General features: G+C 44.6%; 7 protein-coding genes and 1 pseudogene across 16 annotated transcripts; 3 read left to right on the top strand and 5 right to left on the bottom strand.

Moving 5' to 3' along the window:
* The first annotated feature begins 20,450 nt into the window (after positions 1 to 20,450).
* LOC105484907 (interferon regulatory factor 6) lies at positions 20,451 to 41,083 on the top strand. The gene is made up of 9 exons (XM_011747001.2): positions 20,451 to 20,653; positions 24,567 to 24,638; positions 25,193 to 25,369; positions 30,026 to 30,230; positions 31,160 to 31,288; positions 34,403 to 34,561; positions 35,938 to 36,330; positions 37,040 to 37,158; positions 38,164 to 41,083. The coding sequence occupies exons 3-9, from the start codon at positions 25,196 to 25,198 to the stop codon at positions 38,386 to 38,388; spliced, it is 1,404 nt and encodes a 467-aa protein (XP_011745303.1). The 5' UTR covers positions 20,451 to 20,653; positions 24,567 to 24,638; positions 25,193 to 25,195; the 3' UTR covers positions 38,389 to 41,083.
* A 100-nt stretch (positions 41,084 to 41,183) lies between these two features.
* Positions 41,184 to 149,784, top strand: C1H1orf74 (chromosome 1 C1orf74 homolog). 2 transcript variants are annotated; one of them, XM_011746991.3, is made up of 3 exons: positions 41,184 to 42,399; positions 43,092 to 44,004; positions 143,817 to 149,784. In XM_011746991.3, the coding sequence occupies exon 2, from the start codon at positions 43,167 to 43,169 to the stop codon at positions 43,977 to 43,979; it is 813 nt and encodes a 270-aa protein (XP_011745293.2). In that variant the 5' UTR covers positions 41,184 to 42,399; positions 43,092 to 43,166; the 3' UTR covers positions 43,980 to 44,004; positions 143,817 to 149,784. The 2 variants fall into 2 exon arrangements, with proteins under 2 accessions (XP_011745293.2, XP_011745292.2); XM_011746990.3 differs by lacking the exon at positions 143,817 to 149,784 and having other exon boundaries at positions 43,092 to 47,178.
* LOC105484902 (TRAF3 interacting protein 3) lies at positions 44,488 to 71,307 on the bottom strand. 6 transcript variants are annotated; one of them, XM_011746994.3, is made up of 16 exons: positions 71,045 to 71,305; positions 66,361 to 66,763; positions 64,072 to 64,219; positions 63,864 to 63,921; positions 63,630 to 63,654; positions 63,330 to 63,359; positions 63,135 to 63,230; positions 53,743 to 53,814; positions 51,280 to 51,420; positions 51,033 to 51,170; positions 49,286 to 49,421; positions 48,621 to 48,683; positions 47,428 to 47,487; positions 46,199 to 46,335; positions 45,347 to 45,460; positions 44,488 to 44,747 (listed from the first exon to the last, which is right to left on the bottom strand). In XM_011746994.3, the coding sequence occupies exons 2-16, from the start codon at positions 66,703 to 66,705 to the stop codon at positions 44,655 to 44,657; spliced, it is 1,656 nt and encodes a 551-aa protein (XP_011745296.1). In that variant the 5' UTR covers positions 66,706 to 66,763; positions 71,045 to 71,305; the 3' UTR covers positions 44,488 to 44,654. The 6 variants fall into 6 exon arrangements, 4 of the variants coding, with proteins under 4 accessions (XP_011745296.1, XP_011745297.1, XP_011745298.1 ...); XM_011746995.3 differs by having other exon boundaries at positions 66,421 to 66,763; XR_989294.3 differs by lacking the exon at positions 46,199 to 46,335 and having other exon boundaries at positions 71,045 to 71,307.
* LOC105484904 (adenosine receptor A2b pseudogene) lies at positions 81,647 to 83,278 on the bottom strand (annotated as a pseudogene).
* Positions 92,710 to 123,063, bottom strand: LOC105484905 (hydroxysteroid 11-beta dehydrogenase 1). Of its 2 annotated transcripts, XM_011746998.3 has the most exons (6): positions 122,857 to 123,055; positions 121,946 to 122,076; positions 121,041 to 121,152; positions 120,732 to 120,917; positions 94,731 to 94,874; positions 92,710 to 93,270 (listed from the first exon to the last, which is right to left on the bottom strand). In XM_011746998.3, exons 1-6 carry the CDS (start codon positions 122,942 to 122,944, stop codon positions 93,053 to 93,055), a joined length of 879 nt encoding a protein of 292 aa, XP_011745300.1. In that variant the 5' UTR covers positions 122,945 to 123,055; the 3' UTR covers positions 92,710 to 93,052. The 2 variants fall into 2 exon arrangements, with proteins under 2 accessions (XP_011745300.1, XP_070935882.1); XM_071079781.1 differs by lacking the exon at positions 94,731 to 94,874 and having other exon boundaries at positions 122,857 to 123,063.
* Positions 149,785 to 151,443: 1,659 nt separating the features above from the next.
* Positions 151,444 to 152,453, bottom strand: LOC105484906 (G0/G1 switch 2). Its single transcript, XM_011746999.2, has 2 exons — positions 152,294 to 152,453; positions 151,444 to 152,182 (listed from the first exon to the last, which is right to left on the bottom strand). The coding sequence occupies exon 2, from the start codon at positions 152,148 to 152,150 to the stop codon at positions 151,839 to 151,841; it is 312 nt and encodes a 103-aa protein (XP_011745301.1). The 5' UTR covers positions 152,151 to 152,182; positions 152,294 to 152,453; the 3' UTR covers positions 151,444 to 151,838.
* A 26,400-nt stretch (positions 152,454 to 178,853) lies between these two features.
* On the top strand, positions 178,854 to 220,352 carry LOC105484900 (laminin subunit beta 3). Its single transcript, XM_011746989.3, has 24 exons — positions 178,854 to 179,325; positions 180,502 to 180,935; positions 182,340 to 182,404; positions 183,203 to 183,357; positions 194,336 to 194,450; positions 195,003 to 195,076; positions 198,327 to 198,518; positions 199,862 to 199,925; positions 200,219 to 200,412; positions 202,245 to 202,365; positions 203,128 to 203,316; positions 204,874 to 205,029; positions 205,478 to 205,674; positions 206,078 to 206,189; positions 207,029 to 207,407; positions 209,616 to 209,776; positions 209,890 to 210,110; positions 210,400 to 210,597; positions 210,898 to 211,042; positions 214,996 to 215,203; positions 215,594 to 215,735; positions 216,071 to 216,247; positions 217,029 to 217,182; positions 219,839 to 220,352. The coding sequence occupies exons 3-24, from the start codon at positions 182,377 to 182,379 to the stop codon at positions 219,973 to 219,975; spliced, it is 3,519 nt and encodes a 1,172-aa protein (XP_011745291.2). The 5' UTR covers positions 178,854 to 179,325; positions 180,502 to 180,935; positions 182,340 to 182,376; the 3' UTR covers positions 219,976 to 220,352.
* A 954-nt stretch (positions 220,353 to 221,306) lies between these two features.
* Positions 221,307 to 251,562, bottom strand: LOC105484899 (calcium/calmodulin dependent protein kinase IG). Of its 3 annotated transcripts, none has more exons than XM_011746986.2 (13): positions 251,479 to 251,562; positions 240,215 to 240,335; positions 235,210 to 235,338; positions 232,018 to 232,092; positions 229,639 to 229,777; positions 228,863 to 228,986; positions 227,361 to 227,436; positions 226,189 to 226,301; positions 225,337 to 225,415; positions 223,707 to 223,794; positions 223,044 to 223,468; positions 222,342 to 222,469; positions 221,307 to 222,214 (listed from the first exon to the last, which is right to left on the bottom strand). In XM_011746986.2, exons 2-12 carry the CDS (start codon positions 240,304 to 240,306, stop codon positions 222,379 to 222,381), a joined length of 1,431 nt encoding a protein of 476 aa, XP_011745288.1. In that variant the 5' UTR covers positions 240,307 to 240,335; positions 251,479 to 251,562; the 3' UTR covers positions 221,307 to 222,214; positions 222,342 to 222,378. The 3 variants fall into 3 exon arrangements, with proteins under 3 accessions (XP_011745288.1, XP_011745289.1, XP_070935845.1); XM_011746987.3 differs by lacking the exon at positions 251,479 to 251,562 and adding an exon at positions 251,319 to 251,438; XM_071079744.1 differs by lacking the exon at positions 251,479 to 251,562 and adding an exon at positions 250,490 to 250,660.
* Between the last annotated feature and the right edge of the window lie 572 nt (positions 251,563 to 252,134).

The following is a 252,134-nucleotide window of genomic DNA, read 5'->3' as shown; positions in this document are numbered from 1 at the left end:
TGAAAATTTAACCTAAGAGCCAAGAATGTAAGCATTTCTCTCCCCCCACTCCCCACCCCCCATGAAAGTTCTTTTACTAAAACCCGCACAAAGAAGCTGTATATGCCAACAAATGAAGGCCTTTGGAAAACTGTAATGAAGACAAAATTTATTCTTCTTCTTTCATCTTCCCTCCCTCTGCCCTTCTGTTTCCCTCCCCCAAAGTTTTATTTTACCTCTACTCACAGGAACTCCGTATTTTCAGTGTTAAAGGTGGTCTAGGAAATAACCCTCTATATTAGTATACAGATAGCTGTTAATGAATTAACAAGTTACTTTCCTTGGGATATTTGCAATTTCCAGAAGATTCTCTAGGATAATGATCTCAAGGAGTGGGAGAGGGATAGCTATCCCTTAGGACAAGAATACAGGAATGTTTCGGAATCAGTTAATAATTTAAAAGAAAAAAATGTTTTATATGGCACATTTTAAGTGTATGCAAAAGTAGACAAAATGGGAGAATGAACTCCGATATACCTGTTGCTCAGTTTCAACAACTATCAACTCAAGACCATCTTGTCCCACTGCTCTGTCCCTACTCTGCATTATTTTTGAAGCAAATTCCAAACGTCATATTATTTCATCTGTAAATATTTTAGTGTGCATTTCTAAAATTTAAGGATTTTTTTTTAATGTAACCTCAATGGCATTATCCAACCTAAAAAAAAAAAAGTGATAACTATTTAATATAATCATATATACTGCCAGTGTTCAAATTTTTGATTGTCTCATAAATGTTGTCTTTTAAAAATACTTTGTTGGGAGGCTGAGGTGGGTGGATCACAAGGTCAGGAGATTGAGACCATATGGCTAACACACTGAAACCCCACCTCTACTAAAAATACAAAAATTAGCTAGGCGTGGTGGCGGGCGCCTGTAGTTCCAGCTACTCGGGAGGCTGAGGCAGGAGAATGGTGTGAACCCAGGAGGCGGAGCTTGCAGTGAGCCGAGATAGCACTATCGCACTCCAGCCTGGGCGACAAAGCGAGACTCCATCTCAAAAAAAAAAAAAAAAAAAAAAAAAAAAAATTTGTTGGTTTAACATGTCGTTTAACATGTTATGCTGTTATGTATGCTCTTCTCTATATTTCTTATGAATTGATTGTTGGATCAAGCCATGTATATCCAAAGGTATGACTCTCTAATGGTGAAAGTCAGACACCTCAGCTTCTGATTTGGGAAGATTCTAACGAAGGAGTGTGTGTGTGAGTGTGTGTGTGTGTGTCTGTGTGTTTGTGTTTTCCCAGTAGTTTGATCAGACTTTGTTATACTTGGTATTTTATACTTCCATCAGAAGGCATATGATGTCTGGTTGCCTTTCTTTCTGTGATGTTACCAGACATTGATGCTCAATGTGTAAATTCATTAATTCATGAATATGTTATAATTCTGTTTCAGGGAGTGATACTCTGATTCTGTCATTTATTCTTTACTTACTTGCTGAATTCTTGTTGTGAAGATAAATTTCGACCTTAATTACATTTTGGTTACCCAGTGGTACAGTTTATATAGGAAAGAATAAATGCTTGATTCTTTGCCTTCATTTGCCAATTTCAATATAAGAAGTTGATCACTAGATTTAATGGTGGCCAATTACGTTTTGGTTTTTATTTTTAGTATCATTTTGAATTCATGGAGTTCTACAAATTGATATGTTTTAATTGTTTGTAAATATTATGATATATATAATTTGAAAGTACTTACTTGACATATAGCTATATATTTTTAAAGACACAAGTTAGTCACTTTCTAATGCAAAATACAGAGAGTAAGCAGAGGTCTGTCTGAGATTCTCAACAGAGCTAGGGGGAGCACTGCTTGAGGATACATCTCAGATGCTGGGGATGTCTGAGATTTGATTTTTTTGTGATAACAAGGTCACATAGTTTCAAGATATGTTGAGAGGAAGCCATGTATATCCAAAGGTATGACTCTCTAATTGTGAAAGTCAGACACCTCAGCTTCTGATTTGGGAAGATTCTAACGAAAGAGTGTGTGTGTGTGTGTGTGTGTGTGTGTCTGTGTGTGTGTGTTTTCCTAGTAGCCTTAAATTAGACAGTTTCCTACATACAAGACCAGCTCTTCTACAACATATATACACGTATGTCTGTGTACAGACCCAAAGCAATCCAGCCTCTTCCCGAGAGTGCTGGCAGAAATCAGTCTCTCACTAGCCTTATAAAATTATGGAATTAGCTCACTTATTTGTTTAAAAAAATATTTACCTAACACGTACGTGCCAGGTACCATGCTGGCAGCTGAGGCTAGGAGAAAGAATAAGATCATGCCAGTCTCCTCAGGGAGTTCACAGTCTTGTCTGGGTGTAGGTAAGTACACAGACCATTACAATTCACTGTGCTGAATGCTGAACTGAACAATGCTGGATGCCAAGGAATCTGCAAGGACATGTTTACCCAGGTCGGGGGATGCTGGTCTCAGGCTGAGAATGTGTCAGCCAGACACATTCATTGAACACTAGTATTGAACTCAAAATTGATCAGAATTATGGATATGAGGCCGTATGAGTTGTGTCTCCTGACCTCATCAACAGCAAGTGCATGCGTTCAAGACAGGATATGATGGATATAGAACAATAGGAAATTAGGAAGCTGTGTAGTCATCGGATTCCACAGCGTTTATTATATGTGGAGCAATAAGCTTTCTAGGTGGAGCAGACTTTAGAAATGAGATTATGTCTGTGAAGAGCAAAGCTTTGTGATGCACGCTACATAACATAAAAATACAAAATATTAGTACATATGGCCCCTGCCCTTTCCATTCATCTGTACCGATAAGAAGTATCCACTGTGAAACTCAGAACCTGGAATATCGTGAACTTTTATAAATATGTTTCATCAGGTGTATCAGGGATTGATTTACATTAGGTCTAGTTTAAAATGGAAAATATTTTATCCTATTACTTTAGTTGAGAACAAGCCTTAAATGCTGTTAGAGGGCATCAACTTTTGCATTGCTCCCCTAATGGAATGTTGGTATAACTAGATACTATTTTTCGTTTGTTCCGGCAAGGGCTCAGCTGTTCATTCATTCATTTTATCAAACATTTTCTAAACTGTTACTGTGTTCCAGGAATAACAACACTGGGCATCAAGGATTTCAAAAACTCAATCATCAGACTTTTCCCTTGAAGATCTCAGAGTCTAGTTGGAAGACAAAGCAATTAACAAAGAATAACATTATCATGGGCTAAAAGATGTACAAAAGGTTTAAAGGAACCCAGAAGATAAAGAAACTCATTCTGCCATGGAGAAGAGGGAAAAGTTTGTGGGGAGCTGCACAGAAGATGGACCGAGTCAGGATTTCCTGGGTGAATACATAGGAAGAGAGAATTCCAGGTAGAGGCAATAGCATGAACAAAAGTGTAGAGACGTGTTTGGATAACTGCAAGTGGTCCACGTCACTGAGGTGGATGGGCAGGACAGGAGGGGTTAGAGACCTGGCAGGTGAGGAGCCAGTCCATGAAAGGCCTTGGATGACTTATGGAGAAGTTGACATCCAATCCCATAAAATGTGAGGAGCTGATAAGGGATTTCAAGCAAGGAAGTTATGTGATCAGATTTGGAGTTTAGAGCAATCACAAGGATGTCTGGCGTGGGTGTCAAGGCTATTAAATCTTCCCTTCTGATGCCTTACCTGAGCAATTAGTTTGCTTTGGATGCTGCCCACCACGACTTTGGAGACTTTTTCAGCTGGGCGCTGTGGCTCATGCCTGTAATCCCAGCACTTTGGGAGGCCAAGGTGGGTGGATTAATTGAGATCAAGAGTTCAAGACCAGCCTGGCTAATATGACGAAACCTCATCTCTACTAAAAATACAAAAATTAGCCGGGCATGGTGGCATGCGCCTGTAATCCGAGCTACTTGGGAGGCTGAGGCACGAAAATCGCTTGAACCTGGGAGGTGGAGGTTGCAGTGAGCTGAGATTGTGCCACTGCATTCCAGCTGGGGCGACTTTGAAGACGTTTTCATATGTTTACCAAGTGCTTCCTCCTACTTCTCAGCATTTATTGAAACCGGAATCTCAAGTCTCTCCTGGTATAATTATCATATTTTGAGACTGTAATGAATTCAGTTTACCAGAAACATCCGTGAAATCCACACTCTCCATGCTGGTCACTATGCAAATATGGTTATAATATGATGGAATCACACGAGTGAACCCAAGGGTCCAGCTCTTCACAGCTCTTTTTTTTGTTTGTTTGTTTTTTGAGATGGAGTCTCACTCTGTTGCCCAGGCTGGAGCGAAGTGGCCGGATCTCGGTTCACTGCAAGCTTCGCCTCCTGGGTTCACACCATTCTCCTGCCTCAGCTTCCCGAGTAGCTGGGACTACAGGCGTCTGTCACCACTCCCAGCTAATTTTTTGTATTTTTAGTAGAGATGGGGTTTCACCATGTTAGCCAGATGCTCTCGATCTCCTGACTTCGTGATCCGCCCGCCTCGGCCTCCCAAAGTGCTGGGATTACAGGCGTGAGCCACTACACCCGGCCCCAGCTCTCCACAGCTCTTGACTTCTTATGTTCTCCCTTATCCCTGTGGGCTCAGAAACACTGCATCCATCTGCCCAACAAGTGCCCAGATAATTCTTCTTATTTATTTATTTATTTATTTATTTATTTGAAACAGGGTCTCACTCTCTTGCCCAGGCTGGAGTGCAGTTGTGTGATCTCGGCTCACTGCAGCCTCTGCCTCTCTAGTTCAAATGCTTTTCCCATCCCAGCCTCCCGAGTAGCTGGGATTACAGGCATGCACCACCATGCCTGGCTAATTTTTTATTATTATTATTATTTGTGTTTTTAGTAGAGACAGGTTTCACCATGTTGGCCAGGTTGGTCTCGAACTCCTGACATCAAGTGATCCACCCACCTTGGCCTCCCAAAGTGCTGGGATTACAGGCGTAAGCCACCATGCCCAGCCAGTGTCCAGATAATTCAATTCACATATTAAGCTGTAGATAGATTCCCTTAGACATATAAGTGGAAAGGTCCAGGTATGTGGCACATCTGGAGTTCAGAAGAGAGATCCAGGCTGCCAGAATAACCTGAGAGTGGTCAGTGTATGATTGGGACTGAATGAGATTGCTTAGTATCAATACAGAGAAGAAGCCTGAAAACTGAGCCCTGGGGTAGCCGTGAATTTAAGACACAGGACAGGTGAAGAAGAATGAGCAAGGTGACTAAGGAGGAGCAGCCACTGGGGGAAGAGGAAAGCTGGTGTTGTCTCCCATTTATGGACTGATTCTTCTCAGGAAAGGCAGGTTTACAAAAGAGTTAAGACTGAGGATGCTGGACTCACATCTATCTGGATTCAAAAACCAGTGACGCATTAGGGGCCAAATGACTTTTACACCTCATACAGGGGACTGGGTGCAGTACAGAACCTGGGGCGTGTTTGTTTATGGAGTAATCATTGATTCTGTACCACTGCACTCTGGGGATATATTAAGTGCCAAGGGAATTTATGTGAAAGAATAAAACAAAGTCTTTGGCCTCAGGGAGCTCACAGTCCAGAGAAAGGGAGCAGTCATAGAAGCCGATGATTCTCCACAACATCACAGTATGATAAATTCTTTTATGAAAGTGTGAGCCGTGCACTGAGGGAACAGAGAGGAGGGAGTGATTAATCCAGCCTAGGGTGGCCTGACTTACAAATGATGCATCTTTTTTTCTTTTTCGCCTGTTATGTGCCATTTTGCCCAAGAAAATCACGACTCTTCTGAGCACCATGGATTAATTTATGTGATACAAGAAATTTTTCTTTTCTTTTTTTTTTTTTTTTTGGAGGGGGAGAAATAAGGATAAAAAAATCCCCAGGGTACAGATTGTGGTCCTGCTTTTTAAAACATTAAGTTAGGAATTACAATCTTGAACGAAACTGAGTCTATAATTGCCTATTAGCCCAAATCAATGTTCTCTCCCTTTTGACTGTTACCAAATCACTCCCTGGTGTAACTTTGACATCCCAGCCTTAACCCCTGAGACTATTACATCTGGTGTGCTAGGCGTCAGCGATTTTAATGTTTTATTTGGAACTAGGGTCAGCCCTAAAGTAACTGCAACTGCAGTTACCTTCCATTTTGGGGGCAGCTTTTCTTCTTTAGATAGTGAAGACTCTAAAACACCAGCTTTTCTCATATTTACTTTAACAAACATATCCACTTCTCATGAACAAGATTTTCTACCAATTTCTTGTACATTTTTGTTTCTTCTTACTTTCTTCGTTATGCATTCATTCTGGCTAGAACTAAAAGTTTCAGAAATAAAATTCATAACTAAAAATGTCCTTTCAGCTGGGTGCAGTGGCTCACGCCTATAATCCGAGCACTTTGGGATGCCGAGGCAGTCAGATCACTTAAGGTCAGGAGTTCAAGACCAACCTGGCCAACACGGCAAAACCCTGTCTCTACTAAAAATACAAAAATTAGCCGGGTGTGGTGGTGTGTGCCTGTAATCCCAATCCCAGCTACCCAGGAGGCTGAGGCAGGAGAATCACTTGAACCCAGGAGGCAGAAGTTGCAGTGAGCCACAGTCGTGCCACTGCACTGTAGCCTGGGCAACAGAGTGAGACTCTACCTCAAAAAAAAAAAAAAAAAAAGTCCTTTCATGAGTTTATTATAAATTCTTGCACTGGAAATTCCACAAAGGCAGATTGCAAAACTGGTTGTAATTTAGTGTTGAGTGCAGTGGAATAGTACTACCCATATTCTGCTAACTAACAGCTCCTCTAGCTTTGTCCCAAATTCCACAACTAGGAATTTGGGAGCCAGATAAATGTTTGGATAATTTTGTTCTCCAGCCCTAAAGTAACTGTAACTGTAGTTCCTTTGATGGCTAAGGTAGATGACGGTGAATGTATTTGGGACAGGACAGGTTCTAGTGCAAAGTGAGATGAGGGCAGCATGGGCCAGGTCTGGACATTGTCTGCTGGAATACAAAGATAAACTGTTTTCTCAACCACACAGGAATATACCCTTGAACCCATGTTGGCTCTTCAAGAAATAAAAACACTTTAAAAATCATTAAAGGAAAAGAAACCCTGAGAATTCTGTATTCCTGATTTAAAAAATGAAGACACTAGACTTTTTTTCCCAAGAAAAGATAGTTAAGGTTTATTTCCTAAATAGGGTATGCCATTGAAGAATAATCATTCTTAAAATTTGTCCCTGTGCTTCAGTCTTTAATGAAAAGGACTGAGTTTCTTTTGATATGGGATTCTCAGTGAGGCTGAGCTTCTACAGGGTTAGATTAGCAGGAAGTCCATTCTTCCCCTGGTTTGGCCAAGTCTCCCAAAAATGCTAACCCAGTCCAAAGGGTCAGTCCTGATTACCCTCATCTTGAGTAGTTGCTGTTAAAATCTGATTGTGTTCTGGGGGCAAAAGCAGACATTCTCCCCCATTCTCCCCTTTCTTCTTTCCCAGCTCCCTGCAACTTGTGATACTCTGCTTCATGTCTGCCAGGCCAGGACTAGCTGTCAATGGCACACCTCTTTAGGGTCCAAACTCCTCAGTTCACAAGTGCTAGCCATTTCCCTAGCAGTCCCATAGGGTCAGGTGAATGGCTTGGGAGGAGGTGTCAGTGTCAGCTGCATGCTGTTTCTGGAACCAGCTCCCCCTCTGATGGGTTCTAGGCCCTCCGTCACCAGTCCAGAGTCTCCTCTCTCATGATGAAGCTATTTCAGAGGGCTTTTCATCACTGTCTGTCATTGAGCCTCTGTCAGAGAATCCCTAGTTCATCTGACATGTGCTGGTAACTCTGAATCTCAAAGAGGCCAGGTCATTTATGCTCAATTAGGGCTATGATTATTGTCATTGAGCACTATTTGCTGTCTAAGCCTTAGTTCCTATTAAGTTAAACTGAATGAAACAGAAGATGGGTGGGGAAGAGCTAGCTCTGCTGTTCCGAGATGAAGGTGTGTGTGCGTGCGGATGCATGGGTGTGTGTGTGCGCGCGCACGCTGTGGGGAGAGGAACAAACTTTAAAGACCAAGCCCTCAGAGTGCTTTCCTCTGCACTCTAGGACTCTTCCCTTTCATGATTTTTCAAGAGAATCTAAAGCACAACCAACATAAAGATATTAAAAAATAGATTCTAAGTGACAGAGAAATTTTATAGCCTTTTGCTAACTTGCTATGATCATAGTCTAGAATTTTTTTTCTTTTTGAGAGAGAGAGAGTCTCGCTGTGTTGCTCAGGCTGCAGTGCAGTGACGCAATCTCAGCTCACTGCAACTTCTGCCTCCTGAGTTCCAGCAATTCTCCTGCCTCAGCCTCCTGAGTAGCTGGGATTACAGGTGCCTGACGCTGTGTCTAGTTAATTGTTGTATTTTTAGCAGAGACAGGATTTCACCATGTTGGCCAGGCTGGTCTTGAACTCCCACCTCAAGCGATCCACCTGCCTCAGCCTCCCAAAGTGCTGGGATTACAGGCATGAGCAACCATGTCTGGCGCATTTTGACAGTCACAACAGGCCAAATTCTAATCACATCGTAGGTATGCCAGGAAACCCCAGAGCTGTCTGGTAAGAACCCTGAAAACTCAGAAAGAGACAGAGATGCTTCTTTGGCCTATCAGGAATAGATTAATTTGGCCCAGCCCAATTAGTAACACAGCATCTTCTCTATGTTGGGCAACTGGGGAATGAAATGCTACGGCTTTTCCTGTGGAAGCTTATCATCTCCTTGGGGAGTGCAGAAGGATGCACTCCTAGAAATAATTAAGACAACAGACTCTGTGCAGGGCTTCTGGACATTAACTTTCCTACCGTGGTTACCATTGCATGACCAAGCTGCTTTAGCAGACTAATGCTTACATGTTCTTTGCCTGGTCACTCTGCACAGCCACAACCTGACTCTTGGAATCAAGGAAGCATTTGCTTCTAGTGGTCAGGGCATGTGGGTTGAGAGGTGAGACCACAGCAGTGGGTATCCTTTTTGTCTGGGTGCAGAACTAGGGTTGAAATGGTAAAGCCTCAGGATTTACCATTCACTAGGTGTTTTCAACCCAGGAAAGCAGACACAAACATGTCCCAGGATAGATGGGGTACTGTGTCTGGAGATCTGGGTGCCCTGTGTGGATGAGGAATCATCTGAAAAGGTAAAACAAACAAAAAATATGAAACAACCTCTATATCTAAGTCAGAATGGGGTGGGAGCAGGGACCGGGGCTAGGGTTGGGTTAGAAGTGGTGTCCATCTCCTGGGAGAGTGTTGTCAGGATTTCATACAAGAAGGGAAGTCCCCCAGTTTCCTATGGGACTATGAGACAAATTGCTTTTAATTATGTTAATTACAACAACAGAGCACTCCACTTCTCAGGAGAGCTTTTCATCTTCAAAGGGGCTCCAGGATGGAGCATTCACAATTGTCATGAAAGTCTCTGGAGTTTGAGAACTAAAGTCAAAAGATCCCTAGCTGTGTGGGTTGGGGCCCATGTATGCCCTGAAAAGCCAATGTCTAAGGGATTCTCTGGCTTCAAGGTTAGGAGCAGGTCAGGGCAGGGGTATATGTCTGGGAATTAGCTCTACCTCTCTGAAATCAGAGAGGCAAAGGAATGGAGTGCCAGCCTCAGTCCAGTTCCCTCAAGCCCCGACTCCCTTTATTGGGATTGCCAGTAAAATCAAGGATCCCCAGTTAAATGTGAATTTCAGATAAACAACAAATAATTGTTTAGTGTATTCATGTATTAATTGTTTATCTGAGATTCACATTTAACTGGGCATCTTGTATTTTTATTTGCTAAATCTGGCCACCCTATCCTATATGTTTCTCTCCACCAGTATACACATATACACACACACACACACACACACTCTCTCTCTCTCTCTCTCTCTCTCTCTCACACACACACACACACACACACACACACAGTGAGAGGCCCAGCTTCCTACCTGACAGACTCCTGCCTGAGAGGTCAGCAAGCCTAGGCGTGTTCCCCCTGGGGCAGGGGAACAGAACTCTCTAGACCTGCCCAGGCCCAGCCTCTTTCCCTCCTGCATGTGGGAATGTGAGAAAACTCCTCTCAGCTCTCTAGGGGGAGGATCTCAAGGGCTGGGCAGCTGGACATATAGTACATCCTTCCCAACACCTTTATTTACCTCGGAATTTAAGGGTGAAGCAGCCTCAGGAATGGACTCTCTAAAGCTTCCTGATCCTTCCCTCCCATCCTTCCTCCTCCATATGCTTATCTTACCTACACTCCATAGCTCTTGTGGCTTCAGGGGGAAACCTGTGGCCACCCACCCCCATTGCCCCACACTGCTGGCATGGAAATTCCTCTGTGACAAAAAACAGAGAGAAAGGGTCACTGGGCTGAGATGAGCTTCCTGCCTAGGCAGTGGAATCCAGGCTGCCAGGACGGGTCTGGGCCTGAACTAGAAATGCCGCCGGTTTCCCGGGCTGGGTGGGGAAGAGAGGACAAGCTGGCACTTGCCACAGCACAGAATAGTAACTGGGAGATTCTGATGCCTGCTCTGAGCCTGAGCGAAACTCTCAGGGCCTCCAGACATTGACACAGTAGAGAGGTTCCCAGGCCCCAAAGCTCCAGATTCAGCCCCTGGGCTCAATCAGGGTCAAGGATAGAGCATGCTGCCTTCTTCCCACCCCCAGGATAGGCAGATGGTCACACATGTTCATATCCTGGGATATTACTTCAGGCCTCTGGGTAAGATTAACATTCCAAAGCTCCAATCCTCAGGTTCCCCTTCATGACCTAATGGAAAGGGCATGGAGTCAGACAGATTAGGCAGAATCAACTTCCTACTCACCATTTAGCAGCTTTGAGACCTTGGATAAAACTCTTAAAAATTAAATTTAAAAAAAATCCCCTGATGAACCAAGCTGAGTAGCTGGCAGAGCTGTGCAGGGGATTTCCAAACAGAGAGGGGCAGAATATGCAGCCACAACTTTTCCTTCAAATTCAAGATTCTGGAACAATTCCAGAAAAGCTAACATAGGTAAATTACTCTTAGATTTGTACTGGGGAACAAGAACAATAACGACATTCCCCCTGTGAATAGCCATAGTTGGTAAAACATGCTACTGTTTCCTTCCCTCCTTATCCTTTCTTGATAAATCAGAAGTGCATGAATTAAGTATAATACACTCAGCTCATGGGCACCATTTAAATCATTACCTGGCAGTAATAAAGAATGTGGAACACTGAAGTTCTTTATTAAATGTATATTGAATAACTGGCTAACTAGAGGAAGACAGAAAGGAAAGGGGGAAGAAAGGAAGAATCTATTTTATTTCAACTGAGTAGGACTTAGTAGAAATTATGACTCTTATTTTACTTTTAAAAATATTTATGTATTTATTTACTTTGACCATTTTCATTCAAAGGATTGACTCTTATTTTAGAAGCCTCCAGTGCTGGTATTATATTTCCTCAAATACCCCTTTGCTAGGTCTACTATTTCCCTACCACCTTCCATTTCTGTTCTGCAGCAGCTGTGCCCAGCTCTTCTCATAGTGTTTTGTAAATAGTGAACTAGAGCAGACAGAGCTTTGAAACTTCCTGGCTACCCCAGGGGATTAAGCTGGCAAGGCACCTGGCCAGCGTAGGCTTGGTGGGTCCTTCTTTGGATTCGAAAGGCCCAGGAGAAACTGCTACTGCTAGCAGCAGCTCAACAGTATGCAGATGTCATTGTGCTGGGGAGGGACAGGTGGTGTGTAGGCAGCCTTGTCTCTGATTCTTGGGCCCGAACAAAATAAGAGGGATAAAACAGTCTCAGGGGGATCGAAAGTTTCCCAGGGGATTTAAAACCGGGTGGAGTCATGCACAGGACATTGGTAACATGTGAGAACAGCCCTGGGATAGGGGGGGATAGAAGGGTCTGATGAAGTGCTCTTTCTACTCTTATTCTATGTCTCTTGCAAGTCCACTTGCCTGTTTCAAAGTTCAGGGATTTGGACTTGAACTTGAGCTTGGCCACTTCTCATGTGATCCTGGGGATTATCCTTTACGGGCCTTAGTTTCCTCAAGAATAAAATAGAAATGCTATTCACTAACCCACACACATGCATTTAGCAAAGATATGTTGAACACCTACTGTGTGAGAGGCCCTGAGAACACAGTAGCACACAAGATAGACAAAGCCTCTGTCCTCTTGGAGCTTATTCATACTCCAGGAAAGAAGCCCCCAAATAGCAGCTCCTGTGAGGTGTTTTATATGGCTCATGTAATTAAAAGTTTAAAAAAAATTGTAAGTGTATAAAAAATTAGTAGATTTTACATGAAAATCTAGACTTCCCAGTGGTAACATTGGGCCTGTATTTCTGTCTGGCAGCCATCAACCAGAGCTTAGTGGCTGCTGCTTTTAGGAAGAAATCACACTTTCCAGGTAGCCATGGTTCTCACCATTTCTAGACACTCTTACCTTGCCCAACCTAAACAATATTTTTGTGTGTTGTTTTTTACCCAAAACCTTTCAATGCCCCTCACTGTAAACAGGAGAAAGTCCAACTCTTTCATGTCACATTCAAGGCCTTCCTTCCAGTTCTGTTTCCTGCCTAATTCATCCCTGTAAATGCTACACTTCAGCAAATTGCAGTTTCCTGACTATCCCATGAGGTACTGCTGAACTATTCTAATGTTATTCTCTTTGCCTGAAATGTTTTTTTGCTTCTCCTCTTCTATCTAGAAAATGGTTACTGAACTTTAAGGATCATCTTAAACATTCCTCTCTCCCTTTGTGAAGACTTCTGCTGAGAAAATACCCAGAGGGTCTTGTGGCCTGAAGACCCTCAAAGATGGAAATGGTCCACCTGAGACCAAAAGGCCATCAATGGCTCTACATCCTATGTTTGATTGGGCACGGGGCCCTCCAGCTGGTCACAATTTGTAAAAACGCTCAGCTTTCTCAATGAATGGGGACAAAATATGAACACTAAAAAGAGTCTGTAAATGAACTTAGCTAATCATGAAAAGTGTTTGAATGGTCGTTAATGCTTATTACACAGTAGCTCTTATTCCAGCTGTTGTTATTAATATTCCAAATGGAGGCAACTTCATTAAAGATGGTAGATCAGCAGGTGCAAAGTATATCAAGGAAGACAAATTTATTATGGTTGAAGGGTAGCGAAATGGTAGAAGATATGGTTGGAAAAGTAGACTAGGGCCAGAGAGGGGCCTTCTAACTGGTCTCTCTCTGCCTGACCTTTTTCTCCCTTCTAGCTTAAGCACAGCAGCCAGAGTAATTGTGCAAAACAAGTTACCTCTGTCACTCCTCTGCTCAAAAGCCTCCAGTGGTTCCCCCTCACTCTGAGTAAAAGTTGTTACCTCTCAAACTTCAGCTCTTCAACTCTCCCCTTGCCCTGGCCACACTGACCTCCCTGCTGGTCCTTTAGTGGGGCAAGTATACTCCTGCCCTGGGGCCTTTTACTTGCCGGGCCCTCTTTCTGGAATAATCTTCCCTCTGATACCCACTTGATTCCATCACATTCTTAGCACTCTACTCAGATGTCCACTCAAATGTCAAATCTTCCCCCTGGTTAGTCCATCTAAAATTTGGATCCACTCCACCCCCTCCTAATCTTTTTCGGTTGCCCTGTTGTCCTTCTTAGAACTTGCCATGAACTTACATACTTTACTTATTTATCTTGTTTATTGCCTGTCTCCCCAGCTAGAATATAAGCACCATGAGGGCAGAAAATTTTGTCTTTCTTGCTCACTGCTATGTCCCCAGCACCTAGAACAGAACTTTGGCACACAGTAGATAAACAGTAAGCATTTGTTGGATGAGGGAATAAGATTTCCTGATTCAGTAAGAATTAGGAAATCACAGAATGTTTTTGAGCAGGACAGTGATGGGACTGGAGCTCACAGAGGGCTGTAGAATAGATTGGGGTGGGGCTGAAAGCTGGGAGTTGGGAGGTAGTCACTATAGCAGAAGGGCACATATGTGAAAGTTTAAACAGAAGGCTTTCATAGGAACAGGAGACAATATGTTTCAAAAGGGTGGGGATTTTTCTGGTATATAGTGCTCAATAGAGATTTACTGAAGGGTGAATGAAGGAATGATATTTGTGTCTCATGTCGGGTAGACCCAGGGCCCTGGTCTTGGTCTGTCTTAGAAAAACCAAAACCCTATTTACTCCTGACTTTGGGGCTCTCCCAGTCAGGGGTTACATGAGGTTGGTACTGAAAATCCCTTATATGTATATACATTTCCCCTTTCTTCTTTGACTGGGCTAACCCTCCGTGGCATCTAGCCACTTCTTAGGCCCAAGCTTAGCTTGGACAAAGCTGAGATTCAAGCTGTAGAAATTGAGGTGGGGTTTAGGCTCTCAGTGTCTGGGGCAGGGACCAGATAGAATCACCTTTTTGAATGTTATGCAACTGGAATTTTAGGCAATGTGGAGAAATTAGTGTGGCAGGTAGTCCTTAGGCCTTCCTTGGCCAGTCCAGAGCCACTCAAGAGAGTGGAACTCCCCATGGAAACCATCTTTACCTTTTTCCACAGAAGGCCAGGGTAATTGGATAGGAGGCCAATCTAGGTTGAGGCTAATCATGTGGACTACATGAAAAGAACATTCTGACAGGGGAGGGGTGAAGGGTGGGGCTGCTACTTGGTCAAAAAACTTCCGTTTCTACCCTGTCTTTCCTATCCCTTAGCCATATCTCCTCAAGGGAATTCTTCACTAGGCTCTGAGAGTCACACTTGGGCCTTGCTCTTGATCCAGTCAGCAGAGAAGAGATGCTTTGTATCCTCACTGTCCCAAGAATAAATACACAGTAACACATTACTGAATTCTGCAGGTTTTTGTTAAGTGAATACCAGGTGCCCTGAATTGTGCCACATCCTTGCCTAAAGACGGGGAGGGGGATGCAGCAATAGAGAGGAATGACATTTTCTAAGACATGGTATTGTTTTATTTATTTCATTGAATCCTATTGTCAATCCCATGAAACAGGCAGCATTCTCATTTAGGAGGTGAGTAAATCGAGGCTCAGACTGCCTGGACAGTTAGGAAATGAGAGATGGGAAACTGGAGACAAATTTTGACTCATTCCAAAGCACAGTTAGTTTTTCTGATGCGGCTCTGCTGTCATGGAGTGCCAGAGAAAGGTCTGACACCCAGGTCTCCTGACTCCCCAAGTGCTCTTTCTTCTTTCTTGAAAAAAAAGTAATGATAATATTTTTGTTAAATAGTATATAAATCTGCTTTAAGATTTAATCAAATAGGACTGAAAGCTTTATAACCAAAGCGTCAGCAACCACCCACATCCTATTTTTGTTGAGATAGTGTTTTGTCTCCTATTATTTTTGTTGAGCTCTCTCATCCATTCTTATCTCTACTCCCATGCTTTTTGTCAGCTCTTAACCTTATAGATTAATATGTTTTAAAAAATTCCTTCACTGTCATTGATCACCTGAGGTGATCTGGGGTGGTGGAGGGTGGGAGAGGAGAAAAGCACATTTGGTTAATCACTCATATTGAACAGGAGTCCAGCTTCTTGCCACACTGCTCCCCGAAGGTTCTGTACTCCTGGAGTCCTCATTTTCTGAAATCGACACATTGTCCAGTGCTCTGTAGCTCAAACTGAACCTGACACTGTGCTAGTTCCTGTCTGGCCTGCACCTTGCTGCCCTTAGGACTTGGCTGAAGCCTGGAGAGAATTATCTACACAAAGAAAACAAAGAGCAGATAACAGCAGTGATGGTCACTCCATCTGCACAGCACTTCACCTATTTCAGAGAGCGTTCATATCCACTATCTCATTTCAAAGCAGCACAGTCACAGCATAGGTTGGTTGGTGCTGACCATGAAGCCAAAATCAGGCCACTATTTTGTCCCAATGGGGAAGCAGACTTGAAATCAGAACTCTGAACTCTCACATTCATGGTGGTTGTAGTTTCTTTGGCTCTTTTGTCTGTAGAGCCAATGGTGGGGAAGATGGAAAGTGGACCCTCAAGATTCAGAATGAATGGGCAGAAGAATGAAGGGAGGGCCCCAATGGGGAGCTTACTTCCAAATAATTTCCTGGGCTTTGTTTTTCCTCCTTCGCCTCCCATAGAGATCCAAGTTTGGAATAAAGAAAGCTGCTTCTTTGAGAACACTTTCCAGTGCTCAGCTTGCTTGAAGGATAAAAAGAGTCTTCTAACTGTGGAAGGACTCAGAAGATGTTCTGCATACTTTGGTGGAGAATTGTTCTAGAGTCCAAAGCCAAAGTCTGTGCCATTGCTTGGAATGGAAAGTGAGATTCTTTTATGCTTCCTGCCATCTTGGTGATTCTAGAATTTGGAGGCTATTACAGAGAGCAACAACCAGTGTGCATTACAGTTTAGGCTGTGACTTAGGCAATGTGTTAGGATCATCTGTAGCCCGGGTACTTTAAGATACTTGGATGGAGACAGAGATAAACCAGGGCCAAGAGAAGAGTGAAGGTAGATGTGATGGGCTACAGAATGCCTTCCAGAAGGCAGTCTTCTGTGCTTTGAAAGCACAGAATTGGATTGTTTAGTGCAATGTCCCTACCCCACTCTTTAGCAACCCCACCAAAGGTGCACAGCTTATTTGCTATCACCGACTCCAGTCACACTAAACTCCACCATACGGAGCCTTTGGGAGGAGTCCCAGTTGCCATGCCCTCTGCTCTGCCAAGAAGAGAGTGGGATTTGGGTTCATGGTTTTATTGTCACATGTCTGATATTGTAGAGTTTAAAGTCTCTGGGTGAAAAAAGAAACTCCTCCCTACCAAATGAGAGCTGACTGGGAACAGGAGAGGGGAATTCCCTCATTCCCTGTGGCTGTGAATCAGGGCCCCTGTGCTGAAATGTACGTCCCACTATCTGAAACTCAGACTCACTAGTGAGTCAGCAATGCCGCACCTGATTATCAACGGAGGGCAAAATGATGGGAGCATTGCCGGCCCAGGGCATGTTGGGAATGACTAAATCCTGAAGAGGCTCTTTTGAGAATACAGAAGAACTGATTCCTCAAGAGCCTGTGGAAAGACTCACAAGAAGTTCTTATTCCCCAGATCAAGCAGATGAGGTGTGTACCAGAATAGAAGACATCAGGGTGGCCTATTGCCAGGGCTTGTTGCCTGGAGAGCCAGGGGGTTCCTCCTGATCTCTACCTTAGTTCCACCTGTTTTACCCCCTTTCATTAATTCTTCAGTTGAGTGACATGAGAGTAGGGACTTGCTTTTGTTTATGGCAATATCAACAGTACCTAGATCCATGGGTGATTTTTTTTAATTTTTTTTTTTTTTTTGATATGGAGTTTCGCTCTTGTTGCTCAGGCTGGAGTGCAATTGTGCAATCTCGGCTCACCGCAACCTCTGCCTCCTGGGTTCAGGCAATCCTCCTGCCTCAGCCTCCCGAGTAGCTGGGATTACAGGCATGTGCCACTAAGACTGGCCAATTTTGTATTTTTAGTAGAGTCGGGGTTTCTCCATGTTGGTCAGGCTGGCCTCAAGCTCCTGACCTCAGGTGATCCGCCCGCCTCAGCCTCTCAAAGTGCTGGGACTACAGGTGTGAGCCACTGCACCTGGCGATTTTTTTTTTTTTTAAATAATTAACAGCCAGTGCAGAACAGGCCAGAATAGACTCTGGCTGGGGAACTGAGTAGGGTCCAAGTGGGTAGAGCCCTGGATTTGTGTTCTAGTCTTGGTTTGTGGCTAATATGCTATGTGACCTTGAGCAAATCACTTGACCTCGCTGGGCCACAGTTTTCTCGCCTATGGAAAGGGAGAATTTAGACTAGACGTTGCGATCAGATGCCTACAGGGTCAGGCAATTAAATGAGTGAGCTCAATAGAGTGAGTTTGTCCTGGCTGTAATGTGTAGACTCCCTCTAAATGGGCAACTATTGCCAGGTAGAACTGCTGGTAGAGCATCCAGAGCACTTGACTCTTTAAGAGATGCTGAGAATCTGGATGTTTATGTGAGATCTCCTGATATTTAAAATACTGTATGGGTAAAAACTGGCTAAGTCAGTTTTAGTCTTGATCTAGATAATCCAGAAGCACCCTCCCAGCTTGAGTTTTCTGATTCCAAAATATATGTCTTCTAAAGAAGGTCCTTAAGACATCCCCTTAGTCATGGGAATTTCAGCTGGTGCAAAAGTGAGTGCCTGTGTGTGGGCTCATACTTGTATGCCATTGGGGTTTTGACTCCCCTCAAATGACACTCTCCCAATGGCCTTATCCCTCATCCCTCTCATACACCTGCAGTGGAGCTTGTTTGGTCCCCAGAGCCCAGCCCTGGGCCAGATGGAAGATGCTGTTTGTCTAGTGAGCTCATCAGCGGTAAACAGCTAGCTGTGCTGATGAGCTTGCCCTTCCCCCAGTGAAGGGAAGAGTGGCCACAGGGCAGTAGTTGAGACAGAGGCTGGCTGAGTCAGGCCTTGGGGCCTTGCTGCCTTCCCAGGCCTTTGCTGGCTACAGTCCAAAGCTAAATTGGGGCTTGGAATCATGCCTACATTATTATCAATCTGGGGCTCTTCAACACACTTGTATGAGTATGCTAGGGCTACCATAACAATGTACCTCAGAGTGGGTGGCTTAAACAACAGAAATTTTTTGTTTCATAGTTCTGGAGTTTAAAAGTCCAAAATCAAGGTCTGAGGGATGTGAAAAAAAGCTCTATTCCAGGTATCTCTCCTTGGCTTGCAGCTAGCTGTCTTCTCTTTGTGTCTCTTCATACCACCTTCCCTCTGTGGGTATCTGCCTCTGTGTCCAAATCTCTTCCTTTTATAAGGACACCATTCATATTGGATTCAGGCTCACCCTTATAACCACATTTTAACTTGATTACCTCCATAAGGATCCTGTCTCCCAATAAGGTTACATTCTGACATCTGGCTGGTGGTGGTGGTTGGGGCTGGGGGGTAGTCAAGACTTCAAAATACAAATTTTTTTTTCTATGTGGGTGACAATTCAACTAATTGCACCACTCCTCCACAGTTTCTCACTCATTACTTTAAACACCAAAACCTCAGTGACCTGCTCATGCCCCATTTCACCTATGACAGCTCAGTGGTTGAGGGTGGGGGATTTTTAAAAGTCTTATTTACTGTTGCACAGCTTCCTGCAAACCTGTCCTCTAGATAGATGAGGAACGTGAGGGAAATCTCATCAAGCACCTGTTAGGGTACATGCAGGACTTGAATTTCAGGTAATAACAAGGAATGCCTTCTTGTTCTCTGACACACTGTCTATATGGTACTTTTAATCTTTACGCCAATAATAATTGCAAGTACATAAAAAGCACTTGATAAGTGCTAAATACTGTTGCAAGCAGTTTACATGTAGTTATTGAATCCCCACAGTACCCTGAGGTAGGTAGTATTACTGACCTCTTTCTACAGATAAGACACCAGGGCCTAAAAAGCTTAAGAAACCTTCCCAAGTCTGTAGTAACTGATGGAGTTGGGGTCTAAACCCCAAAAGTTGGCTCCAGAGGCTATGTTTTTAATCATTACACGATAGTGATCAGAGGAAGCAGGAACTCCAGCCTGGGCAACATAGTGAGACCCTGTCTCTACAAGAAAAAAAAAAAAAAAGAAATCAGTCGGGCATGGTGGCCCATGCCTGTAGTTCCAGTTACTTGGGAGGGTGAGGTGGGAGAATCGCTTGAGCCCAGGAGGTTGAGCTATGATTGTGCCACTGCATTCTAGCCTGGGTGGCAGAGCCAGACCCTGCCTTAAAAAAAAAAAAAAAAAAAAAAGGAACTGAACTGGGTGCCAGTGCCTGTAATCCCGGCACTTTGGGAGGCTAAGGCGGATCCCTTGAGCCCAGGTGTTGGAGACCAGCCTGTGTAACATAGCAAGACTCCATCTCAAAAAAAAAAAAAAAAGAAAAAGAGAAAAAAGCAAACAACAACAACAAAAAAGAAGGCAGGGATTATTATTCTCATTGAAGAGATGAGGAAACTGAAACCAAGAAGCTAAGTACCTTACCCAGAGTCACACGGGTAAGAGGCAAAGTAAAGGTAGAATTCTAGTCCTGGAAGCATATGGCTTCCCCCAGACAGGACCAAGAGTTCTGGTTCTCTTCTTCATGTACAACTCCACTTACACAGGCCCACGAGTGGTAGGGCCAACCCAGAATCTCAAAACCCTTAATTTGTGCCTAACTGTCTGCATACTGCGGGGCAATTATGCGGCGTGAAGGAGGGAGGCACCCTCTAGACTTAGATCTGAACTCCCAGTCACTTCCAGTTCCCAGGACCACCAGCCCTGAGGCGTAAGGCTAGGCTGAATGTGGGACTTTCTTAGCCGGAGTTAGAAGCGGGGGAGTAGGGTGGGACAGAGGGCGGGCGCCGCTGGGCCGGGCCGTCCAGAAACGCGGAGTGTCATATTTCTTGCAACTCGCCAATCCCGAATGCCGGGGGGCGTGGTCACACCTGGGAGGCGTGGCCTGGCGGAGGCGAGGGCTGCGGCGTCCTGGGGCGAGGCGCTGACGTGAGCTCGGCGCACCTGGGCCGGGCAGGTAAGGGCTGGTGCGGGACGGAGAGAGGAACCCGCAGTCCCTGCTTGGGTAGAGCCAGGCGCCCCTTGGCTGAGACGTCGAGGAGCGTGGTAGCGACGGGTGATCTTCGCTGCGGACTTGGTTCGGAGGGACGTCAGCTTCTGGTGTACAGATTGAGCAAAGGTGGGGACGCCAACTTCTGAGGACCAGCTTGAGGGAGGGGAGGCTCCCCCGTGGGTGGGGTAGGACCCGTCGCCGGAGTTTGTGGGGGGTGAGAGAACTTGCTCGGGGGCATCTGTGTGTTTGGGTGCGTACACACTGGGGTTGGGTGCCTGTCGCCCTCTTCCAGATAGCTTTGGGGCAGCCTCAGTTCTGTAGCGCTAGGCCCCTCTCGAATCTACACTTGTGCCTACTCTCCCTACCCCCACCGCCGAAGCGGAGGGAACTGCTCTCGGTCCCCAACAACCCCACTATCCGGTAGATCTAAAGCACCGCGCCCCCTTCATTCTTACCAACTTGCCGCTGGCCCCTGTGTCCCAGAGAGAGGACTTCCCAGGTCCGCAGGCCCTTGGTCCTAGTGGGCGTTTTGAGAAACTGGTGTGAGGGTGGCCAGGAGCTTTGGAGCATTGGCGGTTTGTTTTCCCTCCTGAGTCTGTTTGGCACAGTTAGGCCCTTCGCCCTGGGCCTAGGAGACACCCTTGGATTTCCAAGGAGCGGAGCTAGGTGTTGGGGAGGGTGGAGCTGGGGTGTGGTTGCTCTGGGGGTGGGCCCTCTTTGCCCGAAGGGGCTGGAGGGTTGTGTGGAGAATGGGGAAAGTCTCCCAGGCCTGACTTGGAAAGGAGGCCTGAGGTGCCACTCTTTACAGGCAGCCTGCTTTGTGGTAAAGGGGTCACCCTGTCGCAACCTGTTCTCTTGGTGGATGTCAAGAGTGGAAGTGAGGGAAAGGAGACGGATAGAGTGAGGAAGGTGCTTGGGTGGGATTGGTGAAAGCTGGTGTTGACCCAGGAGTGTGGTTTAGGATGAGACGTGTATGACGTATGACAGTGGCACTCAATACCTTGTAACTCCCATTTGTCATCCCCCAACTTCCATCCAGCAGGGGGGAAGGGTGTAGACATTTTGACTAGACGCCCGGAGTTTACCCCTAAGCAGGGCTAAACTAAACAGGGAAACCTGAGGAACGGAACTTAGAGGATGGCATTTCACTTCCTTCAGGAGAAAGGGAAGAACTGGGACTGCTACGACTTGTCTGCAAGAAATGGCTTGTGTTTTAACCTGAGCAAAACCACTGATGGCCAAATCTCGGCTTTGGTGTGGCAGTGCCCCTGGAAACTAGTCTGGGGAGGGGCTATGGAGGTGGCAGTGAGGGTGTTTATGGAGGACCTGCTCCCTAGAATAGGCGTATGGGAGAGGACAGTTAGTGCCCTGAGGAGGCTGAAAGTGTCCCTCCTCTATGCTCAGCGTGAGGGGAATACCTAGGTTAGCATCATTGTCCTTTGGCTGGTTAAATACCTGTTAGAGACATAGGCCTTGCATTTTGCTGTGATGGCAGCTAGAGATACCAAGATGAGTTCAACTAGGCTAAGGTGGTTCTGCAGGCATTGGGATTTGGGTGGTAAGAGTGTTTAGAAAGAGAACTCTGATTTAGGTGTGTTTGAGAGTGGATGTTATGCAGTCTCCACCTCAGTCACTTTATTGGCCCTCTATGCTGCTAGAATCTTTGCTGATGTTTTTAGTTTACTTTCTTGGTGCCTAGAAGATGAGAGGGACATAGAAGACAGGGTGCAGTGACAAGGTTTGGTACAGAACACTTTGACTTAGGAGATAAAGCATCTCAGTTAGCCCAGATGTAAAATGGGGATAGTAATACCACGTTCAGGTTCACGAGGATGAAACCAGATATGTTAGGTAAAGGTTCATGTAAAAATTGTAAAGCCTACACAGATATAAAGGATTGTTGTTACCATCCTTCATAAGCAATGTCTTACTGTCCTGAGGTTAAAAAAATATTACTTGTAGTTTTAAAAATTATAAGTTGAAACATATCATTGTAGGAAAATATGAATCATGTATAACGTATATAGGAGAATGTAAAAAGCATCCATAATTCCATCACCATTACAATTCCAATAACCATTACAAATATTTTGTTGCATTGTTGTATTTATTTCCTTTTTTCAGTTCTGTGTGTATGTGCACATGTACGCAAGTATGTGCTATGTTATAAGATGGAGATAGTGCTACACAGTATACTGTGTTTCCGCCTGCCCCCACAACTTCATATTGTAAATATTTCCTTGAGTATAATAAAAATTCTGATGCCTGTTGTTAATGGCTACTTGGTATTGCAGCCTGTGGTTGTGACGTAATGAACCATTTCCGTCTCGGTCATTTGGGTTTTCAATTTTTCCATCTCTGCCTGTTTTTAGAGTTATAGTTACTGGGTGGTGGGTGGGGGAGATCTTGGCTGACTTTCAGAAGGTGGAGAGGGTTTACAGTGAGAGAGGCAGGGCATGGGCTTGGAGGAGGGCAGGCTGGGGCTCCTTCCATGGGGCTGAGGCAAGGCTGCTCATGTGTAGTTCCATCTTAGGAGAACACTGAGAACCCAGGGCTCTAGATCTTAATCACTGATCTCTATGGGTGGCTGCTTCTCCTTTCCCATCATCAGGCGCAGCTCCTGGTCTTGGCCTGATTGCCTTAATTTTTTCATGATGGGCTTTGGATCAACTACAATAAGCCCTTTTGGACTTTTCTTCAAGTCCACTATTGGTCAAGAGTTGGATTTTAATGTCTGACAGGCCCAAACACAGCACTTACCAGTATTGCAATGGAAATTCTCAAAAGCTCTTTACTAGATTGACTGGATGGTGCCTATTTCTCTATCCTCTTTTTCCTTCTCTTGCTCCATCCCCCTTTTAGTAGTGATAGGACTGGGGAGCAGAAGGTAGAACTAGCCCTTGAGAGAATATGCATTCCCTCCTCCTTATAAGGTGTAAATGCACTCCATGGTTTGATGGTTTCACATGCTGCCCTACAAAACACCGCAATTCAAGGCCAATTACGTGGGGGCACTTGAACACTGCATGCCAACCTCACCTACCCACTGTGCTCCCAGGGGGAAGGTTTCAGTTGCAGGACTTGGTAATTGGGTCAGAAAGCTCAGGTGAGAGCAGGTCTTGCCTTGCTCTTAAAGTGCCAGATGCTGAGTTAGGTTTGGGTTTTTCACATTTGTTGGGAGTCTGGCTGGGGAGAGAAGTGGTGTTATGGGCCACCCCATCAGCTAAGCTCTTCTATGTTGGAGCCTTCAGCTGACCCTTTTAACCTCTTTTCTTTCTCACCTGGCACAGTTTATTCCCATATTTAGCTTCTTTGCTGTAAGGTTGTTTGGTTTCAGAACTGTGATCTAGGTAGGGATCTTTCTGGGTATGAAGGTGACCTATTTATCTTTCACTCCTCCTCAGGCCATTTTGGGGCTTGAGAAGTTCCAATGTGGAGATTCTCAAGAAGGAACATAGAGCTTTAGTGTTTAGTAACTAACACGGTGCTTGGCACACAGTAGCTGATGAACAAATATTTGTTGAATGAGTGTTCTTTTTCCAGGCATCTCATTCTCATCTTAAGTAAAAACAAAATAAGAACACCAAAAAATCCAACAGAACATCTCAGATAAACAATTCTCCAGTGACTCTTTTTTTATCAGTCACCTAATCTGGGAAGGCTTTTATTTTCTGCCGTGAGTGCCAGCTGCTCTTGAATGTTATCTGCTATGCCCATGTATTTTTACGAGAATCAATTGCAGACTTTACCCAGGCTGGCTCCTGCAACCAATCAGTTCACTCCAGGCTTCATTGGGAGATAAACAGACCCAAGGGAGGAGACTGTCCTAGCCATGCAAAGCTTGTCTCATGTCTGTTTTTGGTACTCTAAGTACTCTTAGTACTTTAGTATTTGGTTATTCTAGGACTTCTGAGCTTTACCAGAACTCATTTGCAGAGACATATTCTCAGAACCTTTGTCGCCAATGTTCCCAAGCCTTCTCCCAGACACTAGATTGTTGTATGGATAACCATCTGAGACCCCCCTTTTCTCCATACAGAACCTTTGAGCGGTCAAGGGAAAGACAAGCCGACTCTTCAGATCCCTGCGAACACACTGCCTGCTCTTCCATGTAAGTGAAGACTCTGGAGTCCAGGATCTACCCCTCACCTACTTCTCCCTCATCATGGTGCTGTCATTTCTTTCTAAAATATTCCCATTCACCTTTAGTTGTCTTGTTTAAAAAGAGAACATGCTTCAGCTTCTCACTTATATAGTTGTTGCTGTTTCCATAACTTTTTTCTTCCCTCTCCTGAGATGAGATTGAAAAGAACAATTTCCCTTCTCTTCCAAAGTCCTTGGTGCTTCAGGAAGGACTGTGTTTCAGCAGGATGACATCATCTTTTTATTTTTCTGCTTCAGGATTTAAATAGAAGAAATGTGATCTACTTGCATGATAAGTCCGATTTGGCTAAAGCATGAAGTATAAATGGCTTTGGAATCAGAATAAAAAGGACCTTTTAACCTCTTTTCTTTCCCACCTGGCACAGTTTATTCCCATATTTAGTTTCTTTGCTGTAATCTAGTGAAACTGTAGCTCTAGTAGATGGGAACGGTGGCTGGGAAGGGTTCCCAGTGGCTGGCCTAATTCTTCTGCTCTTCCCATTTCTCCCTCTGATCCCCCAGATCATGGCCCTCCACCCCCGCAGAGTCCGACTGAAGCCCTGGCTGGTGGCCCAGGTGGATAGTGGCCTCTACCCTGGGCTCATCTGGCTACACAGGGACTCTAAACGCTTCCAGATTCCCTGGAAACATGCCACCCGGCATAGCCCTCAACAAGAAGAGGAAAATACCATTTTTAAGGTAAAGGACTTCTTCTACCATCAGACCTTTCTGGATTTTTTTTTTTTTTTTTTGGCCTGGGGAATATACTAGATCTAAAACTCTGGTGAAACAGAGAGAATGCTTATGATGGGGGTGCCCAAACTCTGCAGGCATGGTAATTCCTCTTTTGGAGGTATATCTGCAATGGTTGAAGCCCTTTGTTCTTTCCCACTGGTTGAAGGTACTCAATCACATCCCAAAGGATACCAGCTGGGGTTGGCCAAAACTCTCATTAGTGATTGTAGTGATGTGTTTGTTTCAAAAGCTAGCAAGGGTCAGCAGTTGACTCTTCCTCCTCAATCACTCAGAGCTCTTGCTATGCAGAGAGGTGCTTGGGCCTGGCAATGGATACTCAGACCAGGACAGAACTATCAGGTGTTAGCAGGCACACAGTATAGCCTATGTGGTTGGTATAGAGGACTCTCAGCAAGTTTTTCTTTCTTTTTCTTTTTTTGTGGGATATGGTCTTGCTCTGTCAACCAGGCTGGAGTGCAAGTGGCATGATCATAGCTCACTGCAGCCCTGACCTTCTAGGCTCAAGCGATTCTCCCACCTCAACCTCCCACGTAGCTGGAACTATAAGCACACACCGCCATGCCTGGCTAATTTTTGTATTTTTTCTGCAAAGACAGGGTTTCACCATGTTGCCCAGGCTGGTCTTGAACTCTTGGGGTCAAGTGATCCTCCCTGCTTAGCCTCCCAGAGTGTTCAGATTACAGGCATGAGCCACTGCACCTGGCAAGCTTTTCTTTTGAGTTAAAATATTTTGCCCCATCTATAACTGCTGCTTAAAAATTAAAGGTGATTTAATTATAAGTTTTAATTTTATGAATGTTTTCAAAAATAAGAAATAGCACTGATATGACAGTCATTTTATTTAACTGAAAACAAGATTTAATCACATAACATTTTACAAAATTTAAGTGAAACCAAAGCTTGACTTAAGACAGAAGTAGGTGGACAGGCTTGTTGTGGGAAAGGTTTTCACATAGTTTGAAACACTGGAGGCTGTGCCTCTGCTCCAGACCAGCTTCTTTCTTGGTCACTTCCATCTCATGAGTAGCTTTAGTTCCTGCATCCCAAGACATTGAGAAGTTAGTTTGTTTGCCCTTTTCTTCTTTGAGTATAAGCTAGAAGTCACCAGTGAAATACAGTCTCTACTGTGGGCCTCTCAAGATTCATGCCTTGGGTCCTTGCTGAAATTGGGTTTGGAAAGGGCAGAAAATGTGAGCGCAGGGTTCAAAAGAAAGCCATCCTTGGGATGTTTCCCACCCAACTCAGTTATGTCAGGTGTAGAGAGGACAGGCAGAGAGAAAATTGGCCTGAAGGTACTTAGAAGGTAAATGACTGCTCTTAATTTAGATTTTAAATAACAATATAAAAGTTGACAAGGTTAGTACCTATAAACCAGCACCAATTATTGGAGTTGGCATTGAGAAGGGCGCAGGCCCATCTTGGCCCAGTTGGCCTCTTGTGGCCATGGTCTGAAACTGGATTTGCTGTTCAAATGTCTGACAGTGGCTGGCCCTGGGGAAGAGGCTATTTCCTGAAAGCCCTACTCATGAGAGTGATGCTTTGGGCTTGCATGCTTGGGGCTTGAGGAAAATTGGGCTGTGGGGAGGTGACTTTGTTTTAGTTATATCTGTGCATCTGTTTGCAGAGTGCAGAGGGAGGGTGCTTTCACAGATACCAAGCTCTGATGGCCTTTAGCAGAATATACAGGTGGGCACTAACATTAAATGAGTGTCTGTGTCCATTATCTCTTTTAATTCTCATGACAACCCTGTAAGGGAGGTATTACCTTCATGCTGTTGATGCAGAAGCTAAGTCTTAGAGGGATTGAATAACTTGCCAAAATCACACACCCAGTAAGTAGTGGGGGCAGGATTTGAACCCTTGACTTTCTGTCTCCATTCCAACCCCCATTATACTGCCCTTTCTGATCAAGAATTGGAAGAACTAGCCTCAAATTCTACTACCATCAGCTGCATGTGTAGCCCTGAGCAAGTTAACCTCTCTGGGCTTCAGCTCCTCTTTGGTAAAATGGGGATGAAAGTAGTCTTGCCTGTGAGAATCAAGTGAAATAAAGTATGGAAACGGATTTGTAAAGCGCTATAAAAATGCAGAGATTATTTCTTCTTTAGGAAGAGAAATAAGGACCTGCACAGTGGTCAGAATCTCTTGCTAGCAAGACTCAGAATGGGTTTGAACAAGCGATGTTTATAAATCACAATGATTGCCACATGGTTCCACCTAGGCTCTCCTTTCTTGTTTTGCTTTGTTTTTGTTGTTGTTGTTGTTGTTGTTTTTTGAGACAGAGTCTTGCTCTGTCACCCAGACTGGAGTGCAGTGGCACGATCTCAGCTCACTGCAACCTCCACCTCCTGGGTTCAAGTGATTCTCCTGCCTCAGCCTCCCAAGTAGCTGGGATTACAGGTGTGCACCACCATGCCCAGGTAATTTTTGTATTTTTAGTAGAGATGGGGTTTCACCATGTTGGCCAGGATGGTCTCAATCTCTTGACCTCATGATCTACCCACCTCATCCTCCCAAAGTGCTGGGATTACAGGCGTGAGCCAACGGGCCTGGCCTCCTTTCTTGATTATAAAGTTCCAGTCTTAAAGGATACGGCTCTTCACTGCATCAGCCTTGGGTGCCCAGTGCAATCTGGGTGGGTCCTGGGGATGGCTGTGTGGTGAGCAGGAAGGCTGGGGCTGTGGTTCTGGGTTGGTCTGGCTGCTCTCCACGGAGAAGCAGGGCTTTAGGGAACCACAGAAATGTGCAGACCTCTGCCAAAGTCTTCATAGCCCAAGTCAGCTGGGTGGGCCCAGACTTAGCGTGGGCACACAGAGGATCAAACAAACGGAAAGGAAAATGTGGGGAGGCAGCAGCCAGGTATTGCCAGGTAACTGGAGATAGGCCTTCCAGATACCAGTGACCAGTGAAATTGAAATCTCCTGTAGGGGGTTGGATAGAATGGAGCAGCAGTTAGGCCCCCTAGTGTCTGCTCAGCCACCTGGGGCAGCACAGTGTTGCCAAACTTCTTCATTCCGTACCACAAATCCAATGGAGGGACCGGAATCTGAGAAGATGGTAAGAGGAAGTGATCTGAATTGGAGGAGGAGGATTTAGATTAGCTTTTGAGGGAACTTCCTCATGACTGTGAGGTTCTTCAGGGGGTGACTGAAAGAGATCAGAGCTCTTGAAGGATGGGGCAGAAAAATTCAATTTCAGCTTGAGGCAGAAGCCTATGATCAGAATCAGGAAGGGATTGGGTTTGGACAAGTCAAATAACCTGTTAGCTTGAAAACATTGGTGTGTGCTTCCTGTCTTGAGTTCTCTGCTAATGGCACCTACTTTTTCGGCATCAGAACAAGTTGTACTCCTGCACAAAGAGATCAGAGAACTTGTTAGCAATGGGGGAGAGTGGCTATCCTATGAGCAGAAACAAGAATGCCTGTTAGAGCCGAAACTAGGGCTAGGTGTCTACTCCCTGCTTTGCTCCTGAGCACTTTGGTCTATGACTTGAGCGGCTTAGATTTTTCATTTCCTCACTGGGAAGGCTAACTTCTTCTTGTCTGGGGAAAGTGCTGTGAGTTTCCATATTTGAAAACCAGAGAGAAGGAGTCAAAGTGGTTTTAGTCCATGCTGCCAGCCACTGGTGTGGTTGACAGCATGATGTTTCTAATGAAGTAGAAGTTTGAGAGGATAGGGAAAGGTAAGGGGTGTGGATTTTTTAGGACTTGAGGCCCTCAGGCAGTGGGACAAGCTGAACCCCCAGTGTGTTTCCTTCCCTCCTAAAGGTACTTGGTTTCTACAATTCTTCTTCTTCTTTTTTTTTTTTTTGAGATGGAGTTTTACTCTTGTTGCCCAGGCTGGAATGCAATGGCACAATCTTGGCTCATGGCAACCTCTCCCTCCCGGGTTCAAGTGATTCTCCTGCCTCAGCCTCCCAAGTAGCTGGGATTACAGGCATGCACCACCATACCTGGTTAATTTTATGTTTTTAGTGGAGACAGGATTTCTCCATGTTGGTCAGGCTGGTCTCGAACTCCTGGCCTCGTGATCCACCCGGCTTGGCCTCCCAAAGTGCTGCAATTACAGGAGTGAGCCACAATTCTTTATTTATGTATTAGATTGAAGACTGACGGGAAGGAACCCAGGAGGCCAAACTCTTCATATCCTCTGCCATGCCTCTTTGTCTTACCTATTGTCATATAAGCAACTCATGTCAAAAATGAATAAGCAAAGAAAAAAAGTTACTTGAAATTCTGCTATCCAGAGTTACCATCTGCACTTTGGTGCATATTTTCCCCAAACTTTATCTTCAGCCCTTCATTAGAACATTGTCGTCTTGATGAGTGCTGGTACCAATGCTTGCGATAAGGCTCCTCCTTTTAATATATTGTGTTTGCACATGGCTTTATTTCACTTAGGCACCTGTCTTGCCTGGTCCTAAGGGCAGTGTTTCCTGCTGCAGTCTCTGTAAATTGGGGTTGGGATGGTGGGGCAGTCATGCAAGAGTGTGAGTGTGTGTGTGTGTGTGTGTGTGTGTGTGTCTATGAGAAAGGGCAAGCACACGCTTTGCAGTGGCTCTGGGCAATGATAGGACTCACTGTGGTTTCTTCTTCTCAGGCCTGGGCTGTAGAGACAGGGAAGTACCAGGAAGGGGTGGATGACCCTGATCCAGCTAAATGGAAGGCCCAGCTGCGCTGTGCTCTCAATAAGAGCAGAGAATTCAACCTAATGTATGATGGCACCAAGGAGGTGCCCATGAACCCAGTGAAGATATATCAAGTGTGTGACATCCCTCAGCCCCAGGGCTCGATCATTAACCCAGGTGAGGCCCCAGGTGCTGGGGAGAAGGTGGGCAGTATGCCAGATTCTCGGCTGGACTCTTAAGAGATTGTCAACTTGAAAACAGCCTGATTTACAAAGTTTAAGATGGATAAAGCAAGAAAGCCTTTCTCTGGGAAGGACATAGAAAACAAAAGACTCAAACTCAGCAAAATCTTGCTTAATTAGGGGTATGTTTTTTAGCCTAGTTACTTAAAACATTAGAAAGTGGAGGGGTATACAGTTCTACTGTAAAAGTAGCCTCTCTTGGGATTCAAGAGGCCAGGTAGTTTTGAAGGAGAAGGGATCAAAGCTTAGGTTTGCATTCTAAACCTGGCCCTTATCACTTTACTACTTGTAGGACTTGAATCAAGTCATTTTACCTCTTGTGAGCCTCAGTTTCTTCAACTCTAAAATATGGGATCTCAGCTTTCCTATTTACTTCAAAAGCTATTGTGAGAATCAATTAACATGACCTGTAAAAAAAAAAATTAACATGATCTGTAAAAAAATTTTTTTTAATTGACAAATAATAATTGTACATATTCATTGGGTATATAGTGATGTTTTGGTACATACAATAGTGACAAGATCAGGGTAATAAGTTCTTTATACATGTTGGGTGAGTGATCGTTTAATTCATAGGATACTTTGAATAAGAGAATATCTCCTAATCCCTCCAATTAACTCCGTACTTAACAAGTATTAACAGCCAGATAATTTAGATACATGCTCCAGTGAATCCAGGGAGGTCCTTCCATGAGAGAAGTGTTGGTTCCTTTGATTCTCACTCTTTTTAGCTAGGACATTGAGGGTGTGTACTGAACCTGAGGAGCCTCTGGGATAGCAGTCCCTAGCTTGAATGGTGGGTCAGCTGCAGGGATGGCAGTGCAACCTGAATGGCTCACTTGTGAGCTTGTGTATCTTGGGTAGGATCCACAGGGTCTGCTCCCTGGGATGAGAAGGATAATGATGTGGATGAAGAAGATGAGGAAGATGAGCTGGATCAGTCGCAGCACCATGTTCCCATCCAGGACACCTTCCCCTTCCTGAACATCAATGGTGAGTGGGGATGATGGGTGGTACAGAGACATACGGAGGATGTAAGGAGTTTTGACCTTGGAACTGTCAATACATTGGCCACCACTGCCCTGAAAGCAGGATCGGTCCAGGCTGCTGGACTGTTAGCAAGTGGGAGTCAGAGGTGAGGAACTCCCTGCTGTCTCAGTTATCCCAGTAGAGTTGGGTGGGTTCCAGGCAATAGAACATCTTCGGAAGCTTATGTGCTAATTCAAAGAAATAAAAAATTTGAATTCATTCTTAACCCAACATACAAATATATCATCAGTTATACATTTTGCCAATTTCGTTCAGGCCAAGTGCAGTGTCAGTTTTACGAGTTACGGGCAAACTCTTCTAATATTTCTCTTGGTATAAATTCTGTGTCACTTCCTTAACAAGGACCACTCTGCTTAGGCTGTATCACAGGAAACTTGTGATGTTTGTAGCTGATAATTCTAGGCTCTGATAGGATTTATCTGCAACAGACTTTCCTTTTGTGGGCTTTTGAATCCAGCTTCCCAGGAATATTGAGTTGGGAGCTTGAGAATCCACTGTGTGACAGAGCAGGTACTGAATCTCCCACTGCATTTTCTGAGGATACTTGAACACATGTTGAATTACTCTTCTGCAGCATCTTTACTTGATTTGTCCACTGAAATGCTCCTACTCAAATGACTTGCGGATATCCAGCCAACCAGTTTTTCATTGTCTTTTTAGTACCACCTGGCTGCAATGGGTCAAAATGAGATAACTTGTGCCACCTATAAAACTTAGGATATCAAGATTATTTATTTAGGATTTTCAGGTACCCTACTCTAGGTGATGCCCCTACCTTTCAGAATCAGGAAATGACACTTGTCTATCCACTGGCCCTCCTTCATTTATCCTTCCACTTATATATTTGCAACCAAGTGTGGGTAAAGAGAAGTTTCATAGAGATCTTCCAGGTCAATATTGCCATACATTTAACGTCACTAATCATTAGAGAAATGCAAATCAAAACCACAATGAAATACCATCTCACACCAGTCAGAATGGCTGTTACCGAAAAGTCAAAAAATAACAGATGCTGATGAGTTTATGGAGAAAAGGGAACACATATCCTGCTGGTGGGAATGTAAATTAGTCCAGTCACTGTGGAAAGCAGTTTGGTGATTTCTCAAAGAACTTGAAACAGAATCACCATTTGGCCCAGCAATCTCATTATTGGATATATGCCCAAAAGAATATAAATTGTTCTTCCATAAGGACACATGTACACGTATGTTCATTGCAGCACTTATTCACAATAGCAAAGGCATGGAATCAAATTAAATGCCCATCAATGGTGGACTGGATAAAGAAAACGTGGTACATATATACCATGGAATACTATGCAGCTATTAAAAAGAATAAGATCATGTCTTTTGCCGCAACATGGATGTAGCTGGAGGGCATTATCTTAAGTGAACTAAAACACAGGAACAGAAGACCAAATACTACTTGTTCCCCCTCATAAGGGGGAGCTAAACATTGAGTACACATGGACACAAAGAAGGGAACAATAGACACTGGGGCCTCCTTGAGGACGGAGGGTGGGAGGAGGATGAGGATTAAAAAACTACCTATTGGGTACTACACTTATTAACTGGTGACTAAATAATCTCTATACCAAACCCCGGGACATGTAATTCACCTATTTAACAAACCTGCACACGCATTCCTGAAACTAAAATAAAAGTAAAAACAAACAAAGCATTGCCACATGGTATATTCTCACTTAGTGAAATTGAACATCTAGAAATGTGGGATCAGGCCGGGCGCGGTGGCTCACGCCTGTAATCCCAGCACTTTGGGAGGCCGAGGCGGGCGGATCACAAGGTCAGGAGATCGAGACCACGGTGAAACCCCGTCTCTACTAAAAATACAAAAAATTAGCCGGGCGTGGTGGCGGGCGCCTGTAGTCCCAGCTACTCAGGAGGCTGAGGCAGGAGAATGGCGTAAACCCAGGAGGCGGAACTTGCAGTGAGCCGAGATCGCGCCACTGCACTCCAGCCTGGGCGACAGAGCGAGACTCCGTCTCAAAACAAACAAACAAACAAACAAAAAAATAGAAATGTGGGATCCTTTCCCAAATGTCTGGCTGACTCATTCTGTTATTCTCACCCCCTAAAAGGATGCAGTTTATTTCCAGGATCCTGATTTCCTATTTCTGTTGCTATTTTATTAAAGCTAGCATTTGTGTGTCCTTATGTTTTGAGCTGCCTTTAATCCTTTTTTGGAAAGTTGTAGAATAGATATGAAAAACAAAAAAGTAAAATGAGAATGTAAATTTAACCAGACTTATACACAAAGGGTCAAAGAAACATTAACCTTTGTGATTTCAGAGCTGTTGGGCCAGAGGATGAAGAATTGTTGAAGAATAGATGCCTAAGAGGTGAGGCTAGGAGGAGAAATCTGTAGACTTTGGAGCAAGTCACCTTTGACAGTAGCAGGGAAATACTCTTTTTTTTTTTTTTTTTAAAAAACCTTCAATTGGATCCTTTTGAATAAATAATACTTTCACATGGTTGACATTCATAATGGTACAAAAAGGTAAATACGTGGAAAGGTTTTCCTTCTATCCTGTCCCTGAACCTTCATTTCTTTCCCTGGAGGAGTCAGATCCTTCTAGGTTCTTGAGTATCCTTCCAGACATTTTATGCATGTAAAAGTATTTGTTTGTTTTTAAAGGAATTTCTATGCATTAACACTTCCTTGAAGCTAATCAGCTAATTCAGTTGAGTTCATTTTATGGAAGACAACGAACCTCTATTTAATTGCTTGGGGCAAATTTTACAGTATGGAATCTCTTACTCCTTATAATTTAACCTCCAGAGAAAACTCACTTGTCTAAGTTAATTTTCAGCAAACAAAGGTTTTTAAAACTATGAATTTGTGGGAGAAATAATATGATTAGGAAGCAGGAGCAGGGGAACCTTATTTCTTATTGTGTTAGTTATGGGAATCACTGATGGGCTGGAAGATCACAGTGGGTCAGGGTTCAGTATTTAGTTCTTGTCTACTGACCTTGTGAGTTCTCAGAGCATCAGCAAGTGATGTGCATTGTCTGCTCACCATATGCTTTTGTTCTAGGTTCTCCCATGGCGCCAGCCAGTGTGGGTAATTGCAGTGTGGGCAACTGCAGCCCTGAGGCAGTGTGGCCCAAAACTGAACCCCTGGAGATGGAAGTACCCCAGGCACCTATACAGCCCTTCTATAGCTCTCCAGAACTGTGGATCAGCTCTCTCCCAAGTAAGTGAGACCTTATCTTTCTTGCTGGGCCTTCTGCTCCTATTACAGACTCTTTCCTGTCCTGCTTTCTGACTTCATTTCTTTGCCATGCATTGAAAAACTACCTGTCTCAGAGGCACCTTCTATTTCTGTTTCCTGGCTAGCCCATGAGTCACCAGGGAAGAAGTAAAGAAACACTGGCCCAGCTGGGTGTGGTGGCTTACACCTGTAATCCTAGGCTGAGGTGGGAGGAGTGCTTGAGGCCAGGAGTTTGAGACTAGCCTGGGCAACATAGTGAGACTCTAAAATTATCTGGGCATAGCAGTGCATGCCTGTGGTCCCTGTTACTTGGGAGGATGAGGTAGGAGGATCACTTGAAGGCAGAAGGTTGAGGCTGCAGTGAGCGCTGATCAAGCCATTGCACTCCAGTCTGGGTGACAGAATGAGACATGGTCTCAAAAAAAAAAAAAAAAAAAAAAAAAAGAAAAGAAAAAGAAAAGAAACATTGGCTGATACTTACTTGCCCATAGGGACGCTCTGATTGGTTACAGCTCCAGCTCCAGGTTATTCAGGTCTTAGGTGGGTAGGAGGCCCAGGTTTATCAGTCAGGCAGGGGGATTTAGTGACAAGGTTAGTTGTGGAACAGGGAGGTTAATGGCCATGGATTTGGTAGAGGAGGCTCTTGGATTTTGAGAGACTTCAGGACCTACAGAAAAAACCTCTTTCTGAATTTGGTACGAATTTATCTCAATGAAGAATCAATGTCATTGCCTGGGTCTCCCTTTCACACTATACATGGTAGGCATGTGAGTGCTATTAATACAATTTTGTCCAAGAGGCTAATTAGCTTTGATAAGGGCTATTGGGTTCAATGGAGATTTGCTGAGTAAAAATTAACTTTGATGTGAACTGTGTCCTTTCATGGTATATTATTAGAACAGATCCCCAGTGTGTGTGCTCACATGTCATTTTCAGAAAAATTGTTTGGTATTGCTTCTTGTTCCTCAAGTTTCTTTAAACAATAAGCTAAAAATGATACACAAACCAGATACCTTAGTTTTTAGTTCCTTCCAATGACCACTGGTGTGAAGACTCAGTCAGTACAGCGTGGGGATACCAGGACCACTTTACTTGATGAAATTGTAGCCCTTGGGGTGTGGTGATTGAACAGAAATAGTTGAGATGGACCTTGAACTGTTTGCTTTCAGGCAGCCTTTTGAGTGAATATTCCAGGGATATGTTGATGTCTCCCTTTATTGCAGGAAGGATAACTATGGCAGTGGCCTTCCTGAATGCTGGTTGAAAGGTGGCTTGATCTTAATGGACTTGCATGAGTCACAGGGATGAACAGGCAGAGCAGTGAAGCAGGACTCTCACTGTCATCTCTAACCTTGCAGTGACTGACCTGGACATCAAGTTTCAGTACCGTGGGAAGGAGTACGGGCAGACCATGACCGTGAGCAACCCCCAGGGCTGCCGACTCTTCTATGGGGACCTGGGTCCCATGCCTGACCAGGAGGAGCTCTTTGGTCCTGTCAGCCTGGAGCAGGTCAAATTCCCAGGTCCTGAGCATATTACCAATGAGAAGCAGAAGCTCTTCACTAGCAAGCTGCTGGACGTCATGGACAGAGGACTGATCCTGGAGGTCAGCGGTCACGCCATTTATGCCATCAGGCTGTGCCAGTGCAAGGTGTACTGGTCTGGGCCATGTGCCCCATCACTTGTTGCTCCCAACCTGATTGAGAGACAAAAGAAGGTCAAGCTATTTTGTCTGGAAACATTCCTTAGCGGTAAGTCATTTCTTAGAAGGTTGATGGTGGGAATCATTCTCTGGAAGTACATTCCTTCCACCATGACTGCCTTTCACCTCCCTGCTTTCCTGGCATGGCAAAGATCTTTAAAAATTTCTTCTGGAGGAGGTCAAGGGAGAACAGAACTTTGGCTCTAAAAATTGGAGGTGACCTCGGCAACAAAGAAGGGAGTTTCACTCCAAAGATACGTACTTGGAAGTCATTTTTAAGTTGGTTGTGGCTCCTTCAATGGCAGAAGAAGGAGACAGCCCTGTCATTACATCTCAAATGTTACCAGCTTGTCTTTAACTTTGGAAGGTAATCCTGCTTGTCATATTCAGAATAGCACATGTTCTTTTGGGAATTATCTGAGTGGTGAATTCAAGCAGGCAGTTTTGGGGAAAGCACTGAGATGTGAATTTTTTACAATGTGGTTTGGACCGCAAGTTGTGATCAATGATGTCCAAGAGAACCCTCTGTAATTTGTACTGTTCAATATATTTGTGCTATTCAGTATGGTTGTCACAAGCCATATGTGGCTATTGAGCATGTAAATATGACTAATGTGACCCAGGAACTATTTAATTAATTTAAAATTAGTGAGTGCTTGTGGCTAGTGGCTATTGTAATGGACAGCATAAAAGATGGTATTTGTTGAGTGCATGTGGAATGACCCGGTATACCAAACTTGCTCTTCCACTTTCTGCAGATCTCATTGCCCACCAGAAAGGACAGATAGAAAAGCAGCCACCGTTTGAGATCTACTTATGCTTTGGGGAAGAATGGCCAGATGGGAAACCCTTGGAAAGGAAACTCATTTTGGTTCAGGTGAGAAGATAAGGCTGTGTCAACAACTCTTCTCCTTTTTGCCAATGCTTTAGGCCCCAGGTCTAGGTTGAGCCTTCATCAAGCATCCATCAGCTCATGTAGGTTTCAGTCTCATCAGATGGGGTAACAGACTCAGGTTTGTGCAGTAGGACCATGCTGGAAAAGGCAGGGTCCTTAAAATGGGTGACTGATTTAGAGGAGATCTTGTCTTTCATCTCTTACTAACCTTAGAGTCTTGCTGAAACCTCACAGATATGACCCTTTCCAGCTTTTCTTCACACACACACACACACACACAATGTAAATTGCACTTTTTTTTTTTTTGGAGACACGGTCTTGCTGTGTCACCCAGGCTGGAGTGCAGTGGCATCATCTCAGCCCACTGTGGCCTCAACCTCCCAGGTTCAAGTGATCCTCCCACCTCAGCCTCCCAAGTAGCTGTGACTACAGGCACAGGCCACCATGCCTGGCATAATTTTATTTTTAGCAGAGATGAGGTCTCACTATGTTGCCCCTGCTGGTCTTGAAATCGTGGGCTTAAGTGATCCTCCTGCCTCAGCCTCCCCAAATTCTGGGATTATGGGTATAAGCCACCACACCTGGCCCTTTCCAGCTTTTCTTAGAAAAACCTTTTGAGTTACTTTTAGGAATATAAATTTATTCTAGGAAGTGGCAGCAAGGCCAGTTAGGCTTTGCCCCTGGAGTTGTGTAGCAAGGCAAGCAATAGATGACATTTTGTTAAAAGTCTTGCAAAGTAAGCAGTCATTTATTTAGGCATGTAGCCTAATGTTACATCTAGGTTCTTTACCTTCATTTGAACCAAATTCCAGAGTGAGCTTTGGCAGGAGGATGGTCCAGAGAGATGAAGGCATATCCTTTATTTAGACATTAGAATGGGGGGCTTCCTCAGGGCCTCTTTGGTCTGCCCTTCAATCTTGGGTCCATTGTGCTATTTAAAAATACCTTTTCCTGAGAGGATACACCTATGTTCTGTGTCTTGAACAGGTAATTCCAGTAGTAGCTCGGATGATCTACGAGATGTTTTCTGGTGATTTCACACGATCCTTTGATAGTGGCAGTGTCCGCCTGCAGATCTCAACCCCAGACATCAAAGATAACATCGTTGCTCAGCTGAAGCAGCTGTACCGCATCCTTCAAACCCAGGAGAGCTGGCAGCCCATGCAGCCCACCCCCAGCATGCAACTCCCCCCTGCCCTGCCTCCTCAATAATCGTGAATGCCATCTTCTTCCTTTCCTTTTTTATAATATTGTATATATGGATTTTTTTATTGTTTAGATTTAACCAGCTTTTAAATCTCTCTTTTCTCTAACAGTGTTAGAAGTCTGTGATTCTCCAAGTATGCCTAGATTTAAAGCTGATTTAATTTATGGAAAAATCACCCTTCAGACTTTGCTTTTCTTTTTCAAATCTCCTAATGGTAGTATGATGTAGCACAGTAGAAGGAGATTTGGCCTGGGAGTTTGGACACCAAGGTTCTAGCTGCAGCTTTGCTGCCAATGTGACCTTGAACAAGTCCTTTAACCTCTGGGCTTCAGATTTATTGCTTATAAAGTGAAGAGATTGGAATGATGCCTGAAATTGTATACAGCTTTAAAACAGACTCGATGACCTTCTTCTACTTGTACAAGGCTAAACTGCCTGGAACAGAATCCTTCTGCATTGTTCTTGTACCACATTTTTCCTTGGTTTTGTTAAAGTTTCCTCAAGCACTGATTTGTCCAGGATCAAGCTCTGTTTGACCTGTTCTGCTAGTATAGTAAGCTGGCTCCCTGATGGGGGAAGTGAGAGGGAGAGGAGCTGGCTGGCTGGTTGCTTAGAAACCATGCTTGATATCTAAATAGAAATGGGTGCCAAAGTCTGAAAGTCACCCAGCCTGTGGAGTGAAAGCTCACAAATTTGGCTTCTAAAGGGAAGCTGTTGACACAGAAAGCCTAGGGATTCTGTGGAAGAATAGGTTGTCAGGCATTTACCATATTACCACTCAAATACCAGTGTGTGTGTTTAGGGGTTGGGGGAGGGGGGTAGATGATAGTATGTGACTCAGGTGGTAGCTTTAAGAGGAAAGAGCTCTATTTTTCTTATTTTCTTCTCTGAGCTAGACTGAGCTGGGGATCTAAGATATACTTCTCTGACTACAAAAGGGACAGTATAATTTAGATTTTTTGCAGTTGAAAGATATTGGTTTTGGGGTGTGTTAAGGCAGGGATGAAGAAGGGCTGGGCAGTACTCTTCTGGAAAGGCTCACATAGCACGAACCTGCTTGTCTCCCTTACTAGTGGAGGTATCTGAGTGTGAACAGTGAAGGTAAAGAGTGGTATAGAACAATGCAGGTCTATCTGTCACAAACTGATCTTATCTGGAAACATCTGCTGAGTCTCTAACCATTTTGGCTTTCTCTTCTTTTTTGAGACAGAGTCTTGCTTTGTTGCCAGGCTACAGTGCAGTGGCAAATCACCACTTACTGCAGCTTTAAGCTCCTGGGCTCAAGCAATCATCCTGCCCCAGCCTCCTGAGTAGTTGGGACAACAGTCGTGCACTATGATGCTTGGCTAATTTTTTTTTTGTAGAGATGAGGTCTTGCTATGTTGCCCATGCCGGTCTTGAACTCCTGGGCTCAAGCAATCTGGGACCTAAATGGCAAATAAGATGGTAATCTGTGGTTGCAAGCCCCAGTCCTCTTGAATAGTGACGCCTTTCTGTCTGTGTCGGGACGTAGTAAGGAAGCCCATGTCTAGTCTGGTACCTTTAAACCAGGCCATCTCCTACTTTTCAAAATGACTCAAAAGTTGTGCTAGCCTTATTTTAAAAACTAAAAGTTCATAATCAGTGGTGACACGAGGACTTATTTATTTAAAGTTCTTAAGCTTTGGTTTTAGAGTTTCTAAGAGACCTGGTGGAATTTACTATTATGAAAAGCATTACCCATGCTATTACGAAAAGCATGACAAGATTAAGAAATCTGGCTAAAGGTCAGGTGCCCAGCTTTGAGGAAAAGTTGGGCTTTTAGGGACCAGGAAGTGTTAATGGCACAGAAACTTTACATTTTTTGGGTCATTTTGTTGAGCAGGTGAAGTGAGGGATTTGGTCTTGATATTTGGCTGCCCCATCTCTATGTGGGAGCTCAAAGTTAAAAATAACCCACTGTAGGTAAATTAGAAGGGTAGCTTTTGAATCTGGGCCAGTCTGTATCCCTTCTGTGAAATGCTAACAGCCAGGCTATCTGTAGCCTGGGTGGGAGCCCAGATAATGTGAGCTGGTAAAGGGTATTGGAAAAGTGCCAAGAAATACCAAGCTTTTGGTTTGTAACCACTGTGAAAAGTTTATGAACATGTCAGAGAAATGGATGAGTGATTTGTGAGGGCCTCACTAGATACCCCAGTTTCTTCCTTGTTTTGGCTCCTTTTCAGAATGCTGGGAGAGTGCTGGATAGATTTAGGTTTCCTTTCTTTTTTTAGGGCCTCAGTCTGCTATCTCCTTTGGTGGCCACCACCACTCACTCCCTTGATATCTTCTATTCCCTTGCCTTCATTATGCTTAAGACTGAGAAGGGAGTTAGATTTTGTCACTAGCTCTTCTTTTTCCTCACCGTCTACCCCACCAAACAAGATTAGTTCAAGTTAAAAAGAACCTACTGGAGGTAAACTGGGAGGGCAAGTGTTGGATCTGGGCTGGTCCCTTTCCCATATAATTAGGTCCCTGGTTATATGTTCCCATAGCACCCCATAGTTCCTCTTTCAGAATAATCATTTCCCTTGTAATGCTCAGCATCTGTATCCTGCTTGACTGCAAACTTGCTGAAGGTAGGGATTGTTTGTCTTGGACTTCGCTGCCAGTCCTTAGAACAGTGTCTGGGACACGGTGTGTTCTCAAATATTTGTTGCTGGAATAAATGAATGAACTAAATTAGTCTTTTAGGGATTTATTGTTAACCACCATGGGAAAATTAAATAAATGCGGGAAAGGAAAACATTCTAAAATTAGAAGACTACTTTCTACACTCAGCTTCTGACTCCCTCTGAGCTAAGAACCAGACAGTGTTAGCTTGGTAACTCCTATAAGCTGGTCCTCCTCCCATGCTGACCCCATCTTTACAGTTCACTTTTCACGGTCTGAAGGCACCACCAAGATAGACCCAGGAGTGACAACTACAGTGTAGGTGTCCACTGTTCCCTTAATCTCTGTCCTGCTCCAAGTATAAATAAATTGGGGCCATTTCCTTAGATATTGGGGTTTTCTCAAGAAATCCTTTCCCTTTGTGGCATGGGTCAAATTGCTGGTAGTTAAAAAGGTGTTAACTCTTACGTGAAATAACACTTTTTCTTTGTAATGACCTAACTGGAAAGTCTCTGTGTCGTCACTTCTCATTTCTTATTTGAAATCAGCAAACTGGATTCAGTAGACATGAACTTAAGCCTCATGAAAGTGGGGGTTTGGTCTGTTTTGCTCACTGCAATACCTCCAGGGCCTAGCAGCATGACTGGCACATATTTGTTCAAAGTGAATACTCACACCTTCACACCCTCCCTAGAGAGCTGTTCGTGTAGGCCTTTCAAATGTAGGATTTAGGGAAGTCAAGTTAAAAAAAATTAAAACGGTTCAGCATCACCCACAGGTGAGGCTATTCTGCAAAATATGTTAATTGCCTTGAGGTATGTTTCGTCTGGACAAAACGTATTTCCACAGACACAAATCAAAGGTGTTTATGAAGTGCTGTGTGCCCTGTTTCTGGATTCCCAGTCAAGTGGGACACCAGACGTCATAACACAAGAAGGAAGTTCTGCGAAGCAAAATGAGGGCAGCAGCGGCAAACCAGTTTCACCAGGTTCCGCCTTTTCTCGTTCACTTCCGCCCTTCCCAGTTCCTGAGCAGACAGGTGGGGCCGCGTTCTGTCTGACAGGAAAGGGCGGGTCGCAGGGTTCCCCAAACTTCCGGCGCGCAGCAAGGCGGCCTCGCTAGTGGTTCTAACGCGAGGCGCGCGAGCGGCTGGATGATGTCATGGAATGGGGGGAAAAGAGGGCGGCACTCGAGTGGGTGCGCATGCGCAAGAAGGTGCCTGCCCGACTGGAGCAGAGCAGGCTGAGAGGGTCTTCCCAGCGCAGGCGGGATTTCCAGTGTTACTTGCGGCTGGGCGTTGGGGACTTGCTGCCTTTCTGGCAGCAAGCAGGAAGCCGCAAAAAGTTTCTGAGCCCGCGAACCTGTAGCGGACGTGGAAAAAGAACGTATGTGAGAGAGACTTATGCCGCATTTAGCAAATCACTGTAATATGCTCTGGTGTGGGGCGTGTGGATCGGAGAAATCCCATCTTCCGAGGGTCCTTGGTCGGACAGAAAGGGAAGGCGGGGCCAGCAGAAGTTAAAATACTACCGTATGCAGTTCTAGCGGATTTCATTCATTCATTTTTATGTGTCAGGGTGAGATGGTTGTTAGTCCACATTCTGGTGTATATTAATCAAATTGCTATTCTTATAACTATTCTCTGGCGGGAAGAGTAGGGGAGTTGTCAGTGGAAAGGATACATTTGGAACTTGGAGCTCTGTCCCAGAAGGGCTTTTGGGCGAAATGCTGTGAATTTTGCCAAACACCGCCCCGCCTCCGCCTCTGACTCAAGCTCCTTAAGGTTTGAACCAGAGAACGTAATTTGCAACAGGTAAAATTTAGAATAAAAGCCAGAGGGAATATAAATCTAGCTATAAGGCTAGAAAAACACGAATTTAAGATTGAGGGAGACCAAGTCAACCAGAAAAATCAGGTAGCATTGATCCTATCTTGTCTGGGCTGGGTCACCATTTCAAAGCAGAGGGAGGGACAGAATAACCTTTGGAAGATACTTCGACTTAACGGGAAGGCTGTTGTCAGGTTTCGTGGTGTGTCATTGGCTGTTAATAATTCCCTGCTATTGCTTTGTTTCTAGGCCCCTCCTCAAGTGTCTGGCTTAAAGATGCCACCCAGGGAAGGGAACTCTGGCTAGCTAAGGAGGCCATTCTTGATGTTGCTTCTAGATCTCATGTCGTCACTGAGACCTCAGCTGCTGGTGGCAGCTGCTCAGCAGACCCTTGGCATGGGAAAGAGACGGAGTCCACCCCAAGCCATCTGCCTTCACTTAGCTGGAGAGGTGCTGGCTGTGGCCCGGGGACTGAAGCCAGCTGTGCTCTATGATTGCAACTGTGCAGGGGCATCAGAGCTCCAGAGCTATCTGGAGGAGCTGCAGGGGCTTGGCTTCCTGACCTTTGGACTTCACATCCTTGAGATTGGAGAAAACAGCCTGATTGTCAGTCCTGAGCATGTATGTCAGCACTTGGAGCAGGTGCTGCTTGGTACCATAGCCTTTGTGGATGTTTCCAGTTGCCAGCCTCACCCTTCTGTCTGCTCCTTGGACCAACTTCAGGACTTGAAGGCCCTCGTGACTGAGATCATCACACATTTGCAGGGGCTGCAGAGGGACTTATCTCCCTCTGCAGTCTCCCACAGCAGGCTCCATTCCTCAGACTGGAATCTCTGTACTGTATTTGGGATCCTCCTGGGCTATCCTGTCCCCTATACCTTTCACCTGAACCAGGGAGATGACAACTGCTTAGCTCTGACTCCACTACGAGTATTCACTGCCCGGATCTCATGGTTGCTAGGTCGACCCCCAATCCTGCTCTATTCCTTTAGTGTCCCAGAGAGCTTGTTCCCAGGCCTGAGACACATTCTAAACACCTGGGAGAAGGACCTCAGAACCCGTTTTAGGACTCAGAATGACTTTACTGATCTCAGCATCTCCTCTGAGATAGTCACACTGCCGGCTGTGGCCCTCTGACTTTTACTCTCCTCTCACATAGAAGGTACTCAGTAAATGATCATCTCTAGGTTGGGGATGGCAAATAATCATCTCAACTGCCAATTCCAAGGGTCTTGAGTACACTAAGGCACAATGCTCTAATCCATTGGCTGCAAATGCAAAGGGCATGTAAATAGGTAGTGGTGGTGCTAGTAGCAAATTGGTAGATAGTACCTACTTGCCATTTCTATGCTAGGAAGTCCTCTTAGTGGATATGCTTTCATTTTCACTGGATAAGAGGTAGAAGGAAAGAGGTGATAGAGGAAAAGCAGGGTGGTGGAAGACAAGCCAAACACTCTTGCATGGTAACCGTCTAAATATACCTGCTCTATGTGGGTGCTGTCTGCTAGGAAAGTAGGGCTGGGGGTTTCTCTGCGTGTTTATATGCCTGCAACTGAATTTGAGGAGAGTAGACCACCAGTATGCTTAAATATGTGATACTTGTTAATGTAATACACCTTTCAGGAATAAACTGAGAGTTCTGAGGAACAGTCTGGTCAGGTGAAGTTTATTTATACTAGGTTAAGAAAATAACAAAAAGTCAGAAATCCTAAGTCAGTTGGAAAGCCCAAGCTGTAATGTACCCAAACCTTCTGAGTTTTTTGTTGAGTTGCTTGCTTCTGATTTTCACCCGAGACAGTTGTCACAAATTATTCAGATCATCAGGTTGTCTTTATTGGCCAGGAACACTGCCAGTGCTGCAGCAATCACCACCATCAGCATTGGGAGCCATCGCCCACATTGCCTCTGCAGAGGGACAGGGAGACAGAAGAAAGTGGCTATGAGTTGACTGGAAAAGATATAGGCAAAAGTCTTTCTTCTTCCTACTCTAGCCCAGTAGAAAACCCTGGATTAGTGGTAGAGAAAAAGCTTTTTACTCTGTCTCCCACTCTGTCACCTGTCTTGGGGTAAAACCACTTAACCAGTGTTCTCTGGCCCAGGGAGCCATATCCATCAGGGACCAGATATATAAATACTGATATGAATAATGAAGGGTGGAAAATAACTCAGCAAAATTGTATTCTTTGTTTGTATTCCCCAGTACTTTTGTTGTCCTTCTATTCTTGCCACCATGCTTATCATAGGCTAAAAGAACACCCTTTCATACTTTAGCTAAGAGTGAGTCTTTCCTTCTGGCATTGAGAGTTCCATGAAAGTTGGGCTTTGATGCACGAGTCTAGTGTTTTTTCCAATGGTTGCCATAACGTCAGTATGTTATAAACCAAGCACAGTGGGACAGGATGGCCAGTTGTTGGCGTGGGCCGATATATTTTATCTGCAAATCTTGGTTAAGGAAGGAATCATCCCATCATCCAGGGCTTTATGGGAAGGAGAGACCCTCTTACTCTGGGAGGCAGCTGCTGGCTCTGGTTCAGCTCTTCTCGACAGTGCTGCAGCTTACGCAGGCAGGAGAGATACTCGTCACTGAGGTTGTCTAATTCTGAATGCAGTTCTGTGCACTGGAGAGAACATCACCAAAGTTGTCACTGTCACTTCTGTCTAGGACAGAGCCCAGGTAGGGGAGACTGCCCTGTGTAAGTTTCACTCATTTGGAATTTTTACCACCATCCTCCCTTCCCAGCCATTCTCAGGGATTTGAGTTTGTCTTTTGACTGTCTCACATTGTCTGGAATGTGTTCATTTTAAATGATTGACAATACTGCATATTATAATATTACATTTTATACATTTAAGTTCTTTTATGTGACTTTACGTGCAAGTGCTTTGCAAATGAGAGACACTGAAAAATCAAGTTCTTATAGCACAAACAACCTAGAAGTGACCTTAGTACAAGTTTCTTTCCCAGGAGCTAGTTGCATATGAATACTTCTGGGGATGTGTATGTTTGTGAGTTGTACAAAGGAAGAGTTTTACTCTTTAAAAGACATATAAAGACTTAGGATACTCAATGTGGGACGACATATTGAGAAGTTAATATTTTTATTAAATGTGTTTGAGTTTTGGTCGACTTTCTAAAAGGTAACCAGTTAATAAAACCTTGAATAGGAGTTGGTGTAAATAAGGAAGGGAAAAGATTGACAAGTCAGCCCAGAAGCACAGACACTTTATGTAGGCAAATTAATATCTGTGGGTATCCAGTCACAGCCTAAACTTTGAAATCCCTGCTCTTTGGCTGCTTCCCAGGTTTCTCTGCTATTCTGCAGATGAGCCATCACTGTCTCAGGTCACCCTCTCACCTCCTTTTCCTTGGCCTGGAGCTGCAAAGTCTTCTTTTGCAGCTGGTCTCTGAGATCCCAGTCTTTCTCCTTCCCTGTACCCTCAGGCTCCACTTCGTTAGGGAAGGACTTTGGACTCCACACGGGCAAAGCCTGATCTAAAAAAGCAGCCAGATTCTTGGTGATAGTGAGGCCCACACCTTTGAGGAAGGGCCCTGAGGGTGAGCCACTAGGAGTGGGGAGAGGGGAGGGAACTTGGGAGGACGTGCTCTTGGCTAGACTGATGGCATTCTTTGACATAAAGGTTAACTTCCACTAGGCCCCTGCTAAGCTTGGACAGACAGCTGGAATCTGAGCCCCTTGAGGACAAGATTGGCATCTTTTCTTTGTATCCCCAGTCTTATCTAGTGCTAGATAATTTTAGTGAATACTTATTAATTGAATTTCATTGGTTGTATGTCACATTCTTCCTAGTTTGTCAGATAAGTTTGGTGGATGCTTTAATATAACCCCTTTTCCCTGATGTCCTCATTTGAAAGTTGTGAAGATGGCAGTCATATCCTAAAATTTATCTTCATATGGTTAAAGATGGTTTTTCAGCCACCCTGCAGTCTTAGTCTTGGTGAAAAGAGCATGGACTAGGAGTCAGAAGTTTTGGATTGTTGTAGCTGTGTTGTTAGTCTGTGCCACCATAGACCTTCATGGTCTTATCCATACTATGTGGGCATAAACATTTCTGCATTATCTATTATATTATGCCCAGTGATTGTGAGGAGAAAACAAAAGGTCATGTGTAGTGGACAGGTGAGGAGCTATTGCCCCTCTGTATACACAGTGAATTCTCAGTAAACATGGACAGTAGACTCTCTAGGGCTAAGAGTGAGTTGACTCTGGCATGCTATGTGGTTTGGGGCTGGGAAGTTGGATGTGATTTGGAAAATCAAGTGTGTAAAAATTGACATGAAATCCTGAGTTCAAAATAAATTTATTGAAATGTTCAACACAAACATGTGCTTTCAGAGAGAATAGAAATCCTTTTTCACAGTTTATATACCTCAGGATAGAAGGCTAACTAGTTGAAGTGTCCTCAGAGCCAATGATCAGTCCTTAAAAAGCTCCCACACATCCTGGACTTAACAGACTCTCAGAACTGGGTGGGACTCCAGGAGGTCATGTAGTCCATCCCGCTGCCTCTAGGCAGGTAAGGGAAGAGCAGTATCTTAGAATTTGTGGTTAATAAATTTGCTGACCTTTCTTTGTTAAGAGTTTCTCCTGTTCTTGAAGCTGTAAGGATTGATTCTGAAGCAGACCTGTTGGAAAACACAAGGAACTTGTCTATGCTAGCATGTTTACTACAAAGAGTTTCTTTTCAGACCTTTGCCTAGAACCTTAGTTATTAAATATGTTCCCATCTGCTATGTGTTGAATTTTGTCCCCCAGAATCTATATGTTGAAGTCCTAACCCTCAGTACCTTAAATTATGACCTTATTTGGAGATAGGTTCTTTAAAAGATAATCAAATTAAAATGGGGTCATTCAGGTGGGCCCTAATCTAATATCACTGGTGTCGTTATAAGAAGGAGAAATATGGACACAGATACGTTCATGGGAAAGACACAGAGAGAAGACGGCCATCTGCAAAGCCAAGGAAAGAGCCCTGGAATAGATCTTTCCGTAAATGCCCTCAGAAGGAAACACCCCTGCTGACATCTTGGATTTCTAGTCTCCAGAACTGTGAGACAATACATTTCTGTTCTTCAAGGCACCCAGTCTGTGGTACTTTGCTATGAATATAGCATCCTTATTTCTCCCCCTACCATGTCTCTATCTTCAAGTCTTTGCTTGAAGACTTTCCCTTTCCCCTGCGGTTGCTTTGCTCTCTTAATAATCATTGCTGTTTGCATGAAGCTTCTCTATCAGGTGTCAGAGGTTAAAGTGGTGGGCAACCAGCAGCGGTATTAATTGAGTCAGGTTCTCCAGCTTTTCAGAAACTGCTTTTCTTCTGAAAAGTCCCTTTTCCTCTTTGGGCCCAATATGTAGTTTTGAAGTGGACTGAGGCACGTATAGTGTGTAAGCTTATTTTCTAAACCATCTCTAGTGACAGGTCTATGTGACACATTCATGTACTTATAAATTACAATATATAAAATAAGAGCTGCTTTAGGAAACCCAGTACTTAAAACAAAATCTGCAATTCTGGGGGAAATGTAAGTGGTGTCATTGGCATGGAAGGAGAAAAGTAGAAAAAAAAGAACAGAGGCTAATACATAATTTATGGAGAGCTATGTAAATGACCTCACTTCACAAGAAGAGGGTCTGAAAATGCACAGAGTTAGAGCATATGCCAAAGACTGGGCCCTTAGTCCCTACTCTGGGTGCCTTTTATGGGCCAGGACCCCCAGGAAAACCCTGTGGACTTTCAGAATCTGGAAAGCAAACTTACTCTGCAACTGCTGTACTCTGGTCACCAGGGTGAGCTTCTCCGACTCTGACCTTTTTAGTTGATCTGAAAATGCAATAATGCAAGCCAAAATAAAGGAACCCAAGACTTAATGAACTCAGTACTTAAGGATGGAAATTAGTAATAGATGCTGTCTTGTCGTGGCCTCTAACATGTGTCTTTTGGAAGTTGTGTCCCAGTTCTGAAGAGGTAAACCAGAAGCCAAGTACCTCAGGTTTTGTGCATCAACAATGTTGGGTTGCATTGAGGCTTGTATTTACACACTATCTAGTCCTCGGACGCAGAGGCTGTGACTGAGAGACTTTCTCTATGCCTTGTGTTTCAACTGGCCTTTCCCTTTCAAATTAGGAATGTGGCCTTGACATATGTGACTGATGTGGGAGCAGCTGTGATCTGGCCCAGAGGGATGGGCTAAAAAAGAGAGCTAGACAAAAGGATACTCTATCTGGTACAGTGAAATTAATTTTCAATTTTGGATGATTAAAACAGCCCTGCCTCTCCCTCAAGGTGAAATGAGATTACAAAGCCAATCAACCAATCAAGCAAACAAATAAAAGGCTGAAGCCTTTCTCTTAACTCAGTTTCTTTTTTCTTAGCTCACTTGGCCATGGCTCCCATACGCCCAAAGCCTCCAAGGAGAAGAGTACCTTGTAGGTCCTGGGTATCCAAGCTGCACAGGTCTCTGTCCCCTTGCAGGCATTCAATCTTGGCCTGCAGTTCCTGGTGCTCATTCTCCAAAAATCGCAGGGCCTGGTTCATCTGTAAGTCCCTGCTATCTGCTCCCTGTAAGGAGGAGGAGGGGCCATATAGAAGGAGGTCAGTGTTGGGGTGGAGGTTGGGGGCAGATACCATGGAAGAGGAAAATATAGAAAATTCTGGAGTTTTAGAGATAGAAGGAATGTTAGGTAGATGAGAAAATAGAGAAGTCTTTCTTTTTTCCTGTTCTTCCCTTTGCTTTGTTCCTCACATTTATAACAGCAAATAAGACTTGATATTCACAAGGAACTCGTGTCTTTTATTTATTTATTTTTATTTTTAGAGATGGGGTCTCACTTTGTCACCCAGACTGGAGTGCAGTGGTGCCATCATAGCTCATTGCAGCCTTGACCTCTTGGGCTCAAGCAATCCTCCCACCTTAGCCTTCTGAGTAACTGGGACTATAGGCATGTGCCAGTAGTTTTGAAGTGGACTGAGGCATGTGTAGTGTAAGTTTATTTTCTAAACCATCTCTAGTGACAGGTCTAAGTGACACATTCATGTACATAAATTAGAATATATAAAATAAGAATTGCTTTAGGAAACCCAGTACTTTAAAAAATCTGCCATTCTAGGGGAAATGTAAGTGGTTGTCATTGGCGTGGGACTCATGTCTTGACACTTTGGTAAATCACCAAATTAAGGAATACGAAGTCATCAGTTTTCTAGATGTTTTCATTTTCTCTTTTATTCTTCCTCTGGCAGTATCAATTTTTTTTGTTAGGGTCTTTTTTTTTTTCCACAAAGATTCAAAGTTAAACCCCCTCCCCCCAAAATCTTCATAGGAGTTGCCTTATAGGTGATGGGAAGAAGAGAACAGCAAAGGTTGAGATGTGGATACCACGCAGAGTGACCAGCTAGGTTCACTCCTTTGATAAGACTCACATACTCTGTCTCTTATCAAGTGGGCTGTTCTGAGCCCTGTTTCAGGAAAATTATAAAGATCAGCTTTTGAGGTGGATCCTCAAAACTCCAAACCAAGTAAATAAATCTATGCAAAATGATAGCTAATATTTACTGAGTGCTTTTATGTGCCAGGCATTGTGCTAAGTACTTTACATGGATCATCTTACTTAATACTCAGAACAACCTTATGATGTAAGTACTATTCTCATTTTACAGATGGGGAAACCGAGTCTTAGGACAGATTGAAGATGATGGAACCCTTGAGGATGCCAGGAGTCTAATTGTAATTGCTAAATGTAATTGCTTAAAAAACACATTGGCAAAAAGTGTTAGTTAGTACTCACCTGTAAATAAATTAGTGACATTTTTTCTGTGCCAACAGTGGGCAATTCTGAACTGGATGCTTTTTTGGGATGGAGTTTGGAGAGTGGGTTGGGATATGACATTAGTAGGCTGATGTATATTCCAGCCAGTTCTTTTCATTTGGATGGTGATGGTGTCATTCCAATGGACGCTTAGTTCATTTGCATGAGCAGTGCAGACATCCTTGCTAAACTCGAAATTAAATTTCAGAGCCAAAACAGTGAATTTGGTACAAAGTAGGTGGTGACTGAGGAACTGAAAGCCAGATGCTGTCAGCTGCCTTTGGAGTCCCTAATCCAGAACAGCTTCTTCATCACCACCCCTCCTCCCCATACCCTGTCTTCCCTCCCCACCCCCAGTGCCTGGTACCTGCAGTTTGGACTGAAGCACGTTGAGTTGGCTCTCCAGCTCTCTGTGCTGGGACCCAAGGGTCCTCCAGTCCTCCTTCAGAGCCTCGTACTGGCTCCTCCACTCTTCACACTTCTGCTCTGCCAGGGCCAGGGATCGCTGAGGGAGGTCAGAGAGGAGAGGGTTCCAGGGAGCTGTGCAGCTGGCTCCCTTGTTCCCCAAGCTGCCTGGAGTCCCCAACCCCAAGGTCTGTGTGGCATCCCCATACCTGTGTGCTCTGTAGTTGCTGCTCTGCGTTCATTTTCTCCTCCAGCACTTTCTGCAGTGACTCCTTGGCCTTCTGCTCATAGCTGTTTTTCTGGTCTTCCATCTCCAGTAGTACTTTTTTCATTCCCCAAGGGGAGTATTTCTGTAAATTTGATGCAATTCAACAAATACACATTGAACTTCTGTGTGCCAAATCCTGAACTGGGATACAGAAATGAAAAGAAGTTGGTTCTTCCCCCAGGCAGAGATACCAGTAATCTAGTGAGCCTTTTCTTTTAGGGTAGAGCTAGCAGGGAGAGTCCCTCAGGCAATGAGAGATGAGTGGGGGGGCATAATAAACAGTGCCCTAGGCTTGCTGGGCATTATATCTGAGGCCTTCCACAAGCTCTTGAAATCCAACATGTCTAAACAGGACTCATGTTTCTAAACATGTTCTTTTTTCTTGGGGTTCCTATCTCAGTAACCAGAATCATCATCCATCTAGTCTTTTCCAAACCCTAAGCCAGGGAGTCAATCTTCATTTTCTCTCTCATTTCCTTCCAGTAATCAGTTGGTCATTGAACCTTGACAGTTTCCTTCATAGTTCATATCTGTCTCCTCTCTATCCCTACTGCTGCTTCCTTAGTTCAGGCTCTAGTAGTAGTGTTATGTGGATTAATGCAACAGCTTCCCTTTCTTCAAATCTTGCCTCCCTTCAGTCCCTTTTCAGTCCCGCATTTAGAAGGTTCTTTCTAAAATGCAAATCTGATCTTGCCACTTCCTGCATAAATTCTCCATGGATTCTCAGCATCCTAAGAATCACATCCAAACTCCTTGTCATGGCTCCACTTACATGCCTAGACTTTCATCCCATGCTACTTCCACCTAAGCTGAGATGTTTGCAGATCCCCTAGCACTCTGTTTTTTTGGCTTCTGCCTTTACCCATATAGCTTCTTCTGCCTAGAACTGGTTAACTTCTACTCATACTCAAGATTCAGTCCAGTATCATCAGTTCTGATAAATTGACCAACTGCCCCCATCCCACAATGTCTTATAGATTAGGCAGCTTTTCTTAGTGTTCATAGTGTTCACATAGTGTACCCTGCATGCCTCTATTATTCTACTCTGTTGACTCATCTGTTTTTCCTACTGGATTGTAAACTCCTTCAGGGAGGGAGCATACTGCTGCTGCTTTAAAAAAAAATCACTGTAGCTTCTCTACAATGCCTAATGAACTTAATGGTTTAAAATTAATACATTCGCGTTATAAAATTCCTCCTGGCTGCAGGATTAAGGAGACACAAGTGCAGCTTTGCAAATTTACTGGGGGTCTTGCCTTCTCCCTTTCTTTCATCTTTGTGTCCTGTGATTTCGGAGAAGGCAGGCAGATTTTACTGTCAATTCTGGATTACCCACTGTGTAAGCAGTAGACCAGATGACAAAAATTTAGGGATCAATATGAAATCATTTCCATTTAGCTTTGGAATTGTCTGAAATTTTGGATTTAAATTTGAGTGGGTCTTATAGTTTTGGAACTTTCATTAAAAACTAGATTCAGGAATTAACCTGGTTGAGGTCATATGTAGGGGATGTCCCAGTTATTGGACATCCAATGACCATCCATGCTGGGCACTGGTTATGTGTTATTCCTTATTGAAAATGAATAGATTGGCATTCTGGATTATATATTGGTCTCTTGTGAACTTGGTTGGCATTATTTAGTCCTGTCAAAGCAAGTCATACTGAATAAATGAAAGTTGTGGACCAAGAAACTTATAGACTCCATAAACTCTCTTCCCCTGTGAGACGCCATCTATGTGGCCAACTGTCTTCTCTCTCTAACTCCAGATGGGAGAAGTCTGCCTGTTCCACCCCATTCTCTTATTTGACATCTCCCCGCCTGTCAGGTATCCATCACTTCTCAAATGTGAAAGCTGATTTCTTTCTATCTCTTGTAAACCAAGATTAGGCCAATCAGGAGATTACTAATGCTGGAAAATGGTGTTACAGAAGAGCCAAGTAAAAGAGCTTTTACATTCTTCTAGGGGTTGCTAGAAAAAACAAAAAAAGTTGCCCATGGAATGAAAATCATTTTCTAAGACTTCGTTATAACATCTAACTCATCTGTTCAAAGATTAGGATGTGTAAAGATCTGTCTGGGTGTTGTGAATCTTTACCAAGGGCCTTTCCCTACAGTTTCAGGTATTCTCAAGGTTCCCCTGGAGCTGACAAAGTGGTTAGTGCTGGGATTCCTCCAGGGTGCAAAGAGAAGGATACTGGGAGAAAGGGAGAGGAAGAAGGATGGAGACAGTGATCTAGTGAATTAGAGACTAAAGTGAAAATGGCCAAGCCAGAACTGGGTAAGTAGGAATGGGTGTGTTATTCTCTATCTGGTGGCATTTCTCAAAAGTAAGATTGAGGTTCAAGCATTCTTCACATTTAATTCTAGATTCCCGAGATGGAAATATCCTTCAGAATGCTTACCTGGGTACAGGTGTACAGCTGGTTTTCTAAGGATCTCAGTTTCCCCTTCAGTTTGTCTTCATTAAGTTGTCCCTGGAGCAAATGGGATGAGTTAATGAGTGTGGGCCAAAATCTAGTCTGCAAAGAGTTTGACTCTATATTCCTATCCTACTGCCCAGCACATGGTTGATGCTCAAACAGTGAACTCTTTCAGGAGGCAGGCAGGAGCAAATACGACAAAGGATGCTGAATAGAAGAGGATCTTCTCTTCTTTCTCTAGACTAGGACAAGAAAGAATCAGACTGGCCTCAAGTCCTCTTTTTACCTCCATTTTTATCAAATGGCTCAGGGTAGCATAGCAGGGGAGCCCTGGAAGGAAAGCTTCTAAGCTACCCTTTCGCTCACTACCTCTCTCCCCTCTCTAGGCACTTCTGCACTCCTCACCTCTTCTCAGTCTTGTACATGGACCTTTCCCTGTAAAATGTAGGCCAGTAAGGCTAACACAGTCTCCCCTCCCAGAAGAATGTTTATTCCCTCCTTTACCCTCTGTTATGAGCTTATTTGTATCTCCTCAACATTCCTATGTTGAGGTCCTAAGCCCTGAGTGCCCCAGAATGTGACCATATTTGGAGACAGGGTCTTTAAAGATGTAGTTAAGTTAAAATGAGGCCATTAGGCTGGGCTCTAATCCAATATGATGGATGTCCTTATTAAAAGAGGAGATCAGGGCACTGTGGGAAGGCCACGTGGAGACACAGAGAGAGATGGCAATCTGTAAGCCAGGGAGAGAGACCACAGGAGAAAAGAACTCTGCTGACACCCCGATCTCAGACTTTTAGCCTCCAGAACTATGAGAAAATAAGTTTCTGTTTTTGAAGTTCCCCTGACTGTGGTACTTTGTCATAGCAGCCCTAGGAGATTAATACACTTCCCTCCCTGCTACACACACCTCCACATGCACACGTATACTTCCACATGCACACATACACCTCCACATGGACATGCACACCTCCATATGCACACACATGCACACCTCCATATGCACACACACACCTTCACATGCACATGCACACCTCCATATACACACACACCTCCACCTGCACACACACTTCACATGCACTTGCACACTTCCACCTGTGCACACACACACCACATGCACACACACACCTCCACATGCACACGCACACCTCCACATGCACAGATACACCTCCACCTGGACACACACACACTTCCACATGCACACACACACCTCCACCCGCGCACACACACCTCCACATGCACAGATACACCTCCACCTGCACACACACACCTCCACCTGCACACATACCTGCACCTGCACATGCACACCTCCACCTGCACATGCACACCTCCACATGCACATGCACACTTCCACCTGCACACATACACCTCCACCTGCACACACACCTCCACCTGCACACGCACACATCCACATGCACAGATGCACCTCTACCTGCACACACACACACCTCCACATGCACACAAACACCTCCACATGCACACGCACACCTCCACATGCACAAATACACCTTCACCTGCACACGCACACCTCCACATGCACACGCACGCTTCCACCTGCCCACATACACCTCCACCTGCACACGCACACCTCCACATGCACAGGTACACCTCCACATGCACACACACACCTCCACATGCACACACACACCTCCACATGCACAGATACACTTCCACGTGCACACGCACACCTCCACCGGCACACACACACCTCCACCGGCACACGCACACTTCCACCGGCACACGCACACTTCCACCTGCACAGATACACCTCCACCTGCACAGATACACCTCCATCTGCGCACACACACCCCTCCACCTGCACATACACACCTCCACATGCACAGATACACCTCCACCTGCACACACACACCTCCACCTGCACACACACACTTCCACCTGCACACACACACCTCCAGCTGCACACGCAAACCTCCATATGCACAGGTACACCTCATGCACACACACCTTCACATGCATATGCACACCTCTACATGCACAGATACACCTCCACATGCACACACACACCTCCACATGCACACACACACCTCCACATGTACACACACACCTCCACATGCACACACACACCTCCATATGCACAGATACACCTCCATATGCACAGATACACCTTCACATGGGCACACACACACCTCCACGTGCACACACACCTCCATATGCACACACACCTCCACATGCACAGATATACCTCCACCTGCACACACACACCTTCACATGCACACACACAGCTCCACATGCACACGCACACCTCCACCTGCACACACACACCTTCACACGCACACACACGCCTCCATATACACACACATACTTCCACCTGCACACACACACCTTCACACGCACACACACGCCTCCATATACACACACATACTTCCACCTGCACACACACACCTTCACACGCACACACACGCCTCCATATACACACACATACTTCCACCTGCACACACACATCTTCACATGCACACGCACACCTCCACCTGCACACACACACCTCCACCTGCACACACACACCTTCACATGCACACACACACCTCCACATGTACACGCATACCTCCATATGGACACACACACCTTCACATGCACACACACACCTCCATATACACACACATACTTCCCCCTGCACACACACACCTTCACCTGCACACGCACACCTCCACATGCACACGCACGCTTCCACCTGGACACACATACTTCCATCTCCACACACACACCTCCACCTGCATACATACATTTCCACATGCACACGTACATATTAGACTCAAGATGAGAACTTCTTTAAGAAAGCAAGAAATGGAGAGATATTAAAGCAGAGTAAGGGCGGCAGGGGGTGTAAGGGAGCTTCCCAGAAAGTCACATTCTATTTATTCATAAGCTGGGTCTGTCTAATGGTATTTTGGACATTCCGAGAAAGATGCTAATCTCAAGGGTGAGAGGGGAGCAAGGTCGGCACGAAGAGCCAATATCTGTTTCTCAGTTTTTCAGTATTTCAGCTGAGTAGCTACAGCTTCCCTGCCACTTTGTTGTCCCCTCCCTTTGTAGACTTGCCCCTTTTGCCCAGGTAGGGGTTTTGTTCTTCTAGCCTGGAGTTTTGTGTAGGGTGTATGTGTAGGGGAGGGGGCGGGGGAGCCATCAATGAGAGCCAGTTTTCCAGAGAAAGGGCAGTGACCAGTTTTCCTATCCTTTCTCTGGCTTTTTCCAACCAGGCCAAGTGGGACACTTGTGAGGTCTTGAAATTCCACCTCTCTTTAGGCCCGAGACGCCATGGGCCCTCTCAGCCAGACGGCCTGGACGTTTCCATCTCTTGTAACATTTCCGGTCTGTAACGGTCTGGGGGTAGAGGAGGGGGCTCGGCTTTGAGGTCTGCCTCCCTCAGTGAGTTTCAGGGTGCCTGGGGGAGGCAGGAAGTGGTATCTCGCAGCTCCTGTTTTGATCTTGTTTGGCTTATTCTTCTAACCATGGGAGCCAGGGGGTGCTCCCACCCTTTCTGCTTCCTGTGTTACTCAGCTGGGGCTTGCAAAAGCAAAAAGTGTTGCCAAAAATAATTTTTTAAAGTGCCTCCTGCTATTAATGTTTTTCCTAACGTCTCATGTGAGGGAAAGCAGAGAGTCAGGGATTTGGCAACTACAATAAGCACAGGGCTTTGTGACCGATGGAAGACGTGGAGAAAGACTTCTACTGTTTGAGCTTTGAAGTAACTGGTAAAATGCTGCATTCTGCTGTGACCTGTTCATTGTCAATCCACAGGTCCTGAAATCAACTGGCTCTACACCTACCTCCTCTGGTTCACATCTTCCGCTCCGCACATTTGCCTTTGCCCAAACTCTTTCTATGCAGAATGCAGTCAAACCTACCAAGTTTAAGGTTTATCTTGCTATATTTTGGGAAGAAAACAGGCCTAAGGCAATATTCTTAAATTTTTCCCAGTCTCCTACCCTTTTGGGGTATTTCCTCTCTCCCCATTCCATAGTATGGCTTTAATCCAATATTTTACCTCTTTCAACTGTTTTTGTATTGGCCCAACCCCAGATTACTTTTCCATTCGTGTTGCAACGGAAGACAATTTACGATAGCCCCTTCAGTGGGGATGAAGGGCCACCCAAGTCTGGAGCTTGAACGAAACCTCTTTCCATAGCTCTGCTTTTCTGGACTCCCCAAGACGTCACAAAAGTCGCAGCCAAGTTGTTGCAAATGGGGCATGTAGTTTGCTGGTCTGAGCCCCAGGACTCCCCACACTGAAGCCCAGTGTTACAGTATGTGGGAAGAAGCACTTTTTACAGGCCTACTGCTGACGTTCTAGGCAGTTAGACCCCGGGACCCCAGGGCTCAGAGGGCATATAACCCCCAGTGAAGAGAGGAGCAAGGCGGAGGCCATACACACCTGGTGCCGATCCGAGGTCTTCAGCTCCTGCTTCTGCGTGGTTTTCCCCTGCCTCTGATCTGCTCTCCAGAGACACCACCACCTCACCACGGAAGCACCAGCCCACAGCTCATCTCTCTGCTCTAGCAGAGGTTGCTTAGGGCTTGCAACCAATCCCCGCTGCGCTGTCATCTCAAGATCTTAATTCCACGATGCAAATCTTCAAACCCAAGTCTGCCCTGCTCTCGTTTTTGTATTGCACAATATTGAAAGCTTGCTTTCTCTGCTAGTAGAGCTGTTTCTGCCCTGAAGGTTGGACCCTGTTCAGGGCCCCAGGGCCTATGGTATCCAAAAGGCCCAGAGACACAGTGGAGGGAGCTGATCCTTGGGGTTCTAATAGGGAGTTTGTGGTGAGTTCTCAGCATGTGAAGTTGTAAATTCAAATTTATGAAGGTCAAATGGCAAAAATAAAGGTCTGAACCAGTTCTGGCCACTTTCTTCCCATTATTTTCCCCAGATACCACAGTTTGGGGCTATACTTTTATTAAAGTTGAGGCTTTCATGGAAGAGATAGAGAGTTGAATTGCCTTATTTTAAGGGAAACAATAGCTGTTAACTGAAAAAGTCTGAGACTGTTTTTCTTTAAAACTGGAAGCTAGGGGGTTGGTGGGGAGGAGGGATGAAGAAGAGAAGGGTGAGGATTGGGAGGGGTGAGAAGAAGGGAGGGAGAAAACCACAACCAAGGAAACTTCTGCTCTTGGGCTGGTGCATGGGGTGAAACTCCTCCTTGGAGACAAACCCAGAAATGTCTGTTAATATATCCCCCCTCATTCCCATAAAACTTGCTTTGATTCAAGCTCTGGTTGTGTCTTACCTGGGATATTACAAGACTCTCAACTCCCCCAGTCCCAGCTTGGAGCCAGGGTTCTTATTGCTAGAAGTTAGAGAATCCTTGAAACCTCCCTGCCCCTTTTATTTTGAGACAGGATCTTGCTCTGTTACCGCATGCAGGAGTACAGTGGTGCAGCCTGGACCTCCTGGGCTCAAGCGATCCTCCTGCCTCAGCCTCCCAAGTAGCTGGGACTATAGATGTGTACTACCGTGCGCGGCTAATTTTTTTTTTTTTTTTTTTAAAGTAGAGATGAGGTCTCACTATGTTGCCCAGGCTGGTCTTGATCACTCAAGTGATCCTTCTGCCTTGGCTCCCCAAAGTGTTGGGATTACAAGTGTGAGACACTGCATCCAGTTGGAAGTTAGAGAACCTTTTAAGACACAGATCTGATCATTCACAAGTCATTTCCTCAGATAGTAATTGCATACTTTCTAAGGATGAGCCAGACATTGCTAAGTGTAGAACTCTAAACCTCAATAAGGCATAGTTCCGTTCCTACTCAGCTTATTACCTACAGCAGTGTTTCTCAAGCTGGGTAGCATGCATTCTAATGGATCTGTGATTTTATATATTTACATATATGGGTTTCCTTTAAAAATGGGTCCATGCATTATTCAAGTTTGAAATACCTTGTTCAACAGAAAACGTTTAAGACCTATAATTCTAAAGACCTGTCCGAGATCCTTTCTTTGGCACTACTTTGACATACCTTCTTTTCAGCCATACTTTCCATACCCAATTCTTTGCCATACATAGGCCTGTAATCATTCCAATTCCTTTACCTTAAACACTCTTCTACTTTCTGCTTTTTTTCCTCATCATCACTCTTGCTTCTCTACTGGTGAGCTCCTACTCATCTTTCAAGATTCAGCTAAAATGGTTTCTTTCCTTTATTTTTATTTTTTGAGACAGAATCTTGCTCTGTCACACAGGCTGGAGTGCAGTGGCACAATCTCAGCTCACTGCAACCTCTAGCTCCTGGGTTCAAGCGATTCTTGTGTCTCAGCCTCCCGAGTAGCTGGGACTTCAGGCATGTACCATCACGCTCAGCTAATTTTTGTATTTTTAGTAGAGACGGGTTTTCACCATGTTGGCCAGGCTGGTCTTGAACTCCTGGCCTCAAGTGGTCTCTCCACCTTGGCCTCCCAAAGTGCTGGGATTATAGGCATGAGCTGCCGTGCCTGGCTAGGTTTCCTTCCTTTAAAGCCTTCCCTATTCCACCTCAGGCAGAATAATTGCTGCCTTCTTTCTCTTTTCCCTGCATCATGCTGTATGCACTGCTGCTATAGCCTTATTATACTGTTTTGGTGTTATTTATTACATGTCTCTGTCTTCATGGCTGGACTGTGAGCTCCTCAAGAGTTAGGACCATAATGCTTTTTGTCCCTGTAGCACAAGACCCAGCACAGAGTTGGAACTTATCAAATGACTGTCAAACAAATGAGCAAGATGATCTCAATTTAGTTCAGGACCAGAAACCACCTCACATGCACAGCTGTCTGCCAGAAGTTCCTACTCTCCATGAAAATGACCTAACAGTCAGGAGCCCTGACCGTGGTTTGAAAAATCCAGGTACAATGTCTGACATGAGGAGCAGAGCTGAGCTTAGGAAGTCTTTTTTTACATCGCTGCAACTTCTCAGTTTTGTTCCATACTCTCCCATCATCTTTCTTTCTCTGCTCAAGCCATCTTTGAGGTAGGGTGAGATGTCACACAGGCCGGTGAGGTTGTGTGCTCCATCTCTTTCCACCTGGTGCTTTATGCTTTGGTGGTGTCAAGCTGCTTGTAGCTCATACTAATACATGAATTTATAATATATACTAATTTACAGGTTTCAACATGGGGATTCTGAGGAACCTTGGGAATCCCCAAGACCCTTTTAAGGGATGAGCAAAGTCTTACTTTTTCTAATGACGTATTTGTGTAAGACTGAATTTTTCTTTATGTTTAAACCAATAGAATGAATACAGAAGTAAATAGGAGAATCTAGTTGTCTTTTTTTCAGCCAGACATTAAAAATATTTGCAAAAGGGTAAAGCAATGACACTCCTGTCACTAATTTTGTTTTTGAAAATGGTTCTTTTTCTTTTTTGAGATAGAGTTTCACTCCTGTTGCCCAGGCTGGAATGCAGTGGTGCAATCTTGGCTCACTGCAACCTCTGCCCCTGGGGCTCAAGAGATTCTCCTGCCTCAGCCTCCCGAGTTGCTGAGACTATAGGTGCATGCAAATGCACCTGGCTAATTTTTTGTATTTTTAGTAGAGACAAGGTTTTGCCATGTTGCCCAGGCTGGTCTTGAACTCTTGAGCTCAAGTGATCTGCCTGCCTTGGCCTCCCAAAGTGCTGGGATTACAGGTGTGAGCCATTGTGCCCAGACTGTTTTTCTTAAAACATGTAATTTAGATTAGCATGAAATATTTTACTATCATTTTAAAATTAATAATTCTTTCTCAATTTCTGTCTTAATTTCTTCTTTCTTCTTTCTTTTTCTTTTTCTTTTCTTTCTTTTTTTTTTTTTTTTTGTGAGAGGGAGTCTTGCCTTGTCACTCAGGCTGGAGTGCAGTGTCACGATCTTGGCTCACTGCAACCTCCATCTCTTGGGCTCAAGTGATTCTCGTGGCCCAGCCTCCGGAGTAGCTGAGATTACAGGTGTGCACCACCACGCCTGGCTAATTTTTGTATTTTTAGTAGAGACAGGGTTTTGCCATGTTGGCTGGGCTGGTCTCTAACTCCTGACCTCAGGTGATCTTCCTGCATTGGCCTTCCAAAGTGCTGGGACTTACAGGTGTGAGGCACTGCGCCTGGCCAACTGTTTTAATTTCTAATATGGTAAATATAAACATTTCTTATATATTTTCAATAATTGAAAAAGTATAAAGGAATCCTGAAATAAAAAAATTGGAGAACCATTTTATTAGACTGTGTCATGCCTTTAATTTTTTTTTTTTTTTTTTTTTTGAGATGGATTGTTGCTCTTTTGCCCAGGCTGGAGTGCAATGAGGTGATCTCAGCTCACTGCAAACTCCGCCTTCTTGGTTCAAGCGATTCTCCTGCCTCAGCCTCCTAAGTAGCTGGGATTACAGGCATGTGCAACCACACCCAGCTAATACTTTTGTATTTTTAGTAGAGACGGGTTTTCGCCCTGTTGACCAGGCTGGTCTTGAATTCCTGACCTCAGGTGATCCACCCACCTCGGCCTCCCAAAGTGCTGGGATTACAGGTGTGAGCCACCATGCCCGGCCTTGCCTTTAGATCTTTGCCTGTACCCCAACTAGAATACTATTTCTGCTTCTATATTTTCCTGGCAAATGCTTATATAAACATTCCCCTGGCTCTTTTCTTCTCTGGAGTCACTCATTCCTTCTTGTATTTTCCTATATCTTGAAAACATTTCTTTTATTTTTCATGTTTTTGTATTGTTTAGTCATGAGTCTTTCTTACAAAACCATGAGCCTTCTCAAAGCAAGAACCCTATCTAAATAATCTCATTATTTCTAGTGCTAGTCCAGTGTTCCGTAGAGGACATAACCTATGAATATTGTACATTGAATGGACCGAAATCAAAGGCCTGAATTTTAGCTCCAGATCTGCCACTAACTAGCTGTGTGACTTTTGGCAAGTTACTTGACCCCTATGAAACTCAGTGTCCTCCTGGGCAAAATAAGAGTAATAGACCAGACTGTCTCTAAGGTCCCTTCCCACTCTGATATTTTCATTTGGACTGAGTGTGTACATGGCATGCTAGTTTGGATAAATATCGGTGTGAATCCCATACAAAAATATTTGGCATTTACCATATTCAGTAATATAAACTATGTTGGGGTCTTCCTTCATTCCTTCCAACAAATTAAAAAATGGGAATTCTTGCCACTTTTGGTTCTGGGTCTTCCTTGGATATGTAGCACCATGACCCTCAGGTGATGACCCATATATTTATTGTGACCTGTTTGACTTCTAGGTCTGAGCACCATCACCCTCATCTTCTGCCTCTTCCCAGCTCACTTTTCAGTAGTGACAAAACCCTTTCTCTTACTGTGATGATGTGGAAAGAAAAATGAGATGGGAACACATAGAAGCCCATGAGTTTTGTTCAAAAAAAATTTCATTCCCTTACCTTCCAAGAGCTGTCAGAGGCCTGAATCAGAGTGGACAGTAGGTCTTGGAGAATCACCATTTTCTGTTTTAGGACCAGCTCTCTTTGTAGGGCCTCCTGGGGGTGCGGGAACAAAGTGCAAGAGGGTAAGATTAGCCTGGAGGATCGGGGATAGGTGGGTGGAGGAACTGAGGGGAGAGGTCACATGCCACTTACTTTGAGGTAATCAGAAAGCTGGATGATTTCCTGGAGAGAAAGAACAAGGGTATTGAAAATGTCTCTAAGTCCCCTGAAACCCTGTGACATAAAACCTACACCTGGGTTGGCTTGTGTAGAGGAAACCTCTTCTGCTTTGGCTCTGACAGGGTCCATTTAGTCCCCATGTCTATGCTCAGTACCTCCTTGCCATCCAGGAAGAAGATGCCCCTCCATCCCAGCCAAGTTTATCATGGAATTCCAGAATGTCAGAGCTTAATACTTTCTGATTCGACCCCTTCAAAGTGAATATGTGCTTACCTTATCCAGAACTGCAACTCCGTAACTGGAAAGAGAAGAAATTAAAAATAATGATAATGGACCAAAGAATCAAGTCAGGAGGCAGTGGGTTGATTCCTTCTGAAATCCCTTCTGAAGAGCCAGTAGGGTGGGGAAGGGCTTCCTCTTTCTTAATTAAGGTGGACATGAAAATTCATTGTGTTCTCTCTAGAGAGGAATGAATGGGATGTGAGAGGGTTAGGGTCAGGAACTCACTTGGTTTGCTGACTGGCATCATTCTTAATTGTTGGTCCTTCTGCCTTTGTCTGAGTACCTGAGAGATAGAGGATAAGTTGATTTAGAACTTATGGGAAGGAAATGAGGGAAGTGGGAAGGGGCAGGGACTCTCCATTGCCAGTGAGCTGGGACAGCTGTCTCAGGATTCTCTGCAGGCCCTGTGGAGTGAGGGAGGCTCTGCTCTTACCACGGTGGTGTTTGGGTGGCTTCTTGATGGGAGGGTCCTGTGGAGGAAGGCCCCCAGCCTGTGAGGAGAGGTGGTCAGTCAGATCCCTGCAGATGCCTGAGGGAGGAGGATGCTGGGCTGGAAGGACCTCAGAGCTGGTGCCTGCCACCTGGAAGGCAAGTGGGGAATGCTGAAAACCACTGCCTGGAGCCTCTTGAAAGATTCTCTTGATGATTTCAGAAGGAAGAACCAACCATCATGTCTGTTACGGACTGAATGTTTATTGTCCCCCCACCCAAATTTGTGTGTTGAAATCCTAACTCCCAATGTGATAGTATTGGGAAGTGGAGTCTTTGAGAAATAATTAAGTCAGAGAAGGGAGCCCTCATGAGTGGGATTCGTGCTGTTATAAGAAGAGACATGAGAGCTTGCTTTCTGTCTCTGGTCTCTGCCTTGTGAGGACACAATGAGAAGAAAACCATCTGCACAGTGGGAAGAGTGCTCTCATCAGACACCAGATCTGTAGGATCCGTGGTCTTAGACCTCCAGACTCCAGAATTGTAATAAATAAATTTCTGTTATTTAAGCCACCCAGTCTGTGGTAATTCATTACAGGACAAGGACAATGTTTCAGGTCCACAAAATCAAAGTAGCCCACTCAAGCTTTCAGAGCCACACGGGCTTCTCCTGCTCCTGACATCCTTGTCCTGACTGGCAGGCATGGTCCTCCTCAGGCCAGGCAAATGTGGAGCTGTACTTTTCTCCAGTTTTTCTCTCTAGAATCTCTAGTTGTTGTTGTTGTTTTTTCCCCCTCTCTCTCTCTACCTTGTTTGGTTTTGGCCACTTAGATAGCCAGCATGGTGATATGGAAAGAGAACTGGTCTGAGTGGCCACTAAGGGGATCTGGGTTCAGATCCCATCTTTTCTAGGTCTCAGTCTTCTGTCTGTGTAGTGAGGAGTTTGGAATAGATAATCTATAAGATTCCTTCCATATTCGAAGGAAAACTTCCTTTCTCTTAGTAACAGCTAGAAAATCATTGAGGTTTTGTGTGAAGACTAGGTAAAGTGGGGAGTTGTGGGGAGGTTTTTTGCTTTAGTAAACAGTTTGTTTTCTTTTGCAACTGGGCTCTGGGATCATTGCTCTGAACAGTATCTCCTATTGAGCATAACAGATCCACTAGTTAAGAAGCCGTAATGGAGTACCCACTCTGGGTAGGACACAATGCCAAGCATTTCCACGGAACATAGTGGACACATCCCTGCTGTCAACATGCTCACAACCTCAGTAGGAAGACACAGATGGTTTGCTGGCCAACGTCATCTCAGCATACCCTGGTTTTTGCCAACACTGTTCCTTTCCAGGCCAGACTAATGGGCCCTCTAAGGGTTACACAATCTTGGAAGATTTTAACCTCACAAGGCCCGTAGACAGCAGGGGTGGCCTGGAGAAGCCAGGGAAGGCTTCCTGGACCAGATGAGGCTGTAGCCGAGTGATTTAATAGAATTGGAATAACACCAGAGAAAGAGAGAAGAGTGGGCACAACAGCCTTGCAGAAGAAGAGAGGACAGATATGTCTGTGTGTGTGTCAAAAGGATTGGCCTGTGTACTTGGCATATAATAAACTTTCAGTAAATATTTGGTGACTGATGGATGAATGAATGCTATAAGATAGCTGTAGAAGATATGTGTATATTGCCTAAGTTTGAACTGATATAGGTGTTAGCTTTGGAATTATTTTTATTTGTTTTATTTTAAGTTTTTTAGAGATAGGGTCTCCCTTTGTTGCCCAGGCTGGAGTACAATGGTGTGATCATAGCTTATTGCCGCTTTAAACTCCTGTGTTCAAGTAATCCTCCCATCTTTGCCTCCTGATTAGTTAGGACTACAGGTGTGCACCACCATGCCTGGCTAGTTTGTAAAGTTTTTGATAGAGACAGGGACTTGTCTCTATCAAAAAACTGGTCTCGAACTCCTGGCCTCAAGTGATCCTCTTGTCTTGGCCTTCCAAAGTGCTGGGATTACAGGTATGAGCCAACATGCCCAGCCTGGAATTGTTTTTAAAAATTATTTTTTTCTCTCTTACAAGTCAAGTGCAGAACAAAAAGAGCTAAACAAACAAAAACACAACAGCAAAAATCTCTGAATAAGTAGCTGTTGGCAACTTTACTATAAGAAGCTCTTAGCAACTTTACTATATGACTGAGGAAGGACTTAATTTAGATCACTTTTAGCGACCTTGAGCCCACCCACCCTCCTTGTCCAGAGAGGGTCCCGGAGCACAGAGCAGTATGTCCCTTGACATGGCCCACCTGCTCTCTGGGAGAAGAGATCCTGCTGGCACAAGACAAAGGTTCCTTGAGGACAGTCACCTGGCCTGGCCGCCTGGAGGGCCCTTGCTCCCTGGCCTGGGGACGGTGCGCCTTGCCTTTCTCCTCTAGCTCCAGGTTCCTCCTCCTGAAGAACTGCTGCAGTCGAGCTCTCTGGAGCTGCTCTCTCTGCTGGATCCTCAGCGTCTTCCCCACCTGGCGGCAAGTGGTCACATTGGGACGGCAGCGGCGGCTTTCACGGGTCTCTTGCCTGCGCTCACACTTGGCCTCATAGCTCTCAGCCCACCGGGCCAAGCCAGGGGAGGGCCTAGGGTCTGGGCTGATCATGATGACCTCCAAGCACCTGTTGCACTTGGCTTCCCGTTCCTGGAATAGATGCCTGGATCTGCCAAATGCCAAGAGGGAGGAGAAGGGGAGGGGTCAGAAGATGGGCAGAAAAATGACTATCTCCCTAGACCAGGGGGCAGAAATAGCACAGAGTTCTATCCATGTGGGTTGAAAACTGAGGACATGGTGGTATCAAACTGGGAGTCAGGACTCTTGGGCTCAGTCTCTAATGAATTAATACAACCTTGTAACAGCGATTTCCTGCTCTTCTCTAGCTGATGTTTCCCCTTTGTAAAGTAAAACGGTCTCTATGGCTGCCACTTACTCCTTGACTGAACATCTTACCATGCCTCTAAGTCAGGGGAACATGATAAATAATTGATTAAAATAATAATGAGCTTATAGCCTCTTGGATGGCAGGTGTGTGTTCATTTTCCAGACTTCTAGAGAAACAGCCTAGTGAGCCCCTCTGCCCTCTTATCCCCCAGTTGAAAAAGAAAGTCAGTATCTTTACTGCTGTCTTGGTCCAAGCTGTTACTAACATAGTTGAGTGACACTTCTCAAGATCTGGAGGGCTAACCACACCCCACTCAGGTGGTGACCAGTCCTGTGACCAGCACCCGCTGCTCTCTTCTTGACTTTTAGCAACTAACTTATGAGTCTGGACCTGGCATGGTTTAGGAGGAAACCCTACCCTAATTCCTCCAACCTGCTGTGCTGACAATGGTCCATGGGCCCCCCACTCCAAGCTCAGGACTCGGCCATGTCTCTCAGGTGCAGATCAAGTTCAATCAGTATTGACTGAGCATCTGCCACATGCCTAGTGCTGGCCTAAACCCATTTCAGAGCATCTGGCTCCAATACTCTTGGAGATGAGGGTTCCATTTCTTTAGGATCACCTTCTTGTCAGGGCTAATTCTGGTGCCAAGTCTGCTTTCCTTTGCCAAGACACAGATTGTGCCATCCAAACCCACAAGCACATGAATTAGACCTTAATAAGGCTGCTGCAAACAGAAAAGAAACAAAACAAAAATAGTAATCAGAAGTTTCCAGGGAGCCAGGCTTGGTGTAGGGGCCACAGGATGTCCCTCTGCATGGCTTTACCTGGTATTCACATAGCATTCAGACCCAAATCCCCTTTTCCTTCTCTGTGCCTTTCTCTTTCCTACTCTTCCCCACCTACCTTCTGCAGTTTATCCTACTAGAACCCTCTGGTCACTTTGCTGAGTTGGGCTGGACTTGGATTAGCTGGATCCTGAGCGTTGGAAATTCTGTGTCCTGCCTCCTCTGATCACTGGAGTCAGACCAGGGACTGATGAAGGAAGAGGGACTCCCCCTCACAGCTGCTGCTGCTTCTCTTCCTCCCACGACCTCATTACCCACCACCCTGGGAGGAGGGTATCTCAGCTTCACCAACCAGCAGGCGTTTGCTAGCTGTAACCCCTCGGGGTTTATTTATAGGCCAAACAGACTCAACAGGTAGCAGAGTCTCTGCCCCTTTACTGGGACTTCGCTATCCTGGCTCAGTCTGGAATTCTCTGCAGGATTCTTGTTTTCTCTCTGATCCTACCACTCATTCCCCAGGGTCATGGGTGGTACAGTCTTCTTCCCTGAGAGGAGTTTTGGGTGGTCAAGCCCTGAACACTCAAATGCCTGACTCTTGAGGGTTGGAGGAGCATACTCTGGTGTCAGGCAGCATTGATTCCAAACAGAAATGTGAGGTTGTTAATGTTTGTCCTCTACATACCCATTCTGAATGGCTCTCTTCTTTCTTTAGGTGTTTCTACTTACTCCTTCTTGGATAAGGGTGGGAGTGGGCATAGGGGATGGTCCCTTGACTTTCTCCCTGCCACTTTCTTTATTTAGAGACTTAAAAAAAAGGGTCTGGGCCAGGCGCGGTGGCTCAAGCCTGTAATCCCAGCACTTTGGGAGGCCGAGACGGGTGGATCACGAGGTCAGGAGATCGAGACCATCCTGGCTAACACGGTGAAACCCCATGTCTACTAAAAAATACAAAAAAAAAACTAGCCGGGCGAAGTGGCGGGTGCCTGTAGTCCCAGCTACTCGGGAGGCTGAGGCAGGAGAATGGCGTGAACCCGAGAGGAGGAGCTTGCAGTGAGCTGAGATCCGGCCACTGCACTCCAGCCTGTGTGACAGAGCAAGACTCCGTCTCAAAAAAAAAAAAAAAAAAAAAAAAGGGTCTGACAGACCCATGTCTGTTGTTATAAATGACTGAATGGAGGAGACCCAGGATTATGTGCATGTGAACTCCATCTCTGGAACCTACACTCACAGCATCCCTGAGTCACAGCCCCTGGCTATTCTGCCATGGATTGCAGTGGAGAACCCTGGCTCTTGGAGTCACACTGTGTGGACTCATATCCTGGCTCTGTCACCTACTACCTGTGTGTGGTTTTAGGTAAGCTATTAAACATCTCTAAGCCCCAGTCTCTTCATTTATAAAATGGGGCTAGATTGGCTGGGCGCGGTGGCTCACGCCTGCAATCCCAGCACTCTGTGAGGCTGAGGCGGGTGGATCATGAGGTCAGGAGATCGAGACCATCCTGGCTAACACAGTGAAACCCGGTCTATACTAAAAAATACAAAAAATTAGCCAGGCATAGTGGCGGCCTCCTGTAGTCCCAGCTACTCGGGAGGCTGAGGCAGGAGAATGGCGTGAACCCGGGAGGCGGAGCTTGCAGTGAGCCGAGATCGTGCCATTGCACTGCAGCACTCCGGCCTGGGCGACAAGCAAGACTCCATCTCAAAAATAAAATAAAATAAAATAAAATAAAATAAATAAAATAAAATAGGGCTAGAACCTGCCTTGTAGGTTATAAGGATTAAATGACATTTTTGCCATTAAAAGTAATGGCAAAAACCAAATATTATCCTTGTTATGCTGATGTTGGATATTGAAGACTTGGTGCTGTAAGACAAAGGCTCCAAGCTAAACGAGCACTCTTAAGACCAAGAATGCCTTCTCTCATCCTCTCAACCCTCTCTCTTTGACAGAGTATATTGTTTATCAGATTGAGGGGATGCTGGACCAAGGTTGGAGTCACATTTACTTCTCTGTTTCTTCTGACCCCGGGTTTGGGCTATAAGGAGAAAGGGCTTCTCTGTGATCTGGACATAATCACCATCCCAATTACACCAAGCAGAAAGGTAAGGAAGAGATGGGGTCTGCCTGTGTCACACATAAGTTGTGAGGTTCCCTCCCTGTTTGGCTCCAGCTTCCCGCCAGGTTTTGTAGTGGAGGCAGAACATTGAGAATCCTCCTACCTTCTTGCCATGAAGAGGAAAGGGCTATGGGGGAGAACACAGGGCCTGAGATGAGGTCTCTCTGGGCTTTCCACCTAGGCCACCCACCTTCATCCACTGAAACACACAGCTGCTCTGCTCACTGCTTCCTCGGGGCAGACATTGAGTCTTCTTACCCAAGAAAGGAGCTGCAGTGGAAATGGCTTCTTAGAGACGGGAGTGTTCCCAGATGCCTTGGCTACCACAACTGCTAGGATGTGGTGCAGCATGCTGCATAGAACCCTACCCCGGTTTCTGGGATATCTGGACCCTACTGACTTGCTTAAAAACAAGAAGGTATGCAGGATGGCTGACAGGGATAGGCTGCTAAAGAAAAGGGAACTGGTCCCTGTAGAGTTCAAAGAAAGATCACTGGGTCACTGCCCAGGCTTTCTGGCATCTCTGACATTCCCCCCTGGCAGCATGACTGGGCTCACTTAGAGCTTGGAGGAAGGGTTACTGGCTTGGAAGGCTCAGTCTGGTCTCTCAGGCTGCAGAGAGAGAACAGGGCATGGCTCCTCACCTGACTGTGGCTTGACATGCCTTTCCGAGTCTCGCTTTTACTTCCTGGCCGTGTGTGCAACAGACGCAATGAATGGCTTCCTGCATGGGTTGGCCTTCCTGGCCCAGAGCTCTCAGTGGGAACTGAGGGGAGAGGGGCCTACGCTTGAGCTGCCGGGAAGGCAGTCTTGTGTTCAGGGATCCCCGCTTTGAAGAAAACTATAAAAGGTCATTTAATTCATGCCCATATCACTGGGTAGCCTGAACTAAGTCATTTGACTTACTCCTAATCTAATGTAATCTAATCTAATCTACTGGAACAGAGGAGTGGTGCAAGCTGTACCCTGTGCCAAGGCTAGCACCACGGGAAACCAACACAGGATACTTTCTTGGTTACCCAAACCCCCAACACCCTTAAACTATGCCACCTGCTCTTTCTTCACCCAGGAGAGCTGGGATGGTAGAGCATCTTCTGCCCCACCCCAAAGTTGGAGTTCCCAAACCAGGACACAAAAGCATCCTCCTTCTCAGTTACCTCCGAGTCCCAGGCTCCGACTCAAGCCACTCAGGAAAGCATTCCAGCTCCTGGGCAGATCTTGGCTCTGGTCTCAGATGGAGCAAGACAGCAGATGGGTAAAGCACACGCTTTCAATCCATAGGTCTGGGCCCCATTAACACGTCCCTTCTTGGTACTGTCTTTCTTTTTGCACAGCAGCCTTGCTGAAACAGGAAACAGACAAAGCCACAAGGTTTGCAAACCCCGGTTCCTCTCTCTTGCTCTCTGGCATCATCTGAGTGAGCCTCTGAACTCTGAGGCCTCCAGGGCTGGGCTCAGGAGCTCCTCCCATCAGTAGGCACCCTGGCCACCCTTTCTCTTGCTACTGGATTGGTCGAAGCTCTTGGACAGTTTCAAGTCAAGATTCCTTTCCACGATTAGACAAGGATAGTCCTCTGGGTCAGATTCAGACCTTTGTGGTTTCTGTGAAGGGAAAGAAAATTCCTTTTTGATGGTAAGACCTAGATGAGATGTTCTCAGTGTAGGCTTTCATGTGTATCAGGTAGTTCTTTGTGCAAAGATTTTCCTTTTTCTTTAGCCACCTCTTCCCAATCCTGGTATTGTAAAGAGTTTCTGCTTTTCTGAAGTAGCTGGTGTCTTTCTCAGATTCTGGAATGAGGCCAATTCTGCATTTGCTCCTTTCTAGAGCAATGAGGAGGGGGTATAAAGGTGGGTAGCTGGGGGATGAAGGAAGGAATAGAAGGCAGAATCTTCTACACATTTTTTATCCAGTCAACCAGACTAGGAAATTTAGGGAAAAACTAAAGGGAACTAATTTGTGTGCATTAAGATGAAGCCATCACAAATGATGCAGTCAGGAAATTCCCAAGAAGTTCAAGCTAAAATAGTGGAGGGGAAACTGGATTGGGACAAGTTAACCCAGCAGCTTTGTAACCTTGTAAAATTCACCTTGTCTGGATGCTACTCACTGTGGTGGTTGGATGATGTACGTGGCTGTTTGGAATTCTGAGTTTTGACACACGTGAGGCAGGTAATGAGACTTAAACATAGCTGTGATCACGTTTATTAACATGTGGAGAGTTTGTCACCATTTTCTCTGCTACTGCTTCTTTCTCTGTTCTTTGAGGAGAAAAAGGACGAGGAATCAGCAGGGAAAAGCAGAGGATGGATTCTCAAGCAGTAGGGCTGAAGATAAATGGCATTTACTCAGGATGAGAGACAGCAGCTCAAGGCCCTGTGTCTGGAGCTTGACACATACAGATGGGAATGAGTAGAGGACAGAGGGTTTGGGGAGTCCAAGATGTCAGAATAAGAGAATTTTGGCTGGGCACAGTGGCTCACGCCTGTAATCCCAGCACTTTGGGAGGCCCAGGTGGGTGGATCACTTGAGGTCAGGAGTTCAAGACTAGCCTGGCCAACATGGTGAAACCCTATCGCTACCAAAAATATAAAAAATTAGCCAGGTGTGGTGGCATGTGCCTGTAAACCCAGCTACTCGGGAGGCTGATGCACGAGAATCGCTTGAACCCAGGAGGCAGAGGTTGCAATGAGCCAAGAACGTGCCACTACACTCCAGCCTGGGCGACAGAGTGAGACAGTTTCGCTCTTGTGGCCTACGCTGTAGTGCAATTGCATGAACTCGGCTCACTGCAACCTCCGCCTCCCAGGTTCAAGCAATTCTCCTGCCTCAGCCTCCCGAGTAGCTGGGATTACAGGCACATGCCACCATGCCTGGATAATTTTTTGTATTTAGTAGAGATGGGGTTTCACCATGTTAGTCAGGCTGGTCTCAAACTCCTGACCTGAAGTGATCAACCTGCCTTGGCCTCCCAAAGTGCTGGGATTACAGGCATGAGCCACCGCGACTGGCCAGAGAATTTTTATTGGCATAGAAGAGTGAGAAGATTCTGGGAGTTCAGGGGATTAGAGTGTAAAGGAAGACAGGAGATTTTAATAGGAATTCCTATAGAGACCTACTATTTGGACTCCATTAAACACCAGAAAGAAATGTGTACAAAGCTCTGCAGTCATTGGGATACTACCCCCATGATAACTGGCATTTAGAGCAGTCAATGATATGCTACAGAAAGTGTTGGACCCAGGTTTACTTGACAGCAGGCTTGAGCTCTTAACATTGTGTTCTGAGAACAAAACAATTAATAAGGTTGTCATACCTATCTATCTATATCGACACACACACACACACACACACACAGAACTTTGAGAATAGAAAATATACCTTATTTTCAAATGCCAATGAAATATTTAAAAAATTGACCATATTGATAAAAAAGCAAGCCTCAGTACATCTTTTGAAAAGTTGATCTATTATAGCAGAATTTTCTGACCATAGTACAATACAATTGAAATAAATAACAAAAGATGGAAGAAAAATATTTTAACTTCTTGGGAAAAAATTCTTCCCATTTACTTTGAAATATAGAGGGAATTTCAAATCTGCAATTAAGAATGGATTGAAAAATGGTGTAGTGGCAACCTTATGAGCAAAATCTGTGAGGTATGGCCAAGCAGAACTGAAGGAAAATCCTTAGCTTTAAACATTTTCATTACTTAAGTGAAGAAGATTAAAAATAAATTTCCTATTCATTCATTTTCAAACGAATTGCTAAAAAATGATCAGAAAAAAAGGAGGTGAGAATTTTGAAATGATAAAAGGAGAATATGTAATAAGTTAGAATCCTTTTAAAATTGATTAAAAAAATCAGTTTTTGTGTGTGCATCTGGCAAGGGGAGGAAGGGTAGACATACAAATAGAAAACAAATCAATAAAATAAACTATCAATGAGCCAAATCAATTTAAAAAAGAGAAAAGCCATTATAAAAGTTTAGGAATGATACATGGAAAGTAGCCACAATACAGTGGAAATTAAAATAATTGTAGAGAGTCATTTGTGTAACTATGTGAATGATTTTTAAAATATAGATAAAATGGACTTAAGAAAACGAATTTACCAAATTAGGCTCAAGTAGAGATTTGTAGTGTGATCATCAGCTGGCCTCCAATGGAGGTTTTAATTCAGGCTGCTCTTGAGCTGGGCAGCTAGCTTTTAGTGGCCAGTATCCTGTGCTTCTCCTCATCATTTCCAGGTTCAATGGGAACAACGGCTCCCTTTTTTGATGGTCATATTCTGAAACAGTTTCCTTGATAGATGCTGGGCCCTGGGTAGGCCCCCATGAGGCGATGAGTATGGGGTAAGCTCCCCTTTCCTTTATAGCCTGGTTGCTTCACAAGACTACACAGGCATGTGTAAGATTATCAGATTTTATTATACAGTTGGGGTAATAACCAAACTACATGCTAATATGACTTCTCCCATACTCCAAGAGACAGCACTAAGGAGTTAAAAAATTTTTTTTTTCTTGAGATGGAGTCTCACTCTGTTGCCCAAGCTGGAGTGCAGTGGCATAATCTCAGCTCACTGCAACCTCTGCCTCCCCGGTGTCTCAGCCTCCTGAATAGCTGGGATTATAGGCATGTGCCACCATGTCTGGCTAATTTTTTGTATTTTTAGTAGAGACCGGGTTTTGCAATGTTGGCCTGATTGGTCTCGAACTTCTGACCTTAAGTGATCCACCTGCCTTGGCCTCCCAAAGTACTGGGATTACAGGCGTGAGCCACCACAAAGTTAAACACTTTATGGGGGTCCCCTCATGGGTGTTACCAGTTCTAATCCCACTTCTCTTTCCACTGTACTGGGTGACTCCTCATATCTTCTGGGAAACATTAACCTCACTCATAAGAGTTGTTCTTGCCTTAGAATCCTTTCCTACACTCTTGACAATGTTTCTTCAGCACCACATTCCTCAAGTCTAGGTTATTCATTCTAGAATAATGCCACAGACACTCTTACTAGGATAGTCCACAGTGGCCTTGGCACTCCAAGTTTTGCAGAGCAGCTCAGGGTAGGCATACTTGAGTCTGTTCCCATTCAGTTCAAGTTCTCCTTATCAGGTGACTTGCAGACTGTCCTCCTTAGTCTCCCAAGTGTCTAGCTGGTAAATGTTTACTCATGTCCACACAAACATTCCAAGGACAAATATTCATTCTCAGAGATGATACAGTCTAAACTCACCAGGAGGAAGATAAATATTTCCTTGACTCCTACGTTTGCAAGGTTGCTGCTCTGTTGTAGAGTTCTGACTGTACGTTTGTGGCAGGACAGAGTTCTAAGTCCTCCTCTTACCTTTGCTTGCTTTGTATCGTCATTGTTGGTGGAGAGCCTTTTCACGTAATGAAACCTCAAATTTATGCTGTAAGAGACGTTCAATATTAGCAAGAGATTTATCTGTTGTTTAGATTCTAAGAATCTGAAAAGCCTAACCATAAGGTACAAATAACTGTTGATCCATTCTTATGGGTCCAGCATTGAGCAAGGGACGAGTTACTTTTTGTCGTGGGCTCATAAGAAAGGTGGTCTCACTGGCTGTGACACTGAAGAGCCTTGACAGGCTGCAGCCTCAGGCTTGGGGGTGAAGGTGGGGTAGGTATAGAGGTAGGAGTGTATGTATATTAGGAAACAGGAAAGGAGAGAGTAATGTAGAACAGAAAAAGGGGGGCCTCCCAGGCACCCATCTCTATTTGGATGGAAAGGACAAACCACAAGTTAATCTTCCGAGAGCTTTCATTCCTCTCCTTTATCCTTCATTTCAGTTTCTGTCCCCTTGAGTCCTGCCAGAACATGAAATAGGCTGTTCCTGAGTTCAATATCATAATGACTTGTCTTCTGCTCATACAATGCCCTTTTCTAAATGAAAAATTACTGCTTTTTAGAGCTCAGCCGAAGCAAAAACCTCCTCTCCCCAGTGTATGTGTGAGTTTTCCAATAAATAGGACTCCTAGTTTGTGACTAAAAAATCACATTCTTTTTTGAGATGAAGTCTTGCTCTGCTGCCCAGGCTAGAGTGCAGTGGCACGATTTTGGCTCACTGCAACCTCCGCCTCCCAGGTTCAAGTGATTCTCCCACCTCAGCCTCCTGAGTAGCTGGGATTACAGGCACATGCCACCATGCTGGCTAATTTTTGTATTTTTTAAAGTAGAGATGGGGTTTTGCCATTTTGGCCAGGCTGGTCTCAAACTCTCGACCTCAAGTGATCCACTTGCCTCAGCTTCCCAAAGTGCTGGGATTACAAGTGTGAGCCACCGTGACTGGCCCATATTCTTTATTTAAAAGGTATTCTTATGTAAATTACTGAGTTTCCAAAAATTATCATTCAATAAAAATAAAAAATATGAGGTTTCTGTTGATTAAAATATGCTTCTACTTACTTTTTGTATGTCATGTTTTTTCACATAGCCTAGGCAGTCAGAACCATGATCAATGTCTTTAGCTAAGATTTCTGAGAGCCTCAACACTAGTTACTGTACTCATTAATACTCCGATATTGGAGACGTTGGCTGTCTAACAAAATTAGGTCATTTAATAGTGTGATCCTCTTTCTGAAACTGACAATTTTCCTTCCTAGTTAAATTGTCATCTCTTGGCACAGCCTCGATTAAACTATCCTAATTATTTCACAAATGCCTTCACATTCCAAACTGAGATATCTTCCAGAGACTTTTCTATACATTTTATACATTTCTACACAAACCTTTAGAATCCCTTTTATACTCAGTACGATTTATCATCCATAACAAAGAATATTAACTTGATGCTGTAATGCTGAACCAAACTGATCTCACCAAAAGTGCTCACATGTTAGACTGCTGTCAGCACTCCCTGCACACGCCCTTGCCCCCGCCTGCAGAGAGCAACTTTAGGGCTTGCTTAGAAAACTAAAGGCAGATGGACAGAGAAATGAGTTGGAAAGCATTTGGATTTTCTTTCATTTTTTCTTTCAGGTTTATACAAATTTTAATATAATATCACTAAAAGATTTTTAAAATGGAAAAATAATCATCCTAACCCTGCTACCCAAAGACAAATTAGTTTCATATTTTTCACACTACCTTCTGGTTTTTGATCATATGTATTTCTTTTTAATAATATTTTAAGCATAGTGAAACCTACATTTTTGTAATATGTGATTGTATGAATATGTTTTTCACTTGATACTATATTATAAATATTTTTTCTGTTTTTCCATTTTTTCCATTTTTAAGCTTTTCACATCGTCATGGTCTTTCATAATATTAGTGTACCACAATGTGTTTAGTAATATCCTTATATTAAATAGTAGCCATGTGACCCAGCATTGCTCAGGATAATTATTAGCCACCGACAAATACAGTACAAATACAACTTAATACACATAATAAAAATTAATGTTATAATAATTTTCTGTAATTGTAATAATTCAGAGCTGTGATTATGTTTAACTTTGTAACAAGATTACTTTATCGATCACATCTGTCATCTGTACTTCAAGACTGTTGCTCACTCTGAAGCTGTCCTGAGTGACAGCCTGGGGCTAGATGGGCAGGGGCACCAGAAGTCAGACTGCCTGGGTGTGAAGCCTGGCTTTGCCCCTTACTATCTGTTTGAGCTTAGGATGCATGAACACTATGTTTGAGGTCTTTGCATCTCAGTTCCCTCCTCTGTAAAATGGCTATAACTGATAATATCTACTTGACAGAATTGTTATAGGATTATGAGATATAACACTTGTAAAGCACTAAGACATGTGAGCTATCACTATTAGCAACGCCTGCAATTTGGAACATCTGTTTTTTGTCATTTATTAATGGTTATGACGAAATGGACTCACAGATCTGTAGCTGTGTGAAAATGGAGTAGTACTTTCAGTGAGTCGATGCATTTTGTCTGATCTAATCTTGTAAGTTTTAAAACTCATTTAACTAAGTTTTTAAAAGAATGTGCCTTACACTGTTCTCTGTGGAAGAAAAACATTTGAAGTGGCTCGTATTGTTTCTCATTGTGTGTCACTTAAATTCTATTCTATCCCAGGTCATTTAAATTCTAAGTTAGACCAAACCAAATGTGTTCTGATGTAATAATGGGAATCATAATAGCACCTGTCTCACAAGGCTCTTTTGAGGATTTAAATTAGTTAATATTCAGTAGAATAGTTCCTAAATATAGTAAATACTATGGAAGTATTTGGTAATACAATAAAGTAAAAATAAAACCATTCCAATGTTGCGGTGAAACTCTTTTTAGTTTGCATTATATAATTCGGAATTTTATTCATGTGGAAATTATATGGAGGAATTTAATTTTATTTAATTATATGGAGATTTTTGTCATTTCTAATTTTTAGCTTTTACAGATAATGCTGCCGATGGGCATCTTCATGCATGCATTTATTTGTTTTTCTTCTTTTAAAATACTTTCTTTAAGATAAAACCTTGGAGTGGGTTTGCTGGAGAAGTTTAGTGAAGAAGTAGGTTAGTTCTGACAGCAAAGATTTCCAGGAAGTGGGTGGGAGGGAATCAAGCTGGGCTTTAGGGCATTGTGGAGATGGCAGGGTCAGTAGAGCTGGGAGGCTCTCTCACCAGCTTGAGAGCTCAGTACATTGGGAGTCAGCAGGCGGCAAAAACAGCGGGGTGTGGGGCAACAGGCAATGGCTGGAATCCAGTGAGGTGACTTTTAGATCCATCTCTACCTCTCTGTTGAAATGCAAGGCTGCGGCCGGGCGCGGTGGCTCGCACCTGTAATCTCAGCACTTTGGGAGGCCGAGGAGGGTGGATCACGAGGTCAGGAGATTGAGACCATCCTGGCTAACATGGTGAAACCCCGTCTCTACTAAAAATACAAAAAAGTAGCTGGGCGTGGTGGCGGGTGCCTGTAGTCCCAGCTACTGGGGAGGCTGAGGCAGGAGAATGGCGTGAACCCAGGAGGCGGGGCTTGCAGTTAGCTGAGATCGTGCCACTGCACTCCAGCCTGGGTGACAGAGCGAAACTCCATCCCCCCCCCCCCAAAAAAATGCAAGGTTGTTTTGCCCCTGTGGGTCTCCATTTCTTCTAAAGCCTTTCCCAGTATGAGGGTCTATGAGTTCTTTATTTCTTAAATATTAAATACCTTCTAAATGCCTAAAATTGTGCTCAGTACTAGAGATGCAACAAGGAGTAAAATATAGTCAGTATTTTCTCTTAGTTACAGATGCACAAGACAATTTTCAGGTAAATTTAAAACATGTGATAAACTCAAGTGATAAACAAATACAGAAAACTGTAGAGGCATGGGATAGGGGTGGGAGCTCACTTACCCCAGCCTTCAGAGGTAGGCTGGGCGGAAGGGAAGGAAGTTTTCCTGGAGGAGGTAATGGTTGGACTTAACCTTAAAGGAGGCGCAGGAGTTAACCAGGCAATGGGGAGAGTGAAGAGCGCTCAGGGCAGAGGAGATGGCATGGCCAGCACACAGTGGGATCATCAGGGTGCTTCAGAGGACCGGCAGTTCTTTGTCCCTGGGGAATCAAAAGCAAGGCAGGTGGCCCGAGATGTGGCTGGAGAGGCAGACAAGGTCCTGGTACATCACTTTAAAGCGTTTGGGTTTTCCACAGACCATTTTACCCAAGAGTGGCTTTGGAAATGTGCCAGCTTCCACTCAAGGCCAAGAATCTGTCCTGTTTTCCCCGTATCTTGACAGTGCTTTCCCTGCGAGGCTCAGAGCACCTTATTTTTAGGGTGACCACTAGCTGTCGCTATTGAACAGGTCTAGTTCCCCAGGGCTCAATGTCAAACGTAAGGCCCCAGCAGCCGGGCGGAGTTACCGGATGCCGGAGTCCAGCCCCGCCTCAGGTCAGTTCAGGGCCCTAAGCGATGACTCACTGGTAGGCACGCTGGTGTACAGGTAGTGGCTGCCCTGGGGTAGAACCTGCTACGCACTGGGCAAGGAGATTGTGTGAAGCGTGCTACGCCACCACATTCAGCCACGGGGTGGCGCTGCCACCCTGACGGCCCGAAGGGAGGCCGGCAAAGAGGCAAAGTCTTTCCTTAGGACAGCCTTGCTCTTTTGTGGTCCACAGTACCGTTCAAGGACAGTGTGAGGGAGCCCCGGACGCACACCACCCCAGCGGTCCCCGGGCAGCCAGTCGCTCAGCAGAGAGATGCTCGAACGCTCTGCCATTTCTTTTGTCCCATGGGCCTCAGCCCCTCATTGTTAAGGGTCTTTTGGGCCAGTCCCCAGTTTCCACCCTCTGATTCCAGGTTATGCGGTGTACCAATGTGTCCTCCCCTAGGGCTTCTGTTTCCTATCATCCTTCCCAGAAAGCTTCCCCAACTCAGCCAGTGTTCATCTGGTACTTTCTATCTTTTAAAAATTGATTTTTTGATATACAGTCATGCATAGCATCATGATGTTTTGGTCAATGAGGGACTGTATATACAATGGTGGTCCTATAAGATTATAATATTGTATTTTTACTGTACCTTTTCTATGCTTAGATATGTTTAGATACACAAATATTTACCATTGTGTTACAATTGACTGCAGTATTCAGTATGGTAACATGTTGCACAGGTTTGTAGCTGAGGAGCTGTAGGTGCACCATATAGCCTAGGTGTGTGGTAGGTTCTATCAGTTAGGTATGTGTAAGTACACTCTATGATGTTGGAACAATGATGGAATCAACTGTGATGCATTTCTCAGGTCTTATCCCTGCTGTTAAGTCATGCATGACTGTACATTTACATAGTGAAATAATTGCTACAGTCAAGCAAGTTAAGGTATTCATCATCTCACATAGTCACCTTTTTATTGTGGTAAAAGTATGTAAAATCTACTCTGTTATTTCCAGTATATGATGCAATACTATTAACTATAGTCCTCGTGATGTTTCAGGAGTTAAAGATACGCCATTCTGGCATATTGACTATTTAAGTTAAGGGCACTTAAAAAACAGCAAGTGTAAGAAGATCACTCTGACCTTTGAGCTGTTTCTTAAAAGCAAACGACATTCTCATGGGAAAGACATCCTCCCTGTAGTAGGATAAAAAAGGAACAGTCTTATCATCAAGGATGAGAAGCTGAAGCCAAGATAAATCTGTACAAACAAACCTTGTTAAACTAACCCTTATCTTCCTAGTTGCATCTCTGCCCAATTTAATACCCTAGCCCAAGCCACTTGCCCTATCACATTTTTCAGTGTGCTATTCTTTGTCGAATTCAGTATACTGAATTTGTAACTGACTCAAACTGCTTCTTCGGGTCTTTATTTCCTTATGAGGTTCTCCTGTGCCATGTAAAATTTCTATTAAATAAATTTGTTTGCTTGTCTTCTGTTAATCTGTCTTATGTCAGCTTAATTCTTGGACTCAGCCAGGACCCTCTGAGAATGGAGGTGGAGTTTTGCTGCCCCTATATTGTACATTAGATCTCTAGGCTTATTTATTTTACATAACTGAAACTTTGTGCCCTTTGACCTCTATCTCCCCATCATCCCTCTACCCCAACCACCTTTCTACTCTCTGTTTCTATATATTCAAGTTTTTCTTTTTTTTTAAAGTGAGATAATGCAATATTTTTCTTTCTGTATCTGACTTATTGGAGCTCGCCCTAAGCCAAGGGAACATTTGTCCCATAACTCACGTCCCAAAGGACTAGTTAAAAGCATAACATATGCTGACTTCTTTCTCTAATACAACTTTAGAGCCATAGCCTCCAAAGGGGGACATGCAGGAGAACTACTAGGATGGGCAGAATATTGGAATTTCTATTTAATTTAATTTTTAAAATGTTTTATTTTTATTTCACCTAATACATACACATAATTATATAATTTTACTTAGTGAAATGTTCATGTTTTAGGTTCCAAGAACTTCGCCAAACTTGAACTCTGGAGAGAAGCGAAATTCACTCCCTAGCTCTAGAAAGGGGAATTTGGTAGAAGAGGGATCTCATTCTTCCAATTTCTTCCCCTCGGGTAGTTTTCTGTATATGGAAAAGAATGGAGCTTAAAATTATTATGTGATGACAATTCTACTTAAGAACTTAGGAGACTATCATTTCCTCAAATTAATATGGCAGTTTCTTGATTGAAGAATTATACTTTTAATTTTCCTGTCTGCCTTCTTAGGAACAAATATACATTTTTAGTACAGGCAACTTTTATTGTTTCATTGCCTCTAATTTAAAACATATTTGCATTATAATAGTTCACAGTGTTTCACAGTAAAATAGTTTGTCATTTTCTACCATAAAGGAGGCAGACTCTAAAACAAAACAAAACATGCTTTTAGAATCCATTCAAGCTGTCAACATCGTCAACACAGTAAGAGCAGTCAAATAGAACCATAAATATATTTGTCAACCCTTGGAGCCTACTAATAACAGGTATATATTAGCTAGATATATGGTAGCTCCAGGGGAGTGCTCAAAAGAGGCAGCCCATGTACTTGGGAGGTATAGCTACCTTTTACAATGAGAATAAGCCAGTCATGTCCTGTCCCATTGTTTATTATGTATTTACGTCTTCTCCTCGAAGAGGCCAGAGCCTGCTTCACAGGCCACACTGAGAACAGGCTGTGCCCTGACCTTCCCATTCCCATTCTTGAGATCAGTCCAGCAGTGAACATATCTGTAAATAATTTTATGAAAAGTATAGCAAGAGTCTCTGTTCTGGTGGTCATAGACAATGGGATTGACAACCAAATGTTCATGTGACAGGAGAATGGTCATCTTCCTTGCCCACTTGGGCTTATCTTTAGCCTGAGCTAGCTGAAAAAGAGTGATACAGTCCATGGTGCACACTGGTAACGAGCACAGAGCAAACATCCCCACCATCACAGCCAGCAACTTGGCTGTGTGGATCTCCCGTTGGAGGGTGGTCCTTGAGTGGTCCATCAGCTCCATGCACTAACTGTGAAGAACTTGATAGAGATCAGCCACATTATGAGCAGTGGGGACAGGACTTACCCCCCCAAAAACTGAAATATATCATGTAACTCATGGGTACTGCATTCTAAAAGAGACACTTCACAAGGCAGCAGCTTTCATTCATGGTTCCATCCCAGGGCTCCTTGCAGTTGTTGGACATAGCATATTTACTGTTCTACTCCAGGAATGAGGTCAGTCCAATGCCAAAGGCAAGGACCCAGAGGACAGCAGTAACCCCTCTTGTTTGGGTCCCAGTGACTAAACTTTTATGCTTGAGCCGACTGTGGCTGGCCAGGTACCTGCTGATGGCCATGGACAGGAGGCTGAAGATGGAGCTCTGTGTGAGCACAGGCATGAAGCGGGCAAGGAAGAGGTGGCTGTGGAAGTCAGTGCAGAACCCAGGCTGATGATGATGGGAAAGGGGAAGGTGAATAGCCCCATGGCCACATCAGGGACACATCAGGGACACTGCAGTCATCCACCACCAGGGACACTTGGTGGACGACTGCAGTGCACTTGGCATGCCAGCCCTAGCACCATGAATGGGTGCACCGTGCACCTCCAGCAGCATGGCCTGGCTAGCCAGGCTCCTCACCTACCTGGGCCCATGGCTCATCTACTAGGGCCTCATCTACCATGAGCCTCACGTGGGACAGTTGTATGTGCCCACACTACGCCTCTGCCAGCTGCATCTCTCTATTTATTTTTAGTTTGTCCTTTTAAGATTTCAATTTTTGCATATGTTTTATGCTAGCAAATATTATATGCATATATTAAATAAATAGTAACCATATGTCTATTAGAAGCACACATGCTTAATCATTTTTTTTCCAACTTGGGGATCTTTTGAGTTCCCCAAGTGTAATCATGTTTTAATAATGAAGTATGTGATCAAAAGCTTTGGAGAACGCTGCTCTAGAGAGTCTTCGATCCAGCCATCCTTTGAAGTTTGCCGTGGACTATACTCTGGGGTGCTTTTCACATGCTGGCCCGGAGTGGTCCAACCAAGGAGCAGGGTCCTGTCAGTGTGGAGAATAGTAGCACAGAAGCTCTGGAGAGGGACTTGTTGGTGAGGAGGGACTTAACTGTCCTTGAGAAGGAGATCTCTGGAAGAGCAGCCTGGATGTCTGTCCCCTGTGCCAATGTGTACTCCTCCTCTGAGATCTCCTCCTCAGTGCTCCCTCCTACTGATATCTAGGCCTTTTCATGACATTCTTTACTGAAGAGAGGGAATCACAATTTCTCAAAGGGAAATTTACAGATGTGGGAAGCCTGGGATTTCCTCCAGCATAGGTAGAGCTGTGGTGCCCAAGTAGGACCTTGCAAATGGTCAGTGTGAGTGGATGCTGTCAGCATGGTTAGGAGGCTGACGTCTTAGGACCTGTGTCCTTCTACTCTGACTGTATCTCCCTGCTTCTCTGGTGATTTATATTTATGACAAACACTATTGGTTGCTGAATAGAACCACAGTTTTGTTTGGCGTGGCAATGTGCCCAGTTGAAAGCTCCATTTCTCAGCCTCCCCTGAAGGGAACAGTGGCCACACGCCATGGCTGTGGGCCGTGAGATGTAAGCTGAAGTCTTTGGATGGGGCTTCCCAGTGTGCTCATTATCAGGGGTCGGAGTCAGCTGGTGTGCATCCTGTACCCTTCACCTTCCTCCTTCTCTTGCCGGAAACACTGAGTGATGCTGAGGGTGGGACCACTGTCTTGTGAATACCCAGCATCAAGGAGGAGGATGGAGAGCTGAGTGCAAAGACAGAAGGAGCCCAGGTCCCCAAAGGCCCTAGTCGGCTCCACCCAGACTTTTTGTTAGGAGAGGAAAATAAATCTCTGCCTGATTCAGCCAGCCACTGTCAGATAGTTGGATTTTCTGTTGCTCCCAGGGGAATGCAGTGCTAAAAAACTTGAAAGTCATGACTACAGGGCTCCCTGACACTTCGGTCGAGGCTGTTGACTTCATGCAGGATGTTGATGCCCTTAGAATGGAAGAGTGTGAGCATCCCATGTCTTCAGGAGCCCTTGCTGCCTCTCCTTCCCTGGCAATGGTATTATAGAATGTAGATGTCTTGTCACTGCTAGTCAGCTTGGCCACGCTTACTGACAGAAAAAAAAAAAAAAATGCCGATTTGACTCGTGTTATCAGAGTTTGATTTCAAGTCCTGGAGGAGGAGAGAGTGAACTGTCTCCTTGAGAATAACGAATTCTGTCAGGAATGTGGAAAGTGAAAGTCATGATGATGTGCTGGAGCCAGTACACAGGCTTGAGAGAGCCGGGGGTGCCCATCTCTTCCCAATACACATGCAGTGATGTCCTTTTGGTGACTCGATGTTGGCCACAGTGAGAGTCTTTACATCATAGATACAGGTAAATGCTACCAATCAGCAAATTAAGGCTTTGTTTCTTCTTTTTCTGGAGAGTTAGTCGTTAAACATTTCTCAGCACAGCCCTGGAAGAGACCAAAGGTTTAGTTTAATATTAACTCATAGATACTGGCTATTAGTTTTCATATCTTCTGCTCCCCTAATGCTATGGAGGGGTGAGTAAGCCCAAAATGAGCAGAATCAGAAAGGCTGCTTTATCCTGAACACAGGCTGAAACCTTACAATATCTTTGGGCCTAAGGAGAACTCTTACATGTTCAGACTAAAGGCACAAACTAATTTTAACTTGACTTTAGCTATCAATTTGTCACCTGATCGTGTTTCTGTCTCTGCACTCATTTCCTCACCTCCTATTCAGCCCTCCCACTCCTGTCCTTTTGACAATCTGCAGGGCCTTGACTCCTGCAAACCTGCCTTCTCGCTGTGTTTATGTTACTCTCAGAATCTCCTGATTCTGGATCTGGGAAAACAGTTTATCACTTGTATCTAGATACCTCATGACCTTCTCTGGCCCGCACGTATGTGCCAGGTGCTCCTCGAGGTGCTGGGGGTACACTGAACTAAACAGAAAAAACTCCTGTCCTCATGAAACCAACATTCTAGCAGCGGGAGTGAGGCAGATGGTGCTTTCTGAAGATGGATGCAGCAGTTTTTAGCCCATCCATCCCACATGCTCCTCTTACAATGTGACAGTGACACTCCTCCATCAACAGGTGGGGTCTATATTCCCTTTCCTTGAAAAGAGGTGCATCTTCAGAACTGCTTCAACCAAAAGTGTATGGTCAGTCCTAAAAGGCAATATAGCTTCTGCCTGGCTCTTTCTCTTGGGACACTTGCCTTTGGAGATCTCAAGTCCTCCAAGCAGTCTGGCAACCCTGAAGCTGCCATTCCAAATGACCATGTGGAAGACCACACAAAGATGAGAGAGACTCCCGCTGTGCCCTCCCTGCTCGGCTCCAGGTGCCCAAGGAGCCAGGCACCTAAGGTGCCCTACCTGTTGCAGAGTCCAGCTGTTCATGTCTTCCCAGGGCAGGCACAATCACGCTTTTAGGTGATTCTAGTTCCTGACCTTTGAGCCACCCAGTCTTACTGAGTGGAGCAGAAATTAACTATCCCTGTTGAGCCTGCTCAGACTACAGATTTGCGAGCGAAGCGAATGTTGTTTTATGTTTTAAGCCACTGAGTTTTGGGATGATTTGTTATGTCACCACAGTAACTGGGACAAGGGTAGATAATAAACAAGACAAATGACCAACAATATAGATAATAATAAGTATTAAGGAGAAAAAAGAAGCATGGAAGGCAGACATAAAATTTCAGGGTAGGCCGGCATGGTGGCTCATGCCTGTAATCCCAGCACTTTGGGAGGCCAAGGCGGGTAGATCGCTTGAGTTTACGAGTTTGAGACCAATCTGGGAAACATGGAAAAACTCTGTCTCTACAAAAAATACAAAAATTAGCTGGGCATGATGGCACATGCCTGTGGTCCCATCTCTCTGGGGCTGAGGTGGGAGGATTGCTTGAGCTCAGGAGGTAGAGGTTACAGTGAACTGTGATCATGCCATGGCACTCCAGCCTGGGTGACAGAGCGAGACCCTGTCTTAAAAAACAAAACAGAAAGAACATTTCAGGGTGGGTTTGAAATTTTATTTAGGGTGGCTAAGAAATGCTTCATTGAAAAGGCAACTTAAAATTTTTTTTTTTTAATTTCCATAGGTTATTGGGGAACAGGTGGTGTTTGGTTATATGAGTAAGTTCTTCAGTGGTGATTTGTGAGATTTTGGTGCACCCATCACCTGAGCAGTATACATTGCACCCAATTTGTAGTCTTTTATCCCTCACCCCCTTCCCGCCCTATTCCCCTGAGCCCCCAAAGTCTGTTGTGTCATTCTAATGCCTTTGTATCCTCATAGCTTAGCTCCCACTTATGAGAGAACATACGATGTTTGGTTTTCCATTCCTGAGTTACTTCACTTAGAATAATAGTCTCCAATTTCATCCAAGTTCCTGTGAATGCCATTAATTCATTCCTTCTGAAGGATGAGTAGTATTCCATTGTGTGTGTGTGTGTATATATATATGTATATATATATATCACAGTTTCTTTATCCACTCATTGAATGAGGGGCATTTGGGTTGGTTCCACATTTTTGCAATTGTGAGTTGTGTTGCTACAAACATGCATGTGCAGATACCATTTTTTGTATAATGACTTATTTTCCTCTGGGTAGACATCCAGTAGTAGAATTGCTGGATCAAATGGTAGTTCTACTTTTAGTTCTTTAAGGAATCTCCACACTGTTTTCCATAGTGATTGCACTAGCCTATATTCCCACCAGCAGTGTAGAAGTGTTCACTGTTCACCACATGCATGCCAACGTCTATTATTTTTCGATTTTTTTTCTATTATAGCCATTCTTGTGGGAGTAAGGTGGTATCACATTGTGGTTTTGATTTGCATTTCCCTGATCATTAGAGATGTTGAGCATTTTTTCTTTTTCTTTTTTTTGAGACAGAGTCTTGCTCTGTTGCCCAGGCTGGAGTGCAGTGGCACAATCTCGGCTCACTGCAACCTCCGCCTCCCAGGTTCAAGTGATTCTCCTGCCTCAGCCCACTGAGTAGTTGGGATTACAGGTGCCGCCACCATGCTTGGCTAATTCTTGTATTTTTGGTAGAGATGAGGTTTCACCATGTTGGCCAGGCTGGTCTTGAACTCCTGACCTCAGGTGATCTACCCAACTCAGCCTCCCAAAGTGCTGGGATTACAGATGTGACACTATGCCTGGCTGATGTTGAACATTTTATTCACATATTTGTTGGCCATTTGTATGTCTTCTTTTGAGAATTGTCTATTCATGTCCTTAGCCCATGAAAAGGCAACTTTTTGAATGAATCTGAAGGAAGTAAGGCAGCTGGCCATGTGGTATGGAGAAGTAGAAGCATATTTGGCATGTTCTGGAATAGATAGGAGGCCAAGTGAGGCCTCTTGGAGTGCTTGAGCAATGAGGGAGAAGAGAAGGAGATGCCATCTCAGAGCCAATGAGGACCCAGATCATGTAAGATTTTTAGGTCTCTGTAAGGACTTTGGCCTTTACTCAGAATGAAATGGGATAATTATGGGTTTTGATGGAGGTATGACTTGATTCTGTTTTAATTACATCACATTTGTATGTCAGGATTCCTAGAAGTAAAATTCTGAGTCAAGGGATATGTACCCCTTGCCTTGCTTCTCTTGGTGGCCCAAGATGATGATAATATTATAATCATAACATTATGATAACATCATAATCTTGGGCCACCAAGAGAAGCAAGGCAAGGGGTACATATCCCTGTATTAAGGATCCCTAATACAGGGATTAAGTTCCTAGGGCTGCCAAAGAAAGTACTTCCTGTATTAGGTTCCAAAGGCTGCCAAAGAAAGGACCACAAACGCAGTGGCTTAAAACAATAGAAATTTATTGATTCACAGTCCTGGGGGCTGGAATACTGAAATCAAGTTGTTGAGAGGGCCACACTTCTACTGCAGCCTGTAGGGGAGAGTGCTTCCTTGCCTCTTCTTGCCTCCTGATAGGGGTTTTCAAGCCTTGGTGTCCTTTGGCCTGCAGCTGCATCACTTGCATCTCTGCCTCTGTCATCACAAGGTGTTGCCTCTGTCATCACAAGGTGTTGCCCCTGTGTGTCTCTGCCTTTATGTGGCCTTCTTCTTAAAATGACACTAGTCATACTGCTCACCTGAATCCAGTGCAGCCTTCTCTTCACCTAAGTAATTATATCTGGAATGATCTATTTCCACATAAAATCATGTTCTGAAGTATTAGGTATTAGGGATTAGCGCTTTAATATGTCTTTTTGGGGTACACGGCTCAACTCACAACACTGCCAGTTTGAGAATCACAGGTGTATTCCTTGGAAGAAAGCTGTTCCTAATTTTCTCAGGTCTTACAATCGTGCCTTATGCTAGTTAGCTTCCCCATTCCATTCACATGGAATCCACACATCCTCATTCCATGAGTGTGTGTATGTAACTTATTAACATGAGTGGAATTATATTATGCATCTTTGTAAGCAACTTGTTTTACACACTTAACAGTATGCCTTGGAATTCCTTCCATGGATGTACATATAAATCGACTTGATCCCTTGTTACCATGACACAGTGATTTCATAATATTGAATTTAATTCCTGTAATTTAAACATTTCCCCATGGGTAGACATTAAGGTTGTTTTCAATTGTCTTGGCTCCTACCAATGTAATATTTGGTGAAGGAATTTCTTTGTGGGAAGAGACTATTTTTGTTAAAAAAGACATTCAAGTTAGAGTCAGAATCAACTGTGCATAAATATACGAGGGAGAAGAAGGAGGCTGGAGGCTGGATTCTCTGGGGGTCAAAGTCAGATTAAGAGGGGAAGCCTAGAGGAAGCACTTTGAGGGCAACATGGCCAAGGGGGATCTTTTGAGTTAAATGATGCACACCGGGCTGGGCGTAGTGGCTCATGCCTGTAATCCCAGGACATTGGGAGGCTGAAGTGGGAAGACTGTTTGAGCTCTGGAGTTTGAGATCAATCTGGGCAACATAACAAGATCTCATCTCTACTAAAAACAATTTTTAAAATACCAGCCAGGCATGGTGGCACATGCCTGTAGTCCTAGCTCCTTGGGAGACTGAGGCCAGGGGATTGCTAGAGCCCAGGAGTTCGAGGCTGTAGTAGAGCCATGATCACGCCACTGCACTCCAGCTTGGGTGACAGAGCAAGACCGTGTCTCAAAAAAAAAAAAAAAAAAAAAAAAAAGGATGTACGCTGAATGAATGTAAACTTAGTCTTCCTTCTCCCCTCTGAGATATGCTACCTTGCTTACTTATACTTTCAGTGAGAATATAATTACTTTTGGAACCTACAAGAGATGCTGAATTTTTGTGTTAATGTGGGTGAGAAGTGAGTGATGCACATCTGGATTTCACATAGGATGTGAAAATGGACATCCTTGGATGTATATTTTTGAGCTCGTGATAAAGTGAGCTAGGAAGGCTAGGTTCTTTTAAGTGGAACTAGTCCAAAGACAAGGGTTATTGTACTGCTGATGCCACTGAAATTGGAACTTGGCTCCAGCTGCTGGAACCCCTGCCACTCCTGAGAGATGGGCAGATATTTAAGGGGCAGGGGAGCCAGGTTAGGAACTGGATGAGGACCCTTGAGAGAATCTCTTAGGAAGGACTTGTTGATTGCTGGCTCCCTAAAAAAGACCACCAAACAACCTGTTGATAAGGCAAAGCTGGAGTCTTGATGGAGTCTTAGTAGACTCTGAGAGTGGAGAGGGTAAAGTCAGGGTCTTTATGGGGCTTTGAAGTCTAGGTTAATGTGAGACTTCAGCATGGTGACTTTATTTGAATTGGATAAGGATCGTGATGCCATAGTTGGAGACTGGTGAGCACAGTGAAACTGGGGTTTGGAACTAAAGGTTCCAAGCAGTCTTAAAGAGTAGCAGTTATTCGATGCTATCTATTGAAAAGTTCAGCACTTTTAAATGGGTTTGCAACATTTATCTTAGTGGACAAGAGTTTCTTGGAATAGTAAAGTCATGCTGATAAGAGAATGGAATGTTGAAATCGTGTTAATGAAGATAATAAGCTATATGGGTGTAGATGGTTTCAGTTCTCAGACCTACTTTTTCAGATCTTCCCCTTTGGATTCTGAAGAAAGTCTCATTTAGAAAGAAGTTTAACCTCCCCCCAAGCAAATTCTAACTCAGCTTTAATATTATCTCTACCCTTGAGTAAAGGAATTACTGCACTTCATCTCACTGTGAAGAAGGAGTCTCATTTCTACAAGAGACTGAAGGGTGTTAATCTGATTGATCAGAAACCAAGACATTTATTAGGCCGCGTTGCAAGTGTGGGTGCATTTCATGTCAGAAACCAGACTACATTTTTTGGCCCTTTTTGTTTCGTTTTGTTTTGCACATGGATGCAGCCAGGTCTCTCCTGCTCCCTTGCACTGAGCATAGCCTTGGAAGGACCTCTAAGAAAAGTGCAGCCGTATTAGCATGCTCAGATCCAGCCCTTTGTCCATGGGGCTGGTAGGCTCAATAGATTCCAATATGTTCTGCTGCCCAGCCATTTAGATTCAGAGGTGGGAAAAGAAAATTTCCCCTGCACTTTTAGGCATGTGTCTCATGTCCCAGCATTACTTACCCTGGAAGCTGTATGTTTGGGAGTGTTGCAGTTCCTGATGGATATACCCCACTCATCTCTCCAGAACACTCGTTACCCTTTTCCATCTGCTCTGTACATGGGGAAGCTGACCTGTATGGTCTATACCTATCTGCTCCCTTGCCCCTCTGTTCAGCTAATGCGAAACACTGGCCAGAGATCAGAGGGAGGGAAGAGTGTGAGGTGGGGCTGGAGTGTTTGTTCCCCTAGATACCTGCTTCACAATCCTTGGTGGGCTGGCTGCATCTCTCTTTTTTTTTTGGGGGGGGGATGGAGTCTCGCTCTGTTGCCAGGCTGGAGTGCAGTGGCACAATCTCAGCTCACTGCAACCTCCGCCTCCCAGGTTCAAGCAATTCTCCTGGCTCAGCTTCCCATGTAGCTGGGACTATAGGCGCACACCACCACACCCAACTAATTTTTTTATTTTTAGCAGAGATGGGGTTCCACTACGTTGGCCAGGATGGTCTGTACCTTTTGACCTGGTGATCCACCCACCTCAGCCTCCCAAAGTGCTAGGATTAGAGGCGTGAGCCACAGCACCTGGCTGGCTGGCTGCATCTCTTAACTAAATGTCACAGCTCCTGCCATGTGGTACTCTCCACACAGGTCTTCACATCTCAGAGTTTGTGTAACAGGTCCCTTCTCTTGTCCCTGTGGGCCTTAGGATGGAAACAGCTGCAACTAACCCTGAGATATCACTATCTTTTGTGATTTCCCTATGCCTTGTCCCTTTTTTTCTTAAATGCTACCAAAATTACCCAATTTGAGGGTGTCATCTCTTACTTCTTGGGCCCTGATCAATATAGGGCTTTGGTGAGTTGTTCATCTTGCTGATGTTTTGTTTCCCATTTAATCGTAGTTAGGTGATGCCTAATAAGTGCTTACTAAATATTTGTTGAATGAATAAATGTCTAAATGAGTGAGTGGCAGGATTTGAACTCCAACTCTCCCTCTCCAAACTTCCAATGTAGAGTTTAGTGTTCACATGTAACATACAGATGCCTGATGTCCTCTGAGAGCAGTAAATGGGCCACTGGGTCTGTGGCTCAAGTTTCTGGGACCTCCATTTCCCTGGGTTTGCCCTAGTTCCTTAGGCCTAGGTGTCTTCTTTCCCAGAGGAGCAATATGCAATAATATGAAGAATATCAGAAATATACAGAAAAGATAAAGACACCATATTCCCCACCAAACAAAGATTAGGGTGATTTCTTCCACTCAGGAACAGATAAAGAGTTCAGACCACAGTTTATGGTTTTAAAGAAACCATCCTGAATAAGCTCAAGTTATAGCTACCAGTTATGAATTTATAAAGTTTATGTGACCTTTATTATAATTAATATTGTATTAATCATCACATATTATTATATATAAGAGATAAATTTAATATAACTATCTGGTAATTATACCTATGTTTACTAACAATTTTATAACTGCTGGCTGCAGTGGTGCATGACATTCATTATTATTACATTTCCATTGTGCAAATGTTAGAGGAACTCCTTCCATTTGTCAGGTGTGACCCATGACTTTCATGTCTCCGGAGATACTCTGGGAAGATGTCTTCATGGACAAGAGCTCAGATAAATATGAGACAGAACAGTCCCAAAATCCCTCAGCATGCCCAGCCCTCAGGGAGTTCCTAGTTTTTTATGAATCTGTCCATATTATAGCTCGGTAAGTAGAGAAATTCCAGGATCTTCCTGCATGGATTTCTCATCAGAAGAGTGGTCCAGAGTGAGCTGTCATAATATACTTCTTCTTGACGCAGAGCTCCCCCTTTGATGATCTCAAGGGCACATTCCTCCTTTGGAGCTGCTTGCATATTGATTATCCCAGAAACTGCCTTCATGGCTGTGTCTATAGAATGACAAGGGAAGAGTAGGGTTATCCAACTAGGACAGTCTACATGATGGAAGGCCTGGAGACATCAACCACTTAGCTGTCAGGGGCTTTTGGCAGTGTTTGCTCTGCAAGCCTTACAGGCGCTATAGGGAATACATGGAGAGACTGGGTATGTTAGAGACTGTTGGGCAAAGAGAGGCCTTAGTGTTAATAGGGGCCTTGCCTTCCTGGGTGGAGATTGATGGGAGCAGTTAGAGGTGATTACTCAGGAGATCTGAATCATGCTTCTCTCTTGGGTATTTTGGTTGGAGGCGGAGAAGTAATATGGGGGAGCAGAATGAGGATAGAAGTCTCATAATGACTCAGTAGCTAATGGGAAGTGCCAGTGGGCAAAACCAGAGTGCTGTATGATAATGACTTACTGTCTTATAAAAGGAAGAGATACTCAAGAATCCAGGCTTTTGCTCCCTTGTCACCACTTTCACTTCTCTCTCTTTCCAAGTTTTCATGTCCATCTTGTACAGCTTCTCTCTCTCTCCATTCCTTTCTTGTTTCCCTCTGGGCCTCGGTCTCTTTCTTTACTTCTCTAACTACTACTCAATTACTCTTCAAAGGGAATTTTCTTTTAATATCTGCCACATGTTTTAGATAAACTTGTATTTGGACTTAACAGAAAAGTTGTAAAAATTACATGCAGTACCCCCTTATATTCCACATTTGCTCCCCCTGTTTGCAACATCACACATAACCATTGTGCAATCATTTAGGACAGGTACAATAATAGAATTGATACAATATATTAACTAAACTACAGAACTTATTTTTTCACTAATGTTCCTTTTATGTTCCTGGATCTTATCCAGGATTCCACTTAGTAGTAATTTCTTCCCATCTTTCTTCTAATCTGTGACAGTTCTTCAGCCTTTCCTTGTATCTCATGGCCTTGACACTTTTGAATAATACTGACCAAATGTTTATAAAATGTTCCTTGATTTGGGTTTGTTCATTGTTCTCTTATGATTGGAGTAGGGTCATGTATTTTGGCAAGAACACTACAAAAATGATGTTGTGTCCTTCTCAGCACATCATATCAAAGAGTTCATGATACCAGTGTGTCTTATTACTGGTGATGCTTTTAAGAAACACAAACTTGTATTTGATAAGTCTCATATAGGAGCGTAATGGTCATTGAGTGTCCATGAGGACATAAGGTGTTCAGCAAAGGGTTAAGTGATGAATGTAGTGACACCCAGCCACCTTGGTAATCAAAATGGAAAGGAGATTCAAAGAATAGACAGAGCCTCCACTGGTGACAGAAATGCCTTTAAATGAGACAGCTAGTGCTTTCTGCATTGGTTTGTTTTTAGTGCATTACACATGCACTAAAGGAGTCGGGGAGTTCAGCACCTTTGTTTAACCACAATGGTAAGGCAGACAGTTCATCTGCAGGTAATTATTCGAAGTCTTGACCTTACCTGTGTCTATGAGGCCAAGAACACAGAGAGTGATTGATACATTGACCTTGGCCACTGAATATTCCTTTCTGATGGAGGAGAAGAACCCATCCAAAGCAAACTTGCTTGCAGAATAGGCAGCAACCATTGGATAAGCCACTTTCCCTAGATGATAGATTAAAGAAATGGGTTAATAAGGCGGCCCATTTCAGCTTCTGACAGAGCTGATCTTTATCTGTAGTAGTCTTTGTAACTCCTATGGTGTCCTTTTACCCCTTTGAGTCTTAGTTTCTCTATATTCCCCATGGAAATTATACTGCTGTATTGAATTTTGAAAAGAAAAACATTAAGGTCTCGAAGGCATGGGGTGGGATTGGGCTACAGGGCAGCCTTCATTGAAGAGGGACTGTTTAGGGTTTTAATAAAGGTGATAAACAAGCGAGGCTACAAAAGAGCCATGTAATTCCACAGCTGCTAACTCTTCCACCTCTGAACCAAGTGCTGGGGATCCAAGAGTTTGACAAGTGATCTCTGCCAACTCAGTGACCTGTTGACAATGGAAAGGGTATGTTTTACTTTCCTTACAAAGGGATTTAAAAAAACACTGTCCTGGCCAGGTGCGGTGGCTCACACCTATAATCCCAGCACTTTGAGAGGCCGAAGTGGGCAGATCACTTGAGGTCAGGAGTTCGAGACCAGCCTGACTAACATGGTGAAACTCCATCTCTACTAAAAATACAAAAATTAGCTGGGCGCACCCCTGTAGTCCTATCTACTCAGGAGGCTGAGGCCGGTGAATCGCTTGAATTTGGGAGTCGGAGGTTGCAGTGAGCTGAGATCGTGCCACCACACAGAAGCCTGGGTGACAGAGACTCCATCTCAAAAAAAACAAACAAAAAAATCCTGTGTTTGCTTTTCTACCCAAAACCACTTAAAAAAAAAAAAAAGTTCACCAGACTGCTTAATTCTCACTCAAGTTTTTTGAAGGATATGTGAACATATGCCTAATAGGATAAAATATTATTAATACCCTTTTTAGGAGGGGAGAGTAGAAGTGACCTGAGACCCTACAGTCTTTACCAAGCATTGTTATAGCAATTACTTTAAAATCAATTGTCTGCTAATTCCAGAGTTTGGGTAATTTTAAGATTGATCTTTATTGATTTCCTTTCCTCCTAAGTATAGGTCATATTTACTATTCTTGTATGGGTGTTAATTTTTCATTGTATCCTGGATATTGTGAATGATACATTGCAGGGTGCCTGGATTCTGTCACATTCCTCCAAAGAGTGTTGATTTTTTTTTTTTTTAAGTGACCAGTTAACTTGGGTGAAACGCTGTCTCTTGTAATAAGTATCAGCTGAAATCTCATTTCAATTATTTGAATCTTAACTTGGCTGCCTGATTTCTGCATTGCCCATGCATTGTTCAGAGAACAACTAGAGATTTGGACAGAGCTTATGTATAGGATTCAGTGTTTCTCCACTGTGACTCTCCTTTCCAGCATATCCCCCTTTACATTCCAGCTGTTACGGTAACCCCAACCTCTTCCTTCTAGCTATTCATGTTGGCAAGATGGCAGGTTTCTATCCCAGATATGGCACTGATTGGGGCTGCCCTTAGGCATAAAGCTATACAAGTGGGAAATTCGCCTACTGTCATTTCCTTCTTCCAAGTGTCAATAACCCTCCATTTTCTATCTGCTCTTGGTTAATCTCCAGTGCTTTCAATGGTTGTTGTCGATATTTTGTCAAAAGTTTATAGTTGTAATCTGGGGAAGGATGGTCTTTCAGGTGCCACTCTGCAGTTATCAGAATTGGAATTTCTATATGTTTCAAATATAATATGTTGTATGTCAAACCAATGAAGAAAGGATGGGTTATTTAATAAAGACGCTGAGAAAGGTGGTTAACTAATTAGAAAAAATTATGTTTGTTTTATATCATATAGCAAAAAATATTCTAGATGGAAAATTATAGTAAACAGTGTAATCTACTCAATATCCATTCCTCCTTCTTTAATAATAGAGTCTGATTTTGTTCAGGACAGCAATGTAATCATTTTAAAATTCATTATTATTACATTTCCATTGTGCAAATCTCATCTCCCTGAGATTTCCTTGCCCTAATAAGCCATGCGACGTAATAGTTCTGGCCAATGAGAAATCTAACAGATGAGTTTTCTAGGAAAGATATTGATTTCCTGATAAATTAGATGGATTCAGGTGGCATGCAACTTTTACATTTTGCCTTTCTCCTTTCCTCCTAATGAACCTCCGATATGATGGCTAGAATTGTAGCAGTCAGTTTGTGAACTATAGGAAAAGCTAATGTTAATTATGGTGGAACAGAAATGTGGAATGACCTTGGATTATTGAAGACATCATGTAAGTCCACCAAAACCAGGCCTAAACTATTACCTGAGAAGAAGGAATCTCTCTTTAAGTTGCAGTGAGGTTTTTGACTTCTTTCTTTCCAACTTGGATGCCCTTTATTTCTTTCTCTTGTCTGAGTGCTCTGGCTAGAACTTCCAGTACTATGTTGAATAAAAGTGGTGAAAGTTGGCATCATTCTCTTGTTCCAAATCTTAGTGGAAAGGCTTTCAATTTTTCCTTGTTCAGTAAGATATTAGCTATAGATTTGTCATATATGGCCTTTATCATGTTGAGGTATATCCCTTCTATACCCAATTTGTTGAGGGTTTTTATCATGAAGGGATGTTGCATTTTACCAAATGCTTTTTCATTATCTACTGAAATGATCATACAGTTTTTGTCTTTGATTCTATTGATGCGATGTATCACATTTATTGATTTGCTTATATTGAACCATCCTTGCATCTTGGAGATGAATCCTACTTGGTCATGATGAATGATCCTTTAAAATGTTGTTGAGTTCTGTTTGCTAGTATTTTGTTGAGGATTTTTGCATCTGTGTTCACCAGGGATATTGGCCTGTGGTTTTCTCTTTTTTGTTGTATCTTTAGTTTTGGTTTCAATGTTGGGACACATCCTTAAAGGGAGAAGCCAGTCTCTCCTTCCCACTCCTTTGTCCTTATTGGTGTCTGAAGGTGGATGTAATGACTGTGACTCCAGACCTATCTTGGACCATGAGGTAGAAGCCACATGTTGAGGATGGCAAAACATTTAGATAGTTTATATAGAAGGAAGGAACCTTGGTGACCATGGAGCTGTCATACTCTACTGGCCCTATACTGCCTGCCTTCAGACCTGATTTAAATTTTAACTTACTGGTATTTTGTTTTGTTTTGTTTTTCTGAGGCAGTCTTGCTCTGTTGCCCAGACTGGAGTGCAATGGCATGATCTTGGTTCACTGCAACTTCTGCCTCCCAAGTTCAAGTGATTCTCCTGCCTCAACCTCCTGAGTAGCTGGGATTACAGGTGTGAGCTACCAAACCCAGCTAATTTTTGTATTTTTAGTAGAAACAGGATTTCGCCATGTTCGCCAGGCTGGTCTTGAACTCCTGACCTCAAGTGATCCACCTGCCTCGGCCTTCCAAAGTGTTGGAATTACAGGCATGGGCCACCATGCCCAGCCTAAATTCTAGCTTATTGAGTCCACTATTATTTTAGGTTTTCTGTATCTGACAGCTGAACTTACTTCTTATTGATAGTTATCCCCACTTCTATGCAGCCCATGTGCCAAAAGAAGGCTGACATAATTCCTAACTGTAGGTGTGAGCTTATGTAATCTATTTTATCCCATTCTTCTTACTCATGATTGATACAGGAATGGCCATGTGGCTCATTTTGGACCAATGAGACTTGAAGAAAATTTTGTTGGAGTGTCTCAAAAAGTTAGTGTTTTTCTGGAAGAGTTTCTGAGAGTAGCAATCCTTTTTTTCTTCTGACACATTTTTGTGCATTGATATGGGGGTGGGAATTGCTGCAACTATCTCATTGTCAGCCTGAGGATGAAGCCACACATGGAAGAGAGCAGAGCCAAGAGAATCACGGGGACACTGAGCTTCAGCCAAGTCAACTGTGAAGCCTGCCCTACATCTGGACTTCCAGTTATGTCAATTATTTTCCTTATTGTTTGAGACAAAAATAGATCCACATTACTTATAAGAATAGCATAGTAACTAAAAGTATGAGCTCTGGAGTCAGATGACCCAGGTGTGAATCCCAAGTATGCCAATTCTTAGCTGTAGTATGTGGATAATAATATAACCAAGCTGGAGTAACCCATGTAATATACTTAGCACAAACTCTGGCACATAGAAAGCATTCAGAAAATGCTATTATTGTTAGCAGTATTAGTATTCAAATTGGTGAGAAAAGTAGGAGCTATTCAAAAAATAATGTTGGGACAAATAGCTAGTTACTTGGAGAAAAAAAGCGGCATTCTAATAAATAAATTCAAATTAGATCACAGAGTATATGTGAAAAGTAAAAAAACTAAAATAAGCTATGGGTGAATTTCTAATCTCAAAGTTAGAGATACCTTTTAAAGCATGAAACTGGAGGCGCATATTATTAAGGAAGACATAAATAGGTTTGAATATATAAAATGTGAAAAGCTACAGTGTACTAGAAATGCTTGCCATGGCCTTCCTGCCCTCATCCCCTTCACAGAGATTTTATCTTTCTAGCCATGGAAGGTTGGCCCAGTTATCACGAATGTGAACACTGGCTTGAACACACATCATGGTCTCTCTTTCAAGAAATTGAAAGAGCGACGAAAAGATTCTGATTGCTGCTGTTGGATTTTGAATGAAAAGGTCATGTAAGGTTGGGACTGCGATAGCCATTTTCAGCCATGGAGAGGGATAAGTAAGCAGAGACAAGTATTCTGCAAAAGTAAGCAAGCATATGGAACAAACACAATAACCTCTGAAATTTATTTAGCTCTTATGTGCCAGTCTAGAGTCTAAAGGATAAATGCTCTAAGTTTCAAGGTTCATGAGTGGGAGAAGCAGGATTCAAACTAGGATTCAAATTTGACTCTAGTGGCCCACACTCTTGAACACTAGGTGGTACTTCCTCTACAGAAGCCACCGTTCTTTATATGTGTGTTTTCCAGGAGCCATGTGTTAAACCCAACTCAGGAAGAGAGTTGGTGAGGATTCTCTCTGTTTTGAGAGTTGAGTCCAAAATAGGCAAAATTTATGAATAGCAGTATTATTTTCACTTCTAAGCTGACAGATGAGGATACCCATAAATAGACAGGGCTAGTCATTCCTAGTCCCTTTGTATTCATTTCCCAGGGCTGCCATAACAAATTACCACAAACTTGGTAGCGTAAGACTACAGAAATGTGTTCTCTTACAGTACTGGAATCCAGAAGTCCAAAACTAAGTTATCAGCACAGCCATGCTTCCTCCAAAAGCTATAGCAAGGAATCCTTTTTTGTCTCTTCTAGCTTCTCATGTCTGCTGGCAGTTGGAGCTGAGTTGTGCTGACAGCTCCAGTCTCTGCCTCCATCTTCACATCACTTTCTTCTCTTCTGTCTGTCTCTTTTGCTATTCTTATAAGGTCACTTGTCATTGGATTCAGGGCCTCTCAGATAATCTGGGATGATTTCATCTTGAGATCTTAGTTACATCCTCAAGGACTTTCTATGTGTCCACTTAAGATCACGTTCACAGGATCTAGGTGGACATATCTTTTGGGGGAGGACCAACATTCAGCCCACTACACACCCCTAGATGACAATAAAGATATTGACTATGACATTTAATATGTTTGTCTAGGTGGCAACAGAGATGCAGAAGCAAGATATCCTGTGAAGCCATAGTCTGCATTCATAGAGCAGTTATTTTTATACCACTCATGGAGCTCATGCATCACATTGCCTATCCTTAATTATGCCTCGGGTTATGCTCAAGGTACATAGAAGAATCCTAAATGGTTTTGTAGGAGAAGGAGGTTAAATAAGAGAAGAGAGAAAGTGAAAGCAGAAGAAAGGAGAGAAGTAGTGAAGGAGCCAGACATGTCAGAAGACCACCTGAAAAATTCATGACATGGATGCATGCATGGTTTAAAAAAGTTTTTTTTTGTTGTTGTTGTTATTAGAAACAGGATCTCACTCTGTCACCCACCCAGGCTGAAGTGCTAAAGCACAGTGGTGAGATCATAGCTCATCCTCCCACCCCAGCCTCCTGAGTTGCTGGGGTTACAGATGCATGCCACTGCGCTTGGCTAATTTATTTTTTATTTTTTGTAGAGACGACGTCTCACTATGTTGCACAGGCTGGCCTAAAATCCCTGGCATCAAGTGATCCTCCTGCCTTGGCCTCCCAAAGTACTAGAATTATAGGCATGAGCCACTGTGCCCAGCCTAAAAAAAAAATTTTTTTTTTTTTTTTTGACGGAGTCTCATTCTGTTGCCAGGTTGAAGTGCAGTGGCGCGATCTTGGCTCACTGCAATCTATGCCTCCAGGGTTCAAGTGATTCTCTTGCATCGGACTCCTGAGTAGCTGGGACTACAGGCGCGTGGCACCATGCCTGGCTGATTTTTGTGTTTTTAGTGGAGATGGGGTCTCACTGTGTTGGCCAGAATGGTCTTAATCTCTTGATCTTGAGATCTGACCACTTTTAGATGGTGAAAAAAATGAACTATTATGCAAGCATATAAGGTTGGACAAAGACTATTGAAAAATGATTAGCCTTTATTATGAAGACTATGCATGAGGTACAGTGTAACATAATTACATATGACTATAGCTGTTGTTGACATCTCTCAGATTTTGTGACCTGCTATTGATCTGTAAATGTTTAAGCCAGTACTTAAATTCAATGCATATAAGGACCATGTGCAAATAAGGACCATTAACCTGTGGATTTGAGCTCTGCCCTCCCCCCAACCCCATTCTTCTAGTCTATTTCTGGAGTAGAGGACTGTGCTAAAGAGCTCAGTAGGAAAGAGTGGCTTTATACATAAATGACATTCATAGTGCATTTTGAGAATGAGTGTGGGGCAGGAAAGGCATGGTGGCCTAAGCTTGTTGAACATCATCTAGGAACTCCTGGAAGAAATGGAGAGAGGTCTTTGGAAGAGGCTAAAGTCCCACAATGACAGCTGGGTGAGCAGTCACTGAATTATGAATTAAGTCTCTTTAAAACCCAAACTGGCATGACTAAGGAAAACATGTATTTCAAATCTAAACTGGATGCTTAGGTGAAGAAATATATTGGACTATCAGGAAACTCCACCTGGAGGAGGTAGGTTGTAAATTCTACTTGATGAAAGGAAGTACATGAAGGACCAGGGAGGTGGAAGAATGGCTTGTACAAAAATTAGAGGCAGGAGTTAGATAGACAGTGAGAAGCTAGTCAGACAAGGAAACTAATAGCAAAGTTTATTGTATTTATTCTTTTACAATAGTACAGACTTATGAACACTTATCCAAAACTCTTAGAGTCAGATGTATTATGGAAATTAAATTTATTTTTGGATTTTAGATGGTGGTATGGGCATATAATAGATATTACATTGCATCTCCAGTAGGGTTGGAGGAGGCAGCCTGTATGAGAACATGTTATTATTTCTGCACTAAAACATCGGAAAGTTAATACTGAGATAAAGGAAGGATTTACGTAGCCTCACTTCAGTTCAGGTTAAATTCATTAGGCAGATTTAATTATGCAAAGAAAATCCTTAGTTTTTGGAGTTTTATTATTGTTTCCATTTGTTTTCCCATAGCCTTTTTGGATTTTGGAATTGCAGATAACGATTGCGAACCAGTCTAGGCTCACTAAAGGAAATCTGGAATATATATATTTTTAAAAAAATGAAGAGAAGAGAGAAAAATCTTCCAGGTTCTAGTACCAAACAACCTTGGTGCATTTAATTAAAGTCTATTTCTATTCACAAGTCTGTTCTTAAACATTTTTTCCACATAGTGCGAATTAGCTTGTGTGAGGAAATCCCTATGTTCTGCTCTATGTAAACTATATTTAGAAGTTTCAGAAAGCTGAAAAGGGCAAAATCTCTCTAAAAATCTAGATTTTTATTTTTTAAAAAAGGTTCCATGAGTCAAAAGGCCTGGTCAAAGTGGAGTAAACAACATGTAACAGGATGTTAAAATTTGACTTTTTCTGCTTTAGTTTCAGCTGAGGTTCAAAGGCTGAGAACATCACAGTAATTGGCAAAGGCTTCCACGTTCTGAAGGGAGGTTCCAGACCACCTGTGCACTAACAGGGAACATGGAAACACAAACAAACATCCCAAGGAAATAAAGGGGCTGACACTGGGAGGCCAGAGAGGATGGGAGTTAGGGAGAAGAAATTAGCAATGTCTCATTGATCTTCTAAAAAGAAGGCGTGGGGGATTTTCCTCACGTCAATCTTTGTGAGAGTGACTTCAAAGAGACCTCAGAGAGCTTGTCCCAAAGAGTTTGATGAGCAACAAGGGGGACTGGGGTCTGACTCAATCTGAGAGGCCATGGCTATGGGCAAAGCCATTGCATAGCCCAAATTGTGTCACACCTATGGAAACTCTCCCTTGTAGGTGGACCTGAAATCCAGCCCACACTCTGCTCACCAGCCTGTGGGCCTTGTCCCAGGACCTATCCCTTCTCTTCTGGAGCCATTTCCAATTCTGCCCAAAAGGACAGCCTGAAGTGGTGAGTGTATTCTCTTATATTCCCACTGTAATCTCAGGGCCCAAAGGAAATAACATAAGCAACTGCTGCCCAAACCACAAGAAGAATTAACTAGTATTCCAGAAAGGACCTCCAAAGAATCCACAAAAGCATGCAATGCAAGAGTCAGATTTGAACATCCACCAAGGGGTCAGAGAGCATGAGTTCTGAATGTCAAGAGAAGACCAATGTGTTAGCTGGGTGCCAGCCAAATAAGACCTTTCCTACTCCTTATCCTCTTCCCTGCATTCTCCCTTTTCCTTTAACCCAAGACAGGCTAGAGGGGGTCAAGGAGTGGGGAGGAGGTGAGGAAAGAGAGGAAAGAACAAACACATTTCCTACCAACAGCAGGTTCCAGCTTAGCAAGGGGAGAAGCTTTGGTTAAAGTTAAATTGCACATGACTAGACATTTTACCTATTCAGAAATGAGACTATTCTGGGGACTGGAGGCAGCCATAGGATTTTTTACTAACCTGGAGTAACCAGAAAAGTATTACCATCTGCCCTAGCTCATGTCCAGGCTCAGGGAGGACCTGCCCACAGAACGGGTTTGAACAGGCAGTGGGAGGAAAGAATCAACTTGTTTTCTGATTGTACCCTGTGAGATCCACTTGTTGGACTTCCAGTTTTTTAAAAAAAGATGTGCTAGTGTATGTGCTCAATTAAATAAAATTAATAAGTAAATAAATGCACTGTTCTAATATGCATGAAGCAGTCATGGAATTGAGGGGGTCGGAAGCCTGAGCGTTTCTACCCAAGGTTAAGTTTTGGCTTATGTGGGAGGGTGGGGCCATCACAGCAGAAGAGAAAGATGGCAGCTAGCTTTCTGGGAAGTTTTAGAACACTAAGAAACAGAGCTATGGTGACTATATTTTCTGAAGCAAAATATGGGACACAGAGTCTTAGAAGGATGAAGGCAGATATGATGATAAGTGGGACAGAATGTTTGTAATTAGCTCTGTCCCAGAAATGCTGGGACTCAGCCACTGTAGAAACAGTAAGAGCCAGAGCTGGCAAAGAAACCACGTACTGAGCCTTGTTAGCTGAGTAGAAGAGGTCAAAAGGAGGCCTACGTGCTTTCGCTCATCCTCTCTCTACCCTCCATCCCTAACGGTCTTGCTGATATTTTGAAATGATTACCAATTCAAAGGTGGATTTTAGACTGCTTTAATTGATTGCTCAGAAGGGAGTGCACAAGGATTGAAAAACTTCACTCCTGCCTGCCTTCACACTTTTAGGGCAACCCCAGGCAAATGAAGGAGCGCAAATTTGAGGTGCATCAGGCCTAAATGGCTTCAAGGCCAGAGAGTCATCCTGGATCCTGCCCCCCATTTTTCCCAGCTCTTCCTAAAAATCCTTGCTCAGTTGAGACCCTCATGGTCTAAACTCTTTAGTTGTTTGGATTGAGTTGGGCTCTCAAGATAAATCCACCTATCTTCTCCATACCCCAGAAGACCTGAGGTGTCATCATAAGTATTGAGACATCCCACAATCCAGTGATAATTGAAGCAATGCAGTGAATGGATGCATCCAGGGAAAGTGTGTTGAGTGAAAAGAGAAGAGGGTTTAGGATAGAAGAATCCTGAGGAAACCAACAATTAAGGTTGGAGAGTTGCCAAGAAACCTAAGAGACTGAGAGGGGACAGTTAAGGTGGCCAGAGAAAACCCAGGGCAATGTTTTGGCTGATCACTAGGAAAGAGCATATGGTGTTGAAACAGCACAAAATGTAGCAGAGATAAATAAGATAAAACTTGTTACTAAATTTCACAAGGTGACTTTGGCAAGAATATTTCTATGCAGGTATGGGGCCTGTTGACAGGATGTAAAATGGAGTTCTTCCTAAAGTCTCAGAGTATCAGCACATCTTCTAAGGCAAGAATAAAAGAATAGATTTGAAGAACATCCACGGTTGAAGGGTGGGCCCAAACCAGTTCTGCCTGCATTGCCTAATCACCCGTGCCTAGCCTAGATAACCCTTGGATAAGAGAGAGTTCTCAGTGTCTTGTGCCTATATCCACCGATGCTCAGGGCAGTTTCATCCCTCTCCCCTTAAGCCACATGAGAGGGCCCTCAACAGCATTATTTGGAGAACTTTTAATATGTCCCCTGGAATTCAGGGACTGGAATTTGACTCACATCTAAAGTCTAAAGGCAACAGGGAGGGCTGGAACTGCCCTTGCTTGAGAACAAAGCTGAGTGCACTGTGGGATCAACCATGTAGTCCAAGAATTGACTTCCCAGAGGCCCAGTGTGGATCCTGTGGATGGGGGCTCGCCTGGGGTCACCTGCCCAGGGATGGTGGGGTAGACTGGGCCAAGTGGGCTGGGCCGATTGAAGCCTAGGAGCTGAGGAGAAAGCTGAACTGAAAGTAATGAGCTAGAGAAGGCATTGCTCACACAAAGGGAACTGCAGGGAGAATGGGCAGCAGCGGTGGTGTCTCCTGCAGGGGATCTCCGAAGAACCCAGAAAAAGCCCCACAAAATTCACTCTCATACTTCCTCTAAGTCACTAGACTCCCAGGATGGGGAATTATTATTATTATTATTATTTTTTCTCTTGAAATAATTTTAAACTTAAGGAAAAGTTGCAAGAATAGTACACACAACCTATTTTTTTTTTTTTCTGCTGAGCCATTTGAGGGTAATAGCTGTAATTGAGGTCATTGCTGACCTCATGTCCCATCTCCCCCAAATACTTAGTGTTCATTTCTTACACAGAAGGACACTGTCCTACATAATCACAATACAGTCATCAAAATGAGGGAATTTATTAGTTTCCTAGGGCTGTCATAACAAATTACCACAAACTGGGTGGCTTAAGACAACAGAAATTTATTCTCTCACAGTGCTGGAGTCAAGAAGTCTGAAATCAATGTGTTGGCAGGGCCGCATTCCCCCCAAAGGCTCTAAGAGAGAGTGCTTCCTTGCCTTTTCCAGCTTCTGGTGGCCGCCGGCATTCTTTGTGGCTATGTCACAATCTCTACTTTCCATCTTTACATGGCCTTTTCTTCTCTCTGTCTGTGTCTTCTCTTCCTCTGACTCTATAAGGACATTTGGCAGTGGATTAAGAGCCCACTTGGCTAATCCAGGATGATCTCATCACAAGATCCTTAACTTAATTACATCTGCAAGGACCCTTTGTCCAAATAAGGTTGCATTCACAGGTTCAGGCAGGTAGGATGTAGATATATCTTTTTGGGGGCCACTGTTCAACCCAGTACAGTAACACTGATGTATCCATGTTATCTAATCCACAGACCCTGTTCAAATTTTGTCATGTGTCCCAATAATACCCTTTATAGCAAAAGGATCCAATCGAGGATCATGTGTTGGTATTTAGTTGTCATGACTCTTCAGTTGCCTTTGCTCTGCAACGATTCTGCAGTCTTTCCTTTATTTTCATGACCTTGGCACTGTTGGAGAGTACAGCCAGTTATTTTGTACAAGCTGATATGCTGAAGCTGGCTCATACTAGATTGTGAGAGCTGGTGGTTAAATGTTTATAAATTTTGCAAGCAAGAGAATGTCATGTGGATATGGTCATGATGGGAGTGTTGATTCCATGGAAAGGCTACAAATCAGGGCTTTTGATTCTTCCTTTCTGGGTAGCTTGTTGTTAAACATTTACTAGCGCACTATTGATGAATGTCCCTCAGTTTGGATTTGTCTGGTGTTTCCTCATGATTTGATTCAGGTTATGCATTTTGGCAGGTTCACAGAAGTAACTTGTGTTCTTCACATTGCACCCCATCAAGTGATACATGTTTTCAATTTATTCCATTACTGGTGATGTTATTTAACCACGATCATTTGATTCAGGTGCCGTCTATCAGGTTTCTCTTCTGTAAAATTACTCTTTTCCCCCTCGTAATCAGTAAGTTTTTTTTCGTTTTTGTTTTTGTTTTCCGGTGGTACTTTAACAAAAACCTATCTTAACCATTTTTTTAAAATTATACTTTAAGTTCTGGGGTACATGTGCACCACGTGCAGGTTTGTTACATAGGTATACATGAATCATGTTGGTTTGCTGCACCCATCAACTAGTCATTTACATTAGGGATTTCTCCTAATGCTATCCCTCCCCCAGCCAATCTAGAACTAGAAATACCATTTGACCCAGCAATCCTTTATAAGGATTATAAATCATGCTACTATAAAGACACATGCACACGTATGTTTATTGCGGCACTATTCACAATAGCAAAGACTTGGAACCAACTCAAATGTCCATCAATGATAGACTGGATTAAGAAAATGTGGCACATATACAACATGGAATACTATGCAGCCATAAAAAAGGATGAGTTCATGTCCTTTGCAGGGACATGGATGAAGCTGGAAATCATCATTCTCAGCAAACGATCACGAGGACAGAAAACCAAACACTGCATGTTCTCACTCATAAGTGGCAGTTGAACAATGAGAATACATGGACACTGGGAGGGGAACATCACACACCGGGGCCTATCTTAACCAGTTTTAAGCAGACAGTTCAAGGGCATTCAGTACATTCATATTATTATGCAACCATCACCGCCATCCATCTCCAGAACTCTTTTCATGTAGCAAAACTAACTATACCCATTAAACAATAACTCCGCATTCTCTCCTTCCCCAGCCCCTGGCAACCACCCTTCTACTTTTGACTTTGTATAATTTTCACCATCCTAAGAACTTCATGTAAGTGGAATCATACAGTTTCCTCCAATTGCAAACCAACACCAGAGGGTTCGTTCTCTTTCTGTGGCTGGCTTATTTCCCTTTGCGTGATGTCCTCAAGGTCCTGCCATGTTGTAGCATGTGTCAGAATTTCTTTTCTTTTAAAGATTGAATAATATTTCATTGTATATACATACTACATTTTGCTTATCCATTCATCTGCCAATAGACACTTGGGTTGCTAATAGTGAAACATACAGTGTTTTCGCTATTATGAATACTGTTCGTGTGAACATGGATGTACAAGTATCTCTTTGAGACCCTGCTTTCTTTTCTTTTCTTTTCTTTTCTTTTCTTTTCTTTTCTTTTCTTTTCTTTTCTTTTCTTTTCTTTTCTTTCCTTTCCTTTCCTTTCCTTTCCTTTCCTTTCCTTTCCTTTCCTTTTCCTTTTCCTTTTCCTTTCCTTTCTTTTCTTTTCTCTTTTCTTTTCTTTTTTTGAGATGGAGTCTCACTGTGTCACCCAGCCTGGAGTGCAGTGGCGCAATCTCGGCTCACTGCAACCTCCGCCTCCCAGGTTCAAGCGATTCTCCGACTCAGCCTCCTGAGAAGCTGGGATTACAGACGCCTGCCACCATGCCCAGCTAATTTTTGTATTTTTAGTAGGGACAGGGTTTCACCATATTAGCCACGCTGGTCTTGAACTCCTGACCTCAGGTGATCCACCTGCCTTGGCCTCCCGAAGTGCTGGGATTACAGGCATGAGCCACCGCACCCGGCCTCCTGCTTTCAGTTCTTCTATGTATATGCCCAGAACTAGAATTGCTGGATCACATGATAATTCTATTTTAAATTTTCTGAGGTACTGCCATACTGTTTTTCATAGTGACTGTACTATTTTACATTCCCATCAACAGTACACAGCATTCCAATTTCCCCACATTCTCACCAATACTTGCTATTTCTGTTTTTTTTTTTTTTTTTGAGGGGTGTGGGGGATAGTAGCACTAGTAGCCAGCACCTAGTGCTGTGAGGTGGTATCTCATTGTTGTTTCAATTTGCATTTCCCTAATGATTAATGATGTTTAGCATCTCTTCATGTGCTTACTGGCCACTTGTTTGTCTTTGGTAAGATGTTTATTCAAGTCCTTTGCCCATTAAATTTTTAAAAAAATTTAAGTTGATACATAATATTTGTATATAGTTATGGGGTACCTGTGATATTGTTACATCCATAGAATATGTAATGATCAAGTAAGGGTATTTAAGATATCCATCATCACAAGTATTTATTATTTTTGTGTTGAGAACATTTCAAGTCCTTACTTATTTTGAAATGTACAATACATAGTTACTAACTATAGTCACTCTACTATTGAACAATAGAAATTATTCCTTCTAACTGCATGTTTGTAATCAGTAACCAACCCCTCTTCACCCTCCTGCCCACATGCTGATATCCTTCTCAGTCTCTGTTAACTATCATTCTACTCTCTACCTTCATGAGATAAACCTTTTTAGTTCCCTTATATGAGTGAGTTCATGCAGTGTTTGTCTTTCTGTATCTGACTTATTTCATTTAGCATAATGACTTTCAGTTCCATCCACATTACTGCAAATGAATGGAGTTGCATATATCTCTTTGATATATTGATTTTCTTTCTTTTTTCTTTTTTCTTTTTTTTTGAGATGGAGTCTAACCTCTTGCCCAGGCTGAAGTGCAGCGGCACGATCTTGGCTCACTGCAACCTCTGCCTCCTGTCTCAGCCTCCCAAGTAGCTATAATCCCAAGTAGCTGGATTACAGGCATAGGCCACCACACCCGGCTAATTTTTGTATTTTTAGTAGAGGCGGGGTTTCACCATGTTGGCCAGGCTGGTCTTTAACTCCTGACCTCAAGTGATCCGTCCACCCCGGCCTCCCAAAGTGCTGGGATTAGAGGCATGATCCATTTCACCTGGCCAATTTGCTGTCTCTTGGATAAATACCCAATAATAGGATTGCTGTATCATATGATAGTTCTATTTTTAGTTTTTTTGAGAAATCTCCAACCTGTTGTCTATAGTGACTGCAATAATTTACATTCCCACCAACAGTATATAAGAGTTCCCTTTTCTCTGCATCCACACTAGTATCTGTTATGTTTTGTCTTTCTGATAATAGCAATTTGATAAGATGATATCTCATTGTAGTTTTAATTTGAATTTATTTTATTTTATTTTTTTTTTTGAGACGGAGTCTCGCTCTGTCGCCCAGGCTGGAGTGCAGTGGCCTGATCTCAGCTCACTGCAAGCTCCGCCTCCCGGGTTCACACCATTCTCCTGCCTCAGCCTCCCGAGTAGCTGGGACTACAGGCGCCCGCCACCTCGCCCGGCTAGTTTTTTGTAGTTTTAGTAGAGACGGGGTTTCACTGTGTTCACCAGGATGGTCTCGATCTCCTGACCTCGTGATCCACCCGTCTCGGCCTCCCAAAGTGCTGGGATTACAGGCTTGAGCCACCGCGCCCGGCCGAATTTCTTGATGATTAGTGATGTTGAGCATTTTTCATATACTTGTTAACCATTTATACGTTGTATGTCTTTTTTTGAGAAATGTCTGTTCAGGTCTTTTGCCCATTTTAAAAACACATAGTTTTTTTTCCTATTGAGTTATTTGGGTACCTTGTATATTCTGGATATTAGTCCTTGTCAGATGGATATTTTGCAAATATTTTCTTCCATCAACCAGATTGTCTTTTCACTTTGTTGATTGTTTCCTTTGCTATGCTGAAGGTTTTTAGTTTAATATAGTCCTCTTTGTCTATTTTTGTTTTTGTTGCCTGTGCTCTTGGGGCCTTAGTCATAAAATATTTGCCTAGACCAATGTCATGGAGTGTTCTTCCTACATTTTCTTCTGGTTCATAGTTTCAGGTCTTACGTTTAAGTCTTTAATCTGTCATGCACTAATTTTTGTATATGGTGAGAGATAGAGATCTAATTTCATTCTTCTACATATGAATGTTTAGTTTTTCCAGCACCATTTATTGAAGAGACTGTCCTTTCCCCAGTGCATGTTCTTGGTGCCTTTGTTGAAAATCACTTGGCTGCAAATACATGTGTTTATTTCTGGGCTCTCTATTCTTGTCCATTGTTCTGTCTATTTTCATACCAATACCATGCTGTTTTGGTTACTATAGCCTTTAATATATTTTCAAGTCAGGTAATGTATTACTTGCAGTTTTGCTTAGGATTGCTTTGGCTATTTGGATCCCTACAAATTTTTTTTTTTTTTCCTATTTCTGTGAAAAATGTCATTGGTATTTTGATAGGAATTGTACTGAATCTATAGATTGCTCTTGGTATTATGGTCATTTTAACAACATTAATTTATTCTAATCCGTGAGCATGGCATATATTTCCATTTGTTTGTGTCCTCTTCCATTTCTTTAATGGGTGTTTTATAGTTTTTCCTGTAGCGGTCTTTCACCTCCTTGATTAAATTTATTCCTAGTTTTTTTTTTTTTTTTTTTTTTCTGTAGCTATTGTAAATGGGATTGCTTTCTTGACTTTTTTTTTTTTCCAGATTGATCGCTGTTAGCATATGGGGACACTGTTGATTTTTGTATGTTGATTTTGTATACTGCAACTTTATTGAACTTGTTTATCAGTTATAAGAGTTTTTTTGTGTAGTGTTTAGGCTTTTCTGATTATAAAATCATGTCACGTGAATGAGTGAAAATTTGACTTCCTGTTTTCCAGTTTGGATGTCTTTTATTTCTTTCTCTTGCCTGATTGCCCTGGCTAGGACTTCCCGTACTGTGTTGAATAAGAGTGGTGAAAGTGGGCATCCTTGTTTAGTTCCAATTATTAGAGGAAAGGTTTCCAGTTTTCCCCATTCAGCATGATGTTAGCTGTGGGTCTGTCATATATCCTTTGCCCATTTTTGAATCAGGTCGTTTGTGGTGTTTTTGGTTGTTGTTGCACAGGGGGTAGTACTTTGAGACTATGTAAATATCCTCTTCCTTGTTTAACTTTCACCCACTAGTTTTAGCATCTTTTGTTGCTTCCTGGCTGAATTATTACAATTATGGTTACCAAATGGTGATTTTCTAAGTTCATCATTTCTTATTAGTTGGCTTTCATGAAAAATCCTTCCCCTCTCTTGATTTATTTATTCATGAAAAATCCTTCCCCTCTCTTGATTTATTTATTCGTGCATTTATTTATGACTTTATGGATTTATTTCCTGTTTTTGCAGTGGGTGATAATCTGTTACTATTATTTATTTTGATGCCCCAAATGGTTCTAGGTTTGGCTAATGGGATCCCTTTAAAGTTAGCTTCTGTGTCCTAGTAATGTGTGCCTATTATCCTTTGAGCAGTTCTGTACTTACTGGCAGAACAAGATTTTCAGGCTTATCTTGTACCTTTCTTGCCACTGCCCTGGAATCAATCATTTCTCTAAGAAGTCTCGGTGGTTTTTTCTTTTTTCTTTTTTTTTTAGTGGAGAATGATATTTAGAAAACAAGATCTGGGCACCAAGTGTGCTCCCAGGTCCTGTCAGTGGACAGAGTGAGCGAATACATGCATGTATATATAGACACACATCTATATTTATATATCTGTCCATGTATATTAAACAACTATTAATTCATACCCACACTTCCAATTGCAATCCAACACTAGAGGATTCATTCTCATTTTCTTCCCTTTCATATTGTAACATTGACAGTGAGAACCTGGGACTTCCAAGATCTGCAATATGTATTACTTATGTGATTAATGCCCCTGTATGTGATCATTCTTCATTTGGCTTCTTTATCCCACCTGGGTTCTGACACCCCAGTGCCAGACTACATGAACGCCTGGTGAATGCCTTTTTCACCCTATGTTGGGCTGCCCATGGCAGGCCCCCTTGCAGATGCCATCATCACCCCCCTTAGTTCTGATACCCTGTGCCAGGTGCCACATGAATGCCCTCCTTGGCCCAGTTGGGCTCTGAAACTTCACACTAGGCCACCACTGCTGCCCCACGTGAGGATGCCATCCTCATCTCACTCAGTCTCTGATGTCCCAAATCTGCTCCGTGACACAAACCTGTCCCATCCTACTCAAGTTTGTCAATCTGTGCTGCCACCTTCCTCCCCCGTGAAGATGCCTATCTTGCTTGGTCTTTATGAGTGGCTTTTAGATTGAATTATTCAGAGCCAAGGATGCTAAAAAATGCTCGACAATGCATCAGATAGTCCCACACAATGAAGAATTGTCCCTCACCCAAGGCCAATAGTATCCTTATTAAGAAGCCCTGACACGAAGGCCTAGAAACAGAAAGGAAATATGGAGGGAAAATATGACTGTGAGTCTCCAACACAGTTTAAGGAAAGACATGAAGTCAGAAATCCAGGTACTAGCAAGCCATTTTAGCATTTGTTCATTCAAGAAGAATGTGTTGATTATTTGCCAAATTTGTTAGCTCCAGGGAATCAGAGATGAATGAACAATGTGTCTGCCTTTAAGGAGAGCACAGCCTAGTCACTGTGGGTAAAATGCTGTATTTCAACAGCTTTCAGAGGCAAGCAGTTGTAAAACATACTATTATTTTGTATACCAAGAAATAAAAAGCCTTCCAATAGATCTGTAACATGATTTTTATCCCTTAGAGTGTTTGTTTTATGTTTGTTGCTACTTAGGTTGTTTCTAGTTTTTTTTTAGTTTGTTTTTACAGCTATAAACAATACAGTAACAACTTGGCTTACACTAGAATGTGGGCACAACAGGTATCTTGCCTTTGCCTTCTTGCTCCCTGCCATAGCCCTGGCATCCGGCATAGTGCCTGACTCAGAGTTGACCCTCATGCATATTTTTTGAATAAATGAATGAATGACTATATTTGGGAAGCACTTGTTCAAGTTTGTTTATGGAATAAACTTCTCAGACATGAAGTTATGCTCTCTCTCCCCAACCATTCCTCTTGAAGTACTTAAGCAAACTTCTACTTATGGAAATCAATACAGGCAGCCCTCTGTATCCATGGGTTTTGCGTCTGTGGATTTAACCAACCATGGGTTGAAAATATTCAGGAAATAATTTTGTGTCTGTATTGAACACGTACACACTTTTAAAATCTTGTCATTATTCCTTAAATAATACAATATAACAGCTATTTACATAGCATTTACTTTGTATTAGGTATTATAAGTCATCTAGAGAGGATTTAAAGTATACAGGAGGATATGCCTAAGTTATATGCAGATACTATGCCATTTCATATGAGAGACTTGAGCATCCATGGATTTTGGTATCTGTGGGAGGTCCTGGAGCCAATCCATTGAAGATATTGAGAGTGTATATGATTATATTCAAAAGAAGGAAGCAGAGCAAGAAGCAAATAATTTCTGAAATGAATTTCTCATAAAAGGTTATGAAAAGAGGCACAAAGCAATGGAAAAACAACACTCCCAACAACTTATTGAAATGTTTCTATGATTATAAAAGTTACACATGCATGCATACACACACAATGAAAATTTGGAAAATGAAGAAAAATATGAAGCTAAAAATAAAAATCATTCATTGTTCTGTAGTTTAGATATAATCATGCTAGTATTTTGGAAAATGTCCTTCCAGAGATATAGATATAGCTATGGATACAGATACACATATAAATTATATATAGTACAACTAGTTGTTTTCCTACTGCCAGACATTTAGGTTACTTCCAATGTTTTGCAATTTAAAAAATCCTACAACAAATGTTTTTGTACCTAAATCTGTGACTAATTTAATAGCTATTTCCTTGATATATTATTGCACTTAGACTCGGTGAAATAAAGGAAACATTCTTTTTTTTTTTTTTTTTTTTTTTTTTTTTTGAGATGGAGTTTCACTCTGTTTTCCCCGGGCTGGAGTGCAGTGGTACGATCTCAGCTCACTGCAACCTCCGCCTCCCAGGTCAAGTGATTCTCCTGCCTCAGCCTCACAAGTAGCTGGGACTACAGGCACCCAGCACCGTGCCCAGCTAATTTTTGTATTTTTAGAAGACATGGGGTTTCGCTATCTTGGCCAGACAGGTCTCGAACGCTGACCTCGTGATCCGTCCGCCTCAGCCTCCCAAAGTGCTGGGATTACGGGCATGAACCACCAGGCCCGGCCAAAGGAAACATTCTTAAGGCTACTGGTACATATTTCCAAATTACCTTAGACAAAATGACAAATAAAGACCTAGACTTTAAAAAATACACAAAAATAAAAAACAATTAAATGAATATAAGAATCATGCATTTTCCCTACTCTGAGTACAGTTATCCCTCAGTATTCAAAGGGGGATTGGTTTCAGGATCTTCTGTGGATACCAAAATTCATAGATACTCAAGTCCCTCATATATAAAATGGTGTAGTATTTGCATATTACCTATGCACATCCTCCTGTATACTTTAAATCATCTCTAGATTACTTATAATACTTAATTCGGTGCCTACATCTTATATCATTTCTGTGAATTCAACATAGTACCCAGCATGTGGTAAACTCAAGTTTTACTTATTAGAACTCTGTTAATTTATTACCCCCATTTTATTTTGATCCACATTTGGTTGAATCCACAGATGTAGAACCCAGGCATACAGAGTGCTGGCTGTATACTGATCCTGTCCTTTTTCTTTTCTTTTTGTTATTGTTAAGAAATTCAAGTGCCAATGTTGAAGCTTAAGCACAGGATTTATACCAAGTCTAATTTGGGCACATTTATATTCTCCTTTCCTTAAGACCTAGTTTTCTATTTGTGTTTTTCCAGATAGAATGTATCTGTTGTAAGCCTTCTCAGATTCCTTGGTAAGGAGACGTAAAGACACAAATGATGTAGAACCTTGCTATTTCCATCCACAAGTGCACTTGAATGAAACCTGTGGTTTAGCAGACATAAGTAACCTCGACTACCTAGCCTTTCCAGAAGAAAACACGAAGCAACAGCGATTATGGGTGGCATTGTATTATTCTCAGCCTGCACTAAATTGTCACTGTCTTCATCAGAGTCTTCCTCCCTTTCAAATCTCCCCCACTCCTTTCTTTTGGGGGCAGATGCAGAATTGAATTCCTAGAAAAATCTAGCAGATTCTGTCTCAATCCTCCCAGTGTTGCCCAAACACGATCTCTTAAAGTTAGGCAACAATGATTACATTTTATAGAACAAATTTTCTGGAATTTTTATGCCCAGGTTGCTGATTTTACTCTGATCTCCGATCTCCTTCTTGGCATTCTTATAGGCCCTATGGATGACACGTCTACATACACACATACCTCACCTCTGCATACTTCTACCCATCCCCCAACACACAGTTCAACCTTGTGTGGCTGTCGCCGCTCCCCATCCCTCATGTAAATGCTTACGTTCACATGGATAAACACTTCCACTCACCTCAGAAATCCTGGTTCCTGAAGATTATTTCTGAGGTAATTGGATTTAAGGGTAAAGAGGCATCTTTTCTTAGAAAAATGAGAACAATTGTGGCAAGGGATAAATTGCCCCTTTCCACTCTAGTTCTGAGGCCCGTTCATAATCTAGAGTTTGGGTTCCCCCTTCCCCCAATACCCCAAGGCATAGCCATACATTGAGACACTGGCCCACCTTTCAGGAAGGAGTGGGTATGCCAGAACTGAACTGAATGCGGGATGACATTAACATCTGTATATCCTTGTCTATGCAAAACATCGCTATGGGTCTTCCAAGTCCTGTTAGTTGATATGCGTAGTTGAAAAACCTGTTTTTTTTTCCCCTCTTCATAATGTTGAATTTTTGAAACAGGTTTAGACCACACAGGCAGACCTCCACTGACAAATAGGTTAAGATCCAGCAAGTGACTTCATCTGTTGGTTTGAGTTTTCCCACAAAGCACTGTCTTATGAATGTTTGCCCCTGGCTAGTCAACTCAAAGTGCCTGAAAGACTGCACACGTACATTAAAAAACAGTACGAAACAATGCTGCGAATGAGTAAAACAGAAAAGCAATACATTTGAATAAGACTATCTATATAGAGAGAACGCTGAGTTTTTAAAAAGATTTACTTGGAGAAAGGTGAATAGTTAACTGGAGACACTTTATGGAGCTTCTCAAGAGAAGTCTGAACATTCAAAAGTTTTTGACAAGGTTCTTTTATTCCTTTTGATCTATTTTCATTTTGAATATTTAAAGCAACCGAGTCTTTTATGATGTCCAAATTCACTTCAAAATATACCTTGCATTTTCCTTGATCCAGAAGGATTACTATCCCTACACATATGCTTGCCGAGTATGTTTAACATTTGTGTTATTAGTAGTTATGAGTAGTATTAGTTGTATTTGAATTACCAATAAACCCAAAAAAGAGAAATGATGAGGAAGTCAGATTTCTAAAGTTAACTTACCAAAATATAGTAGATAAAGACAAAGAAGAAACATTGAAATGGCTCTGGTGAGTTCTGAAAAAGACTTCATAGGAGATAGTGGGCTAAGTAGATTTTGAGAGGAGAAAGGAGCAGAGGAAGACAGGGTTTGTCCATGATTCCTCTCAGGGGCATAAAGCAGGTGGAGAAATGGCCTTAGATGCTCAGTTCTAGCTGCCATGTGTGCAACTGATGACACATGCCACATTGATGGGATTCACCAAGCCCAGGAGCCCGAAAATGAAACCAACTTTACTTTTCTAATGTTGAACCTAAGATGACCTATTTTGACTAATGTCAGATAAACTTTTTTTCTAGATGTTTTCAAATGTTCTCTGCCCACTCCAGTGATGTTTTAGTCAAATTGAGGTATTAATATCTCTATTTCAGTTCGTTTCATGAATACTATATAGGTACTCTCTTTCCATTCTTTCTCCTACCCCACTGTCCCCTGCACGCACTGCCTGATGGAAGGACTTTGTTTTTTGTGATGGACCTTGCATGTGGAGGGAATGAGTCTTATGTGTGTGTGTGTGTGTGTATGTATGTGTGTGTGTGGTTCATATGTGGGATGGCCTGGAGGGTATACTCTTTTTCTAGTCTTATGTGTTTTTTAGCATGGCTGATGTGGGAGAGATTGCTAGTTGTTTATCAATGTCAGTGTATTTTACAGAAATAGAACTCCTGATTTTTAGTTGGACACATGTTCCCTTTGAATAAAGGTAACAATTGCAGCCAGCTGTGGCAGAAGAAAAGTGTACACTTTCCAGGTGGTATCCTTATTTTTTCATTTTCTTGAGTTAGAATTCAGACATGCCAATGAGCCATTTGAACACGCAGTTGTAAACAAGCACTCTAGGACTGGTGGTTCTGAGATAGAAGGCCTCCTGGACAGCCTCATGGGACAGAACTACTGTATCTGTCCTATCCACCCTGGAATGCCTATCCAGCGTGTTTTGTGTGAGATAAATAAATTTAGATTTGCTTAAGCCATTGTAAATTCGGGTCTTTGTTACAGTAGCTGAACTTACATCCTAACTAGCAAGTGGTGGAAGGAGAGGAGGCTAATCAATGTAACAGGATGTTACACATACAAGAAACTTGCTCAATAGGTTGCCAAGAAAAGGTCGTGAATAGTGGACAGATGTGGACTACAAGGAGGTTCCCAGAAGCAGCAATATTGTCTCTGTTAATGCTACAGAGATAACCAAGCCTTTAAGGAACATATTAGAAGTATAGCATTCCCATGTAATGCAATACCCAGAAATGCATTGTGGATAAAAACAATTCTTTATCACTGCAACTCAATAAACAACTTAATGTATTCCCTAGAAGAAATGATTAAAACTCCATCCCAGTACTGTTTGGCTGACCTTAAGATCAACTTGATGTTTAGCATCCCATATTTATAGAGTTTAGATTTTAAAGAGGAAGGATTAACATGTTTACTGACTGATTAAAAGAATACATCATAAAGCAGAGAATATTCTTCAGTTGTGGCAAGACAGCAATGTGTCTGTACTTTGCAAGTTGATAGACAGGTTTCAAGGCAAAAAAGTTGGAATCTTGGCTACACAAACAATAAACACCAAAGATACTCATCCAGCTAGATTTCCCACCTCCCATAGTTCATGGAAATTACCAAGTTTCATTCAATAAGTGTAGGAGATACAGGGAAACAGAGATTATCGGAATTTCATCATGTCCTTGGGCTCAACAGTAATTCTTAGTCCTTCTGAGCACATTTAGATCATGGGTACATTCTAGAAAGTTACATTCTTCAAAGGTGAAATACATCCTTTGCCTAGAGTCAATGTATTATTTAATCAACTGAAATCATTAAAGCCACCTACATCATGACTGATGTGAGAAGTTTGGCCAATGCCCTGGGATGGATTGGGGATGTGCCCAGCACCCTCCCACTCAGTATGCATCCGGAAGCTCTCCCTTTCTTCCAGCCCAGAGAGAATCTGTGTCTGGGGAGGGGTGGGGAGTCTGTGTTGTCTGGGAAGCACCGGGATGCATATCAATCACTCTGTTTGGTGGGTAGCACAGACACACTGCCCCTTTATCCAATCACTATGCAGGCCCTCCCTGGGCCAGAAAGGAGAACTCTTTACAACACAGATGGTGCTATTAGTTTCAGTAAGAATGTTTGTGAAGTGCTTAATAGTTTACAGAGTCCTCTAGGTTATTTGTTTTTATTTTGCCGGGAACTACACTTAGATGGCAGATTTTGATCCTGGTGTTTGCACTTTCCTTCTAACTGACTAATCAACAAAGATGTGCGGAACTTGTCTCCTGGATCTATGATAAAAACGGGCCTAGAAATGTCCCGAGCTGGGAACTCACTGGTTTTTTTACTGGTGATGGCTTCTGATACTACCACCATCCAGAACACCAGGGACCTCTCTTGATCCCACAGAGATCTTTTCATGAATATTTCCCTGGACACATTTCCTCCCTACCCAGCTGGTTGTTTAAATTGATCTTTTCATGTTAACATATTCAGATTTTGGAGAATACACCCAGTATAGGCAGGTCTGTTCATTTTTTTTTTTCTCGTTGTTCATTTTATTTAGCTTTAGCTTAGCCCACTTATCAGACAACTGTGTGTTGTTGAAATAGTTCCCTTCTCTGTTCTACCTTCACATTACATAACTTCACCAACCTATGGTTTTTGGTTATGGAGGAAGCAAAGTCCTTTTTATCCATTGTGACTAGGTCTCTCACTTAGGACCAAGATAGGCTGTACCTCCAGCAGCCTCTTAAGTCCCTTCAACCTTGCTTTGTAGAAAATAATTCAGGCTTCCAATGGGCACTCTGAACTACTGCTTTTTCTCTGTTACTTAAAAGAATTCTGTAGCCCATCTACCTTGACCAATCCCTCATTTTTTTATGGTGTCACTAGTTTGTAACAGTGTCTTCTTTACTCGGGATACGTGCCTCTCATTGAGTCCACAAATCATCCCCCTGCAAGTCTCTTATCAGTACATCTGCCTGTTCATGCGTATGAGTAAGCTGTTAATCAGCTTTTGTTTAATATTACTATGAACATTTCAACTTCAAGTTAATATTGTAACTAGGCCTCTCCCTTAGGACCAGAACAGGCTGTACCTCCAGCAGCCCCTCAAGTCCCTTTGACCTTCCTTTGTAGAAAACAATTCAGGCTTCCAATGGGCAATCTGAGCTGCTGCTTTTTCTCCGTTACTTAAAAGAATTTTGTAGCCCACCTACCTTGACCAATCCCTTATTACTTCTCTGCACGGAAACTGATAAAAATTTATGTCTACTTCAGAGGCTAGCATCATCCCTGGCATTTTTTTTTTCTTTTACCTTCCACATTGGTCCCTCTCCCACTCACCAGCCAAAGAAGAGACGACAACAATGCTTCCATTGCTCTGCTTCAGCATGGGCAAGGCAGCTACAGTCAGGACCACATAACTGAGGAAGTTGACCTCCATGCTTTTGCGCACATGGTGAATATCATCATGAAAAAGATTCAAAGAAGTGTTGGTGATGTGGTTGAGAATGAGCATGTCTAGTCCTCCTGCAAGAGATGGCTATATTAAGAAATCATCTGGGGTTGACTCCTTTCCCATTCTCCTCCCAAAAGCTCTTTGGTGACCCCAAGGGCAAAGTTCAGAGGAGGAGGGAAGAGAAACAGCCTTACCCATGAGCTTTCCTGCTTGGGCAACAAATTGCTCTGCGAAGGTCATGTCTTCCATGGTGCCAGCAATGTAGTGTGCTGAGGCTGCTCCAAGTTCCAGGCAGTGGGAAACCACCTGCAGTGACAAAGCAGAAATGGCATCAGTCTTAGCTGCAGACTTTTGGGGCATAGTATCTGAAGTAATGGGGGGCTTAAATGAGAGATTGCTCACAGCCCTGTTTAGGTAAGAAATGGTAAGTATGTTTGTGTGTGTGTTGCCGAATATAACCCTCATGATCATCGTCCTCTCTCTGAAATATTTTCTGGAACATGGTGGGGTTTAAGTGAATAAATCATCACAGTGCTGGGGTTTAAGTTCATGATTTATGCTCATGGCTTCTGTGAATAGGTATTTCTGAAGGCAATATGAGTGTAGATGTTGGTTACTATGTGGGTAGCTCTAGGTTTGTGAATGTTTGTACATCTTTGGGTTTGTGAGTCTATGAGAGGGCATGTGCCTGGGAGTCTGCATGGGTATGAGGATACGTATTCATGAGCAGGTACTGGGATTTCAGTTTTTGAAAACATCTCTATGTATCTGTAGTTCAATGTGTAAATGTGTGTGACTAGGCATGTCTGTGAGCATATATAGCTCAAGGACTCTGTTGCAGAATCTCTCTCTCTGTCTCTCACACACACACACACACACACACGAATGAATATTTAAATGCATACTTTTATATTCCTGTGGGTTTTTTGGTGTTTGAATCTATATATGAGAGTAAAAAATTAAGCGTGTGTGTGTGTGTGTGTGCATGTGCATCTGTATATAGATCTGCGATATGCTAGCTTCTGTGTATATGTGAGCATATATAAGAACACATCTGGGCATGTGAGGGTACATGTATCTGCGGGCATGGAACCCTCACCTTCTGTAGAGTTTCTTTTGACCTCGCTGTTACCACCACGTGGGCTCCCATCTTCGCCAGATGATAAGCCATCTCTCTTCCGATCCCTTTGCTGGCCCCTGTGACAATCACTTTCTTTCCTTGGAGCATCTCTGAGGAACCCCAGAAGGAAGTGAGGACCATACCCAAGTTGGCAGCAAAATTCCTTCTCCCTCTCTGGATATAGGCAGGCTTATCTCAATTTGTAACTTAAAGGTTATGAGCCCAGATCAGTTTGTCACAAACTCTGTAAATCACTGTGGGAACAGGCCACGTCTTTCATAAACATGCTCTGAAGTGGGAGGTTTGGGCTGACAGCCTCCCTACTGTCATTTCTAAAAACCTCCATGGAAAGAGATCATAGGATGAGGCCAGAAAAGTCATACATGGTTCAGCTAAAATGCTGGAGTTCCAGACATTTCTGGACTCTTTCAATTTTGCTCAATTGAAAGTATATTTAACAAGGAATCAAAACACATGTGTTCATAGAAATTCCAGGGATTTTCCCTCACTTCTATGTAGTCATCATCTCCAGAGATTTTTTTTTTCTTTGCCTCCCACTTATCAGTCTCTTCATAGAGCCCAATTAGCTGGCTGAGTTGTGAATTTGGGTATTACTCTCATTTTTGTAGAATATTTGAAATTGCTTTCCATTAAGGGTGCCAAATAAAGCATGGCCTATTTGGCAAGATTTTGGCTACACGATTACCCTCCCTACACATTCCCCCCTGCCCACAGCCTGTAGCTGGAGGACACAAAAGTACTGTTTTACCTCAGGGTTCCCTCATTTTCACCAACTTTGAGGATCAAGAACCATCTTGGTCCTCAGGAACACTAAGCACCCCTGTGTTTTTAAAACCTATTCCTCCAAAGTGAGACACATGGGTACTTACCTGGTCTGAATTCCTCATATGCAGAATAGTAGTAGTAGGCCATGAAGAGCCCCAGAATGGGGAGGAGATATTTTTTCATAAAAGCCATCCGACAGGGAGCTGGCCTGAAGACTCCTGTAGGACACACAGAGAGAACCTACAGAGCTTTCTACAACCTCCTAAGCAGGCAGCAGCCTCTGAATTGTGACATCAGGGACGGGGGAGGCTGGAGTAGTCTCAGGCAGTGCTAGCCAATTTCCCTGTCAGAGCAGCGATTGGCTTTGGGTGGGATCCCATTCGTCCCTGGCAGCCTGTGTGGTGGATTTCATAATGGACAATGTTTACTCCATTTCATTGAGCAAGAGGAGACTTCCAGATGGCCAAGCTCATGACTGTACAGGACTGGATTCCTGAGCATCCCTACCCAAGTCCATCTTACTCTTAACACCATTTACGCCAGGGATCAATGATCTTTCAAAAGTGATTTGTCAAAGACAGAGAGGGAGGAGTGCATGTAGGGCTTCTGGGGGGAAATGTGAGTAATAGCAAAGAGAGCCAAACTCAAGCCAAATCTCACTTTCAGTCCCCCTACTCCCCCACCCAGTCGGAAGCAATTAAAAATAACAGCACAAAACAGCAAAATAAGCTTAGGAAAAAAAATGTGCACATTTTGGGAAAAAATAATGAAAGCAAACAAGCTCTATAAGCCCCACACTCAAGTTCAATGAAAAAGTATTACAACATCAAAGGAGAAATTGCAAGCCAGCCAGAACCCAGATGGCGGGAAATCCAAGACTGGTTCAAGACTCTAAGGCAAGTGCAATGGATCGTACACTTATTACTTTAACAGAGAACAAAGAAGAAATAATGAGTGACAAAAAAGGCACTAAACTATTAAACTGGGTCTTGTAAATTCTGTAGAGGAACAGGAAGCATGGAGAAGATGCTAGAAAGAGGCGACCTGATATAGAAGAAAAAAGAACTAGCATTAGGCAAGTGAAACTAGCTGGGGACGCCCACACCAGCTAAAAATAGATCTAGTAACAGTAAAAGGATGAGGGTGGTGAGAAACCCCTAGCAACTTAGAATTTATTATCAGGGAATATAAAAATAACCACCTCAGTATGTCCATAGCATGAATTCATGAAGGAACAATCCTCAAAGAATTTAAGCTGTATCATTGTTAAGTTTTTCAACTCAAAACCAACCAATCAAATCATGGAAATTACCCCATCACAATGCAATCCTGCGTTCTGTAAGTTATCAGTAGAGCAGGGAAAAAATTTAAATGTGATAATAAGTATCAGTGCTTTGGAGGAGGGATAGGAGTTGGGAGTAGTGGGGGACAGAATTTACACAAGGTTAAGGGAAATTAAGTTATGATTCCAAGTGCAGTATCTGGAAACACTCATCAAATTTTCACTTTAGAGTAAGAAAAAATAATTTAAGACCCAGAGGAGATGAAACAATTTGTCAACAAAGGCTCACAGCTGTGAGGGTCACTTGTAGAAAACAATGGAGATTTGAGAACAGTTGAGGGCTAGACAGAGCTCGAGGTCTATGAAGGACAAAAAGAGAAAAAAGATAAAATTCAAGTAAAAATTAGATTACATGCCTTTAGAACTGTAAGATACATTTGTATAATTTTATAAAGATATGCATGATAGCAAGATATATTACAGACTAGACTCCGTTTTCATCCCTAGAGGAAAGGAAGTGCCAGCCAGAACCCAGATAAGGTTTATTTTCTTAATCCTATACTATTAATAGTAAAATTGTAGGAAACAATGAAAAGTTATTTTGAAATATGATGATGCTGACATGATAGAAAGATGGGCAGACTAGGGACCTTTATTGTCTGACATAAAAAAGAAATAATGAATTTTAAAGTCCATTAAGAAAACATAAATTTAAAGAAAGCAAAAATAACAATGAGTAAGATAAACTGCAGAGTAATAGAAAACAAAGCAAATGCATTAACAATTGCTGATTGTTGGCTCCATTAAAAAATGAAGTCCAACATTGTGTGGCCTCAAAAGACACATTTAAACCCAAAGACACAAACAGATTAATAATTAGATGACCTAATAGCTACGATGCTAGAAAATAAGGATATGTCAAAAGCATCCAATAAAGTGATTTTCATGGGATTAGATAAAATAATTGCTATATAAAATGCATTAATGAGAAACAAGCACACTGTGTAATGGTAGTTGATGCATAAATCTTAGCAGTTCTCAAATTTTTGGTCTCAGGACCCTTGTATACTCTTAATAATTTCCAAGGACCTCAAAGAACTTTTGCCTGTGCAGGTTTTACCTATTGATATTGCTATTGCAGTTGATGCATTAGAAATTAAGACTGAGGATTTTTTTCTAAAACTCAAGAATACATAAGCATACATTCTATTAGCAGTCAGGGCAGTGGCATTAGCATACATCCCGTAGCCTCTGGAAAAGTAAGGTAATGTCTTAGTGTAATTATGAAAATAGTTTTGACCTTTCAACCCTTCAAGAGGGTCTCAGAGACCCATGGGGACTACACTTTAACCATATTATATAATAAACATCTAATCCACTTTGTGTCCATATTTACACGACTGGTTCTCTCATTAGCTTGTAAACTCCTGGAGGACATGGATTATGTCTTTTTCATCTTTGTCTCTTTCCATTTCCCACTAGCCTTGCTTCAAAATAGGCATTCAATAAACTTGCTGTTTCAGTGTTTTTGAGATACTGCAGCAATAAGAAAATTGCTGTCTTCCTGGAGCCTGGTTTAATCTGGGGAAATCACTGGGATTCAGCATTCTGGTCAGAACAGATCAATCCCATCCCCCAAATCTTCTTTCTGGGGTTCTCAACAAAGTTTTAAAAAATAATAAAGACAAAATGAAATACAACTGTTTTCGGCTAGCATTTGTTGCAAGTCAAGTATTCCCTGATTGCATTAAAGTTCCATAGCAAAAGGGCGAACTGTTCACTCCACTCCTTGCGCCCTCCTTTGTAATGCACTGACCATTCACATTCCAGAGCAGGCTTTCACCGGATACCTGGAGCCCACTTGCACAGAATGGGCTTTTCACTGCTGGAGATGAGTATTAGAGCCCAGCCAGGAATTCTCTCTGATTTGATCATTCCCACCGGAATAAATGGAATCAAGCACAAGCAACAGAGTGAAAAGTGCATAGGGGCTGAATGAACAAGAATGGGACTATGAAGGATGGGCCAGATCTGGGGAGACTGATAGGAGATGGCAAAAATGTGAGGAGGGGCAGCCAGAGGGGAAGTTCCTTGCATTTGGCATAAAACGTAGATCATGAAAGAAACACCTGCCATTTAGAAGGGGGCAGCTGTAGTGCTTTTTCATGACTGTTTGGTAGCTTTGTTAAGCAAGTGGTCTCTTTTGAAAATGAATCTTTTTGGGCAAACCTGAGTAAAAAGTAGGTGAACACTGTGTTCAGAGGTTCTGCCTTTCCTGGGAGAATAACACTGCAACGTTGAAACAGGAGAGGATCTTAACATTAAATGAGAATTGATAGGGTTTGGCTGTGTCCCCACCCAAATCTCAACTTGAATTGTATCTCCCACAATTTCCACATGTTGTGAGAGGGACCCAGGGGGAGGTAATTGAATCATGGGGGCTGGTCTTTCCCGTGCTTTTCTCGTGATAGTGAATAAGTCTCACAAGAGCTGATGGCTTTATCAGGTGTTTCCACTTTTGCTTCTTCCTCATTTTTCTCTTGCCACTGCCATGTAAGAAGTGCCTTTTACCTCCTTCCATGATTCTGAGGCCTCCCCAGCCATGTGGAACTGTAAGTCCAATTAAACCTCTCTTTGTTCCCAGGTTCAGGTATGTCTTTATCAGCAGTGTTAAAATGAACTAATATAGTAAATTGGTACCAGTAGTGTGGGCTGTTGCTGAAAAGATATCTGAAAATGTGGAAGTGACTTTGGAACTGGGTAACAGGCAGAGGTTGGAACAGTTTGGAGGGCTCAGAAGAAGATAGAAAAATGTGGGAAAGTTTAGAACCTCCTAGAGGCTTGTTGAATGGCTTTGACAAAAATGCTGATAGTGATATCAACAATAAGGTCCAGACTGAGGTAATCTCAGATGGAGATGAGGAACTTGTTGGGAACTGGAGCAAAGGTAACTGTTATTAAGTGTTAGCAACAAGACTGGTGACATTTTGCCCCTGCCCTAGAGATTTGTGGAACTTTGAAATTGAGAGAGGTTTTTTAGGGTATCTGGCAGAAGAAATTTCTAAGCAGCAAAGCATTCAAGAGGTGACTTGGGTGCTGTTAAAAGCATTCCATGTTAAAAGGGAAACAGAGCATAAAAGTTCAGAAAATTGGCAGCCTGATGATATAAAAAAGAAAAACACATTGTTTGAGGAGAAATTCAAGCCAGCCACAGAAATTTGCATACGTAGCAAGGAGCCAAATATTAATCCCCAATACCATGAGGAAAATGTCTCCAGGCCATGTCAGAGACCTTCACAGCAGCCCCTCCTATCACAGGACCAGAGGCCCAGGAGGAAAAAGTGGTTTCATTGGCCGGGCCCAGGGTCCCTGTGCTATGTGCAGGCTAGGGACTTGGTGCCCTGCATACCAGCTGAAAGGAGCCTGAAAGGAGCTGAAAGTGGCTGAAAGGAGCTAGCCTAGCGCTCAGGCTTTCACTTCAGAGGGTGGAAACCCCAAGTCTTGGAAGCTTCTACATGGTGTTGAGCCTTCCACCTGGTGCACAGAAATCAAGAATTGAGGTTTGGGAACCTCTCCCTAGGTTTCAGAAAGTACGGAAATGCCAGGATTCCCAAGCAAAAGTTTGCTGCAGGGGCAGGGCTCTTATGGAAAACCTCTGCTAGGGCAATGTGGAAGGGAAATGTGGGGTTGGAGACCTGACAGTGTCCCTACTGGGGCACTGCCTAGTGGAGCTGTGAGAAGAAGGCCAGCATCCTCCAGACCCTAGAATGGTAGATCCACTGGCAGTTTGTGCCATCTGCCTGGAAAGCCGCAGGCACTCAATACCAGCCCATGAAAGCAGCCAGGAGGGAGGCTGTACCCTGCAAAACCACACCTTTTGCATCAGTGTGACCTGGAGTCAAAGGAGATCATTTTGGAGCTTTAAAATTTGACTACCACTTTGGATTTTAGACTTGCATGGGCCCTGTAACCCCTTTGTTCTGGCCAATTTCTGCCATTTGGAATGGCTGTATTTACCCAACACCAGTACCCCTATTGTATCTAGGAAGTAACTAGCTTGCTTTTGATTTTACAGGCTGATAGGCAGAAGGGACTTGCCTTGTCTCAGATCAGACTTTTGGACTGTGGGCTTTTGGGTTAATGCTGAAATGAGTTAAAACTTTGGGGGACTGTTGGGAAGGCATGATTGGTTTTGAAATGTGAGGACATGAGATTTGGAGGGGCCAGGGGCGGAATGATATGGTTTGACTGTGTCCTCACCCAAATCTCAACTTGAATTGTATCTCCCAGAATTCCCATGTGTTGGGGGAGGTATCCAGCGGAGGTAATTGAATCATGGGGGCCGGTCTTTCCCCTGCTGTTCTTGTGATCTGATGGGTTTATCAGAGGTTTCTGCTTTTGTTTGTTTCTCATTTTTCTCTTATTGCTGCCATGTAAAAAGTGCCTTTCACTCACTGCCATGATTCTGAGGCCTCCCCAGTCAAGTGGATCTGTAATCCAGCTAAACCTCTTTTTGTTCCTAGTTTCAGGTATGTCTTTATTAGCAGTGTGAAAACAAGCTAATACAATAATGCATAAAATTCTCCCTTTCTTGCCACTCCCAACCCCATTCTCACCCCAGTTCCTCAGGTCTGATTTGAGGAACTCATAGCTGCCAAGATCTTTTCCTCGCTATAGAAAGAACTATCATTTCATGCGATTTTATCCAATAATAGACTTCCTCCTCCTTCCCTTCCTCCTGTTCTCCTCCCTCATGTGTATGTCTAACGAGGGGAGAAGTTCTCATTTGTCAATCTTTCATGTCAATCTCAATGGACAGATTTATTCTATTTTTTACCTAATGGAATCTTGGATCTGGGAGAATGAAGTAGGCATAAAGTAAATTCCCCTCTGTGTGCTTTCCCGTTCCTGCCTGGCACATGTAGCTTGTGATAGGGGACTGAGGGGGTAGAATACCTGGAATCTATTTGCCTTGGAGAGCCAAGGGCCTTCTAGGAAAGAAGAGACCCTCACGAGGTCACGAGCATGGTCTGATCCCTGCCCCCCATGGAGATGGAGGTGCAAACAGTTCTTTTTATAATTAAAAAAAAATTCTGTTGTTTTTATGTTTTAAGGGCATGATCTAAGTAGACAGTTCTAAGCATGTTGTAGTTGTAGTTTTTCAGGTTTTCCCTCTTGCCTAGCTCCTGTGGATTTACACCTGAGCATAAAAGAGAGAGGGGGCCATGTAATAACTAAATAAAGTTATTCAATGAAAGGTTTGTTGAAACACTGGCAGCATGGGGAGCAGTGGAAGAGCCCCGCACAGCTGAGAGGACTGACCTCAGCATGGCCACCATAGGGCTTTGGCCCATCTTGTGTTTTTTCTTGGTTGGTCAGCTCAACTTTCAGGAAGCACACTAGGGTGACACCACAGCCCCAGCCAGGTGGGCATGTCAAGGTTCCAGGGATGTCAGCATTAGAAGGAAGTCACTTGCCCCTGGTGGGACATAGGGTTGCTAGATTTAGCAAATAGAAATACAGAATGTCCAGTTGAATCTGAATTTCAGATAAATGACATAGTTATTTTAAGGATGCCTGCCTATCTATCTGTCTGTCTGTCTGTCTATCTATCTATCTATCTATCTATCTATCTATCTATCTATCTATCTATCTATCTTATCTACCTATCCTCTATCTAAGCTGTCTACCTGTCAAGATGAGATAAACTATTGAAAGAAATATACCTAAACTACTGAAGGGAAGATGTCTTGAAAGGAACATACTTATACTAAAACATGATTCAATCTAGGTTTGGTGGCTCTTGCCTGTAATCCCAGTCACTGGGGAGGCCAAAGACAGGATCTCTTGCGGCCAGGAGTTTGAGACCAGCTTGGGAAACATAGCAAGACTGTCATCTCAAGGAAAAAACAAAACCATTTATCATTCATTGTTTATCTGAAATTTGGATTTAACTGGGTGTCCTGTGTTTAATTTGAAAAGCTTAGAAGTGGCACTGGGCTTTGAGAACCTGAGAAATGGTCTTAGGTGTGGACAAAACATTCTGGACCATGGCTACTGATAGCCATCTGGTCCACCTTTACCAAAGTGGAGCCCAGTATCCTGGCCACAAACAGCCCCAAAAGGCCCTAAGTAGCAAAAGAGGTATATACCACATGGTAGCTGGGTGGAGGAATCATCTACTAACATTTATTTAGTTAGGTATTTACTGTTGGTCAGATACTATGAATAAGAACACCAGTGAAATGCTATCCATGCTCTAGAAGAAGATGATGTGGAAATAAATGAAATGTGTAAGATGTTACCAGTGCACTAATGGAAGTCTACAGTAGGGGTATAAGGAAGGGAGTAGCCTATTCTACATGTGGGACGGGCAAGCAGCAGCTGCTTCCAGAAAGTTGTTTGTTTTGATCCACGTTGAAATATGAGCAGGAATGCTCCAGGAAATGAAGAATGATAACAGCATTGAGTTGGGTTCAGTAGTGTGTGGGGAGAGGGGCGGGCTAGTTTGTAGAACATTCTTTGCATAGGAAGCTGTGTGGGAAAATAGAGGTGTGAAAGAGAAAGGCATGTTTGGGAAACTATGAAAAGTTCCATATGGCTGGATAACTGAATTTTACAAGGTGGGGTTACACAGGAAGAAGGCTGGAGAAGCAAGCAGAGGCACATCTTTGAGGGCCATGAGTGCCCACTGTTGGAGTCTGTAGTTCTGGCCATTTGTTCTCAAGTCATGAAGCCTTTGCCTTCTGTGGCCTCTTCATCCTCACCCCAGAACTCTATCCACTGGCTCTTTGTATCTCCTCATTGCCTTATGCAAAAAATTCTGAATCTTCTACACTCTTTCAGCTCCTCAATCCAGCCTCACGCCCTCCATCAACACTTCACTCTCCCTGCCAGGCTGCGCTGGGATGGCCTTGACCCTGAGAACTTGCAACCCCTGGAGCTATGCCCAGCAATGTTATTGGGCTCCCCCATAACCAGCTGGATTTTTCTACCATGCTTTTTTTTCTCTTTGATCCTTCTCATTAAGCATCACTTGCCATTTTAACCTCCCCAGACATCTTCCCTTGGCTTCTGTCAATCATAGTCACTGGGCTTTTCTTCCTATTTCTCTCACTGCTTCTCAGTTTTCTTTATAGGCTTATCTTTCCTTCTGGATTCCTTGAATGTTGGAGTTGGCCTTCATTCTGTTCTCATTTTTTTTTCTATATTCCCTGCATGATTTCCTTCTCTCTCATGGTTATAATTACAACCTTTGTGTTGATGGATGAGTCTTAAAAGTCTCTATTTCCTGTGGAATTTCTCCTAAGCTTCAGGTAATATAACCACCTGCTTACCCAAACTGCTCTCCTTCTGAGGGCCTCCTAAATATCTCAAATTCATCATGCTGAAACTGACATGATTATTTCTTTAACGGCTTTATTGCAGTGCAATTTATATACTAGAAAATTATCTCATTTTAAGTGTACAATTCAATGATTTTGAATAAATTTGCGGAGTTGAGAAATCATCACTGCAATCTAATTTTAGAACATTTCCATCACCCAAAAAGATTTCTCTTGCCCATTTACAGTCACTCCCTGTTTCCACCCCCAGCACCAGGCAACCAGTAATTTAATTTCCATGTATAGAATTGCCTGCCCTGGACATTTTGTATTAGTATAACTATACAACATGTGATCTTTTATCTGACTTCTTTCACTTAACATGTTTTTGAGATTCTTCCATATTGTAACATGTGTCATTTATTGACAAATCATAGTCCATTGTATGGATATACCACATTTTGTTGATCCATTCACCAGTTCACAGACATTTGGAATTTTCCCCTTTTTTGCTATTATGGATAGTGCTGCAATGAACATTAGTATGAAATTTTTTTTGTGGACATATGCTTTTATTTCTCTTGGGTATATGCCCAAGAGTGGCATTGCTGGGTCATATGGTAAATTTATGTTTAACATTTTTTTTTTTTTTTGAGACTGAGTCTTGCTCTGTGGCCAGGCTGGAGTGCAGTGGCGTGATCTTGGCTCACTGCAACCTCCGCCTCCCGGGTTCAAGCAATTCTCCTGCCTCAGCCTCCTGAGTAGCTAGGACTACAGGGGGCACCACCAAGCCTAGCTGATTTTTGTATTTTTAATAGAGACAGGGTTTTACTACGTTGGCCAGGATGGTCTTGATCTCTTGACCTCATGATCTGCCTGCCTCAGCCTCCCAAAGTGCTGGGATTACAGGTGTGAGCCACCGCACCTGGCCATGTTTAACTTTTTAAGAAACTGCCAAACTGTTCTCCAATGACTTTATTTTTAATCACCATTTCCCATTGATCTCTATTTCAATCAATGGCTTCACCATCCATCTAATTAGTAATCCAGAAACTTAGGAGTTCTTTACTCCTTCCTCTCCATATTCCATTAATCACCAAGTACAGTCGATTCTACTCCTAAGTATCTCTAGAACCATCTCCAAATCTTCACCCTTTGTGACCATCTGTGTTAGTCCATTTTCACACTGCTATAAAGAAAAACCTGAGACTGGGTAATTTATTTAAAAAAAAAAAAAGTTTAATTGACTCACAGTTCTGCATGGCCAGGGAGGCTTCAGGAAACTTACAATTATGGTGAAAGGCTAAGGGGAAGCAAGGCACATCTTACATGGTGACAGGTGAGAGAGCGGCGGGGGGGGGGTGGGGGTGGGGGGGACTGCCAAATACTTTAAAACCATCAGATCTCATGAGAACTCACTATCATGAGAACAGATGAGATTATGGGGGAACCCCCGTAATCCAGTCACCTCCCACCAGGTCCTTCCCTCCTGGACACCTGGGGATTACAATTTGAGATGAGATTTGGGTGGGGACACAGAGCCAGACCATATCCTAACTCAGGCCACCACTGTTTTCTGCTTTAGTGACCTCCTCACATTTCTCTGGCCACCTCACCTTCCCCAATCTATTAATTTTTAAAACAAGCTTGTGAAACATTTGGCACTCACAAAAGAATATAGGAAAACATGAATAATATATAAAGCATAAGTGTGAAACAAAAGCCTCGTGGCTCACCATCCAACTTAAGACATGAACATCCCTGCACTGTAAAGTTCCCCGTGGGCTCTAATCCATCCAATTCTTCACACCACAACTGATCAGCACATTTCTCTGCTTTGGAAGATTCAATGGCTCCCTATTGTCTTTAAGATAAAGTCCAAAGTACCTACTGTAGTTTTACAAGTTCTTCATAATTTTTGAAATTCTTCCCCAGGAACCTCCCCTTGCCCCAACTCCTTGTCATTCAGGTACTGCTCTTCAAAGTCACACCTTCAGGGAATGCTGGGGACCAGAGAAGATGCTCTCTGAACCCTAGGCATTTTCTCTAATCATTGCACTCATCACTTTTTACTCCTAGCTGTTCACTGTCTGCCTTTCCCATCAGATAGTTCTGGGAAGGCAGTGACCATTTCCACTTTGCTTGCCCCTGCATCTCCAGTGTTAGCACGGTGTTTGGCACAGGGTAGTTGCTCAGTAAGCATTTTTTGAGTGTTCAGTGGATGAACTGATTCTGATACATCCAGATACAGATATCTGGTAGGTATTTGGAACTCAGAAGAAAGGTCCAGGTTAAAGATATAGAAATGGAAGAATTAAATCATGGAATTTAATGTTGCAACCATAGGAGTAGATGAAGCCACCAGGGACAGTGAAGGCTAAGAGGGAAATCTTACACTCATGTTTGAGGGTTGGGTGGAAGGGGAAGGCCAGCAAAGGAGAGCAAGGGTGAGCTGGGTCAAGGGAACAGGTCTCAGTGAGATGGGAGAGGTCAAGGAAGGTGAGAAGTGCCAAGAATACAGGGGGTCTGGCACAAAGGAATAATTGGAGATCTTTGCCAGAGAGTTCCAGAGGAGCTAAAGTGGAAATGCTGTGAGTTGAAGAGTGAAGTACCTGAGGGAATGCAGTGTTTACTGGTCCACAATTTTGAGGCATTTGAGAAGCATAGAGATCCGAAAGAGGGTTTTGATTTTGGGGATATAAATGAGTTAAACTTTCATTCAAATTTCATTCAAATGTTCAAATGCATTGAGTATTTGTGCCAGACAGTGTGCTGGGCTGAGCATCTTTTCTGTTTATGGGAAAGATCCAGTAGAATCTAAAAACAAGATCACTGGAAGGACGTGATTTATGGAGTCAGACTCCAGATGATATGGCACATAGCTCTGGAAAAGGAGACCACTTCTTTTGAGAATCGATGAAGTAGGGGATGGGTGGATATTGAATCCTTGCCTTCTGCTTCCAAATTCAGTGAGCTTTTTAGTCTAACTTGTTTCCTTCTTTGCATTTTTGGAAAGCAGCTAAATGCAGCTTCCCCATCTATTCGTATCTCCTGGGGGAGGGCCAGGAAGAAGAAGGTGGGAACTTAAATTCTAAAGTGTCTCCTCTTCCTCAGTGTTGACCACAGCATATACCTTTCATTTTCATTTCTGCCTTGTCCTGCTCCCTCCTAATCTTTATATATTCACAAATTTAAGTCAAGAAAGTTTTTCCAGGTTTCACTTTGTATTTTATATCTGATGAGAGGATTCATGAAATTTGAGGGTTTGGCAACAGTCTCGAAAAACTGACCTAATACGGAACTGAAGGAGAATTTCTAGATTTAGGATGCTAAGAATTTTAACATGCTTCTGCCGGCAGAGGGAGCCCCAGGATTGGGAGCGATAGCTCAGATGGAGACAATTTCTGGCAATGCCGTCAGCAATCCAGAGGGATTTATGGGTTAACTGAAAATAAAAGAGAATGAAAGAGGGAGGGAAGGAGAGAGACTCATATATATAGAAATAGTTACAAACACATAAAATACACGTAACCTGATTCTCTTGCTCCTCGTAACACAGCTAATTTGTACTCTAGTTCAGTGATTCCCAAACCTCCATGAATCATCCCGGAGAACTGAGGGCAGATCCTTAGACCCCACCAAGTCCTGTTGAGTCTGGCTTATTAAGGGTGGGATCCAGGAAACTGTATTTTTTACAAAGCTCCTGACAAAGATTTTTTTTGGCCAAACTTTAGTCAGGTTCCTGAAGCTTCTAGGCCCATCTGGGCACTTCCTTGTAAAATCCAGTTTTACAAAGAATCCTGCTAAGTCAGTTTAGCAAGAACTGCGCCCCCCTCCCATTTTGATACTGATTCCTTGATATCTAATTGGTTTTTTCATTTGCCATCATCCCCCAAGGGGTGCCTGACCACCCTGACCTGTCTTCAGAAATAATCCTGTTTCATTTCAGCCAGAACCCTCCTTATCCCAACCCTGATGTTTCGTCTTAGTAATTTTCCATCCACCAATCACCAATCACCGTCCTGCTCTTTGTAAATTATCACACACTTGCCCATGGTGTGGAATTGAGTCCAGTTCTATACTGAGATCTCTTTTCCCCCATTGCAGTAGTCCCGATTAAAACCTGTTTTTACCACTTTAACTGCTCTCTAGCTCTGATTTTCTTTGACAGTCCCCAGGTGATTCTAAAGTAACCTGTAGACACACCAGTCCAGACTTCTACTTTGGGTAATTAGATAAATACTTTTAACTTTAGCTTGTTAGAGACTTAATTTAACGACTCCAGACAACAACATGCTGACTGGTAGTAGAATGTAATCCCTGGGAGACTGCTGTTATGACTGAGCCATTTCCTTTTCTTAAAAAAAAAAAAAAAAAAAAAAACACTAGGTTTTATATTTATTCATATAATACATGAGGAGGGCTTAAAAAGTTACCTGGTACAAAAGGTTCACAACGAGTGACAACAATCCTTGCTCTTTCCTTTCTCAGCCCTGGTCCCACTGAGAGGCAATCATTTTTAAATCTTAATTTATTTTCCCCTGAAAACCAACTCCACATTTGTAAACAATGTACTTTTACTACTATTTCTTGATTTTGCAATTTTGGAAATTACTTATTCATTTCCTGCTAAGGAATGTTGGGATTTTGCTTTTTTATATCACACAAACACCCATTCCCCTTTTTCTAGATTCCTAATATTAAAATATCACATTGTTAATTAAATCAATAGTGTTTGTATTGTTATGATTAATTGTTTACAGCTGAACAATATGGTGTACTATGATACATTTTTTTCTTCTAGTCTTCACTGAATTCCTGGGAGTTAATAATCACTGAATTCCTGGGAGTTAATAATCACTTCATTTTGATTTGTTTGCTTTGTTAGTTGTACATGTCCTTCAAACCCTCTGACAAGAGCTATAAAATTCAAATAAATAAATCAAATTAATCGGGTAATCTATGAGTTCCTTTATTTTTTTCTTGGAGACATTTTACTGAAGGCCTTAGTCCTCCTGTCCCCTGAATCTGGGGACATTCCTTTGGGAATGGGAACTCTTGTTTTTCTCTTTCTTGGTTTACTTCCTCATGTATAATAAGGAAATGTTTTGAGACCTTTATGGAGGAGTGATGTTTCACATTTTTAACATATCAGACCCTGGCCAAATAAAGGACACTGTGACGGTTCCGGTCAGCCCTGTCTGCTTGTCCTTGTATTACCTTCTCCTTGATTGTTTTTTGGCCGGGTAAGGATTTCTAGAGAAGACACTGTTTTCTCTTAGAACTGGAAGATGTTGCTGTCTTGCCTTTCAGTTTCTAGCTTCCAGCGTTGACACTGAGAGGTCCAACTGCTGTTCAGATTTCTGACCCTTGGTTTGTGAACTATTTTTCTTTCTCCAGAACTTTTGGGGTCCTTTTATTCCTGGAGTTCTAACATTTCCAATAATACGCTTTGATGAGTTTTGTTGTTGTTGTTCATTGTGTTGGGCACCCACTGGGTCCATTGAATATGGAAATTCAAATCTTGTATTTTGGTAAATTTTAGAGAATTTTTTTTTTATTATTTTATTCTCTTTCATTTTCTCTGTATTCTGTTTGGACTACTTAATAGAAGATGACAGAGCTCCTGAGCCGATCTTTTAAGTTTCTTATCTTTCTATGTCTTATGTTTTTAAAATCTCTTTCCATTTTGTCCTATTTTCTGGGAGATTTCCTCAATTTTATCTTCCAATGCTTAAGTTTAATTAATTAATTAATTTTTTGAGACAGAATTCCACTCTCGTCCCTCAGGCTAGAGTGCAATGGCACGATCTTGGCTCCCTGCAACCTACGCCTTCTGGGTTCAAGTGGTTCTCCTGCCTCAGTCTCCTGAGTAGCTGGGATTACAGGCATGCACCACTATGCCCGGCTAATTTTTGTATTTTTAGTAGAGATGGGGTTTCACTATGTTGGCCAGGTTGGTCTTGAACTCCTGACCTCAGGTAATCCACTCACCTTGGCCTCCCAAATTCCTGGGATTACAGGCATGAACCACCATGCCTAGCCCTTCATTTTAATTTTTAAATGTCCAGTTGCATTTTCATTTAAAGAGCCATTTTTTTGTTCTCCGTACTTAAAAATTGGTTCTTTATTTTATCATGTTGTTATTATTTTTTGAGACAGGGTCTCACTCTGTTGCCCAGGCTGGAGCGCAGTGGTGCCATCACAGCTTATTGCAGTCTCAACCTCCTATGTGCAAGCAATCCTCTCATGTCAGCCTCCTGAGTGGCTAGGCATGCATCACTACACTCCACTAATTTTTGTAGAGACTGGGGTCTCTCTATGTTGCCCTGGCTGGTCTTGAACTCCTGGGCTCAGGTGATCCTCCCACTTCAGTCTTCCAAACTGCTGGGATTATAGTCATGAGCCACTGCTGGAGAAGGAAAGTTTATTTTCAGCCAAAAAATGGCTTCTTGATCACAATTCACAAATTATCTTCCCTTATCTCTGGGGGATATTGATGTTGCTGTGGCCATTACTGATAATTATTACTTCTGCTTTCTAGATTTCCTCCCTTGAGGTCCTCAGTATCAAAGGCTTTTGTTCCATGCCTAGTGTCTTAGTCTGTTTGTGTTACTGTCAAGGAACCCCTGAGGCTGAGTAGTTTTTAAAGAAAAGGGTCTGTTTGGCTTATGGTTTTGCAGCCTGCAGAAGAGGCACAGTGCCGACATCTCCATCTGGTGAGGGTCTTAGACTGCTTCCACTCATGGCAGAAGAGGAGCAGGCATCACATGGCAAGAGAGGGGTGGGAGGGGCCAGCCTCTTTGAACAATCAGTTCTTGCAGACCTCGTAGAGTGAGAACTCACTCATTACTATGAGCATGGCACCAAGTCATTCATGAGGGATTCACCCCCACGACTCAAACACCTCACATCAGGCCCCACTTCCAACCTTGGGGATTAAATTTCAATATGCAACTTGGAGGGGACACATATCCAAACTATGTCACCTGGTGATCTTTGTAGTCTCTTCCTTGGCTGTCAGAAGCTTTGTGTATGAGGACAGGGCTTGTCCATTTTTGGACTTCACTGTAGGATAATCCAGAAGGCCCCTGGTGGTTTCATTGGGGGAATGTCTGTAGTGTTCATTGTCATCAATCAATCATCAATGTCTGTAGTGTTTGTCTCTTTGGTTGGGCCCTTTCTACAGGGAAGAATCCTTAATTCTTCTGCCTAGTGTAAGCTGGGGTAGGGTGGGTGGAGAGGGGTAGAGCTAGACTGTTTGTGTTCTGGGAGCTGAGCCAGTAAAATGGGCTGGGGAATCTCATCTTTCAGTATGGAGTCTTTCTCTAATCTCGCTATTTCCAGCTCCATGCCTAACCCCACCCTCTGCTGTGTCTGATGTCCCTAAGCCTGGTGTGTCTTTGTTAAGTTTCTCCAGAAAGTAAATTTTCCTTCTCCAGCTGGAGTAGCTGTAGAGGCCAAGGGTCTTCTCCTGTGTTTACCCCCACCTGTTCCTCCAACTCCTGAGGCTTCCCATCGTGAGCACTCAGACTCCAGCAGTCTTGGGTTTGCTAAGTCACTTATTACTCATCCATGTACTTTCCCTCTTCTAAGAGTGTTGACATTCCTTAACTGTTGTTATCTCTGTTGTTCCCATGTTCCCAGTCTTTTTGTCCTTATGACTTATGGCATATAAATTCTTCTACTGTCATCAAAGCATTTTGTCAGGATGCAGAAATTAATGTCTGTTCAGAGTGCCAGGTTTAATCCTAGATAGCTATTTTTGTGTGGCTTGTCAGGCTTGAAAGGAGAGGAAGCTTATAGTAGTGATATCTTCTATTTATCCCCAAATTACCAAAGAGTCATGAGCATGGAAACAGGACATCTTATTGCATGGTTTTATTGGAAGGAAAGGAGGGGAAATATTTCATTTGTTTGTCCACTTAAAAAAATATTGAGCACTAATACATCTCTGGAATTGTGCTAGGCGCTGGGAATGCAAAGGCTTACGAATATGTGATGTCTGCTTTCAAGGAAATTGAAGTCAAGTACAAGGAAAGTAGGCAAGTAAATCAGAGCTCACCATAGCATGATGTATAGTGTAATAGGAATGTGTGTAGAGTACTGTCGAAGTAGAGAAGGGACAGACCATCCAGCAGGAAAGGGCTCTGGGAGGTGGTCCGGGAGCTCGGTTTTGAAGGCTAAGTACAAGTTATGAGGATGTTGGAGAAAGGCATCCCAAGCAGAGGGAACTGCATCTATTCAGGCAAGAAGTCTAGAAACAGCATGGCATTTCAGAGGAAACTCAGGTAGCCTGAATGGCTAGAGCAAGGGTCTGTGTTGGGGAGGGGCCTGAGTAAGACTGGAACAGTCAGTGAACTAGCCATGTCTCTCCAGAGCCCGATCCTGGCCCTACCAACAAGAGATCCAGAAATCAGAGTATCTTATTCCCTCTGTGAATTTGAGCAAAGTTAAAACAATGTTAATTGTAAAATGAGGATAATATGAAGATTACATAAAGAAATGAGACATGTAAAATGCTGATCCAGTGATAGGAATGTAAAATATTCTAGTTCTTTCATGACAAATCTGCCTTAAATCTCTCTCCTCCCTAGTCTCCTGACAGTTATAAAACAGATTCTGGAAAAACTTAACTATTGGGGAAATCTTTTTCTTCTTTCTATTTCTGCCAGGGGAAGATTACTTGAGCATCTTTTAACTGAATTTGTATTTAGTCAGCAGCTGCGATGTTTATGAGCTCTCAGACATCTGGGATACCTTCCTGTAAAGTTTTCATCATTTCTTAAAAGGCTCCTGGGTGGGACTCTGGGATAACTGAGTTCCAGTCTCCCTCCCATCACTGACAATACATGTGACTTTGGGCAAGGCCCTTCCCTTGTCTTAGCTTCAATTCCCTCACCTGGCAAATAAGGAGAAATAAATTAGATTACCTTTAATATTTGTTCTAGCTCAGAAATTGGACACAGGGAACTTTTAGCTATACTCAAATTAGTATAAAGAAAGAGCTAGGATTTTCAGATTTTATTTTCATATCATCCTAATGACAGGGAGGCAGTTCCTTTCAAATCTTGGCAAGCAAGCAGAAGTGAGACTGTTTCATCCCTCCTTACCTTTCCCACCCTCCTTTCAGCTTCCGACTCTGATGAACTCACACAAACTCCAAAAAGAAATACTTTCACTAAAGGAAACACTTCAATTGTGTCCCTCTGATACTGGTAAGCTCTGTTGGAAAAGTTAGAGGAGTAGGACTCTTAAAAGCCAACTCTTGTGAAAACACATCATCGTTGTCTGTAGATGTTTTCTGAAGCATGCATCTAGCTATTTTAATCTCTCCAAGTGACTGGATCACTAAACCACAATACTCTGGATGATACTGTCTATTGATGGCAAGCGAAGATTTGGGTAAATGGTGAGGGTGGGGAATGGTATTTCCCTTTCCTGTCAGGTTTCTCTAGTTCCTTGACCTGAAACAAGTGTTGGGATTTTCTCTGAAGAGGCCCGTTTAGGGCTCAGAGGGTCAGTATTCTGAGCAGCCCACCTGGACTAGGATTAAGGATAGATGAATAGCACATGAAGAATTTTGATGGACACATTTAGGCCTCCCTTGATCCACTGAACAAGACTTCTGGAAATAAAATGAGACTTTTCAACACTCTAGATCTAAATGTTAATAACATTAAACTAGCTGATGTTTGGCTGCAGTGTGCAGATATCAGTATGTTTAGCAGTTCCCAAGATACAACATAGTGTTTGTGCTCTGTCATTGGTTTAAAACCGATTTTAAAAACTGCTTACAACATTTCTATAATTCTTGCAGTCTTTTTGTAATTCCAAAAGAACATGCAGACATTTTTTATACTATCTTTGCAACTTTTTTGTTCCAACTTGACTTTCTGTGCCACAATGATCAGAATGCTGTCAGTGCCAGTAAGAGATTTCTGGTTCCATCTGCATCTTATCATATCATCCCTCCTACACATTCGAAAGCTCATCGGGCATTTCGTCTTGTTTTTTTTTTTCTTACCAGCATTTCACATTGAAATTTCTCTTTAGCCCAGCCCTCCTGTTCATTTCAATAGATTAATTATTTCAATAGCAGGTTTTTTGAGGACCTACTATGTACTAGGCCCTGACACAAATGGCGATACTGTTATATATAATGTGATTTTTAAAAGTCTTACCTCAAGATTTCGAACAAATTTGACTTCTTTTTATTGATGTTCTTTTTTCTTTTGCTTCTCTTCTCTCTCTCTTTCCCTCCTCCTCTGCCTTTCCTTCTGTTTCATCTCTCTCTTCCTTTGCGGTTTCCCACTCTTTGGGGAGGGGCAGGATTTCCTGCTCAGAAGTTGGTTGGTTTCTGGGAGGAGTCAGAAGACCTGATTTGGGACTGAAACCAGCTGGTCTGCCACCTGATACAAGAAGGTGAAAGCCAGGCCAAGGAAGAAGTCCCTTATGCTAGGACTGAGCTGGCAGCCAGGAGGTGCCGGCAGAGACTGCTCCAAAGAGAAGCCAGAGTGGACCAGTTCTGGGCATCAGGCATCAATCGGTACTACCCAAAGGACAGAGGAGCCCTTGAGGCAGCCCAAGACAGGAATGCTTGGAAGTGGTCCTGGTTTCCCTGGAGACTTATCCATTACTATTGTTAGCTCTTAACATGGGAGAGGCATACCAGACAGAGCCCCTGTCCCACCCTTAGCAGGTGCTCACTCTCAGATTCCTGGCTTTGTCTCAAAGGAAGTTACTGAAACAAAAACTGGGTTTGGGCAGGTTTTCCTTTTTCACCAGGAGAGACTCTAGCGATCCAATGCATTCTGTGAGGGCTGTGTGTCCATACATTTTTCAATTATAAACTTAGGGAACCTCATATGTGACTTATAAACCATTTTAGTGACTGCATCAGCTGATGCTGGAGTGGTTGGTAAAGGGAAGACAGGAATCTGCAATGGGATGTATTAGGGAAAGAGACTCCGTAAATAGGGACGGTAATTCTACCATGATTCTTGCCAATTAATGACAGAGAGAGTCACATCCTAATTCAGAGGTTTGTGATCTCTGGACTGAGGAAGGGACTACAGCGTATCAAAACAAAAATGTACTTTCTTCTTCTATTTCTTCATTTGCTCAACAAATATTTAATAAGCACCTACTCTATGCTAGGCACTGGGCTAGAGGCTGGGGATAGAGTGGTAAGCCATACTGGATGTAGCTATGCCCTGATGGAGAGTATAGAGATTTGGGCACACAAGCTCAGAAGAAGGACTGTAATTGTTGGGTGCTAATGTCTCCTTTGGAGAAGCACCATCAGACAGATTTTGGATAGTCATCCTTCTGTTGCTTAGCCAATGTGGAACATTGGTTCTTTGAATGACCCTTTTGCTTGGAATATCTACAAGTACCCCTCTCTATATGTTCCCAATTCTTAGAAAATGCAAGACTTTTCGGTCTTGTTTTTATTTCAGGGGCAAGTTTTTTATGTAGAGTACCATATGTTCTGTTGATTTCTAGCTTATTTACTTTCTAGAGCTCTCTGAAAATATCTAGTTGTGTACTGGATATTTTCTAAGCTGTCAGTTTCATATTTCAATTACTTTTTTCTCGCTAAATCCCCTAATTCATATTTGAGCCCTTTCATAGAAAAAATAAAGACAATGTTTCTTTTATTTCAGCTGTTGAGTGTACTCCAGAATGCTCTTTGAAAGTTTTCTGAAGCCTCTCTTCATTTTTATTTAGTTTACAATTTTTAATCTTTGTCTAATGTACTTTTAAAAGAAAGATTTTTTTGACATTGCTTTTTGTACTGTATTTTCAATTTTTTCTTGTCCATTTAAGGCATTTGTTTTTCATATTGCACAACAGAGTTATTTAATTTTTTTTCTTACCCTGCTGCTTATAAATTTGTTTTCTCTATTGGATAGACTAACACTTAACTGAATCATTTGGTACAGATGTTTAATGCAGAACAATAAGTACCTAATAAAATCCTAAATTGTTAACTAATTTCTGCTCAACCACCCCTGAGGCTTAGGAAAATCTTTCATGGTAACTTTTAATTTTGCTCTAGGCCAGGGTTTAAATTCAGCTTTTTAGGGCTGCCCTCTGGTTTAGCAATTTTACAATGTGATTACTCTTTTCCAGATAAAACTAAGAAGAAAGGGGTGGCTCATGTTGAAGGTCAGGTAATGCCGAGTAGAAAGAGAAATGAAAGGAGGGTGGGTTTTAGGTGGCATCAGAGTCTTTGAGAGAGACCGTTCTTGAGTTAAAATTTTATTTTGAAGCCTTAGCTTGCCAATGAAAGAGCTAACTATTGCCTCTTTGGGCCTTTGTCTCCTAATTTTTCTGGAGTTCCTCTTAAATATTTTAATTTATTCATTTTGACATGTCAGAAGTTCTGCAAGATAGCCATTGCTATTCTAACAAATTTTTTTTTTTTTTTTTTTTTTTTTTTTTTTTGCAGTTTACAAAAATAAGTGCAAGAGTTAGGATTACAGTGCAATTTTATATGAAAAGCAGGAGTTCTCCCAGTGGAGGCTGCAGTTTTGACATGGAAGAAACCAAGAAGGACGAGAGATGCCACTGAGTAAAAGTGTGTGCCTGTCAATGGTATCTTGGGTTCCCTTTCTAAGCAAAGGTTAGAAAGGATCACATAGTTAATGACCTGACAAAATCTTTGACCCCAGCGTACAAACTAAAAGTATCCTATCACAGACTAACAAGACAGGGCATGCTGTCATGAAAGTTTTTTATAGATCTGACAATTGCCTTTTCCCAAATTGGTTTTCAGTCTACTGGACCTCCAACTGTTATCTCCGAGGACTAGCTTGGATTGAATTGGTAACTTATGGAATATATATCTCCATTCATTTCCTCTGGAACACTCCCTTATATCAGAAATAAGACAATCCAGAAAAAAATACAATAAGACATTTTAATATGGACAAGCAAAAGCAAACATAGAGTAGGAAGGGAATAAACTGTTTAATGGTAAAAATATTTATGCCTCCAAAACCAAAAGTCTAATGAACTTATAAAAAGACCTATGTTGAACTACCCAATGGTATATTTCCCACACAAAATGTCAAATGATCTTATACCAAGACCTATGTCCCATTACTCAGTGGTGTACCTCCCAAACAAAATGCCTAATGACCTTATACAAAGATCTAGGTATAATTGTTTACTAAAGTGTGCACCTGTTGACTAAATTTTCTAATTATATTATACAAAGAACTAGGAAAAATGATCTTATACAAAGACTTGTTTGCTTGCAAATCACAGAAGCGATGAGAACTTAATAAAACTAGTCAGAGCTCAGGTTATTGTTGAGATTTTCTCACTGGGCAGCAGATCTAAAAGACAAATGCACTTGTGCACAAGGAGCCCAGTAAGTGTACCTGTTGGTCCCATGTTCCCTGGAATATTGCCAAGAGGAGGTCTTTAAAACAATCACAGTAGAGCTTCTAGAATTGTCAAAGAATGATGAGACCACCATTTAATATATAAAATAAAACAAAAATAGTAAACTTGTTGCTCATTATAGTAAGGGTAAGCTTTTCTGCTCAATCTGTCTGAACAGCAGCCTGCTGATCTCATCTAGGTTTTTGAGGATGCATGAAGATCAAGGACTGGTGTACTTTCCCAGACATAAATGGACTGACATCAGCTATAGAAGCATGACTATTTGTTGATTGGTTAGCACTCTGAGTTGCAGTTAATGGCATGAGTTCATTCCTGATTGGTTGACTCTCAGAAATGAGGGCCTATCACTGATTGGTTGGCTTCTAAAAGCTTAACAGGTGAGTTGTCATTTATTAAGCCAGTGGGTTTTCTACTAGTTCTGGTTAGCATGACTATAGAACAATCAAATTTTCCTGCGAATGTGGGAAACTTTAAATATTCTCAGTTGATACCTACTATTTGTTTTCATTAGAATATAGTGCAAGAGAAGGCACATAATATAGCATAAAACTATATATATTTCTTTCTATAAATTGATCAAAGTTTTGTGGTCTTTTGTGAAGAGGAAGATAACTTTAATAGATATTTCACTATGACCAAATTTGAGACTATTAGGTTTGACCAGTAGGTTAAGGTATTTTTACAAAAGGCAAAAGTATTAATTAGATGAGTTTAATCAAGAAATAATTTATTTTTCGAATCAAATTTATCACATTTAATAGTAATTGAGCAAAAAGGAAACATATTTATCAATATGCTGAGAAAAAGAATAAAGAAGCATTTAAAGAAAGGGATGATCTGGACAGACAGGCTGGAAAGGGAAGTACATCCTCTTTTTGGTGGTAATATTAGACAGAATCTTAGCATCTTATAATTGGATGCAACCTCCAAGTCCAGAAATCTCCTCTCCAGTTTATACCATCCCTGGCAGATGACTTCCAACCCCTGCTTGAATGCTTTTGGTAGTGGGGAGCTTACTATATATCACAGGGCAATTCATTATGTTTTTTAATTACTCTGATATCTTAATAATATAACATCTGCCTCCTTGTAATCCTGCTTGATAGTTCTCATTCTCTATTTTTGAGCCACACAAGTCTTATCATCTCCAATATGGCAGCTCTTGAAATATTTGGCACAATTGTCATGTAAAGCTACTGAATCTAATATCTCTATTGTTCTTCAATTGTTCTGTATGTGTTAGAGTTTCTGGACTTTTTTTTGCCCTAGTCACTCTAATTAAGCAAAATTTTTTTGGTCAAGGTTTGTCTTAAAATATTAACAATAACAATAATAACTCTTATTGACTGAAAGCCTGCTATATGCAACGTACTACTGTAAGAACTCTATGTGTTTTGTCTCATTTAATTGGCAAAATTTTCCCTGAGGAAGGTACTATTTTACAGATGAAGAAAGGATTTAACTAACTTGAGAGAGTGTAAATAACTTTCCCAGGTTTTAGAACTACAAATAGGAGAGTCAAGATGCAAACCTAAGCAAATCCAGGCAGTCCGATTTAAACTTTGTTTTTCACCCTGACAGAATGCAAAGTATAACAAATCATCTTGCCCTTCTCTTTTTCTGCACATTATACTTCTACTAATGAAGCATTAATTTGTTTTAGTAGTCCTGTTATAAGCCCTCTTTGGCTTTTATTGAACTTGTAACCACTGAAAATCTTTAGGTATGAGCAAAAAGAACAAAACTAGAGGCATCATACTTCTTGACTTCAAAATAAACTTCAAAGCTATAATAACAAAAACGGCATGATACTGGCATAAAAGCAGATATATAGATCAATGGAACAGAATAGAGAGCTTAGAAATAAATTCACTCACCTACAGCCAGCTGATTTTCAACAAAGTTGCCAAGAGCCCACATTGGGGAAAAGACAGTCTCTTCAATAAAGGGTGCTGGGAAACTTTGATATCCACCTGCAGAAGAACAAGAACAAGAACTAGATCCTGACATCTCACCATATCAAGTCATATGCCACATAACATTTTGGCCAATGAGGGACTGTATATACAATGGTAGTCCTATAAAATTATAATAACATTTTTACTGTACCTTTTTATGTTTAGATATGTTGATAGGTTTACAGATGCTTACCATTATGTTATAATTGCCTACAATATTCAGTACAGTAATATACCATACAGGTTTACAGCCTAGGAGCAATAGGCTACACCATATAGCCTAGCTATGTAGTAGATTATGCTATCTAGGTATGTTTTAAGTAGACGCCATGATGATTGCACAAATGACAAAATCGCCTAGTAAAGCATCTCTCACAGTGTATCCCCGTTGTGAAGTCATGCATACCTATAAAAATCAACTCAAAATGGATTAAAGATTTAAACATAAGAAAACTATGAAACTACCAGAAGATGATATAGGGGAAACATTTTGAGACATGGGACTAGGCAACAAAGTTTTAGATAAGACCTCAAAAACATAGGCAGTCAAAGCAAAAATAGACAAATGGGATTACATCAAACTGAGAAGTTTGTGCATAGCAAAGGAAATAATTAGCAGTGAAGAGACAACCTTGCAGAATGGGAGAAAATGTTTGCAAACTATATATGTGATGAAGGGTTAATATCCAGAATGTATAAGAAACTCAACCCAATAGCAAAATAAACCCAAGTGACCTAATTTTAAAATGGGCAAAAGACCTTAATAGATATTTCTCAAAAGAAGACATAAAAATGGCCACAGGTATATGACAAAAATGTTCAACATCACTGCTCACCAGGGAAATACAAATCAAAACCATAGTTAAATACCACTTCACTATAGTTAGAATAGCTCTTACCAAAAGACAAAAGAAAGCACGTGTTGGTGAGGATGTAGAGAAAAGGAAATGCTTACACACTGCTGGTGGGAATGTAAATTAGCACAGCCCCTAATGGAATGGAAAACAGCATGGAGGTTTATAAAAGATTAAAAGTAGAACCACCATAAGATCCAGCATTCCCACTAGTGGGTATATAGAGATATCTGTACTCCCATGTTTGTTGTAGCACAAGACTTGAAATCAACCTAAGTGCCAGCAGTGGATGAAAGGATAAATAACATGTAGTATGTGTATACAATGGAATACTATTCAGCGATGGAAAACAATGATGTACTGTCATCTGAGACAAAATGGATGAACCTGGATGTTATGTTAAGTGAAATAAGCCAGACACAGAAAGACAAATAGTAAATAGCACATGATCTCACTTAAATGTGGAATGAATATATATATATATATATATATATATATATATTTGCTGATGTTTGCTGATCTTATAAAAGTATAGAGTAGATCAGTGTGGTTAACAGAGACTTAGGGGGAGATGGGGGAGAGGAGGATGAGGAGAGGCTGGTCAAGGAGTACAAAGTTTCAATTAGATAGGAAGAGTTCTGGAGTTCTTTTCCACAGTAGGGTGACTATGGTTAACAGTAGGGTATTGTATATTACAAAATAGCTAGAAGAGAAGCTTTTGAATGTTCTTATCACAAAGAAATGATAAATGCATGAGGCGATGGCTATGCTAAATACCTTGATTTGATCATTATATAATGTGTTCATGTGTGGAAACATCAAATTGTACTCATAAATATGTACAATTATAATGTATCAATTAAAATTTTTAAAAAACTTGAGGTCTTTTTCACATGATCTGCTGCTAGAATATGGCTTTCAAATTCTGTGGTCATGCAGTTGGGTTTTTGAACCTGAATTCTGTATTGTATCTTTTTCCCTATTCAGTTTCAGTTGGTTATTCTTTGGTGCATGGTTCCAGCCTATTGAGTTGTTTTGAGTTCTGACTGTGCTATCTCAGCTCTGTGTCACCAACAGAATTGATAAGTATACTTCCTGTTACCTCTCCTAGGTTGTTGGTAAAATTACCAAGCAGAATAGGACAAAAGACAATTTTTATTCCTATGTTGGGGGAGGAACATGTTTGATCGTAACCAGACATAGCCTTGTGAGACTACCTCATAACTTTTATTCTGAAATTATTAAGCAAACCCTTTTTCCTTACTTTCCTCTAACCCAGAATTTTTCAACTTCTACCCCATTAACATTTTGGAATGGAGAATTCTTTGTGTTGGCGGCTGTCCTGTGCATTAGAAGATGTTTAAACCCCCCCGACTTCTACCCTCTAGATGCCTGCAGTACTGCCCCCTCCCCTCACCCAGACACCAGAAATATCTTAAGACTGTCAAATGTTCTCTGGGGGGACAAAATTGCTTCTCCTTTCATTTACAAGCACTGCTCTAGCCTCATAAATGATTAATTAAACAATCAAGTATTTATTAAGAACCTACTATTTGCCTAGGACCTAAAGATTTCTGTGAACGCTGAAGACTTGATCCTTTACTTCAAGAAGATTGTACTATAAGAGACATGACCAAGCCCACAGAACAACTGGGAGAAAAAAAGTCTATTACTGAGTGATGCAGTATGAGACTCAGGCTGTATGGCCTATAAGAACTCAGAGAATTGAGGAGACCAGTGAGAACAGAGATTTCAATAGCTCGGATTTGATTGGGTTGGGTAATGTGAATATAAACAGGCATGGGGAATTTCCTTCTACACAAACATATAGGCATACTTATATATTTAGGCAACTTTATTTTTTTAATATATAGGCAAACTTTCAAAGCATAGGCATTACTTTCTAAATAAAAAATCATGTAATCCCAGCACTTTGGGAGGCTGAGGAAGGCAGATCATGAGGTCAGGAGATTGAGACCATCCTGGCCAACATGGTGAAACCCCGTCTCTACTAAAATACAAAAAATTAGCTGGGCATGGTGGTGCACAACTATAGTCCCAGCTACTTGGGAGGCTGAGGCAGTGGAATCGGTTGAACCAAGGAGGTGGAGGTTGCAGCGAGCTGAGATTGTGCTACTGCACTCCAGCCTGGTGATAGAGCAAGACTCCATCTCGGGGGAAAAAAAAAAAAAAATAGAGCACACAGTTTTACATGTAGTTTGACAATGGGCAAAACACCTGTATTTGAAATCATACCTCCCTTGGAGAATTTGAGGTATGTGATTTCAGAAGATGTGGAGGTAGTGGGTGGGAGGACATTCAGGTTGGAAGAGTAAGGTAAACAAAGGTGCAGAAAACCAGAAGGGAACAGAAAGGGACCGGGGTTCATGCTAGGCAGCCTGACAAATCAGGCAAGAGGGCCGGCTGAGATGGAAGCATATCACAGAGGCACTGAAACCTGGCATAAGAGTTTTAGTCTCAGATGTTTTTGAGTTCAGGAGCAGCAGAATGAAAGATATTAAAGGAAGACAGTCTGACAACGGATAGTTTAGGGCGAAGGTGCTAGAGGGTGAGGAGGATGGTTTGAGCAGTTGAGAGCCAGACAAGGTGGTAGCTGAATGGACAAAGGAGTAATTAATAAAAGAGGCATTTTGGAAGACCAGCAGGAAGGATAAAATTGAGTCAGTTCCTAGGAAGTTTCTTGGACATTGAAAGTGAGGCTCTGCCTTGGTATAGGGCTGAGTTTCCCATTTTGGAAACTGGGTGAGCCATGGTGCCACCGACATTCTTCTTTTCTTTTAAAACTCCAAATACATTTCTTTTTCTTGATTAATCTTACCACATTCTGATTGCTTTTTTCCTTTGGGAGTGATAAGAATAGATTTCAGAGAGAGATGGCTTTTGATCAGGGCCAGGAACACTGGGTAGGAATTGAGTTGGCAGAAATGAAATGGAGATGTGTGTAGGGCACTGGATAAAGGAGAGAGTCTGAGCAGAGGCAATGATGTGAGCCAGTGATATGTTTGGCAAAAATGCATAGCTATTGATGAAAGGAGTAAAGTCCTGATTAGGACTGGTGACATGAAAAATATGAGGAGACTAGCATCAAGGCCATGCCTCGAACTCCTGGCTAACTCTTTAAAGTATAAAATTTCTTTTGCCGAGCCCTATAGAGTCACCAAATTGGCTATTACTACAGATGAAGCTCTACACTGGAGGAGGAGGACTCAGATCTGTAACAACCAGTTATTTTTTCCTCTTTCTAGCCCAGAGTTTCTTACTATGATCTGGGTGCATGGGGAGGAAGGCTGGGTAGAGCTAGACTCATCATCTGCTTTGGTGTTCTTGGGAGCTTATCTCTTTTCCTGCCAGGTAGCTAGTTTTTCCTTTCTTTCCTGTCCTTCACCTCCAGATCTCCCTCCTTTCTTTTCTTCCCTTCTTTCTCTGTCTCGCTCTCTAAAATACAGTTGGGAAGAAAAAGTTATCAGCCATGGGAAGCTCTGGTGCACAGGTGTGAGGATCAAAGAGCTTTTCTGCCTTAGAATTAATCAGTTACCTCCCACTCACTCTAGCTTAGAAGTTGATCTACCTTCTCATCTTAAAATGCTAAATTTCATGGAAGTTATAAAAGTTTCTCTCTTCCCACCCCTAACAAGAAGGAAAAACGAGTCCTCAACAGACTTACCTGCATGTAGTAGCTTATTACACAGTTCCTAGGTGTGAAGCAAGTGCCTGACCTTCAGGAAGCTGCTCCCGCTGCAGTGCTCAGGTAAGACCCCATCACCATCACACGCCTGCTAACCCTCCCTGCTGCCCACCCCAGGATACCACACCTCTCAGGAATTAGATGAGATATGGTATAAAAAGTTTTTTATTTCAAAATGCAAAATGGTGGTCATTGTAATAATTAATAATAATAATATAAAAAGCATTTATCCTTCCTCCCTAGTGCAAAATGGTAGACGTATTTAGATAATTGACACAGTAGTGGACGCGTCATGACAATGCAGTGCTGCACAGCAGCAAAACTCAATCCCAAACTCCTTTTGGTGGATGCTCGTGGTAGGTCAGTTCTAGATGTCAGTGGTTTCTCTGAAGTTAAGTCCAGATAAAAAAACAGCACGTGCTCCTGCACTCTCCCAGCGGAGTGAGGCTCCTGTGCGCGCGACCCCTCTGTCTCTCCCTCTTTCGGTCTGTTTGTCTCTGTCTGCTGCCTCTCCCTCCCACTCCGCTGGTCTCCCACAGTTCCTACGAGGCGTGCGGCCGGTTGGAAAGGGCCCGGCCACCGAGGACGGTGTCCTGCTGCTTGCCTTTCTCCTGCAGGGCTTGCTTCTGGAGAGCCTGTCGCTCCAGGGTGGCCTGCAGCTCCGCCACGGCTGCCTCCTGGTCCCGCAGACGGCTGGCGGCCGTGAAGGGGCTGCACACAGTCTCCATCAGGCCGAGTACCACGCCGAAGAGGGCCAGCACGCTGCCCAGCACGTACAGCTTCACCATCTTCCCCTTGCGCTTCTGGGCCATCATCTCCTTGGCCAGGGGGATCAGCTCCTGGACCGTTTCCATCTCGGCTCTAGGCTCTGGGAGGCGGGAGTGACCTGCAGGAGGAGCAGCAGCAGAGGGGACTTCAGCCACCGAAGAACGGTTGCAGCCTCCCGCCACCCCGCACCCACCTTATCTTAGGGAGGGCTCATAGAAAGGGGGACCACCTTAGTGGCAGGGCGCTAGCAGGAGGCAGCGCTAGCTGCAGTTGGCGGCGGTCAGCGTGTCCGTCGGTCCGACTGGCCTCGGCGTTCTCCTCCGCTCGGCAGCTGCAGCTCTTCCCGTTGGAGACTCCGCCGCTGGCACCGCTTTAGCGTCCGGAGGCCGCTTATATATTTTCTCCGAGACACGCCTCCTGGGCTCCCCGGCCCAGACTGGCTCGGCCAGAGCCCGGGGAACGCGGAGGGGGAGGAAGAAAAGGAGGGGGAAAGGAGGGGGTGGAACCCCGCTGGGACCTGGCAGGAGGTGGCCACGCGCTGCGCACGCTCCGACTGTGTGAGCTAGGGGACCCGGCACGCGCGCGGGGTCATCGGCAGCGGGGCACGCGGAAGGGCCAGTGTGCACGTGAAAGTCCCACTCTAGGCTAGCGCAGGGGAGGACCTGGAACCCAGGGAGGTGTCCGCGGACATTTCTGACATGACAGCACCTTCTTACTGGTGTCAGTGGGTACAAGCTTCCCTCGTCCAGGACAGCCTGACATTATAAATAATGAGGGAATCTGGGGGTTCCATCTAAAGAAAAAAAAGCTTTCCTTTTTCTTCCGAAGGGTTATCATCTTCCCACGTGTGTGGCAATTGCATCAGAGAGGAGAAGGCAAGGGGGAGGGATCTGGGTAACAGAATAGAGCAGGTCACGCTTGGATAAAGCAATATGTGCTAATATTGTTTCTTTCCTGCCTGGTTGGTTTTATTTAGAGGTGCATGCATGTATAGCTAGAGTCAGTTGATAGAAAACTATTCATTGATGGTGCTTTTATGCACAGAGGGGTGTGTGTGTGTGTGTGTGTGTGAGAGAGAGAGAGAGAGAGAGAGATTAGTCTCTTTGCCTGCAAGCTGTTTCCTTATGTACTTCCGTGTATCAGGGAAGAGCCTTTAAATTCAAATTGTTCTCACTGAGGAGTGGAGTTGGGAGCTGGGGTATGGGGGGTCGAGTATGGAAGGGGCTGTTGGTAGAAGTTTGTCTGCTATTCTAGAATGGAAGTATTTCATACTCTCCTCAATAATTCTCTGCCACCCTCCTGGGTTTGGGGGTACAACTTCACTGCTCCAGCTCAACTTCAGCTTTGAAGCAGTTTGTGGGCAGAAGGGTGTGTAGTAGACAGCTTAAGTAAGAATCCCTAGTGTGAGTACTCTTGGACGTTGAAGATGTAGGATTGATTTTGATCAGGATTAGATATAATCACCTGGGGCCAAGGGAGCATTCTAATTTGGCTTTGGTTATGGATATGCCAGAATTAGCAAAGTAGGGGAAAAGGAGAGGCAAATTGGCCAACGGGCTTTAAGCAGAGAAAGGGAGGGGGCAGGGGAAAGAAGGGGAAATCAAACTGGCCAGAAAATTGCAAAGGTCAGTGATGCAATCTTGCAACAGCCTTTGCAGTCAGTCAGACTGAGCCTGAAGGGCGGGTCAGGGGAAAGGGCTGTGTCAGGGATCAAATATTTTAGTTTTTGAATTGTTAACAGGAATCTTTCTTGGGGGGTCTGAAGCAATTTCCCAGATGGTTCAGTTTAAAAAGGCAGCAATAACAACTACCCTTTGCCTTGGCTATTAATAGTTCAGGCAAGGGCTTGTGTGTGGAGAATGGTCAAGGTTATCTAAATAGCTTATTTGAAATTCTACATTTTAGAATTTAGTCTGTTTGAGTCAAGGTGACCAGGGGCCAAAGAGGATTGATTATTCCTGGAGGATTGTGTTTCCTGCTTATTGTTCTTTTAACCTTGTCAGGCAGGAAAATTCTGTAACAAGGGTTCCTGCCAAGTTTAATATCAGTCTTGGTGTTTTCTTTGAATCTTCCTTATAATTTCAGAGCAACCTCTGATAACTGGCAGAAATGATTAGTGAGCTTTCCCAATATCTGCGAGGGTTCCAAACCCATTGACTTCTGGAAGAGCATGTGATGTGTGCCCTGATATGAGGGCTGTCACTTGGTTTCCATTCTGAAGGTGAGTCAGCCTAGCTTGGGACCCAAAACTCTGAAATTGACTGGTCCAGTAAGCATTTCCTGTGTTTCTGTAACACAGAGACGCAAACCACACATCTTCCTAGGTCAGAAGGCTGTAATTTATCTGGAGTTCTCCTTTCCTGTGATTTGCTGTGTTAGCGCACATCACCAGCTCAGATCCTTTTTTGATAATTTGACTTTGACCTCCAGGTTCCAGCAGCTATATTGGCAAGAGCTGGACAGAGGAGGGGCAGCAAGTGCCGTGGATGGAGGTCACTGGTAGATTTGATCTTCCTAGTTTAGGTGGTAGCTGGGGCTGAGTGGGAGATGATGGGAGTAGAAGGCTAAGGAATCCAGTGTCAACTCATGTCTAGGAATTTCTGAGCACGGCTCATCTGTCTGGGTGGGAAAAGAGAACCTGGCTCCTAGAGTAGAAGGTGACTAGGTAGGGCTTGGAAACTAAACACGTACTTTAATGGGGCTGATGTCATTTTTAAGGAAGTAAAGCACTGTGTTGTGTCATGCACACGGGTAAGACACAGGTTATAGCTATGATGGTCAAACCAAGCCATAGGGTGACCAACCATCTTACTTTGCTCAATGTTGAGGGGTTCTCTGAAATGCAGGACTCTCAGTGCTAAAACTGAGACACTTCCAGGCGAACTGAAACAGTCATCCTACCCTTGAGTCTATCTCAACATTTAACTCTTGCCACTTCTAGGAAGGTAGGAAGGGCTAGTTTAAATTTTTTATATTTTGCTTTCTAAATCCCTTTCTCAGACACATTCAGAGCCATCTTCAGAAGGTAAAGTCATAAAGGGGTACATGTGTTTCAAAGGGTAAGTACAGAGGAGGGATAGAACTGTCCCTACCACCCTGTCTTAGAGATTGAAGACACAGGGGAAAGAGGTCTTTTGGATGGTTAGTTGTAAATGAGCTTCAATAATAATTATTATTACAATAATTATAATATAATAATAATTATTATTTTGTTACCAGCTGCTTGCCACCTACACAAAGTCACTGTCCACCCTTGGGACTCCAGGCAGCTGGAGGGAGGGAGTCATAATAGGAGATATGACAAAACTATTTGTAGTTTTTTTTCTTTTTTTTGGGACAGACCCTCGCTCAGTAGCCCAGGCTGGAGTGCAGTGGCACGATCTCGGCTCACTGCAAGCTCCGCCCGCTGGATTCACGCCATTCTCCTGCCTCAGCCTCCTGAGTAGCTGAGACTACAGGCGCCCGCCACTACGCCTGGCTGATTTTTTTTTTGTATTTTTAGTAGAGACGGGGTTTCACCGTGTTGGCCAGGATGGTCTCGATCTCCTGACCTCACGATCCACTCGTCTCAGCCTCCCAAAGTGCTGGGATTACAGGCGTGAGCCACCGCGCCCGGCCTATTTGTAGTTTTAAGACTACCCCACTTGAAACTTTTTTTTAGTCCCTCAGTTACTTTCATAGTTTTAGAAAGAAAGCTTCTTATCACTCAGATATCAAGGGAAGACACTGAAATTTATATGTGTAGCCTCTATCTCTTCTGGTCTTATAGACTAGAATTCTAGAGTCTAGATATTTCTGTGTGGATACCCTGCTATTATCACAGCTTGACACAATTAAAACAAGACTCCTTCCCTTCTCTGTACTCTTACAAGCTTAGTCTTCTTCTCAATATCCTTATTTATAGCAGTGACGTCTCCATTTCATTTGTTCTCTGGGCTTAAAATATCATGGCAGTTATTTGGAGAAGCCTTCCGTGACTACTGCATCCCACCACTCTCCACCCAGTGCCGTACTTTCTTTTTCTTCATAGCACTTGGTTACCTGACTATATGTGGATGTACTTAATGGTTTGGTTTTACATTGTCTTCCACGTGCATTGCAGGATAGGCTTCATGAGGGTGGGGACTTTGGTTTGCTCCTCACTGTGTCCCCAGTGCCCAGTATAATCCTTAGCACATAATAGGTCCTTAATGGGTAACTATGGGATTAATGAATGGCTTTCCCATTGGACTGTGAAGCCTGGCAGGGAAGGGGCTGTTTTTTTTGTTGTTGTTGTTTGTTTGTGTGTTTTTGTTTGCAGTCCAACTTTTAGTAGATTCTTAAAGAAGCATTCAGGTTTTTGGGGGGACACTTTTTTTGCTTTTAATCCTTTATCCTCTAATCCATCTTAAACACTACCACCAAATGAATCTTCCTAAAATTTAATTTTTTATTGTCAACTGCCTGTTTAAAGCTCAAGATCATTTCTTATTGCCCACATAATGGACTCCTGGATCCTGCATGTTGAATTTGCTTGATTTACTATTCTTGGAAATCAGGACCTCTATGGTCTGATCTTCTCCTGTTCTTCTCCCACAACAGCCCTTTGCTCCACAGAGAGGTTTCTTCACAGGCCAAGAAACAATTCATTCTCATTGCTGCTGCTTCATTTTTGCTCACACTGTTGTTTCTACCTGAAATGCTGTCCTCATTCTACTTTGTCTTCCTTTCTTCATTGAGGTCAAGTTCATGTGCTCCAAGAAGCTACCACTGCCCGTGCCAGCACACCCTGATCTCTCCTTTCTGTGAATTTCAGTCGCCTTTGGGGCTTGTACTGCACAGGTTGGCACTGGATTGATTACCGTTTTGTACAACTCTCTCATTGTTTCCTGTGGGCTTGCCTCGGCTCTGTGGAAGACCAAAGCTTTGTATCTTTTGTGGTGCTAACATAGTATAGGGGGCTAGTCAATATTAGTTACATTGACCTAAAAGTCAGTGCTGGGATAGAGAGGGCGAAGTGACCAGTTAAGGCTCTCTTGGGAAGTTATTTCAAGCACAGTAGCCTGTCCTTGGCTCAGAGCCTTGGTATTGAAATTGCCCAAGACCTGGCAACTTGGCTTAGTTTCCTCCACTCTGGTCTCCTCACCTTTCACTTCCACTCCCAACTTAGTGTCTGACATTGCAGCCATTGGCTCATTCTGGGGCACCCTCCAGCCTACCCCTGGTACAAATCAAGGCAAAGAAACAGACTTCATAGGCATTCTGCTTTTGTCCTTCATATCTTTTGGTCAAGCAGAGCCACCAGCTGCTGGGGCATGCAGACTGTGCTGGGAGCCTTGAATAGCCATGGGTGGTGTGGTTAGAATTAACTGCACCCTGCTGCCTACATACCATTTCCAGATTAAACAATATGCTTTACAAGTTTGAATCAGCACAAGGAATTTTTCCCAGGCTCAAATGCCAGTTGGACTTAAGGGTACAGGGCTCTAAAGTCAAGCAAATCTGGGTTCCTTCAAATCCTGACTCCTACATTTGCTAGGGCCTGACCTTGGGCAAGCGACTTAACTTCTATAGCTTCTATTTCCACATCTGTGAAGTAAGAGTTATGATAGCCCCTATTAAATGGGGTGTGGTGATGATGATAAGCCCCTGTGAAACACAGTATGATGAAGAGTGAACGAGATAGAGCTCTGTAAGGGACTTAGGCAGTGTCTGGCACAAATGAAGCAATCGTTAAATGATGGCTGTTATTATTCAGTTGTCTTTGCCTCTTGCTCTACATCAGCAATTTCCATGATGCTTTATCAAAGCCCAGGACATTTGCATTCCTTAGGTGACATTTAGGTAGCTTCTAGTAAGGCCCACAAATATTCGTTGAAGCCATCCATGTACCTGACACTGTGTTAATCATAGTTATAGAAAGCAGAATACAGGCCGGGTGTGGTGGCTCACGCCTGTAATCCCAGCACTTTGGGAGGATGAGGCGGGCAGATCAGGAGGCTAGGAGATCAAGACCATCCTGGGCAACATGAGGAAACCCCGTCTCTACTAAAAATATAAAAATTAGCCGGGTGTGGTGGCACATGCCTGTAATCCCAGCTACTCGGGAGGCTGAAGCAGGAGAATCGCCTGAACCCAGGAGGCGGAGGTTGCACTGAGCCGAGATCATGCCTATGTACTCCAGACTGGTGACAGAGCAAGACTCCTTTTCAAAAAAAAAAAAAAAGAAAGAAAAAAAGCAGAATACAAACTGCATTTGCCCTCAAGAAGCTTATAGTGAAGTAGAGGACACAGACTGTAAACGAGGTATTATCGTATATTGGGATAGGCACTGTAATAGAAATTTATACCAGATGAACAAAGAGAACAGAATGAGACAGGTATGATTCTATCTGGGGAGGAGGTGGTCAAAGAAGGCCTACGGGTAAATGATTCCTGAAAGGCTTAGGATGTTAAAGGATGGATGGTGTTCACCAGGCGGTTCTGGGATAGGGTGTTGTTCAGGGCATGGGGAGGCCTTGAATGAGATGGGACTGCATATGAAAAGGGAGGATGCAAGATAAAGCATCACATGGTCCAAGAGAAGTTAGACAAGATTGGTGTTAAATCATAAAGGATGGATTTTGGGAAATGGCAGAAAATGAGCAGGAAGCAGTAAGTAGGGGTCAGATAACGAGCAGTTGTATAAATAATCACTTACTCATGTCATGCCTAGGAACTAGTGACCACTCCCTTCTTCTAGAAACACATTTCTCTTTGGCTTCCATGATACCATATTCTGCTGGTTTTCCTCTTACCCTGTTCTGGACAAAACTCAGGATCTTTATCTCAATTGTCCTTTTTATCTAACCTACAAATGTCAGCATTTCTCAGGACTTAGTCCTGGAGCCCCTTTTCTTATTCCACATGCTCTCTTCAGTGATTTAATTTACTGCCAGGGCTTCCATTGCTGCTTCTACACAGACAACTTACAAATCTGAGCTCTAGACCTGTGTATCCCTCTGCCTATTCTACATTTTTGATTTGGATGTCTTGCAGGTATCAGAATTACTGTGTCTGAAGCCAAATTCAATATTTCTACCCCATAACTTATAATCACCTTTCTTAACCTAAGGTGCACCATTCACTTAGCAGCTCAGGTTTGAAGTCAAGGAGCCATATTTTCCTCCTTGCTCTCCATTACCTCTCCAATGTGAAAAATCACTAAGACTTGTGACTCACGTCTGTAATCCCAGCACTTTGGGAGGCCGAGGCGGGGGGATCACGAGGTCAGGAGATTGATACCATCCTAGTTAACATGGTGAAACCCTGTCTCTACTAAAAATACAAAAAATTAGCTGGGTGTGGTGGCGGGTGCCTGTAGTCCCAGCTACTAAGGAGGCTGAGGTGGGAGAATGGCGTGAATCCGGGAGGCAGAGATTGCAGTGACCTGAGATTGCACCACTGCACTCCAGCCTGGGGGACAGAGCGAGACTCCATCTCAAAATAGTAATAATAATAATAATAATAATCACCAAGACTTATTCTACCTCTTAAACATCTGTTAATTCAATCTGCTTTCTATCTCCTCTGCTACCCTTCTAGTCTAAGCTCTCATTGCCTCCCCCAGACCATTTAGTATGGCCTCACAGCTGGTCTCTCTGCCTCAGGTTTTGGCCACTCTACTCCACTTCAAGCCAGTGTAGTCTTTTTAAAAAGTGCGGACTTCGCCATGTCACTCTTCTCTTTCAAATCCTTCAGTGCTTAGCAAAAACTTAGTGGAATAAAAATTAAAATCATTCAATGGATCCCCACTTTGCCCTTTGGAATGCCCCAGATTCTTCACATGGCATATAAGCCACCCACCATCCTGTCCTTGTCTGTTTTTCCAGCTTCATCCCATATCCCTCAACCCTCACTCTCGGTGCCAGTCACACTGTTCTGTTCCTTTGCAGGCTCAGGTCCTTACCCATGTAGTTCTTTCCATGTGTAGAGAACATGTTCTTCATCCCCTGTGGTCTGTTGAACTCTTACTCATCCTCCAAGTGTCACTGTTCTCTCATTTCCAGGGAAGACCTTTCCTCTCACCTAGATAAGGCCAGCTCCCCTTGCTGCATGCTCCCATGGCCACCTCACTTTCCCTTTCATAACCCTCTTGTCTGTCCCCATTGCAGGGCTGCAGTTCTATTCAGGAGCTCTTTGTCTTGCTCAGTGCAGTGTTCTCAGAACTAGGGCAGTGCATAGTTCCTTTGAGATGTTTGATACATAGTGACAAATCTGTCTTCAATTGAACTGTATCCTATAGGCAAGGAGAGACACTGATACATTTTACACAGCAAAACACTACAAGACTGGCATTTTGAGTAGATCACTGTGGCAGAGTGCAGGATAGATAAGGGAGGGGCAAAACTAGAGGCAGCTAGTGAGATGTTGTTACAGTAATTCAGGCAGGAGACCCTGAAGAACTGGGCCAAGACAGAGATAATGGGGAGAGAAAGAGACAGACTGAGCGATAAATCAGAAAACCTGGCAGACTTGTGCTGTGGAAGAGGAATCACTTGGGACTTGGGGTGACTCCCAAGTGTGGGAATGAGAAGGGGAAGAACACCTCTGGTGAGAAAAATGGGCTCCATTTTGGATTTATTGAGTTTGGGCTGTTTATGGGACATGCAGGCAACGATGTTCATCAGATAGTTGTATGTGAATCATGAATCAGGAGCTCTAGAGAAAGATTGGTTCTGGAGTCACTGCCCCTACTGTTGGAGCAATCCAGGCCCTCCCATGTTTCCTTTCTTCTCCTGCATTATTTCCCTGGGTCAGTTGCTCTCAGCCCTGGCTCCACTTTACAGTCATCCTGAGTTATTAAGAACTACCAATGCCTGAGACTTCCCCAAGACAAATCAATTTGAATTCCTGGAGATGATTTTAGTGTGTAGCCAGAATCATGGACCACTTCCTAGATGACTTCCTACAGTTCCATGGTTTGAGACTCCTTCAGTGCTCCCTACAGAACTTTCTGCAGCAATGGAAATGTTGCATCTCTGTGCTGTTCAGTATAGTAGCCACTAGCTACATGAGGCTCCTAAGCAGTTAAAATGTGGTGAAAACTGGTGACCTGAATGTTTAATTTTGTTTAATCTATATTTAAATTAAATAACCCCCTATGTGTGGTTGGTGGCTACTGTATTAAACAGGACAGCTCTATATGTTAATGGCTCTGAATTCGTTTGTCTCTCCTGAGCTCCAGGCTTACATATTGCCTGATTGGCGTCTCTTCTTGGATGTCTAATAGTGTGTCTTTAAGTTAATGCATGCCAAATGAAATTCTTGATTTTTTTTCTTCAAAACTGATTTATCTCCTAGTCTTCCCCATCTTGGGACACAGCCTCACTTTCCACCTAATTGCTAAAACCCCAAACATGGAAGCTATCTTTTATTCCTTTCCCCCCCCATCTCCCTCTTCCAGTTTTTCAGCAAGTGCTGTTAGTTCTATCAAACTGACACTTTGTCTGCATCCACCCCTTTCCATCTCTAGGAAAGCATAGGATAGTCACAGCTATTTTAGTAAAAGTTACTGCATCTTCAGTGTGTGCCTTCTGAGACCTTTGTGTGTATTAACTTACTAGGCCTACAAACAGCTCTATGAGGTAGGTAAACTATTATACCTGTGTTTATAGATGAGGAAACTGAAGAACAGAAAGCTTTTGCAAAGTGTCTGGGAATCAAACGGCTAGTCAGTGGTGGGGATGGGACTCAAAACCAGGTAATGTGGTTCCAAGGTCCATGTTCTTCATCATTCAACATTCTGTCCCTCCGGCTGGTTCCAAGGCCCCATGTCAATGTTTTTTTTTTACTCTGGTTACATGTTAGAATCACTTGAGAAACTTAAAAAAAATACCAATTCCTCAACCCCATTCCAGGTCAGTTAAATCTCCTGAAGTAGGGCCCAGGCATCAGAAAGTTTTAGAATATTCCGAGGACTTTTCATACATAACCAGAGTTGAGAACCATTTCCTCTATGTGAACTGGCCCCTGTCTCCTTCCCCAACCCTGGCTTTAACCCCTGACCTTGCTCATGCTGTTTTCACCCCTTCTTCCTGCTCCTAGAAGAGGCCAAACTCTTTGCTGCCACTGGACTTTTTTGCTTGTTCCTTCTCTGCCTAGAACACCCCTTTCTGGCATATTCTGAGGATTGAGTATGACTTTAGAGATCCTAAACCCTGGAAAGATTAAGGGTCCTCTACACTGCCCATCTAAATAAAAATAAACACAATATTACATTTTAAAATATGTATAAGGAAGTGCCTACAGCATTCTCATTTTCCTAAGGGGTCTACTTCCATGTCTTTTTTGATGTATTAAAAAATAAAAATTTTCAAAGGAAATTTTGGTGCTTCTACCTTACCGGTACCTTAAATATATGCTTAGCTTGTTTTGGGAAATCCAGACCTAAATCTTTTGGACTCATCCCACATGTCACCTTCTCAGGGGGACTTCTCTTATCTGTCCTTTCTAAAGTGGCAATCCCCCCTTCCTGAGACCCATCTATTACATCATTCTGGTTTTCTCGTATTTCACAGAAAGCATCAAAATTTGTAATTCTCAGGTATAGTTTTTAGTTTACTAGCTTATTGTTGGTCTTCTTTATGAAGGACGGTCCTGTCTGTCTTATTTGTTGCTATAACCTCCTCACCTAGTGCGATGCCTGATACAAAGTAAGTGATCAAGGTATAGTTCCTGAATGAATGAATCAATGAATGAATGTAGGCTCATGGATGGCAAACAGCACAGAGTGGATTATAATCCCACGGCAGATAGACTTGTTTGGGTTGTTACCTTGTAAGACGCTTTCTTCTTGGGTTGAGAAGAGAGAAGTGAATTCATAGAAAGAGAATACTCTTGTTGAAAGAGGGAGGGCCATAGCCTCTGCAACCTGGTGAAGTTTCAGAGCTCAGGAGATGGCAGAACATGCTATGATGTTGCACGAATTCTGGGTGTGGTGAGAGCTGATACTTATTTTGGGGTAGTCATTTCCCTATGTCTTCTCCAAACTTTCAGTAAAGTTTCTTAAACTCAACAGCTATGTGTTTTGTTATTTGGAAAATGGAGGAAAGACCATGTGTTCATGCTTTCCTTTGGGGGCCAAGATAGGCAAGAGAGATTGGGGACAGCATAGAGAAATGGTGATAAGAAAGCTAGAAGTGTTTGGGGGCAGCAACAACTAGAATGGATTTGTATGTTAGCATCTAACCTTAGAATTCCCAGAATTATTGTTATTTGGATAGTAGAGGGAAAGAGTGACTCTTGGATGGCTAAAGAAGTCCAGGTTATTCCGGTTGCAAAATTAATAAATTATTTGGTAATTATGTGTTTAATGTCTGTGTCCCACGACACAGTAGACTTCCTCTGGATAATGATTGTGTCTGAGTTGTTTACTACTATGTTGCTGGGTTCCTGGCATTGGGTGGGCACTCAATAAATATTTGTTGAATGAATGAATGGTTCTGGGTGTTTTTTTGTTTCTAGGTTATAAGTCAGAAGGGTCTGCTGAAATGTGATGAGGAAAACTAGAAGAGAAGTCCAGGCCCTGAGAGTGAGTACCAGACAGAAGCTGGGGGTGGAAGAGTATCAGTATGCAATATGCAGACTGATTTGCTGAGGAGGATTCAGACAAGAGATTCAGACCCCCAGAACAACTAAAAGAATAACAGGCACTGTCAAAGATCTAGACAGAAAGGCCAGGAAAGCAGCAGTTTGAATACACAGAGGGGCTGTTGGTGAGAGAAGCTGCCCCTCAATGCTTATGTCAATTCCTGGGATACTCTTGATCCCCAGGCAATGGACTTAGAGAAACAAACATTCCTAGACCCCATTTGGTTGTGGGGAGGGGCTTCTCAGCATATTGGCTTTGGTGCTCATTGGCCAAGGGCTGCAATGGGCCAGAAACTGACAGTGGGACACATTATCATTGTCAGCACAGGGATAGACAGCAAATGTTAGACCTTTTTGATACACATGTTGCCTAATTCTTTGGGAGTGACACAGAATTCTTAAAACATGTTTAGGGGTACTTGATTCTTAAGACCATCTGTCCGTCTGTGCCCTCCTCTCCCCTAAACCCACATTTACCTCTTTCATTCTCAAGGTTCTAAAAGCTGGATCTTAAAGGCTGGAGTGACTAGAATCTATGGCCTGATCCCAGAACTATTTCAGTTTCAAATACCAAAAGTACTGTTAATTTGGTTGTTCCCATGTGTAAGTACCAGCTAGGGTGGATAGAGTAGGAAGTTGGTGTGTAACTCACAGCTGCATAGGGTTGAAATTCTGCTGATGAGTGGATCAGTTTATCATGAATTTTCTCAGGTTCCAATTTTGAGGGGAAAATTATTTTTTTTTTCTGGGTGATTTTCTTGCTAAGTTGTCCCAAGAGGGAGTTACGGGGTGATATTCATGGAATCATATTCTTCAAGCACTTTTTATGGTTGTCTCTTGCCTTAAGAGTTCCTACTAAGAAGTCAATATCTGCTTATTGAGCCTCTATTATGTGCAAACACTGGGCTATGAACTCAAAAAATCTCCTTAACTTCAAGGATTTTATGATCCATGTTTGGGGATAAATCACAAAATAATTAACATTGAACAAGCATAAGTATGCAACTTTGAGATATTTAGAAAAGAGACTGACAAAACAGAATGGAACTGTTTGCTGATGGAGTTGTATAGGTCAGGTCCACTTGCCAGAGTTTGGGAAGAATTTACAGAGAATGCCAGAGAAGCCACCACTGATCCAGGAATCTGGTCTGAGTCTTGGATTTAGGATCTTGCCAAGTATACAGGAGGAGAGGGCAGTGTAGACAGGCAGAGTTGGATGAATCCAGCCTAAGTGTGGTTGAGAGAGCAAATGACTAAATCAAAGCATGTCTGTGAAGGGGGTTGTGTGAGTTAGGGCCTAAAATGCAACTTTATCAGCTGGACCCTGAGTGCCCAGCTGAAGACTTTGGACTTTAACCTGGAGATGATGGAGAGTATGCAGGATAAAGTCCATACCAAATCCAATGCCTTGCAAATGGAGAACAAGCCAAAACTAACAAGATAAAATGTAGCAGGAAAAAGTGCAAAGGTATGTGTGTGCCTGTGTGTGTATGTTCACATGTATCTTAAGAATGGCACCACATTCAAGAGTGAACAACCTGTTTTAACAGTATTTGACTCAAGAAAGACAGAGTTGTTAAAGTTTCTACAAACTCAATATGGGTCTGTGGTGTGATTTGGCTGGGAAAAGCTTCCTGCACGTCAGGCCGCAGCAGTGGAGTAGAGTCTCCTGCACAAAAGCCATATTGGCAATACTATTTTCTTCCCCAGGTCCCTGAAGGGAACTGCTATTCCCATGCACTGTTTCCATCCAGGTTTTTCCTGGACTTGGAGCAACATTTACTTTCTCAGATCATTGTACATCTTCATGCCACACTTGTACAGTCACATGTGTCAGTTTCATCATATCTTTAACTATATTTTCGACTACTTTTTGTTCATCTATGTGCAGGCAGCAATTGGTAAGGTTAAATTTTCTACAGACTTCTCTTTTAGCTACTAACAAGTAGCCAAGAGTCAATCTATTTTGATAGATAGCATTTTTCATCTGAGTTTCTTGCCAGGCCAGAATAGTCAAGGCTCTGCTGGCATTATTAATGATTATTCCTAAGACAGCTTGTAACTGTGTGATTCGGTTGAGCATGTAAATGGGAGTCCGATATCCTTACGAGCCATCTTCTGCCTAAGTAGCAGGCCCATAATATTGTATGATTCTCTCAGGGGGCTATTTATTATCTTTTTACTTTTTTTTAATAGCTATGCTTCTCTTTTCACAGGGAGCATAGACAGGGAATTTCACCTGTCTTTACGGGCAGTAGGAAGAAAGATGGTTTAATAATGCCAATAACACAACTATCTGCCTACTGGTTGGGTAATAAGGTGTAAGGTCTACACCTACATGTCCAGTATAATCCAGTGGGAGCTGTCCCGTCCCAGTGGGACTCTGGGTGGGTCCACACGGTTTGCAACTTCGGGAATTTACTAAATGGATTTTTCTTAGTATGGTTTGAACTCCACTAGGTGGCTGTTTTTGTAGTACTATTACACAGTTTTTGCCTAATGCAGCTGAGTCTTCCTACAGGAAGGGTGAAGTCCTTCCCCACTCTTGCTATACAGTATTGTCTAATGATTGAGACTTTTAAGACCCAAAAGTTATCAGGGTGAATTTTTTTTTTTTTTTTTTTTTGAGCCGGGAAAACATCAGGAACTGGGTCTGTAGGTACTAATTCTCGACCTTTCTATGGCCATTGATATCCTATTACAGTTCCTCCACATACATAACATGAAGTGACGTTGAGAGACTGGGCTATATGCTCGGCTAATTGCAAAAACAAATTTCTTCTTTTTCCTGGAATTTCTGGTACTGGCACTTTCAATTCATCATAGAAGCTTTGAAATACTGGCTCAGGAGAGCATTTATAAACTTTTCCTCAAACCACGATATTTACTTGAAGATCCAGTCCAGCTCCATCAATTTTTAGGGTTACACATTTCCCTTTTTTCTAGCGAGGATTAAGGGGGTTGATTATTACTAGTTCTAAGGGGTTTCACTGACCACTGGTACAGGAAGGGGCACCTTTCTCTTGCTGAAGGTGGACGGGATTTTTTCATTTTTTATCCAAGTAGCCTAAATGATGCAAGACCAGTATCCACATTTATTTTTGTACAGTCTTAATTTATGATAAATGTACTTATTTTCTGCCATATAGACTCTTTCTTAATTAAGAGAACCACACCCTATTTTTAACTTATTGCTGTTAGTGACAGCACAGGCATCAAATTTCAAGGTGACTTGTTTGGGCACCTCTTTCTTTTTTTTTGGCTAACACTTCACTCATATCGTTTATGAGTCCCCACCAGTCTTCAGTTCTTAATCTTATTTTAAAAACTGTAGTCATGGGAGGCTCAGATGGGTCATAACACACATCAGGTTGGTCATTTCCTGGGCTACATACCTTGTATAGAATAACATTATACAAACAAGTTCTTTTTAGAGTTCCAGTACACTTATAGTAAAATAAGTGTAACACTTAACAGTAACACTTAACAGTAATAAGTGTTATATTTATATTATAACTGTTAAGTAATAACACTTAACAGTAAAATAATAGGACCGTAGCAACCTTTTGTCCTACCTAAGTGACTTGATGTATACACTGGGAACAGCCCTCAGTCTAAGGAAGGTCAGTTGAAGTCCTTACTGTACAAGTCCAAATTTTAAGGAAAATGAGTCCCCTGATGAGTTTCCTCATGCTTCGGCCGTGTGTGGACCAGTCAGCTTCTGGGTGTGACTGGAGCGGGGCTTGTCGTCTTCTTCAGAGTTGCTTTGCAGGGGATTGGCGTACAGCTCCCAATCTACTGATGTTTAACGATGGTCTTGGAGGTTGGACCTACTAGAATAAACTGAGTCAAATACCTCTACACAGTTATGTTCAACTGGGCTCTCTGATACCAGGAGCAAGGTGGTGGGGTTTAGGGTATTGTAAACTTCAATGGTTATGCGAGGATTTTCACAGAGTAAGCTTTGGTATCCAGTTAGTCTAGCATTCGTTAGCTAATGATGTCCTTTGGTATGTATTAAAGCCACCACAGCATGGAGGGACTTTAGGTTTTGCCCAAGAGTTCGAGTTGCCTTGGTCAGGGCCCTACAGTCTGGGTTAAAACTCCAACTGCCATTTTTTTTCCTGACACATAGGGTGTAAAGGGTTTTGTCAGGTCAGGTAGCCCCAGGACTGAGGCCAACATGAGTTTTTTTCTTTTTTTTTTTCTTATGAAAAGCTTGTTGCTGTTGGTTGTAATAGATGTAGTTTATCTAATCTATATTTTTATTAACTGTCACCCACTAAAATATTGACTTAAATCTTGTTGCTATTTGGTTTCAAGCTTTAAATTGATCTGGTATTCCTTGCAGGGCTCCAATTGCATCTAAATAGATGTGAGAGTTGAAAGACCCATAAGGGGCCTCTCTCGCTTTACAATGTCTCTTTCTCCCTCTGGTTGACGAAAAGCCAGGGTGAAAGGGATAGCCAAATGGGCTAAAGCACAAGTGCCACTCTAGTTATTCGGCAGGGTGCCCAGTAAAGGTCCACCACAATACCACCACACATCCTCTCAGGGATGAACAAGGGCTGACTGATTGATAAGCTCTTGAAAATTCTTAAGCTCACTGTATCCTTTCAGGTTTCCCAGGAATGCTAAGTTTCCTCCCTGTTGTGAGAGACACAAAGTGAACTTAGTGTCAGAAGATGGAAGCTGGATGGCCCTCAGGGGCTAACTCCCAGAGTGCCAGACTTTGGGATATAGCAGACAGAGCTTGGTATGACTTATTACTCCAGGCTGTAGAATCCTGGAAAAGAGCTACCGTACAGCCTATGCCTGGTCAACTGGAACACCATCTTAGTGGAAAGGGGACAATCTGGGTCTCTGGCCTGCCACGTGCACAAGCATAACAATTGCTTTTGTTTAACATGCAGATGGAATATTTGATCCATTTTAACCAGGCATTTGCATCTTGGTATCCTGTCTTAATTGCTAAAGTTTGTTTTAAGTCTTTAACTTCTATGATCCTCTAGTAAAATGAATGTATGATTTTAGGAAATTACAAAAACCAGTTGGTGCAGTTCATCCTTGCTCTTTAGTGGTCCACAGAATGTTGGACCAACTACTGTATAAAAGCTCTACATTGGGGGCAAAACTCCAGACTGGCACTGGGGTCTTTATTGAAATCTCCCCGCATTAAATGGTCCTACTTTACTAATGCCCAGTCTGAGGAGAGTCAGGAGGGACAGAGTACTTTTCTGAAGTAGAAAGCTGTTTTTGACTTGGCAAGTCTCCACAGGGTACAACAAGGCAAGCATAATTTGAGGCGAAATTGACTTGGTTATGTTAATAACTAGATGGTCAGCAATAGAACAAGGAAAGAAGAAAGAGTAATAGAATAGATGAAAAGAGTTAAATTTTTCCTAGCTTTAGTTTGGTAGGGTTTTCCCCTGGGACTATGGCCCACGACTCTGGAGGGGGTGGTGCTTTCTTGACTCAGGTGTGATGAGTCCATCCCTTTTTTTGCTGTACGAACAGCAGTCTTGGTGGTTAGCAGCACAAGGTAGGGTCCTTCCCAGGCTGGCTTGAGTTTTTCTTCTTTCCACCCTTTGATGAGAACGTGATCTTCAGGCTAGTGCTGGTTTACTGGAATTTCTAGGGGTGGTTCATGTGCTAAAAGACTTTTAGTTTTTGAGGGAAAGGAAAGTGGAAGATAAACCAAGTATATAATTTTTAAGAAATTGAACTTTTGTTTTAAATGTAGGGACCTTGGCAGTGGACTTTATAGTCCTTAGTGCCTTTTTACTGAGAAATTTCCTTTAGCACCTATTTTTATTAGTTTTTAAACCAAAGAAAGCCAAATACCATTTTACATTTAACAATGCTTTTTGTATTATTTTTATACCAGATAAGCTAAATTTTACCTTTATATTAGTGTGTTATTAATGTTAAACCTAATTTTAATAAAACCTTGTAGACATATTTATCCAATTTGTAATGTTTGACCATAAGGTAAGATTTTATAGACTCTTTAACCTTTTATAATTTTTGCTAAAGAGCAGGTTGGTGTTTTAAGAAAAACCTCCTATGCTTTTATTTTAATGTCCAGTTTATAGAAAAACTGGATGATATTTCTTTAACTTTAGCCAATGTTTATCCCCAGAATTTTCTTTCCAATTAACATTTTAAAACTTGATTAAACCTTTAAAACAAAATATACATATTTTTAACCTTTTAATGTAGGCAAAAATTTATATTCTCATGCCTCCTTATAATTTTTTTACCAAAAGTGTATTTTACTTTCCTTATACACCTTGCACATAAACTATTGTTTTTTTGTTTGTTTGTTTGTTTGTTTGTTTTTGCTTGTTTTTAGTTTTACATTCAGGAGGCCTAGTTACTTTTAAATTATACAACATTTCTTGCATACATTTTTTTTAATAACATTTTTCTCTTTCACAACTTTCATAGGCAATTCTTCGACATGCTTCAACTTTCTGATTTATTACAACTATTTCTTTCTTTAAACAACCAGTTAATTTATTTCAGGACAAGAATTTACCATATAATACTCTTTTTACATAAATTCTGTCCCCCCTTTTTTCCTTTTTTTTTTTTTTTTTGAAGATGATAACCATTCTTTTTCAAAGCAAATTTCTTTTATGTCTGTGGACTAGACTAAGGCCACAAGAATAGACGTTAGTATAATACATGTTACACTGTTAACTTTTAGCAAACTTTACTTTTGTTGAAAACCTTGTAAGTTTGGGATTTTAATTATACTTTTTATTTTTTTTTTTCTTCATTTTTTTTTGAGATGGAGTCTTGCTCTGTTTCCCAGGCTGGAGTGCAGTGGCACGATCTCGGCTCACTGCAAGCTCTGCCTCCGGGGTTCACACCATTCTCCTGCCTCAACCTTCCAGCAGCTGTGACTACAGGCACCCACCATCGTGCACAGCAAATTTTTTTTGTATTTTTAGTAGAGACAGGGTTTCACCATGTTAACCAGGATGGTCTCAATCTCCTGACCTCATGATCTGCCTGCCTCAGCCTGCCAAAGTGTTGGGATTACAGGCGTGAGCCACTATGCCCAGCCTATCCTTTGCTATTAATAAGACCTTGTTTTGTCCAAATTAACTTAGAATTGGTATAGATTTTTTTTTTCTAACAGAATAGCCGCATACTTTAAGATTTTTGAGTTAGTAAGCTACTTTTTTGCTTTTTTGATTTAGAATAGTTCTGAACTGAACTAGTGAGGTGTGCTCACAATGAGGTTTCCTCTGAAAGTTATTTTTTTACTTTTTTTTTTCTGTTAGCAAAGCAGTTGCCACTACAGATTGAATGCACTTGGGCCATCTTCGGGTTACTGGGTTAAGGATTTTTAATAGGAAGGCCTCAGTGCTTTCGGGATATGCCCTTGTTTACACTGACAACAAAGTGGTATTGGAGTGTTATAGGGTTATGGAGAATACCTTCAATTATCAATTACAGGTTTTAAATTTACTGTGGCTTTTAAAGGAATCGGGCACACTTTTTTTTTCTTAACTACTTGTATATATCTCTCTTTCTCTCTTTATTTCTCTCTTTGACTTTCCTTTTGCCTCTGTCTCTTCCTCTCTTTCTCTGCTTCTCTCTTTCTCCTCTCTGCCTCTCTCTTTCTCCTCTCTGTCTCTCTCTCTTTCTCTGCCTCACTTATGCTGCAGTTCTCTCAACCACTGTGAAGAGCTCTAAAACCAGCTGTAACCAAGCATCTACCTACGGGAACTGGTCTGGGTGCCCTGGCTTTACAGGTTACCTTGTGCCATACCTTTGAAACAAGGAACCTGTCCAGGCTTCCTTCTGATGGCCAATCTACCTCTAATGCTGACCAGTCTATTTTACACAAAGTTTTACGTTTTCCTGGTGTCATAGTACTCCATAGTCTCCTTTAAATGCTTTTTTGAAATTTTTCAACATAGTTCCCAGTAGAGTGGGCTTATTTGTTCCTGACTCATGCTTCTTTGAGACAAAACACCACACTCACACCACACGCATACCACAAAACAAAGAATGGGTAAAAAGGGCACACGCACACTTTGGCAGTTTACACCAAACCAAAATCAAAACCAAAATCAGAGTATCCAGAAATCCAAGTCAGGTCAAAAACAAAACCAAAGTATCAAGCAATCCAAGTCAAGTCAAAAACAAAAACCAAAGTGCTGGTACAGGCATTCCATGGGTGATCAGGCCATGCTTCCACTCAAATGGAGTAGGCAAGTTCCCAAGACCAGTCCTGTCAGGCAATTCAAACCAGGTCAAAACCAAAACCAAAGTGCCAATAAAGGCATGCCGTGGGTGATCGGGCCAAGCTTCCACTCAAATGGAGTGGGCAAGTTCCCAAGACTGGTCCTGTCAAGCAATTCAAACCAAGTCAAAACCAAACTGAAAACCAAACCAAAGTGCTGATAAAGGCATGCTGTGGGTGATCAGGCCACGCTTACATTCAAACGGAGTAGGCAAGTTCCAAAGACTAGTCTTACCAAGTTTCAGATGCCCAGACTCCAAGTACCAGTTCCTTCTTGGTGATCAGTCATTGCGTTGATCCTCCACAGGGGCCTGCCACACACTGCTCTGGCGAGGTGTCCCACCGGGGCAAATGCCTACCCGGATGTGCTTTCAGGATCTGCCTCGCTTGGGCTGGTCGGAGTCCACCGCAGGGATGTGCCACAAGGCAGGCTTAAGCCGCCTAAGGAGCTGCCTCGACCATCCGCCAATCACCTCGCTTCCTGGTCAGGGAACCAAGAAATGTAGCAGGACGAGCTGCAGACAAAACTATTCAGACACCGAGTTAAAAAAGGAAGGACTTTATTCGGCCGGGAGCATCGGCAAGACTCTTGTCTCAAGAGCCGAGCTCCCCAAGTGGGCAATTCCTGTCCCTTTTAAGGGCTCACAACTCTAAGGGGGTCCACATGAGAGGGTCGTGATCAATTGAGCAAGCAGGGGGTACATGACTGGGGTCTGCATGCACTGGTAATCAGAACAAAACAGAACAGGACAGGGATTTTTACAATGCTTTTGCATACAATGTCTGGAATCTCTAGATAACATAACCGGTTAGGTCAGGGGTCGATCTTTAACTACCAGGCCCAGGGTGTGGTGCCAGACTGTCTGCTTGTGTATTTCTTTTCTGCCTTTTAGTTTTTACTTTTTCTTTCTTTGGAGGCAGAAATTGGACATAAGAAATATGAGGGGTGGTCTCCTCCCTTACTATGAGTGAGGTTGCCAGATCTGGCAAATAAAAAGACAGAAATCCCAGTAAAATTTCTGGTAAACAATACATATTTTAGTATAAGTATTCCCTATGCAATATTTGGAACCTACTTCCACCAGCAAAGTATTTCGAGATCCAGTTTTAACTGGGATTCTTTTATTTGGCAATCCTAGCTACAATGAGTCATGGTCTTTTGTTGGAGACAGTGCACAAATATGACATAGAGACATAACGTCACAATCTTGGGCATATATACACATTTATACTTGAACAATATGAGCTGCTGGGTGTACAGAGTCCTAAGTGAGCAATGGGAAAAATCAAAATCAGCATTATCCTGGGAGATATCCATGGGAGAAGCAAATTTGGACGAGAGTAATAATTTTAGTTATCCTTACTTCTTTCTCCCAAAATATAGATAAATGAGAATTAACTCTGGTTCTTTCTTTTTGGTTTGTCCTAATACATACAAGCAGTTAGGAAGCAGGAAAATAAGGTGCTGGTAGTTACTCATGTGTTCAGTCCTCCCTCCCTTCCTGTCTTCTTTCCTTCCTCCCACAGCATTTATTGAGGAAATGTGCTAAGTGCTCTCTTGGCGTAACAAATGCTGCCTCAAGAAGCAATACTTCTTAAACACGGAAAACCCTATCTTACAAAATCTGCAATGATTCAGGAAACATACACAGTCTACTCTCGGGAAGTCAGTGGGTTTAGTGAAAGGGCATTCAGGTCAAGGAGGGAGCAGAGAGAGGAACGACTAATCAAAGATCACTTGTAGTGAACAAGATTTACTCTTCTCACGCTAAATCTTTTTACCTTACTGTCACTGATTATTCTGGTAAAATATGCTCATTGTGGAAGAAGAGAGTACACAGAGAAACAGAAAGAGAGGAGAAATGGTAACATTTTATTTTCTGAGTACTTTTTTCTTTAGAGTGAAGTAGATTTGGGGTACATTTGTTTTCCTTTTTTCTGCCAGCTAGTAGTACCTCCTAAACATTTTCCAAAGTTATAAAAATCTTTTTATCGATATTTAGATCGGAAGGGGGCAGTTTTGAATTCTGTTTGAAAGGGAAAGAGTTAAATTGAGTAAAGAGTCATTTAACTTGTCTGATAGGTGAAGGCAGGGGCCCAGGGAGAAGAAGTGCCTTTTCTCTATTGCCATCAGACTTCCTGGAGATTATTCTGAGTTCAGTTGCAAACCTGCTGTCCAGACTAGCTTTGACACCTTTTTTTTTTTTCTTTCTTTTTTTTAAATCAGATGTTGGACTCTGGTTTTACTAACTCTTGAAGGCCATAAAACAATAAGTCCATTAGCTGATACTTGCCCCTCTGTCCTCTGTCCTCTGTGTTTGTAAACACTCCCTGCCCTCACACCCTTTGTCTTTCCCTATCCAGCAAGGCTGGAAGCATCCTCCTACTCCCAGGAGCTTAGCTCTGACTGGTCCCCCTGGGGGTCTTCTCTTTCTTTCTGGTCCAGGTCATGGCTACTGGGGAGTTTACAGCTCCTAAGGAATAGGGTGGAATGTGCAAAGCACAGATGCTCAGTTTGGGGCCTGGGGCTTCCCCGGAGGAGGAGGAGAGGAATGGCCCAAGCCTGCTCATTGCCCAGTGAATGACTTATGAGCCATCTGGATGGGAGTGTTAGTTGCTCTGTGTTAGCAGCTGCAAAGACTGCTGATCATAGCCCCCAATACCTGTGTGTGAGGCACACACCATGTAGAGCATGGCCCTAGCCAGGAAGTTTGCTGACAATAATGCATGTTTCCTTTAATCTTCACAGGATCCACGAGGTAGATTTGTCATTATTCCCATTGCAGGAATGGGACTATTGGAGATTATATGAGCTCTCCAAAGTCACACAGATAGTGAGTCCAGAACCAGGACTTGAGCCTTCAACTCTCTCTCAAGTCTAGGCTTTTAACAACTGTCTGCACCACCCCATCCTGAGGGCACAGCATCCTAGAGCTGGAGGGGGCTTCAGTGTTTCCCAACCCTGGCTGCCCATTAGAATCACCTATGGGGCTTGAAAAACATATGTCTCTGCCTGTCTGCCAGTGAATAATTCTCTGGGTGAGGCCTGGTCTTGGTATATGATATGTTATGTTCTTCAGGTAATTCTGAGTGGCAGCCTGAGTAAGAACCATTCAAATCCAATACCTTTAATTATAAATAATGAAACTGAGGCTTAGAGAGGATCTTGCCCAAGTTTATAATTCTACTGAGTAGCGGAGCAGAGCTATGTCAAGTCCATACACATACCCCGGTGTAGCCACAGGCGCTGCGGGCAGGTGCTGATTAAAAGCCCTTAGGCGGTGTTGATTCCAGACAAGAAGCCAGACATACCCATTCTCTCTTCCCCATCAAACCACAAGGTGTTTATTTCTCCATACTCAGCCCTCAAATGCCAATTTAAACATTAGGATGCCTAGTTTGTCTAGTAGCCTTTCCAGGGATCATATTTAGAATTTGAAAGTTATGTGGGGCAGCCCTGTGAGAGCTTTGAGAGCAGATTTCAGGACACAAAATCCCCAGCTCACTCTCAGCCATTGCTTTCCCTCCTTCCCAAGAAGCTCCCAACCTGTCAGACCCACCATACCACGTGGCTAGGTGCTCCTTCAGACAGGTGTATATCTCCTCTCACGGAGGCTGGGCCATGGCCACATGGGCAACTACACATGGCAAATCTACCCAAAGGTCACAGAGGTTGGACTTAGAGCCCAATAACCTAATCCCCAGAGGTCAATGACCAAATAGAATCACAGAATAGAGACAGAGGTGATTGGGGTTAGAGGAGGGGGCGTGGTGATGGGCCAGCCTGTCTGCCAGAGTAATGTTGGGAAATATGGGAGGGGATGGAGGTGGTAAGAATGAAAAGATTCTTCTCTGTTCTCTGGGAGTCAGTCAGCCATGAGCTAGCATATGACTCCACCAGGCTGCAGGCTGTACTGGGCTGTACCCCTCAGGAGGGCTGGGCCATTTGGAGGGCACACTGGGAGACAGAGCAGAAGGAGCTGCAGCCCGTGAGGTGGCCCAGGCTCTTGACCTCAGGGCAGGGGATCTCCTTCCTTTGGCAAAGGGGAAGTTGTGTCATCCTCTCGTCACGCCCTCTGCTTCACCTTGTCAGCTCACTGCAATGTTGCCGTCACTTTCTGTCTTCCCACGCCTCCTGGCGTGCTCCTGTCCTTAGTCAGACCCACCCCTGTTGGTATGAGGGAGGAAACCCTGCTGGTATGTGCTGGAGGCCCTGAGATGGAAGAAATGGAGGCCAGCACCTTCTCCATCTGTGCCCATACAAGAGAGGTTGTCAATATGGAAAACAAATAAGGAGGCAGCACCTGGTGGGGTTTGTTCTAGATGTCTCTACAGCATCAGTGTCACTCGTGGAGTCCCTAGACAGTATCAGTGCTCCAAGGGTTGGAACAAGGGCACAAAGAGGAGGGTTTTTTTTTGTTGTTGTTTTAAGACAGGATCTCACTCCGTCACCCAGGCAGGAGTGCAGTGGCCCAATCTCGGCTCGCTGCAACCTCCACCTCCTGGGTTCAAGCGATTCTCCTGCCTCAGCCTTTCGAGTAGCTGAGATTATAGGCACCCACCACCATGCCCAGCTAATTTTTGTATTTTTAGTAGAGATGGGGTTACATCATGTTGGCCAGGCTGGTTTCAAACTCCTGACCTCAAGTTATCCAACCGCCTTGGCCTCCCAAAGTGCTGGAATACAGGTGTGAGCTACTGTGCCCAGCCAACAAAGAGGAGTTTTTAGACATTGGGAGACATGAGGTCCAGAGTCTGGTGGACTCTGGCCAAGGATTAGCCAGGGTGGACTCTGGGAGTTCAGGCGATATGGCTCATCTTTGGCCCTGTGTAATGGTTAAGAATATGCATGCTGGAGCAAAATGGCCTGGGCTCAAATCCCGGGTTACTAGCCGAGACCAAGTTATCAAAAATGTGCCTCATTTTTCTTTGTCTGCAAGATAAAGACAATTTTCTATCCCCACAGAGCTGTGGTGGGTATTAAGTGAGTGGATACATGCAAAGGGCTCAGAACAGTGCCTGGGCACTGTGAGCACTCAGCAGACATCAGCTGTAGTGATTTTAGGCCAGTTGCCTGATTGCTCCCAGCCCTTGGGCTCAAGCTGTATGCACAGTTTTCCACTGGGTGAACATTCAGGTTGGATAGGTGAGACTGGGAAGAGGAGAAGGGCTATGAAAGAGTCACTCATGACAGGCGGCTTCTGTCCTGCTTAGCCTCCTCGCTCCTAAGGCTGGGCTGCTATCTGTGCCTCTGTAACACACCAGGCCCACTTTCTCTCCCTGGTTCCTGGGGAAGCACAGAGAAGAGTGTGACCAGTTGTCTGGACAGCTGAGCAGTTGTGTTGTAGTGCAGGGCAACGCCAGCTTTAGTCACATGGCAAATCCCCAGGGCCATTCCTGGAGTCCACCCTATCCCATAGACAAGGACTCAGCCATGATTCACTGTATTCAGGTGTGGCCTGCATTTGAGTCACCTGGTGCCCCTTCCTCCAACACCTGAGAGTCACAGCCTGGAGCAGGTTCTCTTATGCCCCGTGAACCTCTTCTCTCTCCTTTTCTTCCTCCTTTCCTCCTTCCTTTGTTCCCTATCCCTTGATCTCTGATTGATCAGATCTTGGCTGATCTCCCTAAAAACTTGGACAGTTTGAACTGACAGATGGATAATAGAGACAGTAACTTCTAATGCCACCCCCACACCCTGTCAGAGACATTGCCAGCAAAGACTGAGAAGCAGGAAAAGAAGGAGACTGCCTCTGTCAATATGGTGACATTTCTGTAATTGGAGATAGGTGCCTCAAAAAAGACCTCCGCACTCTGGCTGATACATGGATTTCCACTATTAGTAATCCATCCCAGTGCCCAAAGCCTGGGTTGTCCCCGCTGAGAATGCAACTATACAAAAGGCACGGGGGATGCATTGAACTATATTAATTGCTTGTACTTTAGTGTGGATCCATTCATTCCACAAGTATTGAGGAATAAGATATAAATCTCTGCCTTCTTGGATATCACATTCTAGTTAGGAAGAGACAGAAAATAAACATGATAAGTAGATAAATTATATAGTTGGTTAGAAGCTGGTAAGTGATGCCCCCCTATCAAATAAGTAAATAAATAACTCACCAAAATATAGGGTAGGTGGGGTTAGGAGTGCTAGGATGGGGGACAGGGATGGGGCAGGGAAGTTGGCTGTAATTTTAATAGTGTGTTTAGGGTAGGCCTCATTGAGAAGTTAGGATCTGAACAAAGACTTTGAAAGAGGTCGGAGAGTTAGCTTTGTAGATATCCAGGGGCAATAGCATTCCAGGCAGCAGAAGCAGCTGGAGCCAAAGCCCTAAGCCTGAGCTAAGATAGGGATAGAGGCCATTGTAGTAGAGGGAAAGAGTAATGGGAGGAAGGTGGTGTAGGGCCCCTAGACTCTGAAAAAGCTCCGGCCTTGGACTTCCATGGGAGAGGGGCATGTGAGGATTCTGAGCTGGGGGTACGTAACCTGCTGTGTTGGGACTTGACCATATATCAGTGAGGAGGCTGTTGCAGATGTCCCAGGGAGCAAGGCTTAGGCCAGGAGGGCCGAAGTAGATTCTGATTATTATTGGAAGGGGGAGCTGACCGAATTTGCTGATGGAGTGATGAGGTTTGAGACACTGAAGTCTGAGATGACTTCACTAGCCACCTTCCTGAGCACACATTCTAATAAGCCAAGGCTCTAGGGCAGATGAGTGCTCTGATGTAGGAGGATGGGCGCAGGGAGAGAGGAAAGGTGTGCACACAGGGGAGGCTGAGGGGCTCAAGTCACAGTACCATACCCTTTTAATCTTAGCTGGACCCTGATCTGGCCTCAGGCTCTATTTTAGGCTACCTGACTGAACAAATTGGGTTCTGAAGTTCCAAAGTTTGTGCCTAGAGCCCTAGAGTTCTCAGGGGACTGGATCCCCACTTGGAAATGATCAGTGTCCCTCAGGAGTGAGGCTGGCTGGGCCGCTCTTGGGGGTCTGCATAAACAGCTTCCTGGACTTTGCCAGGAGTGTGGGGGAGAGCCAAGCACAGCAATTGGCATGTCCCTCCTGCGAAGCCAAACCACTCCAGGACCTGCCCAAGCCTGTGAAGTCTGAGACACCGAATGTGTATTTACCTGGGCTCATGGCCTCAGATAAAGGGAGGGGGGTGGATTTAAGGAGCCCTAGCTACTCATGGTGAGGCCCACCGCACACCTGCCCTGCCTTGTCTCCTCTGAGGATCTGGGATTGCAACACCTTGCTCTCTTCTGCTGAGTTAATTATTAATGAGTTCTTTGTCACATTCTCTGGTGATGGGCAGAGGGCGAAAGTTTCCTGAGAGCTCTGACTGAGTTCAGGGAGTTGGGGAAGTGGAGAGAAAGAGACCACCAGGTGGGAGAACTGAAAACACAGGCGTGTCAGTGTCCGAGGTGACCTTTCTCTGTGGGGGACTTGAGGGAGGTCTCTTTGTGTTGAAGAGACACTGCTTCTACTGACCCTTACTTGCTGACTTGAGCTAGATTTCACTGGAATGCTTACAGGGGGCACGACTCTAACATTTATTGGAATATCAATTATGCATCAACTTGCATCAACAACTTACTGCCCACTTTGCTAATTACATAGTTTCTTCTGCCTACCTGAACTTATGCTAAATTAGAATCTGAGGGTTAGAAATGCCCAATTTAATCCACAAAATTCTACATTTCCCCCTTAAGGGTCTTCAAGCCGATTTCTTGGACATAACCCTCCAATGGTAGAGAACTTTCTGTTTAGGAGACACTGACGAAGTGGAATAGGTAGTTAAGAAGTTCCTTTAAATAGCAACTTTGAGGTCCTAGCATTCCAAAACGGTGCCAGTACAGGCTCTCCAGGGCCAAGATATGGACTGGGTGGCCCTCCAGGTTTCCCTAAAAGTTCTCCAACTCTAACCTGGGGGAAAGAGTGTCCTGTGAGACCAGCCTCTCAATTTGGACCTGCCACGTCCATTTACAGTGGCTGGAAGCCCAGGAGCCCTGAGCAAGGAGCCCACAAAGGAAGCTGTGTTCTCAGGCCTGGCAGGAGGCCAGGGAAAGTCTGTTTTGACTTTGTCAGTCTAGCTATGCTTCAGCCTTTCCTTCCACCACTTGTGGTCAGGTCTGTTTTCTGGCCCTCCAGGCGGGCATTCCTGCCCAGGGAGGGAGGGGCTAGGAGACTAACCCTCCCCACAGGTGGGAGGAGTGACTCACAGGCAGTTACCTGTCCCAGGGCTCCCTGCCAGCTCTGTGGAAGGAGCTGGAGGGGAGGCATTTAGAGTTACTCTGCTCATTTCTCTTAAGCTTTCCTTGGATGAGTTGAGCTTTGAATCCTTCCTGATGAACCTTGCCTTTTGAGGATCCTCCAAATTCCCCAAGAAGCTGGGATTTTTCATTTTTTTTTTCCCACTGGGGAGGGGAATGGTACTTTCCAGGGTCCTGGATGTTTGGGTCTTCTCACCTTCCAGCCCAGTGACATGTCTGGGGCTTTAACTCTCTATATAAGCCCTAATCTTTGTGTTCTCTGCCGGATCTTCTGTCTGGGGTGGTCCAGGTCACAAGAAGAAGCTGACCCCTGCTGGCCTTGGGAAAATGAGGAGTTCATTGCCTGGCACAGATGCAAGGGCCCTTCCCCACCCTATGAATCCTGGTCTCTGATGATCACTTACATGTGCCTGGTGCCGTTTGTGGTGCCCCTTGCAGCCCCCACAGGGAGGCGGGCATTGTGGAGCTTACTGCAAGGCCTCTAGGACCAACCAACCAACCCACTTGCCCAGTCCTGTCCTGGGAGGTGGGGGTGCAGTGACGACAGATGGGTGTGACGGCTGCCAGATTCCTGAGGCCCGCCCTGCGGTGGGGCTACACCCAGCCAGGGAGTCTCCAGAGGTGAGGCTGTTGTTTAAAAACCTGGAGCCAGGAGGGGAGACCCCCACATTCAAGAGGAGCTTTCAGGCGATCTGGAGGAAGAACGGCAGAACACACAGTGAGGTAGGTTACCTGTCTTTACCTGCCTGGTGGGGGCCGGATGGGGTAGGAGAACTGTATCTCTGGGTGCCTGGGGCCTGGTTGCAGGACCTGATTTATTCCTCTTCCTGGGAGCTCACTCAGGTGAGCTAGGTTAAAATGTCTGCTACAGTTTTGATTGCTTTTTCACATTTGATAAGCACCTCAGTGGCTTAGAGGAAAGCAGGTTCAGATCCGGGGTTGAGCACAAAAGAGAAGTGAAAAGGGTGGGCTGGCCTGGCTCAGAATGTCTACTTCCAGGGGGATTTCCAGTCAGGGGTGGGAAAGCTGAGAAAGCACTGGATGAAAGTCAGAAGATGGGTCTCTCTTAGGCCAATTAGCTGTGGGACCTCAGACCACATGTTCCCTCCCTGGGCCCATGACTCTTTTAGGAGAGGGATTAGAAGGAATGATTTTGAAGCATTAGGATCTATAATTTAAAGATGGCAGGAATGTCCTCAATTCCCCCTCTGCCCCTGCCTTGCCAAGCCCCCAGCCCTCCACCCCAGCCAAAAGAGTTTGTGGCTGTCATTGGAACAGAGTGAACATCCAATTCAAGGCAGAGGGGGTCACTGCATGAGCAAGGGTGGGACATGCTTCCACAAGGCAAGCCTGCCTCTGGGACCCCACAGTGGCTTTCGAGCATCCTTCCCCAGCCTCCTTCAGAATCCTTGCTTTGTGGCCTCCCAGCCCCACCCCTCTTGTCAAGCCCCAGCCCATCATTGAAGACATTTTGGGTTGCTTCCCTTTCAGATGAAATCCTCACTCACTTGTTAAAGACAGCCATACATCTCTCCCTGTTGCATCCCAGCTGCCTGCTTAGCCCAGAATTGTGGGCACACAGCCTCAAACTCTAAGTGGCCCTGGATGGTATTGGAGGCCATGCCCATGGCAGGAGAAGGCTTGCCTCCAGGCTGTCAGCCACTCTGACTCATTCACTTTGGGCTGGGCTGGGTTGAGGCTGCTGGTCTAGGCCCTGAGAAAAGCCAGCCCTCTCAGGGCAGGAACTAGGCCTTGGACCTTCCTACAGCTTTTCTCCTGCAAGGGGTCCAGCCTTTTCCTGCTCCCCACATTGTCCTTATGGCTGTGTGGGGTAGGGCAGGGTCCACACTCCTTCCCATCCATTTTAGAGGAGGAAGCTGGAGTATGGGAGGGGATGGGATTTTCGCAGGGCACCCTGTGAGTCACATGCCACTTGAGAGGGTCTAGAGCTCCAGCATTTTCCAAGCTTTTGGCTACAAATGTATCTGCTGCACCAAGTGTTCTAGATCAGGACCCTACGTAAAGACTTCTGAAAAAAAAACTTGAGTCTAGAAATAGAAAAGAAAAGGGGCTAGTGTGCTCTAGGTGTTTGCAGTGTTGTACTCAGGTTGCTTTGCTCTGTCCTAGGTAAGGTCCTCTCTGGGGATCACCCCATTGGCTGAAGATGAGACCACTCTTCCTCTTGTGTTTTGGTAAGTACCCCTTCCCATCCTTCCAGGCCTGTTATATGGCAGGGAGGCGACAGCCATGGGAGGAGGAGAGTTTACCAAAGTGTGGGCGTCACCTGTCACCTGTAGTCCCTTCAGTTGGGAATACTTGTCTACTGGGGACACCTGTGAGATTTCCCCATTCCTTTGGGCCTTTGGGGGAGAAGATTTTCTGCCACTCTGGAAAGGCTTCCAAATGTCTTCTTATTCTTACCCGAGGGTGGTTTGTGGTTTCCCAAGTGTTCTCCACAGTTTCCCATCCTTTCTCAAGCTTGTTCCAAAGCCTTTGTGGCTTAAGTTCCTATTTTCCAGTGAATTGTAGCTGGGCACTCCCAAAGTGTGGCTGGGGCAGCTTTGAAGATAAAGGAGCAGAATGAACGCAGGCCTTTCTGAATGCTCCGCCAAGGGCTCAGCAGTCAGCCCTCCGCTGGGCTGCTCACAGAGGCCACGATGCAGGTAGAAAGAGCCGCGGACCTTGTCGTGATGGCTGAGTCAATATCTCCAGTCTGGTTCTAAAAGCCATATTTTAGGGTCATCTATGGTTTTTGGTTGCCAGTGTTTCTCCTCTCTCCTTTTCAAGTTTTGAGTTGTATAGAATATGAAATCAACTTTTAAAATCTAACAGTATCAATACTGCAATTATTACCACCAGCAGCGAGTGGAAGCTTGAGTGAGGGAGAGGATATAATCTTGCTAATGTCAGCTTCCCTGAAGGACACTGGGGGTGGCCAGTGAGGTCCCTCTCTTTCTGGACTGTACCATCACACATCCGTATGATTTCAGCCTTACCTGGCCTCCTGCATGCCCAGCAAGCCTGCTCCCGTGGGGCCTGCTATCCACCTGTCGGGGACCTGCTTGTTGGGAGGACCCGGTTTCTCCGAGCTTCATCTACCTGTGGACTGACCAAGCCTGAGACCTACTGCACCCAGCATGGTGAGGTAGGCCCTACATCCCAGGACTGGAGGAAAGCGGGATGGGAGGGATGTGTGAGCTGCCATTTGTCCACTGAATACTTAGAATGTACTTGATGTGTGAGCTGCCATTTGTCCACTGAATACTTAGAATGTACTTGGTGTAGGCCAAGCCCTGTGCACTACGTGGACTGGGGAGTGCAGTAAAAGTATAAGGCCAGATCCTTGCCTCTAAGAAATTTACTTGTTAGTTGGGCAAGAGGAAATGTACTCAGAATTAACTAAATAGCTCATTTCTCTCTTATCTCTCTGAGATGACATGGAGTCTTTTCTCAGTCCTTGGGCATGGGCAGGATAGTCTTTCAAGTCTTGGGAACAGGCAAATAGGCCAAACACTGGCCATTTAGGTGTATAGAGCCTCATGTGTTATTTGGTGCTGGGATGTGTGGGCCGAACTGTGTTCTTGCCATGTCAGGAACTGAGCTGTGCCACAGTCAGTGAGATAGATGAGGAAGTGACTTGAACTTCTCCAGCAGGGTCAGAGGCTCAGGTGTAAGTTGGATCAAATCCAGAAACACAACGCTTTGAACTACGACTAACATCACCTGTTAGGCATGGCTTTTATAAACAGCTGTTGTATTTTTCTTCTACATTGTCTCTGGGTCTTTTTTTGTAGGAACTTTGGTTTTCTTTTTGTCTGCCCTCAGCAGGGTGGAATCTTTCTTTACCAAAGTTGAAATCGCTCAGTGTTTTCTTGTCTACCAGCTGCCTCATTCGGCCATTTTGCTTGAACAAGGGAATGGATAAGGGAGTGATTTGTCCCGAGTTGCTGCAGGCTTTGGGGAAAGAGACCTGGGTTATCTGTGGTTTCCCCTTTCCAGGCTGCCCTTGTCTTCTGGGCTGTGGAAGGTGGTATGTGATACGGCCTCTGGGCCTCACTGCCCTTCTAGTCGCTGCATTATCTTGGCTATTTTAGTTACACATGGTATAGGGAAATGACTGGAGGTGCTGAGCAGAGATGGCTGTGGTTTCTGCATCTCACCCACTTGGATGTGGGGAAGCCCATTTGACAGCGTTGGGTAAGATGGCCATTCCTAGCCAGCACTCCCTGTGGGTCTAGATTACTCCATGAGCATCAGGGGACCTGGCAGTATTGAGCTTTTTAGGCAACAGAGTGATTTTGGCTGTTTCCTCCAAATTACAAGCCCATGTCTAAAAATTTCAGGGAGACCTCTGCCGATTTCCTTTCTCAGGCTGACTTGCATTTTGGGAGGGGAGGCAAGGAGAGGTCAGAGGCCCCTCTGTTGGGATGTACCCTCAATCCCAGCCCCATCCGAAAAGTCTCTCCTCCTCCAGGCCTAGGGCTTTTGGCTTCACACTGACCTGCCCTCTGCCTCTCTGATGCCCTGGGAAACCAACTGTCTTCGCTGCTCCTAAGCATCCCCTTGAGAGCAAAACAGGGTGCTTATAAAACAGAAGTCTAGACTTTTGCAACCCTGGGGATGGATAAATCTCCGCTATTTTTCTGCTGTGAAAGCTGAGAAGCACTGGCTCTTTCTTCTTTTTTTTCTAAGGGGGAATAAATTTATCTAGCCTTTTGGAAAGAATAGAGGATGGCAGGGAGTATCGTCTTGAGTGTAGTGTATAGTTTCAGGTCACACCACTTGAGGTGTGACCTTGGGCAAGAGATTACCCCTGTCTAAGCCTTGCTGTCCTTTTCTGTATGTATTAGATGAGATGGTCTTTAGGGTCCCTTCTTTTCCTCAGCATTCTTTGGCAATGAGCCGACTGCTGACAATCAGCATCTCTCCCCCATTTTCCACCTCTCTGTCTTGTTTCATTTCTCTTTCCCTCACTACTACATGCCTACCCTTCCCAAAGGCCATGAGTTCCAGCAATGAAGATAGATACTAAAGGCATAGAGACTCCCTTTTCATTCTCTGGACAGATGTACCCTGAACCCTCTCTGGATGCATTGGTGGCTGCGTGATAAGAATAGAAATTCAGGTTTTAATTCTGTTGAGTTCTAATGTCAGTTTTTAAGTTTGTTTTGTTATTAAATGATACCAACGGCAACTATAATTCATTAACATATCATGTATGTCCTTAGCATCATGCTAAGAGTTTTATATAAATTATCTCGAATAATTCTTATAACACCCCATGAAGTGGCTCTTGTTTTCCCTGTGAACTATTGGGAGGGTTTGGGTGTGTGCTGGGACCTCAGACTTCCGAGAGAAACACATTGTGTATTGAGTTTTCTGAGTAGTTAGAGGTAGGGGGTGTACTGGACAGCCACAGCCGGAAACGAGGCTGGCCGAATGCAATGCTGCATTCCTACTGCCTCTCCCTTCACCCTTCCCTATTACCCCTCTCACCCCTGTCTACCAGTTCCCACTCCCACAGATACACCTCCCTGAAGCCAAGGCCTCTGGTTAGTGCCTCTGTTCTATCTTCATGCAGGGATGACATAGCGAGCCCTGAGCCCCAGGACTAGATCGTTCTTCTGTGCCACATCCTACTGATGTGCCATGAATGCAAGGGCAATGGGGTGGGCATTTATGACCCCTGGACATTTCTGCCTTACTCCCTCCACTCCCTACCCCCAGTTTCAGTCAACTAACACAGGGCGACTCAGCAGAATGGAGTTACAGGAGCAGTGGAGACTCCTTTTAGTTCCAAAATTGTCTCTCCTAGTTCCCTACCTCCAAGTGTGGCTTTTTTTTTTTTATTTGTGGACCAGTCTTAGCCTGTTTTCATGTTACCTCCTCTACCCAATTCTGTCTCAGTTGCTAAATCCCATCGGTCTCAAGGGCTTGCTTCTGTAAATTCCGGGTCCATGTTGCAACCCTGCAATGGACATAGGTCTTGGCCAGCTTTGCCTTATGGCATTTTCTCTGCCTCCCTAACTTTGCCCTTCTGGGCTGATCTGCTTTGATGACCCATTAACTGTCTATGGTTGGGACAAGGCTGTTCTTTACCAAAACGGCCTGAAGTTGTAGTCCCATCACCCTGGCCTCTTGTTTTCTTTCTGCCAGCTCCTAGATGGATTCTAGGAAAACTCACTGCACCATTATTCCCTCAGTCTCAAGGCATGGATGAAAACGTCTGTGATTCTGTGATGCTTCCCTGCCCTCATTTACTTCTGTGCTATCCCTGGGCCTCATTTGAAAAATGGGCTTCAGTGGTTGTCATGAAGACTGCACAAAAGAATGTGTAAAGTGACCACAAACCTGGTGCCTGGCAGATGCAAACTATTCTATCCAACCCTTCTCTCCTGCCCCCCTCCTGGTGGCTGCATCCGCATGCAGAGGCTGCCCCATCTGCAAAGCACACTGCTGAGCATTTCTTCCCTGATCAGGACATGTGTTCACGTACCTCACTAAAATCCACCCATCCCTGGGCTGCCCTCCTCTGTGCCTCTCAAGGTGATTGATGCCAATCTGACTTAGAGTGAGCTGTTGAAGAATCCACAGGCAGTCATGGTTAGTGAAGTCATCCCAGACTGGGGGTGAAGGCTCCCTCTTTCTGGTTTTGGGTCTGACACTAATAACAGGGATGTGACCTTGTGAAAGTCAGGGCTCTTCTACAAACTGCCATTTTTCCGTGTGTGAAGTGAAGGAGTTAGTCAAACTTTGCTGTTTATTCAGCTCTGGCCACTCAGCTTGCTTCTCAGAAACAGCTGGGCTGTGTGTGACCCCGAGAGTCCACTGTCCTCTCTCAGGGCGTGTGAAGGCAGGGGTTGCGCCATGCCCTTCAGTCATTTCCGGGATGGCACACAGTTCTCAAGAACCAGCGGATTAGCTGAAAAGCTTTCTATCCCTGATTTCTGCTCCCGACAATGTCTCCTCCAGTGTTGTGTCTGCTCTCCTAAATGCTTTATTTATCCCCCATTCCCTCCCTTTCTGGGGAAAAACTTAATTACCCAGCTGCCTTAGTAACAGTCTTACACAGCGCATTCCTCAGGTTAATTAACTGTATAAGCCAAACAGCTGTCATTTTTATCTCTTGGAAACAAGCTGAGGAACAGTAGCCAGTTGGAAGTCCCTCCTCTCTAATATGCGCAGGCGTATATGCGTGTAAATGCACTCTTATCCCCCTGCTTGCTGACACACACACTCCAACAACCACTGCCTTTCTTCGTTTGACAATTGTCTGTTTTCTTGATTTTCAGGAAGGCTAATGTGTTGGCAGAGGATGTGTTCATATATGTACTATGATCCCTATCCTCGACCCACAAGGGATTTTGAGCCTGCCTCTGACCCAAAATATCCTCTTTTTTTTTTTGGAGACGGAGTCTTGCTCTGCCTCCCAGGCTAGAGTGCAGTGGCATAATCTCGGCTCACTGCAACCCCTGCTTCCCAGATTCAAGTGATTCTCCTGTCTCAGCTTCTCGAGCAGCTGGGATTACAGGCATGTGCCACCATACCTGGTTAATTTTTCTATTTTTAGTAGAGACGGGGGTTTCACCATGTTGGCCAGGCTGGTCTCAAACTCCTGACCTCAAGTGATCCACCCGCCTTGGCCTCCCAAAGTGTTAGGATTACAGGTGTGAGCCATTGCCCCCCGGCTCAAAATATCTGCTTTCTTTGTTTCCTAGAAGCTCTAAGCATCTCTAAAGCTTCCAGAGCTCTACCATTGGGGGTTTACTCTTTTGGATGAAGCATTACTGAGTTCCTTGTTTAAAACACAGACAACCTTGAGAAAAGCACCATATCAATCTATGACCTAAACCTAAGTTTGCTGAGTATGTTAATCAGAAACTTAGATGTGACTTTTGCAGAGGGACCCACGAGACCCAGAATGAGTCACGTTTTGAGGGGATAGAAGAAAATGGAAAGGGACATTGTAGGGAAAAATTGCTATCAGAGAGAAGCAAAACTTGGGTTGGCGGAATGTGAGATTCTTGGGTCGTAATTGTTATGGGCTAAGGAGTAGGGCTTGTGGGGTTAAAAGCAGAGAAGAGAAATGTGAGATGGGAAGTTCCCAAAGGCAAACCTGGATGGCCTCACAACTTTGCTAGCCTGGCTTCTCACCCCGTTGCTTCTGGGGCCCAGGCCCCTGGAAGCCTCTGGGAACTGTCTTTTAGACCTACTTTGCTGCTTTTCCTGGACATCCACCCACTGCCTGTGCGGCCATATGAGGGGCTGTAGTCATTGCCACTGGCAGGACCTGTAGAGGTCCCTGGCATACTAACCAACTTTCTGCACTCAGGTCCAGGGGACATCCCTCTTTCTGGAGATATCCATACTGGAGTTGAGGTTGCCTTTCCAATGGGGTGGAGTAAGCAGAAGAAGGGAGTTTCTTGAAACCAACTCTGAAATTTTCAGTGGTTGCCGAGTGATTGCTATGTTCCTTCAATCAGAACAGCACCAGTATGCTAGGGAGGTAAAAAAGAAAAGAAGAAGAACAGCACAGGTAGTTTTGGAGTCAGACAAGGTGGGACAAGAGTCTGTGCTTCATGCCTTGCTAACTTTATGGGCTTGGACACATTTCTTATCACTTTCCTAATCTGCAAAATGGGGATACCTACCATTTGTAAATGTAGTATAGGTACCTCCGAGATTTTGGAAGGAGGGACTAAGATAATATATGCACATTGCTCAGGACTGAGGCTGGTGCAGTGTAATTTTTGAGTGTGTAGCATATATCATCTTTATAATCAGCTTCAGAGAGTGATTTCTGAATTTAGTTAGGATGGAAATAACAGCTGTACTGAGTTAAGGCTTTGGTCAAAATTTCACTTCGTGATAAGGAAAAAGACGAAGCTAAAAGTACCTCACATATGGCTATCCTCCCACGCAGTGCCTGCAGTAGGTGCTGACTTTTGATCTTCATTGCCAATATGCATTGACATAGAAATGCAGAGGTTTTTGAACTGCAGTCGGTTCTAATGGAGGCCTGGCTGACCATAGGCCTTGATCCCCTTCTCCCTGTCCATATTGCTGGAAAAAGTGTTTCTCCAGGACAGTATCTGGTGAATGTCTTATTTTTCTCTTGCTTTCTTTGTCTACTTGCTGAGAGTGGCTTTAACTTCTGGGCTGTTGTGCTGGAGTAGGGAAGAATTCTATTAGCATGTTAGAACAAGACGGAACTTTATTATTTCATTCAACCCTTCCATTTCACCAATAAGAAAGTGGAAGTGGAGGAAATGTATTTTCTTGAAGGCGGCTAGATTTTTTTTTTTTCTTTTGGCCCTGGCTGGTGGCCATAACCCGACCTTAGCTTCTTAGATGAACCCAGACAGCCCTCTGGCTTCCTCGTGGGAGGGAGCTGGGCCATACATAATCAGAGCCTGTTTTCCTGTTTTCCCCCAGAATTAGCTCTGTGTTTTGCAAAGGCTCAGAGTTTTTACTTGGGTGTGCCCTCCTTTTCCTCCCATCTCCACCGTGATTCAGGCCCCTGCTGGCTCTTGCCCTCTTGCTCCTTTGCCCTCCCCTGGCTCTCTGGGAGAGTTCATCTTCCAGCCAGACTGCTGAGCTTCTAGAAAGCTCTAGGATAAGGGAGAAGGCCTAGCCTTTCCAGCTGGAGAGCAAGCAGGAGCCAAACTGGCTGGAGGCCTGACAGGCTGAATTGATAATAGTACTGTGTCTCTGAGGTAACACAGCCAGAAGAATGCCGGCCAAATGACCCCAGAGAGGGAGGCAGCTGCAGCAGAGAGCTGCCATCGCTGGAAGAGACGGGGGCACATCACACATGAGAGAAGAAGAGCTTCACACTGAGAATCACACACGCACACGATGCTTACAAATATGTGCACCCTACATATAAGCATACAAGAATAAATCAGAAAGGGAAACTGAGGCCCATAGGGAAAGGATAAATTAGCAGCTTGTCTTCATGTGGGCTTCTGCCATAAATTGCTCTATTTCAGGCTTCTGTCCTGCTAGCTCGTTGACAGGCAGAGCTACTTAAAATACCTGTCTCGCCTGTTGGCTTAGCCTGTCTCCAAGGATTGAGATAAATTCCTCCTTTAGCTATGTTACTGTGATAAGCAGCACGTAGTTTATAAGCCTATGATGCCATCTGATCCCGCCATCAGTGCCTGCACACGTGGAAGGAAGGAGAAGAAGGCATGGGTGCCCCAGATTATCCCCATGAAGACTGAGGGAGGAGCAGGGCAACAAACCCTGGGCATTTTTAGTTGGTTTTGTTTTATAATACTATCTGCTCTCCTGAATATAAAAAGTAATATGTATCCAAGGTATAAAAGTTTAAACAGACTTGGTGCAAGTGGTTCATGCTTGTAATCTCAGCACTTTGGGAGGCCGGGGTGGGTGGATCATTTGAGGTCAGGAGTTTGAGACCAGCCTGGCCAACATGGTGAAATCCCGCCTCTACTAAAAATACAAAAATTAGCTGGGCATAGTGGCTTGTGCCTGTAATCCTAGCTACTTGGGAGGCTGAGGTGGGAGAATCGCTTGAGCCTGGGAGGCAGAGGGTTGCAGTGAGCAGAGATTGTGGCACTGCACCCCAGAGTCTGGGCGAGAGAGTGAGAACCTGTCTCAAACAAACAAACAAACAAACAAAAAGTTTAAACATAATAAAAAATAACAGAGAAGGAAAAAACAAGTTATCTATGATTCCACTACCCAGAGATATCAGGTTGAACTGTATGCAGTTGCCATTTTTATAGGTCAAAATGGGTGAATATCAGCAATTTCATGTTTTCACTTAATATATTGGTATATTTCCTTCCAAATACTTTACATTCCTTTAAATGGAAATATATACATATATATTCACACACACGTATATATTTGAGATTATAATGTATATGCAAGTATATGTGCAGTTTTTTTTCATAAAACATAATATAATCATTTCTCCATGCAATTAATTTTTTTTCTCTAAACAGTGTTTTTAATAGTTACATAATGTCCTGTCGTTTGGGAGTATCAAGGACATTTCCGCAGTCTCCAGCTACTTGTCCCATGGCCCAGGGAAAGAAAGAGACTTGTTTCTGGCACTCTCTTGACCAGGGAAGGGCTGGACCAGCTCCCAGCAGAGCTGGGGAGAAAGCTCTGGTGACAGGCGGCCGGAAGGCAGCTGGCCCTTGTCTCTTCTGAGGACATGTGCTGAGTGCAGGCAGAGGACAGGAGTGGAAAAGTTTGTCCCTGAGAGGCTGGGAAGAGTATAAAGAAGGGCATGCTCCCTGCCAGGGACCAAAATAGGGGTCTGGAGGGGAGTCAGGCTCTAGCAAGGGCCTTCTCTTGCCCAGAAAGGATTATTTTAAGTGCTCAGGTATTTCAGCCAGCGACAGGTCTCCAGTTTCTGTGGTAACTGAGCTGAGTCAGCTGGAGAAGCCCCATTTCTTCCCAAAGTGCTCTCTCTCTGCCTTAGCCTTCCCCATGATAAGCTTCAAGGTCAGACCAAGCCCTTCTTGGGGCTCGCTGCATGAGACAGAGACTGCTACCCTTTAGCATACTTCCCCACATCTTTGCCACTCAACTAGTTTCGAGTAGAAGTGAGAGGATGAAAGAAGGGAGAAAGAGAGAAAGGAGAGGAGGGACCCTTTCTGATGCTGATGGTGGGAATCAGTCAATAGCAAAGCCATGTTGCCTCTTTGTGCCTCAGCATTCTCCTCTGTAAATGGGGCTAATACTACTTATCACATAGGGTTATTGTGAGATTTAAGTAGGCTATTGCATTGAAACTACCAAGGACTCCTCTGCACATGGTTGTACTCCACTTACTATTGATGCTTTATTACCTACTCACTCTTCCACCCCTCCCTTCAAACTCCCTAATTGCAGGAAGGAAGTGCCTAGTAATAATGCTAATGCAAATAGTTGGCCTTTACTGAAAATTTGCTATTCATTTATTCAAGAGGAATTTAGTGAGGGTCTGTTATGTGCTGGGTATTTTTCTAAGCACTGGGAATACAGCAGTGAAGGACTGCAAATTCCTGCCCTCATGGAGTATACATTCTAGAAGGGGGAGGCAGACAATATACAAATAAATAAATTGACAGTAAGTATACAATGTATCAAGTGTAGATATGTAGTATGAAAAAAATATAGCAGGGCAAGGGAATGCATAGTGAGTGGTGGGAGGTGGGGCAATGGGTGCTACTAGATTTTATTTTATTATTTTTTTTTTGAGACAGAGTCTCGCTCTGTCGCCTAGGCTGAGGTGCAGTGGCAGAATCTTGGCTCACTGCAACCTCTGCCTCCTGGATTCAAGCGATTCTCTTGCCTCAGCCTCCCGAGTAGCTGGGACTATAGGCACCTGCCACAACACCTGGCTAATTTTTGTATTTTTAGTAGAGATGGGGTTTCACCACGTTGGCCAGTCTGGTCTCGAACTCCTGACATTGTGATCTGCCTGCCTTGGCCTCCCAAAGTGCTGGGATTACAGGCGTGAGCCACAGCGCCCTGCCAATGGGTGCTACTTTTTAAAGGGCTTATGTGCCAGCTGTTATTTGAGCCTTAAACACCCAAACAATGAATGTTTAATAAAGCATTTTTGGACATGCCAGGGGCACCTCCAAGCACTAGGAAGGGTGATAGTTCTCTTCATTTGCAGAGCGGGTGAGAGCTGGAAAGTGGAGTGGTAAGCAGAGGCCCAGGGAACCAAGACACCTGGCTCCCCTCTTTGCTCTCTCCTGTTGCAGGCAGTGCCAGCTTTGGAGAGGGAAGATGGGTGTTGGGCAGGGAGGTTCTATCACTCAAGGCATAGGCCCCACATATCCACTCAGACTCTTTGGGTCAGTCCTTTGTTCTGGTGAGTGGAGGCTTAGAGGAAAGCAGAGGTACAGGGTGTGTGGAGGGACAGTTTTCCCTACCCAGAAGGACCCGCAGGTCCAGGAGGTTCTTGTCCAAGCCTTGCATCTATTTGTTGGCAAATTTGGAGCCCTGTGGACAGTATTGTTTAAGCTACGCACAGGGTTTGGGATCATGGTTACTCAAAGGAAACAGATTTTATGTGTGTTTTATGGGGGAGCTGAGAAAAGGTCACGTTATCTGTGTGTGTGTGTGTGTGTGTGCGTGCGCATGTGCACGTGTGTGCGTGTGTGTGTGTATGTGTATATGTATGCACATAGGCACAAGCTAAAAGAACAAGGGATATGTCACCTCTATGGCCATGCTGTTTTTCTTGGTGATCCTTGCTTTGCCATGAAACCCATGGGTTTCAGTTCTGGCTCCTGTCTCATTCCAAGAGATAAGCATAGGCCAGGTTATTGGGGACCTCCCCAGTGAGGCTGGTTGGTCTCCTGTAGGTAGGGAATACCAAACCTGAGAAAGATCCTCAAGCCCCAGATGTCACTGCTGGAAGGCCTTAGAGATCATTTGAATGTCGCTAGTATTTTGGCTCCCTGAGGGCAGGGCCTTTGTTTTGTTCCCTATTATAACTCCTGAGCCCAGAGTAGAGTCTGGCACATAGTATATGCTAAATAAGCATTTGTTGGGTAGATAAAAAGCTCTAGCTCAATCCCCACTTAATTTACAGAGGAGAAAGTTAAGCCTAGGAAACAGAGGTGACAGAGCTAGGACTGTAGATCTACATTTCCTTGTCTTCTTTTGGAGTCCTCTCTCTCCGATCCTCAAAACCCCAGAATTTCCCAGGCTGCCAGGATTAAATGAAGTGAGCTATTAAACTTTCCAGCCTGTGCCTAGTATGTAGTAGGTGCTCAATTAGTATGAATTTCTCCCCTACACCCCCTCCTTTTTTTCCTGCCCGTGGCACTTTCCTCAAGTTTCTCTGCAAGGCAATGTCATGTACTCAAGTATTTTTTCCCACCTTGTACCTCTTCTCCATTCACACATCTGTTCACCATTCACTTGCTGTGTGTTAGGAGGGACACGAAGGAATTCAGAGATGACTGATTAAAAGATGACCAATAGCCCTGTTTTAAGAGATTAATCCTTCAAAGTGTATTAATAAAACTAGCGATTCCTAAGGGCAGGATTTCCACAGAGGGGATATGCTGGGATCTCAGGACGCAAGGGGGAATTCTATTAGGACCCCACCTCTGAGTGTCTGCTGTCTTCCTCTCCCACAGTGGCAGATGAAATGCTGCAAGTGTGACTCCAGGCAGCCTCACAACTACTACAGTCACCGAGTAGAGAATGTGGCTTCATCCTCCGGCCCCATGCGCTGGTGGCAGTCACAGAATGGTGAGCATTTGCCATCTACAGGGACTCAAACTGTGCAGCCTCCACAGGATGAGGTGGATGGAAGGTGCCCTGTAACCCTTTGGGTTTCCCAGGCATTTCTTTTGGTGATGTGACGTGGGTGATTGACAAGAAGAAACTTTCTGCCTCATATTTGAGGTCCGTTGGGTGTTATGGTAGAAGAATTTATTGGAGGTGAAGGAAAGGGTATGAGGAGAGAGGAATGTCTTTATTTCCCTCCACTCGGTCTCAGTGGGTGGGCTTGCAGAATTAAGCTTTGGGAACAAGTCTGTGTGGAACAGACGAGTTGAAGCCCTCCAAAGTATTGAAGACATCAGGTGATGGTGGGAAGGAAACTTAGCCAAAAACATATAGGATCTTGAATAGATAACATAAGCAGAAACATACCACTTCCCACTCCTCTCCAAGAGGGAGTTTGGAAAATCAAGGTTAGAGAGTTTCTGACTTCCTCGAGCTAGTCTAGTCCAGGGCTTCCTTCAGGGCTGGGGAAGTGGAAAGTCTCTGGCTGACAGTTTCTACTTTTTGTCCTTCCAGATGTGAACCCTGTCTCTCTGCAGCTGGACCTGGACAGGAGATTCCAGCTTCAGGAACTCATGATGGAGTTCCAGGTGTGCCTCCTGGGGGTGGCAGCGGATAGGAGAGTGGCTCCTGGGCCATATGGGCATGGAGCCATGGGGGAGCACAGTGTCCTTGTCTCTCTAGGCTGGGGCAACACTCACCATGAGCCTATATAATGGTGACAGCAAAGGACTTGGTCCTGGGTGAACAGTGGTACCTCCAGGCTCCCTATCTTGGTCATGCAGTGGTTGCATATCTTATTCCTCTCTCATTCTCCACCCTCAACCCATCTAATTAATTCAGGTCTGCCAAGTACCAATTCTACTGGGCCCAGTTGCTTGTTGTACATTTGTGTATTCTTGGTATACTCTGTTTTAATAACTTTGCATATTAGATTGAGTTTAACAAGCAGCCAAGAACTTGCCTATCCAACTAACTGATGGATGTTCCTTTGGAACAGCTCTCTTGGTGGGCAATCTACTCATTCAGTGCCATTACTTCTCAAAGCACTTTCAGATTCTGCCTTTAGAACAGCCTTCTAGATACTTCTTTTGGAGGAAACATTTTCATTTAATTGCCATAGGTCAATTTTTTCTTTTCAGAGATGATTTGGTTTTATTCTTTCTACAGAAATAGTCAGATATTCAATGATCAAATTTGGTTAATAAGATTAAATGATTAGGAAGGGAGATATAACTTTCAGGAGTTAAAATGAGCTTGGAATAAAAAGTAATAGGACCTAATTTCTTACATGACTGAAGAAGTTGGCTCTAAGAGCCTCGCCCCATCTAAAGGTCAAAGGTATTTTGAGAAATGCAAGTATCGTTTGAATAAATGCCCAGTCTCTAAAGGTGGCAACTTTGAAGGGCAGCATATTCATTTGGATGGACAGTGTTAAATAGTCTCCTTACTTTATCATCACTCACCTGTTCATTTATTTGTCAATTATTTGTGAGCACTTACTAAACACTGATTACATGGCAGGCTTGGTGTCAGATGTTAGGGATATAAAGATGAATAAAACCAAATCACAATCTTCAAGCAGCTTTCACCATATGTGGGGAAGTCAGTAGTGAGAGAGTGCAATGTGTGCACAATATTGGTAGGAAGAGGTACTGGGAGCCCATGACGGGGCTCTCACATGGTCTGTCTTGGGAGGGCCTGTCAGGGAGTACACCCAGGGGAAGATGAACTTTCGTAGACCAGTAATGGCCAGGTGAAGGGCAATGTTTATTCCAAGCAAACAGAACCATAAACACAAAGACCAGGATGCAGGCGGCAAGAAGGTGAGGTATATGATTGGGGCTGGGGGCAAGGGAATGCACACAGGGCCTGGAGGGTAAAATGTGCTTGGTGGCAAGAGATGGGGATGTGGAGGGCTGAAGACTGCTGCGAGATGAGTTTCCAGGTACACAAAGAGGGAGGGGAGCAGACTGAAGATTCACCATTCATTCAACAAATGTGTGCTAAACACCGATGTGCTAGGTGTTGGGGGTCCACCTGTGAACCACAGACAATAGGGGCTACAGCCTGGTATACTGAGTCTCAACCAGGGGCACTATTTTGCCCTCCCCTCTCCCGCAGGGGGTAGCTGACAATTTCTGGAGACACTTTTGGTTGTCATAACTATGGGTATGTAATGATATCTGGTGGGTAAAGTCAAGGATGCTGTTCACCAGGCTGCAGTGCACAGGACAGCTCCTAGGACTAAGATTTCCCCAACTCAATACTATAACAGTGAGAATGGTTGAGAAATCCTGGTCTCATGGGAAAAGAATAAAAAGCAAGAAACCAACAAGTAAATAATTGGAAATCGTGGTGACGTTTCTGAAGGAAACAAGATGCTGAAATAGAAAATAATGGGGCAGGGTGGGGTGGGCCAGCCATGAGCAGGAGAACACACTTCAGTCAGGTATCAAAAGATCTGTACCAGGAAATGACGTTTAAGCTGAGAACAAAAGATGAGAGGGAACCTACCAGCGGGAGGAGCATCCCAAGTAGGAAGACTGGACAAAGGCTCTGAGGAGGGACTGAGCTTGGTTTAGGGCTTGAAGAGAGGAGGTGGCCTGAGAGGAGGCAGGGCCCAGGGAGCCTGGGGCCTATTCACTCATGGTCAGAAGTTCAGATTTCGTTCCAGAATAGTATTGGAGGATTTTTAGCAGAGGATTGACAAGGCCCATTTTATGTTTTAAGAAGATGACCAGCCTGGCCAACATGGCAAAACCCTGTCTCTGCTAAAAATATGAAGATTAGCTCGGCCCGGTGGCTGACACCTGTAATCTCAGCACTTTGGGAGGCCGAGGCAGGTGGATCACTTGAGGTCAGGAGTTTGAGACCAGCCTGGCCAACATGGCGAAACCCTGTCTCTACTAAAAATACAAAAATTAGCAGAGCATGGAGGTGTACACCTGTAATTCCAGCTACTCAGGAGGCTGAGACATGAGAATCGCTGGAACCTTGGAGGTGGAGGTTGCAGTGAGCCGAGATCACACCACTGCACTCCAGCCTGAGTGATGGAGTGAGACTCTGTCTCAAAAAAAAAAAAAAAAAAGAAAAAAAGAAATGACTGAGTAAGAGTGAACGTGGGGAAAGGGGAAATCAGATGAAGCTTACTAGGGAGATCAGGCAGGAGGGAACCCTGAAGCTGGAGAGACAGGCCTGGGCCTGGTTCAGTGTTTGCTTTGGAAGCTGAGTTTATAGACCTGCAGTTCCAGGAAGTTGTTCAAGCTTGGAGCTGTCAGCATAAAGACCACATTTAAAGCCACCCAAAATGGATGAAATCATTTTGTAGGAAGGAGCAGGGACTCAATATGTCATGCTAAGGTGCTCAGATTATATCATGAGATCAGTGCAGACTGATTGAAGCTCTCAAAGATCAGATAATCACCCGGGAAGAGCTCTCTGGTAAGTGGGGAACGTGGTTTGGAGGGCCAGGACAGAGGAGGCTGGACACGAGTTCCAGGAGGGGAGACAGAGAGAGAGAGAGAGAGAGAGAGAGAGAGAGAGAGAGAGACAATGGTGAGCTGTGGGAAGTGTAGGAGCAGGGGAATGTCTAGCCTGGAAGCCTGGAAGCCTGGTAAGCTGAGCTAGGGATCACTCCTTCTGGAAGGCAGATCCTGGGGAGAAACTTCTGTGGCCTGTGGTATGCCAGGAGGTTTGGACCTGGACGCTCCTGAGCCCACTTGCTCCCGCTGGGCTCCCTTTCTTCACAGTTCACTGGAGGAGCCTGTCTCTCTGCTTGTGTCTCCATGGGGCACAGCCCCAGCGCCTCCCCTCTGCACACTGCCCCTGTCTCCGCAGGGGCCCATGCCCGCCGGCATGCTGATTGAGCGCTCCTCAGACTTCGGTAAGACCTGGCGAGTGTACCAGTACCTGGCTGCTGACTGCACCTCCACCTTCCCTCGGGTCCGCCAGGGCCGGCCTCAGAGCTGGCAGGATGTTCGGTGCCAGTCCCTGCCCCAGAGGCCTAATGTGCGCCTAAATGGGGGGAAGGTAGGTAGAGGGAATCCTGAAAACTAGGCCTGGGGAGAAGTCCCTGATGTCCCACTGTTCACACAGCCACATGGACTCTTGAGAAGGAATGGAAACATCCTTGCCAGCTCCCCTTGCTGACTTTCTTGAATTCCCCCCAGTAATGACCCCTGTGGCCACCCTCAGAACATTTGCTGCTTATCCTCTTTCTGAGGAGGGATATTTCAGAAAGACCTTGGGGCCACCGCATTACTCACCCCTGCTCTCTTACTCACCCCTGCCCTCTTCCACAGCCCCCTCCCCCGTGACTCATTGTCTCATCCCTCTAGTGGGAAGATGAAATCGACCCTACTTTGGTGTGAGGATTTTGGGATGGCTAGTTAGATGCAAGAGCAAATTACACAAATTTCATTTCACCTTGGTAGGGTTTAACACAAAAATAAACATTTTCAGTTTAATCCCTCCATCTAACCCAGTCTTAGCCCTTGGAGGGAATTCTGGTATAACCCAGAGCCCGAATTCTCCTGAGCTTAAACCCTGAGCTAGAAGTAAGAACCTGCCTGAAAAAACATTCAGAATGTTTCTCCCTAAGTCCTCCTGACATGATCAAATTCTTTCATAACTGCTTTTCCCCATCCCCTGGCAGAGGAGGCTATAGTTTCTCTTCTCCTTTCCCTGGCCGAGACACAAGTGAGCCCTCAGAGCTGCTCTCATGTGGACCAACGCTCAGAGTGGGGCCCTCTCTGCGGACCATGCATCTCTTCCTTTGGGTTTAGCAGTTCCTCCTTGGTTATACCCTTACCCAAATCTATGTTAACCACATTCTTCACACAGCAGATCAGAACGCAGGACTGTTTCCTAACTTGTGGAGGGCGGATGTGTAAACTCTTCCTGGGATATGTAGATGATGAATCGTTTTTTTAAAAAAAGTAAATCAAAAGCATAGTTGAAATTGGGATTGTCCAGAGTGCTGTGGTCACCCACATTCATGCATCCTTGGATTTTAGATTTCTCACTCATCCTGAGTCATGAGAAAATTAGTATCTCCTAAACCCTCATATATAGGTGATACATCTTACCATACTTTTTGACCCAGGGAACTCAGGAAATTCTTAGGATACTTATATTTTCAACTGGGGGGCAGGGTGTACATACACACACACACATACACACACACATTTATGGCCCAGTGATCATCTTGTTCCCCCAAAGCAGCTGACAAGCCTCATAACCATGGTGTGTCTCAGGTTCCAGGTAACAAGGACTTCAAATGTGAGGCATATAATGGAAAGGAAGGTTTCTTCTGAGCTTGAGGCACACTATTTGTCTCTTCTTAAGTGCTTCTCTTTCCCTTCTCTCTGTAGGTCCAACTTAACCTTATGGATTTAGCATCTGGGATTCCAGCAACTCAAAGTAAAAAAATTCAAGGTCAGTGTGGCCCCTCCTCTTGTCCATGGAACTATGAGTGGGAAAGGAAACAGAGTTGGAACCCAGGTCATGGGAATTTCCTGGTTTTTCATGTTTTTGTCAACGTGGTTGGGGATTTAATACTTGCCCTGTTTGCCCCATAGGGACATTGTCTGTGGGATGCTGTGGGATGGTTGAGGTCTGGAGAGGAAGGCCCATGGTATCACATATGAAGGAGACTCTATGTGCCTCTAACTTCCTTTCTTTATTTTCCATTCTCCAACCCCTCCCTCCTTGCTGTTTGGTCCTCTCAGAGCTGGGGGAGATCACAAACTTGAGAGTCAACTTCACCAGGCTGGCCCCTGTGCCCCAAAGGGGCTACCACCCTCCCAGCGCCTACTATGCCGTGTCCCAGCTCCGTCTGCAGGGGAGCTGCTTCTGTCACGGCCATGCTGACCGCTGCGCCCCCAAGCCTGGGGCCTCTGCTGGCCCCTCCACCACCGTGCAGGTGACAGCCTAGGGTGGGAAGGGGAGAGGAAGGGGGCAGGACCAGGGCAGACTACGGACATTCTTGGGGCTCCCATAAAGCAGGAAGGGCACTAAATCTAAAACTTGGGTACTTAATACTTCAGCAGCAACAACAAAAAATCTAAGTGGTTTTCGTTCCAAAAATCAGAATCGTTTAGTACTTCTTTAGACCTGCTTCCTAATTTGAGATGATTTTCATTTCATTTACATAAGTGTGGAAATTGGGAGGAAGTTTAAGGCAATGATTCTCAACCCTTGTTATGTATTATAACTTCACTGGGAGCTAAAAATGTTGCCCAGCCCTCTACCCTACGATATTCTAATTTTATGATTGGTTTTTAAAGCTCCCAGGTGACTCGAAGGTACTGCCAGGTCTGACAGCCACTGGTTTAGGGATTTTAAAGTCTCATCTAGTGGTGAGATATGGGGGCAGGGTGAGAGACCAATGTTTAGTACAGATGCTAAGTCTACCCTAGACCAGGCGGATTGGCTTCAGCAGGGATGGGGGTTGAGAAGTTCCAGTTTAACAAGCCCTCCCCTCCCAGGGAATTTTGCTGTGAAACCAAACTTGAGAACCACAGGTATAGAAGAGAGAACCTTGAGCAAAGAAGCAGAGAGACCCAACATGGGAGTGTGACAGCTGTCCTAGTGATAGGGGGACAGGAGGAAATCATGTAAGATGGCCTGGGAGGGAAATAGAGGTGGCACAAGCCTCAGCTGGCATTCTTCTTCCACTTCTGGGCCAACTTCTGCCCCAGGCTGCAGAGGTGTGCAGAGGGAGCCCAGTTCAGGGAGTGTGTCATCTGTCAGGGCCCATGAGACATACTCCTAGAACCCAAGGCTGAGTGACACAGAGGGAATACAATATGCTATGAGATGACAGGGAGGGAGGGAGCCACCTAGCCCTGGTGGTCCTCAAATCTGGCTGTGCAGTGGAATCACCACTTTTAAAAGGTGCCACTGCCTGGGCCTCCTCCTTGAGATTCAGACTGAATTGGGTCTGGACCTTGGCATTTTAATAAATGCTCCCCAGGTGACACTGAGGCGCAGCCAGGGTTGAGATCTATGGAATTAGAGGGACCAGGGAAGCCTTATGAGAGAGGTGCCATTCTAGCTGAAGCCTAGCTGGCAGGATTTTGCGAATGAATACAGAGAGAAGAGAATTCTAGGTAGAAGCAAAACCATTGTTAAGGTCAACAGGTAGAGAAAGTAGGGCTTGCAGAGGGAGCAGCTAGAAGTTCAGCTTGCTGTGCTGTCAGCAGGGCATGGGAGCTGAGAATGCAACTAACATGATACAGGTCCTTGAATGCCAGGCTGAAGGTGTTGGGCTTAATTTGGAAGGCAATTAGCACACAATAGCTGTTCTATTTTTATACCTTAATGAGTCTAGTGACAGTACATCACAACAGTTCCATTAGCCAAACAACTGTAGTCATAGATTGTTGGAATATAAATCTCCAGAGGGCCCCACCAGCTTCTGGATCCCACAGTTTGCCAAGGGTTTCTGAGCACCTTCCAAGCGCTGCCTCTGATTGGGTGTCACGGGGGTGTCCAAGTGCAACGAGTGAGCTTGCAAAAACCTCACTAGGGGAGCAGTGCGGGCACAAGCACGTGCACACACACACGTGTGCTCATATGTGCGGAACAATGGCAGACAGTTTCACAGGAGCTGGGTGAAGTCTGCGGCATTCAGAGGAAGCATCCTGGAAGGGTTGGTGTCTGAGCCAGACCTGAGTGGTACACAGAGGGCAGGTCCATCCCTGGGGCCCTTCTTTGTTGATTACTCCTGATGGCTGATGGTCCCCCTCCCAGGTCCACGATGTCTGCGTCTGCCAGCACAACACTGCCGGTCCAAATTGTGAACGCTGTGCGCCCTTCTACAACAACCGGCCCTGGAGACCTGCAGAGGGCCGGGACACCCATGAATGCCAAAGTAGGAGCTTTGGATCACCCCTTCCCTGTAGGGTCTGGGTCAAGTGCTGGCCCCTCTAGGCCTCAGTGACCTCACCTGGGACACAGGGGGATCCAGTCTTTCTTATGTAAATCTAAACTGAATTGCACTGTTACAATTCAAGCTCTCCTGGCTCTGTGAGGATGGAGAGAGTATTTGGGTGACATCCTCCCACCACCCCCTGCCTTCTCCTCAGCCAGACCTGGAGGGACCATGACTTGGCTGACGCTTCTGATTCCATGTGACTTTCATGGTATCTCCAGAGCCTGCTTCTTCTGGCCTCTCCAGTTGCTTTACCCTGTTTAGGACATATCTGGTTTTCTGTTGTCATTTTTCCTAATTCAAATGGCTCCCTAGAATCAGGGACTTTGTTTACATAAATGAGGAAAGCAGAGATTCTTATCCCAGAGACAGGCAGTGACCCAAGAGGAGACCAATGTTGGCAGTTGCAGGGTTGGGGATAGAGCATTCAAAGGTCTCTTGCTTTGGGCCAACATGGCCACTGTTCTTGGGTTTATCCCAACAGTAGGAATCAGGAGAATCAGTTCTTATTCTCCTCTGCTTTCTTATTGGTCATGTAACCTTAAATAAATTATACAAACCTCCCTTGGGCTCAGTTTCCCCACTTCCCTGCCTTGATCATCTTGCAGAGTTGTTACAGATGCCAATGAGCTTTTGTGGAGCACGCTCTGTAGACAGCAAAGGCGGGGGTCAGCTGTCAGCCCTGGGACTCTCTTTTTCCAGGGTGCGACTGCAATGGGCACTCAGAGACATGTCACTTTGACCCCGCTGTGTTTGCCGCCAGCCAGGGGGCATATGGAGGTGTGTGTGACAATTGCCGGGACCACACCGAAGGCAAGAACTGTGAGCGGTGTCAGCTGCACTATTTCCGGAACCGGCGCCCGGGAGCTTCCATTCAGGAGACGTGTATCCGTGAGTAGAAGCTCTGGAGACCCAGAATGTCATTTGTCTGTTACTCCCCATCTGCTCTGGGTGCAATAGATCACATGTTTCTGGGTACACCAAGGCCCTCATGGAGCATGAAAACTTGACTGTGAGTCAGGATTTGTGGGAGATTATTTTAATTTAGCTGAGTATTACTGAGCAAGTCACTTAACCTCTCTGGACCATCAAGCAGACAATCCATCAATAGATGGGCTTTATTTGGGACATAGGAAAGAAAAAAGTAAACATAAGATACAGTTTCTGCCATCAGGGAACACACACACTGTTTGGTGATATAAACTATACACTTGTGAAGAAGAAGGATGAAAGCACCTTTTCCATATGTATATTATCGCCTTTACCATGTTGTAATGAGGTTTGTGATTTAATTTCCTGTTTCTCCTAACATTGAGAACTCCTCCATGGCAAGGATTATTTCTCACATCCTCTGGCCCTAGCACACTGACTGGAAAATCACTGATGCTCAGGGAGCGTTTGTGAATGTAATGGGAGACAACAGGCAGAGGCAGCTTAATATGTCCACAAGAGCCAGCGACTTCATATAGGAGAGGGCCTGGACTGAAGCAATCTGATTCGGGCAGGTTTAGTCAGAAAAGACTTTCTGGATGAAGGGGTCTTACATTTTAAAAGGTCTGAAAGAAGTCAGGGAATGGGGGTTGGGGAAAGCCGAGTCACTTTCTGTTGATGTTTGTTGCTGGGAAGAGTGAGACAGAACTGAGTTTGATCCCTGGTTCTTGCGTGAACTTTTAATGAGAACTTGAATCAGTTATTTGACATATCTGAGCCTCAGTTTCCTCCTCTGTACAATGAGAATAATAATCTCCAGGATTACCATGAAGATTCCATGAGGCAACATGTGAGAGTGCCCAGTTCAGTGGTTGGCAAGAGTAGTTGCTCAGTAAGTAATGACAACAAAACGCCTTCTATAGTACTTAGCATATGCCAATATGCTCCCCTTGCTTTATGTTTACCCATTTCTTTCTCTCTCTCTCTCTCTCTTTTTTTTTTTTTTTTTTTGGAGATGGAGTTTCGCTCTTGTTGCCCAGGCTGGAGTGCAATGGCACAATCTCAGTTCACTGCAACCTCCACCTCCCAGGTTCAAGTGATTCTTCTGCCTCAGCCTCCTGGTAGCTGGGATTACAGGCATGCGCCCCTGTGCCTGGCTAATTTTGTATTTTTAGTAGAGACAGGGTTTCACCATGTTGGTCAGGTTGGTCTTGAACTCCTGACCTCAGGTGATCCACCCGCCTCGGCCTCCCAAAGTGCTGGGATTACAAGCATGAGCCACTGCGCCCGGCCATTCACTCATTTATTTCTCACAAGAAGCCTATGAAGGCTGTATCATTATTTTTATTTTACAGACGAGGAAATTGAGGCATGGAGGGATTAAGTAACTTGACTAAGGCTATGAAATTGATAGCCAGTGGTGGAACAAGGATTTGAACCAGGCAGCCTGGCTCCTGGAATCTGCTCTGAACTCTACTTTTCTTTGTTCCTACTGCGGTCACTGCTGTTGTCTCTCAGCCTGCGAGTGTGATCCGGATGGGGCAGTGCCAGGGGCTCCCTGTGACCCAGTGACCGGGCAGTGTGTGTGCAAGGAGCATGTGCAGGGAGAGCGCTGTGACCTATGCAAGCCAGGCTTCACTGGACTCACCTACGCCAACCCGCAGGGCTGCCACCGTGAGTAGGGGACGCGGCCCAGCACGACATGGGGCAGGCTGCATGGGGCCACCAGACCCATGGCTTGCCCTGCTCACTGTGCTCTCTTCAGAGGAAATCCCACTGCAGGGTAGACAGAGGGGGTGTGCCCAGGCCTTTGCCAGGAGTCCGGACTTCTTGGCCTCTTACCCAGCACCAGCTGCTGTGCTACTGGCTTCCAGCAGGTGGCAGCAGAGGTCCGAGTTGGAAGGTGGGACTGAGAGCCAGACGGAGGGTGGGCAGGCAGGCGGCTGAGCTGCCAGGTTGCTGGAACGGACAGTGCAGGGGTACTGTGAGTCAGCCATGTCATCTGCAGGGAATGGCCTTGCCTAGTTCTTTTTCCAGGTGGGGCCCCTCCCTGGATGTGTGTCCTCTGGGGGTGAGTTTTTCATGGAGCGTCTGCCTGAGCTCAGCAGCTCTCCTCCTGCAGGCTGTGACTGCAACATCCTGGGATCCCGGAGGGACGTGCCGTGTGACGAGGAGAGTGGGCGCTGCCTGTGTCTGCCCAACGTGGTGGGCCCCAAGTGTGACCAGTGCGCTCCCTACCACTGGAAGCTGGCCAGTGGCCAGGGCTGTGAACCGTGTGCCTGCGACCCACACAACTCCCTCAGCCCCCAGTGCAACCAGGTACGAAGTGAGGGTGGCCTGGGGGCCCCTCAGTGGGAGAGGGGTCCTGAGCACCAGCCTTTCTGCTGCCCTTCCATGCTGCCTTTCTGGGCCTCTCCCCTGTCAGACCGGGCATCTTCTGTCCCCATTCTCCTTTGGGGAAGTCACCAGATGTCCCTCCCTCTGTGGCTCTTGGCCGTCAGTGATACCATATGCAGCACACCTTCTGAAGGGCCCACGCTGGGCCTTGACTTCAAGGCTCATCTTTGAGTGGGAGCCCTTGCTTTGTGGGCACAGCAGCTCTGGAGGTGGCCACGAGCCCTGGATTCTACCTGTGGACCAGGAATCTAGGACACGGTCCCTGACACCAGGGTAAGGCAGAGGCTATGAGGCAGGGTCCACTGACGCCGCTCTCTCCACACAGTTCACAGGGCAGTGCCCCTGTCGGGAAGGCTTTGGTGGCCTGACGTGCAGCGCTGCAGCCATCCGCCAGTGTCCAGACCGGACCTATGGAGACGCAGCTACAGGATGCCGAGGTGCGTGCTCAAGGCCTGGGGGACGCTGAGGCTGTGGGGGCCAAGCACGCGGTTGGGCACGTGGTGGGGGCGTGTAGGTCTGCAGCAGGGCAGAACGTCCCGTATTGATGCACGTGGTGTGGGCCTGGGCAGCCCTGTGAGTGCATACACTCTGGCCCATTGGTGTGGCCTCTAAGACCCTGAGGCAGGCCTATGCCCTGCTGTCCCTGAGTCCCGGTGACATGCCAGTTGCTTTGCTCCCCACTTCCCTGAGAGAGAGCATTTCCCAGAAGCCATCTCCAAGGCAGCAGCAAGGATGGTAGACTGTCTCTTCATTCTTCATAGATGGAGGAAAGTGAGTCCTGAGGGCCGAAGGGTGTCATTTCCCAGGGAGTCAGTTTGATGTCACCATAGGAGCACAGGCCTTGGAGTGTGCAGACAAGATTCTGGTCCCAGCTCTGCCCCTGCCTCACTGAGTGACTTTGAGGGAGCTGCTTCCCCTCTTTAGACTCGGTTTCCTCCTTTGAGAAAGAGGCGTGCTGTACTTAACCTCTCTGTCCCTCAGAGAGGGACATCTAGAAAAAGTGGGGAAACAAGAGTGCTAATCCTGAGAGTGGTGTGAAGATCAAATGAGTTAATGTGTGTGTGTGACTTTAAATGGTGCCTGGCACATGGTAGGTGCTAAGTAAGCATTTGCTTTCACTGCAGCTGTTACCATGGTTTTTATTCTAGCTGTGACTTCTGTTGTTCTAAGTCATGTAGAAAGAGCTTCAGGTCAGACCTGCTCTTCAGAGCTCTCCCTGACAGCTGCTTCTGTCTCCCTGACCCCTGTCTCTGACTGTCATTTTTCTTGGCCCTAGCCTGTGACTGTGATTTCCGGGGAACAGAGGGCCCAGGCTGCGACAAGGCATCGGGCCGCTGCCTCTGCCGCGCTGGCTTGACTGGGCCCCGCTGTGACCAGTGCCAGCGAGGCTACTGCAACCGCTACCCGGTGTGTGTGGCCTGCCACCCTTGCTTCCAGACCTATGATGCGGACCTCCGGGAGCAGGCCCTGCGCCTTGGTAGCCTCCGCAATGCCACCGCCAGCCTGTGGTCAGGGCCAGGGCTAGAGGACCATGGCCTGGCCTCCTGGATCCTAGATGCAAAGAGTAAGATTGAGCAGATCCGAGCAGTTCTTAGCAGCGCCGCAGTCACAGAGCAGGAGGTGGCTCAGGTGGCCAGTGCCATCCTCTCCCTCAGGTAATTCCCTTTCCCTGCCAAGCATTTGGAAGAATTATGCTCCGGGGTTCCTGTACAGGGCACACTGGTCCTTCCTTACATTTGTACAGCGCATTACAGTTTAAAGGCATTTTCACAGTGCTCTCTCTTTCAACCATTACAACAGTCCTGTGAGGTTGGTGTGGTTTTGCAGATGAGAAAACAGGCACAGATAGGTGATGTGACAGAGCCACATGGCCCCCGAAGGGCAGAGCTGGGACTCAGAACACAGCCCAGGAGCCCAAGCCCAGCGTTCTTTTAAGTGCCCAGTGCTGCCTGTGGGAGGGAGTCAGCTCTGGATTAGTCACCCTGGCAGAGGGCATCCGAGAGGCAGGGGCTCCAAAAATAACCCGCGTGTGGCTTTGGAATGGAAGTGGTCCCGCCCACACCCCCATCCCACCAGCAGAGGTGCCTTCTTAGTGAGATTCAGTTCTGGAAGCTTCTATAGTTAGTTGGCATTCCCTGAGCACTGGCTTTCTGATGGTGCACAGAGCCATCCAGGTGTGTGAGTGGCGGGGAGGGAAAAGGCAGCCTAAGAAGAATGAAAATGGAGGCTTCGTGACTCACGATGTGCTAGAGCCTCTGGCTGGGGGCTCCAGCAGAGGAAGTCAAGCAAATATTGGGAACCTTCCTTCCTTCCTCCCTTCCTTCCTTCCTCCTTTCCTTCCTTCCTTCCTTTTTCCCTTCCTTCCTTCCTTCCTCCCTTCCTTCCTTCCTTTTTTCCTTCCTTCTTTCCTTTTTTCCTTCCTTCTTTCCCTCCCTCCCTTCCTTCCTTCCCTCCCTTCCTTCCTTCCCTCCCTTCCCTCTGTCTCCTCCCCTCCCCTTCCCATCCCTCCCCTCCCCTCCCCCGTCTCCTCCCCTCCCCTCCCCGTCCCTCCCCTCCCCTCCCCCTCCCTCCCTCTCTCCCTTCCTTCCTTCCTTTTTTCTTTCCTTCCTTCTCTCCCTCCCTCCCTCCCTCCCCTCCCCTCCCTTCCCCCTCCCTCCCTCCCTCCCTTCCTTCCTTCCTTCCTTTTTTCCTTCCTTCCTTTTTTCTTCCCTCCCTCCCCTCCCCTCTCCTCCCCCCTCCCTCCCCCTCCCTCCCTTCCTTCCTCCCTTCCTTCCTTCCTCCCTTCCTTCCTTCCTTTCTTCCTTCCTTTTTTCCTTCCTTCCTTTTTTCTTTCCTCCCTCCCCTCCCCTCCCCTCCCATCCTCCCTCCCCCCTCCCTCTCTCCCTCCCCGCCTCCCTCCCTCCCTCCCCCCTTTCCTTCCTTCCTTCCTTCCTTCCTTCCTTCCTTCCTTCCTTCCTTCCTTCCTTCCTTCCTTCCTCTCTTTCTCTCTTTCTTTCTCTTTACATAATTTTAGAGCATCTATTATGAACCAAGCATTGCACAAGGCATCGGGGATATTGAAATTAATATGACATAGTCTTTGCCCTCGAGAAGCTTGCACTGGGGAGAATGATGTGTAAATGGTAAACTATAATGTGACACATGTTATAACGTATCATGGCAGGCTTCACAGAGGTGCCTTCTGAACTAAGTCTCAGATTCGGGCAGTCAGTCCACCAGGTTCAGTAGGTTGGAAACACAGGCATGGAGGGGCATTCCATGGAAGGGCGTTCTGTGCCTGATCAAAGCCTAGAGGTGGAGAATGTGAGGCTTGGAGGAGGGAGCTGGTAGTTGGGTTGGCGGAGCTGCAAAGGGCACAGGGAGAGAGGACTCTCCAAGAGCTCAGTGGCCAAGGGCCTGGGAGGTGGACCCCGAGCCTCCTTCAGAGGGGATGACCAGCTGGCAGCAGTGGTGGGATCTGGAACTGAGTGGGATGTGTGGACTGTGGAAGAGATTTCAGAGCTGCAGCTGTAAAGGTAGTGGCTGAAGCCAGTCTGTAGAGAGCGAAGGAGGAGGGCATCAGGGCAGTGCTCCTCATGGAAGCCAGGAGCTGGAAGAGGGGGAGGAGAATTGGGAATGTTGGGTCATGGAAATCAAGGGAAGAGAGTTTTGTGGCTCTGCCCATGCATGGACAGAGAAACGTTGTACTGGCCGCTCAGCCTCTGTCCAGCGGAACCCCCTTAGCCTGTGGATTCTCTGTTCTGGTGCCTTTGCCCAAGGCCTCTGTTTGTTCTGACTCAGTAGCAGTTGCTCTAAGGGAATGGCTGCTCTGGGGAGGCACAACTCCCTCCTATATTTTAGTGTAAGCTCCTCTCCCTTCTCAGGCGAACTCTCCAGGGCCTGCAGCCGGATCTGCCCCTAGAGGAAGAGACGTTGTCCCTTCTGAGAGACCTGGAGAGTCTGGACAGAAGCTTCAATGGTCTCCTCACTATGTATCAGAGGAAGAGGGAGCAGTTTGAAAAACTAAGCAGTGCTGATCCTTCAGGTGAGGAGAGGGCCACCCAGATAACCCCGGGCATGGGCACTGCTGTGGTGGGCATGCCGCCCCCCTCCCTCCTGCTCCTCCTTCATCTCCATTCCCCATGCTTCTTGCCACAGGAGCCTTCCGGATGCTAACCACAGCCTACGAGCAGTCAGCCCAGGCTGCTCAGCAGGTCTCCGACAGCTCACACCTTTTGGACCAGCTCAGGGACAGCCGGAGAGAGGCAGAGAGGCTGGCGCAGCAGGTGGGAGGAGGAGGAGGCACCGGCAGCCCCCAGCTTGTGGCCTTGAGGCTGGAGATGTCTTCGTTGCCTGACCTGACACCCACCTTCAACAAGGTGACTTGGGGCATGGAGTCCCACTTCCTGGAGCCCACACCCCAGCTTGTCACACACCAACTGCTGCCACCTGTTTCCCATTAGGGCAGACCTGCCGCTGTGAGAACCCCACTCCCCCAGCCATCCCGACCATTGTGGCGCTCACTGTGAGCTCAGTAGTTGCCAAGGAAACCAGTTTCTTGTGCTTGGTTGTCATGGAGATGTCTGGCTGTTGGTTTCCCAGGTGTGAGGTGGGATTGGTTATTGAGGGGCTTTGGGTAGCCTCTTTGACAGCCCCATCTCTCTACAGCTCTGTGGCAGCTCCAGGCAGATGGCTTGCACCCCAGGATCATGCCCTGGTGAGCTGTGTCCCCATGACAATGGCACAGCCTGTGGCTCCCACTGCAGGGGTGTCCTTCCCAGGGCTGGTGGGGCCTTCTGGACGGCAGGGCAGGTGGCTGAGCAGCTGCGGGGCTTCAATGCCCAGCTCCAGCAGACCAGGCAGATGGTAAGTGTGGCCAAGGTGGGATGGGCACAGGTAGGAGGAGGCAAACAGAATAGATCCCCCGGGCAAGTCAGAGTTCCCATTTTACACTAAAGCCCAGAGATTTTAGTGACCTGCTTAAGGTGCCACAGCAAGTGCAAGATAGTTTTTTTCTCTTTTACTGGACATCCACATAGAAACTGCACTGGTTACAAATGCTTCCTAGGTAGGTCTTGGCATAGATGATGATCCACAGAATTCTGGGACTGCTGAGAGATTTCACTTGGGGCCTTATCCCTTCTGACTTAGAGTGTGTGTCAACAGATTAGGGCAGCCGAGGAATCAGCCTCGCAGATTCAATCCAATGCCCAGCGCCTGGAGACCCAGGTGAGCACCAGCCGCTCCCAGATGGAGGAAGATGTCAGACGCACGCGGCTCCTCATCCAGCAGGTCCGGGATTTCCTAACAGGTGAGCCTGGTCTCCACTCCCACCTTGGCTGCTGTTCCAGTCCTGCCTGTCCCTCATTCCCATGTTCAGTGCATCAGCCAGCCCTCCCTCCCTCCTCCCAGGCCTGCAACATCCTGCTCCAGGCCTCCACCTCTCCTTGGCACCATGGCCGTGACCTTGTCGTTCTCCCATCTGCCCTTCCCACCCACTCCACTCCCTCGTGACCCATTCTCATTCTCAACACAATAACTGAAATATCTCTTTTAAAATGTATAAGTCAGATCACATCTCACTCCTGCTTAAAATCCTTCAGTGGCTTCACCTTGTTCTTGGAATGAGCTCTCAACTTCTATCATGGCTACAGAGCCTGGCCTCTGTCCATCTCTTGGGAGTGACCTTGGGCTCTTCTCTGCTTTGTTCACTGGCTGTCCTTGAACATATCAGGCTCTTGCCTGCTTCAGGAATGTTTATTTGCTCTTTTTGTGCCTGGAATCCTCTTTCCAGGGCTGTTTCTTGTCCTCTGGGTCGTCTCCCCAGAGAGGTGTTTCCTGACCATCTGATCTGGTTGTCCCCTGTCATCTCCCATTCCCCTTCGGTGTCTTACCTTCCTCGCACTACTCACCGTCATTCAGTTGTCGACAAATGGATTGTCACTCCACTAGAATGGGGACTCCAGGAGGGTAAGGATGGTTGTCTGTCTTTTTGACCACTGTGTCACCAGCACCTAACATAAGGCCAGACACAGAAAGGCATCTGACATAGGTGGCATGAATAAATGAACCAGATGCCCTTCCTCACTGCCCTGGGGAGTGAGGAAGGGCTGTACAATGGAAAGATTCCTAAACAGGACCCGGGAGACTCATGTGACATTGGGCAGGCTGCTTCTCTCTTTGCCTCATCTTTTGCTTCTATAAATGGGGAGACGGTAGTATTTCACAAGTTTATTCTGAGGATCAAATAACTGATGTAAAACGTGTTTTGAAAAAGGAAAGGTGCCTCAGGAACAGGAGTTGATATTGTTAGATTTCTGGTTCCTGCCAGGGAATTTGCTTGGCTGGGAGCCCAGTTAATACGAGCCTAGGGCTTGGTGTAATGACAGTGGCTCTTCTTGCTGCTATTACTGTGTTTTTGCCCCAGATAGGCCAAAGTCCCCTCCTGAGTGCAGATGGCAGGTCAGAGAGGGGCAGGAGACTTCTTCTGAGGTCTCATGACTTGCATAAGGCCATGAGGCCCACACCTGGGGAAAATGATACCTGGGAATCTAGGGAGATTGTGCCCCACAAATGTGGATGATGGGGGAGGTCAAGGTGTGGGGCTTAGGCTCATGGATAAGGGAGTCTTGACCCTGAGTCAAGTCCAGTGACGCTGAATGGCTACTCATCCTGCATTAATCTCAGCCAGGGCTCTGACCTCAGGGGTTGGGAGGTGGGTTGGAATTCTCTCCTGCTGGGTGAGTACCGTGAACAGGCTCACGTGAACAGACAGGGAGCTGCCAGGCCCCTTTTGTCGTCTTTCTTATGCTTGTATCTCAGGTCAAGTCTTATGATGAGTCCAGGGTCAGAGAGAAAAAGCAGGGCCTGAGAGAGGCCTGGCTCCAGGGAGAAACCCAGGAAAATTTTGTGTAGCTGTAGGCTCGGACTCTGGTCTCCAGAGTCCTGGTGCAGATGCCTCTGAGCGCTGGCTGCTGTCAGATGTAGGGTCATGGTGTGGGAGGGAGAGTGGAAAGTCTGTGGAGGGAGGAGGAAACATCGCCTTTCCCAGTTCTTCAAATGGAATTGACAAAATGAATAGTTAAGGCTTATTAAGTTCTGAGTCCAGGCACTGTTCCAAGTGCTTTGCATGTATTACATCATTTACTCCTGACTACATGAACTAAGTACTCTTATTACTTCCACTTTGCACACAAGTAATCTGGGCACAGAGAGGTTAAGCAACTTGGCTAAAGGCATCCAGCTCAGCAGTGGTGCAGGTAGGCTTCAACACTAATGGTCTGATTCTGTCATCCACACCCTATTGCGTTATGGCATGGACACACATATACATACACACCTGTGAGTGTGCATGCACACACAAATACACACTTTCTTGCCACTTGCCTTTGCAAATGTTTTTCCTCTCTCTGGATTGTCTCCCCTCTCCCACCTCTGCTGACCCGGCTAGTTCCTGTTCATCCTCTAGGAATCCTCCTAGGCATCCCACTCTCCCAGCAGCCTCCCTTGACCTATCAGGTGGCTCTGGGGGCCCCTCCCATGGCTACTGTAGCACCTGTGTTTACACCACTCACTCAAAGCTGTACTTCTTTGTTCATGTGCCTGTCTCCCATTAGATTTTCAGCTCCATAAAGGCAGGTATTGAGTTTAATTTGATTTGCAGTCTCAACTCCTCCCATGCTTTTGCTCAATGCAGTAAATATTTACTGAGCCCATCCTGAGACCCAGAAGGCTCTGTGACTGAATGTCATGTAGATTGAGCCTAAGGGTGCAGCTGAAGTGGTGCAGAGTAAAGGAAGGGCCAGATCTAGGTGGGGATGTGCTCATCCTGGAAGGCTTTCTGGGGAAGTTGCATGTGAAGCCTTGCTTTGAGAGTGGGACTCTGGGTTAGATGAGAGGTCGACAATCTCCATGAGGAAGGTCCTTATGAAAGCTTGCTGCTGGGATAAACCCACTTAATGAAACTCAACCACAGTTATGCTGCATGCAAACCCCCAAGGGACACAGCAATGAACAAGCATGGCTTCCACCCTCCAGGAGTGTCCTTCTGCCTGGCATGGGATGGGGCAGGGAATGAGACCTGTGTGGTCACCTAGTACCCTTTAGGTGTAGAGTGAGGCTGGGCCTGGGACCCCGGAGGAGTTCAGGTCCCAGGACAAATCATCTGGGTGAGTGGGTGCCCCCCTCCTTAATACCTCAATACCAGCGAAATCTGTAAAAGCAAATTGGAATAGATGGGGAGGAGATGTCATCTCTGTACTTCTGACCTTACTCTCTGACCCAGAGTTGGTTTGTAACAACTCTTGCAAATGGGTTGTTTTATGTTGTACCTTCAGGTTGAGGATTGATATTGGGGATTGATATTCCTTTTTCACAGATCAGGAAACTGAGCTTAGGGAACCACTTGACTTGCCCAGGTGGCTTGAATAGTAAAGCAGCGATCTGAACCTGAAGCCCTGTCAATCATTCGTTCACTCTACACACATGAGGACCTCCAAGTGCCAGGCACTATGCTGGGGTCTAGGGATATAGCTGTGGACAAAACCCAGCCCCTGCCCTTGTAGAGCTTACATTCTAGAGGAAAAGAGACAAAAAAAAAAAAAAAAAAAAAAAAAAAAACCAGTTAGATGAGTACAGTTTTTGGTACCTGGGTGGTGCAAGTGCTAGACAGAAAGATGAGGCGGGGAGGGACGATAAAGTGTGCTACAGTCTAGGGTGGAGGTTGCAATTCTAGATTGGATGGCTGGGGTTGGCCTCCCTGAGAAGGTGATATTCCAGCAAAGCCTTGATCATTCTTATTTGCCTTTGCAAAAATGAGCAGTCTTGCCTGAGGGGGAGTGCAGGGAAGGGGTCTTTTTGCCAAGGAAGCAGCTCCAGTTTCTGGTCACTCTTCCCAATTTAGGGCTGATTGTGCATGTGCTGCAGGCATTGTTCAGTACCAGCTGTCTGGCACCACCTCCTTCTCCCTAGCCCGCAGCTTCCTGTGACACCAGACGCTTAGTTGCCACAGCTGTGATGGCACTCCCCCACTCCTCTTCCCTGCTGCAGCATGGAGCACAGGATAGTCATCCTCCTACAGCATTCCCAGAAATTTCCAGAGAACAGACACCTGAGTCTGGTTGAGAGGGGGCAGCAGCTCCTTGGGACACCATGATAGAGGGGCCACCATGAGTGCCTTCCACAGGTGCTGCTTAGCCAGGAGAGGCCTCGGATCTCTGGGGAGGTTAGTGGGCTCCCACAGTCTAATGCATGGTTGTCTTCCAGACCCCGAAACTGATGCAGCCACTATCCAGGAGGTCAGCGAGGCTGTGCTGGCCCTGTGGCTGCCCACAGACTCAGCTACTGTTCTGCAGAAGATGAATGAGATCCAGGCCATTGCAGCCAGGCTCCCCAACGTGGACCTGGTGCTGTCCCAGACCAAACAGGACATTGCGCGGGCCCGCAGGCTGCAGGCTGAGGCTGAGGAAGCCAGGTACGGCCTTGGGCCCTGAACTTCTCTCTGCCCAGAAGAGAGAAGTTTTGCTTCTCAACCCCATGGCTGGGAGAGGGGTGCAGAGGGCTGGGAGACAGGAGGGGATGCTTACGATGGTGGGGAGTGGTACACAGAGTCCAGAGTGCAGGTTAAACAATTTGCGTGACTGTGTCTTCCGTATTGGAAACTGCCAAGAGAGTGTCTCAGGCATAACACAAACATTCATCATGTCTGCTTGGTGGGGTCCTGGGACGTCAAAGCTAATACTTTCCTTGCTCTTTGTCTTGGCTGGGAAGGGTGTTCTTTTGGACTGGTGTGTGAGTCGAACCACACATTGATTCACTATTCACTCATTCTCTCTCTCCTCTCCCTCATGCTTCTCTCACCCAGGAGCCGAGCCCATGCAGTGGAGGGCCAGGTGGAGGATGTGGTTGGGAACCTGCGGCAGGGCACAGTGGCACTGCAGGAAGCTCAGGACACCATGCAAGGCACCAGCCGCTCCCTTAGGCTTATCCAGGATAGGGTTGCTGAGGTGAGGCATCATGGCTTCCTCCACACATATTTGGGCATAAACAGGAAAATTTGGGCACCAGGCATAGAAAATGCCAGAAAGTGACTAGATGAAAAGTGACTAGATGAAAGCTGAGGTGGAGTTCTACAGGAGGGTGACAAGTTTTGGGCTGGCTTTGGGCCTTGGATTTTCTGATCTTGTGGCTGGGATGCAGAAGGCAGGAGTGAGAGGTGGGCAATTTTGATTGTTCTGATTGGAGAGGGTTTTTGCTGCCTGATGAGTTGGAGAAAAAATGGGGATGAACCCCCCACCTATGAGACCCACCACAAATGCCAGATCTCCCTCTTTCCACAAAGGTTCAGCAGGTACTGCAGCCAGCAGAAAAGCTGGTGACAAGCATGACCAAGCAGCTGGGTGACTTCTGGACACGGATGGAGGAGCTCCGCCGCCAAGCCCGGCAGCAGCGGGCACAGGCAGTCCAGGCCCAGCAGCTTGCAGAAGGTGCCAGCGAGCAGGCACTGAGTGCCCAAGAGGTACAGAGAAGGCAGAGTTAGCTCAACGATGTATGGCCAGTGAGGGGGTCCTGAGCAGGAGAGGACTTTGCACACTTTATAAGACCACAAACTCAAATGTGCTTAGAATAACAGAACAAGAAGAGGCTTGAGAATCAACCCAAACCTGGCCAGGCATCTGATTTCTCCCTCCACTGCCTTTGGTATAGCTGGCTCAGGGACATTGGAGATGACCAGTCCAATCCCTTTCCTTTTACAGATGAGGTGGTGACTTGTTCACAGGCCTAAGACTCATCTATAAAGCAGGTCCCCTGACACTGGATCCAGAGCTTGTCTCTTGGATCCCCAGCCTGGACAGATGCTCTTTGCTTATCCTAACCTGGGCTCCACGATTGTCAGAATTAGATGACAGAGAAGATCAAAGAGCCCATTCTCAGTGTCTCACACACACTACCTGCTCCCCCTATGGCTAGGAACACTGGCACTTTCAATCCTGGCACAGTGACCAAGTTGCTAAGTATACTATGTGACAGCTTAATATCAATATCCTGTGATGTGACTAACATTGTCCTGGGAGTGAGGTGCGACATGTCAAGAGCTGGACATGGGAAGAGGGAAACACAGAAGTTTAAGTCATAGTCTGTGACTCAGGCGTTTTAATAGGCAAAACCAATTCTATTGGGGGTTAATAGGAGGCACTTTCCCACTGTGTGTTGATTTGGGTGACATCAAGTGCTTTGGCCACAGGTCTTTAGGACCTTGCATGATGACAATGACACTGAGACTATTCTACCTTTTTCAGGGATTTGAGAGAATAAAACAAAAGTATGCTGAGTTGAAGGACCGGTTGGGTCAGAGTCCCACGCTGGGTGAACAGGGTGCCCGGATCCAGAGTGTGAAGACAGAGGCAGAGGAGCTATTTGGGGAGACCATGGAGATGATGGACAGGATGAAAGGTGAGGGAATGGTTCAGGGGCACGGACTACTGGGCATTCATGAAGGCTGGTCCCACCCAACCCAAGGCTTCTGAAGCCCATTCTTATTGGAGCTAGCCATGCTATGGGAGTGAGATCAAATGAGATTTTTTCTGGGCGTCTAGTATGTATGAGGCTGGGGAATGCAGAGATGGTCCCATGACTTGACCTGGCCTCAAAAAGCTCGCAATTAATGGGACCATTTTTTCTATTTTTGCAAACAGTGGGGTCATATTTTTTCTTCCTGTTGCTTTATGTTTAAGATGCATAGAACTGTATTTAACAGGATGAGGTGGTCTCTGATAGGGGTTGAATAATAAGAGTTCTGGGGCTCAGAGCATAAATAATTTGAGAGAGACATGTTCAGTGAAGGTAAGAAAAGAAGATTTGTGATGGGCCTGGAAGAATGTATAGGCCTGGGAGAAGCTGTGAGGAAGAGGAGGGACATTAGGATAAGGGTGTTGGGAAGCAACAAGGTATGTTCTGACATAGGGACAGAAGAAGGTTGCTGAGGAGCTGGTGGGAAAGAAGTGGCATGGGGTTAACATGACTTGTCCCTGTGCCTGGCTTCTAGTGTGAGGATGAGGAGGGTAGATAGCTCAGGAGGCAGTAGGGCACATCCAAGGGTTTTGAATATAATGGAAACATAATGAAAGTAGCTTTCGGAAGGGTTCCGAAGATTTCTCAGAAAGGAGAACAGGGGCTCCTGGGAACTAGAGTCATGGCTGACATGATGATGGGATCACTGGAGTGGTGTATCCAGTGAAAGCCACAGAAAGAGTTCCTTCGAATTTCAGCAGAAGTGTTTGGCAGAAGTCTCGTTGGATAGCCAGGTGGGCACCACATAAAAGGTTGGGCTGGTGGGTAGACGATGAATAAACCTGGGGCCATGGGCAGCTGCACCCAAAGGATGAAGTGAGAGGAGCTGACCTAGGGGAAGGGGCCAGCGGCTAAGTCAGTGCTTTTCCTTGTCCTGTTCATCCAATACTTTGTATGAAGATAAATAATTTATCAAGTCTCTGGACAACAGAGACACCAGGTAACAGAACCAGTATTCTAAGGCAATAGCAAAAGTTCAGAAAGATGGGCTGAAACTAAATTAAATACAGAGAAAACTAACCTCCTGCTCTGGCCTTGTTTGGGCTTAAACCACAAGTACAGCTCAGGTGAAGCCTGGCTTTTCAGTAGCTAATGCCACTGCAACCACTTTATAACTAGTAAGTGATAAGCAAATATGAGTTGTTACTCATCTGAAAAAGACCCAAGAGTTTTGAGTTACCGCAAGCTTGTTATAAGCCAGCAATGCTTACTGCAGCCCAAAGAGCTAACAAACACAATGCAACCTAAGTGAAGAGAGTAATAGCTTGAGGTAATGGTAAGACTATTTAGCAACTGGAGTGGTGTGTACCCACTAACCAGAAAAGGCTTAGGCTACAGTATTGGAACCGGAAGGTACCTGCTTGCAGGAATTTACCTTTAGTTGCAGGATAATGGGGGAAGATCATGCATTGACCAGGGGTGGGAGGTGGGTCTTGGGGGTGAGTACCAAGGAACAGAATGGCAGCTATTTAACAACTGCTATGGACATATTTAAATATTTTATCAACCTGTGAATCCATATGGGTATCTACTGGCTGAATGTCAATCCAATAATAACACTGTTATACTCTGCTGATGGGATCTCACCTGGGGGATGGTGTTCAAGTGATGGCTGCTACATCTTCAGAAGGGATATTGACAAACCAGCATACATCAAGGAGAGAGTGACCAGGGTGGGACACAGCAATTATATCAGATGAGGAATAGGTGAAGAAACTGGAGATATTTAGCCTGGAGACAATAAAGCCTCAGATATGTGAAGGATTGACATGTGAGAACAGAGAAGGTATATTCTTATACCCCCAGGACACAGACCTGGGACAAGAGGTGGAAGTAAGAGGCAGTCATCTTCTCATGAAGATGACTTTTTTCATAACCAGAGCTGCCTAAGATTGGAGCCTTGTGAGGCAGTGCCTGCTTTCTTCCTATTCCTGGAAAAGTTCAGGCTGAGCCTGGGTACCAGCTCTCATGGATGTGATAGAGGGACTCCTGCCTAGAGGGACAGGGGGCAGGCTGGACTGAGTCACTTCCAGAGTTCTTCAAACCTCTATGCATCATCTGGTGGTTGTATGCAGAATGAATTGGAAGAGGAGGGCTAGATTTATCTGGAGTGGCATTTGGGGAGGGAAATTGAGGAGGAATTCTGGTCACTCATCCAGCTCTTTTGTCAAGGTGCCTACTTGAGGATCATTAGTTGGATGGCAGCTGTCTGAGCCCAACAGCACTGGGTTGCTAATCTTGGTGTCTGTGACCTCCTTCATTAGCCTGGGACAACTGTGAGAGCCCAGAGGGTCAGAGGCCCAGTAATAGTTAGGAGTGGGGGCCTGCTGGGTTTGGCCCCTGCCGGGTTTCTAAGCATGGAATAGGGGCTAGGGAGGCATGAAGATGGAGGGGCACCACTGCCTTAGAGGCCAGATTTTTTTGGCGGGGCTTCCTCTGCACATGCTACTTCCAGTTAGCAGGAGGGGAAGGAAGGGTTGGGAGTCTTTGGGAGTCTCACCATCAACTCCTCCTCCTGCTGCTGTTCCATTTGCCTCAGACATGGAGTTGGAGCTGCTGCGGGGCAGCCAGGCCATCATGCTGCGCTCGGCGGACCTGACAGGACTGGAGAAGCGTGTGGAGCAGATTCGTGACCACATCAATGAGCGCGTGCTCTACTATGCCACCTGCAAGTGATGCTACAGCTTCCAGCCCTTTTCCCTACTCATCTGCCCCCTTTGCTTTTAGTTGGGGGCAGATTGGGTTGGAGTGCTTTCCATCTCCAGGAGTCTTTCATGCAGCCAAAGCACAGCCTGGACCATCCCTGGTGTGCAGCTAGTAAGATTACCCTGAGCTGCAGCTGAGCCTGAGTCAATGGGACAGTTACACTTGACAGACAGAGATGGTGGAGATTGGCATGCCATTGAAACTAGGAGCTCTCAAGTCAAGGAAGCTGGGCTGGGCAGTATCCCCCGCCTTTATTTCTCCACTGGGGAAGAATCCTGGACCAAACACAAAAACTTAACAAAAGTGATATAAAAATGAAAAGCCAAATAAAAATCTTTGGAAAAGAACCTAGAGGTTCAACAAGGAAAAATGGTCTGTCCCCTCACTGGGTAAACTCTTGCCACTGTTTCTGTCTCCTATTTGGGGTTTGTGGGGGACTCCTCTGTTCAAGCCCATGGTTTGCTCTCCTCTGTTCCACCTGGCTTGCTGGGTACCCAGATTTAGGGAGTCTGGGCCCCTGTGCCCCAGAACCTGATGGATTCTACCCTTGAGAAACCAGACAAGCAGTTTTCATCTCTATGCAGCAATTCAACTTCTTGTTTACAGATGGGGAAATAGAAATCCAGGGAAGGGAAGGTTCTGTTCAAATTCATGCAGCTTCCAGAGGAAAGACTAAGACTAGAATCTGTGTCTCTTGGGGTCTTAAAGAGAAGTAAATGGATATGTGTGGGGGGTGGGGTGGAGGATGATATGGAATGGCATGGACATTTGTGTGTTAACCATGGCCCAAGCAGACACTGTGCTAGACATTTTATCTACATTAATTTCTTGATCATTGTTAATCATTTTAATTATTTATTGGTCACGAGGCTGGGCACATCATCTGCATCATTTCATGATGCAGGCGGTGCTACTATTCCCATTGGATAAGTAGGAAACGAAGGCACAAAAGGCTAAGTAACTTCCCCAAGGTCACATATATGGCAGTTCGGGACAGAGCTGGGGCTCGAACTCATGCTCATCTGATACGGCCATTCAGAGAATGGCCACTAAAGCCAGACTGCCTGGGTTCCAACAGAACTTGCCCCAAGGGATTGTTGTGATGAGTAATGAGTTAATGGTGTAACTCATGTCCCTAGGTGCCTGGAGCACTGTATACTCTGCTGTATGCACATCTGTATGCAAATCAGCTACAACTGCTGGTTCCTTACTGACCCCAGCCATCCATGCACTCTCTACTCCAGACATGCTCAGAAGTCCCTGAACTGCTCCTGACTTTGAAAGAACCAAATGAAGCATCATAGAGAAAAATATGTCCATTTTATTGAGCACAACACTGAGCATGAAGCTGGAGGGGCGGAGGGTGAGAAGACTGGGGAAGGACAAGAACGGTATGCTGGACTTTCAAGGAGAGAAAAGGGAACAGAAGCAGGATTAGAACTCCTGGCAGACATTAAAATAGTCAACTTCCAAGGTTAACTCAATTGGGTGTGTGCGCGGAGGGCATGTGGCCGGGATAAGAATTCCTTGCAGCCCTTACTCATGAATTTCTTTCCATTCCATTTTGGAGGGTGTGGCACTGCTTTTAGATTGAGGCAGGGAGAGGGGCCAGAATTGTGCCAGGAGCAGGCTGGCTGGGTCTCAGCGCGCTTGGGAGCTAATCCTAGAGTTAAGGATTAGAACTTGAAGAGCTCACAGGCAGACCACCATGGACAGCTGCCTGTCATTCATGCGGATGGGCAGGCAACAGCATTAATGAGCCCAATCTGGCCAAGAGGTTGAAGGCTTGAGAGGTGGGAGTGAGTGTGTGCAGAGTGGGTATATGGGTAGATGCTCCATATGGCTTTGCTTGGAGGTGACACAGCCTGCCCAGCCCATTAAGCTTTTCACGACAAACAGTACAGACCCAGGCGAGAGCTATCTATGTACACTGCACAGAACCATGGCACGTAGGGTGTGGGGGCATAGAGCAGGCAGGTCAGGGAGACCTGGAAGCCCGCAGGCGCTGCTCCTCCTGCTCACAGCTTCAACAAGGCTTCATGCCTTGGGGCTCCCTCGCGGGCCTCCTGTGAGGGGCTGCCCTGCTGGCAGCAGGCTGGTGCTTCCAGCCAGAAACCGCTCCTGCTAAGCCCTGCTCTACTTGCTCTGCCTTCCTCCCTCTGCTGGATAGACACCAGGTTTGGAAGAGCAGAGGAGTTGAACATGTCTCCTGCAAGAGAAAGGGGCTCAGAGTGAGGGCAGGGCTGCCACTTCAGACCCCATCACTCACACTCTGGTATGGGGCTCTCCTCTGGGACAGAAACTCTCCCCAAGCCTCACACTGTGACCCTCCTCACCTGAAAATTGCAATGACACAGGCACAGACTCCAGGAATCACATAATGAGACAGACTCCAGTCTGCCCTGCCCGGCAGTGGGAGCTGCCGCTGGCTTTAACTGGTACCATGACCTCCGATTTGAAGTTCCTAGAAAGGAAATGAAGCAACAACCTTTGAAGTATTTGAGGGGAGAAGAAGAGTTGATGGGGCAGGGCAGAGGTGGTAGTTCTCTGTGCCTGTGGCATCCACTCAGCTCTCCCCTCATGAGGTTCAGAAAGTTCAAGACCCTGCAGAAAAGATAAAGATAACCAAGCCCCCCTAACCTTTCTCCTCCAAAGCACAGAGGCCCTAGAAACTCAGGGAATCTGATGCTCACCACTTGCACATACCCAGTTTTCTGTAGGCTTTTATCATCTCTATTGCTTCACTAACCTTTAATAGCACCTCTGTGAGGCAGGCTGAGTAGATAAATAGACGTCAACCCATTTTACAGATGAGCAAACTAGAAGCAGAGACATTCACTGACTCGTCAGTGGCCTCGTAGCTAGTAAGTGATGGGGACAGGGCTAGAAGCGTTTTCCCCGCCCCCGATCCAGAACTCATCCCTCCCTGTAGAGCTGCCTGCGAGTGGGAGAGGCCTTTGTGTCCATTTCTTTCAGTCCTGTTGGCCGATTTCTTTCAGACCCAAGCTGGGGCTCCATCTTTGGCTAAAAATACATACTGTTTTTTGTTGGCCTTTTTGATGAGTGTGGGCTCAGAGCAGTAGGAGGATTTTCCTTTGCTCCCAATGTTCAGGCAGCTGGAGCAGCAGCCACAGGGCCCGGCGGCCAGGGATCCCTGATGCATGGGCACCAGGCTGCTGCTGATGCGGAGGGAGCCGTTGACCAGGCAGTTGAGGGACCTGCCACCAGGGGCAGTGGGCCGGCGGCCATGCTGGCAGGGTAATTGGGTCAGAGCAGGGAGTGCTACGCTCTGGTCCAGGACTGGTGCCTCAGTGATGGTGATCTCAGGGGAGCTGGGTCTAGAGGTTTCTGAGGCTTGAGTTTCAGGCGGCCTGTTCTCCACCTCTGGGCGGATGCCCGGGCTGTGCAGGTTCATGTGTAGCTTCCTCATGTGGTGCACCACAGCTGCTGCGTTGAAGGCTTGCTAAGGAGACACAAGAGCAGCCTCTGGCCTTCTGCAACCTCAGAGGGCCTTGGGGTTTAAACTTTCCCTTTGCCTTGTGGCCTCTTGAAACCTGGGTGCCTACCTCTCATTCAGAGAGGGTACAGGGAGCTCCAGTGCCTTCTGGGACATCCCATGGAAAGCCCTTGTGTCAGCTCCTGCCAGCCCAGCCTCCAGGGGCCCAGAACAGCTTTCCCACCCCTCGGAGAGGACAGCTTACCCTCCACTTGCTCTTAGCAAAGTTCTTCTGGATCTGGAGGCTGACTGATGGGTAGATGTCCCGGTGGAGGGCTGTGTTCCCGTCAATCCTGTGGATGTAAGAGGGGACACCTGGCTACTGGGTGGCTATGGACACTCAGCCAGGGGGTGGGCAGGGTGCCTGCAGGTCCATGTGAGAGCTGGGTAGAGTGTGCAGAGGAAAGGCAGCCCACAGCAGGAAAGGGCTACAAGCGGGGGTTCTCTGTCCCCCTGGGCAGGTAAGAGTGGGCTTTAGCTTTGGCAAAATAAAAAACTTTTAGAGCAGGGTCAACAAGCTATGGCCTATAGGCCAAATCGGCCCGTTGCCTGTTTTTGTAAATAAGGTTTTAAGGGGACACAGCGGTGCCCACTAATTCAGGTATTGTCTGTGGCTCCTTTTGCACTGTGACAGCAGGGTCGAGTAGTTGCCATAAATACAGTATGGCCAGGAAAGCCGGAAGTATTAACTATCTGCTGCTTTATAGAAAAAGTTTATTGGACCTAGCATCAGAGGGCACTAGCATAGTCACCATCCTTTAGCTCAAAACCTTGCCTAGAACCCACCTCCTCCTGGAAGCCTTCCTCAATAAGGCCATCTGGTACAGGCTACCCCTTTTCTATCCCCTTAGCCCCTTATTCACTGGTCTCTAAGTGTTTCTCAGACACCTGATGTGTGCATAGTACTGTGCCAACTACTAACAGACCTCGAGAAGTAAGAGACATGGGCCCTAACACCTAGGAGCCTACAGTCTAGGTGTGGGGTGTTGCTCATGCTATGGACTGCAGTAATGCATGGTAAGCTGTGTGATTAATAAAGAGAACAGGGGAGATTGGGATGGACTGCAGGGATCAGGGGCTTCAGGGAAGGGCAGAGACTGATCTGGATCCTGAAGGATGCCACATACAGGGCAAGAAGCAAGACATTGTAGGTAGTGGGAATGATCTGATCCAAGGTGTAGTTAAGAAAGAGCTTCGTATGTGGGGTGAGGGATGGCAGGAAGACAGAGATAGCTCCCAGGCCTATCTGGACAGAGGAGGTATGCTGGCGATCCTGGGAAAAGAGGCTGGAGATAAAGGGTCAGGCCATATTAGGGAAACTGGACAGACAAAGGAATCCAGGCTTGCTGGGGTGCGAAGTGGGGAACTATTGTAAATTGAGTTAGGGAGTAACATGAAGAAGTATTTTGAGATTTTCCTATTTTGCCAGTCGGTTGCTTTGCAATTATTCCTAAATCACTTCACCTGGAACAGTTATTGATCCCTGAGTAAAACAAACCTCTTAAGGACAGAACAGAGTTGCCCATTCCTGGCACCTCTTGAATAACTGGTATTGAGCATTGCACCCTGTCCCAGGGCTGAATGACAGCGCTCGGCTGCACCTGCCTCCTGCACTTGACCAGACAACCTAGCTGCTACCCTTACATCAGAACCTGCTCCACTGAATGCTGTTTGAATCTCCACCTGGGCCTGATGAACAATGGCATGGTCCTTGCTCGTCGCAGCATTAAATGGACCAAGGCAAGCAGATTCCAGAGGAACACAATGTGAATGAGTCAGCCTGGTTTTGGGAACCACAGGGCTGGGGTCTAGAGTCCACTCCATGTCTCACTCACCAGGGGTGACTCAAGGCCTTCTCACAGGTGTACCGCTCATTCGGATCCTTCTCGAGCAAGTGGCAAATAAAGTCCTTGGCTAAGGGGAGCAATCAAAGACACGACGACTAAGGACCAGATTTCATGACTGATGGAAATTCACTTCCGGGCTGGTGGGTGGCAGTGAATGCATCTTTAGCTGATCTTCCAAAGAGGCAATTTTAAGAGTCTTAGAAGAGGAAAAAAAAAATCCAAACCACCTAACAACAACCCACTATAAACCACCAAAGAAGGGAAGCTACAAGCCGCCTCACCCACACAGCACTGCAGAAGCATCACTGGTCACGAGGCCCCCATGTGCCTGCACACCACATGTGCATGTGTTTGCATGGAAACAGGAAACAGCACTGGCACATGGGCACACATGTGAGTGCTGGATTGTTCCAGCTCCAATTTCCACTTAACAGGTCCAACAATCACGTAATGATCATCTTCTCTCACACACAGACATTGCATGGTCTTTCTTGGTATCTAACCCCTTGGTTTTGCTGCTCTTGCCTGGAACTCTCCCCTAACCACCTGGCTCTGCCCTCCTGGCCCCGCATCTGAACTGCCCCCGCTCCCCCCACCATCTCCTTATCAGGCATACTGTGGTTCTGCCCCCAGAAAAACAAAAGCATAGCCCTTAGAAGTAAATAATTCATTGGGTCTTTGAAGCAGATGAAGATTTCTCCACTTTCCTTGGCAGCCTGTTCTGTAAGATCCCCAGGACTTTGAAGAGCCAGGACTGTCACCCTTTGTTAAGCTCATTTCTCCTGCCTGGCAGCCTCTACCTTGAGCCTATTATCTCTCCTTCACGCCTACTGGCCTTACCTGACTCAGAAATGTCATCCCAGAATGGAGACTCAAACTCATAGTAGCCCTCCTTGATCTTCTCGAAAAGCTTAGACTCCGTTTCTTCGTAGAACGGGGGGTATCCACAGAGCCTGCAGCAGGACAGGAAGGAGGTACACTACTGAAAAACCTGTCCTCCCTGAGCCAGCCTCTCTGCTCCCCCAGGCTCCCACTCTATACACAGGTGGGCAATGAAGGTCTCAGAACAGCAGTATGACCAGGACACGGATCTGCCTCAAATTCAAGAATGGTACAGGTCCCATGAAGTGTTTATGCAAGTGCCAAGCCTTGGCACAGGCATCCCTAGACGGTCTCTGCATACATTATGCCCTCAAACCCTTGCCACCTCTCCTTGTACTTTCCCTGACTCATGAATGCTATATAAAATATCTTTAAGAAAGATGGGGTAGACTGTCTACTTGATTGTAAGTTTGATGAAGGATTTATTTAGGCTGCGTTGTTCGCTGCTGGATTCTTTAGAACCTAGCACAGGGATAGATGCAGAGTAGATAGGCAGCGAATATTGGTTGAGCAAATAAATGAGAGTACTTATTCAACATAAATGGAGGAGATAATTGAAACCAGGTTATTTTCCTAAGAGCAAAGTTTACTGTAGGTGAGGAGGGATGGTGGGGAAGAGGTGATGGGCAGGTTAGGAAAGGGAGAGCTTGGGAATGTGTGGAGAGGAGCGAAAAGGTGAGGCCCTGACCAGCTTCATCCAGGCAATGGTTTTGCCTTGGGAAAGAAAGCTGAGATGCAGGAACAGTGGGTCCGCCTGACTTCCAAGACTGGCTTGGCCTCTCTCTTTTTCACTGTTCATTCCACAGAGTGGGATCCAACACATTTATAGGCAGTAAATGGGGCAGGGGTGCAAGAGGAGGGAGTGACAGGTGGCTGTGCAGTGGATTCATGCTGAGCTCTGTTTTAAAATTCAGTGAAGGTCAAGAGAGAGGAAGCTTTTAAGCTTCGTGTACATGCATATGTGTGTGTGTGTGTTTGTGTGTGTGTGTGTGTGCATGCACCCGTGTGCCTGTGTCTGTTTGTGCACATGCACGTGCTTGGAAGAGGAGCTGAGACAGGGGAGGGAATGAGAAGGGGTAAGCAGGCTCCGAGATTTCTCAGCAGCTGAGCCCAGGCCAGCGTCTACTCACAATATGTAGGTGATGACACCGATGGACCAGCAATCCACAGCCTTGCTGTAGGGTTTCTGGGCCAGCACTTCTGGAGCTGCAGCAGACCAAGGGCAGAGTCAGGGCTGGTGGCAAGAGGAGAGGGATTTGGGGTGGGGGCTGAAAGTCAGGCTTAGAGAAGCAGACTAGGGAAGACCATGGGATGGTGGTGTTTCTAGGAGACTGAAAACTCCCTAAGGCTAGGGGCTGTGTCTCTTCTGGGAAGACTAAGTCTTCCTGCAAAGAGAGACTGTGACTTCTCCATTAGTTTGTGAGTTTCCCCATGACAGGGTCGATGACTCCCCTGTTGGACTGGAGATCTCCAGGGCTATGTCTCCCCGATCACAGTGAGTATTCTCTGAAGGCAGGGCCTGTTTCCCCACTCAGATAGGGGATTCCCAGGGCAAGGGTGATCTCTCTCCCTTCAGACTTGGAGATCATCAGTGTAGGACTGTCTCTCTTCCACTAGACTAGGAGCCTCTGGGAGGCAGATGTTGAGTCTCCCCCATTAGGTTAGGAGATCCTGGAGCAAAGGCAGTATCTCTCCCATCAGACCGTGGGTACCTTCTGAGGGGAGGCATTTAGTCTCCCCCATCAGATTGAGAGCTTTCAGAGGGCATGAGCCATGACTTCCTCTGATTAGGAAGTCTCTACACTCCTCTGTGGAGTGTAGAGGGTTGCCTTCTATATTTATCGCAGCTACCAGAACTTTGTACCTGGTGGGACTCAATACCTACTGATGAGTGAATGACTTGACTTTCTGGGAGGGTAGATTCCCTCTCTTGAGTCAGAGCTCTGCTTCCCATTACCCAACTGCAAACAGGTGATTACTGGTGAAGGAGGAAGGGACAGGAGCAGATGTTCAGAGTTCCAACTTTCTCTCCTGTAGATCCCAATAATACTCTCCCAGGTGCCCTGCCTGCTCTCACTCTTTTTGGGTGCCCTGGAAACCTACAGGAATGTTCAAGCAGGAGGCTCCAGCTCTGCCAATTTCCCAGAGTGCTTCCTTGGGTGGACATTTAGGAGCCCATTTCTGGGTTCCTCAGGCCCAATTTCAATATCCTGTGCTTCCTGGCTCCCAACAACTGGGGGCTAATGTCTCCTGCAGAGTGGGAGAAAGGAGTGGGGCCAGTGCTCAAACCCTCAGCTCTCTGCTGATCTCTGGGTTTGTGATCTTGTCTGCCCCTGATCCAGCTGGAAAGACAAAGGCTCAAAGTCTATCTGCAGAAATGAGAGCCAAAGCATAGGCAGGAACTGTGGAGGGCTCAGGGGTAGGCGGTCTTTAAAAATGTAGAATTTGAGAGCAGTAAGGACAGATCCTGAGATGGATGAATTGGCTGGCCCTAAACCTTGTAAGTGGATGTCCTACCTAGATAGCCCCTGAAGTTGAACCCTACGTTCTCAGAATTACCCCTTTCTGTGAATGATAGGCATGTGGTTGAATGTAGCCAACTGGTCAACCTTCCTTCTGCTCCCAGACTTACCCACATAACCCGGGGTCCCACAGGCAGTGGACATGACGCCATTCTGTTCCATCTTGGACAGACCAAAGTCAGTGATCATGATCTTAGAGTTCTCTTCAGGGGTAAGGTACAAAAGGTTTTCAGGCTGTAGGAGAAAAAATATGTAGTGTAGGATATAACCACCTGAAGCAAGTATTTTCCTTCCCCTTGATACATAATTTCATAGGAAGCTGAGCCCTGGGCTCCTGACTTCAAGGCCAGCCCATCCTCCTCCATTCTTCCCTCCTTCTTCCTACCTGCACCCTCACCCCTGCACCCCAGCACTCTGCCTCTTGCTTATGGCTCTGACTTTGCTCAGTCTTATAACCATTAATATACTCACCCTTTCCTTCCCTCACTTCCAACTACCCCAGGACTGTTTGTGTTTTGAGGGAACCTATCTTTGGTTAATGGTGTCTGATCTCTCCAAAGTCCAGTGCAATGCCTAGTACAATGTAGGCCCTCAGTGAGTATTTTGTTGCATTGGGTTTTGACTGTGGCTGGATTTAAGAAATGTGTGTATTATTTTGGCATCCAAATAGGGTAAGGCATAGTGAAAGGTTCAAGAAAAGATTGAGGTGCAAATTAGTAACCATTGTTCACTCATCCAAGGTCTGCTTAAGGAATCTAAGGGCAGAAGGGGCCTTGGGAGTCACTAGTCCAACCCTCTTACTTTATGGAGCTTAGATGTCCCATGACCCATGCAGCTTCCTTAAGAGTCATTATCTGTTTCCCACCCAGGACTCCCGGCTTGACACCTTTAAGTCTCTGTGGACGATGCCATTCTCATGGAGGTATTTCACTGCCGACAAGACCTGCTGGATCACCAGACTGGCATCCTTCTCTGTGTAGACACCCCGCTCCAGGATCCGGTCAAAGAGCTCCCCACCAGAAACACTGTGGGCATAGGATCAAGACAGGAATTCTGTTCTCATTTCAGGTCAAAGTAATGCGAAAGTGTTTGCTTTGAAGCCATGGGGGACACAGCTGTGGTGGAACAGGCAGGCACCCATGAACTGCGATTGAAGGGATGCTGGAAGGACTACTCCAGTCTCAGAACACCCACTCTGGGCACCTGGAGTGATATCACCAGGCAGTCATTTCTTTGGGCCAAGCATTGACCTCTCTCTCTGACAATTTCCTTTAAAATGTAAATGCTTCCGGTTGGGGTTGCACAAGAAGCCAATAATTCCTTAGTGTGGACACACTTCTTAGCCACCTTCCTTCCTGGCCTATGACACAGGAAGCCATGATGAAAGAGAGGGCTGACACAGAAATTAAGCAAAGTAGGAAAGGGAAGGCATGAAAGTGAAACTAACTGTGCTTATATTAAGATTTCTTTCCTCATTTTGGGAAATTGGACTTCGTAAAGCTGGAATTACAGGTAGGGCTGTACGGGTGCTTTGAGACTCAAATGGTAGAGTATCTTAGGACTCAAGAGGAGCTTAAAGATCAAGTCCGACTTCTATCTCGTGAATACTGTCTACACTATTTTTGCCTAGAAGTTTTCTAGTGAGTACTAGAACACTTAAGTGTCAGAGAACACTCTACCTCCTAAGACAGAGTGTTTTTTGGCATCTTCCTAATGTTTCTGTACATTATGTTGAAAGCTGATGTCCCGTCATACCAGTGCTACCAATTTCACCCATTGAGACTGCACAGAACAAGAATAACAGCCTTTCCTGTGTACCTTTCAAGTATTCAAAGATAGTGAAATGCTCTCTGGAGGCCTTGTCTTCTCTGAGATAAGCATTCCCAGACTATTTCAACCATGAGCCAGGGATTCTAGTCCTTTCACCCTCCTAGTCCCCCTTACCACTGTCCCATGACATTAGATGTGGTCATTCATGCCCAACTAGTGATGAAGGAACACAATTTCTCCAATCAAAATTCACCTTATCCTGCTCTTTGGCTTCCGGTCTTTAGACTTTGGGCTTTCCTATAGTAGCTGAAGGCCTGTAGGAAATGTGCTGTTTGTACAGAGGTATGAATTCTTAACCCTGAGGGGCCTGAGTCCTGGAGCTATGCTCTGAGGAGGCTTGGTGTCTCCTCAGGGACGTCCAACCCTGCCCATCTCCTTGCCTCCCTGCCTTCTGAATTACTGTGTGCTAATACTGTTGGCTTGGCCTCATTGAAGTACCTGATGGTCCCTGATCACCTGTTAGTGCCACTAGGGGCCCTTCCCATCTCACTCCCTTGACTGCCTGCTACCTCTCTTTAGAGGCCCTCAGATGACCCCCCAGTTAATCAGCTTCTTAGGCCTGAGTTACCTCATTAAAATTTCTTAGGAATCAGCCCATCAGCCAAAAATCATGTTGTGTCCAGCCACGCTGAGATTGCAGAGTGGTATGTGAGTGCGTGTGTGTGCATGTGCAAGTGTGTGTATTTGTGTGTGTGTGTACTTTATAAACAGAAGTGTCTTTGAGCCCAATGCTGAGTCCTCATGAACACCGACCAACCTCTACAGCAGTCGCTGTCAGGCAGAACTGTTGTTTGGATGTGGCAATGACACAGAGACCTTGCTAATGAAGCACCACTTCTGTCCTACAGGTGGACACGCACAATCACAGCCCGTCTTTAACTTTGGGTGGCTCTCTTTTGAGAAAATCTTTCTTTATATTGAAATATATCTACCTGTGGCTTCTGCTCCTACAGTAATTTTATGCTGGAGTGATGTTAAAACATTTACTATCCAATTTGATTAACATGTATTGGTCCAAATGGACTGAAGCCATGGTGCCAGGAAAGGGTTCTGGCAACTCCTTGTTAGTCTGGCATTACCCCTTCAGTTGTTTGGTTGCAAGGGGCGAGGAGGGGTTGGGCAGCAGAAGGACATGGATGGGTTGGGGTCGCAGCTATTTGCTGACTAGTAAGAAATGTTCTAACAACGGATAGGGTTGTCCTGGTGCAAAGGAGCTCAATAATCAACCCAGGTTTACCCTGTGGCCCACATAGAACCTGCCCATGACCAAAGGCACACTCAGTCTAAAAGGACCCTTGGCATTTCTGAGCCTCCTGAATGAAGTCTTCATTTTTGTCTTTGAATCGCTGTCCATCCCTCACCAGCGACCAACCTCCTCTAGGCCTCCCCCACACCACCAGGCCTCTGTGGAGGAAGCAAGTCGCCTATCACTTACAGCTGCATGACCAGGTAGTAGTGGGTGGTGCTCTCGTAGATGTCCTCCAAGGTCACAATGTTTTCATGCTTGATCCTGGGAAAAATAAAGTGCATGATGAACGGTATGTGATTCAGGTTGTCCAGACAAAGAATGCAGACCTAGCCCAAAAGCTTCTGTTGGAGGGTTTTGATGGCAATGTTTAGGAAGACTAGGTCTTTGTGAAGTCTTCATAATAAGTTGACTGTCACAAATTAATCCCAGAGAAAAGATTCCTATGGTGGTGCTCGGTCTGTGTTTACTGAATGAACAATTGATCATCCTTCCTTCAGGGAACAAACACTTCCTTGTTATGCCAGGAATCTCTTTAAACTTTACTAAAAGAGACAGTTAGAAGAATGGAGGAAGGCTAAGGGAATACCTGACTCTAGGTTATTCTACAAAGTGGGTATTCAGATGTTAGAAATATTGCATTTAAAAAGTACAGGTTGAGTATCCCATATCTAAAATGTTTGAGACTAGAAGAGTTTTTGGAATATTTGCATGTACATAATGATATACCTTGGAGATAGGACCCAAGTCTAAACATGAAGTTCGTTTTTGTCTCATGTGTACCTTATACACATAGCTGGTAGGTAATTTTACACAATATTTAAAAAATAATTTTGTGCATGAAACAAAACTTTGAATGCATTTTGACTGTGACCTGTCACATGAGGTCAGGTGTGGAATTTTCTATTTGTGGCATCCTGTCAATGGTAAAAATGTTTCTGACTTTGGAGAATTTTGGATTTTAGAGTAGGAATGCTCAACCTGTATACAATGGGAAGGATTCAGGTGAGCTGAGCCTCCTCTTGGATAACCACAGAGGAAGTGTTGAAAAATTAGTGTTCCAGGATATCGTGAGAAGCAAGGTAGATGTTTATTTTTAGGGTGAGTTCTGTGGGATGACTTAGATAGGTGATTCTCAACCAAGGACTCTTTTGCCTCTCAGGGAACATTTGGCAATATCTTGAGACATGTTTGATTGTCACGACTAGGGCAGGGGGAGGTGCTGCTGGCATCTAGTGGGTAGAGGCAGAAATGCTGCTAAACATCCAACAATGCACAGGACAGCCTCCAACACCACAAAGAATTATCTGGTTCAAAATGTCGACAGCATCATGGTGGAGAAGTCTGGCCCTCTATTACCCTTGTTCGGGGTTACTCAAAGACTGCATCATGCAGAATAATCGTATTAGCAGAGGGGCTTGGCTTGCCAGGCAGCAATGCTATGCATGCCTGTAAAGGAGAAAATTCTCTAGGAATTTTACTCCTGGCTGTGCAGCACAGGGGTTAAGGACTTAAACTCAGACTCAGACTCAGTCAGGCCTGCGTTCACATCTAGTTCAGGCAATTAGGTAACTTCAGCTGGCTTATTCCAGTTTTCAAACCCTTAATTTCCTTGTCTGAAAAGTATGTGTCTCTTATAGAATTGTATCAGGATAAAAGGAGATAATGCATAATGCTTAATACAGTGCCTGGGGAAGGGTAAACACATAATCAATAGTAGCTATCTTCTTTACGATATTTTAGAAAATATAGACCTGTGGCAGTTGTCACTTGATGAATTCAACTATACTCATAAGCTGGCAATGCTGACATTAGTTTATCAATTATTCACTCACTGAACAAACATTTATTGAGCATAAATACTGTTGATACAAGGCAATAATAAGAAAGATGACATGGTCCTTGCTCTCAATTAGTTGGCAATCTTTCTTTGCCCTAATCTCCCTGGATCCCAGACCTATGTCTCTAGCCTGTTACAAAATGCCTTCATGTTGAGATAGGTGGATACTTACATTCAGTATATTCCAACCAATTTCTTTCTATTTCATCCAAGCGTACACATCCTCTTTGTTCTCTATCCCAAGCAATGACATAGTTGTCCACTTAATTGCTCAATCTCAGGGTCTCTTTTGATGCTTTTGTCTTGTACACTTTTAGCAGTCAACCCCAAACCCAGTCACTTCTCCCTTTGAAACATCTTTTGTAATCTAGTCCTTTTAGGCACACATGATTCTGCCACCACCTTCTCTTGTATTCTCAACCCATGCCTAAATTATTGTGAAAGTCTTATAATTGGCCTCCTGTCCTCTAGGCTGGCACCCTCCAATCCATCCTCCACCATGCTTGAGAGAGATAGCTCCAACATGTTAATCAAACAATGTGACTCCTCACTTAAAATCCTTTGATGACTTCTTTTTGCCCACAGAATAAAGCCAACATTCCTTATCATGCCATCTAAGATCCTTTGTAATTAAGTCTTATTTCACGATTTTAGTTTCATCACTTGTCTCTTAATACTATGCACTCTAAATTCAAGGATTTCAAATACTCACTCTTCCCTAAAATCCTTTGCACTTACATCATTCTACATTAAAGTTTATGCTACTCTTGGCCTGAATTCCCTTTCTGCACTGCCCTTCTTGCCCCCACAAAGTTTGACTCATCCATCAAGGTCCATCTTCTTTGAAAGTGGTCCAATAACTCATACTCATAAAAACACACATATAGGCAAAATGAATCTTTATCTCCTCCAAAGTCTGCCTTCTGCTAGTGTGACTTACATCTGATTTTGTTGGATTTTCTTATGGGCACCTCTGTATCCAACGTAGGCTCCTGAGGGTACAGAATTTTGTCTGCCTCATCCTTGTGGTCCTGATCCTGTGTTCATGTGCCTAATACACTTTTGGTACACCATAAGGGTTTCACAAGGGCCTGTTGTAAGAGTCTTGCTGTAAATATTTGATGATTTGTAGTGTCGCCTTCATTATGATGGTTGGGGTGCTGAACCTCTGTTTGCTTTGGTATAAATTGAAGCTAATTTTGAAATCTTACGCTGCTTCCTTAATTATTAATTCTTCCTGATGCTGGCCCTCAATTGATTTTTGTTCCTTTGAGCTAATTACTCTCCAGCCTATGTGCACAAACCAGTTCTGCCACCAGTGGGTTTGCGCATCAATTTGCTGCCAAAAAAAAAAAAAAAAAAAAAATCAGCTAGGACAGCTGTCCAACTAAACTTAGCTAATTGAACTGACCCATCAACTCAATCAAAGGGAGCAATGCCTTTGGGTGCAGAAATCCAGTCCTAGTCCTTCTTGAAGGAAATTTATGAAGAAAATGTTATGATCCCATAGTGACATCCAATCAACCCTAAGACCCACTCACTTTTTCAACACAGCAATCTCATTCTCCAGACTGCTGTCACGGAAAGCAGGTGACTTCTTGATGCACTTCAGGGCAAAGAGCTTCCCAGTCAGTCTTTGCTTCACCAGGAACACTTCTGAGAAAGCTCCTCTGAGGAGAAGATACCAAAAGATAAAACTTAGTAGGGGGCAGACATCTTACACTTCCAGATGTGAGACCTGAGAAAGGACGCAACAGAGTCTATGTAGTCCTCTGACCACAAAGGCATATCCTGAATTTAAATCTGGAAGAAACATCAGGAAAATACAAAATTTAAAAAAGGGCAGAGGGGAACCTGTATTCTTCCAAAATGCCAATGTCATAAAAAGCTAGAGAGAGATAACACCGAAGTGCAATACCAGACCCTAGACTGCAGCCTGTACTGGAGGGAAAATGCTATAAGACACATAATAGGGTCAATCAATAAAACCGGAGTATGGATGACAGACTAGGTACACTTAATGAGTCAATATTCAATTGACTGAAGTTGAGAACTGTACTATGGTCACGTAAGGGAATACTCCATCCCTAGAAATACACACGAATGTCCTTGATGGGTAAAGGGTGATGGTGTCCACAACTAACTCTTCGGAGATTAGGAAAGAATCATCTTTCTACATCTATCTCTACAAATCTACAGAGAACATTGCAATGAGAAGGCAGATGGGGGAAATTGTGAACAAGAGGTGAATCTAGGTAGTGGGCATTTGGAAATTCTTTCTACCATTCTTATTCTTATTTTATTTTATTATTTTTTTAGAGACAGGGCTTCACTATGTTGCTGATCTGGTTAGACTTTGTGTCCCCACTCAAATCTCATCTTGAATTGTACTCCCTATAATCCTCATAATCCCCACGTGTCAAGGGAGAGAACAGGTAGAGGTGATTGGCTCATGGGGGCAGTTTCCCTTATGATATTCGCATGATAGTGAGTGAATTCTCATGGGATCTGACGGTTTTATAAGGGGCTCTTCCCCCTCTGCTTGGCACTTCTCCTTCCTGCTGCCTTGTGAAGAAGGAGCCTTACTTCCCCTTCACCTTCTGCCATGATTGTCAGTTTCCTGAGGCCACCTCAGCCATGCTGAACTGTGAGTCAATTAAGTCTCTTTCCTTTATAAATTATCCAGTCTCAAGCTCTTCTTTATAGCAGTATAAAAATAGACTAATACAGTTGCCCAAACTGGTCTTGAACTCCTGGATTCAGGCAATTCTCCTGCTTTGGCATTCCAAAGTGTTGAGATTACAGGTATGAGCCACCACGCCTGGTGTTATTCTTATTTTTTAAATGTTTTTCTAAGTTTGAAATTATTTCCAACTAAAAAGTTAAACAATTAAACTTAGAGGCAAAGTGAAAGAGTAGATGAGGGAAAGGCTGATAATTACTCTTCACTGTCATTTGGGCGCTGCTGAGTTATGTTGATGGCAGGTGTATCTGACATGCTAATGTGCTTTCTAATTTAAAGATCATATTGGAAGAAAAAGATCCCACCACAGATTCAGGGACTAGGCATGTGTTATTTCCTGGTTCTATAGTTTGGGAATGATCCCTAGAGACAGAGAGTCCCCTGCAGCTGTGGAAAGATTTCTCCACTTGGCAAGCCCACTAAAAAGAAGCCACTACAGAGTCAATTCATGTCACTTTCAATGTGACTCAGTGTGGCACACTGGAGTGGCAGCTGGAGGTGGCACAGGGGACACAGTGGAAATACAGTGAGAACAAAAAGACTTCTCTCTCAATTTTAGATGGTGATGATCACCCTTATCAGAGGCCAGGGTGCTGATCATCCTCTCATTCATTCAGTAGGATCTTCAAAGACAAAAGACAGAACCTAGCAGTCTCTGAGGCAGGCTCTGAAGACAGGGAAGGTGGAACCAATGGGAATACAGGGTAGGAGTCCAAATTACAGGCCTCTTGGTTTGAAGGGGTCCTCTGGAGACCAGACCATCAGACCAGCAGTTAAGCTTGGTGTGGATGCTGAAGCCTGATTGTTCATGTTAGAATCTCAGCTTTTGGAGTAAAAAGTCACTTAACTCCCATATTCCCAGTTTCCTCATCTGAAAAGTTGGAGTATCAATAGTATCTGATTCACAAGGTTGTTTAGAAGATTAAATGACTTGATATATGTAAATTGCTTAAAAGTGTTTCTGACATCTATTAAGACTATATGTGTTAGATACTATTATTATCATCACTACTATTTGAATACCATTATGAAGAACACCCAGTAGTACAAGAGGAGAAAGAATCTAAGTAAGGAAACAGCTGAGCCATCCTTGACCCTGCCATCTGGATATGCTAGAATGAAAGCCCAATGGGAGTCAAGCTTCTACAAGGACTTTAAAAATCTGCATTAGAAATTACTTGGTGTTTCCTGTGTCTGAGTTTCCTGTTTTCCCAGCTGCACTTGGAACTGAGTTAATCAAAGCCTCCTGAGCTTGCTCTGTTAATCCATTCACTTACTCATCCCTTCAACCAAGATTTATTGAGCACCTACTGAGTCTTAGACACTGGAAAGTAAAAGGTGAGTGTTTCCATTCTTAAGGAGCCTGTAGAATAGTGAGGAACAGGGACAAGTAAGCAATTAGCATTTGATTTGAAAAATGCTCTCAGGTATTCAATGAATGCTTATTGAACTGATGGAACTTCTCTGTGTCAGGCACTGAGATTAGTATTGGTCCAGCTTGGGATTCAGTGTGAAAGACAGATACATACACAACACATAAGAATGACATATTAAGAGGCCACAGAAAATGGACACTTAAGACAGGGCCCCTGCTATGGTTGGGCAGGTTGTGCAGTGCAACAGTTCCAGCAGGTGCCATTCACCTTGAAGCCATCCTACATGTTCATATGATAATTATTATATTTCCTGCCCCAGCAGACAGCAGGCTAGATAAAAGAGCACCTTTTTCATAATTTGTACACTTGTCCACTCTCCACCACACCCCACTGTGGTAAGTCTGTGGGGTCTGCAGCCTGGGGACACTGGTCTTCATCCCGAGCACCACTGAGGTGTCTTCTCTTTCGCTCAGCTCTAACTTCTGCAACAGCTGTGACGTGCCTCCTGTCTTGTCCTTCTGCTCCCTTCAAATCACTGCTGAGCTAGATACATTAGAACACCAGAAGCACTTAAAATATAGATTCCTGGCTGCTGCATCCTATCTTCCAAAATTCCAATTTAGTGGGTCTGAGACTGGGGTTTATTTTTCAAAAGTCACCCAGGCTAAAAGGAATTGTTATTCATTTTCTTGAGTGTGACAATGATATTGTAGATATATGTGAAAATACCTTTATTTTAGGAGATACAAACAGAAGATTCGGAGGTGACATGTCATCATGTTAGCAACTTATTTACAAATAGTTCAGTGTTCAGTACATGTATGTATGTGTGTGTGTGTGTGTGTATGATGTAAAATACATACTGTATAGTGAAATGCTAACAATGTTGAATTTAGATGGTGGGTATACTGATGTTCATTTTACCATTGTTTCACCTTTTCCATATGTTTAAACATTTTCACAGTTAAAAGTTGGAGGCATAAGCTCTCCAGATGACTCTGATGTTCTCCCAGATTTAGGTGCTGCTATGGTAAACTTCACTGAGCTCTCAGAGGGAAGGTGTGTCCATCTTTGGAGTCCTACAGCACAAGTCTAGCAGATGGTAAATTCTTGTCAACCTGGGCTCCCTTCTCTCCTCTCCTCTGGATTTTTGGAACACTTAGCAAATCATTTCTGACTTACTCGTGAGCCTTGTCTCTTTCTCCTGCCAAAACCCCCTCTCTCATCACTCCCGTCTTGGTAAAGGCCTTTGATGGAAGGCCCATGCTCTCATGACCAGCATCCCGCTGGGATCCTCCTGCACTTTCACAGCCTGACAACCTGCCTGTGCCAGGAGGGCTCAGAAGTCAGTTCTCTGTCTACAGCACGAGTGTGGGCAGCCGTCATTGCCTGAGGTCATTGCCTCCTAGTCAGGGCAAAGTGAAGTGGCATTGGCTACAGAGAAAGCTTACCCGGATGGACAGCCCGCTGGCTGCTCCTCACTGCCCAGGCCCAATTAGCCTAGACTAATTAGCTGACCAGCTGGGGTTCTGAGGGGATTGGGGGCCAGTGGCCTGGAGCTGCTGCCAGCCTGCGTCAGAGTCTGCAGCCTCCCAGGGGAGAGGCAGGACTAAGTGGAGAGTCAGCTCCAGACAAACTGTCTCTGGTCTGCCAGTCGTGTAATCATCTTCAAGGGGCAGGCTCAGACACCCTGCAGGCTGGCAGAGGTATGGACTACAGCACAGCTGAAACACTTAGATATGGAGGAGGGAGGATGGTGGTGCAGGGGGCTGATTCAGGTGTGTGTGACCCATGAGCTCCCTGGACCTGAAAAGCCCCTTATGTTCCAGTGAGAGCAGAAGATGAGGTTGTTCACTGATGGAGAAATGAAGATGCTGGGGGAGGAGGCTGGGAAAGTTCTAGGGTCACTGGCCCTCCAGAAGTGCTCTCCAACTCCCCTCTCCTGTGACAGAGGCAAGAACCCACAAGCTGTCACAGATCTGGAAGGAGGATAGGTCACTGCAGGTGGGTCGGAAGGAGGTAAGCCCTGGGGGAAAGGGACTGGTATTCCCTGAGGGCTCCAATTTTGTTTTGTTTTGTTTTGAGACAGAGTCTTGCTCTGTCATCAGGCTAGAGAGTGGTGGCACAATCTCCTTTCACTGCAATCTCCGCCTCCCAGGTTCAAGCAATTCTCCTGCCTCAGCCTCCCGAGTAGCTGGGACTATATCCGATGTATTAAATCATCTTTGGTATTACCCAAAGCACCTGCCACCCACTCCACCCACCATCCTCTAGGCCACAAAACTCTCCCTAAGTCCCTTAAAGAAATCAAAATGAAGTCACAGCAGCCTCAGTCCAGTTCATCAATTGCAGCCAGCAGAGAACAACTTTTCCAACCTCCCACTGCAGGCAGCCCAGCCCACCCGGCCTTATAGCCTCAGGACTTACGATCCCAGCACTTCCATAAAAATGAAGGTTTTCCGGATGTTGGTGGTCTGTTTCTTCCAGGAACTGCAGTCATCTTCTTCCTTTCGACCCATCGCCTCCAGAGTTGAAGCTTCTGAGGATGCTTTATTGGAACGGGGGGAAAAAGAGGAGAAAAAAAGTCTGGTCAGTTGCTTTGTCAAACAAGATTAAAAATAGGCTGCAATACTCACATCTTTCTGTAATTATCAGAAGGAAGGATTAGGAGCAAACCTGGATAACTGGCAAAAATAAAACTATCTCCACACTTGCTTATAAAAAGTACAAGGACAAAGTTATGGAATGCCTACTACATGGGTACTATGCTTGCTGCATGCTCACATCAGGGCAGTAGTGAGTACGTGTGTAGATAACCTGGGAATATCCACCTTGAGGGGATCTGAGCTGAGCTGAGGCATGTCCTGTGTTTTCCAAATGATAGTCATAATGTTTACTCAGACTACAGAGTCAGCCAGGCTTCCTCTCTTATGTCACAACTCTGCCACCTCCCTCAATTTTTCTCACTAGTACCTCTCTCCCACCTGTTATGGGTTAAATGAATGAGTATTGTGCTGTTTTTGTAACTCCTACAACATTTAGCACAGTGCTGGGCAAATAGTTATTCATGAAAATCTAAATTGAATCATTTCCTAAATTTATATCAGAGTTCTGGAGTTACCATACGTATTCAACAGTCAACTAATATTTATTTAGCACCTACCATATGCAAGGTGCCGATGTGTACTGATAACAACACAGATGCTGGCCCTGCCTTCATGAGGCTGCCAGTCTGAAGGAGATGGGCAATGGGCAAGTAAAGTCACACGTGTACAGTTACAAAGTGTGGGGAAAATCATGAAAGACAAAAACCTGGGTTTGTCATAGAGATAAACAGGGAGAGTCTTCTTTAGATAAAGGCTAGGGAAGGCCTCTTGAGCAGGCCATATTTAAGCTGAGACGCAAAATTTGGGAAGGAGCCAACCAAGCAAAAAGCATGTGAAAGAGCTTCTCTGCAAAGGAAATATAACAGCAAATCGCGAAGGGAGGAAAGAGCATGGTGTGCTCCAGAGCCTGAAGGGATGGCGTGGCTGGTGCAGAGTAAGCGCCGTATGGTCGGGGGTGGAGAATGGGCAGGGAGAGGCAGGCAGGGGCAGACCATAAAGGGCCTTGTAGACTCTGTTAAAGACCTTGGATTTTCTTCTAAGTGAGATGGGAAGACATGAAGTATTTTTAGCAGGGGAGTTAATTACACCATTGATGTTTTAAAGAGTTCTCTCTGGCTGATCTGTGAAGGGAGTGGAAGGGGCAAGAGTTGCTGCATGGAAAACAGGTAGGGGACAGAAGTCTAGGAGAGAGATGATGGTGGCTCGGGCCAGATGGGAGTGAAGGAGAGAATGATGAACCTGGGATGTATTCTGGGAGTCCAGTTATCTACAGTATTAGGCGATGTGTCATATGGTGGGGCAGACAGAGTCCAGGAGGACTCCCATGTTTCTGGCAGGAGCATCTGGGATTGGTTGGGGGTGCCCTGACTGAGCTCATGAATACTAGAGAGAAACACATTTTTGGGATGGGGTTAAATGGTTGGAGGGAATTTCTGTTCCTCTGGATATTCCACTCTGTCTACCTCCTCCAACAGCTGATGGCAGGGTACTGGGTGTCCAGGAGTGATGAGTGAGACACCATTTCTGCCAGCACCCTCTCCCTCACACTCTTTGAACCTGATGGAGAAATAGGAAAATATGTCTAATGACTGCCCCTCTTGGGCAATGACCTTCCTTCCCCACTTGAGAAAAACCACCTGTAGACTCTATGGGGTCTCCTATTAATAATAGCCTTTGAACAAAAAGAAAGTTTGTTTGTCTACAATTCAGCATTTAGTGAAGAGCATAGTTTTGGAGGCCAACCTGAGTTCAAATCCTACCTTTGCTAGTTACCAGGTAAATGGCCTTGCCTAAGGCAAGTTACTAACCTCTTTGAATCTATTTCCTCATCTGTAAAGTGGGGGCAAAAACCTTTATGATATGGTAAAGGTTAAATGAAATAGTGCATATAGAGACGTTGATACACGTGATAAACAGTGGTTTCTTTTTTTATTTTTATTTTTATTTTTCTGTTCTGCTACAATGATAAACAGTTGTAATGGAGATAATATTCTGGAGACAGTTATTGATGTATTTCATTCCTGGTAATCCACATCTGGAGGACTCATGGTAAAACAGGTTTCATGGAATAGAGGGAAACCTCTTCCACCATTAAAACACGATATGAGACTTAGAGCCCTGGGATAAGAAGAATATGATACAAGCGAGGCTCTTGGCAGAGAGGAAGAGGAGGTGGAAAGATGGCTACTTTTGGTTCAAGTAGACCCTGGAAAGGGGATGGGGAGGCAGATGGTATAGTTTTCCAAAGCACAGATCTTTGCTTTAGAGCATCTGTTCAGGAATGGGGAGACTGGTGACATGGATGGGGTGGCTTACCAGGACCCTGCTGGTGGGAGGCTTTAAGCCTAGGAGGAGGTCCACCTGCAACTGCATCTAACAGGGCAGTGAGGAATCATGGGGAGGCCTCGAGGGAGGAGGTGAGTTGAGACAGTGCCTCATGATGGGCAGAGACTCCAAAACCTCCCCAGGGCCAGCTCATGCCAGCTCATGAGAGCCAGCTGTGCACATCTCTGGTGTTAATGTTGGCAGCTAGAAAGTGACCACAGTAGGAGTACTGGAGTATTTTTTTTGAGACAGAGTCTTGCTCTATTGCCCAGGCTGGAGTACAGTGGTGTAATCATTCCTCACTGTAGCCTCCATCCCCTGGGCTGAAGTGATCTCATCTCAGCCACCCTAGTAGTTGGGACCTCAGTCACCCTAGTAGTTGGCATGCATCGCCACGCCTGACTAATTTTAATTTGTTTTCCAGACAGGGTCTTACTCTGTTGCCCAGGCTGGCCTCGAACTCCTGGGCTCAAGTGACCCTCCCATCTTGGCCTCCCAAAGTGCTGGGATTACAGGTGTGAGCCACCAATCCCAGCCTAATAGGAGTATTTACACCATGGACAGTGGCAACAGCTATAATCAGGGCTTCTCCCTGACTCCACTGGCCCCTGCCCCAAGACATGTCATTAAACATTTACCAGGTCATCATGGCTCATGGCCCTATGAGGGGACGTAGAGCAGGTCAGGGCCAGCTGGCTGGGGTTGGTGAGAAGAGATGGTGATGACCAGGACTTTTCAGGTAAGCAAACAGCTGGGATCAGGGCCTTTAGTAGAGTATGTCAGTATGATTCCCATGAACCAGTGTGACCAGTCATACTTCAGAGGTCGCTAGTCAGTTTCTGATGGGATCCGGAGGACTATGGAATCCAGGGTCCCTGATAAGTGTGAGAAGTCTGAGGCCCCCTTCTCCCATACGATAACAAGGTCAAGTAAATACCTTACAACATAAAATGCCACCTTGAAGTTGAGCAGGAAGAGGAAAGGCCATCTCAAGGCTGTGTTTTCCTGAAAGGCATAAGGTCAGCTAAAGGAGACTCTTGAAACCCAAAGGGAGATTTATATGCTATAATGGACAAATTGAAATTTAAAGTTCCCCATTTCCTTTTTTGTTGCCTGGTGGGGTGGGAGTTCATGAGAAAGATTTATAAGAAATAAGGAAGCTGCATTTTTTGGTGTACATTTTAATAGTGTGTCAACTTGCAACCTGGCTATTTATTATTAAAAAATGCATGTGAGAAACTCCTTCATGATTGACCTAGTTGTATATACATCTGGTAGCTTGTGTTTGGGTCTTCTGGCCCATTAGATGATCTGTTCCTCTTGGCAGGGTGGCAGCCCAAAGGGACCACAGCAGTTCAGGATGCAGGCACTGGCCAGAGGAGGTCTCACTGGCAGTGGTGGGCTGACACTTGACTTTGAGGGCACAGTACACAAGGTGGAGACAAATGGACCCTGACTGGTGGAGATCTCTTTGAGGAAGATGGAATATAAGAGTTGGGGAATGTCTTTAGCCAGATGCCTTTCTGTAGATCCTGAACCCCAAATCTAGCAGCTTCCACTTATCAGGGTGCTTGGCATCTAGAATGCATGAACTCTCACTCGCTTTACCAGGCTGCAAAAAGAAAAATGGGGTACTTTAAATTTGAGATTGTCCATTATTGCATGTTAATCTTATCAGGTTTAAAGAATCTCATTTAGCTGACCCAGTCTCCAGGGGGCATCACAAACACTTCTCGCTGTGTAGATACACTGCTGCTGGGAAGTCTTGAAAGTAGGGGATAAGGGCAAAGGTTTGAACATTTAACAAAGCAAAATCAACTGCCTGTGTGCCTCCCCCACCCTCTCTCTCTCCCCTCTCCACAGAACAACAGGGCTGTGGATGTTGCTTTTCCAGCCAATCAAGAGCTGCCTTCCAGCTCTGGGACCAAGAGCCAGGCGTCCATCACTTCCCCTTCCGGAGCTCCCATGGAATGACGGCCTGTTCTCCAGGAGGCTGTACCACCTCATTAGCAGATCTGTACTCACTGTTCCTTCTTTCTCTTCTCTCTTAAATAGCTTTAAAAACATAGTATTCTTAGCCGAAGCTAGGCTATAAGAAAACATCTTTCCCGCCCACTCCTCCTCCCATACACTGAATCCTAACCATTTAGTTCCGTCTTCAGTGCAATGTGGAAAACTCAAAGGCCCAGATCTGAAATCCCCATAGCTTTGGCTTTTCCTTCCCGCCCCTCTGTAACCAGAGCGATCGCCTCAAGACCCCCATGCCCTGTGTGGTGGAGGTCTGAACAGCGGGCTTTGAAAGGGGTGCCCACGTTTCTTCCATGGCTGCATCCTGCTTCTTTCTGCTGAAGTCCTCCCCCTCCTCTCTTGACTTCTGTAATCTAGGCCTTTTCAGAGGAAAAGAAAACAAATTCTAAGGAGCTTGAAGCTCCAGTATTGCTCTCATTTGTTTCCAAAGTACTCCCCGCCTCTCACTCTATTTCTGGCAACAATTTCCATTGGGTTTCAAAGCTCAGGAGCAGCCGCCACAGATTTCTCTGAGATTTAGGGCTGATTTCACGTCGATAGCTCAGGAGACTTGGAGAATGTTGGCTTCGTGGCTGGTTCAGGCGCCTTGCACCTCAGCACAGCAAGATTCTCAAGAATATTCTGCAAAAATGGCTCCTAGCAAAGGAAATGACTTTATTCATGGAACTATCTTTGAGTTGTGGAGGTAATACTCTTTCACGCAACATGCATTTATTAAGTACTTCCTGTATACCCTTTGGGCTATAAATAGACATTTCTATGATAGGAGTCTGGCCTTAAAAGTGCTTACAATCAGGTTATGAAGACCAAATGCAGATATATAAATAAGGAGCTAAGAATGCAGACCAGTCTGTTTAAAGGACTGGGACCATGTGTTACTCATCTTTGAAATCCTAGAACCTACTACTGTTCCTGGCACTCGCTAAAGGTCCAGCCCATGGTTGCTAAATGAGTGAATGAGAAAGAAAAGCTTGGGGGTGGGTTGATTGTGGAGCGCACTGTGGAGGAGTTAGACTTAAGATGAGTATGGAAGGTGGGTGGATGTATTCTTTATATTGCTTTAGAGAGGAGCCTATAGCAAGAAGACCTGAGCCCCGAGAAGGGACTGCAGCACGGCCTTCCTCTCTGTAGTCCTCACTGTGAGGTTCTGCCCATGGCACAGCAGCAGGAGAGGGTGAAATGGCCATAGAAGGCCAAATCTGCTTGGCTTCTTTGTTGTCATCATCATTTCAGGGACAGTAGTGCCTGGGATGGGACCTGTGTCCAGTTCTTGGTCAGAAGAACTTCCCTGGGACACTAGACAAGGCTCTTTCTGACCATTCTACCTAGAGTCTGTCTACCCACACCCAGAGTTACTCTCTCTTAGGTGAGCCAGTCCTTTCTTCTGTAATACATATGACAATCTCAAAGCACCCTGTTTATTTGTCAGAGGTTGATCTCCTCTGTAGAAAGTAACTCCACACAGACAAAGACCTTGGCTGTCTCGCTGCCTCCCTTGGGGCTACTGCAGTACCTGCCTCCTGGTTAGTGCTCAACTGTATTTTTTGGATGATCTTCCTGGCCTCTTGGGGGAAAATTCTGCAGCTGTGGAGGAGGTTACAGAGGGGAAAGTTCTTCCTAAAGGGCAGGCAGTACAGCCTTGGGGTGGACGCTGCCTCTGAGTGCAGCCCTTTCCATGCTCCTAGTGGCAGGCTGTGTGATGCCTGTTTATGAGATGCTGGTGAGAGATGCTTGGGCCATGAGCCCAACAGGCAGGTGCTCCTTCCATGGACCTTCTCTGTCCTTCCTCCTTTTCCAGCTTCATTTAGTAAAGGGAGCATCACTAGCCCCAGACAGAACTCTCAGGCAGATGAGGTTTGTTTGCAGTGGCCTCCTCACTGTGGTCATGTACCCTAAAACTGCCAGGTCACCTCATGACCCCACACTGGCCAGATTCTTTCTCTGGACTCTCACTTCTGCCCCACTCTCCACATGGCCTCACTATCCAAAGTTTCCTATTTGAGTTGCAGCCATTTAGGGACCTGCCCTGAGGTGCTTATTAAATTAATCAGCTGGGCTAATAGCTTAAAAGTGTTACACTCCTAATTAGGTGATCCAGAGTCTTAGGAGCATCACGTTAGAATTCAAAGGCTTTCCATCCAATCCAATCCAATCCACCCTACTCCACTCCATTCCAATCCAATCCACTCCAAACCATTACAATAGGTACAGTGTAGGAACAATCGTAGTGTTCCTAAACTGGGCATGGACTAACCATAGTAGATGGGGACAGGGAAGGAGAGCATCTTTGAGTAGCACCTCTGCAATCTTAAGCCCACAGATAATGGTTCTCAATTCTACCCATGGAAAGAGCCACCCTCCTTTTGCTAGTGCTGTCACTAGGGGCTTCTGAGCAAGGAGGCTTGAATCACTCTGGGGCATAGTGAGCAGGCTCAGGCCTTCTGGATCATGCCTGGCTCTTTCACTGACTTTAGAGGAATCAGTCTACCCTAAGACTGCTTTATAGTCTCTGCTTCCAGGATTTTCCATTCTTTGGGACCATGACTCAGAAGAGCCTATGGGCCTTGGGAGGGAGGTTATCAGTTGGATCATCTTCAATAAGAATGTGCTCTCTGCCTCCAGGCTGGGGCACACAGAATCATGGAAATCTGTCAGTACTTCGTGACAAAAGGGTAAAAGGCAAAAGTTGGGAAGTTTTCTTGCTGGGTCCCACAATTTTCTACACTCTGGCCCATATTGAACTTTATATCATCCACTGGGTTAAAAGAATACTGGAAAGAACCGAGGCTTGTTCCAGTCTTGGTTTGATATCCAGTAGCTGTGCAGCCCCAAGCAGATCACTATACATCCCTGAGTTTCCATCCTCCTCTTTGGTGAACAGATGAGATTGGACTAGATTAAAGTTCCCTGAAGTTTGCTTTTCATTATGTTAGTCCTGGGCGACTCTCCGTGAGCAGGGTAGATTTGCTACCTCCTCTGGCTCCCTTCTTGGAGATTCATAATCCACATTAGCTTATTAAAGGCTCTGAGGACCATTAAAGACACATGCTTAATGCTGTTTAATCCGGCATTTCCCAAATTTAGTAGACAGTGAAATTCTTTCCTTCTGTAACACTCATATTAGTGTGCAGGGGATCTAGGGTTTCTCAGAGCATCCTTTGGAAAATGTAGACTAGGCCATCTCTAATGCTTTGTAATTCTTCATATTTTGAAAGGATAGATGAAATTTCTAGCAGCCCTCTGCCATCAGTCACAGTTTTACCCTCCTTGTGGTGTCATAGGTGAACGGCTGGGCCTGTGTCAGAACTTATTTCTAGTTCATGGGTTGCAACCCAAGTGGCTCATTAGCTTGCCAAAGCCCAGGTTCTGGAGCCTAAAGGCTTCAGGAGTCTTCTGACTGGAGAGAAACTCCAAGGACCACCCACTCCATTTCCCAGCCCTTCTGCCACTGTCATTCTGCATTTCAAAGATCAACTCTGCATGCCAATTTCTGTTCACAAAATGACCCAGGGAGGTTTTTCCATTGTTGCCTGCAGTTTATTTAAGGCGCAAACCTACATCTAAGTTTAACAAAATCACTCTGACTGCAGTGACAAGCCATAATTTATGTGTTGCTTATGGTTTACTATGTGCTTCTTACAGAGGATGTGAAGACCATTCTCTAGGGCTTCATGTGGTAGCTGAGGGGTCAACACGCAGGGACCATTGCAAAGAGCAGGGTATGTTGCTTATTCTTAGTGTGCTGCTAAGCATATTGGGCCTCGGTTTCCTCATCTGCTGAGTATGAATAATGATCCCTGCTCTATTTCTCAGCATTTCTTTGGGGGGCTAATGCTTCAATGGGCACAAAAGCAGTTTGCAACCTCTAAAGTGCCATGCAGTGGGTCCACATTATAGGCACATGAATTAAACACTAAGCACTGGAGAAAGAAAGGGAAACCAATAAGGACTTAAACAGGGGTGAGCACAGGACAGGAGACAGGGATCTGCTGTTCCTTCAGCTGGTTCCAGCTCCCACATGCCTTTCACAGTGTGAGCATCTCATCTCACTGTGATTCTAAAGTGTTTAAAGATATATGATTTTTCATACATCATAGCCCTGAATGCAAGCCAACTACTTCATCTGGTACCCAACCAAGAAAGCAGGGAACTGTTGCAACAAGAGAGGAAATCATACTTTTGTTGGGATTTTTTCATGGGCGATATCAGGTCTCCACTGGGGCACTTTTCTAAGGAGTTTTCAAGGTTAACACTGACTGTGTGTCACACACCGCCTTCAAGCCTAATCCCATGCAAGAGGTGCCTCTTTTGTACAGGCTGAACGCTCATTACTATTGACCGTCACAGCCAGGCACTCTACTGCGGCTTCCAGAAGGGGAGAGGAAGGATATTTCCCCCACCAGGAATGGAGTGCAAAAGAAAGGACAGGCTGAATTCAGGACGAAGGGCTGTGTCAGGAAGCTCTGAGTTACCAGCCTTTCCTCCACAATCATGGATATTCCGTGCAGTCCCCTGCCTGCTTCAGCTTGCTTTCTTGCTGGCAGCCGCTCCCACTCAGCCCCAACCCCCTCGCCATTGACCGTGGCGGCGCGCCTGCAGTTGTAGCGCCAGGCACGCAGCCTGTTTGCAGACTCAGCCGCTCCCCTCATTCATGCTGCAGCTCATTCACTCGCTGGCGCTGGCAGGCTGTGGCTAGGCGCCGTCACTCGCGCGCATTCGTGTGGCAATTTATTTCTGGCCCTGTGTGCGTGTGTATCGGGGAGAGGGAGGGAGGGAGGTGCTCTCCTCTTAGAGGGGGATGCTTTTTCACTTCCAGGTAGAATCTCTCCTAGGTTTTATAGTATTCGCTGCCCTGGACCACGCACCTGGGTGGGGCACCGCGCTAGGCACTTTGCATGCATTATCTTGTTTAATGACTCATGTCCCCCTTTCAAGGTAACCGCATTTTACATCTCAGGTACTGATAAGTAGAAATGTTCAGAAAAATCCCCCACATCAAACTGATAGTGAATGATAGAACTGAACTGGATTCCAACGCTAGTCTTCTCGTCGCTGTACCACATAACCTGTTGCCTCTTTCCTGGTGGCGGTTGCTGGGATGTCACTCATCTCCACCTTCATCCTCATGATGCTGTAATGCAATCCTAACGTCTGACTGATTCCCCTGGGAACACATGGCTCGGACAATCTGGAAAGGACTGAATCCTTAAAGCACTCAGATTTCTCAGCACAGAGGCTGGGGGCAGCATATCTATTGCCCCAAGCCTCTCATGGCTCCAGCTCAAACCATTTCTCACTCTAACCTCAAGCTTCTTTCCCAAAGAGTACTTTCTGAAGAGGACTCTTAATAAGCAGCCACACAAACACGCACACGCACACACCAGAGCAATCTGCAGCATCATGGAAAGGTCACTGAATTTATCAATAGATCTGGGTTCAAATGCCACCACCATCACCAGCTTTACAACCCCTTTAACCTCTGAGCCTCAGTGGTCTCATCTATATTAAGGGGGAAATAATACATGCCACATCATCTGATGGGATCGTCCTAAAGAAGATTAATTATAAACACATTCTAAACTGTAAAATGTGGTCCGCATACCAGGTATTACTAAGCACTCTGTGTTACAGCCTGTTTCAGAGGTGGGTCTCATCTTTGGTTCTGGTTAAGCTTGGGTCAGCAGGAATGACAGGGGCCTTGTTCTGTCTTCAGCTTATGATCTGGAAAAGATCATCTTCTTACCTAAGGCGGAATCTGCTTGACTCTCTTGACCCTTCTCAGAGATTTTCCTCATGATCAATTTATCTCACTCCAGAGCAAGAGGCTGGCCAGCCAAGCACTGCAGCCAGACCAGCGTGAGCCCTGGCAGCCACCTCCGGGAGCCTCAGGGTTAATGTTTGTACGTCAAAGTTACGTGGAGAGAAGGGGCCACGGTGTGGATGGGGGTGATGGTGTTGGTGAATCCAGACCTCCTTTCAAGATCTTCACCTGAGAGGTAAACTAGGGAAGTTTAAAAACAGAAGGGAGGTAGACACGCCCCTGGGGAAGGTGAAGGAGCTGTCTTGTGACTGACAGCGATAGCTCGACTGTGTTCTGCATCTTAACGCGGCCGGGGATAGGGAGCCTGAAGCCTGTCCACAGACCTCTCCAGGAGGGACTGAGGCTGATTCTTCTTCCTTAGGTTTGCAGAGCCACAGGCTGTTTACAAATCATTTTGTCATTGGTTCTGCTAATCCTCCCAATAACCCAAAGAGGTAGGCAGAGAGGGCATACCTTATTTGATGGATGGGGTCAGAGAGGTTAAGAGATGAAGGTTGAATAGGAGGGAGGGGTGCAAGAGAGCTGGAGGTCCTGACACCCCAGCAGATGGATGGGGTCCCTCCAGGCATAGAGCCTGGAGGCTTGTCCCTAGAATGCAGACATTGCAGGAGGGGCACATAAAGATATTTTTCTCCCTTTTCCCTGCCCAGAAGTGCAAAAGGTTTCCATGCAAGCCAGCCCAGGAATGATGGACAGATGGCTCCACCCGGACCCCCATTCAGACTTATTTTCCAAGACACCTATAACTTACCCTTGATGCCAAAAGAGTCAGGGAAGCCTGGAACTGGGGCTGAAATAAATGCCCAAGTTGCTTACAAAGTGGCTCTTCAAATCCACTCGCTAGGTGCTGCACGCTTCCCACTAAGCAAGGAGACCCCCTAAAGCCAAGAAAAGAAGCAGGGTCATCTTACCCACGGACTCGGCAAGAATCCTGCTTGGGCTCCCACTCCAGCTCCTACAGGTCTGTGAGGATTAGCTGCTCCAGTGCTTTAACAATAAACCCAATTAAAGGGGAGGAATGCAGGAGTTTTCTTTCCCAGGACCGTAACCATGCAGCCTTAAAGGGGAGTAAAAGTAGCTAGGGTGGCTTGCATCTCTCTTTCCTTTCCTCAGCTCTGCTCTCCCTCCCTCCCACCGAGCAATAATGAGTCTTATCCAGAAAAATGCTTGTGCATTTTTGCCTGGTGTGTGTGTGTGTGCAATTGTGTTTGCATTCATGTGTGTGATGAAAAGATAGAAAGGAAGAATGAAAAGCAAACATATCGAATTATAGGTTCCCATTATCCTGAATGGGTGATGACAGAAAAAATCAGATAAGCTTTCTAGGATTGTCTGCCTCAGTTTCCCTTTTAACCACTCAGGTGCTGGCGTATGTTGCCTAAAAACCTCTCCCTGAAAAACAGAACATCTACACTGGCTGACATGTAGGGACTGAAGACATCTCAGTGTCCACCTTGCTTGTTATCTCTTACAGAACTGGGAGAAAGGGCCTTAGACGTCCCACAAGGGGCCCTTCAGTTGGACAGTCGCACTCAATATCTTTGATATGTCTCCTTTCCTCCGGAAG

Source organism: Macaca nemestrina, chromosome 1, assembly GCF_043159975.1.
Source record: "Macaca nemestrina isolate mMacNem1 chromosome 1, mMacNem.hap1, whole genome shotgun sequence".
Lineage (NCBI taxonomy): Eukaryota > Metazoa > Chordata > Mammalia > Primates > Cercopithecidae > Macaca > Macaca nemestrina.
Note: the sequence above shows the minus strand (reverse complement) of the source record. Positions and strands in the feature narration are given on the sequence as shown.

Excerpts from the sequence above, each read along its gene's own strand:
- LOC105484907 (XM_011747001.2), top strand. The coding sequence starts at position 25,196 with ATGGCCCTCCACCCCCGCAGAGTCCGACTGAAGCCCTGGCTGGTGGCC. Across the intron at positions 30,231-31,159 it reads GGGCTCGATCATTAACCCAG|GATCCACAGGGTCTGCTCCC; the intron begins GTGAGGCCCCAG and ends TATCTTGGGTAG. Across the intron at positions 31,289-34,402 it reads CCCCTTCCTGAACATCAATG|GTTCTCCCATGGCGCCAGCC; the intron begins GTGAGTGGGGAT and ends CTTTTGTTCTAG.
- C1H1orf74 (XM_011746991.3), top strand. The coding sequence starts at position 43,167 with ATGTTGCTTCTAGATCTCATGTCGTCACTGAGACCTCAGCTGCTGGTG.
- LOC105484900 (XM_011746989.3), top strand. The coding sequence starts at position 182,377 with ATGAGACCACTCTTCCTCTTGTGTTTTG. Across the intron at positions 211,043-214,995 it reads GGTCCGGGATTTCCTAACAG|ACCCCGAAACTGATGCAGCC; the intron begins GTGAGCCTGGTC and ends GTTGTCTTCCAG. Across the intron at positions 215,204-215,593 it reads GCTGAGGCTGAGGAAGCCAG|GAGCCGAGCCCATGCAGTGG; the intron begins GTACGGCCTTGG and ends TCTCTCACCCAG.
- LOC105484905 (XM_011746998.3), bottom strand. The coding sequence starts at position 122,944 with ATGGCTTTTATGAAAAAATATCTCCTCCCCATTCTGGGGCTCTTCATG. Across the intron at positions 120,918-121,040 it reads CCAAGCAGGAAAGCTCATGG|GAGGACTAGACATGCTCATT; the intron begins GTAAGGCTGTTT and ends CATCTCTTGCAG. Across the intron at positions 94,875-120,731 it reads TGTCGTCTCTTCTTTGGCTG|GGAAAGTGGCTTATCCAATG; the intron begins GTGAGTGGGAGA and ends TCTATCATCTAG.
- LOC105484906 (XM_011746999.2), bottom strand. The coding sequence starts at position 152,150 with ATGGAAACGGTCCAGGAGCTGATCCCCCTGGCCAAGGAGATGATGGCC.
- LOC105484902 (XM_011746994.3), bottom strand. The coding sequence starts at position 66,705 with ATGATCAGCCCAGACCCTAGGCCCTCCCCTGGCTTGGCCCGGTGGGCT. Across the intron at positions 64,220-66,360 it reads TCTCTTCTCCCAGAGAGCAG|GTGGCAGGCACCAGCTCTGA; the intron begins GTGGGCCATGTC and ends CTTGCCTTCCAG. Across the intron at positions 44,748-45,346 it reads GCCAGCAGCTGCCTCCCAGA|AGGCAATGTGGGCGATGGCT; the intron begins GTAAGAGGGTCT and ends GTCCCTCTGCAG.
- LOC105484899 (XM_071079744.1), bottom strand. The coding sequence starts at position 250,541 with ATGAGGAAAATCTCTGAGAAGGGTCAAGAGAGTCAAGCAGATTCCGCC. Across the intron at positions 229,778-232,017 it reads TACTACCTGGTCATGCAGCT|TGTTTCTGGTGGGGAGCTCT; the intron begins GTAAGTGATAGG and ends CTATGCCCACAG. Across the intron at positions 227,437-228,862 it reads TGGGACCCCGGGTTATGTGG|CTCCAGAAGTGCTGGCCCAG; the intron begins GTAAGTCTGGGA and ends GGTCTGCTGCAG.